This window comes from Coregonus clupeaformis, chromosome 26 (genome assembly GCF_020615455.1).
Source record: "Coregonus clupeaformis isolate EN_2021a chromosome 26, ASM2061545v1, whole genome shotgun sequence".
NCBI classification, from domain to species: Eukaryota; Metazoa; Chordata; class Actinopteri; order Salmoniformes; family Salmonidae; genus Coregonus; species Coregonus clupeaformis.
In genome coordinates, this window is record NC_059217.1 from 49,324,316 (window position 1) to 49,612,673 (window position 288,358).

Here is a 288,358-nt window from a genome sequence, read left to right on the forward strand (position 1 = left end):
TAGGCTTGTGTGCGGCTGCTCGGCTATGGAAATGCATTTCATGAAGCTCCCGACAAACAGTTATTGTGCTGACGTTGCTTCCAGAGGCAGTTTGGAACTCGGTAGTGAGTGTTGCAACCGAGGACCGACGATTTTTACGTGTTACGCGCTTCAGCACTCTGCGGTCCCGTTCTGTGAGCTTGTGTGGCCTACCACTTCGCAGCTGAGCAGTTGTTGCTCCTATACGTTTCCACTTCACAATAACAGCACTTACAGTTGACCGGGGCAGCTCTAGCAGGGCAGAAATTTGACAAACTGACTTGTTGGAAAGGTGGCATCCTATGACGGTGCCACGTTAAAAGTCACTGAGCTCTTCAGTAAGATCATTCTACTGCCAATGTTTCCCTGTGGAGATTGCATGGTTGTGTGCTTGATTTTATACACCTGTCAGCAACGGGTGTGGCTGAAATAGCCGAATCCACTAATTTGAAGGGGTGTCCGCATACTTTTGTATATATAGTGTATATATTGCTTCACTTGAGTTGTTGGGGATTTTTCTTGGCATTGTAACGTCCTATAGTGTCCTTGCGTTCAGCCTTTGCATTCAGAAATGTACCCCTTTACCATTAATCTCTCCCTCCAGCACCTCTGTATAGGTGGTTTGACTTCACTTCATGGTTGACTTCATAGCTGTCAGTCACTGCCGTTGGGGCGTCGCCTGTCTCTCCTCACCTCCATAACGATGGAATGAGAGGATTTCAGGAACTGCTTCTTTTCCATCCCTCAGAGCATACATTTAGAATACACGTTATTCAATGTTTAAGCATAGCCTCTCTTTACTTTCCTCAAAAATGAAAAAGAAATCAGAAAAATGTAAAAGATGTACTGAAACATTGCACTCTTAGAGCAAAAATAATGTCCTCATGCTTCCAGTTAAGAGATGCACAACTTCAAGTCGGATTATGGCTGATCTATGCCTCTTTTAGCTTTTGGTTATGGTAGACCTACACAGCCATTCTGCAGAATCCTTTTCTGTTGAGTGTCATTAAGATGGGTACTACACACAATAGTTGGTATAAGGATTCAGATAGATAGTTTAGTGATAGTTCCCTTTCTGGTTTTCCAGCTAAAGCCTGCAGAATGGACACACCCGGCTATAGTTGCTGTCTCTGACTACTGTGTCCCTGTCCCTGGAATCACAAAGAGCTCCCTTGTGGAGAGATCAGCTCATAGACAGTCCATTTGATGATAGCTAGAGAGGAACAACAATGTTGGAAAGTTACTGCTGGTATTGATGTCCAGAGCTGTTAGAGAAAGGACCCTTTCTTTTCTCAGCCACAAACAAACTAAATCAATTACAGCAAGCTGCTTTTACTCATTTTTTCCCCCTCCTGTTCCGCTCAGAGGAAAGAATGCGACTGATTCATTCTCTCCAGATGGAGGGGTTTTTATGGGCAAAATGTGGATAGTAAATCACCTTATTTTATGTGTGTGTGTTTCATTTGTGCGGTGCCCGCTGTGCCTGTGTGCATAATTATGTGTGTGTGTGTGTTCGTTGGTTTAAATGTTGACGAAGTTGATTGTCAGGCTGCCTGTCTAAAATTATAATACAGTCAAGCCTCTTCAGGTCGCAATGCAAATTCTAAACCCAGTCACTGCCAGTATGGAGGGGTATCCTGTTAGGAAGGGTATCCTGTGTCCGTTTTGTTTTGGCAACGGTTGCTGGGGAAACAACCACATTCTTTCGACCTCCGCAACGGACAGTGCTGTATTTACCTTGCCTGTGTCCCATTTACAGGCGGCGTCTCTATGGCAACACGTGGATCAGCATGACCACTCCCATGTGTGGTTTTTTTAGTCGCTGAGTCATAGCACAAACATTCCCAAGGTTTTTATTGTGCTTTTGCTCTCTCACTGTGACTTAACTGCTGCCCTTTGTTTTACTGTGGGACACTTTTTCTTTGTCACCCAGATCCTTCCTCTGCTGTGTAGTTTAACTTCCTTAATCATATCAACACCGTGAAATGAATGCTTCCCTCTGGTCTGGAAGCAGCTGCCGGCTCTGGGTGGCGCAAACGGGCCGAGCCCAGTGTTGGCTGGCACTCACTGGCCTGGCACTCCCGGCCCGACGGACATTTTCTCCCTGCTCCTCCATCTTAGTTCCATTTCAAACTCCGACAGGAAGTACAGGAGAAAATCAATAACACTTATCACTCCAGAAATGGCCTGGTTAATAGTGTAAGAAGAAGTTAATGATACGGTATTGGTTGTAGTGTATCTTATACAAACAATGTTGATGCAACTCTTAGTGAACAGTGTCCTTGTAGTGTTATCTTAAGCAATTCCACACTGCTCTTGTGATTAAAAACTGCAATAATGCTACAGGCGTTTCTGATAGTTCAAATGAGACCCAGAAATGAAAAACCTTATAAGAGAGTCATCACCAGTGCTGTCTAGGAAAGCAAGTAGAGACAGGTCTGATGCCTGCAGGATTATTTTGTTGTTGAAATTTGCACAATGGTGTTTTACCGTTACCTTTTCTATCTTGATCTTGTGCTTCAAAGTGCGTTGTTAAATCCACTAAGAAGGCATCCAGCCAAGAGAACTAACGTGCACTGACTCAAATCTGTGCGTCCCAAATGTGTTGCAAATGTTGTCTTCCAGTCCATGTCCTCTCCAAAAATGTTAACAATTTGGGTAATCCTTCCTCAGCCACTCAAAACAAATAAAGTATTGATTATTAATACTGGTTTTAACTGTTATGGAGGCTTGAGAAAGGGAGGATATTTGGATCTCTTTTTCGCTTTCTCCCTGGCCCTCGACACTCATTTCAGCCTCCAACTGTCTGCAGAAGAACGGAATGTTTCTTTTAACAACCTGGACAAGACCTAATCACTCTCCTCCATGAACTCAGGAATGAGTAGAAGAGAGGCAAATATTGACTGTGGGATGAACTTGGGTAACATTAATAATACTGTAATGCTGCTTTTACTGAATAAGATTGAGTATAAGCGAAGCAGGCCAAAATCACTCCTTGCTTTTGTCCCTTCTCTAGTTTTCTCTCTGCCTCTCTATCGCTCCATGGCAATGTCCGCCCTTCATCTTAATCAGCAAGGCTGAAATTTGTGAGGCCTCCAGGGACAAGGCGCCCTGTGTGTGTGTGCGTTTGTGTGTCTGGCCTGACAGAGTGTTTCTGGAACAATGTGTGGGTGCTCTTAGATATATGGGGTACAGGGTAGTGAGAGAGAGGGGCGGGCAGGAGCCGGAGGAGGACACATTGGTTCCTGGCAAGGCCTCAGATTTATGGTGTAGGCCTAGTCACATGTTGCTTTGTCTTTATGGGCATAAGATGAATAGAAGCCCTTGTTTCACCCCCCCAACACCTCCACCCCCTCCCTCTCTTCCTTGTCACATCTTGCATGCAGTGTGGATCTGCAAGACAAGACGGGCAATAGGTTTCACATGGGGGAGAGGAGTGGTTTGATTCTGGCCTAAGGCAGTGGGTGGTGGAAGGTTTAGTATAGTCTATTTGGTCTGGAGGGTTGGAGTGGATTGACCCAAGAGAACCTGAGGTGACACTGAGAGGTCAAAGTGCCATGGATATGGCTGAGAGGTCAATGGGCGACCCTCTGGGAGACCGCTTCTGGCGCGGCACTAAGAAAGGTAGGAGACAAACCAGACTGACGCCATTCCTAAGAAAGGTAGGAGACAAACCAGACTGACGCGCCATTCCTAAGAAAGGTAGGAGACAAACCAGACTGACGCGACATTCCTAAGAAAGGTAGGAGACAAACCAGACTGATAAGACATTCCTAAGAAAGGTAGGAGACAAACCAGACTGACGCGACATTCCTAAGAAAGGTAGGAGACAAACCAGACTGATAAGACATTCCTAAGAAAGGTAGGAGACAAACCAGACTGTTGCGACATTCCTAAGAAAGGTAGGAGACAAACCAGACTGATACGACATTCCTCAGAGGTAGAGGTGAGAATAGACATGAGAAGGAGGGGTGATGAAAGACAGGGTGGATGGGTGGGTGGATGCCAGCTAGCTGTTTATCTTTCCTTTGAACAGGTGGATGGTTGAGGTGCATGCCTTTAAAGTCTTGGTCAGAGCACTCCTCCCTCTACCACATTATTTTTTTCCAGTTGCTTTTCAGTTTCCAACATACCTTCTATCGCACATTTACATACGTTTTGGAGGCATATGTTCTGCAGGTACTGCTATCAGCCAGGTGTGTGACTGAGATTATTTATTTTGGTTTAATTATAAATACAATAGATTTTGTGGCTACGTTCTTTTACATTCCAAGCGTGACTGAAATATGACATGCCCTGCTTTCCATTCTACATAGTCTGCCATCCAGAGGGGCTGTAGTGGAGAGATTGAGAGCTTGATATGAGAGACCCCACAGTCTGCCCATCAATGGTTAATCCTGACTGTAGCAACAGTGAAATAATCATCCTGATGTTTTGGCTGCTGAAGAGCTGTGCTGTGTTGAAATCTATGGCTCCCACAGGGGATCTGGGAATGAGGAGGACTGTTTCACATTCCCTCCTGACCTCAGATCAGATCCCTATGTCAGCTGGAACTTGTTTACTGCACACAAAGCCTTGGCGTACACAATGTACCACCAAAACTTTAAAACCTGATTTTCATTATGAAATGTTGCATGAAAATGTGGGATTTTTGGCATACATCTTACTTTTTCTCTTTTAGAATTGAAACATTGATGTGAAACGAAGCATTGCTCGATAGTCTGACAGGTTTTACAATGATAATAATGATGTAATTGATAAATATGATACCATAATGTAATATACTGTGAATCTGTCAGACCTCCCTACAGTCCCATGGTTTCAGCCCTTGCCCATAGTGAGTCCCATTGGGCTCCTCTGCCTGGGACTGCATGGGACACAGATACAGTTAGGTTGGCCAGGGTAGCATACCACTGTCACCCACCAAATGTCAGCTCATTAGATTAAACAAGTAGCAACACTGGGGGAGAGGGAGAGGTGCTTATTTTCGGTGGCTGAGGGATAATCTCTGACTTCATATTTCTTTCCACTCTGGAAAAGGAGAAGTCATTGTGAACCATGGCTCATGGAGTTTAGATTTTTTACCTCAAGCTCTGCACCCAATTTATAGGTTTTCCATGTGTTTTGTACCTCTGAGAACTCGACAACAGCCAAGCTGCTCTCCCTTACACTTAAGCTGCTGCTAAAATTATTATTGATTCGATTTATTAATACCACTACGCTGCTGTTCATTGATTATTGATTGCCATTATTAGTATCTATCTATTTATCCTGCTACTGGTCACGTACTCCTGTTAACATGTTTATATTACCATTAGTATATTACCATAAGTATTTCTACATATGTTCTTGCTACCAGTCACTTTTCAGCCCTGTTTACATGTACACTGCTCAAAAAAATAAAGGGAACACTTAAACAACACAATGTAACTCCAAGTCAATCACACTTCTGTGAAATCAAACTGTCCACTTAGGAAGCAACACTGATTGACAATACATGTCACATGCTGTTGTGCAAATGGAATAGACAACATGTGGAAATTATAGGCAATTAGCAAGACACCCCCAATAAAGGACTGGTTTTGCAGGTGGTGACCACAGACCACTTCTCAGTTCCTATGCTTCCTGGCTGATGTTTTGGCCACTTTTGAATGCTGGCGGTGCTTTCACTCTAGTGGTAGCATGAGACGGAGTCTACAACCCACACAAGTGGCTCAGGTAGTGCAGCTCATCCAGGATGGCACATCAATGCGAGCTGTGGCAAGAAGGTTTGCTGTGTCTGTCAGCGTAGTGTCCAGAGCATGGAGGCGCTACCAGGAGACAGGCCAGTACATCAGGAGACGTGGAGGAGGCCGTAGGAGGGCAACAACCCAGCAGCAGGACTGCTACCTCCGCCTTTGTGCAAGGAGGAGCAGGAGGAACACTGCCAGAGCCCTGCAAAATGACCTCCAGCAGGCCACAAATGTGCATGTGTCTGCTCAAACGGTCAGAAACAGACTCCATCAGGGTGGTATGAGGACCCGACGTCCACAGGTGGGGGTTGTGCTTACAGCCCGACACCGTGCAGGACGTTTGACATTTGCCAGAGAACACCAAGATTGGCAAATTCGCCACTGGCGCCCTGTGCTCTTCACAGATGAAAGCAGGTTCACACTGAGCACATGTGACAGACGTGACAGAGTCTGGAGACGCCGTGGAGAACGTTTTGCTGCCTGCAACATCCTCCAGCATGACCGGTTTGGCGGTGGGTCAGTCATGGTGTGGGGTGGCATTTCTTTGGGGGGCCGCACAGCCCTCCATGTGCTCGCCAGAGGTAGCCTGACTGCCATTAGGTACCGAGATGAGATCCTCAGACCCCTTGTGAGACCATATGCTGGTGCGGTTGGCCCTGGGTTCCTCCTAATGCAAGACAATGCTAGACCTCATGTGGCTGGAGTGTGTCAGCAGTTCCTGCAAGAGGAAGGCATTGATGCTATGGACTGGCCCGCCCGTTCCCCAGACCTGAATCCAATTGAGCACATCTGGGACATCATGTCTCGCTCCATCCACCAACGCCACGTTGCACCACAGACTGTCCAGGAGTTGGCGGATGCTTTAGTCCAGGTCTGGGAGGAGATCCCTCAGGAGACCATCCGCCACCTCATCAGGAGCATGCCCAGGTGTTGTAGGGAGGTCATACAGGCACGTGGAGGCCACACACACTACTGAGCCTCATTTTGACTTGTTTTTTTAGGACATTACATCAAAGTTGGATCAGCCTGTAGTGTGGTTTTCCACTTTAATTTTGAGGGTGACTCCAAATTCAGACCTCCATGGGTTGATAAGTTTTGTGTGATTTTGTTGTCAGCACATTCAACTATGTAAAGAAAAAGATTATTTCATTCATTCAGATCTAGGATGTGTTATTTTAGTGTTCCCTTTATTTTTTTGAGCAGTGTATATCCACCTATCACACTGACACTCTTGCACACACACACTCACACTAACACCCATACACACATTCACCATCACGCACACACCCACCCACCACTTATACTGCTGCCATATTGTTTACTATTATTAATATTATTATTATTATTATTTATTCTGCTACCAGTCACTTTCTCGTAAGCCGTGCCTACATGAATATGTCTACCTCAACTACTCCAGTATCCCTGCACATTGTACATTTGGTACTGTCACTGACCCTGTATATACAGTGCATTCTGAAAGTATTCAGACCCCTTGACTTTTTCAGTTTTTTTTGTTACATTACAGACTTATTCTAAAATGGATTAAATTGTTTTTTCCCCTCATCAATCTACACACAATAACCCATAATGACAAAGCACATTTATAAAAACAGAAATATCACATTTACATAAGTATTCAGACCCTTTAATCAGTACGTTGTTGAATCACCTTTTGGCAGCGATTACAGCCTTGAGTCTTCTTGGGTATGACGCTACAAGCTTGGCACACCTGTATTTGGGCAGTTTCTCCCATTCTTCTCTGCAGATCCTCTCAAGCTCTGTCAGGTTGGATGGGGAGCGTCGCTTCACAGCTATTTTCAGGTCTCTCCAGAGATGTTAGGGTTCAAGTCCAGGCTCTGGCTGGGCCACTCAAGGACATTCAGAGACTTGTCCCGAAGCCACTCCTGCGTTGTCTTGGCTGTGTGCTTATGGTCGTTGTCCTGTGTACGGTGAACCTTCACCCCAGTCTGAGGTCCTGAGCACTCTGGAGCAGGTTTTCATCAAGGATCTCTCTGTACTTTGCTCCGTTCATCTTTCCCTCGATACTGACTAGTCTCCCAGTCCCTGCCGCTGAAAAACATCCCCACAGCGTGATGCTGCCACCACCATGCTTCACCGTAGGGATGGTGCCAGGTTTCTTCCAGACGTGACGCTTGGCATTCAGGCCAAATAGTTAAATCTTGGTTTCATCAGACCAGAGAATCTTGTTTCTCATGGTCTGAGAGTCCTTTAGGTGCCTTTTGGCAAACTCCAAGTGGGCTGTCATGTGCCTTTTATTGAGGAGTGGCTTCCATCTGGAACTGTGGAACTCTGTCAGAGTGACCATCGGGTTCTTGGTTCCCTCCCTGACCAAGGCCCTTCTCCCCCGATTGTTCAGTTTGGCCGGGCGGCCAGCTCCAGGAAGAGTCTTGGTGGTTCCAAACTTCTTCCATTTAAGAATGATGGAGGCCACTGTGTTCTTGGGGACCTTCAATGCTGCAGACATTTTTATGGTACCCTTCCACAGATCTGTGCCTCCACACAATTCTGTCTCGGAGCTCTGCGGACAATTCCTTCGGCCTCATGGCTTGGTTTTTGCTCTGACATGCACTGTCAACTCTGGGACCTTATATACACAGATGTGTGCCTTTCCAAATCATGTCCAATCAATTGAATTTACCACAGGTGGACTCAAAGCTGTAGAAACATCTCAAGGATGATCAATGGAAACAGGATGCACCTGAGCTCCATTTTGAGTCTCAAAGCAAAGGGTCGGAATACTTATGTAAATAAGGTATTTCTGTTTTTTGTTTTAAATACATTTGCAAAAATGTCTAAAAACCTTTTTTCGCTTTGTCATTATGGGGTATTGTGTGTAGATTGAAGAAAACAAATAATTTCTTCAATTTTAGAATAAGGCTGTAACGTAATAAAATGTGGAAAAAGGGAAGGGGTCTGAATACATTCCGAATGCGCTGTAGCTTACATTATCCTTTTTATTTTATTGTTATACTAGTTTGAAATTGAATATTGCACTGTTTGGAAGGGCTTGCACGTTAAGCATTTCACTGTACTTGTGCATGTGACAAATGAAACTTCCTCTTGTGTAACACACAATAGGCTATTCTTCAGATGTGACATCAGCATCATTTTTATATAGGTGAACGACTGTCCAAGAGAAAAGTTCTTGGCACACCCACATCTTATGTAAAAGCTTAGTTTTGACCACTTAGCCATTCCGACTTGCCTTACTTGATTCCAAAACGATTTCATTTATTAGGCAGTTCTAGCTTGGCTGAGTTTGCAGAACAGCTCCTGGAGTCTTCCATTGATCTCTGCTCAATATGTGTGTTTCTCTCTCTCTCTGTTCACCTCTCATGGACTCAACACCTTCTGTGTCAACATGCCATAACTTTCTCCCCCGCAGTCGAAGTTGATTTTTAATTTCAATTAGCCGAGAACAGTCAACTTGTTTATTTTACTCACAATGTGTGGAATGCCAATGGCACCGCTTTTCCTCTCCTTCTCCCTCTCTCTTTTAGCCAGCTCATGAACAAAACACTGCTCCTTTGTCTACAACAAAGTCCTCTGTGGTTTTCCAGTCTTTCCTTGTGGTGGTCTTTGGTGGTTTACCGACAGAGGCTGTCCTTGCGATGCCAACTCACCCATCCACCACACCTCTCTTCTCTTTTCCTCTGGTTTAGAACTTCATGCCAAGTCACACCAGTGCCCCTGAAGCCCTCCATTTTGGATCTCACTAGATCATCCCAATTTAGTCGCCCGCTTCGTGACAGGGGTTGATCTATGCTGCTCTGGCCCTCTTGCATTTCAAAGGTGCCACTCAAGGCTGGCCACGTGAAGCTGTCATGAACAAGACACACTGTCGATCAAGGTCACCTGAGTGAATGAGCTCTCTGGCTCTTAATGTCGCTTGATATCGCTTGATGCCACTCTGGTCATAAACCATGTTATAACAAGTGATCAGTCGAGAAAAGGATAATGGGTTTAAAACCTGTTGACCTTTTGTATTTTTAAAGCTGTCAGTCACCTGGATGGCACTTTTAACCGTTACCGTACAGAGAAGGGGTCAAAAGGTGCTTTCTAAAGCTAGGTCACGTCTGTCAAGTTGCTGAGGCTCCCAAATGTACCCCAATTGGTGACCCAGTATGCAGGGAATTGACCAACCGTCGCTGACTGAAAAAACATATTTCATGGACAGTTTGAAAATGCTCTCAAAAGACATCAAACATGGGTGTCATGAATGTATACTCAATAAGTGGACACTTCCAGCCTCTGGACACTAGGGGACAGTTTCCCGGACAGATTAACCCTAATTTTGGACTAAAAAGAATGCTCAATGGAGGATTCCCATTGAAAGTGCTTAGTCCAGACCTACACATAATCTGTGTCTAGAAATTTTTCTCAATGGGTCCTCCTGAATATAGTCATATTGACATCAACATTAATCTCCACGTCCACGGTTACCTTGTTACCCCAACCTATAACCAGTGAGTATGGGATTTTCTCTCTATAAGTAGCCCATTTTGAGAGGTGTTATCAGAGTAAAAGAGTCCCTCCGGCTGCTTACAGTACTCCCCTAGTCGAGAGATTCCAGGGGGCGAGGTGACATGCGAGTCACACACGTCAGCTCTTTTTCAGAGTGGACAGCTGGACGCTTGTCCCAATCTGAGGGGGTCATCCTCAAAACCAGATCAGGCAAGCACAAAAGCAGTAGGGGTTGTAAACATGTGTAATTGCACAGGACAGTACCCTTCTCCACAGTAGTCCAACCTAAGACCAGTGTCTGGAGATGAGTACTCTTGTTCCCTGTAATGAGACTGATATGTGGTCCTCTGTAGCTCAATTGGTAGAGCATGGCGCTTGTAACGCCAGGGTAGTGGGTTCGATCCCCGGGACCACCCATACGTAAAAATGTATGCACACATGACTGTAAGTCGCTTTGGATAAAAGCGTCTGCTAAATGGCATATTATTATTATTATTATTATTATTACAGTGAGGGGAAAAAAGTATTTGATCCCCTGCTGATTTTGTACGTTTGCCCACTGACAAAGAAATGATCAGTCTATAATTTTAATGGTAGGTTTATTTGAACAGTGAGAGACAGAATAACAACAAAAAAATCCAGAAAAATGCATGTCAAAAATGTTATAAATTGATTTGCATTTTAATGAGGGAAATAAGTATTTGACCCCCTCTCAATCAGAAAGATTTCTGGCTCCCAGGTGTCTTTTATACAGGTAACGAGCTGAGATTAGGAGCACACTCTTAAAGGGAGTGCTCCTAATCTGTTTGCTTCTGTGGACAGGTGTCTTTTATACAGGTAACAATCAATCAATCAGATTCCAAACTCTCCACCATGGCCAAGACCAAAGAGCTCTCCAAGGATGTCAGGGACAAGATTGTAGACCTACACAAGGCTGGAATGGGCTACAAGACCATCGCCAAGCAGCTTGGTGAGAAGGTGACAACAGTTGGTGCGATTATTCGCAAATGGAAGAAACACAAAAGAACTGTCAATCTCCCTCGGCCTGGGGCTCCATGCAAGATCTCACCTCGTGGAGTTGCAATGATCATGAGAACGGTGAGGAATCAGCCCAGAACTACACGGGAGGATATTGTCAATGATTTCAAGGCAGCTGGGACCATAGTCACCAATAAAACAATTGGTAATATACTACGCCGTGAAGGACTGAAATCCTGCAGCGCCCGCAAGGTCCCCCTGCTCAAGAAAGCACATATACAGGGCCGTCTGAAGTTTGCCAATGAACATCTGAATGATTCAGAGGAGAACTGGGTGAAAGTGTTGTGGTCAGATGAGGCATGGAGGTGGAAACATTATGCTTTGGGGGTGTTTTTCTGCTAAGGGGACAGGACAACTTCACCACATCAAAGGGACGATGGACGGGGCCATGTACCGTCAAATCTTGGGTGAGAACCTCCTTCCCTCATCCAGGGCATTGAAAATGGGTTGTGGATGGATATTCCAGCATGACAATGACCCAAAACACACGGCCAAGGCAAAGGAGTGGCTCAAGAATAAGCACATTAAGGTCCTGGAGTGGCCTAGCCAGTCTCCAGACCTTAATCCCATAGAAAATCTGTGGAGGGAGCTGAAGGTTCGAGTTGCCAAACGTCAGCCTCGAAACCTTAATGACTTGGAGAAGATCTGCAAAGAGGAGTGGAACAAAATCCCTCCTGAGATGTGTGCAAACCTGGTGGCCAACTACAAGAAACGTCTGACCTCTGTGATTGCCAACAAGGGTTTTGCCACCAAGTACTAAGTCATGTTTTGCAGAGGGGTCAAATACTTATTTCCCTCATTAAAATGCAAATCAATTTATAACATTTTTGACATGCATTTTTCTGGATTTTTTTGTTGTTATTCTGCCTCTCACTGTTCAAATAAACCTACCATTAAAATTATAGACTGATCATGTATTTGTCAGTGGGCAAACATACAAAATCAGCAGGGGATCAAATACTTTTTTCCCTCACTGTATATCAAAAGTGAAAGTTAGTATTGGTAAAGTAAGGCTGCTCCCTTACTGTACCCTATTTGCTATGTAAATAAAACTGGCAAATTATTTGTTGCAGCCCATGCAAATGGCTGTCAATTCCAGCATTGAAGAGAGGGCCATGTGTCCACATGAGTCACTGCAGTCCCAAACTGCCTTCCAACAACGTTCTACCACAGAAGCACATTCTACCACAAAACAAAACACACAAGATTCCCCATCATAACCCTCATACCCCTTGCTTTATTCAGTTGCATTTAAAAGTCAGCACTCAGCAGATATAATTCATTCCAGTTCATTCTTCAACATTAGAACGCTCCAGAGCCTCCCCAGCATTGGCTGATCTAGTGGAGGGAAGCATACCGTAACTGAGTTCAAGTGGGTTACTTAAGTAATAAGGCCCGAGGGGGTGTGGTATATGGCCGAAATACCACGGCTAAGGCCAGTTTTTAGTCACGACGCAAGGCGGAGTGCCTGGATACAGCCCTTAGCCGTGGTATATTGGCCATATACCACAAACCCCTGAGGTGCCTTATTGCTATTATAAACTGGTTACCAACGTAATTAGAGCAGTAAAAATGTAATGTTTTGTCATAGCCGTGGTATACGGTGTGATATACCACCGCTGTCAGCCAATCAGCATTCATGGCTCGAACCACCCAGTTTATAATGCCAGATACACACACACACACACACACACACACACACACACAACACACACACACACACACACACATTTATTTATATATATATATATATAAAAAAGCATGCGGACACCCCTTCAAAGTAGTGGATTCGGCTATTTCAGCCACACCGTTGCTGACAGGTGTATAAAATCGAACACACAGCCATGCAATCTCCATAGACAAACATTGACAGTAGAATGGCCTTACTGAAGAGCTCAGTGACTTTCAATGTGGCACCGTCATAGGATGCCACCTTTCCAACAAGTCAGTTCGTCAGATTTAAGCCCTGCAAGAGCTGCCCCGGTCAACTGTAAGTGCTTTAATTGTGAAGTGGAAAGGTCTAGAAGCATCAAAGGCTCAGCCAAAAAATGGTAGGCCACACAAGCTCACAGAAGGAGACCGGCGAGTGCTGAAGCGCGTAGCGCGTAAAAATCGTCTGTCCTCAGTTGCAACACTCACTACCGAGTTCCAAACTGCCTCTGGAAGCAACATCAGCACAAAAACTGTTCGTTGGAGCTTCATGAAATGGGTTTCCATGGCCGAGCAGCCGCACACAAGCCTCAGATTACCATGCACAATGCCAAGCATCGGCTGGAGTGGTGTAAAGTTCGCCGTCGACGGACTAATCTGGGTTTGGCGGGAACTAAGGGCCCTAGCCCGAACCATGGAAAAACAGCCCCAATGCATAGTGCCAACTGTAAAGTTTGGTGGAGGATGAATAATGGTCTGGGGCTGTTTTCATGGTTCGGGCTAGGGCCCTTAGTTCCAGTGAAGGGAAATATTTAACGCTACAGCATACAATGACATGCCAGACGATTCTGTGCTTCCAACTTTGTGGCAACAGTTTGGGGAAGGCCCTTTCCTGTTTCAGCATGACAATGTCCCTGTGCACAAAGCGAGGTCCATACAGAAATGGTTTGTCGAGATCGGTGTGGAAGAACTTGAATGGCCTGCAAGAGCCCTGACCTCAACCCCATCGAACACCTTTGGGGTGAATTGGAACGCCGACTGCGAGCCAGGCCTAATCGCCCAACATCAGTGCCCGACCTCACTAATGCTCTTGTGGCTGAATGGAAGCAAGTCTTGCAGCAATAGTTGTAATTCCCAGCTCTAACTCGGAGCATGTGGGCTCGTAATGATCTGTGGTGTTTTTAGTCATCTAAAGACTCATCATAGGTCAGTTAGACTACCTGCAGTACTGTTGGGAGCTTACTTCCTGGATGTGGTTTGTACCATTTTTCACAGGAAAGCACTTTAATGTTTTGCTGGGGAACTCAGCTGTCAATGGCTGAGTCTTGGGATGTTGTCAGTGATAAAGCATCCTGTTGACTCATTGTCTTTATTTCTCTCAAGTTGAGATCAGGTTAATTCCAGCCAACCCGAGGGTAGGGGTCTCAGTCATTTATTAGCAGCTGTAATTACATCTACCAGCCACATGAATTTGAGCTCCATTTGATTCCTGGGCATATTACGCTCAACGCAACAGATACACACAACTGGTCTCTAAGAAATATCCTGATGACCTTTGTTTTCCCCTGGGAGTGGCTGGAATGGCTTGGGGTCTGATATCAGAGTGGGCAGGCAGTAGGCACGTGTCTTGGACGGACCATTGAGCGCCAGAGCACAGAGCCTTAACAGTGGGCATGGAAACCAGGCAGCATCCCTAGTGTGGGTGCTGACATGTCTATTCTGGGCAGAGTGGGTTCTCTGACACATCCAAGCAGACTTACCAGGAACAGGATCTGGCTGGAGTGGACTCTCCTACAATCTCGTCTCTCTCTCTCTCTCTCTCTCTCTCTCTCTCTCTCTCTCTCTCTCTCTCTCTCTCTCTCTCGTTTTCTGATTATCTCGTTCTTCATCTCTCTCTATCTATCTATTATCAATGTCTACTTCCACTCCCTGGCCCGAGGTTGTCCCATTGCCAACTTCAGCAGTCCAGAGATAATGAACAGCTTATTCAGTACAGTGGAAACTCTTCCCCCTCTGTTAGACATCTATTTCTGACCATTCATTTGGCTGATAATGCAAACATACAGTATCAGCAATCATAAAGCAATCGCAACCATTAAGACATGTTGAAAGACGGAATCGATGGTCAGCTGTGTTATAGAGTGTCATGGTTTTGAGGAAGGGGTTATAAATGGGTCTGGGCATTTAGCCAGTTAATAGGTCATTGTGAGACAGTAGGGGTTCAGTGAGCACTTTGTGCACAAACAGTGCATGAAATCCCACTGATGGGCAGCTCTAAGAGGGCAGGGCATGTTGATGCAAATGATCCCTAATGAGGAGTGCTGGCATGGGCAGATGGGCACAACTAGGGGACATGGCATGGCACAGTGAAAGTGGGGGATGATATTAAGGTTGCCAGTTTATAGTTTTTAACCAGGAGCACATTTTCTTAATCAAGTAATAGTGTAATCTCTGTTCATTATAACCGGATAGATCATGATACAGTGCAGGAATGCAGTTCTTCCTTTGAAATTGATGATTAATTGGATACATTTCCTTTTAAAGCAAAAAAAAAATAGTGAGTTATAGATCTGTCATTATCATTGAAGGCAAGTCTAAGAAGCGGTAGATCTGTTCTATGTGCGCTATTTTTATGCTTCCCTTTCTTAAGTTTAGTTTTTGCTTCTTTTACTTTCGTTTTGTACACCAGCTTCAAACATACAATATTTTTGGTTATTGAAAATATAACTCACAGCAGTTTAGATTTGTACAATGATTCTCTACGGTTGTTTTTGTCACATAAACCGAAATTAGGTGAACTATTCGCCAACCAGGAAATGGCGGAGCGATTTCTACATATTACAACTTTTGAATATGAATCATGTAGGAGTACAAACGCACACCTGCACCACCTTCCTTTCTGTGGCTAGGCAGACTGTAGCATGCCAATGATAATCCATTCCATTTCTTTCGTAATCGCATGGATTGTGTTTGCAGTACATTACCTTCAGCATTCCTTGTGCTTTTACACTATTAACTGTGGCCACTGCCGCTTCTTGTGAAATAGGCTTGAGTGTCTGTAAGGACATGTTAGGTTCGAAGGTTATGGTGTTTAATAATTTAGCTATCCATGTTGGCAATAGAATAAGCTTTCAAATTGTACCCACCTGACACAGATTGCGATATATAATGGAAAGTTTTTTGGATTGTGTGATGGTGGGGACACAGGGCTGTGTTCCAAACAAAACAACAAGTGTGCTTGCTTCAGTTCCTCGGTGGCAAAGCTAGGAAAGCTACAAAATAAAAGCCCCTTACAGTTGAAAGCTCTTTTCTTGAGTCATAAAAGTGCATTGAAATTACTTTCAAGTTTGGACAAGTGTGTGGCCACTTGGAGACACCAGTTAGACTTCTCACTCAAACTCAAACTCACCCTTGTAATCTTTTTTCTTATCTTACTCCAAAATTACAGTGAATATTCTTATTATGTTGAATGTATCCAGGTTATTTCCAGATTTTGTTATTGACAAATGCTGTGAAAAGTACGGTAAATGTAAAATGCACATAAAATCAACATTGTAATGTTTGGATTCAGTCTTGTGTAAGGTGAACAGTTGTGTCCTCAACTTTGATCAGACAATTTCCCCATAATTTCCTAAGTCTTTTCTTTCAATTGCTACCCTGGTCATGCATATGTTTTTTATAGGTCTTCTGTTTGAAACATTTCAATTTGTCCCAACATAATGCAAAAAAAAGTATTCAGTGTTCATGAAGTAGGCTATTATTGTGGTGGTTTGCACTTTTTAAAATGAATGCCTTGGATCTAATTGCATGCAGTTAGGTTTAACGAGCTGTTTGTATTCTAAAATATAGACCTAAAGACCGCAATTACATCAGGTGATTATTTAGGATGACTTGATTGGTGATGGAACGCTGACTTGCGCCTAATGGTTGTATAGTTTGGCTGAGAGCTCGATGCTAACTGTTGCAGACAGCTGTCTGTGAAGTGACAGTGGAGTCAAGCTGCCCTGAACAACATATTTATGGCCCACTGCAGCCCTGAAAGAGGATATAGAGAGAAATAGTAACGGTGTCATTTTGTAGGCACTAACTCTGCCATGGTTCCTTGGACAAAGCCTATTGGGAAATGAATGGTGTTTTTGGAGGGTTTTTGGATAAACGCCCATAATAAGGTTTGTGGTAAACACAGGCTTAGGAGATCTTATACGTTTTGTTCTATGATATAATCTTCATCAGCTAACGTCACTTTTTGTGAATTTTGAAGCTTTTATGTAATAAAGAAAAACCACAAAGCACATAAAGGCTTCGTCATTCATAAAGGTCATGATAACTGACTGATATTATCTCTTAGAACAAAAAGTATTTCCTAAGATCTCCTAAGCCTGTGTTAACCTCAGACCTTATTTTCGGCTTTTATCCCAAAACCCTATTCTTTCCCCATTCATTTTCCCCATAGGAATGGCTGAACGAACCAGAGGTAATTCATTTCCGGGTTCTAGGACTACAAGCTGGTGAGCTCTATTTTACTTTCTCTGAACTGGAACACTGTCTGTATGACTGTCGCCATGGCGATGGAAAAAGAAAACAGTATTTTTTTTCAGTGTATGGATCTGGATCTGACTGCAACCCACTGTGGTTGGAAATAGTAGCCTATGCGTTTCCTCATTGCTTTTTTGCGTTGTCGCCACAGGCTATCAGTGTGTTTCAGTCCCCAGTTTTCGACGTACCTGATAAATGTGTGAACAAAATATAATTTAGACTAATGAAATGTTCTGCCTCGATCTCTCTTCCCCTAAGGGCACTGTTTCTAGTTTTTCTCTCTTACACACATGAATGCACTAGAGACTCTCTCTGACACATCAATAGCGAGAGAGAGAGCGACAGATGCACTGAAGAGAAAGAAGTGATCTCGGGGAATGTAATCTGATATAATGTTCCTGGGTGCTGTGAAAGGTTAGCTATAATGTACAGGCGCTTTATATAGTCGAGTCAGGCAATACAAGTTCACTGGCTATATCAGGGCATGAACCATCCATGTGGGCTGTTTGAACAGTGGGAATAGTGGTTCTTACAGCCTGTTGCATCACTTTAATGGGCTGCATTTGGAGAAGATGGTGGGTCTCTTATATTTCCTCTCCACCTGGTGCTGACTGTGTAATGCACTAACAAAACACTGACATGAATGGAGATGAATTAAATCAATTGTTTGATTAGTAATATGAGTGGGATCTGGCTATACCTCTTTGGCTTGTAAACAAGATTGATTAGTGAAATCATTTCAGTCCATAGGGCTATTTGTGCTTTCCACCCTGACTTGTCTAACTATCAAGTTACAGGAATCTAATTTTAGTCGGTCACATCAAAGCTTATGTCCATGTTACCGTAGCTGTGGCTATAGCCTATCTCTCTTTTATCTTTCATATAATCTATATATGTCATACTACATACAAGAAGAAAGTGTGTTTACTCTCTTAGGCATGGGGTCTGGAGACATGCAGTTCTCAGTCAGATCCTCTGTGTGTAGGATAAAAGTCAAGCAGTCGGTGATACTGGATCTGAAATGTGTAAACCAGGGTGGTTGAGGGTGACAAGCTTCCCGTAAAGTAAATGTGTAGTGTGCCTCTGCAGTGTAGGATGGTATGCCTGAAGGGCGTCTCCCTTTACTGTCGCTAGCTAATCTCTCCTGGTCCAACCCACTCCATCAGTGTGTGACTGTGAGCACGTGTGTGGGTGGGCGTCTTCTTTTAGGAACAGCCCTGCATGTGCTGAAGCACTACAGAGGTGTGTTAGTAGCTTCCATTCATTTTACTTTTCTTTCTTTCTTTCGCTCGCTTATCATAATCTAATCTCGATTACATACATTTATTTACCCCCTCATCAGTCATTTTCGTCTTCTGCCGTTGTTTATTCAGAAGTTGTTTTTTTTCCATGCCAAGTTTTCCTCAACTGTAGAGAGAAGGTAGGAGGAGCCGTTTGGAGCAGTGTGCCTCTCTCTCTTCCTCTCTCACACACACACACACTCTCTCTCTCTCTCTTTCTCTCTCTCTCTCTCTCTCGCCTTCTGCCGCTGCATGCGTCAGACCGGAGTTTGTTCACTTCCAAGCAAGTCTGACTGAAGGGGGGAACAGTACTCTTTGGCTTTAGTTTTCACACAATTTTCTCTGAAAAACTTTCTCTGTTTCCTCACGCGCTCAAAGGCAACAAGAAGAGAGTGATGAAGAAGCAATAAGAGAGAATAAGAGGATTTATTCATATTTTTTTTGAAAAAGCACGTGGCAGACTGTTTTAGCCACTGGACCCTTTCAGAGACTGAGAAGTGAGGTCATCCTGTAATTCATTCTCCCTTGGCGGAGTGGCTCCAGCTTTGCTGTTTGTCATTCTTTGAAGAGACAAACACACACACACAGAGCAACAATGGTGGCAGGAATGGTGATGCCCTTGGCGGACTTGAGGGCCATCTACGAGCTCCTGTTTCGCGATGGCGTCATGGTGGCCAAGAAGGACAAGCGGCCCCAGACCAAGCACCCAGAGATCCCCAGCGTGGGAAACCTGCAGGTGATCCGTGCCATGGGCTCCCTCAAGTCCAGGGGCTACTTGAGGGAGACGTTCGCCTGGAGGCACTTCTATTGGTACCTGACCAACGAGGGCATTGTTTACCTGCGTGACTACCTCCGTCTGCCTGCTGAGATCGTCCCCTCTTCCCTGCAAAGGGTTCGCCGTCCAACAGGCACCTTGGCCATTGCCCAAAGGGCAGCACGTGGGGTCCAGTCAGTGGACGGCCCCACATCTTATGTCCCCAAACCTGGCAAGGAAGAAAGTCAGGAGGCGATGGCTGAGCGCCAGGTCTACCGACACAGGAGGATGGGTGCAGCCGAGGAGGAAGGCCCCTCTGGCCAGACGCCAAGGTTCAGAGGTCGCCCGCTGGCCGCAGAGACGGTCAGACCAAGAGCATCATGGGAATCTGAGGCCATGGCCCAGCCTCCCCTGAGGAAGGGACGGGGCTTCCGCACTGAGGCTTCAATGATGGAGGAAAGCCAGGTGAAGAGGGCCTCCACGGTTACCTTCTCTCAGACCACTGAGGCTAGTAGCAGTAAAGCAGTGGTTATCTCCCAGGAGAAAATCATCACTAAGGTCCACTCAGAAAGGTCCCAGGTGGTTCCGGTTCAGAAAACACATGAATCACAGGCCAGCATCAAGTCAGTCTCTTCCAAAATAGCCCTCCCATTAGCTGTAACTGCAGTAGCTAGTGCTGCAGTAGCTGGGGCTGCAGCAGTGAAGGTCTCAGCTGAATCCTCTCTCAATAAAGCAGGTAAAGAGAAGCCCAAGAAAGCTGCAGCAGTGACCATCTCTGAGGAGACCCCCAAAGTCTCCGCTGAACCTGTCCCCAGCAAGTCAGCCATTCCAGCACCCCTGCCCCCTACTAAAGAGATTAAGGAGGAAAACAAAACAAAGGTGAAGGAGATTCCAAAACCCAAGAAAGTGGCAGAAATGACCGTCCCCCAAGAGACCCCCAAACTCTCAGCCGAACCCCCAAATCACTCAAAGTTGACATCACTGCTCCCTTACCAGTGGTCAATGGCAATGACGGTGTTGTCACTGAAAAGGTTATTGAAAAGGTTATCGAAACTAAAAAAGTGATGATTGAAGATGGCTCCAAATCAAAGAAGAAGAAAAAATCTCCCGGAGAAACAGCGAAGGCTGTGATTGCTGACGAAACACCTGTCACAAAGGTGTCCCCAGAAAAAGGACTGAAGACCCCCGAGGAAGAGACACAGGAGCCCCCCAAACCCCCACCAGCTATTACATCGTCAACAAAGCCCAAGGGACCAGAATCCACTAAAGAAACTAAGGCTGAGGTTAAAAAAGAAACTAAGGTTAAAAAAGAAACTAAGGCTGAGGTTAAAAAAGAAACTAAGGCTGAGGTTAAAAAAGAAACTAAGGCTGAGGTTAAAAAAGAAACTAAGGCTGAGGTTAAAAAAGAAACTAAGGCTGAGGTTCAAGAAGAAACTAAGGCTGAGGAACAAAAATCTAATGAGGCTGTTCATCAGACCCCCAAACCAGCAGTGGAACAGAGCAACACTAAACCTGTAGTATCACAAGCTGCACCCCATCCCATTGCAGCCCCTCCAGCTGAGCCTCCAGTCACTGTCCAAGTGCAGGAGAAGGCTGAGACGACCAGTAAAGTGACCTCAGGCTCAGCTGGAAAAATACCCCCACAGGTCAGAGATGAGTGTCACAAAAGTGGAAACGGTGACAGTGCAGAAGACCATAAAGACGGAGATGACACAGGAAGCCCTCAAACCTGTGGAGATTACCTTTACACTTCCACCGCAACCTCCACAACCTGCCATAGTGCCAGAGGCTAAAGCCCCTATAGAAACAGCTGTGGTTGATTCATCAAAGACAAAAAAAGCGAAAAAGAAAAAGCAGGTTTCTGCCCCAGACCGTGAGACCACAACCACAAAACCATTATCCCCACCTGCATCTGAAACATTATCACCAACAGAGGAGGTGTCGATGACCAGGGCCGCCATTAAGGTTGACCTCCCAAACACCCTCGGGGGAAAAGTAATGGACGGCTCTCCAAAGATACCTCCTGAAAGAATGTGGTCTGAGGAAACCAGCATGGCAGCAGCTGTGCAGGCTGGGGCCCCTGCTTTAGACAAAGGAGAGGCGGAGCCTTCCCAGCTCTCTGCTGAAAAAATCAAACGGGAGGACCCGAAACCAAAAACCTCCTCTGCGAGGGAAGCACCCGTTGCAGCCGGAGAGTCAGCGTCAGCCGGAGCTGTGGCACGGGCCAGCCTCCACACTGAGCAGGGGGAGCTTCCCAGAGTTGTTGCACAACACTCAGCCACTCTAGCAGCAGCACAGAACACAAAGGAGGAGAAGGAGAAACGTTTATCTGTTCCTCCCAAGGCCTCGGAGAAGGACAAGGAACCCCCACAGACCACTGCAGCCACCGCCCCTCTGCCAGCACAGCCTCACCTGGAGGACACCCGTGACCAGTCTGTAGACGAGGCCAACATGAGGAAGAAGATAGTGGTGGTGGAGGAGGTGATTGAGGTGCAGCACATCACTAGCCCGCAGGCAGTGGCTGGAGGAGAGGTTCCTCCTCCTGTTGTACCTGAGATAACAGGGCAAGAACTGGACTTTGATGTCCTGCACGCACTGGCCGTCGAACGGGCTCTCCTGGCCGGGGGAGCGGTGGTCGAGTCCGCCCAGAGCGCCATCTCTGAGGATGACTGGGACCACTCTCTGGACGTACCCGAGGAGAAGACCTTCCCCAACTTCATAGAAGGTTTGAGAGAATTTCTTGTTTCCCCCTAGTTACTTCCTGTCCTGTGTGTTTGATGTGTGATGTCACTGGAGTTGCCAAGGTTTCCTCCCTTGTATGTACTGTGGGAGGTGGGCGTTGTGGTGATGGCACTACCATGTATTTTACCATGTGCTATTATGCTCTATTTGCATATGGTATAAACAGTGTTTAGGTTATTATACTTGTTGGTTTATGAATCTTTCCCTTCAGAGTATATCATTTGAGGTTGAAATGATGGTATTAGTTTGGTCAGCAAATATCTGTATTATAGTCCCAAGCCTTAGTTTCAGTGTTTGATTTTCTGGATCTATTCTATTATAGAGTCGGTTGCTCTTTAGGACTTGTTTGTGAGATGATGAATGTGTACAAACCAATTACGATGAAGCTGTGATTTAGGCATCTATGAGAGAGCATGCTACTATAGTAGTTCACACCCTATTGTATATTCATATGATTTCTGTTTCACTGGCAGGGAAGATAACTAAATATTATACATACTTCAAAGTGAAAAATGTGATAGATGTTCATGCATAACAGCATATTGTAGCATACAAACCATGTTGAAACATGTATTTTATTGTAGAAACAGCAGTGCCACATGACTTTGAGTTTAGACTTGAGCAATGCACACTCACTGTCTCCCTGCCAGAAAGGATTCAGACCTGAAGTAATTCCTGTGGTGTGGCTATGTGCTACGCGTAGCTTACTCCCTCTGTCTTTTCTCTGTATAGATGACCTGCATAATAAAGTGAAGGAGAGAATGAATGAGATAAGGGGGTGTGGTGCTTTTGAGACTTTCTCTCTCTGTTGTCAGGAAGACTGTGTTCTTGGCACTGTGATTTTTGAACGGTGGTCTCCAGTTCCTGGTTTCCCCTCTCTGGGTCAGATAATAGTATGCCCTTGTATGTGTTATGTAACAACATGCTAGCGATAGGGGCCTTCTGAACATGTTATCATGCCTGCTGGCAGCTCCCAGATTGGCTGGAATGTGCATAAAAATGTTGGCAATGCTATCCCATGTTGTTGGCTTTGGCTGAACTCAAAGTATAAATCTCAGTTTTTCTGCTGTTGTTTGCTGTTTTTAAAGCAAGATGCACGTTGTAGGTTTTTGAATTTAGATATATATATATATATATAGATTGTGGGTTTTGAGATGTATTACGTGGGTGTTAATGACTGTATACTGTAGCATATAACCCTTGCACTGAGTGGCGAGAGAGCAGTACACATGGGCGTTGTCTGCACTGTTGTGTGAGAGAGAGAACAGACAGGAAATTGGAATAGTTTGCTCATACCATAGCTGTACTATTCTGGGTGTGTTTTCTCGGTTCCACATGTGACATTGCTTCTGCAGGTCTGGAGTGAATTAGCAGCGTTGCTCATATGACAGGCAGTGGTCAAGCTGTGTTAGTCATCAGGAGAATGACTCCACTTTCAGCAATTTGAGGTTAGAGTGTGGTTACAGATCACCCAGTCAACAGCGTTTAGAGCGTTTAAGAGATCTGGATCAAATAACACGTCTGGAGGCAAAATCTTCTTCAAAATGTCCAGTGGCATATTGTTATATGTTAGGGGCATTATATTCCTTTTGTTTTGGCATCAGTGCGAAATGTAAAGGAAATAAGGTTCCTTGCTCTTTTTATCATAGGCTGTATAACTGATCAGGCAGGGAAACCCATCATGCTTCAGAGTGCCATCCTAACCACAGAATACCAATGTTGGCTAACTCACTGCTGCCACCTACTGTGGATGATCCATAATAGCCAGGTGTATGCGCTAATTACCCCAGAAATACCACTGTAAAAGCGTAGTGTCTTTCTCAGGGCTATTTATATTTAGCTTTACTGTCCATAACATAATAGCAATAATATGGAATGCATGTCATGTAGCTATGTGAGCGATACCGTTAGATACATTAGGGACAGTATCTACAGTGGGGGAAAAAAGTATTTAGTCAGCCACCAATTGTGCAAGTTCTCCCACTTAAAAAGATGAGAGAGGCCTGTAATTTTCATCATAGGTACACGTCAACTATGACAGACAAATTGAGATTTTTTTTTCCAGAAAGTCACATTGTAGGATTTTTAATGAATTTATTTGCAAATTATGGTGGAAAATAAGTATTTGGTCACCTACAAACAAGCAAGATTTCTGGCTCTCACAGACCTGTAACTTCTTCTTTAAGAGGCTCCTCTGTCCTCCACTCGTTACCTGTATTAATGGCACCTGTTTGAACTTGTTATCAGTATAAAAGACACCTGTCCACAACCTCAAACAGTCACACTCCAAACTCCACTATGGACAAGACCAAAGAGCTGTCAAAGGACACCAGAAACAAAATTGTAGACCTGCACCAGGCTGGGAAGACTGAATCTGCAATAGGTAAGCAGCTTGGTTTGAAGAAATGAACTGTGGGAGCAATTATTAGGAAATGGAAGACATACAAGACCACTGATAATCTCCCTCGATCTGGGGCTCCACGCAAGATATCACCCCGTGGGGTCAAAATGATCACAAGAACGGTGAGCAAAAATCCCAGAACCACACGGGGGGACCTAGTGAATGACCTGCAGAGAGCTGGGACCAAAGTAACAAAGCTTACCATCAGTAACACACTACGCCGCCAGGGACTCAAATCCTGCAGTGCCAGACGTGTCCCCCTGCTTAAGCCAGTACATGTCCAGGCCCGTCTGAAGTTTGCTAGAGTGCATTTGGATGATCCAGAAGAGGATTGGGAGAATGTCATATGGTCAGATGAAACCAAAATATAACTTTTTGGTAAAAACTCAACTCGTCGTGTTTGGAGGACAAAGAATGCTGAGTTGCATCCAAAGAACACCATACCTACTGTGAAGCATGGGGGTGGAAACATCATGCTTTGGGGCTGTTTTTCTGCAAAGGGACCAGGACGACTGATCAGTGTAAAGGAAAGAATGAATGGGGCCATGTATCGTGAGATTTTGAGTGAAAACATCCTTCCATCAGCAAGGGCATTGAAGATGAAATGTGGCTGGGTCTTTCAGCATGACAATGATCCCAAACACACCGCCCGGGCAACGAAGGAGTGGCTTCGTAAGAAGCATTTCAAGGTCCTGGAGTGGCCTAGCCAGTCTCCAGATCTCAACCCCATAGAACATCTTTGGAGGGAGTTGAAAGTCTGTGTTGCCCAGCGACAGCCCCAAAACATCACTGCTCTAGAGGAGATCTGCATGGAGGAATGGGCCAAAATACCAGCAACAGTGTGTGAAAACCTTGTGAAGACTTACAGAAAACGTTTGACCTGTGTCATTGCCAACAAAGGGTATATAACAAAGTATTGAGAAACTTTTGTTATTGACCAAATACTTATTTTCCACCATAATTTGCAAATAAATTCATTAAAAATCCTACAATGTGATTTTCTGGATTTTTTTTTCTCATTTTGTCTGTCATAGTTGACGTGTACCTATGATGAAAATTACAGGCCTCTCTCATATTTTTAAGTGGGAGAACTTGCACAATTGGTGGCTGACTAAATACTTTTTTCCCCCACTGTATGTGAAGGAATATAGCCGGCAGTGATTGAAAAATACTTCAAATGGAGATGTTTAGCATACAGCACATCGGTATGAGGGTGTCTCTTTATGTCTGACGATCCTAGAGCCTTTAGTATTCATGGGTTGCCACCTAATTAAATAGCTGTGAGATTCAGTAATACTCTCAGATTGTTCTACAGTACGCCTGCTTTTATCCTGCTAGTACTGTCTGAGACTCTCAGAACTCATTCAACCCTTTCTCAGACTTCTGTCAATATGTCTATGTAGAAATTGAAACGGGGAACTTTACATCTGGCATTGACATCCTGCCCTGTCACTTGAAAGCTCTTTATACGTCAGGCCAACAGTGACTCTTGATCTGGGAAATCCCAGGAAAACACTTACACTGTGTCTGTGACATTTGCAATCATGTGTGATGAATGAATAGCACTGCATGTTCAAACAAAAGCTACAGTGTTTATGATAAGTGGGGCTGCCTGCTGGCGCCTTGTAAAAGTCTTCCCACACGTGGGGCACAAGAGGCCATTACCCCAACCCCAACTCATATTTCAGACATGCCATGTTGTTTTCCTAGGCTTCTCCCTACTCGGTGCACAGCATTCCCACATAAATCTAATTGTATTTGTCACATGCCGAATACAACAGGTGTAGACCTTACTGTGAAATGCTTACTTATAACCCCTTATCCAACAATGCAGTTTTAAGAAAATAGAGCTAAGAAAATATTTACTAAATAAACTAAAGTTTTTAAAAAAGTAACACAATAAAATAACAATAACGAGGCTACGTATATACAGGGGGTACCATTAGCGAGTCAATGTGCGGGGGTACAGGTTAGTCGAGGTAATTGACGTAATTTGTACATGTGGGGTGGGGGGTGGGGGGGGGGTCAATAGTCTGGGTGGCCATTTTATTAATTGTTCAGCAGTCTTATGGCTTGGGGATAAAAGCTGTTAAGGAGCCTTTTGGACCTAGACTTGGTGCTCCGGTACCGCTTGCCGTGCGGTAGCAGAGAGTACAGTCTATGACTTGTGTGACTGGAGTCTTTGACAATTTCTGGGTCCTTCCTCTGACACCACCTAGTATAGAGGTCCTGGATGGCAGGAAGCTTGGCCCCAGTGATGTACTGGGCCGTACGCACTACCCTCTGTAGCGGTTTACGGTCGGATGCCGAGCAGTTGCCATACCAGACGGTGATGCAACAGGTCAGGATGCTCTCGATGGTGCAGCTGTATAACTTTTTGAGGATCTGGGGACCCATGCCAAATCTTTTCAGTCTCCTGAAGGGGAATAGGTGTTGTCATGCCCTCTTCACGACTGTCTTGGTGTGTTTGGACCATGATAGTTTGTTGGTGATGTGGACACCAAGGAACTTGAAACTCTCGACACGCTCCACTACAGCCTCGTCGATGTGAATGGGGGCGTGTTCGGCCCTCCTTTTCCTGTAGTCCATGATCATCTCCTTTGTCTTGCTCACATTGAGGGAGAGGTTGTTGTCCTGGCACCACACTGCCAGGTCTCTGACCTCCTCCCTATAGGCTGTCTCATCGTTGTCAGTGATCAGACCTACCACCGTTGTGTCGTCAGCAAACTTAATGATGGTGTTGGAGTCGTGTTTGGCCACACAGTCGTGGGTGAACAGGGAGTACAGGAGGGGACTAAGCACGCACCCCTGATTGGCCCCAGTGTTGAGGATCAGTGTAGCAGATGTGTTGTTGCCTACCCTTACCACCTGGGGGCGGCCCGTCAGGAAGTCCAGGATCCAGTTGCAGAGGGAGGTGTTTAGTCCCAGGGTCCTTAGCTTAACGATGAGCATTGTGGGTGTTGAATGCTGTTCATTGACTACAGCGCAGCGTTCTCACATAGGTGTTCCCTTTGTCCAAATGAGAAAGGGCAGTGTGGAGTGCAATTGAGATTGCGTCATCTGTGGATCTGTTGGAGCGGAATGCGAATTGAAGTGTAGTAATTTAGGCAGGTTACCTTTGAGTTCTTGGGCACAGGGACTATGGTGGCCTGCTTGAAACATGTAGGTATTACAGGGAGTCTGGCCCCGCGGCCTTGTGAATGTTGACCTGTTTAAAGGTCTTGCTCACATTGGCTACTGCGATGTGCGGATGTTGCCTGTAATCCATGGCTTCTGGATGGGATATGTACTGTACGTACGGTCACGACTGTGTCGTCGATGCACTTATTGATGAAGACGGTGACTGAGGTGGTATACTCCTCAATGCCATTAGCACAATTGGTTAGGAGCCCGAAAAACGACAGCCATCCCCTCCGGCACCATTCTCTTTGTTATTATATTTGTGTAAAACATGAAATTACCAGCAATTCTCAGGATTCTCCTCTGTCTCTTTTCATACTAATGGCTCACGATTGTGGTGTCATGTATGTGAGTGTGTGATCCTGACCTTTCGTGAGTGAAAAACATGGGGGTCAAGCACTGTTAGCTGTCACGGTATCAGTAGCCTGTGTTGTGACATCGCAGCTATGAGAATGTTGAGTACAGTGTAAGGCAGTACATCTGTCTTTTGCTGTTGTGCTCAAAACAAAGTTGGGTAGCTCAGCTGCTCCTATCTCTTTCCGCTTACACCACCTGGCATGTCTCCTAGGCTGGGATGGCACCTGTGTATTTACAGGCCGGCTGATGAGGAAAACACGTGTTGCTCCATATTTCCGATGGAGAGATCGTACTTTGTCTGCTTGCGCAGAATTGTGATTTGCGTCACATGCTTCACGTCACACGGGTCTGATCCAATTGTAGGAACGTTTATAAAACTATAAAACAATGTATACTCTAGTATAATGCAAAGCTATACAGCTGACCCAATGGTAGGATATGTAATGTTTATCAAACAATAAAACAATGTAGACACTAGTATAATGTATCTTTGCAGTGTATACATTTTCTGTAACATATACAAAGTCCTTTCACAGGAGCCTGCTGGGTATTGTCTTCCAGCATAGGCAGGCAGAGTGGTTGCCAATTGGAGCAGAGCTGGCTCACATGGAGGAAAAAGGCTGCTGGAACAACCAGCGTTAATTATAGTTTGTAATACAATGTAATGAGTGCAGCCTGGCTGGCTCACGTCAGAGTGACTGGGAGATCTACTGCCTCCATATAACAGTGAACTCACTGTAGTCTAAACTATGGAACAAGCACACAGATCAATAGCATATGTGCATATAATGAGTACTAGGCCAAGATGAGCTGATGTTAGGTATTTCCCATGGTGCATATTGGATTTTTGTCCTTGGTCAACAACATACCTTGGAAGCTACAGTGCCTTCAGAAAGTATTCACACCCCTTGACTTTTTACACATTTTGTTGTGTTACAGCCTGAATTTTAAAATAAGATTTTGTGTCACTGGCCTACAGCTTGAATAATTTTTTACATAATAATGTGCAAATATTGTACAATCCAGGTGTGCAAAGCTCTTAGAGACTTACTCAGAAAGACTCGCAGCTGTAATCGCTGCCAAAGGTGAGTCTAACATGTATTAACTCAGGGGTGTGAATACTTATGTAAATGAGATATTTCTGTATTTCATTTTCAATATATTTTCAAATAATGTATAAAAACATATTTTCACTTTGTCATTATGGGGTATTGTGTGTAGATGGGGGAGAAATCAATTTTGAATACAGGCTGTAACGCAACAAAATGTTGAATACTGTAAGTGAAGGGGTATGAATACTTTCTGAAGGCACTGTATGTGGCTCAGGTATCCTCTCCTGGGTGTTGAGAGGAGGGAAGGGAACACATTCTAAAAAGTGTATGTTGATTTTGTGATGTGTACACACACACACACACACACACACACACACACGCACACACCCACCCACTTACACAAAAAATACTATAGGTTTTCTCTACTCATTTCAAAGGTCTCAGAAACATTTGACCTTTAACACGAACCTCCCAAACTGTAACAGTATGTTTTTCAGCAGACACCCGCCTGACGTTCTCTGAGTTAAGATGGAACATTAACTAGAGCAGAGAGCGTCTCCATGGTTTAGAGAGAATATCTGAGCTTTCCTCACTAGACATATAGAAAATGTCTATACATGGGGCCCCTTTACGACTTATGGTCAGTTAATTTAACAATTCTGTGTGTTCCAATGTGTGCCTTTCTTGGACACTGTTCTTGTATTTGTTACATCCAGTCTTTCTGTTGATAAAACTCCTTTATAAAAATGTTCATTACAAAGGTCTAAGGGAGATAGCAAAGCTGGCGGTATTTCTCAGTTCTTCAATGTTCAAAGCCTTTTTAGGCAGTTTTTAGCCTTTTTAGGCACTAACTCCTCATCACTCCATGAGTGTGAGTGATGTGTGTATGGATATCACAGGGGTGAACTATAGGGGTGAACTATATATCTGTTGACATATAGAAATGCCAATAGGAGATCATGTCTTTGGACTACTCTCAATTGTAGCTAAATTGGTAGAGCATGGCGCTTGTAACACCAGGGTAGTGGGTTCGATCCCCGGGACCACCCATACGTAAAAATGTATGCGCACATGACTGTAAGTCGCTTTGGATAAAAGCGTCTGGTAAATGGCATATTATGAGCCTCCAAAGGGTGTCATAGTATAGCTCTATTTCAGAAATTACTGCACCACTTTATTGGTTTAATTTGGTGGAAATATTCCATGTCAATATTACTAGCAACTGTGTTTGGACCATAGACAATCCTATAAGGACTTCAGTTCCTAGCAGACACAATATTGAAATCTTCAATATCTGTTACTCTATTTCAGTTTTACAGAGCTCCAAATAACAAGGCCTGGTTGAACACGTAATACTCATTTTAGAAAGGCCTATTTCATCCTCAAACATAGGTGACCAAAGAAAATGTGTCTAAGAAAGTAAAGTTGTGAATGGAACATACATTGTCAATACTGCAATTCACATTGCCACATGCACACTTAGATACATAGCCACCAATTTAAAAACATGATATATATAGCCAATGATGTACATTGCAGGGGTCCCCAAAGCAACAGGGGCTCATTATTTAGAGAGGCTTGGATTAGGTCATGCCAATATATCTCTCACTAAACAGGAGTGTGTTCACTGGCATTTAGACAGTTAAGTTTGACATTCCTAACCCAGTGCCAAAGAAGACCACCAAGCCAGCCTGAGCCGGAATAGTTCCAGTTCTGGATATGAGGAATTGTCATTTTGTGTTGTGTGTTATATCACGGATCACTTTCTGTTTTCACCTTTCCATCTGGTTTATGTTAGAGGACAGTGTAATCGACACAGTGCTTCGTTGAGAACCATTTGTCCTGCTTCACCTGTTGATTATCCACTTGTGTCTTCATGTCACATAGATGATAGGCTTTGGCAGAAAGCTCAATTGACCGTAGTGGTATTAGATGATGGCTACATAGTAGGCTATTTGCTGACAGTATTAGCTGATGTACATACTTCAGGTATGTAGGTACAGTATGTGCTCAGGCAAGCTGTATATACGTCATCAGATTCTTCTTAAATGGTTCAGGTCTCTTTCCTGGCCTGGCTGAAACCTGTGACATAATCTCACTGAATAAAGATCTCCTCATCTGAGAAGAAAAGTAGCCTGGCGTAGTGGGCTACTGCAGCCAAATGGCCGCCAGAGTGGTGCCATCAGCTTCTAAACTGTAATGGTGTGATCATCTGTCCCTGTCTGGTATTTATAGCGCCACAGTAAGTTTCAATACCACCCCTTGCCTTCCCCTCTCCTCCGCCCCCCTTGGCCCTGTCGGGTCCCTTCCGCCCCCCTTCTTCTAATTGTGAGGCCACTAGAGAGCAGACTGACAAATCCTAGCAGCAGGCACGGGCTGTCAAAATGAAGAAGGGGGAGAAACGGGGCAGCGGACAGCAAACAAACAGGAGCCCTCCTCTTTCCCCTCATTCCCCCTGATTCGGCTCTCTCTGTTCCTCCTACTTCCTCTTCCTCTCTCTGTTCCTGACAACGTAGATGAAGATCGTACCTGGTAGGTCAACTGACTGGGGTGACTGTTGTTGTGGTCAGTGTCTGTGTCCATCTGTCTCTCTGTCGGCTGTCCGTCTGTGTTTTTGGCAAACGCGGTGTGTGAAATGTTGTTGTGTTGCCGAGAGGGGGGAAACGCACATCCGTACTACACACAAACACACATTCACCACACACGCACACACTCACGGCCGCTTAACCACGACCTTCAGCTTCCGAAGTAGGGATTCTATTCCATATTTAAACCTGTTGGCACTATGGCGGACTTGAATTACGAATAACGTCTGCTGACTGTTTTAAAATATATATATATATTTATATTTGAAGTTGTGGGACAGTCCCGACTCCCCACCCCTCCAGCCACCCGGAGGGAACTGTCTAGTCCTCTGAGTTGGACAGACGTGCGTCCAGAATAAGAGGGTTGTGACTGGCTAGAAAGATAGTGTTGGGCGATTTGTGAATACTGAATAGCTGTAAAAAAATTAAAAAAAATAAAGCCTACACCTATATTGTCTTGCACAAGCCACCTGTGTCGTCAGACCATTTGGGATTGTTGTTGTTGTGTGTAAGCAAGTTAACCGGTAGTCTATCTGTTTCTTTCTAAGAGATTTAGAAGGCAGGATTATTTGATAACACTTATAATATAATAATAATAATATATATAATATATAATATAATATAATATAATAATAATATGCCATTTAGCAGACGCTTTTATCCAAAGCGACTTACAGTCATGCGTGCATACATTTTTGTGTATGGGTGGTCCCGGGGATCGAACCCACTACCTTGGCGTTACAAGCGCCGTGCTCTACCAGCTGAGCTACAGAGGACCACTTCAGATTGTCTGTGTTTAGTTCACTCTTATTGTTGAAGGAAATTATTTACAAGATAGAGGTGATACTGTACATAGCGCATGTGTGAAAGTGTAATCGATGGGCTAGTATGGTAAACATGCCGCTCCCCTCTCTATCGCTGAGACAGAGAGTGAAGAATGCATGTGAACGCAGCAACGTTTCGTAACGAGTTGTTTGATGTTGAAGTCACAGCGAGACCTTTACCCTCTGATGGACCTTACTATGATTATTATTCTTCCTTTGGGCTGGGCTTTTCTTCTTTTGAAATCACTCAGTGACAGGACCCTTTAAAATAACACTTCCAGACTAACCAGTCCTGCTTTACTTTACCTAACATAGACATATCCATCACCTACTTCCTTGGGAAATACTGTAGAACTAAATCCTTGTTCAGTTGAACTATGATGTACTGTATGTGTAGAGGTTGGAAAAGAGGGGGATCATTCATTGGGGAACATATGGGAGCGATTAGGCTGCAATGAGAAAGAGAAGGGGAACAAAAAGAACATTGATACTCTAGGATGGAATGAGTCAGAGAGGGGGGGGGGGGTTAAATTCAATGTGGTAAGAACACAATACTCTCAATGTAAACTTCCACCTACTGTCAACGTTTACCGTATTTTCCGCACTATAATGCGCACCGGAGTATAAGCCGCAGCAGCTAAATTGAATGATATTGAATGATGTGTACATATATAAGCCGCACTGGACTATAAGCCCCAGGTGTTTTAATGTTTAATTACCATATGTAAGGGTTCGTGCACAGAGGGGATTGTCGGGAAAGAGACAAACTGTCTCGCTCTCGTAATGTCTGTCTGTCTTGCTCTCGTTCTGTCTCTCGTTCTGTCTCTCGGTTCCACTTACTTTACTTTTGCGCGCTATCTGTCTCACTCTTTTCCGGCCTCCAGCTTTTCCTGCTGGAGCCCGCCGCTTAAAGGTGGGGGGCGCGGACCGGTCATAGAGCCCATAGAGTTAAAGTTGGTGGACTGTAACCTGTAAAATCCATAGATTTAGGAGGTCTTCTAGTGGCCGTTAGCTGTAAAAATCCATAGATTAGCCGCACCGTTATATAAGCCGCATGGTCGAAAAATGGGAAAAAAGGCGCGGCTTATAGTCCGAAAATTACGGTACTTAAATTATAACCATATTATCAGATTGTTTTAGTGCTAGTATTTCAAGAGGGAGAAGAGGACTTTTACATCATTTTACAGGGGTAGTTTTTTTTTTTAACTGTTCATTCATTGGAAGTCTAACTTGCCTTTGTGACTGTGTGTGTGTGTGTCTGTATGTTTAATGAACAGAGTCCAGTAAAGTGCCCAATGTGACTAGATCCACTTTGGTTTAGACAGCCCTTTGTATTTAAAGCAGATGTGTACTGTAAACACAGAGTGGGCCGGTTATTACAGGACAGACACATACATTATAGAAACATACGTTTAGACTGTAGAGAGAGGAAGAAAAGAGAAAGGAAGAGAGACTGAGTTGTAAACAGAGAGAAGACTAGATGAGGGACAGAAGAAGTGTTGAAAGAGTAGAGGGCGTAGCAGCGAGTGAGAGAAAGCTAGGGGTTCACTGTTTCGGCCGGGAAAGGTTGAAACTGTACGTCTTTATTTTTTAAACCACCCTTCCACCTCTCTTCTGTGGCACACCCACGCGGCCCCACTCCCCTCTCACTCCATGCCCCCCAGGACCCATGTTCCCCGCCCTGGTGGCAGTCTGGCGCTTGACGAGACTGAGGAGGCAAGGTAAGAGCACTTCAGGCGATAGGGAGAAAAGGGGGAAGGGCTTTTCAATGTTAATCTCCCACCAAGAAGACACTCTAACCTTAAGTTAAGGAGAGTCAAAGTCATAGAGTAGCCGGCTGTACCATTCAGTAGGAGCATGTCTCCTTTTCCCTTTACTTCTCTCTTTCACCAGCAACTCTTTCTCTCTCTCTCTCTCTTTCTCTCTTTCACTCTTGCTTTACTCTAGTCAGCCCTCTTGTGTTGGAAGTTAACCCTCTAAATACTGGCTACTATCCTAGTCATGTTAGCAGTCGTGGTATGTGGGATGAGAGGCATGAGGGGGTGTGGCTGATCTGTTCACATCACACTAGCTGTTATTCTTTGGATCTGAATCACTGTCCAAGGTCTGAAAGAAAGTAATATCACAAATCTATGAATTGCAAATCTATCAAGCCTCTCTGAATAAATAGTAGCTACAGTATTTACAATGAGATATCATTATCAAATTTTTATCTTGCCGTTATCACAGAACAGACCATTTAACCGTTAGATTCAGATTTTAAATTAATATGAGGGTCATAAGTGCCTTCCAGTACTTCCAACATTGATTAGATTTTCTATGATTGAATTGGCTTACAACATGCTAATGTTAGCCAGCATGCTTACACCAGCTTCAACTTTATGACACGGTTGCATGTAAGGCAGTTACTTTCATGCTTGACCTCTGTGGTCGGTGGGCATAACCCTTGGCAAGCCGTGACTGGTGACGGTTGCGGGGGGTCTTCCGGTACGTGATTGAAGTGACCTTACTGCAGCAGCAGCTGTCATTACACAGGAAGTGCAGGGGAACATGGGAAGCCCATCACCTGGTCTCGTGTTGTAGGTTTTCGTGTGACCCGTTAGACCCCGCCAGAGCCATCTTGACAAGTCACACCACTGAGAAAGCTTGAGGTGCTCCGCCTGACCACCCAACCTCCACCCCACCTCCACCCCAAACAAGACTTAGCTATGCTTATTGTTGTAGGGTAGTTGATGGGGGGCTGTCAGGTGTGAACAATGTGTAAGCTCCCAAACCTGTTTCAGTCATGTATAAGGCTATGCCTGTGGGCGTCGGAGTCGGGCTGGTGTGTGTGTGTGTGTGTGTGTGTGTGGGATTAATCACTGTTGCTAGGGTCAGGGTTTAATGCACCTGTCAGGTTGGAGGCAGTACAGTGATGGCCCCACCCTACAGAGAGACAGACAGACTCAGACAGATAGAGTTACAGAGAGATATAGGAATCCACAGGTGGGCCAGCCATTCAACGGGAACACTTTGATATCTTCTTCAAGGTGTTAGCCTGAATCAACATCAGATCTGTGATGGGTAATATCATATGGAATGACACAGACTATAGGTTAAATGCATGAAGGGTTCTGTGTAACCCCACACATGGGGAGGCTAAATGTTGTTTACATGTCAAGCTGCTAGAATATGACCCAGTAATTAGCTAGAATAACATCCACTGCATCCAAACGATAATGTTCTGTTAACCCTTCAGAGTTAGTAAAGGTCTAAGTAGCAGGGGGCTACTCTAAGTGATTGATGCTCTTCCTGTGCAGTGACAATGTTGGGCTCCTACAGAGAAAGATGATGACCTGGCATCTAGGTAGAATAACATCCACTATGTCATGTATGTTGTGAACACACACACACACACACATGCAGCAAGTGGAACACAGCAGAGAAGGGTCATCAAGAGTTAAGTAGCTGGTGGAATGCAGCTGGAGGAAGTCTCATCAGAGTCAGTAAAATGATTAAGTAGATGGGGCTACTCTTGGTGATTTATGCTCTTCCTGTGCAGTGACAGTGACCAGGAGGTATCTGGTCCCCAACTGTCCTCTGTCACTGGCACCGGCCTGCATGATGACAGGTCTGTCCCCCAACCCCACTCAATGGCTCCTTAGCTGGATCCCATCCCATCCTTAATATACAGAGTGATGATGAGAGTAGTGAGGATCACATACTATATTATAGCAGGTATATTATACAGTGGCCATTTCACCTGCTTCTGTATTGGAGATGTAGTTTGGCTCTGTTGTACTGGGTCACATTCATTTGGCACCAAATGGACTGAAACAGGTAGGGAGTACTTGGATTTGTCCAATAAGAACCGCTTGTTTTTGTTTTCCAGGAAGAGGCTATCATTTGCTGATCTGACCTAATTCAAGTTCAAGTTTAATTGTCACATGCACAAGTACAGTGAAATGCCCAACCTGCAATCTCCACCCAACAGTGCAGCAATCAACATCAAAACAGCACAACCAATAATAATAATAATAATAATACATATATATGTATAATAAAGAAAACATGAGAAATAAGAAATAAGAGAGGAAGCTATATACAGGGTCAGTGCCAATACCAAATCCACAATGTGCAGGGACACTGGAGCACCCTAGACATGTAGATGTAGGCGGGGATTAAAGATCAGGTCATTTGAAAGGTCATTGTAAGTGGGCGTGGCTAAGTAAAACCATTAAAACTCTCTCTTTCACCTACAAGGTGCATCACCTTTCATTCTCTCTCTGAACTTTAACCTTTCCATTTGTGTATGTTTACCATCGCCCAAGGCAACCATACCTAGCAAATTCTTCCTTAGGTGGTTATGCCAAATACGGTATTTCAACTGTTGTTCATGGGAGGTCTACCTTTTTTAAAGGATTTTTCTATTATGTATAGTGTGTGATATTCAGAGGCTGGTTAGTATTGAGAGGGTGTTTCCCAGACGGTTGATGGAACGTTTGGAGTGTTTTGCATAATTGGTACATAATGACTTCTCAGGCAGAACTTGTTTTACAGGTGGTTCTCAGTTTAATTAAGGCTTATAGCAATCCTTTCTCATATAAACTCAGCAAAAAAAGAATCTTCCCTTTTTCAGGACCCTGTCTTTCAAAGATAATTAGTGAAAATCCAAATAACTTCACAGATCTTCATTGTAAAGGGTTTAAACACTGTTTACCATGCTTGTTCAGTTAACCATAAACAATTAATGAACATGCACCTGTGGAACGGTCGTTAAGACACTAACAGCTTACAGACGGTAGGCAATTAAGGTCACAGTTATGAAAACTTAGGACACTAAAGAGGCCTTTCTACTGACTCTGAAAAACACCAAAGATGCCCAGTATCCCTGCTCATCTGTGTGAACATGCCTTAGGAATGCTGCAAGGAGCCATGAGGACTGCAGATGTGGCCAGGGCAATAAATTGCAAATTGTCTGTACTGTGAGACGCCAAGACAGCGCTACAGGGACAGGACGGACAGCTGATCGTCCTCGCAGTGGCAGACCACGTGTAACAACACCTGCACAGGATCGGTACATCCGAACATCACACCTGCGGGACAGGTACAGGATGGCAACAATAACTGCCCGAGTTACACCAGGAACGCACAATCCCTCCATCAGTGCTCAGACTGTCCACAATAGGCTGAGAGAGGCTGGACTGAGGGCGTGTAGGCCTGTTGTAAGGCTGGTCCTCACCAGACATCACTGGCAACAATGTCGCCTATGGGCACAAACCCACCATCGCTGGACCAGACTGGACTAGCACAAAGTGCTCTTCACTGATGAGTCACGGTTTTGTCTCATCAGGGGTGATGGTCGGATTTGCATTTATCGTCGAAGGAATGAGCGTTATACCGAGGCCTATACTCTGGAGCGGGATCGATTTGGAGGTGGAGGGTCCGTCATGGTCTGGGGCGGTGTGAAACAGCATCATCGGACTGAGCTTGTTGTCATTGCAGGCAATCTCAATGCTGTGCATTACAGGGAAGACATCCTCCTCCCTCATGTGGTACCCTTCCTGCAGGCTCATCCTGACATGACCCTCCAGCATGACAATGCCACCAACCATACTGCTCGTTCTGTGCGTGATTTCCTGCATGACAGGAATGTCAGTGTTCTGCCATGGCCAGCGAAGAGCCCAGATATCAATCCCATTGAGCACGCCTGGAACCTGTTTGATCGGAGGGTGAGGGCTAGGGCCATTCCCTCCAGAAATGTCCGGGAACTTGCAGGTGCCTTGGTGGAAGAGTGGGGTAACATCTCACAGCAAGAGCTGGCAAATCTGGTGCAGTCCATGAGGAGGAGATGCACTGCTGTACTTAATGCAGCTGGTGGCCACACCAGATACTGTTACTTTTGATTTTGACACCCCCCCCCTTTGTTCAGGGACACATTATTCAATTTCTGTTAGTCACATGTCTGTGTAACTTGTTCAGTTTATGTCTGTTGGTGAATGTTGTTATGTTCATAAAAATATTTACACATGTTCAGTTTGCTGAAAATAAACTTAGTTGACAGTGAGAGGACATTTTCTTTTTTTGCTGAGGTTGATTAGACTGTAAATACAATGTTGAGATTGTGCCGGGGGGTTGTCACCCTACTTTTACAGTAACTCAAGAGTTGCTACATTTTTATTAGAATTGATCTTTACTTACGTTTGAACACACACAAATAATTTCTCTGTTGTCCAAGAGATGACACAAACACTCATAATGCTGTTGTAAGCTGATGCTATAGAAGGACTGGGGTGAGTGGCTTGGCACTGAGTCACTGGTGTGGAGGAAAGCTCCACAGTGTTTCCTGGAAACAATCACAACTCCCACAACTTCTACTCTGGAGGCTGCAACAGACATTTTTGGAGGGAGGGAGTGATTCAATTTGATTCACTTCTGTGCTTTTTATCCTTCCAGGAACCATGTGTGTGTACAAAATAACACATATCCCCCCCAACACCAACACTGTCTGTAAAGCTGTGTTGGTGTGGTACAGTATTCATAACAGAAAGGTCCAGTGGACATATGCAACGTGCAACAGGGGGCACATGGGGAGCAGAGAGTTATAAATCAGACATGTAGTTTGGTTCAGATTGTTGACTTTGGATACTGTTCAGTGTCCTCTGGGAGAAGGGGAGAGGGCAGAGTAATTGACCCTGTTAAAAAACACAGAGGAGCAACGTACAGACCTGATGTGTACCTCATGAGTGGCAGTCATTGAGGCTGTATTTATGAGTTGCTCTGGGACCATGGAAACACATCCTGTCCTAGGCTAAGAGTTTATTTATACCTCTCGGTCCTCATCAGGGGATTTCTCAACAGCATACCCTAGTTAGTATACATAAGCATCATACTGTATATCCCGTGAAGTTCTTTCTAAATTATATTTAATCTAGGAGAAGTATCTCCCTTTATCTTTGAAGCCCTAAAACCCTTAACAAAGCTGTGGGACTGCCCACTAAATACAGTGGGGGAAAAAAGTATTTAGTCAGCCACCAATTGTGCAAGTTCTCCCACTTAAAAAGATGAGAGAGGCCTGTAATTTTCATCATAGGTACACGTCAACTATGACAGACAAAATGAGAAAAAAACATCCAGAAAATCACATTGTAGGATTTTTAATGAATTTATTTGCAAATTATGGTGGAAAATAAGTATTTGGTCACCTACAAACAAGCAAGATTTCTGGCTCTCACAGACCTGTAACTTCTTCTTTAAGAGGCTCCTCTGTCCTCCACTCGTTACCTGTATTAATGGCACCTGTTTGAACTTGTTATCAGTATAAAAGACACCTGTCCACAACCTCAAACAGTCACACTCCAAACTCCACTATGGCCAAGACCAAAGAGCTGTCAAAGGACACCAGAAACAAAATTGTAGACCTGCACCAGGCTGGGAAGACTGAATCTGCAATAGGTAAGCAGCTTGGTTTGAAGAAATGAACTGTGGGAGCAATTATTAGGAAATGGAAGACATACAAGACCACTGATAATCTCCCTCGATCTGGGGCTCCACGCAAGATCTCACCCCGTGGGGTCAAAATGATCACAAGAACGGTGAGCAAAAATCCCAGAACCACACGGGGGGGACCTAGTGAATGACCTGCAGAGAGCTGGGACCAAAGTAACAAAGCCTACCATCAGTAACACACTACGCCGCCAGGGACTCAAATCCTGCAGTGGCAGACGTGTCCCCCTGCTTAAGCCAGTACATGTCCAGGCCCGTCTGAAGTTTGCTAGAGTGCATTTGGATGATCCAGAAGAGGATTGGGAGAATGTCATATGGTCAGATGAAACCAAAATATAACTTTTTGGTAAAAACTCAACTCGTCGTGTTTGGAGGACAAAGAATGCTGAGTTGCATCCAAAGAACACCATACCTACTGTGAAGCATCGGGGTGGAAACATCATGCTTTGGGGCTGTTTTTCTGCAAAGGGACCAGGACGACTGATCCGTGTAAAGGAAAGAATGAATGGGGCCATGTATCGTGAGATTTTGAGTGAAAACCTCCTTCCATCAGCAAGGGCATTGAAGATGAAACGTGGCTGGGTCTTTCAGCATGACAATGATCCCAAACACACCGCCCGGGCAACGAAGGAGTGGCTTCGTAAGAAGCATTTCAAGGTCCTGGAGTGGCCTAGCCAGTCTCCAGATCTCAACCCCATAGAAAATCTTTGGAGGGAGTTGAAAGTCCGTGTTGCCCAGCGACAGCCCCAAAACATCACTGCTCTAGAGGAGATCTGCATGGAGGAATGGGCCAAAATACCATCAACAGTGTGTGAAAACCTTGTGAAGACTTACAGAAAACGTTTGACCTGTGTCATTGCCAACAAAGGGTATATAACAAAGTATTGAGAAACTTTTGTTATTGACCAAATACTTATTTATTCGTTTTTAAATAATAATTTACTTGTTATTCTTCTGCATCACAGTTCTCAGGTTGTTATTGCACTCTGGGTGTGACATGGCAGCTAGATAATGTGCAGATTGAATGACTGTGGGAGGGGAGAGGTTTTATTGGTTAGGGATAGTGCTCTGTTGATTACTCACCCTGACAGGATTAAGCAATGTCCTGACAATTAGGATCAAGGATGTCATTCAGCTATTACTATTTTAGAGACACTGATGACGCGTAGTATCTTAAGTAACACTTCCAGTTCCATGTAACATTTACATTTTAGTCATTTAGCAGACGCTCTTATCCAGAGCGACTTACAGGAGCAATTAGAGTTAAGTGCCTTGCTCAAGGGCACATCGGCAGATTTTTCACCTAGTCGGCTCGGGGATTAAATCCAGCGACCTTTCGGTTACTGGCACAATGCTCTTAACCACTAAGCTACTTGCCGCCCCAATATACAGTGGGGAAAAAAAGTATTTAGTCAGCCACCAATTGTGCAAGTTCTCCCACTTAAAAAGATGAGAGAGGCCTGTAATTTTCATCATAGGTACACGTCAACTATGACAGACAAATTGAGGAAAAAAATTCCAGAAAATCACATTGTAGGATTTTTTATGAATTTATTTGCAAATCATGGTGGAAAATAAGTATTTGGTCACCTACAAACAAGCAAGATTTCTGGCTCTCACAGACCTGTAACTTCTTCTTTAAGAGGCTCCTCTGTCCTCCACTCGTTACCTGTATTAATGGCACCTGTTTGAACTTGTTATCAGTATAAAAGACACCTGTCCACAACCTCAAACAGTCACACTCCAAACTCCACTATGTTTATTATTTAAAAACGAATAAATAAGTATTTGGTCAATAACAAAAGTTTCTCAATACTTTGTTATATACCCTTTGTTGGCAATGACACAGGTCAAACGTTTTCTGTAAGTCTTCACAAGGTTTTCACACACTGTTGCTGGTATTTTGGCCCATTCCTCCATGCAGATCTCCTCTAGAGCAGTGATGTTTTGGGGCTGTCGCTGGGCAACACGGACTTTCAACTCCCTCCAAAGATTTTCTATGGGGTTGAGATCTGGAGACTGGCTAGGCCACTCTAGGACCTTGAAATGCTTCTTACGAAGCCACTCCTTCGTTGCCCGGGCGGTGTGTTTGGGATCATTGTCATGCTGAAAGACCCAGCCACGTTTCATCTTCAATGCCCTTGCTGATGGAAGGAGGTTTTCACTCAAAATCTCACGATACATGGCCCCATTCATTCTTTCCTTTACACGGATCAGTCGTCCTGGTCCCTATGCAGAAAAACAGCCCCAAAGCATGATGTTTCCACCCCCATGCTTCACAGTAGGAATAGTGTTCTTTGGAATCAACTCAGCATTCTTTGTCCTCCAAACACGACGAGTTGAGTTTTTACCAAAAAGTTAAATTTTGGTTTCATCTGACCATATGACATTCTCCCAATCCTCTTCTGGATCATCCAAATGCACTCTAGCAAACTTCAGACGGGCCTGGACATGTTCTGGCTTAAGCAGGGGGACACGTCTGCCACTGCAGGATTTGAGTCCCTGGTGGCGTAGTGTGTTACTGATGGTAGGCTTTGTTACTTTGGTCCCAGCTCTCTGCAGGTCATTCACTAGGTCCCCCCGTGTGGTTCTGGGATTTTTGCTCACCGTTCTTGTGATCATTTTGACCCCACGGGGTGAGATCTTGCGTGGACCCCCAGATTGAGGGAGATTATCAGTGGTCTTGTATGTCTTCCATTTCCTAATAATTGCTCCCACAGTTCATTTCTTCAAACCAAGCTGCTTACCTATTGCAGATGCAGTCTTCCCAGCCTGGTGCAGGTCTACAATTTTGTTTCTGGTGTCCTTTGACAGCTCTTTGGTCTTGGCCATAGTGGAGTTTGGAGTGTGACTGTTTGAGGTTGTGGACAGGTGTCTTTTATACTGATAACAAGTTCAAACAGGTGCCATTAATACAGGTAACGAGTGGAGGACAGAGGAGCCTCTTAAAGAAGAAGTTACAGGTCTGTGAGAGCCAGAAATCTTGCTTGTTTGTAGGTGACCAAATACTTATTTTCCACCATAATTTGCAAATAAATTCATAAAAAATCCTACAATGTGATTTTCTGGATTTTTTTTCCTCAATTTGTCTGTCATAGTTGACGTGTACCTATGATGAAAATTACAGGCCTCTCTCATCTTTTTAAGTGGGAGAACTTGCACAATTGGTGGCTGACTAAATCCCCACTGTAAGACCTGTTTCAGCCCGTGCCACTGTAAAAACTGCCAAAGAGCCCAGATAACACACTCCATAAATCACAACACTCAGGAAGGTTCTCAAAGGCATGTGCACACACACACACAAAGTAAAATAATTAAACTATATATTTCCCACTTTATATTTCGCACCAAATATCAAATTAACTGATTAAAATATTTGCTTTCCTTGTCATACATAAATATTTCAATAATTGCAATTGAACCTAATCCCAAGAACATTAAAATAATGTCTTGCCTATTATTATTATTTTATTTTTATTTTTTACATTTCATTTCTATATTGAATGGATATAAAGTCCTATATACTGTGTATACATCAATTGATATGGAACAGAGACAAGTCCATATAACTTTGGGAAATATAAGGACCCAAATGAGATGGGCAGGGCTGTTGTGAAAGTGAAACTTTCACCCATCCATTAGAAAGCATTTTTTCTCTCCCTCGACTGTCGCATCATGCATGGCCAATTCGCGATGTAAGCGAGTGTGTTTGCACTCTTGCGCTCCGGAAGGTCGGTGAGCGCATCTTGACAACTCATGTCGCGTTTCACCTGTTAAAGTTATGGCGACGCAGGGGAGCCCCGATGTTCCAACTGGAGCGATTTCGTTAATTAATCTGGGAATAGTTTATGAACGGGAAGTTCACCTGCACGAGATGAGCTATGCAGAACGAAGCAGATATTTGTACAGCAAAATGTGTTGTGTAGGTGAGTGGCAGAAATATAGATACTGACAATTGGGAAGGGTTAAGCAAAGTAGGCGTTCCCCACACTGGCTATAGTCCTACAGTAGTAAATAGGATCACATGTAATAAAATTGTAGTTACTGGTAATAATTGAAATGTATAATTGAATAATTTGAAGTTTAATATATGGTATAGGGCCTTGTGTTTTACGCAATCATTTGACATAGCAATACTTTTTCCTGTATTTTGAACCTAATCCAGAAATGAGAATTACACCAAACATTTTAACAATTGTCTGAGGATTTTGCTGGACCCATCATATTAAAAAAGGTTAAAATCCAGGCATGTAACATGATTGAGCAAAACACAGGGCTCTACAACATGATCATTAATATAGTATTATTTTCACTTGATGGTTTCCATTGCGACATATTGCAATATGCCAGTGAAGTGAAAATGTTGATACCTCAAGCGTGTTGTTGATTAGGCTACTCTTTGTTTGAATTAATGACAATTTAAATCTTAAGCAACTGAATTGATTCAGAATGTTTGGTGCAATTCTCAATTAAATACATTATACATATTAGTAGCATGTGAGATTTGTGAATGGGGGAGAAAGCGTAAGAGACTTCATTAGCTGTCTCTTTTTAGTGTTACAGTTAAACTAGTCCTGGATTCCATTTATATAATGGCGGATGTTTTGCTGATTGCCTCCAGCTGTCTCATGTCCAACTCACTTCCATATGTGTTTAAAGTAGAACACTGGAGGAGCTCTTACTCCAGCAAGGGCTTTGGCAAGCCTTTCCAATGGGGTGGGTCTTCTTGACTCAGAATCCCACATGAATATACACATGAATTAGGCTACCAGCTATTTGTTCTCTATGCATGGGAACTGCCTACAGGTCAAACTGTTAACAGTTTTTAGTATTAGCCTATAGTAATTAATAACTACTCCAGTATATGGTAAGTGTTTTTAAATAATAATTTACTTGTTATTCTTCTGCATCACAGTTCTCAGGTTGTTATTGCACTCTGGGTGTGACATGGCAGCTAGATAATGTGCAGATTGAATGACTGTGGGAGGGGAGAGGTTTTATTGGTTAGGGATAGTGCTCTGTTGATTACTCACCCTGACAGGATTAAGCAATGTTCTGACAATTAGGATCAAGGATGTCATTCAGCTATTACTATTTTAGAGACACGGATGACGAGTAGTATCTTAAGTAACACTTCCAGTTCCATGTAACATTTACATTTTAGTCATTTAGCAGACGCTCTTAGCCAGAGCGACTTACAGGAGCAATTAGGGTTAAGTGCCTTGCTCAAGGGCACATCGGCAGATTTTTCACCTAGTCGGCTCGGGGATTAGATCCAGCGACCTTTCGGTTACTGGCACAACTCTCTTAACCACTAAGCTACTTGCCGCCCCAATATATATACAATATCTATAACTCAGTTTTAGAGTATTCAGTGGGTATGAAGTCTAGTTGTGTATCTCCTTCCATAAGTACACTCAGAGAGGGTCTAAATAGCACCTTCATCATATTTGCTTTTTTCATACATTACTTTTTGTGTGATTTGAAATGTCTGCTGTATGCAGGATTGGCAAGTTTTCATTACTCAGTTTTTTATTACTTGTTAATTTTTCATAATAACTAGATCCAGGAGTTTTTCTTCTCACCATGTAACTTGACTATAATTGAAAAAAAAAGTATAACAATTTACAGTGTAACAAGGCCAGTGTTGCCATCTAGTGTTCACTCCGTGAACTTTCTAGTCTTTTCTCCCTCAAAGGGGAACCACTGTAGTCAATCATGGGAGACACAGCTCCCAGTCTAAAAATACAGCCATGAGTAAGAACTAAAATAACCCAGCCACAGGCGCAACAAGCTACCATATGTTTGGAGATGTTGCCACAGCAACCCCTCTCAGGTTCCCCTTTTTCCACATTCAAATGTACCATCGGTCAGATAATTCCCGATTCAGCCCTCAGCTAAAGTTGATACAATATGGAAACCAGTAATGATGATTTTTGAAGGGATAGGGAATGAAGTGTGAGTGACATTTTTGTTAGATTTTTTTTGACAGGTATTCTCAGTAGCAATGTGTAATTTCCATACTTTGAATAAAGCGTCTGTTGCCCTCAGTCGAAAAATATTTACATTTAAGTCATTTAGCAGACGCTCTTATCCAGAGCGACTTACAGTTAGTGAGTGCATACATTCTTTTTTATATTTTTCATACTTCCCCGTGGGAATCGAACCCACAACCCTGGCGTTGCAAACGCCATGCTCTTCCAACTGAGCTACATCCCTGCCGGCCGTTCCCTCCCCTAGCCTGGACGACTTGTGCGCCGCCCTATGGGTCTCCCGGTCGCGGGAGACATATTGTACGTATTGAGTGCATAGGCTGGTGTAGTATGATACCATCTCCAATAGAGGGAGACTGGGTGTTGTATTGTACAGGAACTGTACCTACACCTTGATTAAACAGGCTCACTATTCTCTCTGTGTAAGTTTACTAAAGGAAAGTCCATGAGAGTGAGCGTTAATTCACAGATGTGGGGCTTTCCACCATGGCTCCACGAGCGGTAGACTAATTAGCCATTTTCAACCTCAGCTGTCAGGGCTAATCCATTCCTTGTTGAGTCAGTGTTAAATTGGGCTTATAGCTTCATCTTTTGATCTAATTCTGACTATGACTTCATCCTGCTACAGGGATTTAGATCTGTGAAGATGATAATTTCAGGCAGTGATGGAGTCATTCCATAGCTATGGCAACAATCCCCTCATGTCCTGATACACAGACAGAAAAAGTGCAATAAAGACTGGACGGTATGTCTCTTGGTCTTTATGAATATCTCACAGGTACACTGTGCTGTAGTTCCTTTGATTTCTATTTCTTTGTGAGACACAGCTGACCCAAACTGGGTGTGCGCACACATACACACACACACACACACACAGTCAGGAACAAGGTGTATCCCGGTTGTTCCGCTTGGTTTTATTTGATTAACATTTCGAGTACACGCTCCCACTTGCATTGGGCTGGAGTGACAGGACAGTGGGAGGGAGAGAGTCAGTGAGCGCCAGGTATCCCGAGGGAGGTGGATGTCACTCTAAGGGATGGGTGAGGCTGCTCCCTTCTCTGGAATGAGGGGCGTTAACTCTACCCTCCTCTCCTCCCCTGTTCTCACCTTTTCTCTCTATATGAGCTCAAGACTATCTAAACCATGATGGCTGATTTCTGTTCTTCTTTCATCTCTGTTTGTTTTCCTACGGAATCATGTTCCCTGTGACTACAAGACCGGTCGTCTGAGTCAAAGATGCTTGACCTGATGATTTTTACAGATGAACTTGACATGAGCCACAGACTGAACAAACACTCATATGGAGAGCATAATGACGTTGACGTTCCAACTTTGAAGGGTCAGGCAATAGCATTGCATTTATGTGACCGTTTACAGTTGTGAAAGAGTTTAAACCGATAGGGCGTGGCCGGAATAGTGTTGTGAATATCTTCTGTTTACTTTGGATGGTTCTCCATTCCTCTCCCCTTGAACTCTGGGTTAGAATGTCTGCAGGGGACACTTTTCTATCTCTGCAGGAGTAGGCCTACCTCTGCGGAGGTTTTGCAACGGAAAACTGAAACAAACCTTACTTATTGGACAAGTTTAGGAGGTCGCTCCATGATTCAGTCCGTTTTGTGGCTCATGAACACGACCCTGGTTTATTATGGCTTTGATGCTTATCTCTGCTGAGTTGAGATAACGGAGTGAGTTGAGTGAGTGAATAGGTTTGAGTTCCATGAGAAGCTATTTGAAATGGAACCTAGTTGTTTTCTATTTGAAATGGAAAACAACTACCACTGTTGATTTTGGAGAAAAATCGTAGATGTGTAGACCTTAATGATACATCTTTCTTTGGAGCGTCTTTGGAGAAAACAGTTTCATAAGTAAGATTTTCCACGGTATCGCTGATGTTGGCTGCTCTTTTGTTTGGGACTTCCTGTGACATTACACATTTCCTGTTGTTAGTTGCTGTACAAGCAGTAGTCCATGATCAAAGCCCTTTCACTTCACCTCTTTTGTAGCTTTCCTTCAATCCCATGCACATGGAAATTTGATTCCATAAACTTACTCTGTTCCATAAAACTCCAACCTGTTTTAAGTTATCAGTAGCAGTTAATGTGTTGCGGTCTGCTAAGCACATAGAAATCAATGACATCATATGTTAATCCTTTCTTTCCCATGCTACACTATCCAAACTCCCCTGTGAGAGGTGACCATATGGATCCTCAGTGTTTTTAAGTTTAGCCTCCAGCACTGTCGAGGTGTGATTATGTGTGTGTTATCATAGCACTATGTTCTATTCCCTTGTATTTCTTCGACTGTGCAGTATTATGGTATTTGCCTGCCCTCCTTAATTCCTGTTCTTGCCTAGACGTGTGGAAGTACACAAAGCTATTATTTAAGGTGTGCCTCTCCACAATTTGCAAATTTTGTGAACTTAGTGTCAAATAAAACAAACACACACATCCTGACACATCAACTGCTTCATGTTCAAACAAGATGCCTTAATCACCTCACGTTGGGAAGAAAAGTGTTTTTTTTACATCCGTCCTAATGTTATGTCAGACGGGTGTGGAAAAGAGATGCATACCTCCTACCCTCTTAATGGTTAGAGGGCTAGGATTTACCAGGGCCTGTTGGTCGCACCCTGTGGCATTGGTTTGGCTTTCAGCACCCTACAGCTCTTATAGGGGGTCAGACCACAGTGAAGGAAACTCAGTGAAGCCCCAAAATACACAGGACTAGGAACCCTGGGGGTATACTAAGCAGATTCAAGGAGTTAGTCAACTAACTAGCTTAAATATTCTCTTAAATGTTGAAAGATCTTGAAATTGGTATGTTCTAATTGATTCAATAAACAAAAACACATACGTTTAGCTTTTTTAATGAACTAGAAAATCAAGTTATTTATTTTTGTTTATCAAAGTAAGCTGGCTAACTCCTTGATGCTACTTTGTAGTATACCCCCTGTTCATACCTGGGTCTGTCTTCAGTGTATTTTGTGTCTTCCCATGTTATTATTAGGGAATGAGACACCCCACCAAAGCCAAAACAAGTCCTCACTGATGTCCTCACTGATATAGTGTCTTCAGTTATCTGAATGGTTATCTCTGGGCTAGAGGCTGATAAAGGACTGATCAGGATCATCGCTGGCTTAAGGATGCTAGCTGGTATGTCTCTGTAATGTCTTTACATGTGAGTGTTGAGTTTGAGGAAATCAGGTCTGTGAGCGTGCATGAGGGTACTTTAATTCAAGCTGGTGTGGTTAATGTGAAAACACACACACACACACACTCTCTATCAGGCCTTTAGCAGAGCAGAAGGAATAAGTACTCCTTCACTAATTGTCTAGTTCGAGAATCTACATGTCCTTAGATGAGGGAATAGCTAGTACTGTATAGACTTGTTGAGGGTTGGGTCATGGCTGATCTCTCAGTGTGTGTGGGTGCCAAAGTAGCCCTTCCCTCAGCCTCGTCCTCTTCCTCATCACACTGAGTAACACCAACAGCTCTCTCAGGAATGCCATGAGTAGGCAATGATTAATCACATTGGGGTGCGTGTGTGTGTGCGTTAAAAAGTAATTATAAATCAATGGAGACATTGTACTGTGTTCTAAAACATTATGAAGTTATATCAAACCGTAAAACAATATTGCGTTATTTATTCCGGTGCCATTCTTCGTTATTGCTTATACAGCTATCGTAACGAAGTATAATGATTCAGGGTGTGTACTGTGTACTCTTGTGTAAACGAAGGTAAGATGACAAGTAAAAGGTATGGTGTCTGCCTGCTGGCCACCACACCTTGTCTGATCACTCGCTCTCCTCTGTCCCCGCCCCCTTCCTGCTCTCACCAGCCACACCAATATGACTGGGCAGAGGAAGGGGTGTGGCCGAGCCTTACCCACCACAATGTCCTCCAAACACACAGGCAGTTAACATACTGTACAGATCAGCACATAGACAGGCCCAGACTCTGTACCCCACAGGCATAATTTATTCCGAAAGGAGGAGAGGGAGAAAACAGCACAACGAGAAGAAAAGAAGAGCAGAGCTCATACGGAGGTAGAGCGAGAGAGAGAGAGGGAAAAAGCATAGGCTAGATCGAAAGTGCTGACTGGAACTGAGCCACACGACTGCATGCTCCCTCTGAGTGAAAGGAGCACTGAGGAATTTTTAAGAGGAAAAAGAGCAGGAGAGAGAGAAACATTATAGCTACCGACAGAAACCGTGTGGTGACAAAGCGGTCACATAGAGCGCGCTAGAGGGGACTTTTTGATTAATTTATTTGGAATTGAGTGGCACCATGAGCTGCTCAGCAACAGAGATACAGGAACTTCTCGACAGATAGCAATGGTGGCAGGGATGGAAGGGACAGGGTGCCCTCAGACGAAGGCTACTACCAGGGGATGCTCAAGTCTACGGACGGCAGGAAAGGTACCAGTATGAGACAGCTTTCAGCTAGAAAGCTATGTGTCAGACGTTTACAGTACATGAAAAGTTAGACTTTGAGTTTGGTTCTATAGATACGAGTATGACAGTGTTCACCTAGACACTGTGTGTCATAGACACCTAGACTTTCTGTGTCAAATAGGTTCATTTGAAAAGTTTGCCGCTGATACTATGGTTCATGATTGCGTAAGGGAGAGAGTTAAAATGCTGGGTGTTTTTTCTTTTCCTGTGAAAGGAAAAGTTTTACTGCTGTAGTTACAGGTTTGGACCATTTTCAGATCCCTGCACAGACAAGTATTTTCAGAGGTTCAAGTCAGGTCCTGATTGGCTAGTCTGTGATATGAGCCCCTTCATGATGCTAAGATACATACCAACTGCCAGTGTCAATTTAAATTGAAAGAGGGCTCCTGGCTTCCACTGTGAGCCTTTAGTGTACTCTCAATTACAGTTTGAGCTTTCTGTAATCATCATCTATGGGGATTCCCCTTCTCTTAAGGGTAAGTTCTGAGGATTTAGATTTAAAAGGACTTTATTTTTTTTGCTGTAATGTTTTCTGTGTCTCTCCAGTGGTCCACATTGTGACCAAGAGTGGACACTCCCCCTAATATAAAGCATCAGCCGCTCCCTCCCATCCTATTGGTCAGCGAACCCATTCACAAAATGTGGGGGAGAAATGGAGGGGATGAAATCTCAGGAGGGCTATACAATTGTTGATACAACTCCTATAGAAACATTCCTTACCCCAGGACACTTCAAGGGTTGACTATCCAGGAGAATAAAGAAAAAGGAGCACTCTTTTCATAGATCTGAAATATTTATTTACGGTACACAAGCAGGCTCCCGTTTCGGTGTAAAACGCCTTCAGGACTGTTTGTGTCCCGTAAATTTCTATTTTTTTTGTAGTTATCTTTATTTTCCTGGATAGTCACCCTTTGAAATGTCCTGGGGTAAGGAATGTTTTGGGAATTTCAAGTACCTCAGTCGAGCACCTGACTCCCTTTTTCGTTTAAACTGGGCTGAAGTGTGTTTGGGTATACCTTTTTTCCTATTGAATGACATTTATAGATATTTTCTTACTTGCTCAACCATTCACTTCTGGTTATTTTATAGAAAGTGGAGTAATAGTCATTTGTCTATTGGTTTATGATCAATTATTAATCAAGTGCTGAGAGTGACTCACTCAGGAGGACCTATTAGATTACCACTTTTAAGATAGGTTGAAACACACTCCGTTGTCCTGCCCTGGCATGCAATGGATCAAGGAGTTGGCTTTGGGTAACTCCCCCTTAACGCCCTTTTACCATTGTGAATTTGTGAACTTATCTTAGGCATCACACAATGCAGTTTAAATAGTTTGTCTTAGCCTGAGTCATGATTGGTGCAGTGTGTATGCTGATTGCAAGCTGGACAGTACTGCTGGACAAACACAAGTATTTGGTTTCACATTGTTTTGGGCATCATCTCTGTCTCTCTCTCGCTCACTCTCAGAAATACCAGTTTTTTAGGAGCGACACCTGATACTGTGTTTGTGTGTGTGTACGCCTCAACATCAGGTGACACAGTGGGAAACTGGGATTAGTTGAATGACCACAGGTCAAGGTGCAGGGTTTGTCCAGGATTACGTCGCTAGACTACGGGACCTTTGCAAAACGTCCCAAATTTGATTTGTATTTATGCTAGCAATCAACCAATCAGTCTTCCCCCCCTGACCGTGATACTTGAGCATTTACCTCACAGGAAGTGTGAACAGGAGTGTCCCGCATAAATCAGGATTACCCTCGTATTGTAGCTTTATTGATGAACGACAGAGAATGACAGAGGTCAAAGTTCCGCCAGTCCCCAGGCACACACGCCCTATGGTTGCCACGGCAACGTGTTTCCATAACACAATAGCAACAGTGTGCGGTCGCGCCTGAGAATACAAAAGCGTGGCCTGCGGGTTCAGTTTGCAGTCGCAGTGAATCTGCACTGCCTTCACCCGTTGTACTTTGGTTCTGCAGGGCGTCGCCTGTGAGTGGGACTTAATATGCTTTTCACTACCTTGTAAGACTGATAACGTTGAACTAATATAGCATGTTTACACTTTAAATACAGTTCATTCAGTAACATTACCTGAGCTGTCATAGGAGTAGCTGAAGACCCGAGGCTTCCTTAAAGTTGCACTATGCAGAAATCGCTCTGCCATTTCCTGGTTGCTAAAACTCTAATAGTTCGCCTAATTTCACTTTATGTGACAAAATAAGCAAGTATAGTGTAGAGAAATCATTGTACCATCTAAACCGCTGTGAAATATATTTTCCATAACATTCAGCTGTTTGAAGCTGGTGTACAAAACCGAAAGTAAAAGACGTAAAACTTAAGAATGGAGAAGCATAGAAATACCGCTTCTTAGACTTGCTTTCAAGTAGAATGATAGATCTATAACTCGCAATTCTATGTGACTTTGGTCGGGTCGCCCAAAAAGTTACATATTGCCACTTTAAGGGATTTATTTTATTTTTGATCTACTTCGTATTCATCATCTCCAGCACCACCCCAACATCAACATATGGCACGTTTCTATGTTTTGTAGTAAATAAAAGATAGAGGAAGATAAATGTTTCCAATGACATCATCAACCAATTAGTAGACAATTAGTAGGCAATGCCTAGTCATAATTGGTTACCACCAATGATGTCATTGGAAACAGTTATCTTCCTCTATCTTTTATTTACTACAAAACATAGAAACGTGCCATTTTCACATTTGATGATGTTTGGGTGGTATTTTCCCTTTTAGTGGTACGAAATATTTATTTGAAGGACCTTGCATGCAGTGTGTTAATTAAATAATATTAATATGGACACCCATGTCTTGTATCTGGATAATGAGTCTTCAGTGCAATAACTACAGTATTATCTTTAATGTGACGTATGACTTTCAAAACAGACCTATTGGAATTGCTATTGGATTGCCCATCGGTACTATCTCACTTGATATAACTGATGGGCTCACTTGAAAAAGAGATGTATATCTCAATGTGACTTCTTTGTTTATTTTTTGTGTCCGTTACTTAACCAATCTTTCAGTGAAGCGGTCTGGCATGATGACTAACAGTTGGTGATATGCCTCTTGGTTGGGGAGGGTCAGTCTCTACAGTTGGTACGGTCTGCGCTCTGCAATATGCTTTCCAGTACCCCAGGGTAGTGGGGTGTGTCCGGGTATTTGACTGAGGGTGTGGCGATCCCACTCAGCATGGTGAGGCTGAGACGGCCTCTATCTGCTAGATGTGGGTTAAGTCACTGTTGTCTTACTCTCTGAGAGATCCCATGCCTTGTCATGTTCAACCTGCACAACAGTGTCGGTTACAGTATGTATGTGTGTACAGACAGTACCAGGCCTATAGAGATACTGAACACCTGTACAGTGTAATGCCTCCACTCAGCCTTAGGCCCTGCCTGTAGTCATACAATAGTGAAAAGCATTTGCAGACACAACTAGACAATGTGGGTGTATATCTAGACACTGACTGTGCTGATGATGATGTCTCGTGAGTCAGACATGTTTAGTCCAGACGCTCTGGTATCACGTCTCTAGGCTAGACTAATCCCATCCAATGATGACATCTCTTTGTCTCAGGGAAGAACAAAACGATGGTGGCATCTAGAATATTTGTTATATTTCAGCTCTTGTTCATGTTAAAGGTATTTTAATTCCTTTGATCTTCTCCTTCTCCTTATCCCTAATACCCTGCGACCTGTTTTAATTTAGACTGAGTTTTCTCGACCCCCGTTAAGAATACCTCAATATTTCTGTATGTACTCAGAGGGTGTATGAAATCTTTATTTTTCCTTGGTATGTTTGTTTTTTATAATCATGTCTGACGTTTGCTCTTTGTTGTGTCTTACAGATGAACGGGATCGAGTACAGAAAAAGACCTTCACAAAATGGGTGAACAAACACTTGATAAAGGTATGGTCACACACTACCAGAGTACATTCATATGCTCAATAACTCAATACCTAACTCACGCTCCCTGACTTAATTACCTTAATGCACTCATCACTGGTATCAATAGTTTATACACAAAGACAACCACATGCACACACACACCGACTCATTTTTAACCATCATCTATTTGATTTCAATAGATTTGTTTCAATATTGGTTTCTGAGCTGATACATTTCTACTGGACTTCTCACAATGACTCATACAACATTTTCAAAATCAGTATTCCTATGTTATTTCATAAATATCAGTCAAATGTCATCAAACTAATGAAAAGGGCTGAAGTGGTTACTTGCATAACAACCACAGAATTTGTCAAAACAGGATTTTTGGGGAGTTGGATCTCTACTGTTCCAGAAGTGATGTGTGCGAGTGGCAAATGGCAGATGTTTCCTTAGTGAATCATACCTCATCATTGGCCCACCAACCACATGGGGAGCTGAGCTGTGTGTTTTCTGACGGTTGCAATTTAGCCTCTCGGCAAAAAATGGATCTTTAGCTTCAGAAGTCATTTTGCCTCTAATGACAGGAGTAGGCTAGAATCTTTGGCGTGAATCGTGACGACACCGGCCAGATACTTTATTACTGTGTTTTGGATGTGTAGTTCCGTTTCTCAAATTTAAAACGGGGACGAATCTTAACAAACACCAGGGCCCGTATTCATAAAGCGTCTCAGAGTAGGAGTGCTGGTCTAGGATCAGTTTTACACAGGCCCAGATAGTTTCTGTATTAGAGGAAGACTATGTTCTCACCTCTTATGTTTACCATTATTATTTTGGCATAGGGGATATCTGTGTTGGAATGTTAGTAGATGAGATGTGACCATCTGATTTAACCATTACTGCATTACTATGAATGGAGCTGGCAGCCATGCTGAACATGCAGGTGCCATTGAAGTCATGATCCCATGCTGGGTAGTATCCATGACAACACAATATTATGACGTCGAGTTTGGATCCCCCATCAGACAGATATCCACAGATATCAAACCATCAATTGGTTGTTTTTTAATATCATCTCAACCTACTACAACAACAGCTTCATTGAAAGTGACATGCATTGGTCATACACAGACATGCAACACACACAGAAAGGTTACTGGAAATCATGAGTGTTTGGTTTCTAGCTTGGTGTTTTGAGGGAAGGTTTATCAGAAGATCCAGTCTCTCTTCGACTGAGTGAGTTTGTAAATTGTGCTGTTGTCACCATTCTCTTCTCACCTACCTCACCCCTGTCCCTTCACTTCGGGCTGAAAATCATTCAATTAATGAGGGGTCCTCTACAGAGGAGGGGGTGGGTTAACAAACCAAACAACTCACTCTGGAGTTTCTCATTAGAAAGGAAAAATGACCCCCACCGCGACAGCCCCTCCCCCTAGTACATGTATAAATACCCCCGCTTTCCTCGTGTCATAATTCATTTGACAAAATCCCACCAGTAACCCAACGTTTACAGCCCAAGCCATTAAGGGACTCATCATAAATCTCCATTCTCCCTCAAAAGAAAGCCCATTAATTTTGCCTTGAAAAATAAACAAAAATAGCTACACAAAATAAAATTTTCCTTTCCATGTACTGTGTATGTACGCTGTGTGGTGCTAACATACTCTGTTCCTGATATAACACACAAGCGTGCAGTCTTTTCGTTAAGTGTTTTATGTGAGTCACAGACATCTGGATTCGTTTTGCTCTTTGCCTCTGAAGCACCACATTCTGTTCTGGGCCCAAGGCCCGGTGGCTGCTGGCTGGGCCAACAGTAGCACATGTGGGTCTGGGTGGCTGACTGCCTGCCTGCCCTTAGCTCTTTGCTAGTCAAGGTCTTTAAGTGTTCCTTACAGACACTATCAGAGGGAATCAATCTGTGTCTCTTGTCTTCCCACTACCATAATGACAAAATTGGTAGGCCTATATGACAAGATTTGCATCTCATTTAATGTTTGATACGGATGACTGTACATTTTACCTTTTAGAACGTTTGAATTAAGTAGGCTATGTATTGACATGAAGTAGACAAATGTTTAATTCAGAGCTTTCTTAGAGAGAACTGTCTTCATAGAAACTGTTTAATACCGTACACAATATGTGGTATGCAATGCATTGTTACAGAACTAGCCTAGTCATTAAAATGAAATAGCAACCCAAGCAAGGTTTGAAAAACATAATTGGAAACATCATGCAGGATCATTTCTAATATAGCATTTTGCGGTAGAACGAAAGTGTTAATAGTCTCCCGTGTGAAAGCCTGCTCTTATGATGTTAAACTGACGTTTGAACTAATGTTTTTAATGCGTTTCCAGTGGGCGCGTCCCGGGGATGGGCCGGCCATGAGGGGTAGTAAAGGGATATGGAATAACTTCCACTCATGCATAAATCTTGTTGTGTGTCAAAATGGGTGGGAAGACAAAATGGAGGGTTTCTCAACCATTATTTTGCAGTGTTATGTAAAGGGTAATCCACTGAACTTTACATCATTCTGTAGATGTAATGCCCCATTCACTTTTAATGAAGGGTACAGACCAGACAGACATAAAGTATCGCTATTTTCTTATACAATGACGTGTGTGATTTTTAAAGCCTTTCAACATTATAATAACACATGTAACCCTAGGTTAACTGAAGGACACATCACCTAAAGTGTGTTTTGTTAACGAGAAAGCAAAGTCTAGTTTGTGGTGGATGAGGAGGATCAGGTTCTGTGTTGACTGGCCTAACGGTTTAAACCTTGATGTACTCACAATGAGCACAGATCAAATGGATCACTTGACTCGAGTTGACTGGAGTGCACAATTTGTACCATGACACCACCTGATCATGTTGACTCAATCTGAGCTTCTTCAACATGGGCTATTGTGTTTTGATGACAGACAGGGTTTAAATATATGCTACAGGATAGCAGAGAGAGATACTGTTGTAGCTACCACAGAGGAACCAATGAGAGAGAAGCATTTCACAGTACAACTACAATTACACTGTAGAATGCCTTCGAATTGAAGTTGGATATTGACTGATTTGAGGTCATTTGGCCTATAGTGATAGCTGTCGTATTGTAGCCCCAAGCAGTTGAACTGAAGAAAAACACTTGAATGTTATGCGATCTTGTCCCATCAGTTCCAGTATTGTTGAGGTTGGAGACTCTTACGGTATTAATGTGTAAACAGTGATCCCTAGTGGCCATAATCAACCCTAACTGCATTTCAAACCTCCATGGATAGAGTGTCTACACCACAGGTGGGCAGGAGTGAGTTACTGTGTTCACACACAGGATTATATAACTACTTATAACACACAGTATTATATAAGTACTTACCATTGATGGCAGTAATAAATCAAGGTAGTGAGTGTTACAACTTGCAGGGGCGAGACTTGCATACATAACTGTGCGAGGACAGTACCCCTTTTTCACAAGATCGAACAACACACTGACACAGTGGCAAAGCATTACATGCAATCTCCCAATATTAACTGTGTCATAAAGCACTAATATTAGTAACTATGTTTACCATTCACTTTTATTCTATCCATCTAACCTTTTTCCATTTTCTTTCATCTTTTTGCTAAATCTCTGTTTGAATACGTAATCATTATAATCTCAGACTCATGGTCATATTCTCTTCCTCTTTCTGTCATTCTCCCTTTCTATTCTCTTGTTCTCTTTATCTCATCCACTCATTCTCCGTCCAGCATTGGAAAGCAGAGGTAGGTACCAGCTGCCTGCAAGCCCCAGCAGGAGTGCACTGTATGTGGGACACATTCTGATGAGCATGTAGACCACCTTCTACCCTTCCCCTAGACCCTCCACCTGAACACTATCCCATCCCCACACCTATGCCATCACTGTGAAAGTATGAGGAATTACACTGACGCAGTCACACAGAAATAGGCCTATGCCTTGTGGACTGTGGGCCAAACTCTAACTTGAAATATGTGCAAGTAACTAGGGCTTGGTCATGTAAAATCATGCATTGATGTCAATGGGAGATTTTCCAAGTTACGTGCCCCAGACCTCAAGTGTGTGGACTATATGTTGCGCAATAAAGTACATACTCGAAGCATGCAGTCTCTTTGCATTTGGATAACAACTACTTTTAAATCCTTCAGTTTCAGTCATTCCCTACTTCTCTCTCTTAGCTTTCACCCTCTTCTGCTCACTATCACAGTTTATCTTTCTTACTGGAATTGATTATAGCATGCATGCAGTCCCAAGACTCACTGGAGTATCTGTTTTCATGTGCAAGTATCTGTTTGCCTATGTTTGTACTGTTTAAATGTACAGTACCAGTCATTCCAGGGATTTACATTGTAGAATAATAGTGAAGACTATGAAATAACACATATGGAATCATGTCGTAACCAAAACAGTGTTAAACAAATCAAAATATATTTGAGATTTGAGAGTGCGTTGATGACAGCTTTGCACACTCTTGGCATTCTCTCAACCAGCTTCATGAGGAATGCTTTTCCAACAGTCTTGAAGGAGTTCCCACATATGCTGAGCACTTGTTGGCTGCTTTTCCTTTACTCTGAGGTCCAACTCATCCCAAACCATCTCAATTGGGTTGAGGTCAGGTGATTGTGGAGGCCAGGTCATCTGATGCAGCACTCCATCACTCTCCTTGGTCAAATATCCCTTACACAGCCTGGAGATGTGTTTTGGGTCATTGTCCTGTTGAAAAATAAATGATAGTCCCACTAAGAGCAAACCAGATGGGATGGCGTATTGCTGCAGAATGCTGTGGTAGCCATGCTGGTTAAGTGTGCCTTGAATTCTAAATAAATCACTGACAGTGTCACCAGCAAAGCACCCCCACACCATCACACATCCTCCTCCAAGCTTCACGGTGGGAACCACACATGCGGAGATCATCCATTTCACCTACTCTGCGTCTCACAAAGACACGGCGGTTGGAACCAAAAATCTCAAATTTGGACTCATCAGAGCAAAGGACAGATTTCCACCGGTCTAAAGTCCATTGCTTGTGTTTCTTGGCCCAAGCAAGTCTCTTATTTTTATTGGTGTCCTTTAGTAGTGGTTTCTTTGCAGCAATTCGACCATGAAGGCCTGATTCAGGCAGTCTCCTCTGAACAGTTGATGTTGAGATGTGTCTGTTACTTGAACTCTCTGAAGCATTTATTTGGGCTGCAATTTCTGAGGCTGGTAACTCTAATGAACGTATCCTCTGCAGCAGAGGTAACTCTGGGTCTTTCTTTCCTGTGGCGGTCCTCATGAGAGCCAGTTTCATCATAGCATTGATGGTTTTTGCGACTGCACTTGAAGAAACTTTCAAAGTTCTTGAAATGTTCTGTATTGACTGACATTCATGTCTTAAAGTAATGGACTGTTGTTTCTCTTTGCTTATTTGAGCTGTTCTTGCCATAATATGGACTTGGTCTTTTACCAAATAGGGCTATTTTCTGCATACCCCTCCTACCTTGTCACAACACAACTGATTGGCTCAAACTCACATGTGTTAATTGAAATGCATTCCAGGTGACTACCTCATGAAGCTGGTTCGGAGAATGCCAAGAGTGTGCAAAGCTGTCATCAAGGCAAAGGGTGGCTACTTTGAAGAATCTCAAATATAAAATATATTTTGATTTGTTTAACACATTTTTGGTTACTGCATGATTCCATATGTGTTATTTCATAGTTTTGATGTCTTCACTATTATTCTACAATGTAGAAAATAGTAAAAATAAAGAAAAACCCTGGAATTAGTTGGTGTGTCCAAACTCTTGACTGGTACTGTATGTGTGAAAGATTTATGATCCCCATGTCTAGGTGCCCTATCAAATCAGAATCATAACCAGATCCAGAATATTAAAACGTTATTACATAAATACAGCGCACGGCTTATAGGTATTTTGTCTAGGTGTTGCACAAAAAAATACATTGTGATGACAACCCTTGCCTTACCTCTCTCCCTTCTCTTTCTGTTCCACAGGCACAGCGTCAGGTGACTGACCTGTATGAAGACCTGAGAGATGGACACAACCTGATCTCCCTCCTGGAGGTCCTCTCTGGGGAGACACTGGTGAGTACTGCTGACTTCTGATTGGTGAAAGGACTGACCTCTACCACTGATCCTGACTTCTGATTGGCAAATGGACTGACCTCTGCATATGCAACCAAACTCGATCCAAACCTCCACTCTGAACCAAGTCCTGACACTAAGAAACAAAAGTCTAGCCCTTATTTATACCTACCTAATTCAAACCGGTATACCATCCCTGAAGCAAAGCAAACATTTGCCAGACTTTCAGGTCATAGCACAACCTAACAAGACATTAGCTGGAACGTAAACAAAGACCCATTAACTGTCTAAGACAACCCCTGCTTACCTACCTCTCATTCAAGTCCCCTGGAAATGTTAACTATTTGTAGTTGTTTAGAATTTTTTCAGTAAGTCAGCACTGGATGCTTGCACATTATGATGATGCATAATAGATTACTGCAGATCTCACGGGAAGCCTTGCACTCTGTCTCTGCTACAGTAGTTCATCGCTCTGCTGGTCTCTGCTGGTCTCTGCTCATCTACCAGACGCCTCCATGGTCCTAACACATTAACCCCACTTTGGCTTCTCTTTTTGAACTGTGTGCTCCTGTCTGACCGTTCTCTGGTTTTCCTTCTCTGCTCCCCCCCCTCCTCCTGCCCCCCTCTTTACCCACCTACACTTTCCCCCCTTTCCTGTATGCTGACCTTTGGCCTTTGGCCTATGCCTCCTCTCTTTGCACTGCTCTTTGCTGGGGCTAGGCAAGGGAGAGAGACGTGGTCAGGAACTTGCGGTTGGTGAGTGGGGTTTTCTATAACTTGGCCGCCATTTTCTTATTCTACTTCATGTGGCTTGGGTCATCCATTACCCAGTGGCTCGGCTGTGCATGATGCCACTTCCTGTCATTATGATTCCATTCATTTTTTTCCCCTATCATTGACAAGCTTGCAAAGTCTCAGAAGTGCATTAACCATTTCGCTGCTGGCTATAAACAAAAAACCCTAAGTTATTAGTAGGTGCTGTTGCTGAATGAAGGAATGACATAATTGACTAACTACTTCATTGACTCTAGCCATTGACGCTATAACAATACTTGAAGCAATGGAAATGATCAGTTTGAAAATAAATTTTGTTTCTGTTTAGCTCAGTTACTAATGCATACTACATAGCAGAAATACAGTATTCTTTGGAAATGGAAGTCTTCAAGTAATTGTTCTCCAATCAGAACACATGTCCCAAGTGGTGACACAATTCAAAACCAACCAACCAAAGATTCCTGCACCTAATAACTAATCACGTTATTGGCTAAGCCAATACAATGACTGATGCTCCCCCCTCCCCCTCTTTCACTCCAAATATATCTCCTATTTACCTCTGTTTGTCTGTCGAAGGTGAAGAACAGGTATGTACACTAATGAATGATGTCATTAATGTGGTTTTATAATGAGTGAAGTTTTACTTGGAGATCTGTGAGACACATCAGTTATTCATCGCATTCTTTGTCATTTACCCTTTCCTTTGGAGAAAAATCATGTGTACTCTTGTCATTGAGTCTACAATTTAGTCTACAATCTAACCCCCCACCCACTCTCTCCCTCTGTCTCTCTCTCTCTCTCTCTCTCTCTGTCTCTCTCTCTGTCTTTCTCTCTCTCTCTCTCTCTCTCTCTCTCTCTCTCTCTCTGTCTTTCTCTCTGTCTCTCTCTCTGTCTGTCTCTCTCTCTGTCTCTCTCTCTCTCTCTCTCTGTCTCCCCGTTCTTTGTCTCTCTCTCTCTCTCTCTGTCTTTCTCTCTGTCTCTCTCTCTGTCTCTCTCTCTGTCTCTCTCTCTCTCTCTGTCTCCCCGTTCTTTGTCTCTCTCTCTCTGTCTTTCTCTCTGTCTCTCTCTCTGTCTCTCTGTCTCTCTCTCTGTCTCTCTCTCTGTCTTTCTCTCTGTCTTTCTCTCTGTCTCTCTCTCTGTCTCTCTCTCTGTCTCTCTCTCTGTCTCTCTCTCTGTCTCTGTCTCCCCGTTCTTTGTCTCTCTCTCTCTCTCTCTCTCTCTCTCTCTCTCTCTCTCTCTCTCTCTGTCTTTCTCTCTGTCTCTCTCTCTGTCTCTCTCTCTGTCTCTCTCTCTCTCTGTCTCCCCGTTCTTTGTCTCTCTCTCTCTGTCTTTCTCTCTGTCTCTCTCTCTGTCTCTCTCTCTCTCTCTCTGTCTCCCCGTTCTTTGTCTATCTCTCTCTCTCTGTCTTTCTCTCTGTCTCTCTCTCTGTCTCTCTCTCTCTCTCTCTGTCTTTCTCTCTGTCTCTCTCTCTGTCTCTCTCTCTCTCTCTGTCTCCCCGTTCTTTGTCTCTCTCTCTCTCTCTCTCTCTCTGTCTTTCTCTCTCTTGCCCCGTCTTTCTCCTCTCTCTCCAGCCCCGAGAGAAAGGCCGCATGAGATTCCACAAGCTGCAGAATGTACAGATAGCACTGGACTTCCTCAAACACCGACAGGTAAGAGAAACAGCAATTGAAATGTAATAATGGAGATAATGTAACAAATTAGTTACCATCTGAGTTTACTTCTCTTATACTGTATGAAGATTACTTACTGTAAGTGACATGACTGAGACAAATATCTAAATGCATTGGAACAGAGTAATAATGTATCTACAATGATGTGAACTACTGTAATTGTTAAGTCTCACTTCTCTGTCGTCCAATCACAGGTCAAGCTGGTGAACATCAGAAACGATGACATCGCAGATGGCAACCCCAAGCTGACCCTTGGGCTGATATGGACCATCATCCTTCACTTCCAGGTGTCCTGCTCTGTCAGTGTTGTGTTCCCATACCATATAGCTCCTCCTCCTCCTATCCCCTTGGCTCTGATCCAAGCCAATCAGCAACAATCACAAATTGAACTCAATCCAATCATGTGTGATCCATTTGATCTCAATCACTCGAAATGTTACCACGTTGCTTTCAGAAAATCTCAGTGCTATCAAATCTGTTATCAAATTATTCTAAAATATATTTAAATCATAGTATTATTACAGTTTAATAATTATAATTATAATAACAGAGTAGGCTAATATACTGTAGGCCATGCTAACCCCTCCTGATAATTCATGATCAAGCTTTAATTGAGTTATTTTGAAACATGGAAAGAATAAGGAAGTCATCTTATGATGTAGCTTTCCCTGCCACTTAAATAGCCTTAACATCTTGATAAAGTGTTACAGTACAATAGCATCAGTGTGTGAATCACTCTTCCCATGCATCCCAGGGGAAAGGAGTGGCATAACTATAACTCACTGACAACCTACCCACTGGGCAAAAAACTGGTTGAATCAACGTTGTTTCCACGTCATTTCAATCCCCAAAAAAGCTATGTTATGACATTGAATCAACATGGATAACTAATTGGATTTGCAAAAAGTAATCAATGTAAGGGGATTTAGTCTTTTTTTCACACAACTTTTAACCAAAATCAAATAACATGGTGACATTTTTTGTTGATTTGTTGAATGCACGTTAGTTGACAACTAAATCAAATGTAAACTTTCAAAACTAGAAGTTGAACTGACGTCTGTGCCCAGTGGGTATACTCTACACCAGTCTTACTGCACAATTTCAATAATAATTTCAAATACTTTAGCTAGGCTTGATTGAGCTTGCCTGGCTTATTTGAACCAATACAATACTCAAACCCTGCCCATCTGGCACTCCAGGAAGGCTTAAGTAAACATGAAAAGTATTTGAAAGATGTCAAATAGTATTTGAACCCAGGTCTGTGACGGGACCCATGTTCCGATGAAGGCTCAGGAAATGAAAGAACATTGTGTCCTGCAAACTATTCTCCAAGCCTCTTCTAAGGTAGCATTGACTATTGGTTACATTAAGCCAGGCAAGCTCAATCAAGCCTAGGCAAAGTATTTGAAATGATTTCAAGTAGTATTTGAACCATGTTATGCTGTAAAACCTTTGTGAAACAACACATGGGCTTTCTGTAACACTACATTATTTGATTAAAGAATGCGTGGCACTGCCAGTTAAAAAGGAGCAGAAAGCCCTCCATGTGGCAGCCTTGGTTGAGCAGGGCACAGGAAGAGATGTTGGTTGTGCAGGAAGACTGGTGTAGAGTATACCCACTGGGCACAGACATCAGTTCAACTTTTAGGTATGATTTACATGTACGTTGGTTTACTGTACTCCATGTACTGGGTTGGATAGAGAGATGGCGTATCTCTCATTTCTCAGAAGGAGAACAAAACAGCAGGAGCCTGGTGAGTCATCATAGGCATTTTCCTCTTCTTTAGAGGGGAGAGGTTTAGGGTGGGGCCATCAAGGGTGGATTGGATCCCGAGGAGAACACACCAGACACACACACACACACACACACACACACAGTATAGCCACACACACCGACTACAGAAAGAGATCAGTAGGCAGAGAATTTGGTAAATGAGCGGTCTTTTGGCAAGAACAGAGAGTACCCTCTGAGCCTCTGGTGACTGTGACTCATCTCATTTCCCTCCCAGCCCAAATAGAAAAAAGAGTCCTACCACATTAGCCAATGCTGTGTGTTCCCACACTGGACCCGACAGTGTTCTAAGTTGTGTCTTGAGACCCAAAGCAGGAGCAGTCTCGGCCGACCATCCCTACCACCTACCCAATGACCTGTGAATTGAGATCTAGTTGGTGGTTCCCTTTGATGTCACATCTGTACTACTGATAACAGAGTTACCTCCCCTGGCTGAAAAACAATGTTTATTATTTTTTTCCACCACAGATCATTGAGGTGGACAGACGTGATTCAGACTGAGCCAGAATAGCATATGATTGAATCAAACCCCATCCATTACAATGCATAATTGATTTTCTCAAATTGATTTTATCTTCATTGTTTCCACCTATCTCCCTCTGCCACCACGACAAGCAGGGTTGGGGTCAATTCCATATCAATTCAGTCAATCCAGGAAGTAAACTGAAATTCAATTTTCAATTCCAAATCTCGTCATTGAGAAGCCATTTTCATCCAATGTCAGTTAACATCCTGCATTGACCAAATGTAATGGAATTGACCGAATTTAAATTGAATTGACCCCAACCCTGGTAGTGTGTTGCCTCCTCCCCGTCTAACCCCGGTATCTATCCTCCCCTGTTAGATCTCGGACATCCAGGTGAATGGCCAGTCAGACAACATGTCGGCCAAGGAGAAGCTGCTGCTGTGGTCCCAGCGCATGGTGGAGGGCTACCAGGGCATCCGCTGTGACAACTTTACCACCAGCTGGAGGGACGGCAAGCTTTTCAACGCCGTCATACACAAACACCAGTAAGTGGTCCTCTGTAGCTCAGTTGGTAGAACATGCTGCTTGTAATGCCAGGATAGCGTGTTCGATTCCCGGGTCCACCGGTACATAGAATGTATGCACGCATGATTGGAAAAAGGGGCTGCTAAATGGCATATATTGTTATTATTTTTAGTGTATTACTTTGGTGATCGACACCCCAAGCCACAATACGTAATGTAAAAATGTACAGTATTTAATCTCAGTTCCCAGAACCAAATCTTGGGTAAAGTCTGTCATAAGGGACTATACTGCACCTAATGTTCAGATACTGGTGAACACCTTTGGATTGTAACATCAGAATGTTACACATAAGCCCTGCTGTCGCCCCAAATGTAGCCTCACCTCCAGCTATTTCAGGTTTATTCATCAAGGTGAGATTACCCCAAAAATGACAAGATTACCCCAAATGTACCCCTCAGTAGACTGTACCCACTCATGTTATTACCCACAGTAAGTGGCAGTAATAGGTGTTAATCTCTCTTGTCCTAGTGTCTCTGGTAGTTCTAAGCTATGCAACGGGGATGTCATGGCACATCACCGCACTTACGTTTTATTTGATGTGAAGCAGATTGGGCAGGAATGGGAAAGTGGTAGGCCACACAAGCTCACAGAACGGCACCGCCGAGTGCTGAAACACGTAGCGCGTAAAAATTGTCTGTCGTCGGTTGCAACACTCACTACCGAGTTCCAATCTGCCTCTGGAAGCAACGTCAGCACAAGAACTGTTCATCGGTAGCTTCATGAAATGGGTTTCCATGGCCAAGCAGCCGCACACAAGCCTCAGATCACAATGCAGTGTCGGCTGGAGTGGTGTAAAGCTCGCCGCCATTGGACTCTGGAGCAGTGGAAACACTTTCTCTGGAGTGATGAATCACGCTTCACCGTCTGGCAGTCCGACGGACGAATCTGGGTTTGGCGGATGCCAGTAGAACGCTACCTGCCCCAATGCATAGTGCCAACTGTAAAGTTTGGTGGAGGAGGAATAATGGTCTGGGGCTGTTTTTCATGGTTCGGGCTAGGCCCCTTAGTTCCAGTGAAGAGAAATCTTAACGCTACAGCATACAATGACATTGTAGACAATTTTGTGCTTCCAACTTTGTGGCAACAGTTTGGGGAAGGCCCTTTCCTGTTTCAGCATGACAATGTCTCCGTGCACAAAGTGAGGTCAATACAGAAATGGTTTTTTAAGATCGGTGTGGAAGAACTTGACTGGCCTGCACAGAGCCCTGACCTCAACCCAGCTGAACACCTTTGGAATGAATTGGAACGCCGACTGCGAGCCAGGCCAAATCGCCCAACATCAGTGCCCGACCGTACTAATGGTCTTGTGGCTGAATGGAAGCAAGTGCCCACAGCAATGTTCCAAAATCTAGTGGAAAGCCTTCCCAGAAGAGTGGAGGCTGTTATAGCAGCAAAGGGAGGACCAACTCCATATTAATGCCCATGATTTTGGAATGAGATGTTCGACGATCAGGTGTCCACATACTTTTGGTCATGTAGTGTATATCTACACACGAGTACAAATGTAAACTATCAGGTACATGATCAGACACTGGTTTCAGTTTCAACAAAAGAGAGAAAAGTTTCCCATGTCTTATAAATTAAGATTGTGGATCCACGTAGTGTTTATTTCTCAGTTCTAACTAGTCCTGAGGTAAATTACCTTTTTATTCGAACTCTGTAGTTCTTCAATCCACTGTCCTGGCCGTACTTGATCGTAAAGGTTTCAGGCAGCTCTAATGAGACATTTCTTTGAACTTGTCAGTGCCCTGGGCCTGGAATACCACAGGTGGGTGTTGTCTCAGATGGATACAGGTACTGGCACTGATTTCAGCACTTATATGATGTTATTATTATGTTATTAGACTCACTAATGCCCATTCAGGTGGAGAGGGTGCTGTCTGAGGCACCTGGGTGGTGTAGAATTGGGAAAGATGGGTTTGTTTACTTATCCTTTCATAAGAATCTATTTTTCTAGGGAGCCCTGGACTAGAGGAGTGACTAAATGAGTTCTAAGTGCGTTACTCCTTCTGTTAATATTACAATGGCCTCAGAGCTGCTTTAGTCACTGTTGAAGCATACAGTTACATATAGACATGAATATGGGAGTGGATGAGTGGAGACATGTCTGTGGTCTCTCAAAGTGGAGGCGAGGGTCCTAAAAAGCCATAGAGACAGGCACATTATCTGTAAATAATAGTGCGCTTTGTGCACGGGGGCATTGTCATGCTGAAACAGGAAAGGGCCTTCCCCAAACTGTTGCCACAAAGTTGGAAGCACAAAATTGTCTACAATGTCATTGTATGCTGTAGCGTTAAGATTTCCCTTCACTGGAACTAAGGGGCCTAGCCCGAACATGAGAGCGACTGAAAGAGGGACATGTGATGAGGGAAGTATGGGTAATTACCCAGCAAGGCGTGGCACTAAAGGAAGAAAGAGAGGCCCACAGGGCAGGTTCAATCAAAGCTGTACGTGTACCTGCAAAGTTCAGCTACACCCTGCTCTCGCTAAGAGAGAGCGAGAAGGAGATAGAGAGAACACTTTTTTAAAAAAATTTGTCACCTAAGGCAGTGTATTTAGTAGCTGATTTATTTTCATAACGAGAGAGGAGGTGTGTCAATGTAACACTCCTACTCAAATGACGAACACTGCAGAGTTACTTTTTGCACAGCCTACAGTCGACACTATCCACCGATTTGCGGCACTTTTTGAACCACTTATTTGGAGGGTTGAATGTTGTTGTCACACTGGGAACTAAGGACCTTACCTTGGACTGGTGAAAGTTACAGATGATATTGGGGGAGCTGTTTTGGATAGACAGGGCTGAGGTTGGGAGGTCAGGTCAGAGCGGGATGACAGCAGTTAGCCTCTTAGTGGTACAGAGATGTTTCTTCTCTCACGGAGAGGGTTGAGCACTCTTTGTAGACTCAACATGAAGATTGTGAAGACGTCTTATTGAAGACGTCAGTGCTCGGGTGGGATTTATCTGCACATTCTGCAAACTTGGACCCGGCTGTTTCCCAAACAAACACCAAAAAATCACAAGGAAGCTTGTTAAAATGGTTGGAGCAGCAAGCCTTTTGGAATTGGAAGTTCACTGTTAAGTGCAACATTTTCACTTGCCACTGGAAGACTACGAAACATCTAGCCAGCTTTCTCTTCGTTTTGGGGAGACTACAACTCCCAGAAGGCACCATGATGTCGGGTCTGAAGAGGAAGCTGTCCATGAAGTCCAGGAAGAGGACTGGCAGCTCGTCCAGCATGGTCACAGGCTTGATCAGCTCGTTAGAAGACCGTGTGGTCATGCAGTGTGACGATATCCCCTCAGAGTGCTCCTCCTGGGGCTCCCACAGCTCAGGGGCCCACTCTAGCAGCGACTCCCACTCAGGGGACCAGGAGCTGGGCCAGGGGACAGGGCTGGGACAGGACTGGAGCCCCCGCAGTCTCCAGGGAGGGGAGGGGAGGCTGGTCAGCCCCAGTAGGGTAGAAGGGAGGCCCCCCAGGCCACGGAAGCAACTCTCTCTTAGGGAGGTGCAGTGCCTGGAATCAGCCACAAGCCCTGGGGATTACTACGCTGTCCGCTCCACCCTTCACGTCAAATCGCTGTACGGATCTGCTCTAAGCTTCTCGGTTATTTTGTCTTGGGCTTTACTTTCAGAGTATATGAGAATAATGTGAATGTATTGTAAAGAGAGAATGTGTATACTGTGCCATAAAAGATAGAATAAGCTCTAAACAGTGACATTTTTACTAATGCAGGCAATGAAAAACGAATTAGAGAGGGAACTTTTGTTACAGATGTTTTAAATGTTAACATTGGTCAATAATTTAATTTGAGTAACAGTATTATTTGAATGTTTCCCTATTTTCTGTTCACTTACTATCCTCTCCGTGGTGCAGATGAGAGTAATGGGGCAAGTATAGGGGCTTATCTCATTTTAAATATGGCTGCCCTGGTTGTCTGCTGCAGCCCCATGTAACATTCCCTTCATATATAGCTGCCAAGCACCCCAGGGGAGGCAGGTGTTCACTACAGATTTATGACATACAGACGTGGCATTAAATTTTTAGGACAAGTGATATGTAGGTAGGAATGATCAGTATCTGCCCGGCCAGTCCTTATACCCTCCTCACCTGTCTACACTGCCTTTACACCAATCATGACTGATGTCCCATGGTTGTGTCTCCTCAGGCCTAGACTCATTGACATGAGTAAGGTGTACCGCCAGACCAACGTGCAGAACCTTGAGTACGCCTTCAATGTGGCAGAGACAGACATGGGCGTGACACGCCTGTTGGATCCAGAGGGTAAGACTGCATGGAGATGCTCCAGTACATGTACATGTGATGATGGCTGACCGCAACACCAGGGGTGTAATCATAAGTGCACACTGTAGCAAAGAGTTGCAAAACGTTTCGCAACAGAAAACGTTTTCCAACTAAAACAATAGTTTATTTTGGTCAAATTCCCTCCCCATTTTGTTCTGTTTACTTCGGTTTTGTTCCTAGTGAATGCACATCAAGTTCTCCGACCACGTCCCACCTAACCTTGTACTTTTGATATTTATTGGAAGAAGAGTCAGGGGTGAGAGACTCCAGATGGAACTTGAAGAGCCCCCCCACCATACCCTTCCGTGCTGATGCACTGTACGAGCCGTGTCCAATCAAAAATGTTGATAGCTTACTCCTTTCTCCAAATCCACCATGAACATGATCTAAGTGTTTAACTAATGTTTACACACATCTTCACATACCAACTAATGATTGGGTACACTTAACTATTTGTTATACAATGAAAGGTCCTCATCCTAAAACATTTATAAAGTAACTAATAACACCTCAAAGTACTTAATTCAGTTTTTGGTATTTGCAGCACCTCCCTTCCTCTTTTGCTGTGACAAAATCTATAAACACACAATTATTTTCCTAGATGTTGACGTGCAACACCCTGATGAGAAGTCCATCATCACCTACGTGTCGTCCCTGTATGATGCCATGCCCCGGGATGTCCAGGATGGAATCCAGGCTAACGTGAGTGACTCAAGTGTATTTCTGACCACCACGGATCTCTGAATAAACCTGATATACTCACAAACTGGACACTTCACGTCCGAGACTCAGATTGATAAATTCAAAAGGGCAGGCTAAGCCGCTGTTATTGCATTCAATCCTACTTTCAATGAGAGTTCATTCAGAGGACCCCGGATTACACAGGCTTGTGACAGTCAGAACATGTAATTGTTTTGTTTATGACACTGACATCCAGAGTCGCTTCAGGTTGGAACTGCAATAGAAGTCCTGTGATCCTAAATGGAGCTGCAGGAAATTAGCAACCTTCTGTGTTTACTTCAAAGTACTTTCTACCCAATAAACACCCTCTCACACCACGGTATGATCACAGCACACAGAAGAGACCTGTTGGAAAAGCAGAATGGTGTACTGTATTGATTTTAGAGTGCCATTTGTACTCCAATGATAACTAAAGATATACTGAAAGTGAGTAAAGGAGGGAACTTTTGTTTATTGCACATGCGTGTACATATGCTCATGCACACACACAAAAACACTACATTATCTTTCTCTCTCTCTCTCTCTCTCTCCAATTCAATTTGCTTTATTGGCATGACGTAACAATGTACATATTGCCAAAGCGTACTTTGGAGATTAAGTGATACATTTATAATATTAACATTATTAAAATAATAATAATCAATATTGTCAACGAGACAACACTCACTCACTCACTCACTCACTCACTCACTCACTCACTCACTCACTCACTCACTCACTCACTCACTCTTCACTCACTCACTCACTCACTCACTCTCTGCTCCCTGTCCAGCCACACAAGGCTGGTCCTGTTGACACCTAATTGAGTGAGGGTGGTGTGTGAGCAGGCGAGTTATCATGGCTCTCCAGGAGAAGGGACTTGCCGTGTGTTGTTAAACCCTGCTATTGTCTGCTGTTTTCTGCTGTGTCTGTGCTACAGGAGCTGGAGCTGCGCTGGACAGAGTACTATGAGCTGGTCACTATCATTCGGCAGTGGATAAGCCACCATGTCGTTATCTTCGGGGAGAGGAGGTTCCAGGCAGCTATGAGGAGATAGAGGTGAGTCTCCTACCTGAACAGATATTAGGAGCGCCGTTGTGACTGGGATTGGAATGCTACTTGTGGCTAGTCACATAAAGTATTATTGCTAGACATGGGAGCGTGTATACTGTAACTTGGATACTGAAAATACTGTTTCTGTGTCTATACATTTTCACATATCGGGTCTGTAGCTAAGGCATTTTGTTTTGTTGCTGTGAATTATGTTTATACAATTTCTCCACACACACCTTCATTTATTTTCTCTTACCATGACTATGCCTATTCAGAGATGCCTGACATGCTCAAATCGTTCTGGAGATTCATTTCTCTGAGCTCTTACTGATATGGATGCATACATACATCAACAGAACTCATGAACTCATGAGTCGCGTGGTCGTTAAATAGTTAAGTCATAATGACCAAGCAGGTAGCTCTGCCATTCGATACCACGTCAAACAATTACAGTATGGGTCCAGTCTAGAGATTGCATTGTCTTGTGTATGGAATTGTGTGGCGTCTGGGTGGGTTGCACTGGAGCTGAGAAAAGCAGACCTGAAAGCACACATTATTCTACCTAATCCTCGGTGGAATCTTCCGTACTGCCCCTCCCCATTCCCTGGCTAGCTCTGGATCGTAAAACGTTGCGTGCCTGAAACTTTCTCTGTGGAGACAAAGAGGACTGTCAGATACAGGCTAGGTCAGCTCAGTCCTCCTATTGGATAATGTATATAACATTCATTAACCTATCAGTTGCTGTAATCAGTTTCCAAATCTTGTACAGTACATACAAAGGAATTGTAGAGAAAAACGGAGGAGGACGCACTTCTGTGTCAAATTTCCTTTATCAACTCGAACACCTATTATATGTGTTTAATGTGCTCACACCTCCTTTTCATCAGATGTAATGGTATTATCAGAATGAGCAGTACAAGGCTGGGTATATTGTGCTTCAAGGTAGTCTAGTTCCAAGATCTCTTTTCCTAGAAAATGGTTCCCAAAATACAGACAAAAGCAGTATCTCGAGAAGTCTCTGTTTGTTTTTACACCATCTGTGTCTTCTAATAAGGCATCTGACTTTTCTATGTACACTTTTAAACACCCCACATCTGTGTTTGCTTGAGTCTTTATTTTGACACCTTCCCAAACAATCAGGTTAGCCACATTATTGATCTGGTACCATATTGGATTGAAAAGGTCAAGCTCTGTGCGTATGTATGTGAGTAAGGACATGGGAACATGTTATAAAGTTACAAGGTTACAATCCTTTCTCAAGTAATGCCCACTGTAAGAATGTAAAATGTCAACGAACTCATCAAGAGCTGTAGTTTCACACTACAAGTACTGCTAAGTGTCGTGGTTGGGGTCAATTCCATTTCAAATGGAATTTCAGTTTACTTTCGATTTAAAAGGAAGCAAGAGTAGGATGGATTGATTCACAAGCTAATAAGGTAGGTAGCCTAGCGGTTAGAGCGTTGGGCCAGGAACTGAAAGGTTGCTGGTTCAAATACCTGAGCCGACAATGTGAAAAATCTGCTGACGTGTCCTTGAGCAAGGCACTTAACAATTATTTGCTCCAGGGGCGCCATACTACTATAGCTGACCCTGTAAAACAACACATTTCACTGCACATTCTTTTTTTAAATATATATATATATATATACAGTGAGGGAAAAAAGTATTTGATCCCCTGCTGATTTTGTACGTTTGCCCACTGACAAAGACATAATCAGTCTATAATTGTAATGGTAGGTTTATTTGAACAGTGAGAGACAGAATAACAACAAAAAAATCCAGAAAAACGCATGTCAAAAATGTTATAAATGTATTTGCATTTTAATGAGGCAAATATGTATTTGACCCCTCTGCAAAACATGACTTAGTACTTGGTGGCAAAACCCTTGTTGGCAATCACAGAGGTCAGATGTTTCTTGTAGTTGGCCACCAGGTTTGCACACATCTCAGGAGGGATTTTGTCCCACTGCTCTTTGCAGATGTTTTCCAAGTCATTAAGGTTTGGAGGCTGATGTTTAGCAACTCGAACCTTCACCTCCCTCCACAGATTTTCTATGGGATTAAGGTCTGGAGACTGGCAAGGCCACTCCAGGACCTTAATGTGCTTCTTCTTGAGCCACTCCTTTGTTGCCTTGGCCGTCCCTTTGATGCAGTGAAGTTGTCCTGTCCCCTTAGCAGAAAAACACCCCCAAAGCATAATGTTTCCACCTCCATGTTTGATGGTGGGGATGGTGTTCTTGGGGTCATAGGCAGCATTCCTCCTCCTCCAAACACGGCGAGTTGAGTTGATGCCAAAGAGCTCGATTTTGGTCTCATCTGACCACAACACTTTCACCCAGTTCTCCTCGGAATCATTCAGATGTTCATTGGCAAACTTCAGACGGGCCTGTATGTGTGCTTTCTTGAGCAGGGGGACCTTGCGGGCGCTGCAGGATTTCAGTCCTTCACGGCGTAGTGTGTTACCAATTGTTTTCTTGGTGACTATGGTCCCAGCTGCCTTGAGATCATTGACAAGATCCTCCCGTGTAGTTCTGGGCTGATTCCTCACCATTCTCATGATCATTGCAACTCCACGAGGTGAGATCTTGCATGGAGCCCCAGGCCGAGGGAGATTGACAGTTATTTTGTGTTTCTTCCATTTGCGAATAATCGCACCAAATGTTGTCACCTTCTCACCAAGCTGCTTGGCGATGGTCATGTAGCCCATTCCAGCCTTGTGTAGGTCTACAATCTTGTCCCTAACATCCTTGAAGAGCTCTTTGGTCTTGGCCATGGTGGAGAGTTTGGAATCTGATAGATTGATTGCTTCTGTGGACAGGTGTCTTTAATACAGGTAACAAGCTGAGATTAGGAGCACTCCCTTTAAGAGTGTGCTCCTAATCTCAGCTCGTTACCTGTATAAAAGACACCTGGGAGCCAGAAATCTTTCTGATTGAGAGGGGGTCAAATACTTATTTCCCTCATTAAAATACAAATCAATTTATAACATTTTTGACATGCGTTTTTCTGGATTTTTTTTTGTTATTCTGTCTCTCACTGTTCAAATAAACCTACCATTAAAATTATAGACTGATCATGTCTTTGTCAGTGGGCAAACGTAGAAAATCAGCAGGGGATCAAATACTTTCTTCCCTCACTGTATGATATATATATATATATATATATATATATATATATATATATATATATATATATATATATATATATATATATATATATATATATATATATATATATATATATATATATATATATATATATATATATATATATATATAAAAATGTCCCCTTGTGACCGTTCGAGAACGTTAAGAAAATGTGCTCCTTCATCCTGTCTCTCTCGCTTTCAGATTCTGTGGCGTCAGTTCTTGAAGTTCAAAGAGACCGAACTGCCTGCAAAGGAGGCCGACAAGCACCGTTCCAAACTCATCTACCAGTCCTTTGAGGTTAGCCATGCACAGAGCTTCTATTATATTATTTTCTATGCTATTTGCATTCTAGTCTATTCGATTAATTATATTATATTTTATTATACTCTATTGTATCCCATTCCATTATACTCTATTCTATTTTTGATAGATTGATATAGATAGATAAAGATGGTTGTCTGATTTGTGGCTAGAGGCCTAACACTTATGGTTTTACCCCACCCCCTCTACAGAGTGCAGTGCATACTGGTCAGGTCAAGGTCCCTCCAGGCTACCACCCCATTGATGTGGAGAAGGAATGGGGCCGTCTGCATGTGGCCATCCTAGAGAGAGAACGACTGCTCAGGACAGAGTTTGAGAGTGAGTGAGTGAGTGAAGCTGTGTAGTGGATATCAATGTCTGGCCATATTATTCCTGATTCCACGATTCCATCAATCCTCATCTGGATCTACACTGAACAAAAATATAAACGCAACATGTAAAGTATTGGTCCCATGTTTCATGAGCTGAAATAAAAGATCCCAGAAATGTTCCATACGCACAAAAAGCATATTTCTCTCAAATTTGTGCACAAGTTAGTTTCCATCCCTGTTAGTGGGGATGCCAAGATAATCCATCCACATAACAGGTGTGGCATATTAAGAATCTGATTAAACACCATGATCATTACACAGGTGCACCTTGTGCAGGGGACAATAAAAGGCCACTCTACAATGTGCAGTTTTGTCACAAAACACAATGCCACAGATGTCTCAAGTTTTGAGAGAGTGTGCAATTGGCATGCTGACTGCAGGAATGTCCACCAGAGCTGTTGCCAGAGAATTAAATGTGAATTTCTTTACCATAAGCCGCCTCCAACGTCATTTTAGAGAATTTGGCAGTACGTCCAATCGGCCTCACAACCACAGACCACATGTATGGCGTAGTGCGGGCGAGAGGTTTGCTGATGTCAACGTTGTGAACAGAGTGCCCCATGGTGGTGGTGGGGTTATGGTATGGGCAGGCATAAGCTATGGACAACGCACACAATTGCATTTTATCGATGGCAATTTGAATGCACAGAAATACCGTGATGAGGCCCATTGTCATGCCATTCATCCATTCATCCGCCGCCATAACCTCATATTTCAGGCCATTTTTTTTTAAGGTATCTGTGACCAACAGATAGATTAGGGCCTAATGAATTTATTTAAATTGACTGATTTCCTCGTATGAACTGTAACTCAGTAAAATCAATTAAATTGTTGCATGTTGCGTTTATATTTTTGTTTAGTATTTATCTACTCTCTTCAAGTGACCTTGTTAGTTTCTGCCTGTTTTGTTTGAAAAAATTCGGTCTTCATGTTACAAATTGGGAAGAATATGTTATTGTTCGACACAAGACAGGTCATTGATTCATTGGTCTGTGTGAGAGCATCCTGGATAACTAACTGCATTAGTCTATTAAACCTAGTGTTACTTAGTTGCGCTCTGGGAGCCTTGTTAAGGTTGTGGTTTGTCTACTGCCAGCTCCTCTTGAACAGTAATGCCATTGGCACGCCTGAGATTTGGTATCTACGATGTCATAGGGGCTTGGACACTGTCCTGACTGATTTCTCTAAGGTCTTCAGGGATGACTTCATGTGTCTTGACTTCAGATGGAAGTTTCCACTAGTTTCTTTGATTAAGTAGCGCCACAAAGCATAGTTTAGAATATCTGACTGTTGATGAGTGCAATTTACTTACAGTGAGTGAATCATGATTCATATAATAGCCACAGAAAGTGACAGATGGATTCTCATCAAGCCAATTCTATTTATCGGACCATTTCCTTGTCAGTTTCATGTGCAGTTTAAACAGCAGCAAGAACAACATCTGAAGCTAAGTAATGCACAGTAATTATATTACCCATCTCCCCTAATTCGGAGACTCCATATCCAGATGCATGCAGCAAGATGTTATGATTGAAATCATGTTTTCCCTTTGCAATGAAGGGATTGCAATGAAATACATCCTCTGTTCACAAGGGCAAGTCCGGTACAGAGCGATTTAATTTTACAAAATGCATTCTTGTAACTTAATCAGATATGATTATCTGTCACGAAGACATCAAATACCGATGTTATCAATATCAAAGGCTAGATAGCTGGAGTGGTGTTGTGTTGCAAGTTGTCTTAAATTGGGCTGGTCCACTGTCATAAGACTTGTTTGCTGGGTCCATGTTCAGTAGAATGGGCAGTCCTAGTTTACTAGTTTCAACTAAGTTCATCAGATTGGGCAGCGCTCTATCTGGGCAGTCTTATTCATGGGACTGGGATGAGGAATGGCTGATCCAGCTCAGCAGAAATTTGCCTTACAGAGCGCAGCAGACATTTGTTGTCCCATTCAACCCCACCACTGCCTGCCAAGATGGGAGAGAATTCCCATGACACTATGGGACTGTGTTAAGAAGAGCCACCTCTCTACCTGGGACTTTAAAAGGGAGAGGATAGGGACTAGAGTATGGCATTTGTGATGACCCTTATAGATTAGAGTACCTGCTGCGTTCAAAGAGGCCGTAAGAGTCTTGTTCTGGACTTTCAGTGATTGTGCTGTTGTTGTTATTGTGTTACTATGTTATTAAGTTTTTAGCTGTGGCCAAGCAAGGAATTTGTTATATTTCGTACTTGATATTCTTAATCGTGACATAAAACAGTGTTGTTTTTGTTTTTTCTATTGATTCATTGACTTTTAGCATGGTATAGAAGTGAAATTCAGTGTTGATCCTGACCTGGTACATTGCTAACTAAAAACTGTTTTGTCCAGATCAGTGTTAATGCTCCTCTTTTCTTCCCCCAGGCTAGAGAGACTCCAGAGGATCGTCGGTAAAGTCCAGATGGAGTCGGGTGTGTGTGAGGAGCAGCTCAACCAGCTGGAGACCCTGCTGCAGACGGTGAGTCTTGGACCACTAACACTCTGACTGTACAGTGAGGACTGAGGCTAGAGCTGGAGCTGGGGCTGGGAATGAGCCTGGGGCTGGGGCTGGGGCTGAGGCTGAGGCTGAGGCTGGGGCTGAGGCTGAGGCTGAGGCTGAGACTGGGACTGGGGCTGGGGCTGGGGCTGAGGCTGGGGCTAGGACTGAGGCTAGAGCTGGAGCTGGGGCTGGGAATGAGCCTGGGGCTGGGGCTGAGGCTAGGACTGTGGCTTGAGCTGGGGCTGGGAATGAGGCTGGAGCTGGGACAGGCTGAGGCTGGAGCTGGGGGAACGAAGGACAGCCATTGTCCTCAATTATGCAAAGTTGCTATAGGCTAGTGATTGGGTCAAATGACTCATAACGGCAAGTCATATGCTCCAGTTAGAAAATCATTAGCTGTCTGTTTACTACCTCATTCAAAACCAATGTGTCCAGTCATCACCAGTGAAAATGCTCCAATCAGAATGGTTTTCCCTCTCCTGCCATAAAACAGCGTGAGGTGGGCTGTGTAAGTACTGTCTCACATAACAAAATTAAAATGCTAACTATCTCCAACAACTTTGGAAAGCCATGAAATCCTTAAAGTGGAGGAAGGATTACTTGTCTGTCAATCATAGAAACCCCTTTACCTGTGGAAAGCTCATAGGTTATTGACATTTAATAATGGTATGCCCTCCTCCCTCTAGGACATCCGTCTCCTGAGTGCAGGGAAGCCGGCTCAGCACACTGCCGAGGTGGAGAGGGACCTGGACAAGGCAGACGGCATGATCCGCCTGCTCTTCAATGACGTGCAGCTGCTCAAAGATGGGCGCCACCTGCAGGCCGAGCAGATGTACCGCAGGTGAGTTGGACATTTCAGTTTCTCACAAAATGGATAGTAAAGTATCTATTTTCTATTCGATTCTATTATATACATTGGTCGATTACAACGATTAGCTTTGTCAGTATAAAAAATATTTTCTCTAAATTATTAATTATATCCCCTCCCCCTCTAGTCAAGAAATGTGTTACAGGACAGAACACTTATGCGTGTTGTTCCCACAGGGTATACCGCCTTCACGAGCGTCTGGTGAACCTGCGCACCGATTACAACCTGCGTCTCAAGTCGCAGGTGACGACCACCCAGATGATGAAGACCCAGACCATCCAGCAGTCCTCCACCAGGTTGCGTCCCGAGCTGGACGAGGTGACCCTGCGCTACGCCCAGGACCTGCTGACATGGGTGGAGGAGAGTCAGAGGCGGATTGACGAGGCCGAGTGGGGCTCGGACCTGCCCACCGTGGAGTCTCAGCTGGGCAGCCACCGGGGCCTGCACCAGACCGTGGAGGACTTCCGCGCCAAGATCGAACGGGCCAAGGCTGACGAGGTACTAGACCTTAAAGGGGCAAAGGTGAAATATGTTTTAGTGGGGTGTTATAATAATTTGGTTTCATAGACTCTCCATATCTCCATATACAATATTTCCATATCACTTTGAATGAGTTTACGTCATGTATTTTGTATTCGATCTGAGGGAATGGAGACATTACATATGTTCATTACCATCCTCAAGTGCTAGATCCTCTCTATCTGACTATGACATTACATTGATGTTGCCTGTGTGTCTCTTGTGTCCCTCAGAACCAGCTATCCCCAATCAGTAAGGGGACGTACAGTCAATACCTGGGCAAACTGGACCTTCAGTATGCCAAGCTGCTGGTAAGATCTTTATTCAGAAGCATTCTTTTGGGTTAAATGTAATATATTTTTGGGAAAATGCCGTAATGGTCAGCTACCACCAGGACTGGTAATAATTGTATTCTCATAAATGCACACATACAGGATGTAATTTAAATCTTCCCTCTTTCACCGCTCTCTCCCAGAACTCCTCCAAAGTCTCGTCTGCGTAACCTGGACTCGCTCTATGTGTTCGTCAGCGCCGCAACCAAGGAGCTGATGTGGCTCAACGACAAAGAGGAGGAGGAGGTCAGCTACGACTGGAGCGACCGCAACACCAACATGACCGCCAAGAAAGACAACTACTCGGTAGGTCTGACCGCCCACTCAGAAAACCATATACATAACATGAAAAATATATCAGAAATGCTGTTAAGACAGCTTGGTTGTTCAAGTGCACATTTTCTGGAAGCATAGAAAAATATTGAAAGATCATACAGTATTTCCAAACTCTGGAGTAGTTTATCTGAATGTAAGGCTGTTGATAGCTCATTGATAGCTCATCTTCATTCTGCAGGGTCTGATGCGTGAGCTGGAGCTGAGAGAGAAAAAGGTCAACGACATCCAGGCCATAGGAGACAAGCTGCTGAAGGAGGGTCACCCTGGCAAGAAGACAGTGGAGGTGAGCACCACACTACCCCCTAGTGGTCTCCATATGCAATAACAGGGTAAACCTGGACGGTATGCATTAGCACACAGAACTGCACACCGTAGTAGACAGTTTTGCAACTGAAAATGAAAACAAGCATGTCTTATTGGACAAGTTCAGGTAGTCCCTCCCTTTTTCAGTCTGTTTTCCTCCGTTTGGTACCTAGTGAACACAACCCTGTTTTCCCCAACTCTTGTCCCCCTTTAATTTCCAGGCCTTCACAGCAGCCCTGCAGACTCAGTGGAGCTGGATCCTCCAGCTGTGTTGTTGCATCGAGGCTCACCTCAAAGAGAACACAGCTTACTACCAGGTTTGGATGCTCAGAATAATTTTCAAAATAAAGAATGGCTCATAAACCTGCATGGTCCTATGAGTAATAGTTCCGAACCCAATTGTTGACGTTCTCACTGATTGTTCAATACACGTGGCCTTATCATCTTGTGCTTCTTCGCAGTTCTTTTCGGACGTGAAAGAGGCTGAGGAGAGGATGAAGAAGATGCAGGAGACGATAAAGAAGAAGTACAGCTGTGATCGCTCCACTACCGCCACGCGACTAGAGGACCTGCTGCAGGATGCTGTGGTATTGAACCTACTACATGTTGGACTGTCTATGGATGCTTGTACTCACATAAAACATGAGGTCACCTAGCTCTCGACCCATATTCATAAATCGTAAAAGTAGGACTGCTGATCTAAAATCAGGTATGTTTTTTAGATATAATTAATGGAAAGGGGGTACATGATCCGAGATCAGTACTCCTACTCTGAGACACTTTATGAATATGGGCCCTCGTCATAGGCAGAACTGTAGTGGCTCAAATGCAGAGAAAGCAGACCAGCACTCTCTTATCTTTTTGTTCCGTCTGTTTCTGGAGATGTTGAATTATTTCCCTTCTTCACCAGGAGGAGAAGGAGCAGCTGAATGAGTTTAAGACTCACGTGGCCGGCCTGAACAAGAGAGCCAAGACCATAATCCAGCTGAAGCCCCGTAACCCCACCAAGTCCATCAAGGGCAAACTGCCCATCCAGGCCGTGTGTGACTTCAAACAGATGGAGGTAAGCACATCATCCTTATCATCACCTTTTTAAGGTACCTGGTGTAGGAATAACCCTCTACCTATGTAGAGGTATCAGAGACTTACTTTTCATTCATTTGTTCATTAATTTGTTTGTTCCTTCATTCATTCATCCTGGTTCATTCATTCATGCTGGACTAGCCATCCATCCATTCATCCATGGACTGTAACTTCTCATATACTCCGTCTCTCTGTGCAGATCACCGTCCATAAGGGAGAGGAGTGTGCTCTCATCAACAACTCTCCACAGCCCAACAAGTGGAAGGTCCTGAACCGCTCAGGCATTGAGGCGGTGGTGCCTTCAGTCTGTTTCCTGGTTCCACCTGTCAACAAGGAGGCTATGGACAGTGTGTCCAGGTGAGGCTCTTACATCAATACACAGTGCTCTCCATCAATAAATCACATTTGGAATACGTAGAGCCAGGGTTTTTTCCATAGTCTCGTCCCAGATCTGTTTGTGCTGTCTTCGGTGACAATGACCATAGGAGTTGGCAAGATGACACAAACAGATCTGGAACCAGGCATGAAAAACTCTGGGCCCTAGTTATATTTGTTTTACAGTACAGTAAAACTTCCTTCTCTCTCTGTCTCCTACCTCAGCCTGGACTCTGGTCACCAGTCGATGCTGATCCTGTGGCAGAGAATGCATATGAACATGAAGAGCATGCTGTCCTGGCAGTACCTGATGAGAGACATCACACAGATACGTACCTGGAACATCACCATGGTAAACACTGGTCATCTGTGTTTTGATCTTTATCTTGAGAAAACTGAGAAAGATATATCGTAATTAGAATAGTTTTTCGTTAACTGTTTGAAGCTTAGACTTGCACTATTTTAAGTTAAACGTGATCCTCACAGACAGTCAATCAGTGACCCTGTGAGAGGGAGTCAAGTGGTCACCCTGTTTGTGCTCTGTTATTTATAGAGCAGACCATGTAAACATGGAGAAGTGTTTTATTGAGTTAGAAAACCTCATGGGTTTCCAAATTGAATTATTGGCGGGGAAAGTTCTTACACTGTTACCACAGTAATGAGAAGTGTCTACCAAAGCTTGTTTGTATTACATAACAAAGAAACTAAAAGCCTTGATTGTACAGTAGATTTAAATTTTATAAAATGTAACCGCCTAAAACAGGTTGTGATACAAGCAGGGTACATGGACAGAATGACAGTGACAGATTGACAGGCAATTCTGATAGATTCCTCTCACAAGGAGGAGGTTTTGAAAGATTAACATGTTTTAGATTGACTATTTACCTCTCTCCTTATTCCATCTCTCCCTTCTCCCCTTCTCCCTCTTTTTCCACCTCTCTCCTTCTCCCTCTTCTTCTCTCTCTCTCTCCCCTCTCTCTCTTTCTCCCTCCCCTCTCTTCCCTCTATAGTTTAAGACCATGAAGGTGGAGGAGTACAGGCTGATTATGAGGAACCTGGAGCTTCACTACCAGGACTTCATGCGTGACAGTCAGGACTCCCAGCTGTTTGGTCCAGACGACCGTATGCAGATCGAGGGCGACTACACTAAGACCACACAGTACTACGACAACCTTCTGCGCTCTGTGGAGAAAGGTCAGTTACACCTACATACTCATGAACAAACACAACACACCTCTGTAACCCTTTATTTTACAGCCTGGTATTTACCTGGTGTTTACCTGGTATTAATTAAGAAACTAATGGGGTATTAGTGGGTACTTTCTGGTTTGGTGACTACCTGGTTTGACAAAACATTTATAAGTAATTACCTAATAAACAGCGGGCTGTAAAATAAAGTTTTGATCTCAATAAGGGTGGCATCTACTCTCCTTCTCTGAGTACCAACAGCAAACAGTATTTTATACAGTGGATGTGTGTAGTCAGGGGTGAAAGGCGTGATACTGTACACCGGTTTCTGCAACATTGGGTAACTGTCAAATTCACCTTTCAGGACGAGTGGTTAAAGCGAAAGGTGAGTGTGTCACGCTAAGCTATAGCTCACACAGGCACCAGTGAACCGCCATGCTTTTGAACTATGAATGGTTGGGATGTTCAAAAATGAACGATTTGTTGTTTTCCATCAACTTTTACAGTGTTCACATTGATAGCAATGCTTTCGCTAGCTCTTACCGCTTTTGAGTGAGTGCATGATTTGTTGCCTTTTTTGGGGTCAATTTCCTGTATCCAATTTGGCTTAGTTAGTTTTTTTTTGTCATGCAATATAGTGCTATAGAAAAACACATTCAGGTAGTAGTCAAACTGTGTTTTGCTGTGTGTCGAGATACCACTGCACTGTGTAGTCACCTACATAGAGGATCATTTGTAATGAAATTTGCTTTGTTTGAATGCATATCAAGCTGTGTGTGTGTGAGACACACTACATGTGAACATATGCATGTCTGATCATGAATCACATGAATGCACTGCACAAAGGTGTGTGTGTGTGTGTGTGTGTGTGTATGTATATATATATATATATATATCTGTGCAATTGTAATTCCATTCAAAGCAATGCGGTATTGCAAGGTAAAAAACGTTCACGGAAAACAACAAGGGAAAGGTTTCACCACACAACCCGCTATCTTTACCACACCTACACCCACAGTGACCACACCCATCCTGCCCTAAGCTCCTCACCATGATAATATAATAATCATATTATTATTGCCACTTAGCAGACGCTTCTATCTGAAACGATTTACAGTACAGTGTGTGCATACATTTTGATTATGTGTACGTGATCCCTGTGGGAATTGAACCCACAACCTTGGATCTTCTAGTGCCACACTCTTACCAACTGAGCCACACAGGGACCGCATAATGAGAGAAGATGGTACGGTATATGTATAGCCTGTCCTAACCGATGTCCATGCTGCACACAGGTGACCAGGACGAGTCGATGTGTGTGACCTACATCACCCAGATCAAGGACCTGCGTCTACGGATAGAGGACTGCGAGGCTCGTACCGTGGCCCGCATCCGCAAGCCCGTGGACAAGGACCCCCTCAAAGACTGTGCCCAGAAGACCACCGACCAGAAGGTACTGTACACTGTAATAACTAAAGAATAAGTTCTGACTTAGGTCTAACCTATGTATTGGACAGGTCTCCTCCGTAAAAAGACGCTCAGTGGATCAAACTGTATAAATAAAGGATAATAAAGTAAAACCTATATACAGGTAAATGTAACGGAGGGGCAATATGCTAGTGTCCATGGCACAACAGATACCGGAGTTAATCACCGAAAAATGATGTTGTTTTATTTGAACACTGGGAATAACAGTAAGCACCATCATAAAGACTCTGAATGTGTTTTTAACAAGGACCTACTGTAATACTGTTATGGAGGGGGACCGGAGCGCCAAGTCTAGGTCCAAAAGGCTCCTTAACAGCTTCTACCAACAAGCCATAAGACTGCTGAACAATTAATCAAATGGCCATCCGGACTATTTACATTGACACCCCCCCCTCCATTTGTTTTTACACTGCTGCTGCTCGCTGTTTATTATCTATGCATAGTCACTTTACCCCTACCTACATGTACAAATTACCTCGACTAACCTGTACCCCCGCACATTGACTTGGTACCGGTACCCCCTGTAAATAGCCTCGTTATTGTTATTTTAATGTGTTACTTTTTATTTTATTTAGTAAATATTTTCTTAACTCTATTTCTTGAACTGCATTGTTGGTAAGGGCTTGTAAGTAAGCATTTCACGGTAAGGTCTACACCTGTTGTATTCGGCGCATGTGACAAATACAAATTTGGTTTGATTTGAAAATGTGATACCAAGCAGGGTTGGGTAGGTTACTTTCTAAATGTAATCTGTTAGTTGCTAGTTACATGGCCAAATTGTAATAGATTACTTTCCCCTTAAGAGGCATTTGAAGAAGACAAACGTTTATATTACCAATTTACCGACATCTATTACAGGACAAATCAATGTTAGCGTTTCCATAGCTGGCCATAAATGGATGTTGCCTTTTACTTTATGGGTTGGTTATGTAGGATTCTTCTAACCCATTGCTTTCTACTACAGATACAAATATGATTAGGCTATATCTTTACATTAAAAACCAACGTCTGTCAGATTTCCAGTCATTCCAATTAATTGAATACCCCTTGATCTTCAAGAATAGGACTTTTCGCCAAATTGTTTTACCTGAGCATAACCCAAAAATGAAGGACTATTTAGCCTACTCTGTTGTTTATGATTTTGTTGTCATGCAGGCTCATTGCTTTGAGTTTAAAAATAAATGCTGCTCTCATGGAATGGCATTCTTTGAGCACTACTGAAAGTGCTATTTGCATATGGAAATGTTTACCATATTCTGTATTTGCTATAGGCTTATTGTTTCCGTTTTTGTTGGTGACACTTTGATAGCTCTATAATTTGCAGTTTTTTACGTCCATCAAAAATGTGCAAGTTTGAGCATGTGTCCATTAGGCCGATTGACATTTTTCTGAATCAGCACGAATTAGATTGAGCAGTAAATATATCGATTTGTGAACAGCCATCCACAACCACCACAATCCGTAAGGTGCAAATAGCTAAATGAGAGAGCACCAGTGTGATTGACATCAATACGCTATGTAGATATCAATAATAAGTGATATCTGCATCGCCCGTAGGCTACACCACTGCTGTCGTCCTTACGTTCAAGCGTTTATTCAAGTTGGATAATCTTTGGATGCCAACAGCACTCGCACCGTTGGAAGACTGACAGCTTGGACTGTAACCTACAAAAGCCTATTCATGTTATTTTCCTGCGATCCTTCAAATGCATTTGGTGTGTCATCATAGTTGTCTCTGACTTGTGGTCAGATTCACTCAGGCGGAACAAACTTAAACTTGTGCCATTTTTCAATGCTGATTTGAATGTCATTGAGAATAATTTTTTCACAAACATTTTTTTGAATGTAAAAGTAATCCTATAAGTAATCATCTAGTTTTTCAAGTGTCTGTAATGTGATTACAATATTTTAGCTGGTAATGTAACGTACAGTTTTTTGGGAATCAGTTACATGTAATCCGTTACTCCCCAACCCTGATACCAAGCTACAGACTGGCACCAGAAACAGGACAAAGCACTACACAGAAAAGGAGAGAGAGAGAGAGATAATTAGGAAGAAAGAGAATGAGGGAGAGGGAGAAAGAGAGGGAATGAATAGAGACCGATAGAGAAGACAGGGAGGCTTAATTACAGCAGATTGCAGCTATGGATACGGTTTTCTGCGGCGAGGGAGAGAAATGTGAGAAAGAAGGGGGCTTGAGAAAGGAGAGATACAGGCTGTACGGGAGCCAAGTGCAGCAGGAAAGAGAGGAACGATGACTCAGGAGAAGGGAGGATAGGCGGGGCAGAGGTAGATAGAGAGGAAGGGAATGGAATGTTCTCCTTCTTCTGCGCTGCCTCTGAGGGGGGAAGAGGGAGAGAGGAGGAGGCGAGTCATGAGAGTGAGACAGAGAGAGCAAGAGAGAGAGAGAGGGAAAAGAGAGTACTGTTATAAAGCTCAGTGTGTCCAGTTAGTCCCTGGGCTGTGTTTCTCTATGGAGACTGAGGGAGAATGGCAAGAAGGCCCACTGCCCAGCCTGCTGCTCCAGCTCCTCTGGACCCTGCTGGCTCTGGGCCTAGTGGGGATCCTTTCTCTGCTACTCCACCAAGACCCCTGGCAGCTCCTCACCCAGAGAAGCCACACACAGGTCAGGCTCAGGAACACACTGCTTCCTTGGACCTGATAGAGGGGACTGTTCAGCATTATGATAGTCGGTGGAAGTTTTTAATCAGAGGAGGTTTTCTCTCTTTGTTTTGCTATTTGTCCTTTCTTTATCTTAATTGTCATGTGCTTGTTTTTCTCCTGTTTCAGAAAGTCCAAGTGGAGCTTGAGGGTATCAAGAAGAACCTGGACCAGGTGGCCGTGAAGACCGAGGAGGTCCTGAGTACCGCTCCTCAGCAGTCCAGCACTGCCCCCGTCCTGCGCTCTGAACTGGAGTTCACCCTGAAGAAGATGGACCATGTCTACATCCTCTCCTCTGTCTATCTAGAGAAGTGAGTTGACTTGTCTGTTTTCTTTCTGTAGCCAGTAGCCATTTTGGAGGTTCTTATTGCCCTGAAAAAAGCAACAAACAAGCAAGTGAAAATACAACATTCTATTTAAGCAGCATAGGGAAAACCCATTGTAGGCTATTTTTCTTAAATCTCCCACGCCACTTCCCATCCATCCTTCCCTCCTCCACTGACATTTCCTTTTCCTTGCCTCAGGCTGAAGACGGTGGACGTGGTCATCCGCAACACGCAGGGGCTGAGGGCGTGCTGAAGAAGTATGAGGAACGACTGCGCGAGGTCCAAACTGTGCCCAATGACGTCAAGGAGGTGGAGATGTACCGCACCCAGCTCAAGGTGAGTTGACTGGACAGCACTGAGCACAGCCTCAGCCTTTATTCTTGTTTCCACTGAACAACCAGGCTTCTGTTCTCAGTTCTCTCAACACTTACCTCCTGTTGTATGACACAGTTGGTCTCCGCTTTTTCCAAGCCGGGGAGCTGGAGAGGCTTTTGCATAAATGCAACTCAGTAGTTCGATTGTGATGTTTAATGATCATTAAAAACACATGCGCTCTGGGACGTTAATGAACTGTGTGGGATTCATTACGGGTTTCTCGACTGCCAACGCTCATGTATTTTTTGCGTTTTATATGTATCATTGGATTATGAACATGGAAACAAGGCAGGTTTAAAAAGAGGGGAAAACGGTTTACGTGATGAAACACAAGAGTCCATGCATAACATGCTTCTGTGAAGAAATGTAGCTTTCTCAATACTTTTTTTAACTGTTGCTCTTCCCTCCCGTCTCTTTCCCTGTAGAAAATGCGTGCTGAAGCAGAGGGCGAAAAGCCTGCATTCGATTCTCTGGAGGGCGAGCTCGGAAAGGCAGCAGCCGTGAGCGAGAAGATGTCTCGTGTGCACAGTGAGCGTGACTCTGAGCTGGACCACTACCGCCATCTCCTGTCGGTCTCCAGGACCGCTGGCAGGCTGTGTTCGCCCAGATGGACCTGCGGCGGCGGGAGCTGGAGCAGCTAGGTCGCCAGCTGGGGTACTACAGAGAGAGCTACGACTGGCTCATCCAGTGGATTGGTGGCGCCAAGCAGAGGCAGGAGAAGATCCAGGCCGTGTCCATCAGCGACAGCAAGACTCTGAAGGAGCAACTAGCCCAGGAGAAGGTAGGCTACTGTGCTGATGGGGGCATATTAGGGGTCCATTACATCACTACACTGCTCTAGGTGCTTAGCTGATTAACTGAACATTCTGAGACTTTGTGAAAATAAGTCATTGACAGCCTTTTTTATACTTCTTATTTTGTATACTACTTATGAGACTATGAATGTTATAAAGGTGTGTTTTGTGTAGTTCCCATTATTGAACATATACAGGCACACCTTGAAATCACATCCAGACTAATTCTGATTATTTCCCCCAACATAGAAACTTCTGGAAGAGATCGAGCAAAACAAAGAGAAAGTTGACGAGTGTCAGAAATATGCCAAGGCGTATATCGACACTATCAAGGTAAGCATGCACAACATTTGTGCACAAACGTGAAAACTATTATTGCATTCATATACAGCTTTTTTAAATGTCTTAATTTCATAGTGTTTAGTGTTAAAACATCCTGTTTCTTTTTATTAGGATTATGAACTCCAGTTGGTGGCCTACAAAGCACAGGTGGAGCCTCTCTCACCCCTGAAGAAAACCAAAATGGATTCTGCCTCAGATAACATCATTCAAGAGGTCTGTGCCACTTGTGTAATCTTGAACGCACATTGTCATTCCCTGACAACCATTTGCAATGTTTGGAGAAAAGTTTAGATCAATAGTTTAAGCCAACACACACTAAATCAAAGGTTTCCTGTTTTATTTCTTCTCCATCAGTATGTGACGCTAAGAACCCGCTACAGCGAGCTGATGACTCTGACCAGTCAGTACATCAAGTTTATCACCGACACACAGCGCCGCCTGGAGGACGAGGAGGTGCGTGACAACACACTGGGATATCCTAACCCTAACCCATTGACAACCAATGAAAAACAAACGCATGACCACTCTCTTGCACGCACAAATGCATACACACACATTAATGTATGGTTGACTTGACATTCCTTCATTTTGAGGTAAAGTATGATTTGGAAAATTGGCATTGGCGTGCTGTACTGTAGCTGCAGGATGTTAGGGCACCTAGCAGACAGGAAGTCATATCTCTTAGAATGATGGCCAAGCTGATCTATTTAGCAAATATGAATGCTCTACCAAAAATAATCCTAGTGCTAAGTGTCATGGTCCTCAGATGGGAACCAGGGACTATCAGTGCATTCAGAAATAATTCAGACCCCTTGACTTCTTCCACATTTTGTTACGTTACAGCCTTATTCTAAAATGGATTAAATACATTTGTGTTCCTCATCAATCTACTCACAATACCCCATAATGACAAAGCAAAAACAGGTTTGTCTAAACGTTTGCTAAAAAAGAAAAACATGAATAATTTTTTTTGCTTATTTACATAAGTATTCGTTATATTTTTGCTTTGTCATTATGGGGTATTGTGTATCGATTGATGAGGGGGAAAAAACAATTGAATCCATTTTAGAATAAGGCTGTAACGTAACAAAATGTGGAAAAAGTCAAGTGGTCTGAATACTTTCCGAATGCACTGTATATTAGTATATGGCTGGAGTGTCATATTAAATTTTTACGGTGCCTTAAAATATCCAGGACCAAGTAGATACGTATCTATTGTATGAACATCAATGACAATTGCATCCTGTTTCGATAAGCAGTAGTGAGTGGCCTTGTCACAAAATTCAATGAATTGATGAAACGTTTATGTTCAGTCTGAAGCAAAAGAATGAGAGCATCCCTCAAAAGATTAAGAGACCATTGAGAGCATATTCCAGTGGGTTAGAAGAAAATCTCTCTAAAACTGAACAATTAGGTTTTGCACATTTGTATTTTGGCATATTCATTTTCATGCCATAATATTTATTTTTAAAGGGCGTTCTTTCTTTCACTGTCTTTTTTCTCATTGGCCACTCTTTCTTAGATCTCAATCTAAGCTCTCCCACTGTATGCTTCAGGCTGACTGCCATGTTCTTCAACTTTCCTTTTTTCAGATTAACACAAATTTTCCGTCTCCCGTTCTTTTCTAACCTAATGTTTTGTTTGTTTCTTTGCTTCTCTTAACTGCTTGCCAGTGCTTTGTCATGATGAATGCTTATCTTGTTTGGGCGTTAAAGAGGTAAATAATCAACTACGCTCCAGTTACTATTCTCTCATTATGTGCCTTACCTTCCATACCCTCAGCCTTCAATTCATCACCTAAACTGTCAAACATTTCCATATTTATCTTACATTCACTTATTTCCATGTCTTGTTTATTCTGTGTTAGCATGGTCTATAGGTGCTATTATTTTCAGACTATCCTTGCACTATCCCTGCTTTCCCCGTTGCACATATTTTGCTTAGTTCCTTGATAATAGTGATCTAAAGAATCCCTTTCATTGTTACGCAAGAAAAACATAAGAGGTTGTTTAACAGTGTGAATAGATGTATTTCAACTATCTAGTTACTGGTTGATTATTATGTGGGTTTTGAATAATAACTTTGTTTGAATAATTTCAAGCTGAAAATAGATGATTAAAAATTAATTATTAACTTTACTATTTCACTTATGCAAAATGTTTTATCACAAAATAATTCCCCTTAAGGACACCAATATTGAAAAAGATACAGTTCCATGCCACATGAGTTCCTCACTTTGTTGTGTTGTGAAGTGATGTCTTGTCTCCCATACATTTTTACATAACCATTTTCCATCTTGTTTCTGCCTTGTATTGTCTTTGTGGAAGATAACTTGCTTTAACAGCGTCCTCCTGAATGAATTGACATCTAAACACATATCTATCTTTTAAGCTAACTAACATTAACATTTAACCTGTCATGCTTAATTTTTATATTTTCTTTACCATTTGCTTCCACTAATACAGAAAGCTACTGAGAAAATGAAAGCGGAAGACAGGAAAAAAATGGCAGAGATGCAGGCCGAGTTAAACAAACAGAAGCAGCTAGCTGAATCTCATGCAAAGGCCATTGCCAAGGCAGAGCAAGAGGCTCAAGAGCTGAAGCTCATGATGCAGGAGGAAGTCAGCAGGAGACAAGTTGTTTCTGTAGATGCAGAAAAGCAAAAGCACAATATCCAGCTGGAACTACATGAGCTCAAAAACCTCTCAGAGCAGCAGATCAAGTCCAAGAGCCAACAGGTAGAAGATGCCAATCAGAGCAGAGCCAAGATTGAGGAGGAAATCCGTGTCATCAGGATCCAGCTGGAGACCACTGTCAAACAGAAGTCTACAGCTGAGGATGAGCTCAAGCAACTCCGGGAAAAAGCGTCTGAAGCCGAGAGGCTGAGGAAGCTTGCACAGGAGGAGGCTGAGAAGCTCCGCAAACAGGTCAACGAGGAGACCCAGAAAAAACGCAAGGCCGAGGAAGAGCTCAAGGTCAAGTCTGAGGCTGAGAAGGAGGCTGCCAAGCAGAAGCAGAAGGCTCTGGAAGACCTTGAGAAGCTGAAGATGCAGGCGGAGGAGGCGGAGAGACGCATGAAGCAAGCTGAAGTGGAGAAGGAGAGGCAGATCAAGGTTGCCCAGGAGGTGGCACAGAAGAGTGCTGCCACCGAACTCCAGAGCAAACGCATGTCCTATGTTGAAAAGACATCCAAGCTGGAGGAATCACTCAAACTAGAGCATGTCACTGTCATCCAGCTGCAGGAGGAGGCAGCTCGTCTCAAGAAGCAACAGGAAGAGGCAGATATGGCCAGGGAGGAGGCGGAGAAGGAGTTAGAGAAATGGAGGCAGAAGGCCAATGAGGCACTCCGCTTAAGGCTCCAGGCTGAGGAAGAAGCTCACAAAAAGAGTCGTGCCCAGGAGGATGCCGAGAAACAGAAGGAGGATGCTGAGCGTGAGGCCAGGAAGAGGGCTAAAGCTGAGGAGTCTGCACTGAAACAGAAAGATATGGCAGAGCAAGAGCTGGAGAGGCAGAGGAGGATAGCTGAGGGAACAGCTCAGCAGAAACTCTCAGCAGAACAGGAGTTAATCCGGCTAAGGGCAGACTTCGACCATGCTGAGCAACAGAGATCCCTGCTTGATGACGAGCTGTACCGCCTGAAGAATGAAGTCAGTGCAGCTGAGCAGCAAAGGAAACAGCTCGAAGATGAACTGGTCAAAGTGAGGAGTGAAATGAATGTACTCCTGCAGCTGAAGTCCAAGGCAGAAAAGGAGAGCATGTCCAACACTGAGAAGAGCAAACAGCTCCTCGAATCTGAAGCTGCAAAAATGAGGGACCTTGCTGAAGAGGCAGGCAAACTTAGATCCATCGCTGAGGAAGCCAAGCGACAAAGGCAAGTTGCTGAGCAAGAGGCGGCTCGTCAAAGAGCAGAAGCTGAAAGGATCCTCAAAGAGAAGCTTGCTGCCATTAACGAGGCAACTCGAATGAAGACTGAAGCAGAAATTGCCCTCAAAGAAAAAGAGGCAGAGAATGAGCGACTCAGACGACAAGCTGAGGATGAGGCTTACCAGAGGAAAGCTCTGGAGGACCAAGCCAGCCAGCACAAGCAAGATATTGAAGAAAAGATCAATCAACTCAAGAAGTCATCTGAGAATGAGTTGGGAAGACAAAAGACACTTGTAGATGAAACTCTCAAGCAGAGACGAGTGGTTGAGGAGGAAATTCGCATTCTCAAGCTAAACTTTGAGAAAGCCTCATCTGGCAAGCTTGATTTGGAGCTGGAGTTGAATAAACTGAAAAACATTGCAGAGGAAACACAGCAGAGTAAACTCCAAGCTGAAAAAGAGGCTGAGAAACACAGAAAACTTGCCCTGGAGGAGGAGAAACGCAGACGCGAAGCAGAGGAAAAGGTGAAAAAGATCACTGCTGCAGAGGAAGAAGCAGGCAGACAGTGCAAAAATGCGCAGGAGGAAGTGGCACGCCTCAAAAAGAAAGCAGATGAAGCCAAAAAGCAGAAAGAGGATGCTGACAAGGAAGCAGAAAGACAGATTCTCGTAGCCAAACAAGCAGCACAAAAATGCAATGCAGCTGAACAGCAAGTTCAGAGTGTCCTTGTCCAACAGAAGGAGGACAACCTCATGCAGACACAGCTCAAGGAAGAGTATGAGAAAGCCAAGATGCTTGCAAAACAGGCAGAGCTTGCCAAGGAAAGGGCAGAGAAGGAGGCTGCGCTTCTCCGGCAACAAGCGGAGGATGCAGAACGCCAAAAACAGGCCGCTGAACTCGAAGCTGCCAACCAAGCCAAAGCTCAAGTGGAAGCCGTGAAATTGAGAAAGGAGGCAGAGTTCGAAGCTGCCAAGCGAGCACAGGCTGAGGCAGATGCAATCAAACAGAAACAACAAGCAGATGCTGAGATGGCAAAGCACAAAAAGCTTGCAGAGCAAACAATGAGTCAAAAGTCTCAGGTAGAGAAAGAGCTCACAAAGGTCAGGCTTCAGCTGGATGAAACTGACAAGCAAAAATCTGTCTTAGACGAGGAGCTGCAGCGCTTAAAGGACGAAGTCGGTGATGCGGTCAAGCAGAAGGCCCAGGTGGAAGAGGAGTTATTCAAAGTCAAGATTCAGATGGAGGAGCTGGTCAAACTGAAACTCAGAATTGAGCAGGAGAACCAGCGTCTTATCAAAAAAGACAAGGATAACACTCAGAAATTCCTGGCTGAGGAAGCTGAGAACATGAAGAAGCTTGCAGAAGAAGCTGCCAGACTCAGTGTGGAAGCCCAGGAGGCTGCACACATGAGACAAATTGCTGAATCTGACCTCTCCCAACAGAGGGCACTTGCAGAGAAGATGCTAAAGGAGAAGATGCTTGCCATTCAGGAAGCATGTAAACTGAAAGCAGAGGCTGAGATGCTCCAAAGACAGAAGGACCTGGCTCAAGAGCAGGCCCAGAAGCTGCTTGAGGATAAACAACTGATGCAGCAGCGTCTTGAGGAAGAGACTGAGGGCTTCCAGAAATCCTTGGAAGCTGAGCGCAGGAGACAGCTGGAGATCACAGCCGAAGCTGAAAACCTCAAAGTCAAGGTGTCCCAACTTAGTGATGCTCAGTCCAAAGCAGAGAATGAGGCCAAGAAATTCAAGAAGCAAGCAGATGAGATCAGTGCCCGTCTTCACCAGACAGAGCTAGCGACTAAAGAGAAATTGACTGTTGTGGAAAAACTTGAAGTCCAGAGACTGAGCAGCAACAAAGAAGCTGATGAGCTACGCAAAGCCATCGCTGATCTAGAAAAGGAAAAGGCCAAGCTGAAAAAGGATGCTGAAGACCTACAGAATAACTCTAAAGAGGTATTGTGTTAGAGATGGCATAGTAGTGCAGCTTTTGTCATTGTTAACCCTCTCTCTGAAAACGAACAATCTTAAATTATTTCATTCCATTTCTTTATCTATTCCTTCTTCTTAAAATTAACCACTTACACAGTTATATTATTTTGAGTTATATTTGTATTACAGTAAACTAAGCTTAAAAAGATCCTATCCCTTCCAGATATTATCAGTTTGTCCAGTTGGACAAAAGTATAGATTCATTATTGGTGGTGTTCCCCATACTGTTCTTCCCTTACTGAGAAGAGTATATATTATTATGTAACATAGGAATAATTACATCTAATATATATTTTTAAAACAATTTGGGACTGATTCTTATAAGTGGATTGCATTGTACTAAAATGTTGTCATTTCTTTACTATAGTGCACAATATGTGGATTGATGGAGTTTTCAGAATATTTTAAATACAAATGAAACTCCTATTGTTCTAATTATGTTCTTGTTTTCCCTTTTATCTCAATTAGATGGTCAATGCTCAGCAGAAACAAATCCAACACGAGAAGACAGTACTCCAGCAGACATTCATCACAGAGAAGGCGGAGCTGTTGAAGAAGGAGAAACAAATTGAAGATGAGAAGAAGAAGCTGGAGAACAAGTTTGAGGAGGAGGTCAAGAAGGCCAAGGCCCTCAAAGAAGAACAGGAACGCCAGAGGAAACAAATGGAGGAGGAGAAAAATAAACTTCAGGCTACCATGGATGCTGCCCTCAACAAACAAAAAGAGGCTGAGAAAGAAATGCTCAACAAGCAAAAAGAGATGCAGGATCTTGAAAGGAAAAGAATTGAACAGGAAAAGCTGCTTGGCGAGGAGAACAAGAAACTTCGTGAGAAACTGCAGCAGCTCGAGGTCGCCCATAAAGAGCCAATCTCCCACACCAGAGAAATTGATATCCAGACTGACGATGTGCCTGAGGATGAACTGATCCATATGACCATGGTGGAGACAACAAAGCAGGTTATCAATGGCCGAAGTGTTGGAGATGAGGTTGACAGTAAGAAGGATACACTGTCTTTTGATGGCATCCGCGAGAAAGTACCTGCAAGCAGACTTTATGAAGTTGGCCTTTTGACGAAAAAGGAGTTTGATAAGCTGAAGAAAGGCAAAAACCACTGTGCAAGACCTCAGCCAGACTGACAAGTTAAGAACAATTCTGCAGGGCAAGAACTGTATAGGGGGTGTCTTGACACAGTCTAATCAGAAAATGGCAATATATCAAGCTATGAAAGAAAAGAAAATTACTCCTGGCTGGGCTTTGATCCTCCTGGAGGCACAGGCAGCATCTGGCTATGTAGTAGACCCAGTTAAAAACAAGAAACTCTCTGTCAGTGAGGCTGTGAAGGAAGGCCTGATCGGACCTGAACTGCACAACAAAATGCTGTCTGCTGAGAGAGCTGTCACTGGTTACAAAGACCCTTACACCGGTAACAAGATCTCACTCTTTGAAGCTATGAAGAAGGGCTTGATTGACAGAGACCATGCCATCAGGCAGCTTGAGGCTCAGATAGCTACTGGTGGACTCATTGACCCCATAAACAGCCACCGTGTGCCCATCGAGACTGCATACAAACAGGGGCAGTTTGACACTGAGATGAACAAGATACTGGAGGACCCTTCAGATGACACCAAGGGATTCTTTGATCCGAACACCCAGGAGAACTTAACATACCTTCAGCTAATGCAGAGATGCAGCACAGATCCAGAGACAGGACTGCTGCTCCTGCCCATCACTGACAAGGCTGCTCTGAGCACATCAACCTACACAGAGGAGGAGACCAAGGATGTGTTCAGCAAGACGACTGTCACTGTGCCATTTGGAAAATTCAAAGGAAAGACTGTAACTATCTGGGAAATCATCAATTCTGAGTACTTTACCGAGGACCAGAGAAAGGACCTTATTCGTCAGTACAAGACAGGAAAGATCACAGTGGAAAAAATCATCAAGATTGTTATCACTATGGCAGAGGAAAAGGAAAAAAAGAATGAAATCGCTTTTGAGGGTCTGAGGGGACCTGTCCTTGCTACTGAACTACTGGAGTCCAAGATAATCGACAAAGACCTCTACAATAAGCTGCACACAGGCATTAAAACAATCAAAGAGGTGTCTGAAATGGAGCCTGTTCACAAATCCTTGAAGGGTACAAACTGCATTGCAGGTGTAGTTATTGATTCAACTAAGGAGACTATGTCTTTCTATCAAGCCATGAAGAAGGATATGATGAGGACAGGGCCCGCTTTAACTCTCCTGGAAGCACAAGCAGGAACAGGATTTGTTGTTGATCCTGTAAAGAATCAGAAGTTCACTGTCGATGAAGCCGTGAAAGCAACTGTCGTTGGTCCTGAGCTGCATGAAAAACTACTGTCAGCTGAGAGAGCCGTTACAGGCTACAAAGATCCTTACACAGGAAAGACTGTGTCTTTGTTCGAAGCAATGAATAAAGAACTCATTCCAAAAGATCAGGGCATCAGACTCCTAGATGCGCAGCTTGCAACAGGAGGCATCATTGATCCAGTGAAAAGTCACCGCATCCCACATGATGTTGCCTGTAAACGTGGCTTCTTTGATGATGAAATGAACCAGATTCTGAATAATCCAACTGATGATGTTAAAGGCTACTTTGACCCCAACACACAGGAAAATGTCACATACTCACAGCTATACAAGAGATGTGTCACTGACAAGAAATCTGGGCTTCAGCTTCTACCTCTGTCTGAGCAAGCAATCAATGCAAAGGAAGAGCATACATATACAGAGGTCCAAACCAAAGAGGCCATGAGCCAAGCAACAATGGAGCTGCAGTCTGGTCCACTCAAAGGGAAGAAATTCACAATCTGGGAAATTATCCACTCTGAATATATTACAGAGGAACAGAGACTTGACCTGATAAGGCAGTATAGGTCTGGAAAGATTACAATAGAAAAGATCATCAAGATTGTGATTACGATTGTAAATGAGAAAGAGGCTAAGAAACAAGAACAAGACAGCTTCAAAGGGCTTAGAGCAACTGTCTCTGCCAAGTCACTTTTTGATTCGAAAATCATTGACAAAGCTACGTTTGACATGCTCCAACAAGGCAAAAAGACACCTACACAGGTCAGCGAAAATGTCAAATGTAAGCAAGTACCTGCAGGGCTCTGACAGTATTGCCGGTGTCTACCTTGAACCAACAAAGGAGAAGATCAGCATCTATCAAGCTATGAAAAAAAATATTCTGAGACACAACACAGGCCTGTCACTCCTAGAGGCCCAAGCTGCCACAGGGTTCATTATAGATCCAGTGAAGAACCAGTACCTGTCAGTAGATGATGCCGTTAAAGCAGGCATTGTTGGCCCTGAGCTACATGAGAAACTGCTCGCTGCTGAAAAAGCAGTCACTGGTTACAAAGATCCCTTCACGGGCAAAACAATCTCTCTCTTCCAAGCAATGGAAAAAGGTCTAATCATTAAGGAGCATGTCATGCCACTCTTGGAGGCCCAACTGAGTTCAGGAGGAATAATTGATCCTGTGAACAGCCACCGCGTTCCTATTGACATTGCCTATCAGAAGAGCTTTTTCAGCAAAGAAATGACAAACACCTTCTCGGAACCATCTGATGATAACAAAGCTTTCTCAGACCCCAATTCAGATGATAAAGTAACATACAAACAGCTGAAAGAGAAGTGCACTAGAGATCCTGATTCAGGCATGAACCTTCTACCACTTTCCAAGCCACAGGCCCCTACTGTGGTGGAGAAGACATACCTCTACACAGAGGAACAGACGCAGAATGACCTGGCCACAACCCAAATTGACCTTCCCAGTTCACTTGAGTCCCTTGCTGGAGGGTCATCAAGTCTCTGGGATATCATGAACTCAAATCTACTTCCTGAGCAAGAGCGGAAGAAGCTGATGGAGGAGTATCGCTCTGGCAGTATCACTAAAGAGCGCATGATCATCATCATTATTGAGATTATGGAGCAGAGAGAGATCATCAGAGGTGAAACTGTTAAGTCCTGCAACACAATCAGACGTAGGGTCACTATCGAGGATCTCTACAATGCCCGCATTATTGACCTGGAGACATTCAACCTGCTGAAGCAAGACAAGAGAAACATCCGTGACATTATGGAGATGCAGAGTGTGAAGCAGTATCTGTTTGGCACGGGCAGCGTTGCCGGTGTCATGTCTGACTCCACTTCCAGGATGAGCATTTATTCAGCAATGAAGAGAGGTTTCTTGAAGCCTGAAATTGCCCTTAGTCTCCTGGAAGCACAAGCAGCAACAGGATTCATAATTGATCCTGTGAGAAATGAGACACTCACTGTTGATGAGGCTGTCCGCAAGGGTGTGGTCGGCCCTGAGATCCACGACAGACTTCTGTCAGCTGAGAGAGCGGTCACAGGCTACAAGGACCCTTACAGTGGCAAAATCATATCTCTCTTCCAAGCAATGAAAAAGGACCTTGTTCTGGAGGAGTATGCTCTGAAAATGTTGGAGGCTCAGACTGCCACAGGAGGCATTATGGATCCTGAATTCTACTTCCACCTCCCAGCAGACATTGCCACACAGAGAGGATACATAAACAAGGAAACAAATGAAAGGCTTGCTGATGACGTAAAGGGATTCGTTGACCCTGTCACTGAGGAGAAACTTTCTTATGCCCAATTACTCAAGAGATGCAAGATTGACCCTACCAATGGGATGCGCTTGCTGTCACTGGGAGACAAGAGGCTGATGTTCAAAGGTCTTAGAAAACAGATCACCATAGAGGAGATGTTACGCTCTCAGATCATCGACCAAAAGACGGTCACTGAGCTGAATGAAGGTCTGATTTCAGTGGAAGAGGTTAGCCGTAGACTCCAAAAATACCTTGAGGGCACAAGCTGTATTGCTGGTGTTTATGTAGAGGGAACTAATGACCGTCTATCAATCTATCAAGCCATGAAAAAGAACATGATCAGGCCAGGAACTGCCTTTGAACTGCTGGAGGCTCAGGCTGCCACAGGCTATGTAATTGACCCAATCAAAAATCTCAAACTTACTGTCAATGAATCTGTCAAGATGGGAATAGTGGGGCCAGAATTCAAAGACAAGCTTCTCTCTGCTGAGCGTGCCGTGACAGGTTACAGAGACCCCTATTCCGGCAAGACAATCTCTCTGTTCCAGGCCATGAAGAAGGGGCTCATCTTAAAAGACCATGGAATACGTCTCCTTGAGGCTCAGATTGCCACTGGCGGAATCATTGACCCAGAGGAGAGTCATCGCTTGCCAGTGGAGGTGGCCTACAACCGTGGCCTCTTCGACGAGGAGATGAATGAGATTCTCACAGATCCATCAGATGACACCAAGGGTTTCTTCGATCCCAACACTGAGGAGAACCTGACCTACCTCGGGCTAATGGAGAGGTGCATCACTGACCCAGCCACTGGCCTTGTCCTCCTGCTCCTGAAGGAGAAGAAGAGCGAGAGAAAGACATCCTCCAAATCCTCTGTCCGCAAACGCCGAGTGGTCATCGTGGACCCAGAGTCAGGCAAAGAGATGACTGTTTATGAGGCATTCAGAAAGCAGCTCATTGACCATCAGACCTACCTAGAGCTTGCTGAGCAGGAGTGTGAGTGGGAAGAGATCACACAGACATCCTCTGATGGCGTTGTCAAGTCAATGATCATCGACAGACGGTCTGGAAGACAGTATGACATTGATGACGCCCTCGCACGAGGCCTCATCGACCAGACTTCACTTAGTACATACCGCTCCGGAAACCTGTCCATCACTGAGTTTGCTGACATGCTGTCTGGAAACATGGGTGGCTTCCGCTCCCGGTCATCCTCTTTTGGTTCCACCTCTGGTTCCACCTCATCATCATACAATCCTATGAGCCCCATACCCTCCATTAGACCCCCTGCAACCATGTGGAATGACCCCACAGAGGAGACTGGCCCTGTAGCCGGAATCCTGGATACAGACACTTTGGAGAAGGTGTCAGTCACAGAGGCCATGCACAGGAACCTTGTGGACAATATCACAGGCCAAAGACTACTTGAGGCACAAGCCTGCACAGGGGGCATAATCGACCCAACCACTGGGGAACGATTCGCTGTTACTGAGGCAACCGAGAAAGGGCTTGTGGACAAGGTGATGGTGGACCGTATCAACCTGGCTCACAAAGCTTTCAATGGATTTGAGGACCCAAGAACCAAAGTGAAGATGTCTGCCTCCCAAGCTCTAAAGAAAGGCTGGCTGTATTATGAAGCTGGGCAACGTTTTCTGGAAGTCCAATACCTTACGGGGGGCCTGATTGAACCGGATGTTGAGGGCAGAGTCTCACTGGACGAATCCATCAGAAAGGGCACAATTGATGCTCGCACTGCTCAGAAGCTGAGAGATGTGAGTGCTTACTCCAAATACCTGACATGTCCCAAAACCAAACTAAAAATCTCTTACAAAGATGCCATGGACAGAAGCATGGTTGAGGAAGGATCTGGCCTGCGACTGCTGGAGGCCTCCTCACAGTCAAGCAAAGGGCTGTACAGCCCATACAATGCCAGCAATTCCGGGTCTGCCGCTGGCTCCCGGTCCGGGTCCAGGACTGGATCCAGAACAGGATCCAGAAGAGGCAGCTTTGATGCTACAGGTTCCGGATTTAGCATGAACTTCTCATCCTCCTCCTACACCAGCTCCAGCAGTTACGGTGGCCGCAGATATGATGCAGGACCTCATAATGGGCTCAACATGGATGAGCTAGCCCGAGCCCTTACGGCTCTAGCAATGATCAGGCCATGCAGCTCAGAAGAACAACGAGCCTTCCCAATGATGATGCCAATGCATACCACAGTTGCATAATTTATAGGAAAAATAGTTTGACATTTGAAAAACAAATAATTAACTTATTCTGCTCCTCATGTGGTCACATTAGCAAATGGCTGGAAGTAATTAAATGCAGTTCCTCATATAGATGTCCAAAACAATGCCATATCTCTCCAGCCTTAATTTCTTAAAATTATTAGATCAATTGAATGTCAATTTATATTTTAAGAGAAAAGTATCAGATTTAGTTTTTACTTCATGACCACAACTGATTTTTTTAGTTTGCGTTAACACAACTTGTATACTTAAGCTTTCCGAAACTAATAAATGTATATGTACTTCGAACAGATATATCTTCTTTTTCTTTTTAAACATAAGAATATTTTTGTCCTCTATTTCTTTTATATGTTTGACAATATCCTATGAAATATGCCAACATAGATTCTATAGTAACGCTTTTAGCAGATAAAAAAAAAATATATATATATATATATAGATGTCTTCATATTTCTGAATGTCTGTATAGAGTTTGACCTTTATTTTTATTTTTTTATTTTTTTGTGAAATATGTTATCTGGCAAAGTAAAACAAATAGTTGCAGAGCAGAATTAAAAAAACACTACATAAACACTGGAAGAAGACTGCAACATTCAAAGTTTAATGAACTGCTTCCCTGCCAACATCCCAGCCAACATTTCCCGTTCTGTTCAGTGGACAGGCCCATGCCCCAAGTCATCACCTTATTCTTTAATCACCCACTCCAAAGTTATGAACCATTATACCCATCATTATGGACTACTACACCCGCCATTTACCTCTTGTCAAGTGTTCCTGGTAGACTGCCCTAAGAAGATGTCAGTCTTCACCATGCTTCCTCTGACAGAGGCAAAGATCTGCATCCTGGATGTTGTTTTGGTTCTTGTAAGTTGAAATCAGTTTGCTGATTTGTAATTTAGTAATGTCATTTTGTAATGTAGTTTCTTTGTATCCATTTAATCACAGCCACACTCCTCCTTTACTCTCCTCTAATTCTGTTTTTTCTCTTTCCCCCCTTATCACTAGTATTTCAATGCTAGTTTGGAAGAAAGCGCTATCAAACGTTTTTATCAGTTGGATGATTATGATCATGCCTTTTTTCACCTCAGTATTTTAAGATGATTGATTCCCTTTTTTGACAGATATCTCATTCCATCAGAATTCGATGGGGATGTGCAGATTCTCAGATGGGCGTGGCTGATGAGTCTCTTAACAGGGACGGTATCCCAATTCAACAGCTTCACCATCCAGAACTTCAGGTAAATTCATCATCCACCAAATAATGCATTAAATCATCAAATACATGTGCAATTTATTTATTTGTTTGCATTATAATTCTTTTTGCTTTTTTTTAACAGTTGTTGGTTTTGTTGTCTCAAAATTATTATTTTGTTTTTGTTTTTAGATCTGCCATTGAGTACCTTTCTTCCATTGCACATCCCTCATTTTTGAAGACAGTTGAGGCTTGTGACCCCTGAAGTCTCCCTGGGATACCATACTAGGAAAAACTTTTGTCCAACATTCTTACTTGAACATTGATCATAATTCCCCTATTTTGGATTACACCACTTTACATGTACACATCACTATGGACTTTCACAAGGTCAGCCCCATGAAATGCAATGTAATCTTCATTTCTGTAAGCAACATCAATGTAACATCAGTCAAAACCAAAGTAAATAGTTGCTGAGATGACATTGCAATATATGATCTGATATTACATTAAATGAATGTACATATTTTATAGGATGAATACATTTTGAGACAATTTACATATTTCTTTTGCAAAAATGATTTTGAAGCTTTGTCATATGTTGCTTTTCAACCAGTATTGTAGCTCTTGTTTTCCATACCAAGTATGTTTTTTTCTGTTCTGCTTCTAGGAAGTGTTTTACTTCTGTAAATCTTCATGTTTTCATTTTGCATCATATTTTTCATATCTTATATAATGAACTTTTGCTTTGCATGTTTTACTAACTTGGTAATAAATATTTTAGGAAAAAAATACATTGTAAGAAGAAGAGAATAGGACATGTATCTGCTCCGCAAAACGTGTTTCGTTAAATGCAGATTTAAGTGGTAACAAGATATTTAACAAAACTAACTGGTTGGTTTTGCTCATGAACAGATATTTGTGTTGAGTGGCATGGTGAGTGGAATCTGGTGTATGTTTTGATGATAATACTTTAATGTAAATAAATGTGCTATGAAAAAGGTAATCTTGTCAACTACATTTCAATATCCAGATAAATCACACATTCTGACAATGGAATTATCTACACAGTGACCGTACAGCATACAGAACCAATCACTATATTAAGCATAACACATAAGATTACATTGTGTGTACCTTTAGGCGCATTATAGATTATCACACTAAAGGCTATAAACCAATTTATTGGTAGCAGCATCTGATATACTGTATGTTTTTTATGCAAAATTGCTCAGGTGATGTAAATGACTTCAGTTTATGCCATTGCATTTTGTGGTAGGCCTTATACTTTAGTTTAGTCATTTTATTGTGGTATGCATATACAGTGGGGAGAACAAGTATTTGATACACTGCAATTTTGCAGGTTTTCCTACTTACAAAGCATGTAGAGGTCTGTAATATTTATCATAGGTACACATCAACTGTGAGAGACGGAATCTAAAACAAAAATCCAGAAAATCACATTGTATGATTTTTAAGTCATTCATTTGCATTTTATTGCATGACATAAGTATTTGATACATCAGAAAAGCAGAACTTAATATTTGGTACAGAAACCTTTGTTTGCAATTACAGAGATCATATGTTTCCTGTAGGTCTTGACCAGGTTTGCACACACTGCAGCAGGGATTTTGGCCCACTCCTCCATACAGACCTTCTCCAGATCCTTCAGGTTTCGGGGCTGTCACTGTATATACTTTCAGCTCCCTCCAAAGATTTTCTATTGGGTTCAAGTCTGGAGACTGGCTAGGCCACTCCACAACCTTGAGATGCTTCTTATGGAGCCACTCCTTAGTTGCCCTGGCTGTGTGTTTCGGGTTGTTGTCATGCTGGAAGACCCAGCCACGACCCATCTTCAATGCTCTTACTGATGGAAGGAGGTTGTTGGCCAAGATCTCGCGATACATGGCCCCATCCATCCTCCCTTCAATACGGTGCAGTCGTCCTGTCCCCTTTGCAGAAAAGTATCCCCAAAGAATGATGTTTCCACCTCCATGCTTCACGGTTGGGATGGTGTTCTTGGGGTTGTACTCATCCTTCTTCTTCCTCCAAACACGGCGAGTGGAGTTTAGACCAAAAAGCTAAATTTTTGTCTCATCAGACCACATTACCTTCTCCCATTCCTCCTCTGGATCATCCAGATGGTCATTGGCAAACTTCAGACGGGCCTGGACATGCGCTGGCTTGAGCAGGGGGACCTTGCGTGCGCTGCAGGATTATAATCCATGACGGCGTAGTGTGTTACTAATGGTTTTCTTTGAGACTGTGGTCCCAGCTCTCTTCAGGTCATTGACCAGGTCCTGCCGTGTAGTTCTGGGCTGATCCCTCACCTTCCTCATGATCATTGATGCCCCACGAGGTGAGATCTTGCATGGAGCCCCAGACCGAGGGTGATTGACCGTCATCTTGAACTTCTTCCATTTTCTAATAATTGCGCCAACAGTTGTTGCCTTCTCACCAAGCTGCTTGCCTATTGTCCTGTAGCCCATCCCAGCCTTGTGCAGGTCTACAATTTTATCCCTGATGTCCTTACACAGCTCTCTGGTCTTGGCCATTGTGGAGAGGTTGGAGTCTGTTTGATTGAGTGTGTGGACAGTGTCTTTTATACAGGTAATGAGTTCAAACAGGTGCAGTTAATACAGGTAATGAGTGGAGAACAGGAGGGTTTCTTAAAGAAAAACTAACAGGTCTGTGAGAGCCGGAATTCTTACTGGTTGGTAGGTGATCAAATACTTATGTCATGCAATAAAATGCAAATGAATTACTTAAAAATCATACAATGTGATTTTCTGGATTTTTTTTTTAGATTCCATCTCTCACAGTTGAAGTGTACCTATGATAAAAATTACAGACCTCTACATGCTTTGTAAGTAGGAAAACTACTTGTTCTCCCCACTGTACTTAAGCTTAAAACCATTGTACTGTATACCATGGTAGTATCATTATAGGTGAATGAAGTAGTGTATTTAATGTCCTCTACTTACTGTCTGCATTATTTCATTTCACCATATGAGGGCACTATTAGTTTGACTAAGTAATTTCAACTCATGTCCTCTTGGAATCAGAGGTCTTGGAATACGAGCAAACAATGAACCCTCATCCCCCTCATTCACGATTCAGCTACCAACCTCATTTCATGGATACATTTTCTGTCAACGGCTTGGAGAACATGATTAGAGACTTAGATATACAGTATATGTGTGTCTGTGTGTTATAAATGGGTGGGTGTGGAAGTTGTGCTCTATCTGCCTATCTATACGTCTATGTGTGTGTCTTTCTATGCCAATGTTAGTCTTTGATATTGATGGAAGATCCAGCCAATATGAGAGACGGGCCGTCTACCTGCCAGAATACCTCTAATGACTGCCTTGACTACCCTTCACTGACCCTGTCCCTCCCACCCCTACCAGAGAGGGGTGACGAGGAGGTAAGACATCAGAGAATTGGGTGAGGCAACTCTGTGGGGAGACGATGCTGTAATAGACCTACCAGTAGGGGGCAGTAAAACGAAATACCTGAATTTGAACTTTGGTAGTACTATACTAATGTACACTGCTCAAAAAAATAAAGGGAACACTAAAATAACACATCCTATATCTGAATGAATGAAATAATCTTATGAAATACTTTTTTCTTTACATAGTTGAATGTGCTGACAACAAAATCACACAATTATCAATGGAAATCAAATTTATCAACCCATGGAGGTCTGGATTTGGAGTCACACTCAAAATTAAAGTGGAAAACCACACTACAGGCTGATCCAACTTTGATGTAATGTCCTTAAAACAAGTCAAAATGAGGCTCAGTAGTGTGTGTGGCCTACACGTGCCTGTATGACCTCCCTACAACGCCTGGGCATGCTCCTGATGAGGTGGCGGATGGTCTCCTGAGGGATCTCCTCCCAGACCTGGACTAAAGCATCCGCCAACTCCTGGACAGTCTGTGGTGCAACGTGGCGTTGGTGGATGGAGCGAGACATGATGTCCCAGATGTGCTCAATTGGATTCAGGTCTGGGGAACGGGCAGTCCATAGCATCGATGCCTTCCTCTTGCAGGAACTGCTGACACACTCCAGCCACATGAGGTCTAGCATTGTCTTGCATTAGGAGGAACCCAGGGCCAACCGCACCAGCATATGGTCTCACAAGGGGTCTGAGGATCTCATCTCGGTACCTAATGGCAGTCAGGCTACCTCTGGCGAGTACATGGAGGGCTGTGCGGCCCCCCAAAGAAATGCGTCTCCAGACTCTGTCACGTCTGTCACGTGCTCAGTGTGAACCTGCTTTCATCTGTGAAGGGCACAGGGCGCCATTGGCGAATTTGCCAATCTTGGTGTTCTCTGGCAAATGCCAAACGTCCTGCACGGTGTTGGGCTGTAAGCACAACCCCCACCTGTGGACGTCGGGCCCTCATACCACCCTCATGGAGTCTGTTTCTGACCATTTGAGGAGACACATGCACATTTGTGGCCTGCTGGAGGTCATTTTGCAAGGCTCTGGCAGTGCTCCTCCTGCTCCTCCTTGCACAAAGGCGGAGGTAGCGGTCCTGCTGCTGGGTTGTTGCCCTCCTACAGCCTCCTCCACGTCTCCTGATGTACTGGCCTGTCTCCTGGTAGCGCCTCCATGCTCTGGACACTACGCTGACAGACACAGCAAACCTTCTTGCCACAGCTCGCATTGATGTGCCATCCTGGATGAGCTGCACTACCTGAGCCACTTGTGTGGGTTGTAGACTCCGTTTCATGCTATCACTAGAGTGAAAGCACTGCCAGCATTCAAAAGTGACCAAAACATCAGCCAGGAAGCATAGGAACTGAGAAGTGGTCTGTGGTCACCACCTGCAGAACCAGTCCTTTATTAGGGGTGTCTTGCTAGTTACCTATAATTTCCACCTGTTGTCTATTCCATTTGCACAACAGCATGTGAAATGTATTGTCAATCAGTGTTGCTTCCTAAGTGGACAGTTTGATTTCACAGAAGTGTGATTGACTTGGAGTTACATTGTGTTGTTTAAGTGTTCCCTTTATTTTTTTGAGCAGTGTATCTATGAGGGCAAACTCAGTGTCCTGATCACTACCAATTTCAGCTGCACTACTTCAAGGTATTATACTTTATATTGAGTGAAAGCAAACACAAATGATTAATCTCTGATATATTATTATTTTTGTTGTCTGTTTCAGGAAGAAAGGGGGAGTGTGTATGGATTGGCAACACCCACATCCAAGGAACAGAGCTCTGGGTATGGGTAAATGCAAAAACAAATGGCCATGGTTCAATTCAACACAACCATCACAATTTCAACAATTCACATATTGTATGCATTTCAAGATCATAATATTTGTAATTAAATACAAATTCAATGTATTAGACTTTTGTTGCACTGGTCTCCATTCCCATCACCCACCATCAGTCAGGTCAAACTGAACAAATGGCTGGTGATGATGACAGTTGGTTGATTGTCACAGTTTAGTGGACCAGTGTGCCTGGATCTAAAGTCATTGACCTGGATGGTCCAACAGTACAAAGATGATAACAAAAAGGAACGGTAAAGCACACAGTGTAAAAGGTCCAGTTACAAACATCCCCAACCTTGGCTTAGCATCCAGACTAGCGGACAAAGAGAGCAGATGCTTCCACAATGAGTCTAAATTCCCGTCTGAAGTGCATGGCTGTGTCCTGCTTAATATACAGTGCCCTCCGTAATTATTGGGACAGTGAAGCATTTTTTCTTCTGAAATCAAACAATGACTATGAGGTGAAACTGCAGACTTTCAGCTTTAATTTGAAGGTATTTTCATCCATATCGGGTGAACCGATATGGGGGGTATTTCTGTCTGTAATAAAGCCCTTTTGTGGGGAAAAACTCATTCTGATTGGCTGGGCCCAATGGGTGGCCTATGCCCTCCCAGACCCACTCATGTGTGTGCAAAGCTGTCATCAAGGCAAAGGGTGGATATTTGAAGAATCTCAAATATAAAATATATTTTGATTGATTTAACACTTTTTTGGTTACTACATGATTCCATATGTGTTATTTCATATTTTTGATGTCTTCACTATTATTCTACAGTGTAAAAATAAAGAAAAACCCTTGAATGAGTAGGTGTGTCCAAACTTTTGACTGGTAGTGTATATATATATAGATTCATAGTGACATAGACACAAGCTTTGTGGGATGTATGCTTCCAGGAGGGAGTCAGAGGAGTGGAGCCAATGGCAGGGGGAGTTCAGAGGTCAAATCCGAGCCCTGCGACACTGGCTGAAGAGCATGGAGATGAGGCTACCTCCTCTGGACCATACGGTCAGTTGGGTTGTTGAGTTGTTAGGTTCCTAACCTTTCTCTCTTTCACCTATTTAACTCACAGCTTGAATGTCATTTGTTTTATATTTATTTATAAGACGTTTTATGTCAACATTGCTAACATCATACTTTTCCCCCCGTAAAAATTATTCTCAGAGGTTTAGTGCACATTACGCACTTAAATGAGGAATGACAACCATATTTAGCAGTAGAATGAACAGGGCCTTGGCATATTTAGTAAAGCAACATCCTTGTAGTGGGATCTGCTGCAAGAGGCTATCAACCTAATACCATCATCATCAATGGATATCCAAGGAACCATTAAAGACAGACTTTGTCCTCCATCCTCTGTTGCTGTGCATCCAATAACACAGAGTAAAATACACTTTGGCGGAGAGGGGGCTGGATATTAAGTCAAGAAGAAGAATGAGTGAACAATGTTGATATATTATCCATTCACAGGATGCTAGAGGACTGGACAATACCCATCCCCCATGATGCAACTTGTTGGTCTAACAGTAATCGTGTGGGCTGAGAGAAATCCAAAGAAGATTTCAAACAAAAACAGTGATTTGAGGCTAACCCCTATTGTGTAATCCACTGTCCCCATGGCGCTGGGCTGAGCATCACTATCGAATAATATGCCCTAAGCCCCAGAGAAAGAAATGCTTTCTCACCCAGGGGACTGGCATGATACCACTAAACAGAGAGCGAGAGAAAAACTGTACAAACAACAGAGCAAGAGTCAGAAGAGAGATACACATTACACATACAGGCGTATGACTTCATACACAAGGAAAAAGAGCAAGGGAATCAGTGAGAGAGAAGAATCTAGAGCCAGACGGACTCAAGCGGAGATCGAGGTGGTGGTCTTAGCTCCTCCATGTCCTGCAGTGAGTTTCCTTTGGGGAGAGGGGCAGGCAGGCAAGCTCTTTTGTGCTGTGCTGGGACAGAGAGGCTGGAGAGCCGCTCAGCAGTGGAGGCCCATTGCACACATGAGCGAACACACTGAAAGGACATTATACTCAGATGGGAGGATGAGGACGGAGAGAAAAAAAAGACAAGAAAAACAGGATCTTACAGAGTGCCGTGGTCTGGCCATAAAGGCATTTGTTGTGTATACCCCAGCCATTCGTCTTTTTGATCTGTTAGTAGCGCATAATGAGATTTAAGCGTTGCACAATAATTAGTGTGCCTTGAAGGGTAATATTTTATATCACAAACATTAACGGGGTTCTTTTAAACTTAGGATAATGAACAAGGGCCTCGACTCCAATAACTAGCTTAATCCACAGACTTAAAGCAAACTAGCATGAAACATCAATATGCCCAGACTCAAGAGCACACCAAGACTCTTTACAACACAAACACTGATTGAATCAATTGCCATACTTTGTGTTTCATGTTGATACTCTCTGCATTATTTAGCCTTTTTATCTTCTTAGTGTTTTTGTGGTTGTGAGTACTGTGTTACCTCAGAGTGAAAGGAGGACCTTATTGTGATTGATAGGTTTTGGTTAATTTAGTGTTACTAAAAGATTGATTAATTGATTATAACGCTAAATGGCGTAACAACTGAATGATTTAATCTTATAATCAGGGATCAAACTGGATACACCTGACCTTCGGGTGAACTTATCCATCAAGCCAAAGCCAATAGCTTTTCTCTAATATTGAACTGCAAACCTTTTTTACATTATGATGCCATCATCACGCTTTGTTGTGTGTGTGACAAAAAAATTGTGTAAGACACATGTACTGTATTACTCAACTTAAAGGTTCCTGTGCCTCCCCCAGTGAGCATGGTTAAATGCAGGTAGTCTTTTATCAGTACCGTGCCTTTATCACAGTGCACCCCTCCATAAGCCTTTGTCATGTTAATGCTGCTTTCAGTCTGGTCTGTGGGGACTTGTTAGTTAGCTAGGCAAACTGCATGAATGAGACACTACACAACTTCCCCCAACATGCCAACAATACACAGGAGAGAGACACACCTGCTCCTTAACACAGGTCATGCTCTGACAGTGGGTCATGTTCTTTAGAACATATGAAGCAAAATGTTTTGCAACGGAAAACAAACATTTGACTTTTGAACGACAATATCAGATAGTACTTCACTGTTTCACTCTGCTTCGGGACATTTTATTCCGTTCCGTGACTATTGAACATTACCTTGTTTCTCCATACAACCTAACAGCTTCCATAAACCAAGTTAAAGTCATTCATAAACAGCTGTGAAGCAGAATTCGGATCGTTTTTTTAAGTAGGCCTAGAGGTTGACGCTGAATGTTCCACCTTGTGAAAATGACTTTAATTGTTTGCATTGTGTAAGAAGTGCTGTATTGCGTCAATCAAAAGTTAGAAAAGCAATCTCTCCATTCAGAGAAACGAATTAAGGCCAAAAGTTCCTCTCTTTATCTCGTCCCCCCGCTGATGAGGAACTGCTGAATAAAGAGTGTCTGTGTCCCTCTCTCTCTAAAGGTCTCTGGTTTCCCTGGGTCCGCTGCAAAGTCTGCATCACAAATAAGCCCTTCACACATAACCTGCAAACAGGCCAGGAAGAGGGGTGAGAAAGCACAGCTCTATTCTCCTCTCCTCTGTCTTGATGGCAGTGGGCAAACAGTAGCCCCTCTCTGATGACGGCAGATAATGACATGGAAAGATGTGTTGGTGTTGATTGCTGTGAATCACCAAGTAGTAAAGATAGGGAGGGGAGATATTGTGTGTGTGTGTGTGTGTGTGTGTGTGTGTGTGTGTGTGTGTGTGTGTGTGTGTGTGTGTGTGTGTGTGTGTGTGTGTGTGTGTGTGTGTGTGTGTGTGTGTGTGTGTGTGTGTGTGTGTGTGTGTGTGTGTGTTCATAATGTTTGAATTGTGATTATCCAGTTCTTTATGGTCCTGGGATTGTGTGTTTTTGTGTTTCTTTAGCATTTGTTGTGATCAACCTTTGCATAGGAATACTAAGGTTATTGACAATGTAGCCACTTTTAGGTTCTGACTCTTTACTTGTTGTGGAAGCTCTCAATCTAATCTTCCTGTGAACAGACCGATCACATATGGGGGTTGGGTAGCTGATGTTGTTGAGTCCCTCCAGCCTCCATCCTGTGACTAAGATTTCCAGTATCCAGGCACCCCAGGGAAGCCCCTAACTCCTTTTCACCCAAACCCACACATTTCTGGGAAGCAACCTCTTTGGTGATAAATAACTGTGTGTTTGTGTGTTTGCAAGTGTGTGTGTGTGTGTAATGGTGTTGGTTTTGACCCATAAAAGGGACCCCCTTTCCTCGTGAAGACGGCTCCCCATGTGAGGGGTGGGTATGGCTGCAGGAGTGCTAATTACCACATAGGCTACTAGAGCCATAGAGGAGCCATTGAGGTCTTATTTAATTTGAAGGCAGAGAAGAGAAGGAAGATTGTGGAGGAGGAGGGGGGACATGCCATGCAGCCAGCAGGATTAATCTACTTTAGTGCTCTCAGGTCTTCTGGCACATGGGGTCTGTGATCAAATTTGGCCCCATTTGCAACCAATTTGGAATCGTGTTCATTTAGACCCCTATATTCCATGTCCCCAATCTCGGAACCTACACTTCCCAGTCTTACATACAGCATAGGGGCAGATGGGAGGTTAATGGTAGAGAAACTGGGAAATGATCAACCTCCTGGCTGCCCAGCCTGTTAACAGTGTGTTGCTTCATAGCCCTATTGATAACCAGTGTGCCAGTGCCTCTTCAACTAAACCAGCCAGTCTTTTGGAACGGGGGGTACTTGTGGTTAAGGCCATAGTGTGAAATGGAAAGGGACAGCGGGTTCGGTGAAACGATTCAATTATTTCTAAGAGGATTTGGAGCTAGCTAAAAACCAGGGTCAGGTGTCGTGGGTTTAGAACAGTGGCACAGGCATACCGGGGTCTCATCCATGCCAGACCCACTCAGGGAGAAGGAGGAGGGCAGGCTCACTTGCTCTTCGTTAAACAGCTGAATACACTGCTGCTCTCTTATGGGACCAACCAAACCTTTATCTGGAGTATTGCTACTATTTCGAAAGCTTGATGTTGTCTGCCTACAGTATTAATCTGTCTGAACTATCTGTCAGTTGCAGATGTCCATGGATTTCTGTCATTGCCTGCAGGTTCAGATCTCTGGGACAGAGAGGGTAAAGTATGGGAGGTCCTAATATGTGAGACTAGTATAATTTAGGACAGACAGGGATGGAGTACTCACAAGTTTAAATAACTTGACCCCATGGGGGTCACGCTATTTAATTCACTTTTCCTTTGCAGCCAGGGCATTTTCAGTCTCCTTTGTGATTCATGTTATCACCTCTTTCCCAGTTACTCATTTTCCCTCATTGTTTTCAAAGTGGCAAGTAACACTGTCATAAACAAACATTCACTCCTGGGAAAATAAGCCTAAGCAAGGTTAAATGTAATTTATTTATTCTTGCATGAAGACATGCAATGCCGGTATGACAATATCTTGGCATCAGTTTAAAACATGTTACGTGTACACTACAGAAAGATGGTGTATTGGTAATCAGCTAATCTTGGCATAGTGAAAAGTGAGGGACGTGGTTTCGTGTCTTTGCACAGAAAGAGTCAATATTTTGCTCCCTCTTCCATCTGCCATGCACTTTCTCCTCAGACTAATCACTCTAGACATTGACTCCATTGAAATACTGTGTAGATTATGGAAGAGGGAGCGGGGCTTGTGTGAGCACATGAGAGAGAGACCGAGAGTGTGTGAGAGAGAGGGAGAATATTGGAGGATGGAGAGACAAAGAGAAGGAGAGAGAGAGTGAGACAGACAGAGAGAGATGTTAAATTAGGTTGTTCAGGGCTTCAGGGAATAAACACCTCTTTGAGGGGAGTGACCTACTATGCACCTGTCCTCCAGGGCTTCCAGTGCACCTGCTGCCCTGCACCTGTTCACTTACTCACAGCTAGTAATGATCCCAGCTCTGATCCCAGGGGAGATCACCACACACATCATCTCCAGGTGATCACGTGAGTGTGTGATTAGCTGGTGTCATTCAGCTGGGGTGTTGGTTTCCCTAGTCTTAGTCTCCCTGTAATAGATAGGGTAGGAAATAAAACAATTAGGTTACATAGTGTTAATGCTAAAAGACAAATCACATTTAGATGCTATTGTATATTTTAGATTTAGTTAGATGCAAATGTAGTTTGAGAAATGACATCCACAGGGTTCCGTCATAGCTTTCCCAGGAGCCAGAGAGAAGGTCTATTTTGCCCACATCCAATTTTCTCAATTTCGTCTTCATTTACCAGTTCTTTGTTTTTTCGTAAGATTTGTAAGTGTCTGGAAGTGAGTTGAAAAAGGTAATCAGAGATGTTTTACAGTAATTAGTTGTCTTTGTTGCTGCTGTGGATGCTGCTGCACTGACTGAATGGAGATGGGGGTTGGGTATGGGAGGGGTGGGTGGGTGAAGGTCCCTCCTTTTGTGGCCTTGCGTTGCTTTCCCCTGCCGGCGCTGCGTGAGCTAGAGGCAGAGAGAAGGGGCTGGAGGCAGCTGTCAGCATGTGAATATTTCGAGGAGGGCGGCCCGGGGCTCTTTAGAAAGCTTTTTTCACTTTCTCTTTTTTCACCAGAAGCAGCATGGAGTTTCAGAGCCAAAATAAAACATTATAAGGGAGGAGCTATCGAAGGGGGGAATTGAGGGAGGGCAAGAGAAAGGAGGAAGGTAAGGGAAGCACTTTGCTGTCTAACTGTTTGGTACAGGAGCACAAGCGGTGTAGATTGTGACACTGGCCTGCGATCATATGGAGCTACCAGGGTGTGATCACAATGTGAGAACTATTCCTGGCTGGGAACTGAGGGATTCTAGTTGAGCCGTTGGGACTACATTGTCTTGATCCGGGTGCACCATCATCGTATTGGTGGCGTTAACAAGGAAGGAATTCCTCTATCGGAGCTCCCACAACAAAGGAGAAAGGGAGAGGAGCGGGGTCGGTGGGAGGGGAAGAGAGGGGTGCAGTGAGAAGGGAGAGGAGGACATTGTTTGCCTGTGGCTGTGGGCAACGGAAAGCATGGGTTATCAGGCCTTATGTGTGTTTTTTGTTTAGAGACTGTGTTTTGATGTGAGGATGTCTGAGTGAGTTGTGTGTGTAGTGTGAGTGAGTGTGTGTGTGAGAGAGCATGCATGTGTGTGAGGAGACTTCTTGGGAAAGGAGGGAGGCCGTTCAAAGGATGCTCAAGCAAGGCAGGATTTTTTTCTCCTTTTTGAAGGGTGACGAGACTAGCTGAATTCCTTTGCTCTAGGCGTTGTGCTCGTCTCTGCTCCAGGGTAAGTTTGCGTCACCTAAATCTCAAACCGCCAAAACTGCCACCAGGCCTGGATTGGCTTATAGGAAAATGTCAGTAGGAGTTTACTCTTCTGTGATTGCAGCTTGGAAGAGCATGTGATGATGCAAACTTGCTATGGTCATTTGTTCACTGGTCCACATTGGCCCAAAGGGACAGTTCTGAACAGTGAATGTGAAGCTAGAAGTATGTTTTTACTCCCCACATAGGAAATATGTCTTTGTGATTGTTTCATACAGTTGTAAGTATAATGTCTTCATTATAATGGTAATGTGCAGGATAGAATATTGTAATTTACAGATTTGATTGAGGAAGAAACATTTATAAACTGAAATCAAGTAGTGAGTTTGATATGTGAAATTGGGAAAATTGTATGCACCATATTGCTACATTTTGGCAGGATCAGAATGATGAAAATAGCATTGTGGTGTTAGAACCAACATTTGCTGTTTTTAAATGCAATTCACCAAAATATCAAACAATTTCACCATTGGATGCAACCGTCACATATTGTCTTACATTTACATTTTAGTCATTTAGCAGACGCTCTTATCCAGAGCGACTTACAGTTAGTGAGTGCATACATTTTCATACTGATTTTCTTACCATAGGCAATTTGCATCTTGGGTTTAATTGATTAGATATTTAATATTATTTCCTAGATGTAATGTGAGGTGTTTAAATTAACAGCACAGTTCGATACAATCATTTGTGGCACGCTTTGTTGTTGCTCTGTTTTAGCCATGAACCGGTGGCCTTTTTCAATATCCGTCATAAGATGTTATGAGTCTCACGGGTGAATGCACAGTTGTCAGCTTTAATTAGAAAACCACTATCTTGATTACCACATAGAGACCCTCCATGAATTGTGACTGGCCTGTCTTTGTGGGGGCTCTAAGATTGTAATTCATGATTATTATTCTGTGGTTAATGGAATCAGTGGTCTGGTTGTCCCGTCATTGGGTGCATTTTTCGGTTTGGATACACGCTGAAGCAATGGTGCCAAAACACCAGACTCTCTTTTGTGTGTGAGTGTATGTTGGTGTAGGTGTGGGAGGGGACTGTGTTTCTCACAGACAATCACCGAAACAGAAAATCACACACATTCACACTGTCTAGTGTCTTTATCAGTGATAGGATACATAGATTTCAATTTGTAATGATTGAAATAATAGTATCAGACATTTTACTGCCCTTTCATGTCTCATTGGATGTTCCATATATATTGCAGAGTAGCCCTATATTGTGACTCTAAATGATATTAATCAGGAAATGGTCTGCAGTGATGGATCATAGATCAGTCTTGAGACCACACAAAGGGCTGAGTCTAAATCAAGGGTCATTTCTAGAGAGGTTAAGTGTTGGAATGGGCCAGGTCATCTGAGATATGGGTTAAGTGAAATGGTTGCCTAGCTTCAGCTTTAGCTTTAGGGCAGAACTAGCTACTGTGCACATTCTTATCATATAGCAACATGGTCTAATTAAAATATGTAAAAACAGTATAATTTAACCATGTTGTAGAATGATAGCCTGGGTTTATTAGTTAAATTGCAGTATGGCCTTGCAGATTATTTGAGATTTTGATGGACCTGGAAGAGTAAGTCGCTCTGGATAAAAGCGTCTGCTAAATGACTAAAATGTAATGTAAATGTAAGAGGGGTTCTTAGAATGACCCAATTACCTCGTACCCCTGCAAAACAAAAAGTCAGGTTATCGTTACTCATTGTGTATATTTATTCCTTGTGTTATTATTTTTCAATTCTTTTCTTTTTTTTCACTCTGCATTGTTGGGAAAGTTCCATAATTAAGCATTTCACTGTTAGTCTACACCTGTTGTTTACGAAGCATGTGACAAATGCAATTTTATTTTATTAGATTTATTCAGTAATTAGCAACCTCAGTGTTTGTTTTCAGATGGCATCTCAATTTTAATGTAGTAATGTGTCAGTAGGATGACACACAGCATCATCATGCTACATACAGTATGTCTCATAGGAATAGTTTACAATAGCACACTCAGGTAGCCTGGAATATGCTCTGATATGCTCTGTTTCCATTGTCTGCTATTTTGAAGTGAGACAATGGTGAAACAGAACATATCAGTTTGGATTCCAGGCTACACATCAGGTGCAATAACCAGTCAGACATGGCACGCCCTCACCCTTTGCCTTGGTTTGTTAACCTACTGAACATGGACACAGCCGCCTGCCGCAGATACTCTCTGGTCTCCTCTGGAGAATATGAGGCTGTGATTAAGGCTAACAGGGTAATCATTGATCTTGGGCTGGGGCTTTGTCTGTGAGCCACTCTCCTCTCTGATCCTATGTATTCACAGTATTCCCCCTGGGTTCCATGCTATGGCCTACATCATCTGCGTTGCAGACATGTGCATAGTACGACTGTAATTACTATAATGCACATAGAGAGGTCTAATCAAAATGTTAATTTCAGCTACACCCTTATTATCTAATAGAAGACCGATACATCCTGGTCTTTAATGGGGATCATGGCTGTGAAACAGAATGAGACTGAATAGAATTATGAATTATGAATAGAATAGAATTACAGTATGACATGACATTGCTGAAAGAGGCACAATGAGGTTGTGTTCTGCTACAAGCCGAACAAGCTGTTTTATCTCCAGCAAAGAGAACAGCCGAATCTAGTCATGCAGCTAATTGTTTCGAGCTCCTAACCTGTGAATACTGAATATTTATTGTAACCAAAAAACTAAGAGCGGATACAGCCAGCAAAGACAGCACTGTAAAATGTGGCGCCTTCTGGTCCAGCGAGCCAGAAAACCGAAAACCTTCTCGGTAGATTTTTTGGAGCCAACTTCCCCAATTTATCTGACTCGACCAGCCGAGACCAGTTGCAACCAGCCGTGACCTGGAATGACCTGTTGTAGATCCAGAGGCACTAATCTGACCTCAGAGGAAGCAGTAGCAGCAGAGTATAGCAGAGCCCCTCCCTGGTAGCCCCTGATTGGCCCACCTCAGCCCCTATAGGCCAGGATAATTACACTCACCATTGAACCCTCTGTCATTACAATGACCATACTGTGGAGAAGTAACAGACAGTCTGAAACAGTCCCTAGTCATGGACAAAACTCATGACAGTTATGTTGGAACGAGTCAATTAACTTTTGGGAAAGGATGCATTGTAAGCGATGAAAATATGTTTAATACTTAAATGGTGGACTGTACTGTGGCTTACAGTCCAAATTGTTGTGATGATGTGATTTATTATAGATCAGTCACAGCAGAAATCTTGCTCCTATTACCATTCACAATACTGTACAGTACAACCTGTTTACAATGCTTCTTGAGCCCAGTGTCTCTGCAGTTATGTCAGGTCATCACAAACAGATCAGAAAGCGGAGCGGTGTCCTGTGTCGTCATAGACATCTTTTATCTGTGATTCCCCGGCTATGCATCACTGCCCTCACCCGTCAGCCCCCCCATCCCCCCAGCCCAGCCACCCCAACTTCCTCCACCCCCTCCTCAGCACACAACAAATGAGGGGGCGTTTTTATGCCTGTCATATTTGATTAGAGGCTAAATGGTTTCCCCAGGGCCGGGCTCAGAGAGGGCTAGAGCTGGCATGGGAGAACTGGTCCTGCCTGCCAGAGCTCAACAGTGTGTTTCCTAACAGTGGGTATCCTGGAAGATTCTGCTTTCAGTGGACAGGCCTGTCACACACATTTCAATAGCCAGAACGTTTTAGCTGGTGCCTGGTGCAGGCCATCAAAGACCAAGAGAGCCCAGATCAGTGCATGTGGTCCAAGGATGACAAAGAACCAGGCTTGTCTGCACAGTAAGCCAGCCAGGAGTCTCTGGCTCTGCTGTGCTTCAGTTGATTCTACTGTACTACTCTCTCTCTCAACAAATGGGCTGTGGCTATGGTGGTGCGTGGTTAGAGATGGAGTGAATAGGTGCTAAACCTATCATGGATATGTTTCTGCAGTTGTAGTGGTTTTCACCATATTTTAGTTAGTGACTACATTCACAAGTCATGTACACTGCAAATAATATGATGTTGACCATTATCCAAAGTTGGTGCAATAACATCAGAGAGCAACAAAACATTTAATATAAATCAAACAGTTTTGGGGGGTCAAAGAGGAATGATTTTACAGTTAAGCTGGATGCTCACCCCAAGCCCCCTTGTCTCACTCTAGGCATCTGAAGGATCTCCTGCATGCATGGCAGAGGGGCCCACTCTTGCCTATTACCTCACTATCCCCTGGGCTGAAGGATTATGGGTAATCTCATCAGCCGGCCCAGCTGCCTGGGCCAGAAGTCCAAGCAGGTGAGGTCCGACGAGGACTTCCTGAAGGAGTGCTACCAGCGGCGCAGCGAATGGCAAGCTCCGCCCCCGACGCACCACGGGGAGGCCAGGCGGGAGGAGGTGGTCAGAGAGAGGGAGGAGGAGAGGGTGACAGACAGGACGAAGGAGGATGAGGTGTCTCACAGCAACACCCCTCCCTCGGACAAACCCTTCAGGACCAACCCCTCCCCCGCCCCCACGGTCACCACCACCAGTACTCTGGACAATGTCTGGCTCGGCACCCCCTCCCCCATCAAGACTTCCAGGAACAGCACCCTGACCAGGAAGGCCGTGGTCCCAGAGATCCCCTATGGGAGATCCCCTCTAGCCCAGCCTGGCTCAGTCCCAGGCTCAGCGGAGAGGAGGGCCAGTTTCCAGAGGAGGGACTCCAGAGAAGGAAGCCTCCAGAGGAGAGACACTAGAGAGGGCAGCCCCTGGTCCTGGAAGACCCTGGCCTCCCGCGAGGTCACGGAGGTGACGGAAGTGACAGAGACAGTTGTGACAGAGATTGTGGAGGTGACGGAGTACCCGTCTGGAGAGAAGGGCGGAGACCCCATAGTCACCAGGACTGTTAGGGTTCTGACTGGAGCGGCTGAGGAACTCGCTGAGGTCAATATAACTTCAACAGCCAACAGCCTCTCTCTAAAGTGTCTATATTTATTCAGTACAGTAGATTAGGATTAGAATTTCCTTTTTTCTCCCCTTTCCATTCCATTCTTTCATTGAACGTCTGAACTTCAATCTTTACCACTCTGCAATTTCCTTAACATCTCTTCAGCAGCATGTGCTACAGAATGTGTTATATTTTTGACAGGACGGCCCTCTTTTTCAGAAAAGTAGATTGTGCAATGTAGTCGGCTGATGTGTTGACTTGTATATTTCTATCCCAGCTACAAAGCGATGGACATTCTAGTTCAGACCAAGATTCCAGCTTGGACCGTTGGAGGGTAAGATATCCAGTGCATTGCTCTGTTTTTTATGTGCACAGTATGAAGGTAACACTGACATTACTGCATGGTTCCATGGTTTCATATGGTATGGTTACTATAAACAGTGTCAATGCTGTGTCATGCTCTCTCTTTCCCCAGGGAACGAGATCTGCCTTGACTCTGAGAGATGAGTTTGCAGATTCTGAAACGTTCCATCAATCCCTGGAAGCACTGTTGACCTGGGTCTGTGAGATAGAGGAGCTGACAGCCAATCAGAAGCCTCCATCTTCAGAGGTCAAAGTGGTGAAAGCACAGCTACAAGAGCAGAAGGTTTGTTACAACACGGTACACAAAATATCTAAACTTACACAAAGCACCCACGGCTAAGTAACTATATGTTTGATCAAATGCACGAGGATACTTTATCAATGGAAAATGGCACTGATATCATGGAAATAGTAAAATGCTCCCTTTATTATATGAAATCCCTTGTATTCAGGGCTGAACAGGGAAGGTTCACTCTTACAATTCCTGGGGTAAAAAAAAGAGCCATTCACCTTTCAGTGTGAACCAGCTCCCATTGTGAGTACAGTGGGTGAGGTGAAACCTGCCTGGCTCCTCACAATGCAGGCCTGACACTTGAGAGGGGTCTTTCACCGCACTCACACAAAGGCAGGAGAGACAAGAATAAGACACATAGACCAGAATGTAAATTCTCAGGGCTAGCAAGTAGCATTGACTCTCTGCAGCTAAGACCTGAGTCGTCTGAGTTGTAGTTGTGCTAACTCATAATACATCTATTTGAGATATTCTCTGGCTTTACACTTCACTGCTCAATAGTTGTAGCCTATTTTCAAGCATTTGTAAGATTACTCTGGATGTTCCAAAGTAGCTCATCCCCAATTTATCACAGGTTTTGACTTTTAATCATTGAGAAAATATCCATGTGTCTCATCATCAGAAAGACAATGAGTAAGACTTGGCGTTTTCCCTGGTCAGGTACTGTGGTCAGATAAAACTCCTGGTCATAACAACGATAAGGCAATGGCCGAGTATCCATTATCATCTTACAGCTCCTGCAGCGTCTCCTGGAGGACCGGAGGCGTAGTATGGAGACCATGATGCTGGAGGGCCCTCATATGGCCGAGGCCTTCCCAGGGGAGGAGGGGGAGCAGGCCAGAGTCCAGCTCTCCACACTCAGACACAAATGGGAGGCCTTACTGGTAGATGCAGTGAACAGGTCAGCTCATTGAACTGTGGGGCTCTCCCTTCATGTTATGTTATGCTATGCTATTCTATGCTATGCTTTGCTATGCTATGTCATGTTGTGTTTCGCTTTGCTATGTCATGCCGTTGGCAGCGTGGGCTGAGCTGTAATGTAATGGATGTTGTGCATTGGTGTTAACAGGCGGGGCAGTCTGGAGCTCATCCTGCCCAGGGCCCAGCTCTTCCATGAGAGGGTGGACAGCCTGCAGCAATGGCTCATCTCTGTGGAGCAGGACTTGGCCGAGCTACGCAATGCTGAGAGGGAAATGCTACACCTCCCCGAGGCTACAGAGCAAGCCAAGGTAGGACATCATCAATGCATACTTTTCTTCCGTATGCAGGCCTATACCCTGTGCCATATACTGTATGTTTATGTAGCAGAGGAGGCTGGTGGGCGGAGAAATCGTCTGACACAAAATGTCTGACATTATTTTGTCATACCCCTCAGGCTGTGGTGGAAGAGATCAAGGCGAAAAACGCTGACTTGGTGAAAGTTCAACAGAGCGGTCATGATCTCAAGGAGAATATTTCAGGTAACATAAATGCCAGTATGAAAAACAAAATGTATCCACTCTGGATAAGAGCGTCTGCTAAATGACTAAAATGTAAAAAAAAATAAAAAAATGAATAATGCAAAATCAATGTGTTCGTAAATGTTTACCCTTACCAATACACAAAATTAATCAACAGATTGCTTACCTAGCAAAGTGAAACAACATGAGTAGCGACATGCTAAAAGTAGCAACATGCTAAAAGTGGCTACATGCCACAGGAGGCTGCTGAGGGGAGAACGGCACATAATAATGGCCGGAACGGAGCAAATGGAAACCATGTGGTTGATGTATTTGATACCATTCCACTAATTCCACTCCAGTCATTACCACGAGCCCGTTCTCCCCAATTAAGGTGCCACCAACAACCTGTGCTACATACTAATAGTGGTAACACACTAAGAGTACCAACATGCTAAGAGTACCAACATGCTAAGAGTACCAACATGCTAAGAGTACCAACATGCTAAGAGTACCATCATGCTAAGAGTACCAAAATGCTAAAATTATCCACATGCTAAGAGTACCAGAATGCTAAGATTATCCACATGCTAAGAGTAGTCTTTGTGTTGGTGTGGTCCGCACAGAGGAGGAAGCCCAGCAGGTGCAAGAGCGTGTAGACAGCCTGAGGATACGCTGCTCGGTGTTGAGCCTGACCAGTAGTGACGTGCTGCAGAGACTGGAGCAGGCCCTGGAGGCATCCAGCCGCTGCACCTCCAGCCAGGAAGACCTCCACCTGTGGCTGGGCCGTATCGAGAGGGAACTGCTGGGGCCTGCTGGGGGGCAGACTGGGGGTGGAGACACTGTGCTATGTGCTGCAGAGAGACAGAGGGTAAGAGGCAGGGCTTAGCAATGTTGCCTGTGACCATAACTGATATGAAGTTGATGGACTGCTTACTCACGAGTCACGACTACTCATTGGGTCCCGTGCATTTAGGCAATATTGATAATCTTCTGATAAGGAAGAAGTAGTAGGAACTCTGCACACACTTCAACTAGACAGCAATGTGTACTTTTGTTAACCTGTCTGTATGTGTGTGTTATTGTCAGTTGGAGCAGGCTGTGGTGAAGGAGATGGCCTGGTTCAGAGACACTGCCTTGAGCCTGGAGCAACTCAAAGCCATTAATCTGGAGCCTGACCTTATCTCTGCCCAACTCTATGAACAGAAGGTGAAGAGACCCATTGGAACTACATTTTAAAAGCTACTTTGTCCCTTAGGGCCACCCTATACAAGCCTGTTCATCCACCTCTACATATGCTTTGTTTTGTTCTACAACCACCTATGTAGATTTGTATAGAGGTCTGATTGATGTTTGAAAATATTTATTGGTTTGCGAAGGCTTGTGCGTTTGCATTCATTTTAGATTGTAAAATATGCCATGCTTTTGTGTTGTGTATGTGAAGATCCTTGCAGTGGAGATTCTGCAACACAAGTTCAACATTGAGAAGATGGTGAAGATCGCTGAAATCTTGCAGACATACGGTGATGAAGGGGAAATAGGGGATCTGCAGGTACATACTGTACCATCTTACCCATGATATCATCTGAATATAAAACTTTCAAACAAATAAGACAAGCTAATAGCACACAGGTGAAATGAAAGCTGTTGTCATCCTATCTCCCCAGACCCCGTTGGATGCCTTACAGGAACAATGCAACACCACGTCAGCCACCAACTCCCATGTGGTCCTTCAGCTGGAGCATGCCCAGTCCCTCTTGGTCCAATTCACCGAGGGTCTCGCTGAGGTGTCACCATGGCTACAGGAAACCCAAGCGCTCATTGGCCAGCTCTCCCTGAGCACCATTAGTTACAAGGCATTCCGAGAACAACAGGACCTCTTACAGGTAGCAGAGACCTGCCTCTGAGTGGAGTGCCAATTATTTTCCCCCTGTTCAACAATGATGCCCTTTTATACTTTTATGCTCAAATGTGCTGTTCTACTATTCTTCCCTTTTAGATTGTTTGGCTCCGTTAGTGTACTTTAATCTACTTCCTGAAAGGATAACATTGAACATTCCCACAGGTTTATAAAGACATCTCTATTCTCCTAGGTAGTTAATGGAAAGTGAGACAATGTGACCCGTTTTACCTTTCCTCTTCAACAGTTCTCAGGGATAGAAATGAGACTTCTCGTTTTTCAAACATAGCCATTTAAGTGCACTCTATAATTCCTTTACCATACCAAAAACGTTATCTGGGTCATATTCATTAGTTACTAAATGGAAGAAAACGGGGAGGAACTACCTGAACTTGTCCAATAAGAAACAGTCCTTTTAGTTTTCAGTTGCAAAACTTTTTACTACTGTGTGCCTGATGAATACAACCCAGATCTATGTGTGCAAGGATCTTTTTATATGACCACTAACCGTTTCTCACCTAGGGCCTAAGGGAGTCCATAGCAGAGCATAGACCTCTGATAGCACGGCTGTGCTCGCTGGGGAAGCGTCTGTCAGAGCTTAGCCCCGCCCAGGGGGAGGAATTTTGTCATAGCGCCAAAGAGGCTGAGGAGCAGCACAGGGCCATCAGAGACAGGGTCAGAGAGGCTGCCAATCTATTGGAAGAGTCCCTGCCCAGATACACACAGGTGACAGTTATACACACACTGCTGCATGACGACACACGCGACACAAACACACACATCCGAAGCACACGCACCCACACACACAAGCATAAAGACACACACACATGAAGACACACACATGGTACATGTATACAGTACACATAGTAGTCTCGCCAGACTCTACACACTGTGAGAAGAGACTATACACATAGAAACATGAAAACATTGGACCATCACATACACACAGTAACACAATGATCTCTTGTCTCTGTAGTTGAATGAGAGGATGATGCTGATTAGAGAGAGTCTGGATCGTCTGCTTGGCCACATGCAGTCCCCAGCATCTCTGCAGGGCCGGACTCCACGCATCCAGGAGCAGCTACAGGACAACAAGCACACACTGGCTGAGCTCTCCAAGCTGGAGCTAGGCCTGGGGAGTGTCCGTACCCAGGCTGACGAGCTCCTGGCCAACACACAGGCAGCTGGGGACGCCTCCATCGGCACAGGTACACTCATCACAAAGTGCCCAAAATGTTGGTTCTTTGCATTAAATGGTTGGGAGTATAAAGGGTGTGTAACTTTCTTTGTGCAAGTTGTTTAAATCAATATGAAACTTTTCTGTTTAGCAGCACACATCTGGAGAGGGAGAATACATAGCAGGTGTTTTGCTTGTGTGTGTGTGTGTGTGTGTGTGTGTGTGTGTGTATCATTAATTTATCCTGAAACACCTTTGACAGATGCTGCCTAGGTTACCTACAATGGGTCTAATTGTTTTGGAGTGTGTAGAGAAAGTAATTTCTCTCAGCCAGTGATACTATGAGAGAAAATACAGAGATGTCACTGTGACTTGCAATGATTGTGATATGTGGTTGTCTGCTAAATGACTAAAATACAATGTATTATAATGACTGTATTCTGTGTTCTCCCCAGCGATCCAGGAGCGGGTGTCCAGCCTGTGCCAGCTGTGGGAGGAGGCTCAGAGGCAGGCTCAGGAGAGAGATGGCTGGCTGCTCAACCTGCTGGACCTGGCCCTCAAGTTCTGGAGCGATGTTAGTGACGTGACGGTCGGCCTGAACGATGCCCAACAGGCTGTCCTGGACCTGAACGCCAGTAGGACAGACTCAGAGACCATCCGCCAGAGCCTGGAGACCATGCAGGTAACTGTGGACGGTGGAGCTGTTGGTTTGACCTTAGCTGCTCAAGATGAATGAAATAGTTCAGTACAATTTCCAGTGAATGTGTTTTTTTCATCTAAGACGGTCCAAGACGATCCATTTCAACTAATGTACTCTATGCTGCCTGCTACCATTTATCTCCCTTCTTACTGATTCCATTGTGGGGTCTCTCAACCTTGACTATATCGCCTTACAGACACTCAGGGAGGACATCGACAGTCTACAGGGGGACCTGGACACGCTTGGCATTCTGGGAATGGACTTGATGTCAGCATGTGGGGATACAGACAAACCTGATGTCACCAAGAGCTTAGATGAGGTGAGGAGTGCGAGGAGTTAACATTTATGTTCATATTCATTTTCCGTAAGACCATCATTTTTCAATGTGTTTCTAAACAACTACATCACTGACGCCTAAGCTCTACTGCACATGGAACAACCTGAGTAAACTCTGGAGCGAGTGTCACAAAAAGCTGGAGGAATCCTTACAGATGGCTCTACATTACCAGGACACCATGCAGGTACGTGTGTGCGTAGTACGTGCTTGCATTCGTGCGTGCGTTTGTGCGTGTCTGTGTGTGGGAGCTGGTCACTAACATATCCGAATTGTCACATAGCTTTGCTTGGCTACCGCTTCTCCTCTTAACTCCCCCAGCGCAGTGGCACTCAGCCAACAAAGAAGTCCACTAGTCTTTTATGTCCATTGCAATGGCAGAAACCAGACTCTAGCTCCCTGTAGTGTTGGTGATGAGTGACTGACAGACTGTGCACTTCCCTGCCAATGGGAAACAAATGGTGTTGATGGTGTTAACTGTGAGAGACGGTCTATACCCGAAGTCTGGGAAGCCAGCCTCAGTGTCGCCACTTGTACAAGTCAGCAGGATTGCATGTTTCATTGTTCAGTATGGAAGTTATTTCACCACCTCAAAATACATAGCAACTATTCATAGTCTTTTGTGACACAAACTTGTGCGTATATGAATGAATTATGTTTTAAGCATATAAAAACGATCACTTTCTTGTTTTTCCACAGGGGCTTTTCGAGTGGCTCAAGTCAGCAGAGCTGAGATCAACAGAGGAGTTCTTGGTAGGAACTGACCTGGAGTCAGTCAAAGAGCAGCTGTGTGATCTCAAGGTGAGTCTACTCTACACAAACAGAACACACCGATGAGCTCCCACTCTGTCCTAACCTCAAACCAATCATTTATCATGGGAGCAATAAGCAAGACGTTCCATAATTCTCACTTTAAGCCTTTTAGTCTTTTGCTGAATCTGACAGTTCTTTCTACATTGCCAGCTCCGTAAAGTATATGAAACCTGTGCCCTTTCTCCTCAGGAGTTTAAACGGGAGCTATACCAGAAGAAGATCGAGATCGAGAGCCTGAATCACCGTTTTGTGTGCAGGCTGTCTCCAGGCTCTGAGCGTCCCGGCTCTGTCTCTCCCCTGTGTGACTTCAGACAGCGCTGGGACAGCCTGGAGGCAGAAACCGTCAGCAGACAGGTCAGACTCCACTCAATCACTCATCAATATGTGGAATTCAATTGGCTGGGACTGGTTTCCCAGACACAGATTAAGCCTATTCCTAGATTAAGAAGCACTTTCAATGGAAAATGTCCATTGAGGATGTTTTTTAGTCCAGGATAAGGCTTAGTCTGTGTCCAGGAAACCGACGGCTGTTCAGTCTTTTTTAATGGCTAGGGTTATGGTATTGAAGAGGTCTGACAATGCGTTTAATGTGTTTTCACTACTTGTGGTTGCAGCATCAGCTGGAGTGTGCCCTGATGGGTCTGGGTCAGTTCCAGAACACTCTGGATGAGCTGCACACCTGGCTCTCCCACACAGCCGACCTCCTCCAGGGCAGTCGGCCAATCAGCATCGACCTGCAGGCCTGCGAGATAGAGCTGGCCAAACACAAGGTTCGTGACTTAAATGAATCAACACAATTTATTGGGATCTATGCCATTTTAAAGCTTCTGACACCTATGGGTGTATGTGTGTTTGAGGAAGGACAATGCTATTGGATTGGTTGGTAGGCAAATATCAAGTGTATTACAGTTATGTCATCAAGTGTGCTACTACTCTAGGTGCTGCGTAATGACGTCATGTCCCACGTGCGTACGGTGGAGTCTCTGAACCAGGCGGGGCGGGGCCTGTTGGATCCAGGGACTGGGGACAGCCCTCACGGTCTGCAGCCGCGGCTGGAGCAGCTGAACGAACGCTGGGAGTTTGTCCGCTGTGAGACAGAGCGCAGACAGCTAGAGCTGGAGAACAACCTCAGTCAGGTGTGGAGAGATTGGGAATGGGGAATAGACCAAGTGGCAAATTAAAGGTTATTGTTCATGATCCCTTCATCTCTTTTTCTCATTCACTATCACATATGCAAAGAGATGCCAAACTTATTAGAAGTCTTAGGCCTAACTACTTATTAGGTTTCTCCCAACATTGCGATATCACTGGTCCACAGTACTGAATGATTATCTGCGCTGTGGTGCCTTCTAGGGGTGAGTGTCTGAATATTACTGTCATAACAGATTAGTAATTGATTATAAATATGGTTTTCAGAGATTTTTTTTTTCTTCTACCCTAGGTCCAAGATGTTACCATGGAGATCCAGGACCTTCTTCAGTGGTTGGAGAACACAGACCTGAGGCTGTCCTCCAGTAAGACAATGTGGGGGATGCCTGACTCTGCCAGCGAGAGGCTCAACGCACACCTGGTAAGGCCAACTCAACACCTCACACGAACTATACCCCACCTCAATAACTGACCTATCCAGTGGCTATTTTAGCATGTCAATCTTGGTGGGGCAAAAAAATAATAATATGCATGCCAGCAAAGCCACTACACAACACAACACTAAACAATATATTAATTGCACTATAATGGTGACAAACAGTGCCTACAAACTGTTAGGGTCTACATAAAGCTGTCCCGACACCTTACCACTGTTACACCTGGCTATCAGCGGAGCCTTGTCTGGCAGCGAAACAGTTCATTCGGCCTCATTTACTGCCTTTAAAAAAAACATAGCTGATATGGCTGACTTGCTTAAACAAATGTGGTTTCTACTGACAATTGAGATGTACAAACTATAAGAGGCAATCCGTAATTTCGATTAAGACATTAATGAGCACACTAGGACGGACGTAGTCAATATACCTATTTGTTCAGCACTTTTGAAATGTACAGCGACAGAATTCAGAACATGGGCCGTTCTTACAGTTTTCTCCCTGTACACCAAGTCAGAACCGTATGATAAATAAAGGGGGATATAAGCAGACAATGAAAGCTCTCACAATATTTGATGATTACATTTCTCTAAAACAGTATATAGGCTACATGTGCACTACCAAGTCAGAACAGTAGACTAAATTATGAGGGGAAAATATACCAAAATATTCGGGTGAGGCACATGGGCTACTAACAGCTTACTACACAACATACACTTAGTATTACTTTCTTAGCTACAGTATACAGTGAGGAAAATTTTATTTGATCCCCTGCTGATTTTGTACGTTTGCCCACTGACAAAAACATGATCAGTCTATAATTTTAATGGTAGGTTTATTTGAACAGTGAGAGACAGAACACTTTCTCATCTGACCACAACACTTTCACTCAGTTCTCCTCTGAATCATTCAGATGTTCATTGGCAAACTTCAGACGGCCATGTGCTTTCTTGAGCAGGGGGACCTTGCGGGCGCTGCAGGTTGTCAGTCCTTCACGGCGTAGTGTGTTTTCAATTGTTTTCTTGGTGACTATGGTCCCAGCTGCCTTGAGATCACTGACAAGATCCTCCTGTGTAGTTCTGGGCTGATTCCTCACCGTTCTCATGATCATTGCAACTCCACGAGGTGAGATCTTGCATGGAGCCCCAGGCTGAGGGAGATTGACAGTTATTTTGTGTTTCTTCCATTTGCGAATAATCGCACCAACTGTTGTCACCTTCTCACCAAGCTGCTTGGCGATGGTCTTGTAGCCCATTCCAGCCTTGTGTAGGTCTACAATCTTGTCCCTGACATCCTTGGAGAGCTCTTTGGTCTTGGCCATGGTGGAGAGTTTGGAATCTGATTGATTGATTGCTTCTGTGGACAGGTGTCTTTTATACAGGTAACAAGAAGAGATTAGAAGCACTCCCTTTAAGAGTGTGCTCCTAATCTCAGCTCGTTACCTGTATAAAAGTCACCTGGGAGCCAGATATCTTTCTGATTGAGAGGGGGTCAAATACTTATTTCCCTCATTAAAATGCAAATCAATTTATAACATTTTTGACATGCGTTTTTCTGGATTTTTTTGTTGTTATTCTGTCTCTCACTGTTCAAATAAACCTACCATTAAAATTATAGACTGATCATTTCTTTGTCAGTGGGCAAACGTACAAAATCAGCAGGGGATCAAATACTTTTTTCCCTCACTGTACATATCCCCCTGGCATATTACATAATTTATGCAGCAGCATACAATAAATTTTTGGACTCACCTTGTTGTGCTCACTTGAACAGGAATGTGGCACGGTGGTTCTTCATGGGCAAATTTTGTCATCAAACTTTGTCATCAATGTCTGGCACTCTCTGGATTTATGGTGCTTTTAATACAACTGTGAAAAAAACAAGGTTGATTCATGATGGCGTCAGTGATCTTCAGGTCGGAGTTCTAGATAGAGGCCCGAGTTCCCAACTTAAAATTCCGAGTTGGATGACCGTTCAAAACGTATTTTCCCAGTCGGAGCTTGTTTGTTTCCGAGTTCCCAGTTGTCTTGAACTCACTGAAGTCTAAGATTTCCCAGTTCCAAGTTTCCAGTTGTTTTGAGCGCTGCAGAAGTCATGCTGGATTGACAGCATGGCCAATGTTGAATGTTGATCCTTTTAAGATTGGAAAAGAGACCGTTAAACCCAGACTTGGACCACACACCCACTCCACTGAATAGCAGGCTAGTGATTGCTTTGCAATGCTTGCAGTTAGTCACTGATTCCTTCCAAACCACTCATTGTTGAATTTGCGATTTCCAACTTGTTGTGTAATGTTTATGTCCAATGAGCACCTATACGTTTTATCTATAATTTATCTTCATTATTTCTATGCATATGACAAGGATTGAAAAGGATTTGCCAGTAGATTGTCGACTTGATTCATGATGATGACGGCTAGCTTGCTAGCTAAGATTTTGAAAGTATGATATTGACATGATCAGTCCAATCAAAGCTACTGTACTGTAGATATAACGTGATTTGACGTCATTTTATCTGTGGCCAATGACCTTGAGCCTTCTTGGATGGGCACTTCTAATGCAACTTTATGGCAGCACCTAAGGGGCTTGAATTTTCAAGCGCTATCTGTATATTTTGTGGTGACGTAGTGTCCCCATGACTGAAAGAACACTGAGCCAATCACGGCACAACTAGAGAACATTACCAACCCCTACGCTCTGTATTTTCCGCTGGCTGCCCCACCCCCACAGAAAGCACTGAGCTAGGCTGAAACACCTGCATTTTGGAGCTGCCTTACTAAAGAAAGCAAAAAAGAGACCATGTTTGTATGTGGATTTATGAACTCAATTATTTTTTATATTTTTTATTACATTGTTTGCAAACTAATATGTGACATGTATTAATGCCAAAATAACATGCAAAACAGGCAACAACAAAACAGGTGGGGCTCTAAACTGCCCTGAATGATGGGTCGCCACTGGACCTATCTAGTAACTGCCCACTGAAACTGTCCTGTGCACTTATCAAAAAATGAAATCCAAGTTCAGACGTTCATAAAACTATAGGGTGAGACCACTTTCCCCATCCACCTGTATCTCATTGAAACCCAATGTGTATTGTAATTGTATGATTTTTACAAGGTTTTGCCTCAGCTCAGAGGAACCTACTCTTTGACTGTATGCAAACTTTACAGTGTGGCATTGAGCAACAATGATATCTATATAGCTGAATATCCCCATCTAGTGGTTGATATCTTTAACGACAGTACATTCAAACTTTTTCTATTAATGTGTAAATTCAAGTGTGAATTCAATGACTAGGAAGATGCAATTGAAACTTACAGATATTATTTATTTTGATTACTGACATTACATTTTTTATATACTGTATCAACTGCTTAAAACACTTGTTAATTACTTCTGAGATAGCAGTGTGTCTTATTATCAAAGGCAAGTCTTACTGTTAATTACATGGAGTTTGAGTCATAAACAGTTTTCACAACCCTCCAGCTAATGTCAGTACATAAAGTAATGACATATGTTTGTAAAGATTGTCCTCACTTGACCCTGGCAATTTAGCTAGTTTTCGCCTTTCCCTTCTATAAAAAGGCGCAGTGGGCAAATCTTACTTCCACTATTAAAGTATGGGAACACCTTTTCCGTGAATTTGTCTTTGAAGGTGTACAGAGTAGTGTTCTTGTTGAGGTCGCAGAATATCACCTCCCCTTTGTCACAGTCCAGTCGTACGCGGATCACTCGTGGGCTCTCATCTACCTTGATCTGGACGTGCGATTTTATACCTGCTTTGTATTTCCCACTGATGTATTTGATGATCCATAATCCACTCTGAGGCTCCATTTTGACTTGTGTCTTGCGTTGAATGGACTCTTTGGCTACTCCTAAGATCCAGTTATCATTATCTCCAACCTCCACGTCCCAGTAATGGATGCCTTTACTGTACCCTTCAGAACCCAACACTCCTACATTATGAAACCTTTCGGGATTGTCTGGGAGACTCTGCCTCTCATCACAGTATGTCATAGTGGTGAGGTCATCAGTGAGTGCGAACTTAGTGGACATTGTGTTCGGATCCATGGTCACAGGAGCTATAGGGATATGTGCAGAAATGTATATTAATATTGAACTATATTGGTAGGAGACATACAGTAGAGAAACCCATTTTGGGGGGAAAATGCACTCACTGTAGTCAACAAACTCAAGCATTTTCTCCCAGACTTTGAACTTGAGAGATCCCACATGTTTGGCCATGTCAATCAGTGCTCCTGATACTATCTCAGTATCTTCAGTATCTGGGGATGTGCAATCGGCTCTATGGTAAAAAATGGATGGCGTCAGTGGAATGGAAAAAATTATAAATATTTAGACACTATTTTAATGGGAATTACCTGTTAAGTATGGCCTTGTAGTTCTATAAAAAAGAACGAGGACAAACGTCACTTTTGATATCAGGCGACATTGAGAAACAGTTTCACAACATTGGGATTTATAACATTTTGACAGACCCCTTACCTGCAGGAATGTGATATTGTCAACTTCCATTTCCTTATCGATAACTACAATCGTCTCTGAAAGGGTTGTGATATCTCTGGTCAATGCCTCAGCTCTTTCTCGCATCACATCAGATTTCTGCTGTTCTTCCTCTCTCAGGGTAGCTATTCTGGCTGTCTCTTCCTCTTCTAGGAACTGGTGGAGTTTCTTAAACTCCCTCCTTATCTGCTCCTCTGCACATTGGGCCTGGCCCTACAAAAGAAAATATTCAACTCACCTTTCAACGTTGCTCAAATGCTCACTCCAATTATTATGTTGCTTAAATTGTATTATGATAGTTACCTTTATGTGCTCCACCCAGCTTTGATGACCCATCTTGGCTGTGTTCTTGTTTTCTAGTTTGTTCTTCAAAGTGGAAACCACATCCTGGATTTCACTCTAGATTACAAGTGATAATTATCAAACATCTGTTTTAGTTACAGAACTGTCACACTGTAAAAAATGTGTTGATTCAGCTTTAAAAAATCAAGGCAATCAGCTGCAATATGATTTTTAGTTTGCTCAACATTTGGCCATATTAGCTCAACCAACATTCACACATTGAATTGTATGTTCACTCAACTTTGAATTTTAGGATGAGTGAAAATACAATTCAACATGCCCAAATGTAACTAGAAATCGTATTGCAGCTGGTTGGTTACCTTGATTATTTTGTGTTGAATGATCTGAAGCTCCTGCTGGGCTCTCCCCTTGTACTTTATTCAGACAGATGCAGAATAAGGGATAGTGGGATAAATATTTGGAAAGGTGGTGTCAGGGATTGAACTCCACGGGCAGTGGTAGAAAAAGTACCCAATTGTCATACTTCAGTAAAAGTAAAGATACCTTAATAGAAAATGATTCAAGTAAAAGTGAAAGTCACCCAGTAAAATACTACTTGAGTAAAAGTCTAAAAGTATTTGGTTTTAAATATACTTAAGTATGAAAAGTAAATGTAATTGCTAAAATATACGTAAGTATCACAAATAAAAGTAAAAGGACAAATAATTAAAAATTCCTTATATTAAGCAAACCAGATGGCACAATTTTCTTGTTTAAAAAAAATGCATGGATAGCCAGGGGCACACTCCAACACTCAGACATAATTTACAAACAAAGCATTTGTGTTGAGTGAGTCCGCCAGATCAGAGGCATTAGGGATGACTAGCGATGTTCTCTTGTGTGTGAATTTGACAATTGTTTTGCATTTAAAATGTAACGAGTACTTTTGGGTGTCAGGGAAAATGTATGGAGTAAAAAGTACATTATTTTCTTTAGGAATGTAGTGAAGTAAAAGTAGTCAGAAATATATAAAGTACAGATATCCCAAAAAACGACTTAAGTAGTACTTTAAAGTATTTTTACTTAAGTACTTTACACCACTGCCCACGGGGAACAGTATATGTGCATAGAGCCAGGATGTTACCCCTTGGGCCAGTAACTGAAAGGTCGCTTGTTCGAATACCCGAGCCGACGAGGTGAAAATAATCTGTCTGTGACCTTGAGCAAGGCACTTAACCCTAATTTGCTCCAGGGGCGCCGTACTATTATTTCACTGCACCTATCCAGTGTATAATTTAAACTGAACAAAATATAAACGCAACATGCAACAATTTCAATGATTTTACTGAGTTACAGTTCATATAAGGAAATCAGTCAATTGAAATAAATTCATTAGGCCCTAATCTATGGATTTCACATGACTGGGCAGGGGCACAGCCATGGGTGGGCCTGGGAGGGCATAGGACCACCCACTTGGGAGCCAGGCACCTACTCTGAGACGCTTTATGAATACGGGTCCAGGACAAGACCAACGGATGGTACAGTGGGGATTTTGTTTCTGGTGTCCTTTGACAGCTCTTTGGTCTTGGCCATAGTGGAGTTTGGAGTGTGACTGTTTGAGGTTGTGGACAGGTGTCTTTTATACTGATAACAAGTTCAAACAGGTGCCATTAATACAGGTAACGAGTGGAGGACAGAGGAGCCTCTTAAAGAAGAAGTTACAGGTCTGTGAGAGCCAGAAATCTTGCTTGTTTGTAGGTGAGCAAATACTTATTTTCCACCATAATTTGCAAATAAATTCATAAAAAATCCTACAATGTGATTTTCTGGATTTTCTTTTCTCATTTTGTCTGTCATAGTTGACGTGTACCTATGATGAAAATTACAGGCCTCTCTCATCTTTTTAAGTGGGAGAACTTGCACAATTGGTGGCTGACTAAATACTTTTTTTCCCCACTGTATGTTGGGAAATCGTGCTGCCAAAGAGAGTAGATAGTGGTTTCCATGCTCTCTGGTGCTGTGCTCTCCACATCAACTTCAAAGATTAAAGTGTGTTTGTGAAGTGTCTTTTGTCATTGCCTTCCACAGGCAAACATTCATTTGTAATTTTACGCAACAAGCCTTTTCAAATTCAGCTCAAAGTCCACTCAACTCACAAAATAACGCTGATTAAGAAATTGGTTTCGTCACTGAGTGAGATACATTGCCAGTTAAATAAAAGCAAAGTAAACAAAACGTTTATAAAATGGTCCCACCTTCAAATCAGGCACAGCCTCCTCAATGGGATAACAGTCATGACCTTTATGTTTTTTTGATGTGTAGCAGACAACACAGATGGGCTGTTTATCGTTGAAACAGAAGATTTTAAGTTTCTCTCCATGCAGCTGGCAGTTATCAGATCTGATGTTTTCACTCCCCTTCTGTAAGGAATCACAGAGACTCTTTAAGGCCAGGCTTAAACTCTGCTCCTCAGATGAACACTCTTTCCTGCATACAGGGCACAGCGGATTCTCCATATCCTTCCGGTATTTCTGCAGACACTCCTCACAGAAGCTGTGGCTGCATTTGAGGACCACAGGGTTCCTGAAGATGTCACAGCACACGGGACAAGAGAGGTGTTCCTCCAAGAGAGACAAACTGGCAGCCATTATTTTTCACACACAGGGATCTGTGCTATTCCTTCCTCGTCGATGTGAGTTGTGGCTGGATCAAAGGGCATGTTTATATGGTTGAAATGGACTCCACCCACAAGAGTTACCAAGAAACAAAACAGAAACAAAACTCACTCTGCCTCTGTGCAGAAACTCAGGCTTGGACGTACAGTGGCTTGCGAAAGTATTCACACCCCTTGGCACTTTTCCTATTTTGTTGCCTTACAACCTGGAATTAAAATATATTTTTTGGGGGGGGTTGTATCATTTGATTTACACAACATGCCTACCACTTTGAAGATGCAAAAAAACTGAAAACTTGAGCGTGCATAACTATTCACTCCCCCCCAAAGTCAATATTAAATCTAGAATCGGCTTCCTATTTCGCAACAAAGCCTCCTTCACTCATGCTGCCAAACATGCCGTAAAACTGACTATCCTACCGATCCTTGACTTCGGCGATGTCATTTACAAAATAGCCCTCCAACACTCTACTCAGCAAATTGGATGTAGTCTATCACAGTGCCATCCGTTTTGTCAGCAAAGCCCCATATACTACCCACCACTGTGACCTGTACGCTCTTGTTGGCTGGTCCTCACTACATATTCGTCGCCAAACCCACTGGCTCCAGGCCATCTATAAATCACTGCTAGGCAAATCCCTGCCTTATCTTAGCTCATTGGTCACCATAGCAACACCCACCCGTAGTCTGCGCTCCAGCAGGTATATCTCACTGGTCATCCCCAAAGCCAACACCGCCATTCCTTCCAGTTCTCTGCTGCCAATGACTGGAACGAATTGCAAAAATCTCTGAAGCTGGAGACTCTTATCTCCCTCACTAACTTTAAGCATCAGTTGTCAGAGCACCTTATCGATCACTGCACCTGTACACAGCCCATCTGAAATTAGCCCACCCAACTACCTCATCCCTATATTGTTATTTATTTTGCTCATTTGCACCCCAGCATCTCTATTTGCACATCATCTCTTGCACATCTATCATTCCAGTGTTAATACTAATTGTAATTATTTTGCACTATAGCCTATTTAGCGCCATCCATCATTCTTTCAATTCTGACCAGTTTCCCAGTCCCTGCCGATGAAAAACATCCCCACAGCATGATGCTGCCACCACCATGCTTCACTGTGGGGATGGTGTTCTTGGGGTGATGAGAGGTGTTGGGTTTGCGCCAGACATAGCGTTTTCCTTGATGGCCAAAAAGCTCAATTTTAGTCTAATCTGACCAGAGTACCTTCTTCCATTTGTTTGGGGAGTCTCCCACATGCCTTTTGGCGAACACCAAACGTGTTTGCTTATTTTTTTCTTTAAGCAATGGCTTTTTTCTGGCCACTCTTCTGTAAAGCCCAGCTCTATACGGCTTAAAGTGGTCCTATGGACAGATAGTCCAATCTCCGCTGTGGAGCTTTGCAGCTCCTTCAGGGTCATCTCTTTATTGCCTCTCTGATTAATGCCCTCCTTGCCTGGTCCGTGAGTTTTGGTGGGTGGCCCTCTCTTGGCCGGTTTGTTGTGGTGCCATATTCTTTCCATTTTTTTATAATGGATTTAATGGTGCTCCGTGGGATGTTCAAAGTTTCAGATATTTTTTTATAATCCTACCCTGATCTGTACTTCTCCACAACTTTGTCCCTGACCTGTTTGGAGAGCTCCTTGGTCTTCATGGTGCTGCTTGCTTGGAGGTGCCCCTTGCTTAGTGGTGTTGCAGACTCTGGGCCTTTCAGAACAGGTGTATACATACTGAGATCATGTGACAGATCATGCAACACAGGTGGACTTTATTTAACTAATTATGTGACTTCTGAAGGTAATTGGTTGCACCAGATCTTATTTAGGGGCTTCATAGCAAAGGGAGTGAATACATATGCACGCAAACCACTTTACCACTAGATATCAGTAAGTATCCAGACATTGCAAAAAGCAGTGGTTAGTGCTGGTGAAGACACCTTTAAAATCTGGTGGAAAAAGTCACAGTGAATCCCATTCAGGGTAAACCTGGCCCAAGGTATGCTTTCATCGTATTAGCAGTGCAGTTCCAAGAGCTTCAACTAAATGTTATTGTCTGCCATCTCTCAGGCAATGCGACGGATGCAGGCTTAGTGATTCATTATTTCTCTCACACTGTCCAATGTTCTCCCTCCCAGGCAGCCAGGCAGCTAGGAGCCTTATTGGGGCTGAGGATGGCTGTCAATCCCCTTAGGTTCTAATGAGCTTAGGCAGTTTGACATAGTGTTCTCTCTTACTATCCTCCCTGGGACTAGTCTCAGTGACAGATGCCTTCTGGAGAGCATCAGGACCACTCCACCAGTCTCACACCACTCTCAGTGTGTTACAGAGCTGACAGTACAGAGTGTCAGTGTGTTGTGCACTTCCCCAAGGGTCCTGGAGACAGGAGAGGAGAGGGTGCTAGAGCCCAGTGCCCGTCCCAAAATATTATCTTCCACTTGAGCTGACAGCACAGTGTCTGTGTGCTGTGCCTGGTGCTGTAGTCAAGTCACTAAACTGGACTTGAGTACTACAACACTGGCACTCCCCAGAGGGTCCTGAGAGAGGGCTGGGTGCTAGTGCTCAGTGCCTGTCCCAAAATACCCTCATCCTCTTTGTTCAAGGTCACAATGCCACTGTGCTGTAGAGCTCCTACACTGGAGAGACAGAAGGGAATGATGCCGATGGCTCCGAGAGCATATTAAATGTTGTTATCAATAGAGTATAACAGTGTCATATTTATTGCTGCCTCATATCAACCGATTTTCAAACAGATGACAATATGTCAATAGGTTATTACTCTGCTGTGCTACGCAGTTATGGTGGACGGTAACTGGTGAGTAGATGGACATTTGACTGCATACGTAAAGAATAATAGTTAGTCACCAACCTTTTTTTACTCTCAGTTTGAAAGGAAAGTGGGAGACTTGCACTACCAGTCAAAAGTTTGGACACACCTACTCATTCAAGGGTTTTTCCATATTTCTACTATTTATTACATTGTAGAATAATAGTGAAGACATCAAAACTATGAAATAACACATATGAAATTATGTAGTAACCAAAAAAGTGTTAAACAAATCAAAATATATTTTACATTTGAGGTTCTTCAAATAGCCACCCTTTGCCTTGATGACTGCTTTGCACACTCTTGACATGTTCTCAACCAGCTTCACCTGGAATGCTTTTCCAACATTCTTGAAGGAGTTCCCACATATGCTGAGCACTTGTTGGCTGCTTTTCCTTCACTCTGCCATCAGACTCATCCCAAACCATCTCAATTGGGTTGAGGTTGGGGGATTGTGGAGGCCAGGTCATCTGATGCAGCGCTCCATCACGCTCCTTCTTGGTCAAATAGCCCGTACACAGCCTGGAGGTGTGTTGGGTTATTGTCCTGTTGAAAAACAAATGATAGTCCCACTAAGCCCAAATCAGATGGGATGGCGTATCGCTGCAGAATGCTGTGGTAGCCATGCTGGTTAAGTGTGCCTTGAATTCTAAATAAATCACAGACAGTGTCACCAGCAAAGCAAAGCACCCCCACACCATAACACCTCCTCCTCCATGTTTTACGGTGGGAAATACACATGCAGAGATCATCCGTTCACCCACACCGCGTCTCACAAAGACACAGCGGTTGGAACCACAAATCTCCAAAATGTTGACAAATTTCCACCGGTCTAATGTCCATTACTCGTGTTTCATGGCCCAAGCAAGTCTCTTCTTTTTATTGGTGTCCTTTAGCAATTCGACCATGAAGGCCTGATTCATACAGTCTCCACTGAACAGTTGATGTTGAGATGTGTCTGTTACTTGAACCTTCATGTCTTAAAGTAATGATGGACTGTCGTTTCTCTTTGCTTATTTGAGCTGTTCTTGCCATAATAACGGACTTGGTCTTTTTCCAAATAGGGCTATATTCTGTATACCCCCCTATCTTGTCACAACACAACTGATTGGCTCAAATGCATTAAGAAGAAATTCCACATATTAACTTTTAAGAAGGCACACTTGTTAATTGAAATGCATTCCAGGTGACTACCTCATGAAGCTGGTTGAGAGAATGCCAAGAGTGTGCAAAGCTGTCATCAAGGCAAAGGGTGGCTATTTGAAGAATCTCAAATATAAAATATATTTTGATTGTTTAACACTTTTTTGGTTACTACATGATTCTATGTGTGTTATTTCATAGTTTTGATGTCTTCACTATTATTCTACAATGTAGAAAATAGTAAAAAGAAAGAAAAACCCTGGAATGACTAGGTGGGTCCAAACTTTTGACAGGTACTGTATATAAGTGGACATAGTGGATGCAGAGCAGGGTTCAATCCCCCATTGCAGGGGGAAGTGGTCCAGAGTCCGCTGTGTAAACCACTAGGCCTACGCCAAACTCGGACACATTAGTGTCTCTTTTAAACGCCCCCTCTTCCCTCTCTGTACTGCCCCAGGAGCTGTGTAATGAGATGGACTCCAAGCTCCATGCCTACACAGACGTGAGGAACGCCATCCGCAGGATGCTGGAGAGCAGCAACGTGACCCGGGGCTCCAGCACTGAACACAGCCTCTGTATCCTGGAGCAGAAGTGGGCTAATGTCTATGGGAAAGTACAGGACCGCAAGGTGAGAGTGAGACCTAGCCTGCTCCCAGATCTATGTGCTTTAGCCAACTCCTCTGGCCATTGTTAACATTACATACAGGGTTGTGTTGATTAGGGCATGCAACAATGTTTTAGCTACAGAAATGAAAATGAGCATTTCTTATTGGACCTTTTTCAGTCAGTTTTCTTCCGTATGGTGCCTATTGAACACAACCCAGATCTGGGACCAGGCTAAGTGACACCAATGAGGGGCCTAAGAACATGATGATTAACTACAGTATGTTTGTGAACAACCTGAGTAAAAGTGTGGTATCGGTTTTGTTCCTAGGCTAAGCTAACCGAAGGGTTGAGCCTGGCGAAGGAGTTCCACAGTAATGTCCAGGAGCTGCTGACCAGGATGGCCAAATGTGAGGAGGCCATAGGAGTCCTGCCTGCCCCCAGCTTCATCCTGGACACGGTCTGTGGCCAGCTTCAAGACCACCGGGTGGGTTTCTGTGTGTGTGTGTGTGTGTGTGTGTGTGCCTGTGTGTGTGTGTGTGTTTGTGTGTATTAGCATGCATGTCAGTTTGCGTTTGTGTGTCTTTGTGTGTGAGAGTATGTGTTTGTGCGTATGTGTGTGCATGTGCGAATTATGTTTGTGTGTATATGATAAATCATTTCCCCCCTCAGACTCTGGTGAGTGAGGTGAACTGTTATGGTGAGAAGAAGACGGTGGTGGAGAGTGCAGGCTCCAGGCTGACCGAGCTAAGCAGGAAGGAGGACTGTGACGTGGTTCACAACTTGGTCATGACCGTACAGGACCGCTACAGGAAACTCCACCAGCGCACCACAGAGAGGGGCCGAACACTAGAGGACGTCAAGAAGAACGCAAAACAGGTATAGATACAGAACCATCAGATATTCTCTGAAATATATGTTTTTTGGTAATTATTATTCTGTATTTTCCACCCCATATGATCAATTTCTCAACATCATCTATCTATTAACTCATAATAACCCTCCAAACAGTCTTAATGCCTCAGTTTCAATAGTCCAACTTAGAAGAGCTCTCATGATAACAAGCATGTGCTATCCTCTAATATTTCAGTTCAGTGAATCTTGGCGCCTCCTAGTGGACTGGATGACTGAGGTGGAGCAGACGCTGGACACACATAAAGAGATCGCTGTGGACCACGAGGAAATTAAACTGCAGCTTACCGAACAGAAGGTAGGCCTAAAGAAATTATATAAATAATTGTAGTTCTTGTCAATATTGTTCTAGCTTGGAATGTATATTTTAAATCCATTGTTTTTGTCAAAGGGATAGTTCAGCAAAAATTACATATTTCACTGAACTATCCCTTTAATTACTGTAATTACTATATATGCTCCTAGGACTTCCAGAAGCTTCTGCGCTCGAAGCGACCCATGTACGAGGCCACTCTAAAGAGTGGGCGGGGCCTCCATGAGAGATCTCAGAGCGCCCAGGACAGACAGCACCTGGAGAACCTACTCTATGAGCTCCGGGACTCATGGGATACCATCAGTGGCAAATCCATGGAAAGGTGAGGGACACAATGCACTGATGAGGGAAATAGCATTTCCACACACCTGAAAGTATTTAAAACACTGGTCCCAATTCGCTCCCAACCCCTTCCCCTAGGCCTTTGATATCTGTAGATCTGAAGGGATAGGATAGGTTCAATCCAAATAGTTGTGGACCATCCATAATTTTGCTTCCACCTTACAGATCTGCAAACATTGAAGGGATCTGCAAACATCAAAGCCAAGAGTAGGGATAGGGAGTGGATTGTGACCGGAATCAATTTGGGCAACATGGTTGGCCAACTTTGACAGAGTATATGATCCAATTGAATTTTCCTCAGGCAACACAAACTGGAGGAGGCGCTGCTGTTTTCAGGCAGATTCACAGATGCCCTTCAAGCCTTGAATGACTGGTTGTACAGAGCAGAGCCACAGCTGGCAGAAGACGTACCTGTCGGTGGGGAAAAAGACATGGTCAACAATCTGATCGACAAGCACAAGGTCATTTTTTATACATTCTGTGTATGTGATTCGATAAGATATTGAGGCTTTCCTATGGACACCATAAAAATACCTTTCTTGAGGCGTCACCTGTAAGCTGTATGACAGCAATACAGGGTATGAAATTCCTCTCAAGCTGACATTATCTTGGACTCTCTTGTTTCTCAGGTGTTCCAGAAGGAGTTGGGGAAGCGAGCCGGGTGCATTAGGACCCTGAAGCGCTCGGTGAGGGACCTGACCAGGAGCAGCACTGCCGATGCCCATTGGTTGCAGGAGCAGATGGACGAATTGGAGGGACGCTGGGAGGAAGTGTGTAAACTGTCCGTCTCCAAGCAGGCCAGGCTGGAGGCAGCCCTTCAACAGGTAACTCACCATACTGTCTTATTCACATTTTACGATCACATTTTGACTTATCTTCATTGTTATGGTATGTAATTGTATAGTATGGACGGGTATATCAAAGTCCACATCTCGGATGAGCCCCCAGAGATTGTCCAAGACAATTTCCCCCTTTTGGACAATAAAGTATATCCTTTCTAAACACTTTACTTAAAGCCTGCAGGTATAATGATTTATGACTTGTTATAAACATGCATGAGGCTTTATAATGTCTTATGTCTCTCTATGAAGGATGGTTTATCTCATTGTCTTTTCATATGTGTGTCTCTGTCAGGCTGAGAAGTTTGACAGGTTGGTTCACTCCTTCCTGGAGCATCTGGCGGAGGCAGAGAGGGTGCTGAGGTACGGGGTCATCCCTGAGGAGGAGGAAGCTCTGCTGGCCTTCCGCAAACAACATGAGGTAGGTAGACATTTAGGCCTAATATGACTGTAGGCCACGGTGAAGAGGTAGATGGACTCAGATGGCTGGAGGGAGGGAGGGAGTTTCAGTTTTGTGGTTGCCTTTTCAGTTTTTACTAACTTTCAAGATACCAAGCTGCAGATAATTTTGTATTTACTCATAGTTTTATATTTTGATGGCATTACCCAGTAGACGGGGGTGTAATGAGTTCTGTGTTTGTGTCCAGGAGTCAATCACTTCCCTGCGCTCCCAGGAGATGGAGCTAGAGAGCATCCAGTGTCTGAGTGAGGAAATCCTGTCCTCCTGTCACCCAGACTCCATCATCACACTCAAGTCCTGGATCAGCGTCACCAAGACCCGCTACGAAGAGGTGAGTCCACTCTTACCTACTTAGGACATTACGTAGGACAAAAATATAATGACTATGACTTAAACGTTGTGTCAGTGTAGCCTATTTCTATGAGGTATTTAAATGAGCCTGTGCGGAGTCACCAGAAAACACTAACATCCGATTTTGTGCTAGCCGGTGCAAAGGGAATGAGTGAGTCAGCCAGCCAGACAGCCTGTCAGTCATTCTGCAGTCAGTCAGTCTGCAGTTAGTCAGTTAGTGGTGATTTTCTGTTAGGTGACTTGTCTTGCTGATTCCCCGTAGACAACACAGAATCCAGGTGTGACTTTTTGCTGGTGTTCCCTCTCTCTCTCTGATTCAGGTGCAGACGTGGGCCCAGCAGCAGGGCCAGAGGATCCAGGCCAGCCTGTCTGCTCTGGAGGCTGAGCGGGAGAAGCTGCAGCGCCTACTGGACTGGATCTCATCCGCCGAGGAGGCCCTCAACCTCAGAGACCAGGAGCCACCGGCTGAGAGCATAGAACACAACCAGGAACTCATCGTCCAACACATGGTATAGTACATAAACACAGAGTTTCACAGTCCATACCATATAGTCTCTACGAACTACAAACCATACAGAGCACAGAACTAACAAACACAGCTAAACAGTTCCAATTCACACAGTATACAATAACCAAATACATTTACATTTGACATTTTAGTCATTTAGCAGACACTCTTATCCAGAGCGATATACAGTTAGTTAGTGCATTCATCTTAAGATAGCTAGGTGAGACAACCACATATGACATAGTAAGCACATTTTCCCTCAATAAAGTAGCTATCAGCAAAGTTAGGGGGAAAAAAGTCAAGTGCGAGTATTAGTGCACAAAATACTGTTTTAAATTTTTTTTGAGATTCAAATTATTTTTAGTTAAGACTCAAATAATAACTCACCATTCCTCCCTCCAGGTATTCATGGAGGAGCTGAACCGAAAACTACCAGAGGTTGAACATGCCACAAAATCCTGCAAACAGAAAGCTGATCCCCAAACAGCAGGCTTCACCGTGCCGCAAGGCACTGACAAGTAAGTGAAGGGTTAGCAACCACTTGGCTTAGGGACTTTGTATTATATTGAATAATTGTTTTACTTGCAGCACTATGCTGAGCCATCTTAAAATGTTGACGTGCACATTTTTTGAGGGATTATGTCAAACATGGACTGATTTTACATTAAAGGCCCAATGCACGTAATTTTCCTGTGTTTTATATTTCCACACTATGAGGTTGGAATAATAGTGTGAAAATGATGATAATGCCCTTTTAGTGTAAGAGCTGTTTGAAAAGACTACCTGAAAGTTCTGCCTATTTTGATGGGATTGAGTTTTGGCCTGCCTATTGACATCACCAGGCGGTAAATTACTTAAAAGACTAAAGAGAGTTCCAAACCTCTCTGCCAATAACTGCTAGTTTTCAAATCAAATCTAAACAAATGTTATTTGTCACATGCGCCGAATGAAATGCTTACTTACAAGCCCTTAACCAACAATGCAGTTTTAAAAAAGAATACCAAAAAAAATCACAAAAAAGACAATATAACATTATATGAAATAACAGTAACAAATAATTAAAGAGCAGCAGTAAAAATAACAGTATCAAGGCTATATACAGGGGGTACCGGTACCGAGTCAATGTGCGGGGGCACTGGTTAGTTGAGGTAATTGAGGTAATATGTACATGTAGGTAGAGTTATTAAAGTGACTATGCATAGATAATAAACAGAGAGTAGCAGCAGCGTAAAATATAGTCTGGGTAGCCATTTGATTAGATTTTCAGGAGTCTTATGGCTTGGGGTAGAAGCTGTTTAGAAGCCTCTTGGACCTAGAAGCCACCTAGCTCCGGTACCGTTTGCCATGCGGTAGCAGAGAGAACAGTCTATGACTAGGGTGGCTGGTGAAATGGCCTCTCTGCACCGCCTGATATAGAGGTCCTGGATGGCAGGAAGCTTGGCCCCAGTGATGTACTGGGCTGTACACACTACCCTCTGTAGTGCCTTGCAGTCGGAGGCCGAGCAGTTGCCATAATTACATTTGGCCTTTTTTTTCTGCACACAAACCTACCAGACAGTGATGCAACCAGTCAGGATGCTCTCGATGGTGCAGCTGTAGAACCTTTTGAGGATCTGAGGACCCATGGCAAATCTTTTCAGTCTCCTTAGGGGGAATAGGTTTTGTCGTGCCCTCTTCACGACTGTCTTGGTGTGCTTGGACCATGTTAGTTTGTTGGTGATGTGGACATGTGGACACTAAGGAACTTGAAGCTCTCAACCTGCTCCACTACAGCCCCATCGATGAGAATGGGGGCGTGCTCGGTCCTCTTCTTTTTCCTGTAGTCCACAATCATCTCCTTTGTCTTGATCACATTGAGGGAGAGGTTGTTGTCCTGGCACCACACGGCCAGGTCTCTGACCTCCTCCCTATAGGCTTTCAGTCCCCCCTCCCCCCAATCAGACCACTCCCAGACAGTCCTTGCAAAATTCTTGCTTGAGAAATTGCTCTTTGCTATTTTTATTTTATTTTTGACCACAGTAAGGTACTTCATTGTTAGCCAGAAATTATTTGATATTGAGATAAAAAATATATGTTTTTTTAAATGTAAAATGCGTGTTGAAGTTTGTATCTACTGAGCTAATTGAGGTATCCATCTTCCTGTGTTTGCTCCAGAGAGGAGGAGCACTCTGAAACTCCAGCCTGCAGTAGTCCCTCTCCCCCTGGAGAACCTGGACCCTCAGACACCCTCAGCTGTGTCAGCTGGTCAGCCACTGGCAGAAACTCTGGCTCCTGGCTCTGGCCAGACAGGGCCGCCTAGAGCAGCACGAGCAGAGACTCCAAGAGGTGACTGGCACAACATACCGCCACCTAGCAGTATGCTGCGTTCCCATACATGCTTTATGAATGTAGTTGTAAACGTTTGTGAGCAGCTATTGGTGTATTAAAGTGCATTAGCTAATAAGACATTGTAAAAATGCGTTATGAAGAGGGTATTCATTGGAAGTGTTACCGAGTTTCCCTTTCAATAGCTTCAAATCTGGATCAAAATTACTCTTTGTACAGTGTTAATGTAATTTCTCACTAATATGATTGATTTTCAACAAACAGATGGAGGAATTTGCAAATTTCGACTTTAATGTCTGGCGCAAGCGCTACATGCAGTGGATCAGCCACCTCAAGTCTCGGATCTTAGATGTGTTCCGTAACATCGACAGGGACCAGGATGGACGAATCAGCAAGAAGGAGTTAATCGACAACGTTCTGGCATCCAGTAAGCCCTGCCCTCATCCCCACTCGCAGCCTCTCAGCATCTGTCACTCAAACCCTACATCCATTTAATCAATATCAACGGCCATTCGTTATTGATTAAATGTATGTATAAAACTGCCACTTGGTACTAATGTCCTGGAGATAACGATGGCCTTATTTAATCAGCAGAAACCTTTGATCAGTCTGTTATTAAAAGGTTATTGAAATGTCAGCATCTCCCATCACTGATTCAATGTCTAAAACTTTAAACAAATCCACATTAACAAATCTACATATTACAGTTTATAACATTTTGTATTCCTTCTCCTTCCTGTTTAGAATTCCCCACCAACTCCCTGGAGATGAATGCAGTGGCCAATATCTTTGACATGAATGGGGACGGCTTCATTGACTACTATGAGTTTGTGAGTGCCCTCCATCCCAGCCGGGATCCCTACAGGAGGACGTTGGATGCAGAGCAGATCAATGAGGAGGTAAAATGTCTCCCAGAGTTGTTTTCATGCCCATGATCTTCAACGGTGTAACAACATGCAGTTCAACGTATTACATCCTAAAGACAGTTGTGTTTGATGAAAGTTGTCTGACTGACTGACTCCCATATCTCCCTCAGGTGAGTCGACAGGTGTCTCAGTGCAACTGTCCCAAGAGGTTCCAGGTGGAGCAGATCAGTGCCAACCGCTACAGGGTGAGTGACCTTTAAGCTTTGATTGTATTTCGGTCATTGTAACAAGGAACATGTGTTTAACTGAACCCAGTGAAAACGTTGGTTATATGGTTGTTAATGCCCGTGAGAAATGCCAGACTATTAAAACCAGTTATGTTTTTTGTTGGTCTCTGCTGTAGTTTGGGGATTCCCAACAGTTGCGGATGGTGCGTATCCTGCGCAGTACCCTGATGGTACGGGTGGGAGGAGGCTGGACAGCACTTGATGAATTCCTGGTCAAGAATGACCCTTGTAGAGGTTAGTGGAGACTTAAAGTAGGACCGCATTGATTGACAAATAATTCTCAAATATAAGGTTTTAACTTTTGTTTATTTTTGTCTTAGTCTTATCTTGGATGTTGTCAATTCATCCAAACTGTTTTGAAGTTTGTTAGCTGGTTATTTAGCAACGTCCAGAATCTCCACTAGAATTTAGCAATGCTAGTGGAAACAGCTTGTATCAGATATTAGCAATGCATTCAAAAGCATGGGGACAGCGGCCTTGGGGACCTAAGAAGCACTCTGCAGAGCTCTTTCCCAATGCTTTTAATACAATCCATTTCCACCAGCACTGCATCCACTACATCCTCCAAAAATGCTTTCTTTAATGAAGCCAGATTCATAATGACCATTGATGTCTGTTATTTATTTCACAGTGAAAGGTCGGACGAACCTAAAGATAAAGGAGAAGTATTTATTCGACAACTCCCGGAGAGGAGGCTCATCTAAAACCCTGACGGTCAGCAGGTCCAACTCCAGCCTGAGTCTCTACAGCAGCGCCTCGGCTCCAAGCAGCCCCCAAACACGCAAGGTAAGATCCCCTCCATCATAGTGTACTACCATACCTCGACACAGTAATATCACTACCTGTGTATAAGCCCACAAACCAACAAGGTAAGCTTACCACTGTAACTTTGTACTAGCCCCAAACCAACACACTCACCTTTGTGGTAGTATGATAGTCCTCAAAGCAATAAGGTAAGCTCACCTATGCATGTCATTGAGATGGCTAGTATCATGGTTAGTTAATCTCTTATCCCATGTTCCAGGCCTTACTGCGGAGGAGTCTCTCAGGCGACCGCTGCATCCGGCCCAGGAGCTCCATAGCTGCTCTGGGGTCAGATCTACAGTTCTCCACTGCGGGAGATGATGATTCTCTTTCACCATCAGGTGTGTACAGTAAATCAACCCTCTATGAACGGAATTGGACTTGCAATTATAGTACAGTTCAAATGAGTTCAACATGATAGCCCTTCCATTGACATGATGGCTTTTGTTTTTCAACTTTTCAGAGGAGGCTGAAAGACTGCCCACATGATGAGGAAGGTATGTCCACAACGTGCATCATGTGAATACTACAGAGATGATCTCCACTACAGCCTTGGGGTCCAGAGAGAGAGATGGAGAGAAAGAAAGAGAGAGAGACCAATAAGACAAGGCCTCAGTCACAACCCCATAGACTGCCACTAAGGGAAACTCCACAACCTTCAGAAGTGATACAAAAGGGCCAGATACTGTATTGGACATTGGACACTGTGTTTGTAGGCTCTGTGGAGAGCCTCCGATTGATCAGCTAGGGTTCTGGACATGACCTCTGACCTAAACCTGGGCATATCCCACTACTCTCCTCTCTGAGTCATTGTATTGATATAGTCATCATTTCGATCATCTATATCAATATACAACTTCAACACTGGTTTTCCGAATTTGACATAGTATCCGAGGATAGAGATATTGGAACAGTCTGCATGGATTCGAATCGCATGACGGCTATCAGTATAGCTTACAATCTAGCTCCAATATTTGTTTTACCCTGCACCCTTATAATGATGTCAGGGAAGGCTGCGATCAAGCAACGGTGTGGCCTGAAGCTAAATCACAAAACTCTACAAGAACAAATATGTGTATTAGCAGCAACTGGATTATCATTTTCTAAGCTATATAAAGTCAGGATTTCATCAGCGACCGTCATAATTAGTTCCTTTATGTTACTGTGTGTACAGCATTCCTCCTTTGAAATAAGTGGGTCTGTAAAATGCGCTCAAATGCAAATACGTGAAGGTGTGTTAGTAGGCCCTGTATTTAGTAACAAGACACTGACTGTCCAAAAGATGAGGATGCCAAACCTACATTCCATTTAATTGTTTACTTCAACTCAAAGTTTTAGCTAGTTTTTATTTTTACAAAATACACTTCAATGTTCTCTAGCTCGGCAACTGTATGTATGGATTTCTACCTTGACCGTTGTAATAATTTTTCCATGACATAGTAGGAAACAATAGCCTGGTCCCAGATCTGCTTGTACTGTTTCGCCAACAACTCCATAGGAGTTGGCAAGACAGCACAAACAGATCTGGGACCAGGCTAAGGAAACACTGCTGGCGGGGCCACATTTTGTTTCAACTTCAACCTGAACTGGTTACACTGTCAGGTAAAGGTTTATTTTTAACGTCCTGTAAGTATTGTTTTAAATGCTACATTTTAAGATCAAAACATGTATGAAGATGGGCATGAATCATTATTTTGTTGAGATTATTTTCTCAGGTTTGGTTTTGCCTTTTGATGTTTAAGGGTTCAATGTTTAAGTGGAACATTACTGTGAGATTGTAGATGTACGTTTTATGGTACTGCTGTATAGTCACTGGAGGTTTTATATGGCAGGACATTTGAATGGCAAGTTGTGTTCTTCACACATGAACTTCTCCCCATGAAATGCACTTTACCGAACTACAGACAGTGCATCGGTTTGGTTCTGTATGTGTGGGTGGTGACACATTTTCTGATTTAATTTACTTAGTTTCAGTGTTTAGGACTAGAGAAATAGACTGACGTTTATTTTATTTCTGATGAACAACTGTATTTCAATAGGGTTTCACAGGGTGTGACCCTCCCAAAATACAAAAAAGTGTAGTTCTCAATGAGATCTTGACTTTCTTTCCTCCATTTTGTCTTAATTCAGACTATTTTATGCAAACCAACACATTCATTTGTCTCTTTCCTCCTTTTGAGCCTAGGCATAAAAGCAAAATGTCCCACCTATAGCAAACGTTCCCCACATGTGTCTCTCAAACAATTACACCTCTGCACACAACAACTATCAGACGAAGGATTGATGCCATTCACCATGACTGTGCAGGTGCTACAATTCATATCAATATTATAAACCCAAAGAAAACTGTATATCATGTGACACGCTTGTGAAAGTCTATACCAGGGCTGCCCAACCCTCTTCCTGGACAGGACAGTAGATCTCCAGGAAGAGGGTTGGGCAGCCCTGGTCTACACCCTCAACTCTACCTCAGACAGATGAGGCGAGGCTTGAGGCTGACGATGTCTTTAATGGACACTGTACATTATTTTGTCTATAGGTGTGTGTGGGTATGTGTTAAGTGTGGATTTCGTTTTTATTGAGACTGGTCCGAGAAGGGTTAAATCTTACATGACAAAAGCAGTGGATTGTGTACTTTACATGTGTGTGCACAATAAGGTTTGGGCTTATGCAGTTCTGATTAAGAAAAACTAAAATACAAAATGTCATACTCCTTTGTTCCGATTCATTCCATTGTATGTGAGAATGTTGGGCAATACAGATAACTTGAATCTTAATGTACTGTAAAACACAATGGCCAGATTCCTCTACTGCTATGCACCCCTATCTTTCTGTACTCTAAATGTCAATTTCTATATCCAGCACTTGTTCTGGTATCTGAACACTGTAGAAGAATATCACTAATAATGTTTTAAGCCCATTGTAAAATAAACCATTTGTAATGAAATGAAGAACATTTCTCATATTTTATTACACACTTCTTAGCTTGATTTCCTATAATTTATTTCTGACCTTGAGACATCATCACTGCTACATTTAAACACATGGGGTTCAAAACATTGTTTTTAAAACAAATATACCATATTCTGTAGGCTAATAATGATGTATAGTATACTCTATGTTAGTACTCTGTGAAATAATTTAGAGACAGGAAAACATCCTGATAGCTGAAGGATGCTGGTCACGATACATACATAAAATCAGGGAAGAAGCTATTCTTAGTCTCAAATGATCATGTCTTTTGTTCCTTTACCTAATAAGAGTATAGAAAGAACAACATCTAACACCATTCCCAGGTGGTCATCTTACTCTGTAACCTTTGTTTTTGCTTTCTCTAAACTAAGACCCTTCATAAATGTCCAACTTCCTACTAATACATTTCACTTTCACCCAAAACGCACAAATATGTATTGTGCAAAATGGAGCCACAAGACCCAGCAGAAAGAGAGAAGGGGATGAAAACGGATGAAAACAATTGTGTTTCCACACACACAGCCAGCACCAACTCAGGTCATGAGAGTGACCTGCTTGTCGCTTGGCCTGAAGTGAAACCACCATAGTGTCCTGTGACTGGACCAGTTCACGAGTTCCCACCAGACCTGGGTTCAAATAGTATTTGCTTTCTCTCAAATACTTTGATCTAGGGCTCTATTCAATCTGTAAAGCTGAAGCGTTCCAGAATCCATGATAGAAATGTAAAGGTAATTTCCAATTGAGCCGACAAATGCAGCGTTTACCGTGAATGCAGTCTCTGCTAAAGCGAGAACGTTGCCTTTAAATTTCAATCACGCTGTAAAAGCTGAACTTCGCGGTGCGGATTGAATAGAGCCCCGAGTTGTGTTCGATTGAGCCTGCTTGGAGTGCTAGATGGGTGGTGTTTGCAGTTTTGGACTATATTTCATTGTTAATTCCATTGCGCCAGGCAAGCTGAAATCAAGCGCAGCTAAAGTATTTGAAAGAAGACATAACGCTATTTGAACCCAGGTCTGGTTGCCACACACACATCAAAATGCAACATCAAAATACTGTTCTCTAAGTGTTGAAGCATGACATTGTCTAACAAAACAACATCAGGACAGTTATGATACCCTATCAAGTGGTTCAAAATAGACCAATGTTCTGTTCTCCCTAGTCGTTAACCCTTCACCTCTGGACAGAGGGTGTCTCAGTCAGGATAGCACATGATGTGAATGTCCTGCAGAAGGACCAGAGGGAGTTGCAAAAAAAATCAGGTGAGAGTTGGTTATTGACTGTACTGCTGTAGCTATACAGGATGGTCTCTGTAATGTTGGGAAACATGTTTGCCACATTAGGCTGTATACCTATTTAGTAACGCTACTCAGTGCCTCAGCATCATAGGCAATTGACTTTGCTGACTCTATACTTTTGAGTGAATGTGCCCAATGAGAGCAAATTCCTCCAGGCAGACCATGGGCTCCTTCAACTGCAGAGTCGAGTGGGAGTAATTTTGTCCTGCTTGGCAGACTCAACACTCTCACTGTGCTGATAATGAAGGAAAGAACAATGCCTTGCAGCTTGGATCCCTTCCCAAAGACAGGAACGAGCTAACTTATTGAGAGTCCAGTGAACTGTGTTACTGAGGATGGTTCACAATTCACAGCCAATCACTGCCTGACATCCACCTTAATCCCATGGCTATAGGGCGCATGAATCAGACAAATCATCCTGGATTACAAAAAGTCAATCTGCACAAATGTTAACAAAGGCGTTTTCGTAACTCTAGAACTTTATCAGACGAAAAGTATAAGCCCTGCATGAAAAGCTTGCGAAAAAGAAACAAATATGTTAGGATAGGTTAAGCAAGGGTGGCAGGTGGGCAGAGGTGGAGATGGGTGGGCATGTGGGTGGCTAAGTGGGAGGGATGGGGAGGGCTTTGGGAACAAACAGGGTTGTTTTTTATTTGGTAATTTTTTGGTTTGGGGTATTCGGAGCAGCTTTAATTTTGTACAAATGCATGCTAAAAACGTCAAAAATAATAAACAATATGTTTTCGGAACTCCAAAAGTTTATCAGCAGAAAACAAATAAAAGTATACGCCCTGCATTCAAATCTGGTGAAATAGAAATGTGACAAAGAATGTTGACAACAAATGTGCAGAGGTAAAGGATGTGTGCAGGATTATGATTTATTTTTCTACAATGTTGATTTTGGGGTCAGTAACCCCCAGCACCAAAAATGTGATAAGCTTGGTAGTGTGCGTGTTAAGCCTCTTAACAAAGATTGTTAGAAATGCTCTCTCTTTGGTGGCAGGTTCAGATGATAGAGGCTCAGTAAAATGCATCTACTGTAAGTTTTAATGAGTAAGCATCAAATCAGGGTAAAAATAATTTGAGGAAATTTTTAGGAAAATAACAATCTGGCCTTATTTGAGTAGAGGAGGGGGGTTGAGATAAAAGGTGGAGGGGTGCTCGTTCTCTGCCCTCAAATCAACTCCCATCTAATCAAGCTCCAGGCCAATCAGTTCCATTCATTTGACATCATGGAATTTATGCTGAACAAAAGCTACTCTGCAGCCCCCCCTCTGAAGTCAAAAATCACAAGCCGCTGTCCAAAGCCGTATGGTTGGCGAAGCTGCGCTGCACACCCACCCTCCCAACCAGCAGGGAGGGCATAACCATACTACACCCACCCCACTTCCACAGCCACCCAGCTCTTCTCCCCCTCTCCAGCCTCTGTAGCCCAGGACTTTGGCTTCCTGACTGGACCCCTGTGAACCAAAGTGCAGCGAAGCCCTCCCGAGTCACGTGAGAGTCTGGTACAGTAGTTATACACACACAGAATCATCCCACTGTTATTTAACAGACAGACACATCAGCAACCTGCACAAGGTCACTCCAGAGTGTTGTGTATCAGCACGGCAGCCTCACACACACAAACTCCCTCAGAGGACCATCACATCCCACTGTGGGACTCAAACACCGGCAGCCAACATTCATCAACTGCATCCAACTCTGTCTGACTGAGAGGAAGCTTACAGAGTCAGGTAGGTCGCTTGCTGTTAGGTGTTTCTGTCAGGATTGGAAATGTGTCATTTGTTGATGAAGAACTACTATATAATGTTTTGAAAAGAGTTGAGTTGAATACCATCATGTTACATGGCCATCTGAGGTTGAGGACCACTGGTATAGATATATAATGGGGTGGTATTTTTCCTGGTTGCTTATTGAGTTATAAAATCATAGCTTTTATTTTACTGTCTTTTTATAGATTTTATTTGACACAATTACTTTTCAGGTGTGCATAACTTTCATTTATCAAGTTTACGCGGTAATTGGGATGGACTAACAGAAGCATATTTGACTGTATTTGGAAAAGAAATGGCATAACATTTTGGATTGAGAGATGCAACAAGTTAATCAGGTCTCTTCAAAGATAATTTCAATTTTTCTTACTTTACCGTACTGTATGTATTTGGCAGGTGTCCCAAACTAACCCCATCTTACCTAAGATGACATACCTCATAGGATTTAAATGTCAATTCACATTAAGCTGTATACCCCCTTTTCTAGCAATTAGTGGTACAGTACAGTATGTCCAATATGAAGTTTGGTGTTCTTTCGTTTTTCTTCTTCTAGCAAGTAATCTGTGTGAAACTAACTTTACATTTACATTTACATTTTAGTCATTTAACTTGACTGCAATTATTTCCATGTCTTATTTTACAGTCAACAACATACACTTTACCAAGGATTGAACAAGGAAGAAAAAGTTGAACAGTCTTTTTGTCAAAATGATTATTAATGTAAAGTTGAAAAAATGGCTGGAGATTGGTTACAGCTATACAATGCCAAACTAATTGAAATGGGTGACATACAGTATGGATGATGTTATAGCTTTTCCCTGGAATACATGGGGTAGTTGAAAATACAATTGCCATGGCATTGCATGTTAATATAAAATGCAGATTAATGTACTTTCTCATCAGTCTTCATATCACTCTGTCTTTCTCTTTTATAACTGTCTGGCCTACCTTTTATAAGAAGTGAAGGAAAAAACTAAATCAAATGCTTTTACCACCATCTACTGGTCTACTGGCAATGTACCTTATATTCAATAGCGTTTTAGTAGTACAATAGGCGAATTTGAGATTTTTGTTGATTTCTACTGAAGATTTATTGTAAATGGTTAAACAAAATTGACTTAGTTTAATTACTTGTTTCATAAAACAGAGTTTGGCACACTGTGTGATTTTATAAATGTCTGTATATTGCGTAAATGTAAATGTATGTATTTTCAGCCAATTCTTTGCTGTGAAGAAACACATGTTCACTATACAAAAACAAAGTCGTAAGAGATTGAGGAAATACCTGGTGTTTCTGTTAGGGGAAAATAGAAAAACAATTAGGGAATAATCCTTTGTTATTGCATGGTTTAAATTGAATGCTAATAGGGGTAACTTTTTCTCATTAGACTGGTTCATATGCTCCAGCTACATAATGCAGTGTTGGATCACATTTCACAGCCCAACATTAATCTGAATCAGGAGACAATCATTTGACAACAGCAAACTAAAGCAAATGCTAGCTAACTGAATCCCTCTGCGGGAAAGATTTGAGGCATGGTGTACTCCAAACAAAGCGTTGTCGACAACATTCTAGGTAAACGCTGCAATGTCAGCTCAATTGGAAATTACCTTTAAATGTCAAGCGCGCTGTAATCCGGTTTCGGATTGAACCCCAGCCAAAATCGTGTTATGTCAAATTAACTATTAGAAAATATCAACAGCACAATATGATTGTGACAACATGTATAGGCACCATACTAGAGGGTAGGACATAGAGATAAACACATGTATCGATCTCTATAGGGTAGCCACAGTAAAGGACTCTCCAAGGACTCAAGGTTGTTGAAGAGATATGCTGAGAATGTGGTGTGGGACAGGAAGAAGGTTGAGCAAACAAGTCAATCCTGATATCCATGTGTTTAGGGCGTGTTGCATTACAGTAAAGTCATGGACATTACAGATACACAAAGTGGTCAAGGTAGCATATACTGCATTTCCTTTGAGTAGGTTACTCAGGGGCACAGTAGCAACTTGTTTCATCACCCTTTTAGATCAGTGCAAAATGAAACATGTACTGGAAACTAGGAGTAGCGACGTTGGTAGTAGTGTCATGTCTCAGGCTATAGTCTCCTAAAACCAATCTGGAGTAGTCAGAACTGCCCTCTAACGTTCAGTTATAAATACAAAGATTATTATGACTAGTGTGTAGTAGTGTACCTAGGAAGCTGCCTCTTTCGCTCTCCCTCCCTCCTTCTCTCTCTTTCAGTCACGCTACAGCCAACATTTCCTGTTTAGGGGGGCAGAGCCAAGGTCATATTTTCTAGGGGTGGAGGAGAGGGGGAGGGTACACTAGCTGACCCCTCCCCCTGCTGCTACTGCTACTGCAGCCTGAGACTGCTCTAGTGCTCTGAAGCGCTGCAGGGAGGTAGAGCACATGGCTAAATTATTTTCGAAAGCGGCTCCTTTAAATCCGGGGGATTACGGTGTCATAGAGATGAGGATTCTGTGTACTTCCTGCTCTGTCAGTTAAATGGCGACACGGAAGTCTCGTGAGTGTGGGTGTGCGTGTATGTCAGAGTGTGGGTATAAGAGAGATAGAGAGGGCGGAGGGTATACGAACTGAATGCACACGCTTGCCTGCTGATGTAACGCAGCCAGATAATGCTCTGATCACAATGGAGTGAGAAGTTACCCAAAAGAGAAGGAGATACAATAGGCAGTCCCACTCCATCACAAGGTAAGATCATAATCTGTCTGAGTCTAAGGGGAATTAGAAAATAATTTCACAAGCCTCTGTAAATTCATCTGCTCCACACTAAAGCTGAGCCAGTTTGTTAATTAGGCAACATGTGATGGGGAAATAGTCTAACCAGTAGTACTATTGGTTTGACTATTTCCCCATCACTCACATCCCATGTTGCCTAATTAACAAACTGGCTCAGCTACAGCGTGGAGCAGATGGATTTACAGAGGCTTGTGGAATTACTATGTATTCCGTGTAGGATGCATTGAAGCTGAAGAAGAACCGGGAAGAGAGGAACTATGGAGAGTTACTGTGAGCATACAGTAGTTCTGTAAAATATAAGTGTGTGTGTATCAGTATATATGTAAATAAAAACAGTGTTTTTTGCGTTTACGTGTGTGTGTGTGTGTCTGTATCAGAGTACATATTTTGTTTAAACTGGCCCCCCGTGAGGAATCGAACACACAACCCTGGCGTTGCAAACGCCATGCTCTACCAACTGAGCTACACTAGTGAGTGAAGTGACTCATCAACTATTAAGTTACAGACGTTGAATTACAGGTAGCTATGAATCAGCAGAAGTCACTGCAACACCCTTTTACCACATACCATGTTGTACTTCCACAGAAAAGGATGAAGTGTATGTTCAGCCTGTGTGTATGGGGCTGTTCTGAGACTAGTGGGTTTGTGTGTGAAAGGTCAGGTACTCTGTGCCAGACTCAACATTCGGAGGAGGGAAGGCTGCTGAGTCTGAGTCTTATGGTCTCATACTGTATAGCAGACAGGATGGCTTTTGTAACCAATGACAACATGTGTGTGAGAGGGAAATCCCACCAACACTTACGTAGGCTAACCTTGAGGAGAACGTAGGCTAACCTCGAGGAGAACCAAGGGAACTATGGAAATGTGTTCATATAATGTTGTCTTTGTGCTGATGTTACAGAGCTGATAATGGTTCTTTTAGCAGCACATTGATTTAGTTCTGTGTTCTGGTACAAGGAATAGTCTGTTGGTAATTATGCCTTTCAACACACCAACAAATATCAGTACATGATCAGTATTATGGCAATGTACGTTGTTGCATTTTAATAATGGAATTGTGCATTGTTTGTGTGTTTCAGGTCCTTTATGCAAGTTGTTTACTGGCTGTGCCCCTGCCCTTCACCATGACTCTCCTAACCCACGTGCTGGCATGCCTCTTTGGCATGGGCTCCTGGGTGGCAATCAACGGGGTGTGGGTGGAGCTGCCCCGTCATCGTGCCCGAAATCCCTGAGGGTTGGTACCTGCCCTCTTACCTCACTGTGCTCATCCAGATGGCCAACGTGGGGCCCCTTTTCGTCACCCTCATGCACCGCTTCCGCCCGGGCAAGCTGGACGAGCGGCCCGTCATCTACTCCATAGTGGGCCTGGGCGTGGTCGCCACCTTCCTCCTGGCCTTCCTCTGGAAGCACACGGTGCCCCTAGCGGGCGCTACGCATAGTGTACCCCTCCTAGTGCTCTGTTTCCTACTCTCCGTGGTGGACTGCACCTCCTCGGTCACCTTCCTACCCTTCATGATGCGCCTCGGGCCCCAGTACCTCACTACGTACTTTGTAGGGGAGGGCCTTAGTGGCTTGGTGCCTGCCGTAGTGGCTCTGGTGCAGGGGGTGGGGGTGGTTCACTGTCAGAATGCTACAGTGGCCAATGGAACCTTAGGGATTAACTCTACTGTAGGGGCCAGTGGTGAGCTCCATGCTCAATACCAGTCCGCTAACTTCTCGGCCCAGGTCTTCTTCCTCTTCCTCAGTGCCATGATGGTGGTGTGTCTGGCCGCCTTCCTCCTGCTCAACCACCACCCGGCCGTGGCCAGGGAGAGGAAGCGCGAGCACTACTTCAACAGAGGCCTGGCGGAGGAGAAGAGCGACCAAGCCCTGTCCCTGTCTCACAGACCACCAGAGGAGAAGCCCATGATCAGTTCTCCGGATGGCCCCCAGAGAGCCCGGCGGAGCTCCTTCGGGATGGGCTTCTACAGTAGGCTGGAGGTGGCGTTCATCTTTGTGGTTCTGGCCTGGGTCAATGCCCTGACCAATGCAGTGCTACCCTCGGTGCAGTCTTACTCCTGTCTGCCCTATGGGAACCAGGCCTACCATCTGGCCGCCACCATGGCAGCCGTGGCCAACCCTGTGGCCTGCTTCATCGCCATGTTCCTGCCCTTAAGGTAAGCCCAACTCTGGATTAGCATAACTGACTGATTAATAATTTACTGACCACAGACTCTCAGATCTATGCAGTCACCAGTGAAGGCTGTTGAAGGTAGAAATGGGGAGGAGTCATTGTAATGGCGGAAATAGAATGACTGGCAGTCACTGAATCAAGTTGACTTCTATAAGAAAATATATAATAAACAGCTTTTAATAACATTGTACTCTCATCCTAAAACATACAGTACTTCAACAGATCATTTCTATAATCCAAACACCTTGAATTTTCCAACCCACTTCCTCAACTCACCTTGTATCTCATCTTTGTCCTTTTTCAGGTCGTTGGTGCTGATTGGGCTTCTGACAATAGTTGGGACAGGGTTTGGTACTTACATCATGGCCATGGCTGCACTGAGCCCCTGTCCTCTACTAGTCCACAGCGCCTCAGGAACCGCACTCATAGTAAGGCTCTTTCTGTTATTACGTCATGGAATACAGAAAATACATCTGAACACAACATTACTGTCAATTTGATTTCATTGGGCCATTAAAAACGACATGTTTCTGAGTGAAAATGGGAGGTTTGAGGTCAAACAAGGGCGGCAGGTAGCTTAGTGGGTAAGAGCGTTGTGCCAGTAACCGAAAGGTCGCTGGTTCTAATCCCCGAGCCGACTAGGTGAAAAATCTGTCGATGTGCCCTTGAGCAAGGCACTTAACCCTAATTGCTCCTGTAAGTCGCTCTGGATAAGAGCGTCTGCTAAATGACTAAAATAAATAAAATAAATAAACAAAGGCTTCCTAAACAATCAAACTCATGTCAATGCTATTCAGTATGCAGTTGAAATCCTCTAATGTACTGTGAATATTGACACAATGCTAGTATTTTGTTTGTAATGTCTATCTACTCTCTGTTGTAGGTCATAGCCTGGATCTTGTTTGTCCTGACCCTCTCCTATGTGAAGGTGATCATTGGGGTGATCCTTCGGGATGAGGGCCACAGTGCCCTCGTGTGGTGTGGAGCGGTAGTGCAGCTTGGCTCCATGCTGGGTGCACTGTCCATGTTTCCCTTGGTCAGTGTCTATGGACTGTTCAAATCAGGGGACCCTTGTAACACCAAGTGCCCAAAGTAGGGATCAAGATGTGGCTTACTGTTGAAACTTACTGTAGAAAACAAAAATGTTGACACTGGAAATATATCTTTCATCATTTGAGTTTGTCTCTTTAAACTGATTTTGAGGTATCTAGTCTGTTGCCCTATGGTTGATTAGGAACTAAATGGCACCAAACCGCTTGTGTTTGTTTTCCGTTGAATAAAGTTTCAAAACGTTTTACTACAGATGTAGGATCTTAATTTGATCACCCTGTTGCAAGATAGCTTTTTATGCAATGCAGGAACTTTAAAACGTGTAGTGTATTTGAGGTTTAAAAAGGCTTCTGAAGTTTGCAATTTCCAGTTTGACATTTCAGACTTAATTTTCCCTTGCAAAAATGTATCACCCCCTACAAAAATGCCCATTAATTATAATCCACGTAATAATTCACATTTCCTGTTGCTGCAGGATTATTTTCCTGCTGTAGCAAACTGGCTCAAATTAAGACCCGAAATCTATACAGTGTGCGCTAATGAATACGACTCAGTATGCCTATATTGAGGTTAAACACTGTGGGAGGCCAATTTATTGATGTCTCAGACTTTTATTGTTACAAAGACCACAAAGATGATTGTATTTTATTGCTAAGCTTGTTACAATTCTTCTTTAAGAGAAGATTAATGCCTTGTTTTACGTGAAGGTATAGTGTTATAACAGTGATGATCCCGGTGTGAGCAGGCCGCCAGGGTGTGGGTTTCCAGTTGAAAATGTATAATAACTGTAAGTGTCTGGATAAGAGCGTCTGCAAAAGAAATGATTGGGATATGTTACTGGGACAAAACAGTGCCTTCATTTTTGAGTTTCTAGGACTGCAAATCTCAACCAAAAGGTCATTTCTGTTTATTCTTTACCAGTCTATGTTTTATGTATTTTTTTCTAAACCAAAATTTGTGTTACATGTTTGTATACGGCCTTACTGCAGTTTTAATGTAATGCACTGTAATTATGTATGGCTCATGTCAATGAAAATGTCTACATATATTTGTTGTATTTCTGTACTAATTGCTGACCTCATCAACTTTCTGTAGTTTATTTATCACAAGCATGGATATAATGCGTCACTGTAATCCTAATCATACTAAGATCCTTCGCTTCCAGAATTTGACCAGTAGATGTCAGGCTAGGATAATGGTAATACAAACTGAGAGTGAGATGCGACACCTGAACGGAGCAGGGATCCACATCCTTCAGACCTATGGATATCACATATGCTTTCAATCTGCCAGTAAGATCTAATGGCAAAGTATTTAGCTAAGAATACAACTTCTTTCATGTATTTTTCTTACAACTGCTTTTGTGAGCAAGCATGTGTAGTTAATTTTGTTTAGGCATGTTTCTGTTATTTGTTTTAATTTGAGTCATGTAGCTAGACTATCAGTGTAGACTTACAGTATTGTTTAGGATTTTAGAAATGGATTGATATACACAATACATTTACTCACATTCATGTTACCATGAATATAGCCTTTTCATAGTAAGGCCTTATTCTAGATAAATTTATAAATATCACCATTTATATATTTTTAGGAGACCATACTTATTTTCTTTTTTACATTACTAATTTTCTATTTGCCCTTGCATCCTGAAATTGCTTGAAGTACTGTAGGAGTTGTGCATGTCTCTTGGGTAATTGCCCCATGCCACTAGATTCATGTCTCGATCATTTCCCGAATCCCACCCACTCACAGTAACTTAGTGAGAGCGGTTGATGGGTGCAGGTGTGTGCTCCTTTTCTCTACAGGCCCTAAAGACAGAGAGCACTGAGGTACCAAGTCATAGCCTGATTCAGACCCCAGTGGCCCCCATGGGCCCAGTAGACATCTGGGTTCATCATCTCCTGTTGTCTCATACCATACATATGCTCTTATGTCTCTTTGTGGCTTTAACGGTTTAAGCGTACAGGGGCCCATCAATAAACTAAACAGAGGTTAGAGAACTTTAGGTGCTGAGTAATATATGCAGTGATTGATTTTATTTATCCTCTATTTGTCGAGAGCCCTGGCCAATTCAGGATGTTTCTTCTGTGAATGTGCAAACTGTCATTCAGGTGGACTATGTGCAAACTGTCATTCAGGTGGACTGCCTGACCTACATGAAGGTGTGTGCTTTGGTGAAACTGTCATTGGAGTAGCAGTGGCCATCTCTCTTGCTCTCGATCTCTCACTCTCTCTCCTATTGTCCCTCTCTAACAAATTATCTCGCTCAGTCTCTCCCTCTTGACCCAAATCTCCCACTGTCCGTCTCCCTCTCTCTAGGTCTCTTGGCCCCCTTTGATTATGCGTACAGCATACGTTGTGCTCATCATTTCAATTTAAAACATATGAGGGGAAAGCCTGCTCTTTAATGGGCCGACGTGGGATTGGAGAATGCTGAGAATGATTGAATTTTGTGCGAAGGCCAGGAACGATCAGGTCTCGCCTGGCGTTATGCAATCGACCATTCTCCCCTCACAACGCGACGTCTGGTAAAAGTCAGAGAGGGAGGGCTGGAAAGCCCGACGTCTGGACGAGACCAAAAAGAGATTTCTCTAAATGATTCAAGACAATATTAAAGGAATGCTGAGCGATCAGGGGAGCCAATTGAGATCTGATTCACCACTTCAAATGCAGAGACTCTGGAGGCGACTGCTTTTAATATTGCTAAATGAATCTTTTTACACCGTGATGCTTGACATACTATATTTCCTGACGGACGGAAACATATGGTTCCTATAGGAATCCTGCCATGCACTATTATTTATATGATTATGTCATGTCTGTTTTTGTTCTGCTCTTTCCACCTGCTTGGCTGCATTTGAAAGTCTTAGGCGCAAAGGCCGGCTTACTCCCAGGCCTTAAAATTACCACTTTGTCCAAACTCATCAAAAACACTTTTATTGCAACTTCATAGTATCATTTTGGGCCCTTTGGGGAAGGCTAGAGACTTCCCCCATTTAGTCCATTACACAGTTGTGTTGACCTTGGCTACTCTTTTTGTGCAACAATGTACAAAGTAATCAAAAGGTAAAAGCAACACTTAGAGTAGGCACCTAGCAAAAAGATAAGCTTTTATGATAAAACATTGATGTGGGCTATATTCTATAACAGGCAGGTAATCTTTGGAGATAATAAGAAGAGCTTTTACAAAGCACTTACAGTCATGTGTGCAAAATTTTACATATGGGTGTGGGAAACCTGGCGTAAAGCGCATGCTCTACCAATTGAGCTACAGAGGACCGGGATGACAGGAATGCCTTGCTGTTAAGTCCAGTATTGTTTTACAAAGTAGATGGCTACTCCTAATGTCATCCTTCTCCCACCCCTTATCAAGCAATTGTAGCTGACAGACACTCTAACCTACATCAGAAGTGTACTATCAGTGTGTACTATATACTTTTAATGCAATATTTCATAATATTGCAATAAAATAAATTACATTTGTGAGATGAATTAAATGAATGAGTTCGGTACTGTATGAGTGATCGGCTTTACTGCTCTGCTCTGCTATTCATGAACCGTGAGGCCACACACGCACGCACACACACACACACGGTCCCCATCACAGAGAATGCAGGGCTTCTGTTAACATAATAATCCGCTGTTATGAGAACTTATGACTGTTCTCTGTGCTACATGCACACAGTAGAGACGTTCTATGAAACAGAATGTCCGAGCTGCGGTCAGAGAAGGAAATACCTCTGTGTTTACTGGCTCTCTAAAACGTGGCGGCACTTCCTTGTGAGTCCTCTGCGAGTCGTCTGCTGAAGGCCAAGAAGCAGGGCATTCAAAACCGATTTGAGATGGATCACAAAATGTCTCATGTGAGGGGAATTACTGGATCCCAAACGGTATCAGGTGAGGAAAACCCTGTTGGATCACAAAATGGGAGGAAAAGTGAACAGTTATTGATGGCAAAGGTTACTAGTGATGGAAAACACTATTTTCTTGTTACATAATTGTTTTGCTATTTGTGATACGTTTTCATGAAGGTAAGACTAGGGGCTCTATTCAATCCATATCGCGGAAGTTCAGCACTACAGCGTGATTGACATTTAAAGCAATGTTCCGCATTAGCAGTGACTGCATTCACGGTAAACACTGCATATGTCGGCTCAATCGAAAATGACCTTTGCATTTCTATCGCGCAATCTATAATGCTTCAGTGATACAAATTGAATAGAGCCCTAGCCGTTCACTACACATTTTATTTCCACGTCTAAAACACATCTTTAGCTAGCCTGGCTATGTTGATTCTCTATACACTGAATAAGGCTGAGGCCGAAACTTGTCCATGCAGAGCAATTTGTATGAATTGAAGATAATTTTCTGGTGTGCTGTCCATCTCATTTACTGTATTCTGACAGAGACCCAAACTAACACCTCCTGTTGAGAAGTCCTATAGTCTCCTCTCTGTCAGGAAGCCAATCCACCAGGGGTGTGCCAGCAGGTCACCCAGAGGTCACGCCGGGCATCAATTAGAGTGCTTATTTAGTGGATTACTCCTTTAAGGGGAGTGATCGGCCTGCTAAGGCAAAGAATCATTAGCCCTCCTCCCGCCCCCACCCTGCCAACAATCAATACAGAGGGATCATTAAAATGAATAGCTGGACATTCCCCTTTTCTCCGGATCCTCATTGTGAAATCAGTGTCAAGGGAAATGAAGATCGAGCCGGGTAGAAGGCGTCTAAAAGCCTCCAGTGATTGTCATGAAGTCATCTTAAGCCGAGAGCCCATAGCTGAGAGTGAGAGAGAGAGAGAGTACTAAGCACCCACCTGAACTCTGACTAGCCCTGCTTTTAGCCCGTTAAGAGCAGCCCACGTGTCTGCTGCTACTGTAACATCAACACAACTACATAGTGTATACAGAACTGTATGGTAGACAAGCTTCGAGTGCAAATAGTTGGGTCGATGACTGTGCAGTATGTGTGAGTGTTTCAGGGGTTTTCGCATGAATTTAGAGCATTGAAAAAGGAATCAGAAGGGGATATCAGAATTAAATTTATTGGATCGATTGACACACTGAAACTTCTTGCTTTATGATAATATCAACACATTGACTCTTTTGTGAATGATTTTCAATTCAAGTCTCCTCAAGCACAACAGTATGTCCTCGTCAGAATTGTATAAATCCTTGCATGACATTTCACGCATCGAAAAAGAGAGAAATAGTGAATCAAGTTGAATGATTGCAGATGAATAAAAGACATGCACACAGTTTTTCCAGTCCATCTGGCTGTCTTTTTGAGTGTCTCTTAAAGTGTCTTTTAAAAGGTGATTTGTCTGTGTGACCTCAGTGATGTGACCATGTCAGTGGGTCATCTGTTGGGCCTGTCATGTGTCCAGAGGGCCCATGTGGAGAGAAAATGCACCTGTGGAACCCCCCTCCCCCCAGACACACCCACACAGACACAGGCACACACACACACACACACACAGACACACACACACACACACACACACACACACACACACACACACACACACACACACACACACACACACACACACACACACACACACACACACACACACACACACACACACACACACACACACACACACACACATTGAGACCCTAGCAACCCTCAGCCTCTCCTTCCCCACTCCCTGTAAGGGGCAATATAATCTTTAATCCTCTTCATGGGCAGTAGATGCTGATCAGAAACCAGCATTAATATTGCCACTATCCTGCTAGATGTGCATAAATACATACCCTTATGTCTCTAACTGTGATCATGAAAAAAATATCCATGCAGTTTTCCCCTTTACCCAAGATAGAAAAACATCAAAAACATCTATATTGCTTAGAATGACAGAATATCAAAGTCCAACTGTATGCATGGCCAAGCAATCATCTCTTAAAGCATCTCTTAAAGTCGCCCCCATGGTTCTCCCAACATGCCCTTCATAACAGAGGTAAGTTATATCCCGGATTTACGATCTGCAGATGGCTGGACTGGAGGAGAGGAGAAGAGAAGAGAGGGCAAGAGCTGCACCACTGTGCCTAGCTATGCACTCACTTTATAAAAGCAGAAATCAAGGGCTCAGTGGGAATACAATGAGAGAGGAAGCGGAGCCATAAAGAACCTGTAAATCTACCCTCTGAAACTTCTTAGCAGTGCCCCATGCCAGGTGAAGGGTGCAGGAGCACCCCAGGGACCAAAAGGCACGCGTTAGAATCATTGCGATTTTCACTAGGATACTTTTTTCACTTACAAATGAAGCACATAGAATCAAGCGTCATAGGTACACCTGTTAAATCTGTTTATTTATCTCACACTGTCTTAGGCCACTTCATCAATACATTTCCTCTAAATCAACTATATGGGTCCTCTAATAAAATGATACTGGTTTCAATGATTACTCAACTGTGTCAAAGGGTAGCTAGCTCCGTCAGAGGAAGATCTAGGTGGGAGCGGGCGCCAGGAAAAAGAGGCGTGACTGCATCTGTAAATAGACAGGCTATTTTGGGACTGCCATGGGTGTACAGGGGAGCACCGCCCAGGCCTGCCCACCTGACTTTTGTCACTATGACGATGGGCCATTCGGAACTTTGCTGCTAGATGGAAAAAGTCTGGAGGACTGGCAGGTGGTACACAGGAGCGTGGTACAGCTCACATGGTGAGAAGCACTATGCCACTCCCATAACCACCCACTCCACACTTACAATACTGTACTGTAGGCTATACACATCCTTGCAAAGATATACACCTGAAGGAAATGCATGTTTAATCAAGTATAGCAGCTAGTCAGGCTAGTCAGGTCAATCTGAGTTAAGGTAAAGGCTTGAATCTTGGATCAAAGGCTTGAATTGCATAAGAAGAATGATGTCAAACAATGCCTGCTATTTGCAGTTCATTTATGTAAATACCTTGTGGCATCTCCACCAAAAAAATAAAAAATATGTGATCATAGCTGCTTATCTAAAAATTCAAAATGTTTGTCCATATATTTGAATTGTATTTCAACATTTTGTTAATAAATAGGCCATATACAGTGGGGAGAACAAGTATTTGATACACTGCCAATTTTGCAGGTTTTCCTACTTACAAAGCGTGTAGAGGTCTGTCATTTTTATCATAGGTACACTTCAACTGTGAGAGACGGAATCTAAAACAAAAATCCAGAAAATCACATTGTATGATTTTTAAGTAATTCATTTGCATTTTATTGCATGACATAAGTATTTGATACATCAGAAAAGCAGAACTTAATATTTGGTACAGAAACCTTTGTTTGCAATTACAGAGATCATACGTTTCCTGTAGGTCTTGACCAGGTTTGCACACACTGCAGCAGGGATTTTGGCCCACTCCTCCATACACACCTTCTCCAGATCCTTCAGGTTTCGGGGGCTGTCGCTGGGCAATACGGACTTTCAGCTCCCTCCAAAGATTTTCTATTGGGTTCAGGTCTGGAGACTGGCTAGGCCACTCCAGGACCTTGAGATGCTTCTTACGGAGCCACTCCTTAGTTGCCCTGGCTGTGTGTTTTGGGTCGTTGTCATGCTGGAAGACCCAGCCACGACCCATCTTCAATGCTCTTACTGAGGGAAGGAGGTTGTTGGCCAAGATCTCGCGATACATGGCCCCATCCATCCTCCCCTCAATACGTTGCAGTCGTCCTGTCCCCTTTGCAGAAAAGCATCCTCAAAGAATGATGTTTCCACCTCCATGCTTCACGGTTGGGATGGTATTCCTGGGGTTGTACTCATCCTTCTTCTTCCTCCAAACACGGCGAGTGGAGTTTAGACCAAAAAGCTCTATTTTTGTCTCATCAGACCACATGACCTTCTCCCATTCCTCCTCTGGATCATCAAGATGGTCATTGGCAAACTTCAGATGGGCCTGGACATGCGCTGGCTTAAGCAGGGGGACCTTGCGTGCGCTGCAGGATTTTAATCCATGACGGCATAGTGTGTTACTAATGGTTTTCTTTGAGACTGTGGTCCCAGCTCTCTTCAGGTCATTGACCAGGTCCTGCCGTGTAGTTCTGGGCTGATCCCTCACCTTCCTCATGATCATTGATGCCCCACGAGGTGAGATCTTGCATGGAGCCCCAGAACGAGGGTGATTGACCGTCATCTTGAACTTCTTCCATTTTCTAATAATTCCGCCAACAGTTGTTGCCTTCTCACCAAGCTGCTTGCCTATTGTCCTGTAGCCCATCCCAGCCTTGTGCAGGTCTACAATTTTATCCCTGATGTCCTTACACAGCTCTCTGGTCTTGGCCATTGTGGAGAGGTTGGAGTCTGTTTGATTGAGTGTGTGGACAGGTGTCTTTTATACAGGTAACGAGTTCAAACAGGTGCAGTTAATACAGGTAATGAGTGGAGAACAGGAGGGCTTCTTAAAGAAAAACTAACAGGTCTGTGAGAGCCGAATTCTTACTGGTTGGTAGGTGATCAAATACTTACGTCATGCAATAAAATGCAAATGAATTACTTAAAAATCATACAATGTGATTTTCTGGATTTTTGTTTTAGATTCCGTCTCTCACAGTTGAAGTGTACCTATGATAAAAATTACAGACCTCTACATGCTTTGTAAGTAGGAAAACCTGCAAAATCGGCACTGTATCAAATACTTGTTCTCCCCACTGTATGTATACTACTGTATTGTGCATTGTAAGAGACATTGAAAAAAGAGACCTTAGAGGAAATAAATAAATCAACGGAGTTTAAATGTCTTCATAAAGCCATGGTAAGATAATTGAATTTGTCCCATACATGTCAAGGTCCTGCAGTGTCCATTTCAAGCTTTATTAGGCATATGGGGGCAGGTTGGAACCATTCAAGGTTTACCATGGTCAAATAGTATAAGACAAGAAAATCCAAAGCTGTTGAGTTATAGAGAAAGTCTTAAACTAAAGCAAGCCATATGGAGCATGGATGGATACGGCGGAGAATGAGTTCAATATGCATAGAAAGATGATTCTGTATCACTGCATGGAAAATATTGTTTCAATGTTGAGGGTGAATTCGATATCTAAAAATGTTATGTCATTCCAGACAGTCGGAGGGATAAAACACCATATAGGATTTCTGGTAATGATTTGTGTCAAAAGGAAAGGGTTTTTATAGCACATGCATAGATTCATGGACAATGCCATCTGGTAAAGACAGCAATATAAAACAGCTAGAGTAACGCTGTATGTGTGTGTGTATGTGTGTGTGTGTGTGTGTGTGTGTGTGTGTGTGTGCGTGCATGCGTGCGTTTGTAAAATGCTCAACATAAAAATCAAAGTAAAATCCTAATAACAGCAATGCACATTTCAGTATTGTCATTATTATGTAATTTATTAATTCATTTTTTATAGAACACATTGAGTGTACACAAAACACCATTTGAAATTGCCATAAATATTTCATATTAAAGAGGAAATATGTTTCACCTTTGTGCCTGGATAGAAAATGATTAAGAGTTACAATCATGTTGTAGCGGGAGAAACACTGGAGAATAAGGCACAATACATCAATCTGTTACATAGAGCCATGCTATCATATATTCCACATGTATTCATGAAGCTATTTAATGGTATAGTAAAGCTAAATCATATATGTCATTAGTATTCTCTGCATGCTGAAGAAAGACATTGTACTTGACGACATAGAAAAAGACTGCAGATCTGTCATCCTTCGTAAGAAGAGACCCCGTAGCGCAGTAAGGGCTGTCTGTCCTATCATACTAAGGATATTCATCTAGATTCTATAACATTTGGTCATGACGGAAGAGAAACCTGTGCTGCTACTATGGTAAAGTGCATTACGTACTGATTGAAGCCTACTGAGCCACTGTCTCTAATAGTAAAGAAGAAGCTTGAACAATAATTTCAAAGGTAAAATCCTTTGATATGAAGAAATCAATTATTGCCAAGCTGAAGTCTCAATCCTTCTCTAGCTTTATTATAAAGGCAAGTGGAATAAGATTTTGTCTTAGATAGTCCTTATCGTCATATGGTATGTACATGCAAACCCAGTTGTTCTCCTTCGATATGTAGGCTCTTTCCTGATTGTCTAAGCATTTCTGAATATTTAAACAGAAGGGTAAAGGGAGGGGGAGGCCAGAGCAGAAGGAGAGAAGAGGCACTAGGTGTCAAGACAGATGCTAGCGACGAGGTGGTACACATTGGATCATCATAAAAAGGAAGACAATGAAAAAACCGAGGAGCTAAACCGCAAAACTGCATAATAGATTTAAGGAATACACAAAGTACATTTCAAATACATGTTTATACAAAGAATTTCATACACAACATTCAGTATAAATGGACAAGGACATAATAAAAAAAACAGATACACAAATCTAACCTATACATGTCCACATAATTTCCAGCCATTTTTAGTTTCCCTGTAAACGAATGATTGAAGTGATCGAAGTAACATAGAAAGAAGCGAATCTTTTTTTCAAAGGAGACAAAGACGATTGCATTCTAGTCAGTGAGTGATGTTGTAAGGCACCGCTTGGGTTGCTGTGGTTTGCCAGGATGCTCTGACCAACATATGACACACCCATTGGCTTGTCCGTACATTAGAGTCCAACACACACAAAGAAGAGGTCATCAGTAAAGAAATGAGTGTTCAGTCTTACTGAGCTGTTTGGTCCATGGAAGAGCAAGAGTTGTCATTTAAGGCAAGTGTAGTAATTGTCACAGTCCCTCCCATTATATCTAAGGCCGTCTCACATTATATTCTAACATTAGTTCATATGGAGCTTTGCAGGTTCCTGTCAATGACCTCAAGTTGGCCAATCGTTCTGCAGTGTCACGAGGGGCCAGCGAATCAGGCATCTGGGAAATGTAGGGATGAGGAAGTGGTAATGTGAAAGCTCTCTGTTAAGGGGTTCCTCATGTGGATATAGGAGCTTTGGTTTGTGGTCCCTTTGCCTCTGTCCCTTTTTGTCATCTGCAGAGAGTTTATGTATTGAGATGCACTGAGATGCTGGACAAGTCGTTTCGGATGATCTCATTGACTGTGGAGACAAAAGGAGAGATATTGTTACTCGAAAACCCCTCAAAACATACCTCTCATTATATCATCATCATTGTCACAATATATCATCATCATCATCATCATCATCACAATTTTCTGTGGCTGTACCTGTACCACATGATATTTGGTGGTTAAAAGTTTGTCACTGTGATTTCTGCAGATTCATGTAAGACCAATATCTTCACTTTCTCAATAGTCAGCACAATTGCAAAGTGAAAAATATATAATTAATTCTAAATCTCTTTTGACACGGCAATAAAAATGATTTTCTTAGGAATTTTCAGTAAATCGCCACTGTGGGATTTAGACACAAATACACACTCACACACACACACACCCTTATTCTCTTTCTTGTATTTCCTGTTCTAGATCCTGTGCCCGCGCGTTTCCCACAGTCGGGCAGACAGAGGGCAGTCCCCTCTCTTTATCTGCTGTGTGCTTTGGCACATTGGGGGGAAGTGACTGACCCATGCCCTAGGACTGGGAGCAAACAAGAGGCTCCTCTGGGCACCCCATGATAAAGCAGAGGAACAGAGACAGAGAAGGGCCACTCAGTCTGGAACTCAGTGAGGTCACCATCCACATCACTGGAGCCAGGAAAGGAAGTCAGCCCCCTCCTCATATCCACTCTGCCCCCACAGACCAGGGCAGACTGGGCCTACCTTATCAACCCCTGGGCCTCTGGACGTACGCACGCACACGCACACACACACACACACACACACACACACACGCACACACACACACACACACACACACACAGAGTTGGGGCTCACCTCCCTTGCATGAGGAACTCCCACTGGAAAAAGTCAACCTGAGCCAACACCGCTGGCTGTTTTTACCAGTGATTCCGCTTCGGGCTAAACAGGCTTTTACACGCGGTTATTTTTAGTTACGCCTCCACGGGACAAAAAAAAGGCACAAAAGCATGTTACAATGAAATGATCAAACTTTAATGCCAGTCTTCAATTCCATGGTTGTGAAAGAAACAAGAAAATAGCTTGGGGCAAAGAAGTGTTGTCGAAGGGAGGGAAAATCCAACACCTCAGCAGCGTATGCCACAAATGTACCTTTTCTCTGAGAGAAAAGCAGTAGCTTCCTCTCTTCTTGTCAGTCAGGGTAAAAATACTGCCATGTCGACACCCACGTTTTAACCACAGTGTTGTTTTTCTATGCTTTATCAACTAATATTTTCCATTTTCGAGGCGCAGGATTTTCCATTGTGATTTAAAAAAAGATATTGTACAGGTAGTTCAACTGAACTGCCCCTGATGGCCTCCTATCTGAGCCCCATTGACGTTCAGAAAGCCACCGAAACAGTTATTTATAACTAGCTAATGCCATCAGTTATCTGTATCTCAAGGGGAAAATAATCATTCTTAGGTAGGCCACAAAATTATTGACTGACCAGGGACAAATTAGTTTGTATTCGTGTTTGGTGTTTTACTGTGCTTAAAGCTCCCCATAAGATGTTATGTGGAACTTTATTGCATTATTCAAGGTCCACTCTATTATGAAGTCTGTCTCTAATTATATACACAAGTTACTAGGTAGGGGCTGTCCTAAATTGTAGGCTAGTATCAACGTTAAGGCTTCAAGCCCTGGATCATGTTCATGGAAATGTCTTTGGAAATGGTGATGGAAACGGCTTCAAACAAAAATCAACGTTTCTGATTGGAAAAGTATTTCAGGCAGTTTTCTTCCATTTAGTGCCTAATGGACATGACCCAGTTGCATTACTGTACCCTAGGCCACCCTGTCTAGTCCTTGAGGTGAGGAAAGAAGGGGAAATGGGTCAGAGGTCATCTTCCATGACGCAACACTAACCCAGATGACAGCGCTTTACTCACTTCACTCCCCCATCCACCTCACTCTCTCTCATATGAAAGAGACAACCACAAAAACACAGTAAAATGGTGAGAAGTCATATTTGAGGGCGAACATTTTGTTTGAAATTGAATTTTTGCTATAAATCAAGGCAGTTCAAGGTATTGCACAACCTTGTGAGTTAGTGCAAGACTGCAATGTATCCTCATAGACTGAGTAAGACCCTATCAAATATGCTCCTGACAAAATACAAAAAATTATGATACTTCATGCATATGATAAAATAGGGATGTTGGTAGATCATGGCGTTTGCAATGCCAGGGTTGTGGGTTCGATTCCCACGGGGGGCCAGTATGAAAAAATATAATGTATGCACTCACTAACTGTAAGTCGCTCTGGATAAGAGCGTCTGCTAAATGACTAAAATGTAAAAAATGTAAATGTATAATTGTAAAAATAATATGAACCTTCGGTAGATAGGCAGTCAGTATCAAATGTAGTTACATTATATAAAGTCATATTAATTTAGGTTATGATAATATTATTGCAATATTATTGCAACCACTACAGATGTTAATGTGTGACTCTCCTTGGATCAAACTTTGATTGATGATAACACTACTATTGGTCAATCATCCATATATTTATATATTCTTATTCCATTCCTTTACTTAGATTTGTGTGTATTAGGTTTTTTTGTTGTGGAACTGCTAGATATTACTTGCTAGATATTGAAGCACAAGCATTTTGCTACACTCGCAATAACATCTGCTAACCATGTGTATGTGACCAATACATTTGATTTGATTTGATGCAATTCCAACCTGCTTGACAAGCTTCTCAACAGCATCGGAAACATATTTTTTTTTGGTTCCGGTTTCTCATGTATGGAAAGCTATAAGTGGGAGAAGTCCTTTGTTGAATAAACAAAAACAGTGGAAAATTCAACTGAACATATTCCACTCATGCAAAACAACACAATCCTCGGACAAAAATTATGAAAGCGTCATCCTTTGTTATCTCAAGTACCTCTAATCACGTCCAAACCACAGCTATAGCTGCCAGCCTGTTTAACAGCTCATTTTGGAAGGTGTGTGAGTGACAGAGGGGGATCTCAATTGTGTGTTCCTTGATTTCTCACCTCCTCTCTCCTTCTCAAAACACATAGAAGATCAGAGGGGAGAAAAGTTAGATTTTCTCCTACAATCAGTAGGAGACAAGGAAGTATGGAAATATAGTTGAGATTCACCCTGAGAGTGTGTCAATGAAGCAGCCATCGCTCCTACTCACCTCTATAATTATCCTGCTGCAGTACTTTCTATGTGTTTGTGCAGTGGAGAGTACACATCTAACCATATTTCTAAGGACGGACAGGCAATAGATGGATGTATCTATGGGATTGGCTTGGGTTGGGCTTTCTAATGTCTCTGCTACAATTCAGCTTTCCCACAGGGGTGTGGCCATTCTGAACAAGTGTATAGAGAGCTCTCCAAGGTACTCTCTCTGTCGACATAAACAATCATTAAAAACAACTTCCCTCATCTCAAGGAGGAGCTACAAAGCCCAAAGTGCACAGCAGAGGGACTGCAATGCCGTATAATTAAATTTCAAGCTTTGAATAAACAATGTTTGTCAGTTGTACATGAAATTAGAACACAGCACCAAGTGAACCGGGAGGTTTAGATTACAGGCTGCTGTTAGGTTAAGCTACCGTAATGTGCCTGAAATGGCCGCCAAGGCAGTAGGCACCCAAAAGGTTAAAGAGCTTGTCAACGTTCAATTCTGATAAAGACTGATCCGAGACCAACAGCCAAGTCCATCAGAGCAGCAGTGGAGCAATTTGGCTCTATTTTGATTTAGTTATCCAGGCAGAAGCATTATGACTTCATTTGGGCGAGGAGAACGCGCCACCCGAGCTCCCCTAGCCGAACCTGACCCGCGCGGGGGATTGAGTTAGCCGAGGTTAGCGGATAGCGTTGGCGTCAGGGTTCGATAACATCCAGGCTTCCTCTGAGAACAGAGGATAGCCATGTGGTTAGAGGAGACGGAGAGGAGAGCCTCCCGGGCCGCAAAAACGCTCGGTGGTCCCTGCAAGCGTAACCCGATTCCCCCTATACCCAATCAACGACTGGCAATGACCTGGCAGCAGCGCGGACTTCACTTCACCTTCTTCCTGTTCAACTTTCTAAACATGCCCTTTGAACTCTGAGTTGTAAGCGTTGTAAGAGAGGCATCCTGCTTGGGAGTTTCTATTCTCTCTGGCTGCTCATGAAGGAAGGCATAGCTAACTTCCTGAAACACTTTCACAGGTTGGATAAAACTACATCAACTCCAGTGGTGTTAGGGTTAGAGACCTCGGTGCTGTATGGAGGGGTAATCTTCCTATGCTTACACTTCCCCGGGCCCTCGAGTGCCCCATAATGCCTTGTGAGAAAGACAAGCACAGCTTCCACCTATTGTGTTGTTCTGGCTCCCTACTGCATATGAAAAATCTAATCATAATGGTCATTCATATAAACATGCTGTCTATAAACATGGCCACACACTCGCATGCAGGCACACAAGTGCACCAACACATACAGACAGCATCCATGCATGCACGCAGGCAAACAGATAGACAGACAGACACAAACAGGCACACATGCAGACAAACATGCAAACCATGGCATGAAATCCATATGATTTAGGAACAATAGCGGAACGCAACAAAATTATGCATTACCCTTCTCTATTTCAAAATACTGTAATAGGCGGAAGAGGGGAGTACAGCCATTTGGACATCCACAAAACAAATGCTAAACCTTGTTTGAACTCAACGTGTATGTGAAATTGATTTGTTGAGGAAGCTGAACTGGAGTTTGAAGCTGCTGAAGAGAGACAATTGAATTTCCTGCTACATATTACTTTTGTTTCCCCACAATATCAAATCTGCTCTCGGTTTCAGCAGAAACGCTTAATGGATCATTTGCAGCCTCCCACACACGTCTGCAACAACTAGAGGGAGAGGCTGGATGCACGTCACGCACTCCTCTTCTCATAAGAATCTGTCAGAACCAGTGTTGTGAAGGGGGGTGAAACGGTCAGAGCATGCAGACATGCACGCACATACCCATGCACGCACGCACGAACACACAGCCTATGCATGCACGCAGACACACACAGACAGACACACAGACAGACAGACACACACAGCACGCAGCACACTCACGCACACACACATACACAAACTCATCCCTATAGATAAACGCAGGTGGACACAGAGAAATCACACTAAGCTAATTCATCTCAGCCTAGCAGGTAGACAACAGCGTCTGATACCCTAGGAAGCCCAGTGGGTGTAATGATGTGATTATATGTGCAGACAGGGATATATCACCCCCACAACTCTGCTGATGTGTGAAGCCTGCCTTTCCCCATGTGGAAGCACTCAGCCTCACGACTGACCGGAGGAGACTAAAGAAAAAGTTAAAGTGTGTGCTAGAGAGAGCGGAGAGAGAGGGGGGGTAAAAAATGAAGTTGACTGTGAGGGTCTCTGCTCGAGTTTTACAACCCTTCCGGCAGCAGCTGGCCAGCTGCGCAGACGTCGATGTGTGCCCTGGGCCTCGGCCAATCCGCTTCCTCCACTGCCAAGGTGCACACCAATGGTAAGGGGGGGAATGGGGGGGGGACTAATGGTTAACAGAGGCTGAGGCTGAGCCACGCTGGCTGAGAGAGCGAGAGAGGGAGTCCTTGGATCTCCAGGAATACTTTCCTCTGATGGCTGCTACTGCTTGCCGGACCTCCGAGTATAGCTCCACGGAGAACAGCCTTGAAAAACTGGCAAAGTTTCTTAATACCATGTGGAGCGGTGGAGAGCAGGGAGTGGGGAGACAGCGAGATAAAGTGGAGTGCTGCTCTCATCTCATCTAATCTCCACCTGTGTCTTCCTACGTGAGTCTCTGATGTGCTCCTCATCTCAGACTACTTCCTTTATTGGTCTCCGAAGTAAGATGAAGCCTGCTCGTTGCCAGGCTAAACAAGTGGATCCCCTAGAGAGCTAGCGAGCGTCTGCTCTGTGCTCAGCCCAGACGGAAAAACACCAGGCAGTAGCCAGAGGGCTGCAACAGCAGCCTCACAGACCGAAACAGGCTGAAAAAACAATAGCCAGCCACCCCAAAATTAGACAGCAAATCTAAAAACAACAGCTTTTTCACTGAAAACCACCCGACACTGATCTGCTTGTTTTGGCAAGGCACATTCTCTTTGTCTTCTATGGTATGTTGCTACTGCTGCCTCTCCTCCCTATCTTACTTCTCTGTGAGATGCCGCCGCCGCCCGTCCCTCTCCTCCTCTCACTTCCTCTAAGGCCCAAGGGGCGGTGGGGGTGTTAGCTGGGGCCCGTCTCTAGGGACGATGCTGGGGAGGTGTTTACATGGTTAGGGCCGCTCTCCTGTGAGCTCATCATCGAGGGACTGAAATGAGTCACTTGATCATCTTCCCTGTGTGCTCTCCAGTTTCTCTACTACTAACAGTACAAAGTAAACCAGCGGTACCAAGATTTCATGATATATTTGATAGTGAAATTAAACAGGGGTGTTAATCTCATTCTGCATGCTATAGTTGTGCTCTATGTGTTTCTTGATGTTTAAAGCTGCAATATGTAACTTTTTGGGCGACCCGACCAAATTCAAATAGAAATGTGTGTTATAGATCTGTCATTCTCATTGAAAGCAAGTCTAAGAAGCGGTAGATCTGTTCTATGTGCGTTATTTCTATGCTGCCCGTTCTTAAGTTTTGTTTTTGCATCTTTTACTTTTGGTTTTGTACACAAGCTTCAAACAGCTGAAAATACAAATTTTTTGTTATGGAAAATATTATTCACAGCGGTTTAGATGGTACAATGATTCTCTACACTATACTTGCTTGTTTTGTCACATAAAGTGAAATTAGGCGAACTATTAGAATTTTAGCAACCAGGAAATTGCAGAGCGATTTCTACATAGTGCATCTTTAATTGAACAACACTTTATGAGAAGATGTAACTTCACAATGGGGATTGAGTAAGTGGTATAAAATGAGGCAATGCCAGTGAAATAATGAAATAAATGAAGTATTTTACACAACAATGTGTAAATTGCAGGTCACAAGTTCACGAGCAACATAATCAAGAAAGAAAGAATAATAATAAAGCGCAGCCAAGCCTAACGAACCACAACATCCACAAATATCTGAGTGAGAGAGTGAGTGAAACACACGTTTGCATGGTGGAGATATGAAAGGAGACAGATTAAAAACGTTCAGCATGCCTCATTGACTAAAGGTTTCATGCTAAAATAACGATGGCCATCAGATATGCCTGGTCTGATTGATACCGAATTGGAAAGGCTTGAGGCAACAGTGGCTAATGCACATGGATAGAGATCTCACTTTTTGAATATGGTGGAAAAGCTTGGACATATTGAAGCGATCATACTTTGCTAGATTACAACCATCTGAGTGAGAATTTGGCCGTACACCTGCATATAATCGGGATTTATGACATCAGCATTTGTATTCTGCCTCTTTAAATCACCTGTTCCCTGTCAGTCGTAATGTGGGATTTCAGAATCCACGTTTTTATATAGAAAACCACATTCCCTGCATCCAAAAAGGCTTACCTCAGTGCAAGTTTTATTAGCCCCTATCTATCATAGACATAAGGCTTAGAGAGGTACCTTGTCGTTTGAGTGTACGTGTGTGCGTGTGCTTGTGTGTGCATGTGTGTGTGGAGAGCCTGGCACTTGGCCTTCCACAGGACCGTTGCTCTTTCCATCCCGGTGAAGAGGTATGAGCTCTTGTTCTTTGCCATCTCTTTCATGCATTACAAGAGGAAGCCCTTGAACTTGAAAATATACTCCTGGAGCGCCCATCCCAATGCCAGCAGGGATATTGCCTCAATCTGCCTCGCAATGTTGGATATACAGCGAAGACCTTGCCATGAGGAACTTCCAAGAGTCACAGCACATCACAGCGCAGCACTAAAACTCAGACGGATGGACACTAAATCCACAAAAGGCTCATGCAGTGCAGAGAAACTCCTCCTGTCTCTTGTCTCCAACACTCCTGCTGAGATCTTGCTGCTGACCTACAGGGTCAGACTTATATTTGACTGTAAGTCTCAGATCTGATTCACACTCAGTCCACTGACCTGGAATCTGCTCTGAGTCTACACTGTTTTAAATCTTCTCCCGCCTGCTATGATCGGTAGACTGAGAGGTAAAAGGGTCAACTTAGGGTGACTCATGGACTTACTTACCTGGGCTAGGGTTAAAGGGAAGGGGGTGGGTTGGCTTGGCAAGTCCTCTCCTCACGTCAACCTCTTTTTTGATTTACCTAGAGTGCAGACAGACAACCTTCCTACATCTGGAGGTTCTGATCCATCCAGCCAACCTAGATAATATAAAATCTATAGGGATCCCAGGATATCTGTTCCAACTTCTTCCTACACACATCACAGCAACCATGCGCACACATGCAAACTAACACACAGACAGACAGACAGACGCACGTACGCACGCACATAATATCCTATCTGAGCCGTCACTGGTAAATCATAGCTAGCGGTTTCACCTGATTATGGCCATACGATTTCATCACCTGTAGATTTAATGCTTGCCTTCGCTTGGGGAATTCGCCACATGAACGTCTTAGCAGAGAGGGAGTCCTGCTCTTTTTTGTAAATACAGTAAATCTTACTGATTCAATTAAAACATATGTGACATCTCCACTCACTTGGAGCATTTGCAACTGACCTTATCTGACACAAGGAATGTGTGAGCAGATGTGACATGAGTGATTTATAATACCTAATAGAGAGAATATCAAAGAAAAATAAACTAAAGTTTTAAAGAGCGCAGCTTTGCAATCTCATATCACAGACAAGTTTTAACCTGGACTCCCCTGACTAGCTCTTAGTGGTCTTACCTCTTAGTGAGATATGGCAGTAGACAGGGTCAGCTAAGCTTCCACCTTCTATACATGTTAATATAGAGATGAGAACTTAAAATTGTAGTATGAGAGAAAGAGGTCAGTCTGGGGAGTCTAGGGACTAATTGAGATTTATATCCTTCACGGTTCATAAGCCAGCAATGGGACACTGAACGCTCACCGCTTCTGAACGATCCTTAAAAGCAAACCCATTCAACCTCAGCGTGGTTTTTCTATACACTCCTCCTCTCCGAGCCAAGTTTTTCTTTCTTAGACTTCTATCGATTCAGTTTCTAACAGCTTCTGCCCAGTCAGAAGCGCGTATGTTCTGTCTGCGTGTGAAGTACAGGGGCATTGGAAGAAACTGCCAGGGAATCTAACCAGAGAATGCATGCTTCTTGCTTCACGCTCACATTTTCCCCTCTCACTCTCAGTATGTCTGTCGGCCTCTTCTTCCCCACTAAGTTTTCTCTGGTCGACAAGCTTCTCGTGAGTCTGCCCTGTGCGTGTCTGACTGAATATCCCTGGATCTAAGCAGGTGTTGAGGGTGCCTGTAACCCCCCCATAGCCTTCTCATTGCAGCTTCTGTCCACTGGGTAAAAACTGGTTGAATCAACGTTGTTTCCATGTCATTTCAACCCCAAAGATCAATGTGATGACGTTAAATCAACGTGCAAAAAGTAATCAACCTAAGGCTATTTCGTCTTTTTCTCACCCAACTTTTAACCTAAATCCAATGACATGGTGGCATTTGTTGTTGATTTCACGTTGGATTCACGGTTAGTTGACAACTCAACCAAATGTAAATCAAAACTAGACGTTGAACTGAGGTCTGTGCCTAGTGGGTTTCTCTCTCTCTCGCTCTCGCTCTCTCTCTCTCTCTCTCTCTCTCCCTCTGTGTCTCTTGTTCTCTCTCTGTGTCTCTCTCTTTCTCTGTCTCTTTCTTTATCTACGATTCTCATTCCACAAGGAGAATATATACTCTAAAGTAGCTTTATACTACGACAATATCTCCTGTGATCCTGACGCTAAAACTTGACATGATTACAGAAAGAAATCCAGAAGAAATCGATAATAATTATTAATGTGTATCGGTGAAAACTCATTTTCTCTCTGTTGAAACATCTGTGTAGAGGATGATTTGTGTAATGGCGTGCACCATTGAAACAGGGGGTGATGTGCAGTTAGTTTATAGGCCAGTGACAGAAGCTACTGGGGGACTACTCGTTCTTCCCCACTCTCTCTCTCTCTCTCTCCCCTGCCCCCCACCCACTTTCACTCCCTCCCCTCAGCAGAACACAGCAGAGACGGGGTGCTTTGCCAAGAGCAGCAAACCTCACGGCATTCCCCATCCTCCCTGGTTGGAACAGCCCTCTTCTGTTGACATCCGTCACTACAGGATACTATTTCACTGAGCTAATACATTTCAGATGGGGCCTATTATTAAGGAGTCTGAAATGAGAGATCTGCTTCTGTTTTCCGATGCCACAGGTATTTACCTTCCCCAACAAACTAACAACAAAAACCCCACCGGTATGAAGAGTGTGTGAGTGAGAACTCACTGGCAGATCCGCTTTGTAAAGGGGGACTTAACACAGGAATGTGTGTTTGTCTGTGTGTGTATCTACGTGTGGGCGTAGATCGTGTGTTGTGTGTGTGCCAGCAGACAATCACAGCAGTGAGAAAAGATTTACCGTGTACCATTCAGAAGCCAATATGTCAGTGGTCTGGAGCAGAGGAAGCTACAATCATATCTAGTATAATGGCTTTGCCAGGCTACAGATAACCTCAACGGCTCACAGGCCAAAAGGGAGTCAAATGAGAGTCAATCAAAGCCTGTGGAGAATAATATAAACAATCCTGTCAGTGTTGTAAACCACATGCACATCAATCATCTTTAGATGCTGTGGAGAGAATGCATGGGGCTATGGGGCGCAGGGGTACCACCACCCCCACCACCTCCCCCAGATGCACGGCCCATCCCAGGCCAAGCCACAGGCCTCTCTTTGGGGCTTGACCCGCTGCGATTCGCGTGGCTCGGTGGCTTCTGAATGTCTACTCTCGGAGCCTCAGAATGCAAGCCACAGAAACCAGCCATCTAAACGGCTGCGTCAGGAGAATCTGCATAAACACACATCACATGCTCATCCAGGCAAGTACAAATGATAGAGTAATAAAAAGTCCTACCAACACACACATACACTCACACGCACGCACGCACCCACATGCGCACACACACCTTACTTTCGTTATATCTATTATGAGAAAGCACAGCTAGCCACAGTGTCAATTGGCCACTTGGTGCACCTATACAAAGGACTTCGCTTCAAAGAACTGGAGTTTGTGATGCCATAGATTGGCTTCTACCTAAATCAGTTCACGCACTGTACCTAACCATGTGCGCACAGCATGGAATAATTAGACAATAATCAGACACTCTCACAGTAGCAAATCGTCTCAAAGCATTCCAGACATCTAAGCATTCTTTCATAAACACAAAACCCATTAAAAAGGAAATCTGGTCTCGCATCTAATTACATCAGGCCTCTGACATGGAGAGACCCAATTTGTTTAGATATAGGGCTGCAGTTACGTGGTACACGGATTCTTTCACAGTGACTGTGGATATTATGACAGAGCGGCTGAAAGCACAGCAGACTACTGTGGTTAAGCTGCCGGGCCTGTAGGAACACATTTGAAAATACCCAGAGCCCAATGGAACTTAATAGGTTGACATCTAAGAACTTTTGCCTCTGGGGATGCTCTTGAGACAAAAGAGGTCCCCTAAATATTGCCCAGAAATGACCTAATTGGACAGAAAGGGGCACATCTTCCCACACCCATGAGCAAAAGCATACATTATTAGCTTAAAACAAAGGATTGTTGCATATCGCGGGGGCTGTTCGATGCTAATGCAGTACGCCACAGGATGTTTTTGTGCTAGTCAAGGGCAGTCAAGTCTGGGGTGAACCAGGGGCTATATCTGTTCTTAGTTCTGAATTTTTTGAATGGGGCATGCTTATTTAAGATGGAGAGGAAAGCACTTTTGAAGAACATCCAGGCATCCTCTACTGACGGAATGAGGTCAATATCCATCCAGGATACCCGGGCCAGATCAATTAGAAAGGCCTGCTCGCTGAAGTGTTTTAGGGAGCGTTTGACAGTGATGAGGGGTGGTCGTTTGACCGCGGACCCATTACGGACACAGGCAATGAGGCAGTGCTCGCTGAGGTCCTGGTTGAAGACAGCGGAGGTGTATTTAGAGGGTAAATTAGTCAGGATGATATCTATGAGGGTGCCCATGTTTACGGATTTAGGGTTGTACCTGGTAGGTTCCTTGATGATTTGTGTGAGATTGAGGGCATCTAGTTTAGATTGTAGGACGGCCGGGGTGTTAAGCATATCCCAGTTTAGGTCACCAAGCAGTACGAACTCTGAGGATAGATGGGGTGCAAGCAATTCACATATGGTGTCCAGGGCACAACTGGGGGCTGAGGGGGGTCTGTAGCAAGCGCCAACAGTATGAGACTTATTTCTGGAAAGGTGGATATTTAGAAGTAGAAGCTCAAACTGTTTGGGCACAGACCTGGATAGTATGATAGAGCTCTGCAGGCTATCTCTACAGTAGATTGCAACTCCGCCCCCTTTCGCAGTTCTATCTAGACGGAAAATGTTGTAGTTCGGAATAGAAATGTCTGAATTTTTGGTGGCCTTCCTATGCCAAGATCAGACACTGCTAGAACATAGGTTGAGAGGGTAAAAGTGAATAACTAAACTTGGGGAGGAGATGATGTTAAATGCAAGAAACCAAGGCTTTTACGGTTACAGAAGTAAAATGATAGTGCCTGGGGGGGAGGGGGGGCTATAGGGCCTGGGTTAACCTCTATATCAGAGGAACAGAGGAGGAATAGAATAAGGATACGGCTAAAGGCTTTAAGAACTGGTCTTCTAGTGCGTTGGGTACAGAGAAGAGGGGCGTTGTAGAATTGATTCAGGGCATTATGTACAGACAAGGATATAGAAGGATATGAGTACAGTGGAGGTACACCTAAGCATTGGGTAACTATGAAAGAGATAGCATCACTGGAGGTACCGAATGAGTCGGTCTCCGCGTGTATGGGGGGTGGGACAAAGGAGCTCTCTGAGGCTGGTTGAGCTGAACTTGGGGCTCTACAGTGAAATTGTATAATAAGAACTAACCCAAACAGCAAATGGCTAGGCATATTGACATGGGTGAGAGGCATAACGCAATCACAGGTGTAATTCGAGAGGGCTAAGACAACAACTGGTAATGGCGACGAAAGTTTGGGCTGAGGCTAAACAGAAAAACAGGATGAGATACCGTGTAAAGGAACAGTCCAGCAGGCATTAGCTTTGTAGCTGAGTGATCATAAGGTCCAGTGAACAGCACTAAGTAAGCCCGGGAGCAGATCGTAGGCTGCTAAAGCACAGGCGAGCAGGAGGCACGGCTATTGATTGCGCGTGCTAGCGGGCCGGGGCTAGCAGATGGATCTTCGTGGTCGTCGCAACGGGAAGCCTGTTGAAACCACATCAGACGTTTACGTCGCCAGTCGTGATGGATCGGTGGGGCTCCGTGTCAACACTAGGAGGTCCCGTCCGGTTGACAGAGAGGTAGATAGCCGGGAGATGGGCCTGGCTCGAGGCTAGCTCAAGGCTAACTGGGGCTAGCTTCGGACAGTGGTGATTAGCCAACAACAACAACAGCCACTCTGTTGCAGCTAGCTAGTTGCGATGATCCGGTGTTAAGGTCCAGTGATTCCGGCAGAAAATCCGATTTGCTCTGGCTCGATAGCGCGATGTGCAGACTGGCCGATAACTGTCCAGGCTAGAGCTGGCTGGTAGGTAGTGCAGGCCACGGACAATGGTGAAGACCGCTAACGGTGGCTAATAGCAAGTAGCTAGTTAGCTGGCTAGCTGGCTAGTTTCAGCCAGAGGTTCTGGATAAAAATAAATAATAGAATCCGTTCCACATTGGGTAAGGCGGGTTGCAGGAAAGTATATTTAGTTAACGGATGGAAAGTGAGATTGAGAAATATACATGAAAATATACATGAAAAAGACAAAGAAAAAAATTAACAGGCTATTTACATGAGGACACTATAGAAAACACGAACACACTGCTACGCCATTTTGGAAATCACCTTCCTTATGAGTTTACTATATTACTAAAGATACTGTAATTCAAAGCTTGATGTGGACAGGTTACCATACTTTCACCATTATATGTAACCACTTAAATAGGAATATCTTGGACCAGAGAGCCAATAACACGATGACATGTCATAATAGGGGAGAACGTGTAGAAAGCAGCTGGTCCCAAACAGGAACCAGAGAACTTCTCAAGCCTCACCAAGAGGACAGAGATAAAAGCACACTGAGAGGAAACAGAACACAGTGCTAAAGGTAATCCAAAGTGCTTCACACACACACAGTGCTAAGGTAACCTATTCCTCAAAGCTCGATGAGATCTTGCTATGACCATTAGATCATGGTATATGCTGATTTCAAGGTTTCATTGAGTCCAGCATGCATTAATTATACAACAGAACATCAAATAGTTACATTAAAAGTGTAAGGAGTGGAGAGATCTCTCTGAAGACGTTCCTTGCTTTGGACTTAATCCTGTTTCTAAGTCATTGCATATCCTATCCTACTATATACGTAAGTAATGTGATAAGCAAAGAAAGGATATTACTCGTGACTAATAGTACATTGGGCCAGTCTATGATAACAATAGTAAAATTATAAAAATATTTGTTTAAATCTTAGGGTACAAGACATGGTTTTGATTCCACTAGGAGAAATCTTCAGTTGATACAATGTCGTAGTGATCTTCATAGTTTCTCTAACCATCTCCTAAACCGTCAATGGCTCTCAGAGGCCTATCATACGGACTTGTATAATTTTTTCCTACCATTATAAAACTTCCCAAAAGCTTACACCCTCCTTTATCCACCATCAGTTCAAGGTCCTGCCAGGAAAACAAGATTCCTAACATGAAAAGGCAGCAATAATAACAATATTAAAAAGTCCACATCCTCTCTGAAGTCATAAATAATAAAGAAGCCATCACCCTTCTATTATACCTGTCAATAGCATGAAGCATAAGCCGTGGGGATAGGAGGTCTTGACACTGCACTTAACCAACAGAGAGTCCTGCTCTCCCGCCTCTATTAGCCCAGGCTCCGCCCCCTCCCAGCAGAGCTGGGGGTTAAAGGGCGAGTGTTGTGAAAGCACAGGCTCTAACCGCTAACGGCTGACCATCAGATGGTCTACCTTTCCACCTCACACATACACGCAGGCTCGCAGACACAGACACACACACATGCAGGCAGGACGCACGCATGCAAGCACACACGCACGCACACACATACACGGGAGAAACTCAATAACAACAGCTCAGAGAGTCCGTCCCATTAGACACCCCCCCACCCCAACCGCAGCGTCTTTAATGAACCCCCTCACCCCACCTCCACGCCAGCCTCGCGACACACACACACTCCGATGTTAGAGACTCAGCATGTTTTCAGAGCGGTGCGGACACGCTCTCAATCATCATTAGGGGTTTTGCAGAGTCCTGGGGTCTGGGCACCTTGCCAGGATGTGTAAAAGTTTCCATGAGAAAAGCTTGAGTTACCGTTGGAGGGGAACGGTGGCGGACGGGGATCCTCAGAAATGTTAGAATGCTGTATTGTTGTTGGGGAATGGATAGAAGGAGAGAAAAAGAGAGGGTGGAAAGACGAGGTCCGTCTAGAAACCTGTTGCCACTCACGTCTGACTCTCTGCCTCATGCAACACAGGGTCTGTTTTCTCTGCTCTCTGCCTCATGCAACACCGGGTCTGTTTTCAGTTCCGAAAAATAACTTCAATTTCATTTCAATTGTAGAAAACTTGAGTTGAGGAGGAAACAACTACTGGCAAGCTGACCCTGAAATATAAGGTAATCAGAATACACATCTCAAGTGTCAGAAATCAGCAGTGTACATTTGGTTGCGTTTTTCTCATGTGGGTGAATAAGGCCCCTCTGTATTCAGCTGTAACCAGATGGTAAGAGTCTGGCTGGCTGATTAGCGTTAGCCCTGTGCTAATTCAGCTGCGCTTCATGATATCACCCATCACACCAGAAGCTAATGAGAGAAGACACACAGCGGCAGCCTCGCTGGATCAGACAGATGCCCAGGCCTGTAAACTATGACTGCATTACACACTTGCGTACATGTACACATACACACACACACACACACACACACACACACACACACACACACACACACACACACACACACACACACACACACACACACACACAGGCACAAAGAGGCCTTCATAAGCACCCTGGATCGAGGACTGGGGGTGCGTAATGTGTCCCAAAACCTTCAAATCTGCTGAGTAAACAGCAGCCAAGTCTAGGATCAAAGCGGATATGTGTGTGCGTGTGACGGGAGGGGGTATGATGTCACCGCAACTGCAGCTCGGCTAGGACGTGTGACAAAACATGGCGTCATCACAGCCCCCTGTTTTATGGGTTAATTAGCCAGGCTAACAAGGCAAGCGTAAATATACTGCCCTCCTCATTCTTCATAACTTCTATTGTTTTTATCGATGTCGTTTGCATGACATTGTACTCAATGCCATATGTATTGTGAATCACCCCGGATTAAAGAGAGCGAGGGGTATGACTCAACGTGAAATGTCTTTTTTTACTTCTAGAAACTTCTGGTTAATGTAAACCTCACATAAAATATGTATATATTGCGTTTGGCGTATGACAATGGGCCCGAGACAATACAACGACCTCTTGAAAATTCACTTTAACATACATATTGCTTCCATTCCCCCTAAGCATCAATCCATGGACCTTGGTCCAGGTTTATTCGCTCACTCAACTCTCCTGGCTATCGTGAGACAGACAGACCCCTGCTGCAGCGAACCAATGGCGGCCGCAGGCCAGCAGTCCTAAATACATCCCCAGCACAAGCCAACTGATCATTCATCAATTTAAATACAATCGCAGCTCCTGGACATTACCCAAAAAGCTTTGGGGCACCCTTTTACAGACAGACGGTGCGTAATGTCCTGCAGTTAGCTAGCCTCGAGGCTCCAATGCTCCATCACAGAAGTAGTGGATGGAGTGGTGCTAGCTGGGAGGGGGTAGGGGGTTAGGGGGTTGAAGGGCAGTTAGAGGGGCTTATGTTCAACTTGTCATCCCCTCCCCCTCTAGATCTCCTACATATCTACCCCACACTGACAACAGAGCTCCTTACGGTACAGTAGCTCAGCCTGTTGATAGGTTGAGTGATTTCTCGGGGGCTGGGTTAGCCGTGCGAGCCGAAGGCCAGTGAGAGACGTTTCCTCTGGCTGATGAGAGCCTGAGGCCTGAGTGTGGGAGTGTTCACTCTGGGGAAGCTCAAGTGTTGTCCCGTTGCAGAGCTCAAATCAATGGCTCCAAACAGGCCAGGGTGGGACACTATGCTATGTGGCTAGCGCTAAATCACCACCGCCTGCCCAACCGCCTGGTGAGGTCATCCCCTACTGTCGCCCCTCTAATGGAGCAACTCGCTAACATATGATAATAACTGACGGTAATGACTGTGGAAAGGGAGCTCGCCACTCGCCGACTTCTCCCAAGTCTAATTTATTTTGATCTCAGGCTCATTTGAGGGGGCCGGAATGGTCCGGAATGGGGCCGGTGGGCCTAAGCGGTACAGGGTGCAGATGCCTTTGGAGTATGCTGTTACCACCGCACACTTACTGGGACTCCAGGAGCGCAGTTAGCCCACCACAGATGCTTATTCAAGACATTAGATGAGGCGAGATTGCAGCGCGCCAAGGTTTTACCAGGGCCGCCTTGGTAGGCCTCTGCCAATCAATACGCATTCCTGGGTATCTCTAATGCATCTGTAATCACAGGCCCAATAACATTTGTCCACTGGGTCCAGAGAGATGGGCACCGCTAAAGTGACAGTGGATGGGGTGGTGGTGACGGTGGTGGAGCATGAAGACAAGGTTACTTCTTAAGGGTTATAATTTTAAATTTTGAATATTTCCATACTATACAAATTACGGCGTAAAATGACCCCCTAACAACCTTTTACCTAGCACAAAATAAAGCTTGAGTTTCACTCTTATTCGATTAATTATCATACTCTGGCTCCTTTGCCTGCCATAACTACTGAGAAGTTTGAGAAGGAATTGGACATGTACATGACAATGCTAATCGTATTTCCTTTGGATTTAGCGCCAGTGTTCTCTTGTTTCAATGTACTGTAAGGGGAAATATGTCAGGAGCTGGGGCAGAGTCAGAAGATAGATGCTAGTTCTGGATGTGTGAAGTGACAAAGACTTATAGAATGTCCTATTTTGAGTGTTGTCCATGCTCATTTTATGGAGTTGATAACAGACAGACAGTCCACACTTCTCTCTATTGTCTGTTTACGAGGTGAGGACTAACAGGACGGACAGATTTGCTGACAACCACATTTCAATTACAGCTCTGCTACTAAACCCCTCGGCCCCCAATGCCCATCACCCCTGTACTCCCTTGTTGGCTCTGGAGCACGCATGCACACACACAGTGTATGTTGTTTACAGTAGGAGTGAAACAAAAGGTGCACAGGAAGAGTGATGTTCCTGAGTTGAGTGGGGATTCGCCTTGTTCCTCCTGTTTGGATGCAGGGGGACTTTATCTCTTCTGGCATACCGCCACGGATGCTGGGTACCGCACAATCAGAGCATAACAACTATGTGATGAGCAACCCCAACAGGGCCATAACAGGCTGGGAGGGACCAGAGGGAGGGACGATTATGAGGGGGGGGACGACACATGAAGTATTACACAGGGGGTCTACACACAAATCCTCGTTCCCCCATTCCCCTGGCTGTGCCTGGGCTCACATCCAGAGGGGCTCTGGTGACCCCCAGCCTCCACAGCCTCCCTCGATGACGTCAGCTCCAACACTACACACTCCGCAGGGAAAACACGGGAAAACAAAGCGCCTCCTGCCTCCTGACTTCCCTCGCAGCGAGGGAGGGAAAAGCGTTGCAGCTCAGGAAACCCCTACCCATTGTTTTGCTTCCTTCATTAGTCGTTGTGTCAACAGTCGGGTCCGGCACGCGTGCGCCACTGTTTTTGTTCTCTTACTCCCTGCCTGACCTCACCGCTTCTGATGTTTTGACAGATTGTTTCGAAATCCCATCAAGGACCAATTGACTGTTAAAATAAAGTTGCTACTAACTCGGACAACATACACGGTAGTTGCGAAAACAAAATGAATCTGGAATGCCTAAAATTAACAAATCTGACGTAAACCCATGGTTGATAGCGCTGAAATTCGCCAGGAAAGAGGGAGATGCGGGGAAAGGGTGTGGGTGGGTGTGGGTGTGTAGATAAGCAAAGGTGTAAAGTTAATGTAATGTGCACTGTAAATTGAACATTCTACAGAGAAACGAGAATCAAATGATTTTTATGACCCTGTGTTTTCATAAGGAAAAACAACACCAATGTGATAAGGATGATGACGATGATGATGTAATGTCACTAGCTTTGATTGACAGGTCTAGGTAGATAAACCTTGTTCTTGTGACTCACCATCATCCAGGTACATCTGGTCCAGATCCTGGGGTTCCCGCTTGACGGTGACGGCTAGGGAGGGGGGGCTGGCGTCCTCCGGCAGCAGGCTGGGAGGGCTGCTCCTGGCCTGGGTCTGGCTCTGTCCCTGGGTGGGGCTGTAAGGTGGTGCCTGGGCGAACGGGCTCTCTGCTGCCCCCCCTGGAGTTGAGGGGTGGGACCCAGGGGAGGAAGAGGGGCTGCTGTTGGGGTAGAGTGTGTGGTAGCCATGGGGACCGGGGCTACCAAGGTGATGTGGGCTGCTGCCCTGGGAGTGGAGCATTCCCAGTGGAGCATGGTCGGGCGAGGAAGGGTGAATCAGCGACACTACGCGCTGCCCTGGCGTCTCCTGGATGGTGAACGCCAAGGGGCTGATGTGGGCGTGCGTAGGGCTGGTGGAGAGGCACTTGGGGTAAGCCACGGGGGACAGGTCGTGCAGTGTTGGGCTGGAACTGGGTGAGGAGGCGGGCATGCTGCCAATGCTGCCATGGCAAGGCGGGCAGGAAGGATAACCCCCGACCAGGCAGGTGTCAGCGTCCCCCACAGGTATGATAGGAGTGAGCCTGGGTTGGCCATAGTAAGGCTTGGAATGAACAGACAGCCCCTGAGCCCCCAGAGGCTCATATTCATCATTCGGTTCTGTCTTTATTATCGGGACTGGAAAAAGAGAGAGAGAGAGAGGGAGGGAGGGAGAGAGAGAGAGAGAAAAAAGAGAAGAGAGATTAGAAACGTGAGGTAGGTCCACGTGGCTGAATGAGTGACTGAGAGTATGAGTAAAGGAGTTGGTGTAGTGAGATGGATTGTGGGTAGGATACCCTCCAAAACCAAACAAACAACCAGCGATTAAAAGAGACTCTGTGTCATTGGCTGGGCCACTCAAACGCCAGCTCAGAACCACCCCCACCCCCACCCCACCCCCAAAAAAGAAAACAAAAAAAAGATGAGTCATCAGAGCAGAAAACCACAGCTGGCTCTAATCATGAAACGGCGCAATTTTCTTTGGACTCTCCTTCAGCTCTGATATCCTATAAAAGAGTGCTTTAAAGCGGCTGGGCTGCTGCTGCAGGAGCCTGGGACCCCTAGGCCTCCATGCTCCAAAAGCAATTGTTGCTCTCAGGACAGAAAGAGAGAGAGAGAGGATGATTTGATTGGGGTGGTCCGTGCTCCTTAAGAGAGTATGGTATGCCTGCGGTTTCAGGAGCTCTGACTTCAGCTAATGCAGGAGGAGAGTGCTATGACCCCACTTGCTCATGCCGCCGTCTTCCAAATCACTCAGAGTCCATTTGGGAGATGTTTCCGCCATTTCCTGATTAGTTTGGACTGACAATCATCGTACAGTAGGTTTCCTGGCTGTGCAATCATCAAGATCAGTTTTCATCTTTCGGAGACTGACCATAACGTATGCACTATTTATTGAATATTTAAACATATCCCCCAGTTACACACACATGCACGCTCGCACATACACACACATACACACACACACGCGCGCACACACACACACACACACACACACACACAAAGACCCAAACCTTAAGGAGAAGACGAAAAGGCCAGGTTGCCCTAAGAAAACTCTTTATAAACCCCCCCATGCTCCGATTCTGCCACGAGTACTCTGACACAACTAGGCTTGAATTAAGACACCCAGATGAATAACTAAAAGCTTCTGAGTCACAATACATGCACGGTCTGTTGCTATTTCTGCACACAGTTAAATGTGTTAATGGGTGTGGTTAGTGTTCGATGCCAATCATAAGTGTTTTGGTCTGAATCACTCTAAATATCTTCTGACACTCTATTCAGCCCAACAAATAGGCCATCATAAGTGTATTTCTAATAATAGTTACTTTTTACTATATAACAAAGTAAGAATAAGTAAATCCTGATCAAATCAAATCAAATCTTATTTGTCACATGCGCCGAATACAACAGGTGTAGACCTTACCGTGAAATGGTTACTTACAAGCCCTTAACCAACAATGCAGTTCAAGAAATTGAGTTAAGAAAATATTTACTAAATAAACTAAAGTAAAAAATAAAAATGTGTACATGTAGGTAGGGGTAAAGTGACTATGCATAGATAATAAACAGTGAGTAGCAGCAGTGTAAAAACAAAGGCGTGATGAAGGCGTCACGCCAAAACATGTTGGTGTTAATAATACTAATAAGCATTTCTTAAATGTACTTCCATTGTCTGAATAAATGAGTGTTTTTATCAGATGAAAAACAGCCCTATCATGATGTTATGATGTTATTATTGTTGGGCCAGGATTTAGCTGAGAGATTAACTTTCACACCCCCAGTCTCCTTTGGGGTGAGATGAGCTGGTGTGATTACCCAGTGGGAAGCCCGTTCCCATCTGTCCCAGAGGTAAGGTATGTATCCTTAGGAAAGTCCCAGGATGACGCCTCCATACACTTACTAGGGAATATCATACTAGGCCTTGTAACAGGCTCTCCATAGCCCAGACCTGGGTTCATGCTAGGTCTAGTATTTGTTTTCTGTTTTCTATACTTTAGCTGCATTTGATTGAGCTTGACTATTGCAGTGGAATCAATGGAATAGTCCCAAAAGTGTAAACTCTACATAGATAGTAATCTGATTTATTCTGTAAATCAAGCACAGCTTCACAGTCTCCCACCTTCCCTGAGACTTGCACGCTCTGTCACACATTCCCCCTCCTTTCATATATCCAGAATGAGAGACAGAGGGATCCTTTGAGCTCTCCTCTATTCAGCTCTATATTTCTCCCCCACTCTAACCAATCATTCCTCAATCTGTCTCCCCCCCGTCTCTCTGACCACTCCTTCCATCTTTTATATTTTAGTAATTTAGCAGACACTCTTATCCAGAGCGACTTACAGGAACAATTAGGGTTAAGTGCCTTGCTCAAGGGCACATCAACATTTTTCACCTAGTTGGCTCTGGGATTCGAACCAGCGACCTTTCAGTTACTGGCCCAACGCCCTTAACCACTAGACTACCTGCCGACGACTATCTGTGTGCGTGTCCCCCAAACACACACACTCCCCCCAACCAGTTCCATGAAAGCAGATTCACCCTGTGAGTCCCATCCCCAGCTGGCTTCTATTTCCTCCCAACCTGCGGGTTATGGCCCACAGACAGTTTACGCTCTGCACATGTTTTTCTCCCCATCTCTGGCTATCTGTGTCTGTCTGCTCGCATTAAAGTGATCAGGCCTGATCGGAGTATTTATTAGGAACTGGTTTCCTTCCAGGGATGGGGGTGAGGGTTCGAGGACGGATTTGTGGGGTGTTGAGCACAGAGGGTCTAGGCCCGGCAGGTTGTCGTGTGAAGGGAAGAGACAGCCGGGCAAGAGGGTTTTCTGGGATGCACTCTGATTCTCATTACGATTGGCTGCTCTGCTCTCAGAGTGAAACTATGGCGTGGAAATGCTCTACTGTCTCCATAAAATAGCTGGTTTGATTGCACTGTGGAAAGAGTGTGCACAATGCATTATACCTAGGGTCCTGAGTTTTTCCTGAACATGTGACCTGACTAGGAAAAACTCCAGGCAATAGTTATAGCAGACCACCAGTTTTTCCCGGTCAGTTCATGTGGTTAGGAAAAACTCAGGGCCCTAAGTATGCTAGCTGCATCTCTGATATTCAGAATGGAGCAGGTGGTGCTTCATGGTGGTAGTCATCAACTCACAGGTGTCTAATTCACTACGTCCCACTGTGGTCGCAATCTGGCTGACGGCTGGTGTCCTAGTCTACGTAGGCCATGTACATGTGTGTGTGAGTGTGTCTGTGTGTGTGTGTGTCTGTCACTATCCTAACCTGGAAACACTGAAACGTCTCAGTCTCCAGTTTGGTTACCATGACACATCTTTGGGGAGAAGTTCACAGCGTGCGGTTCGTTAAGTTTTCATGTACGTGTCTCTCTTGTTTCTTCTGAACATACCCCTCTCTCTCCTCCCTCCCATGTCTCAGACCACAAACCTATGGGCAGGAATCAGCAGCAGCACCCGTTGCTGTTAATAATACAACCCGATCTAGAGGAGGAACCTCCAAACGGCTTGTGAAAATAAAGGCATTCCGAGAACTGACTTCGGTTGGGCTTTTGTCAGCGCCAGCACTTTTGACGTTTGTTGTTTTATGTGGTTTGGTGAAACTGTTTCTTATTAAAGGAGAAGAAAAGGACGGCATGTTAAGTCTTTACTTATGCAAGAATGATTGGAAATGAGCTCGGAAAAGAAAAGCAACGCTCACACACACACACACTAGGAGGTAGACAAGGACACTTGTGCTGTACGTTCATCGCAACATCGGATATGTGGTGATTTATACAAACCACAACTGCTGCCAACAGCACATTTTAGAGTCTAAAAAAATGAATAACTTCAGAGTGACATATTGCTTAAATTCTTGGATCTTTCTCCTCTCAAATTGTAACTCATGACAATGCACTTTCCAGACAAACTTATTAAGCTTTAGTCATCAAATTCATTGGACTAACATGAAATTGTAAAGGAAAGTGAGGACAATGAAGAGCATTTTGAGAAACACAAAGACAATTTTAAAAAATGTCATAAGACAATCTACATTCTATTGTTTTGGCATCAATATGCAACGGCATTATTACCATGCTAATTGCCCATTTGAAAAATCCCCTGTATGAAATCCTGAAGAATATTCCCGATAACATCTGGAATAAGCAACGGTTCAAATCCGCTACTCCTTTCTTGCTTGTGTAGGACATAACAGGCCTACGACAGCCTTGCCATTCAAGCTTATCTTCACCTGTCAAACCTGGCAAAGACTCAATCGTTTCCAATCCTCCAGACTGCATCTGATAATAATATCAGTACTAGCTCTGAGGCGTGACTAAACTAAAGGGGGGATAAGAATGAGATGATGTTTACACGACAGAAACAATGCCTCCCCCATGAGATATGACTGTCCTATTTAGAAGATGGAGAGGAAACGATTCAAATACATATTATCTCGTTTCCTTCCTTGGGCATGTAGCTACACCGAACAGGCTTGAGGTGCTACAGTGAAAGCTTTGGGTTGTCAACATGTTCAATAGACCTTTTCACACACTTGTCTGATTATGTTTGACATGAATGAGTAGAGAAAACATCACCTGACTACAGTGGAAAATACAAGTTGTTTTCAATAGTGATTGGTGGACCGCAGATTGTTTGTTTCGTACTTCTGTTTTTTCAAACAAGCGGGGCTTTTTTAAGTGGTGGTTTTGCTTTTTTATAGACGAGCACAGAGGCGAGCAGACACCCGAGCGTGAACGAGAGTTATTTTTAGAAAGCATAATTGACGACCACAACTGTGCTTAAAGTGGGCCAGAGGGCCGGAAGCCCCGCTCAGATGGGCGAAGGAGGAAGTGATGAGAGCGACCTCTATGTAACACACACCACCACCCATACCTGGCCACAGTGCTGAGTTGGCTCTCTATGTATGTGTTCAAACACTCTCACACAGTGAAACCCTCAAAAGCAAACAACCAGGTTTTCCTCTCCTTTGCTATTTATATATCACTGTTATAATTATCCTCATTGTGACTTAGAGATCAGTTTGCTTTGATGACAACCTGTATCTTATCTTGGACAGATATAATTAGGGCTTCTCTTTTACCTTAGCCCAGTTGAAACAGTTCTGTTTGCTAAAGTCATATACAGTAGAGGCCACTTCACCCAGACACGTGTCCATGGCCAGACAGACATGCAGAGGAACTAGATGAGAGGTAAGCTCAGGGACTTCCAGGGACTACGGATGGAAATGAGCTCTGTAGGAAAATGTGGCACTATTGCTACTCAGTATTGTCTGAGTTGTTTATTATTGCTTGTTGACTATTGTGTTGAATAAATTATATTTAAGCAATAAGGCCCGAGGAGGTGTGGTATTTGGCTAATATACCACGGCTAAGGGCTGTTCTATTGGCCATATACCACAAACCCCAAGATGCATTATTGCTATTATAAACTGATTACCAACATAATTAGAAGAGTAAAAATATATTTTTTGTCATACCCGTGGTATACGGTCGGATATACCACAACTTTCAGCCAATCAGGATTCAGGGCTCACCCCACCCAGTTTATAAACATGAATAAATATAAAAATAAGAAATAAGAAGGTCTGGTGAACTGTGACTCTAGAGGTACATTATGTTCCGTCATAAAGACACTGCCCCTGCTTGTGTGGTCCCCACTGCAATTTAGTTTATTTGGCATCGTAACAGAGAGCACACCCCATTCATCTGTTAATTGGATCATGTTGACTCTCTGTGAAAATGACGTGAAGATGCAACGGTCAAAGCGTGATAAGTCTTCTCCTTGTACAGCTTATCTCCTTGTCTGTCTCCCTGGTTTGTGTGGGGCTGCCAAATATGGCCAGAGTTTGTCTGTCCTCAACTCCCACCACCGGTTGCTCTGCTAGGGCCAGTTACCCAAAATGTCCTGGCTCCCCTTCTCTCGCTCTTTCCCTCCCCCTCTCGCTCTCTCCCCCCCCTCTCCCCCCCTCTCTCTCTCTCTACTCCCCCTCCTCACCTCTCCCTTTCTCAATCTCTTTCTCACTCACTCTCTCTTTCACTCTCTTGCTCCCATCAACCATCTCCAAATAGGGCCCTTTGTTCGTTGTCAAGGTGGTGATGCGGTCTCTCTCTCTTAGAATCGCGTCCAAAGGCCTGAGTCATTGCTTCTTATCTCCTCCAGAATACAATAGCAGCTGGTGATCATTGAAGTGTTTAGGGAGTCTTAGAATAACATTTTGTCAGTTTAAAGGTGAAGGCTGCGTTTAAGCACTGTTGGGCCTGATTCTTAATTTAACATGGGATATAAAGAGAGAGAGAGAGAGAGAGAGAGAGAGAGAGAGAGAGAGAGAGAGAGAGAGAGAGAGAAGGAGAGAAGGAGAGAGAGATGCAGCAAGCTGTGAATAATTAACAATGTTGTTTCTAGCAGCATCAATGGATTTCAATCAATATCAATGTGTCTATGCATGAAACTTGGATATGACAAATGTATATTTACTCTGAGCCCAGAATGAGAGGTATTTAGTTGGTGATGTAAGACTGTGAAATGACTCCTAATCCCAATAACTTCTTCACATTCCAATGTGTCAAGCCAACTATAAACGTGGAGACCAGGGGGCACGTTAGTGTGTAGTGGAGAACGTGAGTTGTGTGTGATGGATGTTCCCGTGAGTTGTGTGTGAGGTGAGGTGTGAGAGCAAGCTCGACGGTTCAGTGACTGACTTCTCATCGTAACGTCAACAATGCCCAGAGGCTCTGTCAATCAACACTTCATACCTCATCGCTGGAGAACTCAAGCTTGCAACCAAATAAACACACCTCACATCTTCTGCTTCACTTCTGCCCTCGCTCAACAGAGCCTGGGACGCAGCGGAGTCAGGCAGAAGCTACAACAGATTGCATGTGTTTTTGTGGAGTGAAAATGATTTAGGGGGAAACACTGAAAGGTATAATTGGATAACACTGCAGGTATAATGCATGAGCGTATATGACCCCTTTATCACTTTTCAAGCAACACTAGTAGGAATAATAAACCACTAAACCACTTGTAAGTGAGGAGGTAAAGCTGAAGGTTTGTGGGGTTACCGTTTGGGGAGAGGTAGGTGAAGCGTTGGTACTGGCTCCTCTTTCTCTTGCCATTGCAGACGTAGAAGTTGACCTGCACTGGGCTGGATATTCTCTGGTTCCTGTAGGGAGGGATCTCCACCACCAGCGCAGTCTACAACACACAGACACAACACAGAATAGATACACGTACGAACCATCCAGATGCACTGCAGATCATCGCACAGTATATTTGTATTGTATTTGTATTGTATTTATTATGGATCCCCATTAGGTGCTGCCAAGGCAAAATTAAGGCAGCTATACATTTTAAAAACATTACAATACATTCATAACAGATTTCACAACATATTAAGTGTGTGCCCTCAGGCCTCTACTCTACTACCACAAATCTATAACACAAAATCCACGTGTACATGTGTGTATAGTGTGTATATTATCGTGTGTTTGTATGCATGTGTCTATGTTTGTGTTGCTTCACAGTCCCCGCTGTTCCATAAGGTGTACTTCTATCTGTTTTTTAAATACTGCTGGCATGAGTTACTTGATGTGGAATAGAGTTCCATGTAGTCATGGCTCTATGTAGTACTGTGCGCCTCCCATAGTCTGTTCTGGACTCGGGGACTGTGAAGAGACCTCTGGTGGCATGTCTTGTGGGGTATGTATGGGTGTCCGAGCTGTGTGCCAATAGTTCAACATTCAATACCTCTCACAAATACAAGTAGTGATGAAGTCAATCTCTCCTCCACTTTGAGCCAGGAGAGACTGACATACATATTATTAATGTTAGCTCTCTGTGGACATCCAAGGGCCAGCCGTGCTGCCCTGTTCTGAACCAATTGCAATTTACTTAAGTCCCTCTTTGTGGCATCTGACCACACGACTGAACAGTGGTCAAGGTGCGACAAAACTAGGGCCTGTAGGACCTGCCTTGTTGATAGTGCTGTTAAGAATGCAGAGCAGCGCTATATTTTTGTCACGAGCTGATGTGGATGTGGTGTTGGAGTCAGGCGCAGGACACAGAAGCTTAGTCCAACAGACTTTACTAGTCAAAACACGACAATACAAAGTAACGGGCCTCAACACAACGGAGGCGAGCGATTACGCATACTGTGCGTCAATACACAAAATACAAGTGATTACGCGAACAGTGCGTCAATACACTAAATACACGAGAGCAAATACAAATCACCAACAGACAGGTGGACAACAACACACAACTACAAACAAAACCAAAGGAAACTTATAGGTGACATAATCAATACGTGATATGGAACAGGTGCACTAATCAGACAAAACCAAACAAACATAGAGAACATCAAACGGTAGCAGCTAGTACTCCGGAGACGACGAACGCCGAAGCCTGCCCGAACAAGGAGGAGGAGCAGTCTCGGCGGAATTAGTGACAGTACCCCACCCCCCTTGACGCGCGGACTCCGGCCTCGGGGACGGCCAGGAGGACGTGGAGCAGGGCGCGTAGGATGACTACGGTGGAACTCAGTCAGGAGGGATGGATCTAAAATGTCCCTCCTAGGCACCCAGCACCGTTCCTCCGGACCGTACCCCTCCCACTCCACGAGATATTGTAGACCCCCCATCCGACGTCTCGAATCCACGATGTACCGGACTGAGTACGCCGGAGCCCCCTCAATGTCCAGTGGAGGCGGAGGGGTCTCTCTCACTCTCCTGGAGTGGACCAGCTACCACCGGCCTGAGGAGAGACACATGGAACGAGGGGTTAATGTGATAGTCATTAGGCAGTTGCAACTTGTAACACACCTCGTTCAATCTCCTCAGGACTTTAAATGGCCCCACAAACCGCCGGCCAAGCTTCCGGCAGGGCAGGCGAAGGGGCAGGGTTCGAGTCGAGAGCCAGACTCGATCTCCAGGGGTGTAGACTGGACCCTCACTGCGGTGGAGATCGGCGCTCGCCTTCTGCCTGCGGATGGCCCGCTGCAGATGTACGTGTGCAGCGTTCCACGTTTCTTCCGAGCGCCGAAACCACTCACCCACCGCAGGAGCCTCGATCTGGCTCTGATGCCATGGTGCCAGAACCGGCTGATAACCTAACACACACTGAAAAGGGGTCAGGTTAGTAGAGGAGTGGCGAAGAGAGTTCTGAGCCATCTCTGCCCTGGGGATATACCCCGACCACTCCTCCGGCCGGCCCTGGCAATAGGATCTCAGAAACCTACCCACATCCTGGTTTACTCTCTCCACCTGCCCATTACTCTCAGGGTGGTAACCCGACGTAAGGCTAACCGAGACCCCCAAGCGTTCCATGAACGCCCTCCAGACTCTAGAGGTGAATTGGGGACCCCGATCAGACACTATATCCTTGGGAACCCCGTAGTGCTGGAAGACGTGGGTGAACAAAGCCTCAGCGGTCTGTAGGGCAGTAGAGAGACCCGGCATAGGAATGAGACGACAGGCCTTAGAGAGACGATCCACAATGACCAGAATAGTGGTATTCCCCTGAGAGGGGGGAAGGTCCGTAACAAAGTCCACCGAGAGGTGAGACCACGGCCGTTGTGGAACGGGCAGGGGTTGTAACTTCCCCCTGGGCAGGTGTCTAGGCGCCTTACACTGAGCGCACATCGAGCAGGAGGAGACATAAACCCTCACGTCCCTAGCCAATGTTGGCCACCAGTACTTAACACTAAGGCAGTGCACTGTCCGGCCAATACCTGGATGTCCAGAGGAGGGTGACGTATGAGCCCAATAGATGAGACGATCACGGACCTCGAGCTGCACGTACGTCCGACCCACTGGACACTCTGGGGGAGTAGGGTCGGTGCGTAACGCCCGCTCAATTTCCGCATCGACCCCCCATACCACCGGTGCCACCAGACAAGACTCCGGCAGTATGGGAGTGGGCTCAATGGACCTCTCCTCTGTGTCATACCGCCGGGACAGGGCGTCTGCCTTACCGTTCTGGGACCCTGGGATGTAAGTGATCTTAAAAACGAACCGGGTCAGGAACATGTTCCACCTAGCCTGACGAGGGTTCAATCTCCTAGCTGCCCGGATGTACTCCAGGTTCCGATGGTCAGTCAGAATGAGAAAAGGGTGTTGAGCCCCTCAAGCCAATGCCTCCACACCTTTAGGGCTTGAACCACGGCTAACAGCTCCCTGTCCCCTACGTCATAATTACGCTCCGCCGGGCTGAGCTTCTTAGAATAAAAAGCGCAGGGACGGAGCTTAGGAGGCGTGCCGGAGCGTTGCGACAGTACTGCCCCAATACCGGCCTCTGACGCGTCCACCTCTACCTGGAACGCTAAAGTGGGGTCCGGGTGCGCCAGCACCGAGCCAAGTGAACAGGTCCTTCAGTTTACAAAACGCCCTGTCCGCTTCAGCCGACCACTGCAAACGCACCGGGCCCCCCTTCAGCAGGGAAGTAATGGGAGCTGCTACCTGTCCAAACCCCCGGATAAACCTCAGGTAGTAATTGGCAAAACCCAAAAACTGCTGCACCTCTTTAACAGTGGTTGGGGTTTGCCAGTTACGCACGGCTGACACCCGGTCAACCTCCATCTTCACCCCTGACGCGGACAACCGATGACCCAAGAAGGAGATGGACTCCTGGAAAAACAGACATTTCTCTGCCTTGACATACAGGTCATGCTCCAACAGCCTACCCAACACTCGGCGCACCAGGGCTACATGCTCGGCTCGGGTAGCAGAGTACACTAGGATGTCGTCAATGTACACTACCACTCCCTGCCCATGCAGGTCCCGGAAGATCTCGTCCACAAATGATTGGAAGACTGAAGGAGCATTCATTAACCCGTATGGCATGACAAGATACTCATAATGACCTGAGGTGGTACTAAATGCCGTCTTCCATTCATCTCCCTCCCTAATGCGCACCAAGTTATAAGCGCTCCTGAGATCCAGTTTTGTGAAGAAACGCGCTCCATGTAATGATTCAGTCATACTCGCAATCAGAGGTAGAGGGTAACTGTATTTCACAGTGATCTGATTGAGACTACGATAATCAATAAACGGGCGCAAACCTCCATCCTTTTTCTTCACAAAAAAGAAACTCGAGGACGCAGGGGAAGTGGAGGGCCGTATGTATCCCTGTCTCAGGGACTCAGCTATGTATGTTTCCATAGCCGCCGTCTCCTCTTGAGACAGAGGATACACATGGCTCCGCGGAAGTGCCGCACCTGTCTGGAGGTTTATCGCACAATCTCCCTGTCTATGAGGTGGCAATCGCGTCGCCCTCGTCTTGCTGAACACGAGTGCCAAATCCTCATACTCAGGGGGAATGTGCATTGCGGGCACTTGGTTCGGACTCTCCACCGTGGTCGCCCCAACGGAAACACCTAAACATCGCCCAACACACTGGCCAGACCATTCCTTGAGAGCCCTCTGTTGCCACGAAATGGTGGGGTCATGGGTGATCAACCAAGGAAGCCCCAGCACCACGGGATACGCAGGAGAGTCAATTAGGTACAACTGAATAATCTCCTCATGACCCCCCTGCGTCTTCATCTTTAGTGGCGCTGTGACCTCCCTAATCAACCCAGATCCCAACGGGCGGCTATCTAGGGCATGGACAGGAAAGGGTGCTCAACGGGCAGGAGGGGAAACCCTAACTTAGAACAAAATTTCAGATCAATAAAATTCCCAGCTGCGCCTGAATCGACTAGCGCCTTATGCTGGGAATGAGATGCAACCTGAGGAAATACCACAGGTATACACAAGTGAACAACAGAGAGCTCTGGGTGAGTGGGGCGCCTACTCACCTGAAATGACTCCCCAGTGCGCGACCTGTTGCCTCGATTCCTTGGAGACCCTCCCCAGCACCTAGCCGCAGTGTGTCCTCCACGGCCACAGCTGGTGCAGGGGACGGCCCCCCTCGGGTTCTCTCTCCTTCTCTCTCTAGCGCCAGCACCCCCGAGCTCCATTGGGCTCGGCTCGGAGTTGCTGGGGGATGGAATGGACGGCCCCATCTCGGGACGTCCGCGGGTGCCCAGCAGGGTATCCAGACGAATGGACATGTCCACTAGCTGGTCGAAGGACAGATTGGTGTCCCTGCAGGCCAGCTCTCGACGAACGTCCTCACGCAGGCTACACCTATAGTGGTCGATGAGGGCCCTCTCATTCCACCCCGCATCCGCCGCTAGAGTCCGGAAATCCAGGGCGAACTCCTGTGCGCTCCTCTTCCCCTGTCGGAGGTGGAACAGACGCTCCCCCGCCGCTTTACCCTCAGGAGGGTGATCGAAAACTGCCCTGAAGCGGCGGGAGAACTCTGCGTAGCTGATGGTGGCGGCGTCTATTCCCCTCCATTCGGCGTTGGCCCACTCCAACGCCTTACCGGAGAGACAGGAGATGAGGGCGGAAACGCTCTCGTATCCCGAGGGCGCCGGGTGTATGGTGGCCAGGTAGAGTTCCACCTGAAGGAGGAACCCCTGACACCCGGCTGCGGTGCCATCATACGCCCTCGGGAGCGAGAGCCGAATCCCACTGGATTCCGGAGCTGGTCTGGTGGGGCTGGCCGATGGTGGTGGTAATGTAGGAGGAGGTGTGGGCATGCCTCCCCTTTCCCATCGGCGCAGGGTGTTCATTACCTCCTGCATGGCGGAGCCGAGTTGCTGGATCATGGCGTCCTGGCAGCTGACCCGATCCTCCAGCGACTCGGTCGCTGCCGCTGCTCCTGCTGACTCCATTGTATGGTGTGTTGTTCTGTCACGAGCTGATGTGGATGTGGTGTTGGAGTCAGGCGCAGGACACAGAAGCATAGTCCAACAGACTTTACTAGTCAAAACACGACAATACAAAATAACGGGCCTCAACACAACGGAGGCGAGCGATTACCCATACTGTGCGTCAATACACAAAATACAAGTGATTATGCAAACAGTGCGTCAATACACTAAATACACGAGAGCAAATACAAATCACCAACGGACAGGCGGACAACAACACACAACTACAAACAAAACCAAAGGAAACTTATAGGTGACATAATCAATACGTGATATGGAACAGGTGCACTAATCAGACAAAACCAAACAAACATAGAGAACATCAAACGGTAGCAGCTAGTACTCCGGAGACGACGAACGCTGAAGCCTGCACGAACGGCGGAATTCGTGACAATTATAGACATACTTCTCCCAATCCTAGCTACTGTTGTATCAATATGTTTTGACCATGACAGTTTACAATCCAGGGTTACTCCAAGCAATTTAGTCTCCTCAACTTGCTCAATTTCCACATTTTTCATTACAAGATTTAGTTGAGGTTTAGGGTTTAGTGAATGATTTGTCCCAAAAACAATGCTTTTAGTTTTTTTAATATTTACGACTAACTTATTCCTTGCCACCCATTCTGAAACTAACTTCAACTCTTTGTTAAGTGTTGCTGTCATTTCAGTCGCTGTGGTAGCTGACGTGTATAGCGTTGAGTCATCCGCATACATAGACAACTGGCTTTACTCAAAGCCAGTGGCATGTCATTAGTAAAGCTAGAAAAAAGTAAGGGGCCTAGACAGCTGCCCTGGGGAATTCCTAATTCTACCTGGATTTTGTTGGAGAGGCTTCCATTAAAGAACACCCTCTGTGTTCTGTTAGACAGGTAACTCTTTATTCACAATATAGCAGGGGGTGTAAAGCCATAACACATACGTTTTGTCGAGCAACAGACTAAGTGTGTGCGTAGCAGATTTGAAAAAAACATGCATGATCTAAACATTATGAAATCAGACTAATATGGCATTAGCTTAGGCCTACAACCCCTTTAAATGCTCTTCTAAGACACAAACATAACTCCACAGCATGTAAGTGTGAGCTCATTCATTAGCAGGTATGCTTGTTTTGCTTTCAGGGAACCGTGAAGGAGTGTTCTGAACAAGCTTTCTGAGCTGGGTATCCAGCCCAATCTGGATGGGCTCAGCAGGACCCCCAGAGTGTGTACCGCGCCCCTGTTTGTGTTTGTTTGAACCCTACCCCTGGACTACTACAGGGGAGAGATGTGGGCCTTTGGCTTTGTTTTCACAGCCCCTGATCACTGCGTCACTCCAGGCCCAGGGTGAGACCTGGACGGACGTGAACTTTGGAGGCTGCAGAGCAAGGGGTTGAGGTGAATGACAAAGGCACCATCGGGACATGACTGAGTGTCTGCCTACCTAGAGCCTGTCTGCTCTCTCTCTCTCGCTCTCTGGGGGCCAGCTCAGGCCATTTGGGATGGTGGAGCAGAGCAGGAAGCCATTCCCTGTTGCTCAGCATATTTTGTGGGGTCTGTCTACGTGTCTGTGTGTCTGTTTATAGGCCAGGTCTGCCCCGGACTGACGGGGTCAAAGACAGCACAGCCCCTGTCCCTCCCACCCAGTGAGCAGCGCGATCCAAACAGGAATAATGAAAACATATGGCAGGCAGAGCATAGGTGACCTAACGGTGGCCGGTGGAAGCTGGAGAGAAAAGGCCAGCAACACTGTGGGTTGTTTGTCGGCACACCAAATAAGCACACAGTACTATTTGTCTTTCACCTACCTAACCTCTCCACCATATCCCCCACTGTAATTGTCCAACATGTGGGACTAGCCGTAATATCAGCCAGCCCTTAAGGCCAATTAACCATCGAAGCATCAGAGAGGAGGAAGCCATATTTAACACTCCTGATTCAATAAAGCCGTTCACCTGAACGTAAAAACACACGACAACAAAAACAACATCATCATTGAAATGCTGCCGTATTTAAACACATGTTCCATGGGAGGTGGTTTGTTCTACACCACTGCAATTGTCAATTACAGCAGTTAGTTTACAGGGAGACAGAGGGATGATGAGACTGCTGATGAAAGAGAAGAGAAAGAGAGGGGGCTGATTTGAAACACATTGTCATCATTGTCATCACACAACCTAATGTGCACTCGAAGACACACAGACACACACACACACACAAGCAAACACACACACCCGCACAGACCTTACGAGTCTCTCCTCACCATAAGTATTTCTTAATTAACTCCAGAAGCACAAGCAGCTTTTCTGTGACACGTACAACATTTACTGTCCCCTCTGATGAATCCCCTTTGCCTTGTTTTTATTAACAGAATGTACGACTAAATGTGTGACTGGGCATCAGTAGAAAGGTGCACGGTTTATTTTCTCATTACTTCTCTCGTGAAAACAGCTGGTAAAAAGGGAGGGGGGTAATCCACTCTTGGCCAGGCCTCAAGCGGAAGGCCGGGCTCAGACGAGGTGTTTAAGTACTCCTCCTCCCTGAACCAGAAGTTGAACAGTGAACTAAATGTCTGGCTACGCTGGCTGAGGTGTTTGGTAGGGCAACTGGGCTTGCATCAGTATTCATTAGGCAACAGACTGAAGAAAATTACGGAAACTGGGAGGGACTACCTAAACTTGTCCAATGAGAAAATATTTTTTTGTTTTCCAATACAAAATGGTTTGCTATGGTGTGCCCTAATGAATATGATCTAGTAGAGAGAAGGTGGTGGTGTGTGTGTGCACGTGTGCACGCGTGTGTGTTTGCGTGCACGTGTGAGTGTGTGTGTTTATTGAGGGGTGCTTGTTGATGATGAAGCAAGATGCTCTAGGTGCAATCACTCTGTTTACTGTGTGTGCAGACGAGGACAGAGGGAACAATGTGTGAAAATTCCATTCAGGATTGCATGGACTAATCAACACGACTAGTCTCTCTCCTTGGTAATGTCTTAGCAAAGGTTACATCAGCAAAGTGAGTAAGGGGAAGCGAGGGAGGTGAGGGAGGGAAAGAAAGGGGGAGAGAGGGGGGAGAAAAAGAGAGACAGACAGAGAGAGAGAGAGAGAGAGAGAGAGAGAGAGAGAGAGAGAGAGAGAGAGAGCGAAGAGAGAGAGAGAGCGAGAGAGCGAGAGAGAGGGGTTAATATAATGGAAGAGAAAGATGCATAGAATGTATGGCTGAGCAAATTTACACTTTCAATCTTAAAAAGAGGACTACAACTAATACAGTACTGTATTGTACGGAAAACACTGAGGACAACTTACAGACTTGAAGGAGTCCTTGTCAACTTTGGCTTCTGTCTCCCATAGGTGGTGTCCATCTATAAAAAAAGGACAACAGCAAATATGAAACACTACATAATCACACACAATATAATTGCAAAAATGAAACTTACGAACGGGAAGCATAGAAATAGAGCACATAGAACAGATATACTGCTTTTTAGACTTGCTTTCAATGAGAATGACAGACCTATAACTCAAATTTCTATGTGAATTTAGTCAGGTCGGCAAAAAAGTTACACATTGCAGCTTTAACTCTGCTTCATAAACGCCTTTGTTAGTTTGTTCTCTCATTTTTCTCATCTTGAGAGAGTGTTGTGGTGTCGAGTCTTCCCTGTCATGCAATAAAAGCCTAGGGATCTGCAGCAGCTGCCAGGAGTCTGTAGTTGTAGCGGTTCGCTCACATTCCTTGGGTCTCTCTGTGATTTCATGCCACACCTTCGTGAACAGACACTCTATGCTCTGTTTATACAGTCAGGCCCAAACCACAGCACATTTTCTTAAGGCCTATGACTCGTTAGTGCCTGTCAGAAATAGAATTGACACTATCCAGCCTTTGTTTATTTGTGTGTCTGTAGCACTGCCAGTGTCTGTGTGTGTATATGGCACTGCCATGCTGGCTGGCAAAACAGTTGTGTCTGTGGCACTACCATGCTGTGTTGGCTGGCAATACAGTTGTGTCGGTGTGTGTCTGTGGCACTGCCCTTATGTCTTTGGCAATGGCTGGCTATGTCATTCTGTTTGTGGTCCTAATTTAATGAGGACTGTGAGATATGTGTGAAGTAACAAACACTACATATGTTATGGCCATTGGGCAGCTGTACTAGTATAACTAAAGAGCCAAGTAATAAGATGTGGTCTCTACACCATATTGTTCTCCCAAAGTGTTGTTTTTCACAACGCAAAAAGAGAAGAATAGATCCCAGTCATGCTTGGCCTGCTATCACTCGTGTAGAAGGGTGGAGCTGGAGTTGGGAGAGAGCTCAGCAGGATGGAAGCCACCATGTATCTATTTCCAAAAGCAATATTAAAAGTGAGGAAAAGAGAAGAACAGACTTTGAAAAAGATCACAGACAGATGTCTTTATTTTGAGTTCAGGCAAAAGATCTGTGCACTGGCTGCAGAAGTGAGAGAAATGAAGAAAGAAGAGAAAGAAGAAGTGAGTAAACAGACAACTGGGAGATTTCAGTAGGGTGACGAGTATGCCTATATGACTGTGACAAAGTAATGCTATGTGCAGCTAATCATGATGTGCCATGGATCTGATATGCTCGTCAGGTTGTGAGATGGGAAAGAGAGAGAGAGAGAGAGAGAGAGAGAGAGAGAGAGAGAGAGAGAGAGAGAGAGAGAGAGAGAGAGAGAGAGAGAGAGAGAGAGAGAGAGAGAATGATAGGGAATGCTCATTCCTCATATTACGTCTGGGGAACCAAGAGGGAATCTCGCCCGCCCCCGCACTGGGACCCACTCCAAGAGGGGAAACCTTAGACGTCAACCCTCCACAAGTAAACATGTTTTTCAGGCTTCTCTCTCTCTATTTCTCTTTTTCTCTATTTCTCTCTCGCTCTCATTTTCTTTCCCCATCTCTCTTCTTCTCCCTCTCTTTCCTACTCTTTCTCGTCTCAATCCCTTTATCATTCTCTTTCGATTCACCTCACTTTCACCCTCTGTCTGTTTCTCATCTACAGAAGCAGAAATTAAACAGACACTCCTACTCTTTTAAAATTGTTCAGCAAGACTTAACAAAAAGAGCAAAAGCAGTCCAAAAGTAGTCATTTCCCGCTCTTCTCTCTCTTTCACCTTCACTGAATCGGGAGACAGCCACGTATGTGGCATGCAAACCTTTTCAAGTTAGAGAGTACCGTAGGACTGAACCACAAAACGGTACGTTCTCTCTTTCTCTCTCTCTGTGCAACATCTGCAAAACGCTTCTGTTCCGTCAACGGCACCGCCCCTCGCTACTTGGCAGAGCCCCCACCCACACACAACCCCTCCCTCCATCTCCGTCTCTACCTCGGCCTCCTCCTAAACTCTCCCTCTATCAGACTGGTCACAACACAGAAGTGGTAGTAGGAGGCATGGCAACTCCCTATACGGGTCAATGAGAATTGCACTCAACACATTTACACAAACACAATTTACACACACGCACACGCACACACACACACAACACCTTTGTTTCAAGTAAAGTGCTTTGGGGAAAGCTCAGCCAGCTGCCTTTTACTGTGTCTAAACTGGTGGGAAGAGTCCGGAAGTCTCGCATTGTACAGGAACACACAACAATGGACCTACTGATGAATGAAGCATCATCAGGACACAGTTGACGGAGAGGTTTAAACAGCCTTACCACACCTCAGTCAACTCCCAGGACTAAGTATTTCTAAGCAACAACACAGTCCCTATGTTTATTCTATGATTCATATAATACAGTATATGCTCCCACATGACTACAATAACAATAACCTCCCATTTGTTTTCCTTCTCTGCAGTAATTGCTTGGAGATTTGGTTAATGACAGGAGACACGATGTGGACCGCCACACAGCATGGTGGGACCACTCTGGTATTTATTGGAGAACCATTCTTATCTGGGCTCTCTCACACTTGTCCCTGCACTGACCTGTGGTTGGTTTACGCCCAAACACAGAGAGAGCAAGAGAGAGAAAGAGAGATAACGCTCCTCCTACTAAAACATAGGGAAGGGGCCGTACCAACAACAGAACAACAACTTCCACTGGCCAAAGAATGCTCACTTTGGTGGTTTTGGGAATGGAAAATATGATTCACCCAGACTTAATTGCAGAGGCACTCGTGAAACAAGGCAGTCTTATTTTTCGACTTTCGTCCTTCCAAGAGATAATTTTGGGGGTGTCTTTTTTCTCGGTCTATCCCGCTTTCCTGTTTATATAATACAGTCAGTTATTTATCACATTTGTCAAAATCCTTCTGCCAACTGTCTGGCAAAAACTGTCTGTAGATTTGGAGCCAAAATAGCTGGCAAAACCGCAGGCCAAACAGGGTCCATCACACACCAGACCAGGGTGTTGGCTTCTGCTCCTCTAGGACACCTGGTACCTGCCAGTCCTAATACTGGTGAAATCTGACAAATCTGTCAACAGGGGTGGTAGGGTGGGAAAGTTAAGGGATCCAGGAAGAATTGGATCCAGGGTAGAGGTGCTGGGCTGGGAGTCTTTCCCTGCTGTGGAGCTATATCTGTGTTGCATGGTGCTCCAGACCTCCAGGCACAGCTCCAGTCACACCAGATGGAAAAGCTATTCTGCTCACAAGGGAATTCCCTCCCTCCCCTCTGAGTCAGAGTGTAGGCTTTCCCCAGCACTCCCTCCCTCCTCTCCTCCTTACCCCACTCCCTCCATGCATGGAAATCAGGGCAAGCCAGAACACACACTCGATGAGGTGCACCAGGTATGCCTTTCTGCTCCCATACCAAAACGAGAGGGTTGAGCGAAGTCAAAACACACACACACATGCATGTGCATACGCACACACACACACACAAATACGCACCCTCCTCCCCCCTACACACACACCACCGTAATAAAAATAACAGTGATCATAGCTAATCCAACTGAGCAGTTACACAAAAGGAGATGGAATGTCTCCGAGATATGGAAAGGAAAAAGAATCACTCCGAAAGCCTATAAAACAGTACTTACTGGTACAGAGTGTGGTGACTCTCAAACACAGCAAAACAATGCTCCATTGACACATCAATTATGATCACTCTCAACCCACATCATACTTTACCCCTGAGTCAGAGGGGAAGAGGGCATGGGGCATGCAACAACTGATAAATTCAAAAGTTCTCTCAACAAAACTTGGGTGAAATATCACAGACAGTCATCCTGTATGGCAGAACAGAACAGTGGACACTTTGGACACAACCTTATAATATATTGACATAACTCATTTCGGTCTCAGAGCTTGGAGTGAAAGATAATAGCCATCTCCAAAACCTTGTTGGAATTCACTCACTAAGCAGAGAGTCAACAGTGAGAATCGACAGGGAGAGTCAACAATGTGAAACACACCCAAGGAACGGATGCAGGACATCCACTAGTGGACAATATCCGCCTCTCCTTCCCCTGGCTTTCCTGAATAGCACTCTGTCTCACCCTGCCTGTGCCCCCTCCCCTCTTCTTCTCCTCCTCCCTCCCTCCTCCCCCTCGGTTCTCGTCTGTTCCGCTTTGCCTCTCTTCAGGGAATCCTTTGCAGATGAGTCACTGAAAACACTTCCTACTGAACACACAAACAGGCCCGTAGGCTAGCTACCAGACACTAGCTACCCTAGCCCCTCAGCGGCAGCACACACACAGACATGTACACACACACATGCACACACACACACATGCACACGCTGTTTGTATCAGTCATCCTGCGGGTCCTTGATGCAGATCAATGGGGATGGCCTTAGCATTTGAAAAGTAGAAGTAATTATTTTTCTGGGCACATTAAACCCTCCCGCAGTGCCACCATCCATGAGCTCTGCTCTTTTGTTAACGAGAGGGAGTCTCAGGGGGATCGAGAAACAAGCAAAACAACACACGAGAGAGGAAGAGAGGGAGAGAGAGAGGGAGAGAGAGAGGAAGAGAGAGAAGAACAGAAAGACAGTCCATTATGAGCCTCTTAAATGGATACTGGTCGACTACAAATCTTAACCACTGTTATTGTGACAAAAAAAAATCAATCACTTTTTGTTGTAAAACTGACAATTAATTATCTATTTGAAATCAAGGTTCTATACGTTTATAGCCAAATCAAACTATATCTCCGGTACAGATAATGTAGTTTTAGTTTGAACAATAGGTGCGGTAAAGAGGTCAATGGCATGCAGGATGCTGTGATGCCGTCAATGGCGCACATTCAACAAATTTGATCTAACAAAGTGGATATTCGTCAAATCCGGAATGATTTACAGTATGTGTTGTAACAGGCCCACAAAGTCAGATTTAGATATATTTGGCTGTTTTCGCTACATAACATTTTAAAAGTAGTCCCTTTTCAGGTTTAGAAGAAGTGACTGCTAACTCACGTTCGTATGAGCTGGTAGTGTTATGTGGGCAGCTTGTCTCTCCCTTTTCTGTTTCCCTTCCTCCTTGTTTTGTCCCCTCTTTTTCTGTTGTATCTGTATGTGTGTTTGTCCCCTTTATGTGGGTGTGTCTGGAGTGGATCAGGGGGCGTGCTCAGGATCTGCCTCTCCTGTGCAGCTGCGGGTTGTTTCCAGTGATTCCTGCCTACGCAGCTGCATCCTATTCTCTCATCAACCTGCACTACTTATTCCTGGGCATGGCTCTCCACCGGCGCCAGATCGTTGTTCTTACCAGAGCGGTAACTTGGCTCACCAGTAAAGTTATTTTGTCTTTGTCTTCAGCCTGGCTCTCCACTCTCCTTAACCTGTCGTTTGTTTTGTCTTTAGTTTCGGACATATCTCCCAACCTGCCTGCCTTCCTGCCTGTCGGTCTGCCTGCCTGCCTGCCTGCCTGCCTGCCTCAGCCTCTCCTTCCTCCGGGGCCGAACTAGCCCACTCTGTTCCTTTACTTCAGTTGTTTTTGGACTAAGACAATCTTAACTTTGATTAAATATTTTGTTTCTTCCACTCCCTTTGTCGTGTTGTTTCTCTGAGTGCTGGGTTGAACCATAGCCTAACAGAACGATCTGGCCATGGACCCAACAGAGAAACAGCACGGGGCAAACAAAGACAGCTTCCAACAAGCTATCCAGGCTCAAGGAACGTTGCTAGGACAGCATGACCAGTTGATTCGGACTCTTGTGGAAGATAATCATCAACTGCTGAACCAGGTGACTCAGTTAACTACACACGTCTCTAAATTGTCTGTTATCAGTTCTCCATCTCTCTCTGACCCCCAGTTTGATGCACCCCAAGTTGTTTCCTCGGACACTAGGCAGGCTTCGTTCCGTCGGGAACCCCCTGTCACGTCGCCTGAACCGTTCAATGGAGAATTGGACAAGTGCCGGGATTTTTGCTTCAGTGTGACTTGATTTTTCGGCAGAGACCACTGTCGTTTTCTACTGATTCATCTAAGGTACATTATGTTCTGGGGCTGTTAAGAGGGAAAGCTCTGGTTTGGGCTGAGGCTGTGTGCTCAGATCAAACTTTGACTGGATTGACTTTTGCTGATTTCTCTGCTAAATTGAAGACTGTTTTTGACCATCCTGACCATGTGGGTAATTCCTCAAGATACTTTTTAATTTGAGGCAGGGTTCTAACAGTGTGGCAGAGTACTCTATTGAGTTCTGGACGTTGGCAGCGGACTCCAAGTGGAACAATGTGGCACTTCAAGGAGCATTTCTAAACGGTTTGAATGAAGCCATTAAGGATGAACTGGCTGCTCGTGATGAGCCACATGATTTACATTCTCTCGTTTCCCTGTCCATCAAGCTAGACAATCGGTTGCGGGAGAGGCGTCGGGAGAGAGGTGATCGGCCACATCTAGGAGGACGAGTTCCCCAGCCTTCAACCACTCGAGTCTCGCCTCTCCGGAGTCGGCAGCTTCTTGTTCCTGATTCCATCCCGAGCACAGAGGAGGAACCTATGCAAGTGGGTCGAGCTCGACTACCTCCAGCAGAGCGGCAACGGCGCCTCCAGGCGGGTGAGTGCCTGTACTGTGGAGACGCCACACACATTCTGGCTACATGCCCTAAGCGGCCAAAAGACAAGGCTCGCTCGTAACGAGTGGGTCTACTTGCGAGCCCAGAGTTAGATCCTGAACCCATCATTCCCCGATTACAAGTACCTGTAACCTTACGTTTCCAGAGTCATTCCCTGCCACTCTCAGCTCTCATAGACTCAGGTGCAGAAGATAACTTTATTAGCCACCAGTTCGTTACACAAGCTCGTATCCCCATGGAGCCACTACCTACCCCCATTCGGGTCACAGCCCTTGATGGGCGCCTCCTCGCGGAGATAACTCATCAAACCACCCCCCGTTTCCCTAGTGATTTCTGGCAATCATTGTGAAAGCATTCAGCTAAGAGTTATGTCTGGCTCAGCTACCTCCCTAATCATTGGCTTCCCCTGGTTGGCTCTTCACAACCCACAAATTGATTGGACACGTCACACCATTCTCAGTTGGAGCACTAACTGCCATTCCGAGTGCCTGAGGTCAGCGGTTCCCCCCACTAAGTGTAACCCAACTCCTCCCCTCAGCTCCTCTTGATCTGTCATCTGTCCCCAAAGAATACCATGACTTAGCGGAGGTTTTCAGTAAGGACAAGGCTCTGTCTCTACCACCACATAGGCCTTATGATTGCCCTATTGAACTGCTTCCTGGTGCTCCCTTGCCCTCTAGTCGGTTATACAATCTGTCCCGACCGGAAGAGAGGCAATGGAGCAGTACATTGGTGATTCTCTGGTCTCGGGCATAATCCGTCCCTCGTCGTCTCCTTTGGGTGCAGGTTTCTTTTTCGTGGAAAAGAAGGACAAGTCGTTACGCCCCTGTATCGATTTCAGGGGTTTAAACAACATAACTGTTAAAAACAAGTATCCCCTTCCACTCATCAACTCAGCTTTTGAACCTCTGCATGGCGCCACAGTGTTTTCCAAGCTCGACCTCAGGAATGCTTATCACCTTGTCCGAATCCGAAGGGAGATGAGTGGAAAACCGCTTTCAACACTCCACTGGGACATTTTGAGTATTTGGTCATGCCCTTTGGGCTTTCAAATGCCCCTGCGGTTTTCCAAGCCATGGTGAACGATGTTCTTAGGGATTTTTTGAACCGTTTTTGTCTTTGTATACCTGGATGATATTCTTGTTTTTTCCAAGTCACCCGAGGAGCATGAGTCACACGTCCGTCAAGTCCTTCAACGGCTCTTGGAGAACAAGCTGTGCGTCAAAGCAGAGAAGTGTGAGTTCCACAAACAGTCTACATCGTTCCTTGGATTCATAATTGAGAGCGGGCAGGTGAAGGCGGACCCCGAGAAGATCCGGGCAGTGACGGAATGGCCCACACCCACCACCCGTAAGCAACTTCAACGATTTTTGGGCTTTGCTAACTTCTACCGTAGATTCATTAAGGGTTTTAGTAGAGTGGTGGCACCCCTTACAAGACTCACATCTCCTAAAGTCCCTTTTCGGTGGTCCCCTGAGGCGGAGCAGGCGGTAGGGGTTTTGAAGGAACTGTTTTCCACCTCCCCGTGTTGATACACCCCAATACCTCTCTGCAGTTTGTTGTGGAGGTGGACGCGTCGGACTCAGGTGTGGGAGCAGTCCTCTCCCAGCGCTCCCCCACTGACCAAAAGCTTCACCCCTGTGCTTTTTTCTCCAAGAAATTGTCACCCACAGAACGGAATTACGACGTTGGAAACCGGGAACTGCTGGCGGTCAAGCTTGCACTGGAAGAATGGCGGCACTGGCTGGATGGAGCTGAACTGCCGTTTGTGGTCTGGACTGACCACAAAAACTTGGCTTACATCCAAGCCACTAAGAGACTCAACTCACGCCAAGCCAGATGGGCCCTGTTTTTAGTAGGTTTAACTTTATTCTTACATACAGACCGGGGTCAAGAAATGTTAAACCAGATGCTTTGTCCCGCCAGTTTGCTGACCCTTCGGAGACCAGCGAGCCTGAGGCAGTCCTGCCTTCCTCATGCGTCGTGGCGGCTGTTCAGTGGGAGATCGGAGTCTCTTGTGAAGACTGCACTTGCCACGGACCCGGGACCGGGTGATGGACCTCCCAACCTACTCTTTGTTCCCGAGACGGTCCGGTCTCAGGTGTTGCAGTGGATTCACACCTCCCGTTTTGCTGGTCACCCCTGGGATGAGACGCACGTTGACGCTGCTTAGGAGACATTTTTGGTGGCCTTCAATGGAAACTGACGTTCGGGCTTTTGTGGCAGCCTGTTCAACCTGTGCTCGGGGCAAAGCCTCCCATCAGTCCCCGTCGGGGCTGCTGCTACCCCTCCCAGTTCCCAGCCGTCCCTGGTCCCACATTGCCATGGATTTTGTCACCGGCCTACCCAAGTCTGAAGGTAATGATACTATACTTACCATTGTGGACAGATTCTCTAAATCTGTCCACTATATAGCATTACCTAAATTACCGTCTGCCAGTGAGACAGCGGACCTCCTAGTCCAACATGTATTCCGTCCCCATGGAATACCTGTGGACATCGTATCTGATAGAGGCCCACAGTTTACTTCCCGTGTTTGGAAGGTTTTCTGTTCTGCTTTGGGTGCTTCCGTTAGTCTGTCCTCAGGGTTTCATCCCCAGACCAACGGTCAAACAGAAAGAGCCAACCAAAACCTCGAAGCAACCCTTCGTTGTGTGGCTGCTCAACATCCATCATCCTGGGCCAAACATCTGCCCTGGATAGAGTACGCCCACAACTCCCTCACCGCCTCTGCCACCGGTCTTTCACCCTTCGAGGTTACCATGGGTTATCAACCCCCTCTGTTTCCTGCTCAGGAGAAGGAATTGGCTGTTCCTTCGGTTCAGGAGAACCTCCGCCGCTGCCAGAGAGTGTGGAGCGACGCTCGGGAAGCATTGCTTCGGACCACCGACAGGAACAAGACAACAGCGGATAGGAGCAGGACTCCCGCACCTGTGTTTCATCCTGGTCAAGAGGTTTGGCTGTCATCTAAGAACGTACCTCTTCGTACCAAATCACGCAAGCTGTCTCCTCGGTACCTGGGTCCGTTTGTGGTGGAGTCCATCATTAACCCCGCTGCGGTTCGTTTGAAGTTGCCTTCAGCCATGAAGATACACCCTACTTTCCACGTCTCCCAACTGAAACCTGTGTCCTCCAGCCTTTTGTGTCCGCCGGCTGATCCACCTCCACCTGTTCGCCTCATTGACGACCATCCGGCCTACACCGTCAGTAGGCTCCTGGACTCTCGGAGGCGGGGTAGGGGTCTCCAATACCTAGTCGATTGGGAAGGTTATGGACCAGAGGAGAGGTCTTGGGTCCCTAAGCGTTTTGTGTTGGATCCTCAGCTGATCACGGACTTCCATCACGACAACCCTGACAGGCCTGGTGGGTCGCCAGGTGGCGACCATTGAGGGGGTACTGTTATGTGGGCAGCTTGTCTCTCCTTTTCTGTTTCCCTTCCTCCTTGTTTTGTCCCCTCTTTTTCTGTTGTATCTGTATGTGTGTTTGTCCCCTTTATGTGGGTGTGTCTGGAGTGGATCAGGGCGTGCTCAGGATCTGCCTCTCCTGTGCAGCTGCGGGTTGTTTCCAGTGATTCCTGCCTACGCAGCTGCATCCTATTCTCTCATCAACCTGCACTACTTATTCCTGGGCATGGCTCTCCACCGGCGCCAGATCGTTGTTCTTACCAGAGCGGTAACTTGGCTCACCAGTAAAGTTATTTTGTCTTTGTCTTCAGCCTGGCTCTCCACTCTCCTTAACCTGTCGTTTGTTTTGTCTTTAGTTTCGGGACATATCTCCCAACCTGCCTGCCTTCCTGCCTGTCGGTCTGCCTGCCTGCCTGCCTGCCTGCCTGCCTCAGCCTCTCCTTCCTCCGGAGCCGACTAGCCCACTCTGTTCCTTTACTTCAGTTGTTTTTGGACTAAGACAATCTTAACTTTGATTAAATATTTTTGTTTCTTCCACTCCCTTTGTCGTGTTGTTTCTCTGAGTGCTGGGTTGAACCATAGCCTAACAGGTAGCATAGCTAGCGTATAGAAATCGGTGGTAGTAGTCATTTTTAACTGTAATGCAGTTGATTGGGGACGATGACATGAACATATATTGGGGTTGACAATCATTCAAGCATTTTACTCTGATTTTAACATATTTTGAAATACACTAATAAACTTTGATTTGATTTTAAATACACATACGACTCACATTCAAAGACATTCTAACTACTTTTGCTGGGGGGCAATATGGAGATTCGGGATCTTTCCCCAACGGCATCTTTCCCCGACGCGTTTCCATTGTTTTGGTCGAGTTCCATTGACCTCTTTACCCTATCTATTGAACCTCCTACAAATTAAGACTGTAGAGCACCAGGTCTACAACCAAAGAAAATGTCTTAATATCAAATATGGGCATTGAAGTATGAAGCATGTCCCCTCTCTGTGAAGCAATTGGAATACCATTCCATAGGTTGGCATAGAAAGCTCAAGTTAAGTCCTGTCTGTTGCTCTTTTGTAGCTCTTTAAGAATAGATCTTTGGAATTTTCAGGGAGGTGTTTATTGGAGCGCATCTTGGAAAGTGAGCACCTCTCCTAACCTTTCATCGCTGCAGCACTAATGGATGTCACCGCTGGAACACAAGTAGTGATGGGTATTGTGCTATGCAAAGGGTTTGTATTGCGTGTGTGTCAGTGTTGGTGTGTGTGTGTGTGCATGTGTGTGTGTAATTAGTGTAATGCTATGAATTGTATACAATTTATGGGGCTTTTACTCATTAACTTTTCCAATGCAATATAAAACCAGACTTACGGCATACAACTTTAATATGATTATATTTTATTGGATAGCTTTTTAATTGTTTCCCTTTTTGTCTTCCGACCTAAATCAACAATAAGAGACTTTCCAAACTCAAAAACTTTTCTCAAACCGCAACATTATTTGATCAAAATGCCAAGATTTCATTCTATATAAAAATGTAAATAGAACATAAGAACATATCTACAGCTGTATCAACTCCTATGAAGTGGCTATCATACAAAGGTGTGTGTGAGTGTGTGTGTGTGTGTGTGTGTGTGTGTGTGTGCGTGCGTGTAGTACTGTGATAATGAGCTTTGAGCTGGGAGACCCTTGGAAGTACTGGGTCCTTTACTGCTTACATAAGAGCACACAAAGCAGACAGACGCTGAGACAGGGTCAGGGAGAAGGAGGGGGCATGAAAAGGAATCCCTCACTTTGTGCACCTTCTCAGAAGTCTCGCTCCCTGGACGCCACTGAGAAGGAAAGCAAGCCACTGAAATGTCGACAGCAGGCAGCCGTGTGGGGATCCCTGGAGCACAGAACTCCACACCACTCTGGCTAATCGCTTTAACGGGCCGAGGAGGAGAGAGAAAGATAGAGAGGACAGGGCAGGGAGAGAGCGAGAGAGAACGAGAGAGCGAACGGATATGAAGAACAGAGAATGGGGAAGGACAAGGAGGGAGAAAAGGCATGGGGGATGAAAGGTGAAGGGGCTAAAAGAGGTGAGAAGGTGCTAGACTAGACAGGGCTTCCCTATCTTCCCTCTCTTAAGGGATCCCCCTTCATGTGGAGTTAGTCCGACATGGGGAGACTCCCAGCACATTAACAAGTCAATCTCTCCTCCTCCCCTCACACCGATGGGCTCTAAGGGGCTGAGGGGTGAGCCAGCCATCAGGATGAGAGAGACACAATGACACAGCTGTGGATTGGTAATTGGTTGATAAAGGGGTTTCGGAGGTGGGAGGGGTGAAGGAGGGGGGGGGTTTCCATGACAGGGAGACTCCAAAACCAATAGTACCAGGAGTGGGGAAATCCTCTCCAAAAAACTGGAGCAAATACATTGCTCAGAGCTGATAAAGAAGCCGCAGAGTCCTAGAACAGACACCCTCTCAGGAGATAATGACAGGTCGGGGCTGATGCTTCCAAGTCTTGTACCAGTCTACTGAGATGTCCTGGAGTTGGAATGTACCTATAGTCGTCTTTCTGAATAGCCCCTCCTCTATAGCTTGTCTAGCAACTCCAAATCATTCCTACGAGGGTAAATGAAGATATTATGAAAAACTTTCTCTTCTCACAGAACAAACATTTTGAAACATTAGCAGTAAATATGAGTTAACAACAAAAAAAAAACACCACAGACAATGTATATCTATATAAACCAATAATGAAGAAAAGTAAGATTTTCCTCTTTCCTTGAAAAATGTCTACCACTATCCTCTACCTCCTCATGATCATCATCATCATCATCATCATCACATGCGTTTACACAGCCCAGACTTGGCAAGTACAGTTGCCTTTGATTTACTGGACCCAATCAAGGAAATGACTGTTTGTAAACTTCATCATCTAGCATATTCACATAGTCATCTCTCCTCTCCCTCCCACACAGAGAGGAAATGAATGGGAAAAATATTAAATGTAAAAGTAATAACAAATAACAAATAACACCGCAGGAGGGGGGAGACTGTGTGTGTGTGTGTGCATGTGTATGTGACAGCATGAGTGATAAGGAGTGTGAAATAGAGAGAGAGAGAGAGAGAGAGAGAGAGAGAGAGAGAGAGAGAGAGAGAGAGAGAGAGAGAGAGAGAGAGAGAGAGAGAGAGAGAGAGAGAGAGAGAGAGAGAGAGAGAGAGAGAGAGAGAGAGAGAGAGAGAGAGAGAGAGAGAGAGAGAGAGAGAGAGAGAGAGAGAGAGAGAGAAAGAGAGAGAAATTGTGGGACAGAAGTACAGATGCCGTATCTTAATTTGATCATCCTGTTGTTGCAGGAAATGGAAACTTCTAGTATATTCGAGGTTTAAAAAGGCTTCTAAAGTTTGTCATTTACACTTTGACATTTCAGACATGATTTTCCCTTACGAAAAAATTCATCAACCCCTACAAAAATGTCCATGAACTATAATTCACATTATAATTCACATGTCCTGTTGCTGAAGGATTATTTTCCTGTTGTAGCAAACTGGCTCAAATTAAGATCCTACATCTGTAAGAAGGGAACTTGAAAGAGTGAGAGAGAGAAGCAAAGAAAGAAAGAGACGTTGCACAAGCCCCGCTTGTGATTCATTCCTTAACTTGTGGCGAGCGTCACTAACAGGCAATGGAAACTTCTGCAAATGTAAATACGGTTTGGTTAAAAATATAGCTCCTTAATGCACACCACATGTGGCTCCCTGGCAGACCCTGCTCTATTTTGACGGGAGGAGACCGAGGGAACGCAATGAAGAGAGAGAGAGAGAGGCAGACAGAGGGATAATTTAAAAGTGAGATATTAAGGAAGAGCACGAGAGAGAGAGAAAGATATATAGAGAACGATAGAGAGAGATAGAGTGTGTAGTTGCTCTGACGCGTCCTAGCTTACCTTGGGCCTTCTCCACGAACACCACCTTGGAGTCTGGCAGAAAGTTGTGTCCGCTCAGGAGGATCTTCTTTCCCCCTGTGGCGGGGTAGCTGTCCAGGCTCTGCTTCTCTATCAGGGGCAGCTCCTGGGCCGAGCGCTGGGCTGGAGGAGGGACAGGAGAGACAGACAGGCAGACAGACAGACAGACATGAGGAGAGAGTGTTAATTCACATCCAACTTGGCACAATAGCTGGACAAAAAAAGAAAAACAGTGAGCGGATATACACTTTATACTGGATACCTGTACACAACAGCACTCCATACTGCTAAAGCTTTCCTTACCCACTCCCCATCCGCCCCCGGACCTCCAGATCCCCTACCTCCCCAACTCTGCCATGTCACAGCAGGAGTTGGTTAGCAACAGTCTTATCAGTTTTCTAATGGCTTTTTAACACCACTGGCTATTTTCAGATTTTCAGACAACAGATGTTTTTTTATATGTCAAATATATAAACATGGATCAAAACAATATTTATCTGGTGACCCAATCAGCTTTTTTACTTTCTAGATTCATTATTTTTCATATTAATTCAGGGAGGAACGAGCCTAATAATGAGTCATACTTTAGTCATACTTTATCCACCACCTGTCTCTGCTTTTATCAATGTACCTCGGGGCTCTTGGTTATCAAGACCATGTTTACAGCCAGACACACAATGCTCAGTCATTACATCACTATGAAATTTACTTGATTCATTCATCTGTAATAATGATCCATTCGACCATTGTCAAAAATGTGTGCCATAATCAACCTTGGACTATAAACTCCACCCCACATAGTCAGTGTCCTCAGCATGGACATGACCACACACACACACATACACACACACACACACACACACTCAACTGATTGACATAGTTAGCGGTTTCCATACACTCTTCCAACCCCGCCAGATCTAGGGCTGGCAAATGACCCTTCATAAACCTGTGATAATAGGGTAGCCTCACCACAATAAGTTAGGCATAAAGTCATAAAATGCACTGAGGGATAAATAACATATGTGCCTGACTTCACAGTTATCAATTAAAGTACAATGCATTCAATGACTTGGCAAATTGCTTTCATCATATAAAAGGTGCAAAAGATTTGAATTGGGTCCAAAAGGCCACCTCATACTGATGTCCATGCTAAGAGAGTGTTATTGGGTTTGTGTGTGTGCACCTGTGGAGATGTGTGTGCATAAGGAACAGTCATTGTGTGTGTGTGTGTGTGTGTGTGTGTGTGTGTGTGTGTGTGTGTCCATGTGTGTGTATATGTGTGAGTCACATGTGCGTGTATACTCACAGCACTCGATGGGGTTGGAGGAGGCCTGTAGGGAAATGGTCCTGCCATTGGGCTGGTTGATGTGCACACGGAACACCATCCTCACACGCGTGTTCTTGCGCCCGATGTCCGTCTCGCCCTTACGCAGCTCAATGTCAGAGTTCCGCAGCTTCAGGATCCCTGCACAGTCAATGCTGTCACACAGGGGAGAGGTATACACTTTAGCATCAGCATACTGGTACTAACCAATATACTGTATGTATGAGCTCTATGCTACAGCTTGTCTCAAGAAGAAGATCCTGAGTATATTATAGACCATGATCATGAGACTATATCGAGACAGACATTACAGATGGAATATACTGTATCATAGAACATAAACATAAAAAGTACAGTATGTTATTATTAGGACATCATCATTAGACCATAGAGACATGTATAATGCAGATGTACATTATGTTCACTGTCATGAACAAGTCCTGGAGCTCTATTTGATCAAAGAGACTAGGGCCGGATCCACAAAGCCTCTCCCAAGGTAGGAGTGCTGATCTAGGATCTGGCCATATAATATTATGAATTATGATCTAAATGGCTAAAATTGATCCTAGATCAGCACTCCTACTCTGAGACGTCTCGTCTAAAGTTCCGGATCACAGATATCGGAAGTCCCGCAGAACACTACTGAGTCACTCCCAATCTGTAGGTTCTTCAAAGAAGAACATTCATTCGTTTATGTGACTTTTAATGGTCCCGGTGCCCCAGAATACAGCTCTCTGGAGCGATCTTCAGGGTCGTGTTCATTAGGGCATGTAACAGAAACCGCTTTAAAACTATTTGCAACAGCTTCACTCAGTTTATCGTCTATTTGTTGCTTAATGAACACGACCCAGGTCTTTTTTTCTCCCCACCTTCTCTTTCCAGAAGAGAAGCTCATTGGCTGCCGCCTGCATTCTCACAGCCACTTTATAACCCTCTGCCTTTCCTAAAAAAAAACATGCTCCCTCTGCACTGTTCGAGTCTCACACTTTTAACATTTCAAAACATTTACGGTTTCAACCTTACTAACCAATGCCACATTTAGATGCAGACTTATTTTTTCTTTGCTGTCTTTATTTATTTTATAATATTTTTTTTTTGCGGGATGATTTTCCTTCTTAGGGGAAAAAGGCATCACTTTTCAGACTGGCCTTTCAAGAAATTAAACTAAAACCAAAAAATTGCTGGTAAAAAGTCAGGAAATACATATGGGATATGGCTTGGCATTTCAATTATTTTACATTGGAGCTTTTTGGGTGGAATTCCTGGAACATGTTAAATGTCAAGTTTTATACAAATCTATTTTTCCCCTTCACTTTGGTCTGTCCGAATTATATATATATATTTTTTGAACACTTACAAGAAGTTTCTTTAGTGGCTCATGCATGATGTAAGTGTTCAGACATGCAGTTATGGTTTTAAAACAGACACATTAGGGGTAGTGTGCCGTGCTCTATTTTACTGTCAAATGACTGTTGGAATGAACATTAGTGTCTCTCTTCATGAACTATGGTGTGGAGCAGCCAGTCACGGCTTGTAGCAGTTGAAGTCAGCTCAAAGTAAAGATCTGTAGTGACAGCATGGCGACTGTTGGTGACAATAACACTGCAAGATGTATCCTACACTTGTGGTGGAACAGTGTCAACAAAGCAATAAGTCACTGACTACAATTGTGGAAAGGTGGCAGGAAAGGTTACCGACCAAAAAACTTGATTTGCAAGTTGATGGTTTATTTACATTTGTTTGTCAAATCAAAATGAACTGACAAATTTGACTAGTTGAGTGGAATGTTTTTTTTTCACAACAACAACTCTACTTTTTCAGTGAATGTTATGTGATTTGAAATCATAGTATAGAAGTAGCCCAGAATCTTCTAGATTCTCAGACACTGCAAACTGTGTAATGAAGTAGTAGCTACTGGTGACTATCCATTTCAATGGGTGGATACTAGACAACAGATAAAACTTTATCAGTCACAAGGGGGACGAAAGAGATAGATTGATATGTGTCTGGAGTCTGACATCAGTTGTCTACAGTACCGTCTATGTAACGTCCCACACAGTGAGTGAGCGAGAGAGAGCTGGCGGGAGAGCAAAAGGCTATCCGGAGTGTTATCAGGCTGACTGTTAACAGCTCAATGGAAAGACGCCGTCAGTGACCGACCCTCCTCAGACAGACCCTGGGCTGTGTTCATTAGACACCAAACAGAGGAAAACAGACTGAAACATAGAAGGACTACCTGGACTTTTAAAACGTTTTCAGTAGTGTGCCCTAATGAACACTACTCTGGCCTACACTGTTCTACCCCAACCCTGAGGCTCAGTTCTACTATATACTTTCACCGCTCTCTCCCAATAGCTTATACGGTGACGACAAAAGGGAAAACTGACGTCCTCTGAATAGTTTTCTCAAATATCAGATTTATCCATGGTGCCCTGTAAAGTGTAATGGCTGAAGTTCCACAACGTATCCCCAGTCTAGATTTGATACGTTATAAAGGGGCAGTATAGCATTGTTGGAAATGGAAAGGTGTATGCATGTTAGGTTCAATCCTGTTAAACCAACAAAGTTAATTTTCCAGTCAAAGAGATCTGATATATCATGGTGCTTGCCAAGTATCTTCGTAACCTCCCACAATACTAAACAAATATTAAAATACGCTTTAACTTAATATAAACCCATTCAGTCTACATCAGTTCTTCTAAAAAGTATATTATACCATTGAAACACAGAGGAGAATAAATGCTACAGTTCAATAGATGGTGATGGAGGTTATACAACCGGGGTTGGGTTGAGATTTAGCTGCCTTCTCCATCAGAGAAAGTCCTGGGCCTCAGGACAGCAGACCCATTGTGGCCTGAACGGAGCCCCAGGACAGGAGCTGCTACCTGGGCACCCCTGGAGCACAACCTCCAGACCTCCTGGACATAAGGATATAGTGATTTCTGGAATTTAGTATTTTTATGCACACGGCAGATTGGGTGCAATGGGGAGTAAACCAACATAAATAGGGCCTATTGGATTTCATGGATATTATTCCTTTTAGACTCTACATGATGTACTGCACTGTATTACGCATGCTTTGGTTGTCTTTCTTCCTGAATTCCAACACACACTGTTGGTGATCATTTCACATACTGCAATGGTTCCATTTTTAACACAGTCCTTTAGACTGCATATGAATTAAAAATAGAAAAATCTCTGCCATTGTTAGTCATGCCCCCCTCCTAAATAAGTCTGTTTAACACACGCATGCTGTTAGAATTTTGATATCACAAACCGAATTTGTGTTATAAGCAGTTTTAAGAGGACATGACTTATTTTTTGCAGGGAAACGTTTTGATTTCAATATAATATCAGAAAGAGTAGATTCTGAGGTTTCCAAAACAGTTACCTTTTGTCAAATAACTCTCAAAATTGAAGAGATACGCTCAAAATATAACTTTTCCAAGAATAACCGCTGTTTCATGCGTTCCACATGTGAGCATGCAGCAGCAGATAGCCTACTGCAGGGTTCCCCAACAGGCAGCCCTGAGAGTGATTTTATTTGCCCCCACCCAAGTTTTCGTAGCAACAAAAAAAAACAATGTTGAAAAAAAATCACGAATAATTGTTGGACATAAAAGACTGTAAGAACACCAGCGAATCAGCTCCAAGAGATTTTAATTTTGGAAATCTGTTCCCAAGTATTCCCACACACAATAGAAAGACGTGATTGTATACAAATGTAAGCAAGGTTTGAAATTATTATGTTTTTGTCAAATATTATATCTGTTTGGGCTTCTTGCGGTCAATTTGCAGTCTACAAATTATTTGTAATTATGTTCCTGACCCTGACCATCCGCTCAAGAAAAAATCTGCCTGCGGCTAAATCTAGTTGATGATCCCTGGCCTACAGTAACATAAACGAATGAAAAGTGCTTTAATGTTACCTAAGACCTTCATAAACACAACCAAATTATAATTTTTCCGATAGCATATCTGAAATGTATTTATTTCACTGTTAGAACGTTGCAGTAAAAATGCTTGCTCGTTGCCTCAAAGTGGGGTCCCTCGAGGCCTAGCATTTTCTAGTGTCAAGAGCGAGAGAGAGGAGAGTGAAAGGACAAGCACTCACATGGCTCTCATGTTGTTCTCGGGCAGCAGAGGGATCTCCAGCACCTTGGTGTTGGACTGCAGGGCCTCATGGCTGGCGGTAGAGACAGTCTTGCCCGTGATGCGGTGGACCTGGTAGAAGGCGTGCGGTCGCAGGAGACGGTCGTCTGCGGTCCCGATGAACAGCTGCAGGGTAAGGGGCTCGCTCTCCATGTAACCGTAGAGCTGGCAGGAGAACAAAGAGATCCAGGTGAGACCCAACGTCAGGTTTTAAAGTACCTCATAAACAACCCGTCATTTTGGGGAAATAGAGATTGAACACCACATCAGCTACTGATAGTTAAGAAGCCCTTTAATGATAGCTTTTAGTGAAGGTATTTTTGGGGGAGGTTTCAGAAAATAGACCCTTTGGTCAGATTTGTTTTTCGGTCAGGTTGGAGACCTGTTTCCAGATTCTTGGAGTCTTCTGTTTTTCGAATTTGGGAGTAGTTTGTTAATGTACATCCCTTTAGGGGAGGGTTAAAGAGGGTTTTGATCTTTTGGAGGTACTCTGTCTGGGGTAAAGATATTCTGGGCAGCCAGACACAAGCGCTGATGGAGAGGTTGGCTTCCCATCACTTCACTGTTCATTAAAACCTCACAGCTGCCATAAAAAAGTGCCCAAGGAGAGGCTAGCAGTCGACAGTGACTCAATGGAAAGTGACCATTTTGGAGACCAAATACAAAACCAAGACGATAATTTAAAAGTCTGCCTCTGAGCATGATGCACAATATTTATGAGGATTTGATCCCCTCAGCAATGGACTGAAGTTAGTAAACATTAATTTCCATGTCAGAAAAGGAGTTGAATTCATAAGGGGTAATCAAAAACAGTATTTTGGCAATCTATGTTGAATATTTCTGCTGGTGCACGTATTAAGTATTTTAAATGCAATCCTTAATAGAATTGCTTTTTAATGTGATCAGCAATATCTCAAGAACAATACAACCTAGATGATTAGTAGCTCCACACGTGTTCAATAAATGTCTAGTACACACAATATCAAAATACCAATGTTTATGAGAAAATATAAATTCTGGTCAAAAGTGACGCACACTCAATTGAAACAAAATGTCATGACTCTTTATCGTTTTGTTCATATTTCTTTCATGGTCTGTTTTTCTACATTGTTGATTAAATTCTGCTGCATTTGGTCCCAAAAAAATTATAGTGGCCTTGTGGTTAGAGTGTGCCCTGAGATTGGAATGTGGGAGTTCGATCCCTGGCCGAGTCATACCAAAGACTGTAAAAATGGGACCCAATGCGTCTCTGCTTGGAGATTGGGGATAAGGCCCTGCGATAGACTAGCGTCCTGTCCAGGGGGTGTACTTGTACATTAAGCTGCCTCCCACTACAGAAACAGGAGAGAGGCTCCTGCTCCTATGAGCCAAGCCTACTTACTTTTGGTCGCAAAATACAGAAGAACATCTCTATCCACATTTACTTGGATAGCTTGACTTTCACACAAAGACAACCCCAGATCACAGTAAAGCAAGGCTAGCTTAATCTCTACAAGTCGCTTACTCCCTTTAAAAACATTCACATACTTGTGCCTAGCATGCTGACAGCATACAACCCCTTGGCCTCTGGGCATTTATGAATATGCATTCTAATTTTCATGAAGGCCTATGAAGCTCTGGAGCGGTGCCATAGACGGTGTCACACAGAGATGAAAGAGGCTCCTGTATCGGACCACACTTCAAACAGTTTTACACTTCCCCTCTTCCTCTCACGGACCACCATTAGCTGCTACTGCCTCTCCAATAAAAGCAAGTACACCAAAAAACAGGGATGGAAATCTAGCAAGATGGCTACTACATCTTCTAGAAAGTACAATAGACTCAGTAGACTATCGTTGCTCAGTGTGATCTCCAATAGCACCAATAGCCAAACAAGAGATGGGTGAGAAGGCGATTACTGTCAGTTCGTTGAACATTTAGTCAACCTTGAAACAACTCGAATAATCTAAAACAACCATAGACCAACCAGGACTCTACAACCCTGTTCCTGGAGAGCTACCATCCTGTAGGTTTTCGCTCCAACCCTAATCTAGTTCACCTGGTTCTAATAATTAGCTGGTTGATAAGCTAAATCAAGTTAGTTACAACTGGAGTTGGAGCGAAAACCTAGCGGAGGATATCTCTCCAGGAACAGGGTTGGAGAGCCCTGATCTAGAACAACTACAACCATCTACAACAACACTGTCTGCAGAAAGAAGCATGGGGGATGGTTGAAATCCATTTGGAGAGGGGGAAAATACTTAAACCTCAGGAGAAAATTGGCAGAGGTGCAGATTCCTCAATGTGGTGAACGTTACCAGATATTTTGGGTAAGAATCCTGACCCAGGGCCATTTGCTAACCCAATGGACCACTTCTGGTGGAACCAAATTGTTAGACCTCCCAGCTCCCAGGCAACGTTTGCTCAAGTGTGTGTGTGTGCATTTAATGTGGACTTAGAAACCCTCCGAAAATTCGGGGATCCGTTCTGAACAGTCAACATGCAACAGGCAAACCTCGCACTGGGTAACGATGGACAGACCTCCATGGCTTCACACAGCTAGGTCCTTGACCACATCAGAGACCGTCACAAGAAATCAATTACACTAGACAGATCTAACCAAACAGTGTCCATCTGAAAAAATCCCACAAATTGCTCAATTATCTCCCCAATATAAGTGTATCATTTCAAAATCCCCTTCTTGAAGTTTAGTCTTATGGAAGTTCAGCGCTGCTGTGTCCGAGTGAAAACAGCGAGTCAAACGGAATAAGCGACCCTGTGTTTATTTAACGGATTGAGTCATAGAACAAAACACAGACCACATGTAACCTATGACATAATCTGATTAATGGATTTATAATTACCTTTACAAGGGGGTCAGGGTTTGGGGAGTAAGTGAAGGTAGAGAAATACGTCATTGGACTCTTGTGTCTACAGTAATTAGTCTGCCTTGTTGGCCATGATGACATTCGGTAACAACCAAATTATTAGGACCCCACTCTGCCAAACACAAAGGGGAACGACCAACCGAAGACACAATCAGTACCCATCTATGAAGGCAGTGAAGAAAGACTGAGCTCATTTTGCTCTGGCGAGACAAACTGATGAAAAACTTGCCAAGTGACTGAGAAAACAAGTGGGGTGAGGTGATCTACAAACTGAAGGCATATTTGGCTGGTGCGACATTTTGAGTTATGCTCATGCCTGCCCATGCAGTAGTTCTCTGTTGGTTATCCTCAACACAGTACAGCACAGTACTATACGTATGCTATCCAAGGGTCTCAATAATTGACAAACCAGCAGCAATCATTACAAAACGATCTGGTTTTCTACTTCTCGACTTGATATCATCACTTGTTTGATTCAGATATCAAGGGAACTAGGGGCACTAGTTAAGCAGGCTATAGTCTCCTTCTCTCCTTCTTCACTCCATTTTTCATCTTCTCAGCTCCACATAGAGTCTTCAGCAGCTGTCCTGACTTGTGCGCTAGTCACACATGCTAGTCATCAGTGAGTTACGCTGGGGTCAGGAGCTTCTTGAAGTCTCTGTGTCTCCAGAGAGCACTTCATCCATGCAGTGATCTCACCAGCAGACCCCTCTCTCTGCTCGCCTTGTTATATTTTACTTACGGTGTCACCGGTGGTAATTACGCTTAGCCGCCACATGCTACCAGTTACTTACACATAGACAAGTCGACCGAGAAGGAAGGAAAAAGTGGTACCATCATGCTGCAACGGAACCGATGGAACCCGGCCTGAGGTACCAATCTGAAAACGCAAAACGGTCTGTTAAAAATGTCATGACGTTTCTTTATGATTTAATAAAAGGCAGGCTGCCACTCTGCGAAGCCTGTGTCCTCTGTCCCTTTGTACTTTGCTCCTCGGTAGATTTTGTTATTTCATTTCTTGGTGACCTCCAACCATTACCTTAGCCTCAGCCTTTGCGTGTCTGCGTATGGATAAACCACAAGAGGTGAAGTGTGTGTGTGTTGGGGGTAGTCTTTATCCCGTCACTTCACTCGGCAATGCTGCGGTAGCGTACGATGGCGGTGGCATCCTCCGGTGGGGTCGAGAGCCAGGGTGACCTCATAGAGCAGGGGTGACCTCATAGAGCAGAGGGAAGTGATTAATGAGGTCAAGCAACCCTCAGTGATGCTGGTCGTCCCGACAGCAAAGGAACGCGGTAAGGTTCCCCCCTGGGCGACCTCCCTTAATTAATTTACCATATGTGCTCCCTCAACCCTCCTCTCCACTATCCCCTCTCGACTTCTTTCCCTCTCTGCTCCTGTGACGTTCCCTAGTCCACAGACAGCAAACACAAGCTGAGCACAAAATATACTTGATTTTAAATCCTCACAAGGGCAATAAGAAAATACTAAAGTTGAGGAACCATCGTAAAGTTTAAGCGTGGTTCAACGAGAGAGGCTTCACACACCTGTGAATCCTACTTCATATTTGTGTCTCTAGCAGTCTTTGAGTCTTGACACAGCCTAATTTTGACCAGATGAGTTTAGCTAAGCTATGAATGTAGTCAAGCTGGGCTACGTATATTTATCTTTGAGATACTGTAAATCAAAGCAGTAATTTGCTGCAGTCACACTACACCAGCTTCTGCCACTGCATGTGCCATATTAATTTACACCTCCACCCACCAGCTACTGGCAAGTTAGACAACCTCTGACAACCTCTCCTCTTCCAACACGTGCCATGCAGGATAGACCGAATCTCAAATAAAACAGTTTGTACATGTCAGCTGAAGCATTAATTGTGTAATTGTACGCAGCTGGGATTGTCTAGGTCAGACTGGATTTTGATGATGTGTAACTGCGAGGGTGTTGAGCTCAGAACCAGAGATCACCTCGTCCTTTTCCACCATTCATTTCACATGAACCATTACAGATCCATCATCACGGCTGCTAAACTTCAGCCCTGAGACGGTGGTGCTCTGAAGAGGTTTTCCTTTGGGCTTTCAATCCACGTTTGCTTTCTTCTCTTAATGAGTATCATATGTCCTTGTCAGTGATAGCTTAATGAAGTTTTTTTATCCTTTTTCGTAGCTGTTGCTTTATTACCTTGGTTTACTTACTGTTTATATAAAAACTCAACTTCACACTTATGCTCAAGATCTAGAGCCATTGCCAGACCTGGTTGAAAATATGGTCGAGAAAAGATTTGCACATGTTTGTTTAAGAAAGGGACTTGCTGGTGAGTAGCAGCACAGTCTGGGCTGTGGGGAGAGTGTGAATATGGGCCTGCACTGGAACGCTCTCTCTCCCTCTAACTCTCTCCAGCTCACAGAGATTTCATCACCGCCTGGAGAAATGTCATGACTCGTAGTCCACGTGGCGCATGCAGCGGAGGGGGAGAGAAGACTGGAAGCAGGAGAGAAGGGGAGAAGAGGGGGAAGGAGGGCAGCTCAGGTTTTCCCCAATATCACGCTCCCTCTCTCAAAGTGCTGACAGTCACACAGCAAGCCTTCACTGTACCCAATTCAAACACTCATCCAAGTTGTCTCTCTCCCTCCATACTGTCTTTATTATCCCATTTCTCCTTCTCTTTCTCCAGTGCCTCATATTCATACAGTATGCATATAACAACATTCGTGACTTGTTAATGTATTGGGTTTCCCAAGTTCCAAATGGCACTTATTTATACAAGCGTCAAAGCGGCTATATTCCTCAAAGTCTGTATTGAAGTGTATGCCCCAATGTTATGTAATCAAGGGCAACGTTTCAAGTCATGGCCCATGTCTAGACCAGCGAAGTCCAAATTCTAAATAAAAGAACGACTTGTTACCAAATTCTAAGCATTAAGTTTGAGCCAAGGTACAGGGTATTACATTTGGGCAGAGTGATGTGTAGATGATTTCAGTCTTCCCCTGATATAAAGGCTGGCAACCAGTGTTTTGCCTCATAAATCTGGCGGCTTTTGGTCATCACCTCAAACCATTGAAAATGCAGTCATTTAGTCCAATTCTTTCCAGTTGCTGTTCAATGGTAATTAGTGGTTGCCCAATATACCAAGGCTGTGAGTAAGGGAAGCCCCTCGGAGGCAGAAACACAGTTTCATGGGAGCCTAACTGCTCCTCGGGGCACAGACGAACAGCCATGACTGCCTCTTGTAGAGCAGTACATGGTCGTGTTCAGTAGGGACAAAACGAAGAAAGAAAAATGCTCTCGAAATGGAATGAAATTGGGAGGTACTATCAGAACTTGAAATGCTAATTTTCATTTCTGTTGCAAAACGTTTCACTACGGTGTTCGTCAATGAACACAACCCACGAGTCTGCACGGAAGAACCAAAGGCATCTTTCATGTTTTAAACAAGAGGTGGCACCAGATTTAAGACACAATAAATGACAGTCTTTACAGCGAACGTACATGTACTGTAGCTGTTGCCGAAGACATTTCACAGCCAGCATAGATGTCAAGGTGAAACACGCACATGTTCGACCAGCAGCACATATGCTAAGGTCCTTCATGTCATCCTAAAGGAAAAATACAAAGGTTGCTGTACTGTACTGTAACACACAGTTCTACCAGATGGTTATGTCACGCACACGTTAATGGGGATGAGACACATTCTGTTGAAATTACACCGCTATGTCTACCATGCCTTTCTTTTCCAAACTGAGAGTTATCGAGAGAGAGAAGCCTTTCATAGTAAGGCAGGCCCTGCAGGCCCATTCATTACCATTAAAGTATATACTCTATCCATATGTAGTACTTACTACAACACTGTGTGATGGGTCTAATACTCTACAGGTGTTGTCTAACACTGCGTGCCCTGTGCGTGTCTATGTGTTTCCTATGGTTTCCTGTCTCAATGTAAACCTGAATGAAATTTCTTGGTTGCCTTGATGTGTCTTCTACAACTGAACCACAGTTTACATCCGAGAGGGTCACGTCCCAGGTCGATGCACATATAATTCCATGTAATTCCACTTTGGCAATCATTCAATTCCATCATTATATCGGTTTCTTTGGAAAGACCCATCCATAATGATGTGGTGTTCTTCGGTGGGAAGGAAGGTAGAAGATCAGGTTGTTGATTTTTCCTGAGCATGCTTTTGGAAACCATCTTGTAGACGCTGGACATAACTGTGGTGAGAGGAGGGGAGCCTGGTGAATCATCAGGGGGAGAACGGGGAGGGTAGTTGGGGTAGAACAGAGGACCCTCCATCCTGTTAATGGGCGCTGTGGTCTGGAGCCAGTAAGTAAAGTGGAAAAGCGGCCGTGGGGGTTCAGGACGTGGTACATCATCATGAGAAGGGACTGAGAGGCCCTGTGGGGATGAGGGGATGCGGACAGCAGAGTGCAGTCAGTGTACCCCATAATCTGGAGGTTCCCATCAGTGTGCGGCTGCGGTAGCGGGCTGCAGCTCGGGGCCTCCCCAGATTTATGTCTTCATCCTGCAAGAGGGGCCGGAGGAGAGCGGTATGGTGGAGGAGACGGAGCGAAGAGCTGAGCATGATGTCACCGTTACAAAGGGACGTTTCCTAAACAAAGGGGAGCCTGTGTGTTTGGCAGCCGGGATTAGCAAAAACACCTCAGTTCATTATGTATGTAGGAGGACTTCGGTGATAGCAAATTGAGCGGTCATGCAGACAGAAACAGTGGCGCTGTAAAGGTGGCAAACATTGTTTTGAGTAACTGTTTTTCAGTCAGATGTTTGTCAGTCAGTGCTCTTGGGGTCATAGCGTGTATTGCAACGCTTCATTAACTGATAGGTTAGAGACACAGTGTCTCATCATGTTTTTCACCTTGTTATTTTTAAACTGTTGTGCACAGCGATGGGATATGTCACAATCACTCATAGGTGTTGTGCCTGTCCAACCCTGAGCCAAAACCCCAGTGCTGGTGTTTGTGCAGGTTTAGCCAGCATTGGGAATGTCGGTGTGGGAGAGAGGTTTGAGGAATGAGCGGCTCACGACGAGCGACATCGGCAGTGAAGCGGAGGCCCCTGGGCCAGGATCGTGGTGGGGGAGGAGGCATCGGATGGGCTCTGGGACTAGTCTCACCTCACCCTACCCCTCCTCCTCTCCATCCACCCAACCCCAGGGCCACCCGGGCCCTAATCAGCAGGAAGCAGAGTGTCTCTGGGGGTAACACAGCCGAGACACAGCTGCCTGCCTGCCTGGTGACTCCCTGTGCCCTCCTTCTCTCCCTCTTTCCTCTGAACGCTCCCTACGCCTCCCTCCCTACACCCTTCCACTGCCTCACTCTCTCCCTCTGCCCTCATCACATCTATCTCTGCATGTGTCCTCTCTCCCTCCATCTCCCTCTCTCCCTGTCCTCCCTACCACATCACTACACACTCACCCATTCTCCATGATTGCACCACCCACCCACCGATTGCCTGCCACTCACTACTTACAACAGCAGGGCACCCTAGGGACTACAATATGCCCTGTCACCCCCATACAGCCTCCCTGGGGACTGCACAGGATGAGTGAAGAGAGAGAGAGAGAGAGAGAGAGAGAGAGAGAGAGAGAGAGAGAGAGAGAGAGAGAGAGAGAGAGAGAGAGAGAGAGAGAGAGAGAGAGAGAGAGAGAGAGAGAGAGAGAGAGAGAGAGAGAGAAGAGGAGGAAAAAGAGATATGTGCATCCACATCCTACACACGGGGAAGAGATATGATGAAATCCTGTCTTCATTTTGCTAACGTTGTGTGTGTGTGTATCATGTATTTACCTGACCTTCTGCATTAATCACTCTCTGCCAACAAACTTCCAGTGAGAGGCTTGATTCTTATGCAATTCCCCAGAGATTCCAATTCACTCCAAATGTAATATTAGAGGTGTTAAATTATTGTTCCATAAAAGTAAAAGTAAGAAACTGTGAACAATGTGAGTGTGGTAGAGAATATGTGCGTCACTAGAGCAATATTTTAATATTTAATAACAACATCCACCTCAAGGGCTTAATTACTTGATAGGGTCCTATTTTAGTTGTTAGTACCTCTTTAATAAAACACATTTTCATTGGAGAAACTCTATACTGAATAAAAAATTGACTCCAGCACATGAGTGATATTGGCTCTTTCAATGAATCGTTCCTCGATTCCTCACATCCTCTCCTTCCCTCCTTCACAAAAGGTATTGGAGTAGAAGATCTGAGTGGAGGGATCTTGGACCTTCTCTAATACAGCTGAGAAGGAGGCGAGGATAGGCTCTGAGGAATCAAAAACGGGCCTCGAAAAAAAAGGGCCTCGATGCTTGATGCTCTCAATAGCATTCATCAGGGTTTATGCAGACTTTAGTGTGTTGGAGTTCCTTTTCAATTCACTTCACTAAAGTATCTGTGTAGTAAGACAGTAACTGTCCTTGTCATTACCATCACCCACCTGGGAAAAGTTTCCCACACGTACACACACAGGAAGCTTATTCACCACTCCTGACTCACTCCTTAGACCCCCTTAAAGGCTGACATACAGCCTGAGTCACAAAGTGATATAAACTAAACTAAATCAAGTTCAGTTTCACCTGTCAAAACACTGAACGCTGGTCAAAGTCTCTCAGTGCAACATGGGATGGCAGGGGAGTAGAATGTCAACACACTTTTATGTCGTTATACAAAGGGTTTTAATGAAGGGGTGTAATCACTTTCATTTAGAGAGAGAAACTGAAACTTGACAGGCTATGTTTATAACACCTTGTTGGGCGCAACAGCTGTTGTCAGAAGTGAAACTCAGCAGGTTAAGTTGTGTTGAAAACATCTATTTGAAAACGGGCTGCAGTGCTAACAACACGTTGAGTGTTTTGGAGAGAAGTAGGAACCTTCAAGTTGGACTAAGAGAAGAAGGTTCGCTCAGCCCTTCTAAGATGCAATGTGCTATGCTATACCTGTATTTGCTATGTATTTATATAAGCTATGTGTTGTTATATTTATACACAGTACATATATAATGACACACACACACACACACAACAACCCCCCCATACACACACTACTGTCTTAGTAGCTTACATGGGTCCCCACCTTGAGTAAACCAAGATGTCCAAACAGCGTGACGGCCTTAGAGAGAAAGGAGCTCTGTGTTGGGCCGCTGTGGTGAGAGTGATGTGAGCTCTAGAAGCATTGCCAAGCACAATACTGAGAGGTGATGGTCCTGCTCCATGCTAATTGTGTCAATATGTGCAACTGCTAGCCACAGTTACCTCTTACTGCAGTATGTTGACTCCTGGCTTCAAGGGACATTAATAATAGAGAACACAAGCACGCATGTACGCATGCACAGGTGCACACACACACACACACACCTACACACACACACCCACATTATTGAGATAGGTACCTGTACGACCGGATGACCTCCGGACGGAGCTTTGACTGCCCCGCGGCTGCCCTCTGTCTCGTAGTGGGCACGGTGGTGGGACTTTGGCTGCACCTCGATCTGCAGACTGTACGGGCCAGAGCAAGATGGCAGCTGCCAATCCAGGGCGGGCAGGGAGCTATGATGAAGAGAGACAGTGCTTGGTATTTTGTGGAACATATTGATAGTATCTATAATATAATCATATAAATAGTAATCTACACAATAGCCTGGTCCCAGCTGTATGAGCCGTAGCCAACATCACCTATAGTCATCATTCAATACATGGACATATATGTTTGGCATGACAATGAACGAAACCAGAAAGGAGTTGGATAAAATACAAACAGACAGGACCACCATGCTACCTACAAGCCCGCACCCACGCACGCACAAAGATGGATCCGTTTCACTTAAATCCAGATCTCTGTTTCCCTTGTTAAATAATGTCCTGATCCTTTCCATTTCATCATTGGCTCTAATCTAATCAATTGAAGTCATAGCCTGACGTATGTAATTCCTAAAGCCTGGGCAATAATTGGTGGCTCTTTTGATGAAAACTAAATGAAAGAAAGCATGTGGTCTGGTTAGTCTGCTGTGTGTTTTTTATCATGCTGTGACAGGTGTCGACAAGTGGAGTCTTAGAAAAAAGGGTTCCAAAAGGGTTCTTCAGCTGTCCCCATAGGAGAACCCTTTTTGGTTCCAGGTAAAACCATCTTTGGTTCCATGGAATCCAAAATGGTTCTACTTGGAACCAAAAGGGTTCTACCTCGAACCAACAAAGGGTTCTCCTATGGGGACAGCCAAAGAACCCTATTAGGTTTTAGATATAATTATTTTTCCTAAGAGTTAGGAGGGGGCACAGGCATTTCAGCAGCACAATGGTACAACATGCCTAAATGCTTAACGTAGATAACCTAAGTGCATTGGTGGTATCAATAATACAAGTAGCGCTATCATCAAATACATTTCTACAAAAAATAATTGAATCCCACATAATCCTTTATTTTTAAATAAACAACGTAACCAAGTAACCCGAAAGACCATGGTATCTCAGAAATTGTCACAGCTGGCAACTCATAATATCATTGTTCAGATGCCGCGAGGGAATTAGCCTATCTTCCCATGTGAAGACTGTGGAGATATTGAACCAAAACAAACATTTGCGAGACAATATTTCACTGAGCCGGATGCCTGTGAAGCATAAAACCCCTGACCTAAAGGCTAGCCATGAAAAGCAATCTCTGGCATCCTCTTGGAACTTTCAGGGTGTTTGTTGACCCAAAACGAACTGATTTTCCCCCTCTCTGTCTTTATCTGTGCTGGCCGAACATTACATCATGTTTAGTGGCCAAAGAGGAGGGGGGGGGGGGCACAAGACAGCACAGGGAAGCCGGTTGTGTGATTACCCCACCAACTGTTTCCTTTAGCAGGCTTGTCACCATCACTTCCTGTCTCTGCATTATCTTAATCAAACATTTCATTTCCAACAGGAAAGTGTGCCAGGGCAGGAAAGAGAAAACAGAGAAAGGGTCGCCGTGAACTGAAAAGGTTGCCTTGTTAAGAAGGGAGTCTGTCTGTGTGTGTGTATATGTCTATCTGTGTGTATTGTTTGTGTGGGGGTTTCTATGGTAACAGGGCACATGTGCTACACTACTCCTCTCTGCGAAATATGATTTATGAAATGTTTTGTATCTTCAAAGGGGAGCCCTTTTGGAAGTGGTACAGCGACTACGTTTCGACTGCTGCCTTTCGCTGTGGTCTTTGAAGACAAAAACAATGTTGCACTTGCAATAAATAAACAAGTCTAATTTTGGAAAAAGACAAGAAAAATGTGGGATGACAAAATAGTGGAGGAGCTGTTTTTCATGTGGGAAACTAAAGGAGTAGACCTTGGGTTGGATGTTAGTCCATAAATCTTTTGAAATAAGTAAACACCTCCATGAGCTTCATTGTCTTTTTCAAGGCCTAAAACACTTAAGAATGCTGCCTTATGTTCTAAGTGACTTCCCTGCCAACGTCAAAATGTGTTTGTTTTAAACTGTTGATAATAAATGATTATACGGTACAATACATTGACCCAAGCCTTCCCAGTTCAGCAGTATTTTATCTCCACCTACCTGAGGTAAGGCTTTGGCTTGGACCAGGAGTAAGGGTGCTGGGGCACGTCTAGGAAGCCCCCACAGTAGCTCTCCTTCTTGAAAGGCAGGCGGGAGATGTAGTCCTCCTGGAGGAGCTCGCTCCCAGGGCACATCTCCTCTCCTCCCGGCTCCATCTTCAGGCTCATGGTGGGACTGTGGTCTAGGTTGGTCTTGCGGGCCTTGACGGGGATGCCCTCGCCCATGTCGACCACTCCGTCGGTGGTGAGGGCGTTGATGGCTGCCACGATGGCTGAGTTGGTGTACTGGTTGGTGTTGGCCAGCCAGCTGTCGTCTGTGACGCTGATCCTAGGCGAGCCGCGTGGGGAAGGCGTGGACGACTGGTTGGGCGAGTAGGTTGGCTGTCTGTAGGTGGTGCCGTTGAAGCTGTATTTCCTCTTCCCCACGCCAACGCCGCCACCTCCTCCGCTGCAAGGCGGGGAGTTGGGCCTGGAGCTTCCACAGGGCCCCTGCCCCGCCCAGCCCTCTTCGGCTTGGGCCCCGATCTGGGGGGAGGTGGATGGCGAGTGGCGGGGGGAGGTTGAGGGGGGGCCGAGAGGAGCGTGTGGGCAGGAGAGGAGAGAGGACGAACCTTTCGGAGAGACGCAGGGAGACTGCCACGGCGAGTTCTGGGGTGAGTTGTCATAATTGTAAAAGCCGGACTCGTAGGACGACGCATCCGAGTTGCAGCTACGCGATGACACGCTGCTGGCCGGGCTGAGGCAACTGGGGTCGCGGTAGCCATCAGCATTAGGCAGCGTCAGGGTCACGATAGAGTTGACCCCCCGCTTGTGGTGGACGATGTGGTCCATGCTGCTGCTCTCCTCCACCTCCTCCTCAGGGTACTGGTGGTAGGCAGTGATCTCGATGCGAGGACTCTCCAGGGCCGGGGCCCCGTTTGGCCTCAGGCCGTGGGACAGGTAGTAGCCCTGGGCTGGGTTGTGGTTGTTGTGATCGTGGAGACCGTAGCCTGTCTGGTGGCAGGAGGACACGGCGATAATGGGGCTGGACTGCAGCGTATGGTACTGGGTGGCCAGACAGGGGTTTCCCATGCCCAATGGCAGGGACAGGCTGACGTTTGGAGTATAGCTATATGCATCTGGAAAATACAAACACACGAGGGCATTGTAAATATAGGCCGCTATACAAACAATTTGATGCTTTGTAAACTGCACCTTTTCTCACTTTATCCATTAAACCCTATGTCTATTGAACTGATCAAGGTCAATTAAATATGTGAGATATCAGCAGATTGTTAACAGTCCATCTGGAGCTGTGCAGCTCCACTGTGTGCTCTCTAGACTATAGGACCTCCTCCAGCAGAGCAGTGATGGATACTTTATTTGATTGATAGCTTCACTCACTGAGTGAATTAGGGCTCGCCCCTGTTGAACGCCAACAGCACTCTGCTTTGCTCTGAGATTGTGATTAAGTCCGAGAGTTTACAGCTGCTGAGGCATCACACACACACAGAATAAATGCTCAGATACAAATGGTTGGGCACACATTCACACACACAGACATGTATACTGCACACATAAACACAAATACATACAGTACATACACACATGATCTGCCACACACACACACACACACACACAGAAACGAGCATTCACACCACACACACAACAGCAGCAGCTCTTTGCCTTAGTGAGCAAACCTCCCCTTCTGTTATGATTTTATATAAGAAAGATCTTTATTCCCTTAACATTGACTTTAACAATTTACACAATTGTTACAATATAAGGTTTTCTGTCTGATAATGGTAATTTTACTATCTCAAATGAATGGCAACCAAATGTTGTGCCGTGTACTAAAGTAGGGCAATCCCCTTCCAGCTTCCGTGCTATATTTGTTAACCACAACTCTACGCAAATAGCGCATCACATGAAATGATGAACCTGTCATGCACCACAGAATACGTGGTTAGACTGTCTAAAATTAGTTCATGACAGACTATTTCCAGAAACAGTGGCAAGTCAAATTCTAATTGTATCTAGTAGTTCATAAAGTTATTTTTTTGCGCTCAATGAAGCAATTAACAGTAGTATGAAACTTTATATGGGCACAAACATTAAAGCACATTATGGTGGAGAAAGCAAAGGAAGGTTATGCGAATTTACAATTAACAAAGCTTGCAATAATAAGGGAAGCAAACATAGCTACATTATTACATTTTGTAATATCTGTAATCATAATAAATTACAATCCTAAATGCCCCTATGTAAAATGTTCTGCTAAGCAAAATAGGACTACAACATTTATTGTCCAATCCTTATTATGGTCTAAGTAGTCTATGTATAATTATTTACATACCAAAAACATGTCAAAAGCATGTGAATAAGTCAGCTCTGACAAACAGATGAAAATAATCACACTAGGCTCAACTGCATAATGTAAAACATACAAACAGAGCAAAATAAATCACCCAAACAGTTTGAGCTACCACAAGTTCAGGAACACACACCAACCCCCATCCAGAGATTCGTCACCACCCACCTCTGTCAGGCCTGTGGCCACACTCTCCCCCTTGGCTGTACTCAAACAAAAAGTTGAAGTCAAACTCTGGTTCTTCGCGAAGGGAGCTCATCCTTGCCTCAGCTTAACGGTGATGCGAACAGCCTCCAACACATCAGCTCTAACTAGTGTCTGTCTGTCTGTCTGTCTCTGTCTGTCTGTTTTGTCTTCTCCTTTTCTCTTTAGAGATGCAGTTGTTTTCTGCTGCTCGTTCCTGACAGTCCCTTCACTAGCGCTGAGGATGCAGATCTCTTTCTCACTCCACCTAATGTGACTTAGAGGAGGGGTGGTACACACCTACTGACTACAGGGCTGACTGCAAGTTGTTTTTCCCTCTTCTCTGTGTGTGTGTGTGTGTGTGTGTGTGTGTGTGCGCGCACTATGCCTCAGCACACTCTCTGTTTCTAACACATGAGCTACATCCACCCACACACATCGGGACTTTCACTCAATTGTGTTATCTCTGCAGATCTTGAACTTTGCATTTCCAGGTTGCGTCTGCTGAATGCTGAACTAACAGTGTGACAGATAGCAAATTGGGGGTGAGAGCTCTATAGAATATTGATATCTCAAATCCAAGAAAAACAATCACTGATGCTCTGTTTCGGTGACCTGCTTTCAGGAATTTTGGAAATCTGTAAATTCATGGTGATAATATTAATACTGTATACACGTTTACAGTTTAAAGTGACTCACATAGCATTCTTTTCTCTCTCGTCACCATATTCAAAATGCTCTAACTCTGATTTTGCTATTACCATCCATAAATCCTTTTCCCCAGCACATGGGACCAAATAAATCTGCATGTCTCTAAATATAATCTGGTTTCATCCACACAGACGGTGGGGCTCTGCTAGGCCCAGACAGAGTGAACATCAGGAAGAGCTAGGTGGTCACAGATAAAGTCATCTGTAGGCTCATAAAATCAGGGGCTTGGTGGCTTGCAATCAGTTACCACAAGCACCTTTTTGTGGCTAAGTCACCGTAGAGAGAGGGGTTGTGTGTGTGTGTGGGTATAATGGTATAGGCTACCATACTGGGTCACAGAGAAAGGAGTCTGACTGTGTGTCTGTAATACTACAGTTGTCAGCAGACTGGTGAAGCAGAGTGGTTATGCATCTACCCCAGCCAAGTGAGCTACACACAGAAACACACATACACACACAATGCGCGCATGCGAACACACACACTCACACACACGCACACACATGCACACACACACACAGACAGATGTGTCTGCTATCAATTATGAGTCTTACGAGGGACTGAAATGAATAATAACACAGCCCCCACCCGTCCACGTCTCGAAACCTCAAAGACAAATTAAATCCCAAATCAAAAAGTCCATGACATCAGCACTGGAATACTTCTATAGCCTAGGCTACTTCATGAATGAAGTGTCAAGGCAAATAGAGCACTGTCAGTGAGATGGATGGTCCAAGTATGTGTGCATGCATGATGTAGCCTACATTTGTCAAGGTTGAAAAGCACAACCATGAAAACATACAATAATATTTTCAATCAACATGGTCAAATAAAGGCATAAAAATGTGGGCTGTGAATGATTGATTATTGACAATAAGGGCATTGTGAAGCCAGGTTATTATTATTATTATTATTATTTTTTTTTACAAATTAGGGTATCCAACGCAAAACAGCGTTCACTGTACTCAAATTTTGCCTACACATTGCTATAAAATTGTCACTGGCGCACTTCGGGCTCTGGTTATCATATGGACGTCGCTCACCGTTTCAGGTATAGCGCAAAACGCACAGCATCAATTGCGCGCCTAGGAGACTCCTGCCTTGAAAACACCGACACCTATTGGTAGCTGAAGAAACATTCCCAGACTATTGTAGTGTATAACTTAATAATAATATGCATTTCATTGATAGCAAATGACGATTTGAGAATCACTCATGTAAAAATGACACAAGCACTGCAGTCAGAGAATAACTTTTGAACATTGCCACGTCAAATGAACGGAAAATATAGGCTAAATTACGACAGTAAAGCCGGTTACCTTCTTCTGCAGACTTCATCTCCGAAGCGAGAGTGTGAAACTGCAGTCCTCTTTCCTTTCCCAAAGCGGTTGGGAGGGCTGGTCCAAAGTTGAATTTGGAGCTGAGTCTCAAACAGCTGGTATCCTGCATTCAACTAGCGATTGGTCTACTTTTGTGGTTATGACGGTTGGCGATTATATCACAGGCAGTATCATATGAGAACTGCGGAAAAAAAAACTATTTTAGACTGTAGACATGTGCATTAATCAAAACAAAAATAAACGCATTATATGTCAATGAAACATGTAACTCCAATGCTGATTTGAGATTAATTCAAACACTTTCATCCATGTGACAGCACACCAAGAGAAACTGAAATGGAAAAGAGAATGCGATAGGCTTATCTTCACAGCACTTCTCACAAACTCGAGGTAGGTCTGATGGTTAGATGAGTTTTGCTGTCGTTTCGTTACGCTTTAGCCCAATTAAGATGTCCAGAGATTCCCGGTGGCTGTGACACAGGGCTTGTCAGAAGGGGCTGGCTCCATTCGTTTTAAAGCTGGAAAACACCTCCTGTTCAGCGCGCCGCCCCTCTAGGAATGACGTTATCACTGCCTACCAGCTCCTTTCTGGAGGACTGACGATGCTTGATCGAGTCCGCCAAGGGATTCCATAGTTGTAGACGTGGGAGGGAGTCGAAAGGTGTTTGGAAATCCTATAATATTTATTTTGGAGTTTCATTGCTCACCTTTCAGGTCATTTTGGGCAGTTTTGAATGCGGATAGCCTAGTTTAGGTGTATTCAATCGGGGGTCCGAGACCCCCTAGAGGTCCGCAGAGACACTGCAAGGGGTCCGCAAAAATATATATACAAATTAAAGAAAGCGAAAAAAGAAAATCAATGTTGTTATGAATATCGCTAGCAACAACAGAATAACTTTTTATTATTATTACATACCTACAGTAGAAAATAGGATAATATCTTATCTCTAATGATGTCAACTTTATTTCTCAACTACTAATATTGAGCAAATTACACTCACGGGAGTATCTGATATAGGCTTTATCGCTTGTTGCTGGTAAGCTTTCTTGACTTGGACATACATTTTTGCCAACACACTAACCTTTGTTTAACCAGCTAAACAGCTGCTCTTAGTGAAAATGTGCTTGGAGTTACCTTTCTAGCTAATAGGCTATGTTAGAGTTTACACTTCCTCTTCCAATTACAATGTAGGGAGGTCAAAATAATGAAAAATGATCAACTAAATCTATTCATTTAAAAATGCTTTCCATTATAATTCACCTGATGATAAGACAAGACTTGTATTAAAACAAAAACATTTAACGTATGATGGGGATCCCTGGGTCGCCGAAATCCCTGTTAGTAAGCATTTCTCTTTTGCCAAGATAATCCATCCATCTGACAGGTGTGGCATCTCAAGAAGCTGATTAAACAGCCTGATCATTACACAGGTGCACCTTGTGCTGGGGACAATAAAAGGCCACTCTAAAATGTGCAGTTTTGTCACACAATACAATGCCACAGATGTCTCAACTTTAGAGGGAGCATGCAATTGGCATGCTGACTGCAGGACTGCCCACCAGAGCTGTTGCCAGATAATTTGAATGTTCATTTCTCTACCATAAGCCGCCTCCACCGTCGTTTAAGAGAATTTGGCAGTTCGTCCAACCGACTTTACAACCGCAGACCACGTTTAACCTCCACATCCGGCTTCTTCACCTGCGGGATTGTCTGAGACCAGCCACCCGGACAGCTGATGAAACTGTGGGTTTGCACAACATAATAATTTCTGCACCAACTGTCAGAAACCGTGTAAGGAAGCTCATCTGCGTGCTTGTTGTCCTCACCAGGGTCTTGACCTGACAGCAGTTTGGCGTCCTAACCGACTTCAGTGTGCAAATGCTCACCTTCGATGGCCACTGGCACACTGGAGAAGTGTGCTCTTCATGGATGAATCCTGTTTTCAACTGTACCGGCAGATGACAGACAGCGTGTATGGCGTTGTGTGGGCAAGCGGTTTGCTGATGTCAATGTTGTGAACAAAGTGCCCCTTGGTGGCGGTGGGGTTATGGTATGGGCAGGCATAAGCTACGGACAACGAACACAATTGCATTTTATCGATGGCAATTTAAATGCACAAAGATACCGTGATGAGATCCTGAGACCCATTGTCATGCCATTCATCCACCGCCATTACCTCATGTTTCAGCATGATAATGCACGGCCCCATGTCACAAGGTTCTGTACACAATTCCTGGAAGCTGAAAATGTCCCAGTTCTTCCATGGCCTGCATACTCACCATACACATCACCTATTGAGCATGTTTGCAATGCTCTGGATCGACGTGTATGACAGCGTGTTCCAGTTCCCGCCAATATCCAGCAGCTTCGCACAGCCATTGAAGAGGAGTGGGACAACAGTCCACAGGCCACAGTCAACAGCCTAATAAACTCTATGCAAAGGAGATGTGTTGCGCTGCATGAGGCAAATGGTGGTCACACCAGATACTGACTGGTTTTCTGATCCATGCCCCTACCTTTTTTTAAAGGTATCTGTGACCAACAGATGCATATCTGTATTCCCAGTCATGTGAAATGCATAGATTAGGGCCTAATTAATTTATTTCAATTGACTGATTTCATAATATGAACTGTAACTCTGTAAAATCGTTGAAATTATTGCATATTGCATTTATATTTTTGTTCAGTATAGTTTGTTTGTAATAAACATATAGGCCTACTAGTGTAGGCACTTCTGATATTTTTTCACTAATTGGTCTTTTGACCTATCAGATCAGCTATGAACAACCGCTGATGTGAAAAGATCTGATGTGATTGGTCAAAATACCAATTAGTGGAAAAAATATCAGAATTGGGCTGCCTGGTTAAACGCACACATATAGGCCTACAACAAAAATAACAGACTTGATGTTGTCATTAAACAAAAGTACATAAACTAAACTGAATGAAATCTTAAGTAGAGTTCTCAATAGAAAACCCAGGATTTAATAAGACCTGGCTGTAACCCAGCAGCATGCCAATCTGTCTGCTGTTTGAAGATGAGTATTGCATGTTGGCAATGTTGTAGCCAATCATTTAGCCTAAAATATAAAGTATTTACCTCGATTTGCCTCGTTATTGAAGAGAGTTTTCTGTCTGCTTCCTGGTTGGAGGTTGACAGTCAAACAGTGGTGCATTCTGGAGCGCAAGGTTTATCCTGTTTTGCGAGTATGAGTGCAAAGGTTACCAATTTCCAGGGTGAGGACATGTTTGTACCCCTGAGCTATGTATGTTTAAATCATGATTCAAGCACTTTTGTTGATATTGTTTATTTAATGTGTGTAAACCTTTTTCTTGCCTTTATGAAGTTTTGCTAATAGGCAAGTGGTAGCCTACTGTATGTTCCATGGGTCCTTTACATAGGCTACCACTTGCCTATTAGCAACACTTCATAAAGGCAAGAAAAAGGTTTACACACATTCAGGTAACACATGATGAATATCAACAAGTCATTGTGACGTCTTCAAGTTCATCACCCCCCCACCCTCACCCCGTCAGTTGGTTGGTTGCGCCTGTTGGTCTGCCCTGTACGGCGCTACCTAGTTTAAATATCAACAGTACTGCCACAGCAAAAAAAACATTTGATTAACACCTGATAGCACTTGATTTACATCATCATCAATATTCGGTCTGGTTGGCTGATATGCACAGAAGAGAGAGGCAGTAAGCTAAAACATAGAGAGGAGCAGCTGCATCAGCAACCCTCCGACTCACCTCCATCCCTTCTTCAGTCAGGAGTTGCACATGTCAGGGCAGCAGCAACACAGGTAGTCTAGACTCTAGCTAACCACCATATATATATACATATTAAACTATCCACAAAAGCCACTAGCCAGCCATATATCAGCATATAAGATAAATCACCATAAGATTTTTTTTGAGCTAGCTAACTAGTAGATTTACATCAATCAAAGCTGATAGCCCTCCCTCTATTCCGATGTCAATCATGTCTTCCGATGCCAATGCACTCTAACTAGCTTTCTTACAATTTGTGATGAATGCGTTGTAGCAGAAATATATAGAACCATGCTAAAACATTGGAAAAAAAATTCGCTACAGAGAATTTCGGGATGTGAATTATCTGAAAGGTCTGTGCCCCCTGAAAGGTCTCTGTATGGCCCTGTGTAACTCCATTTATTGAGACCAGGGTCTAGAGCTGGGTTACCTTACCTTGCAAGGGCCATTGGGAGACTTTTATTAATGCCAAGCAACAAAAAAACAGTAATGTAGTTTTAAACCAAGGCTTTGATTAGTAGAACATAGTGTGCTGCTGCTAGGCTAAAACAAAAACCTGCACCCACACCAGCCCCTGTAGCATGATATTGCCCACCTGGTAGGGCCTATATAATTTACATAATATAAAGGGCCTATCAAAACATGTTCATAAATATGTTTTCCTCATCAGAGGGCGAAATGTGCTTTCTACCAGACATTCCATAAAGCAACACAGCATTGTAGGAAAAACTGTGTGAAGAGACCCATCCCTGCTCTCCACCATTTCAATCATAAAACCTATCCATAATAAACGGATGGGCAGGACGCCCTGTGCTCTTCTCTCTCTGGCTCCCCATGTTAGCGCTCCTACTGACGGAGATCAGAAATATTGCTATCGGTGCTGCTACTCCCAGGACTCCATAATTAGTGACAGTTTGAATAATCTGCGGAGTAATTCATCTTGAACCAAAGCCAGTCCTGAAAAACTCTGGGTTCCCCCTTAACCTGAAAAACTAGCTGGCAAGTTAAGCACAGAGGATCATCACACATAATCACTAGCAGACGTCCGGGGCCTTGTGGGGTGGGCGGTGTAGGGTTGGGCGGTGTAAGCACTCTGCTAGAGTGGGGAAAGTATATGCAGTGTTTTCTTTGCCTACAGTAGATTTCTGGTTTCGACCGTGGCTTGGCTGTTTCTGTTCTCTGAGCTTCTGGGTGAAAAGCCACATCACATACTTTAGAAGATAAATTATGGTATTAACCATTGGTAGGAAAAAAGGAGCTGTAGACAATTGAGGAAAGTCTCAATGACGGGGGTCCGTTACCACTTGTTTACAACTGCAGTCAGACCAGGAATCATTGCTCCCTGGAAAGCACAGTGGAATTGGAACTTCACTCTTGTGAATGTGTTATTGATTGTAATTGTAACATCGGTGTCTGACACCAGCTGAATCAGTGGAGAGAAAGGCCATGACACCTCTTGATGCCCTGACAGTTTCAGTTTCTCAGCCTGGGTTCACTACAGTATATATTCATGTATATCTTTCTCATCTCAAAGTGTCATTAAAATAATTAATAATTGTGTTTTTACATAATTTTAATGATACACTTCCTGGGAAGATGTCATAATTTATAACGCTTCTACATCTGCCCCAATGGCATCACACACACACATACGCGCGCACACACACGCACACACACACACACACACACACACACACACACACACACACACACACACACACACACACACACACACACACACACACAGCACAGCACAGCACAGCACAGCACAGAGCAACCACATGTCTGTGGAGAGCATTAGAGACATGGCATGTCTTGGGCTGAGATTTACGAGCAGTCTGCTCCTCGCTTGTGTTTTCATGCAAATGATTATTGCTCTGTCTTGTAAACAGACATTCACTCCCTCAACATTTACGCATTGAAGACTGCTGCTGCGGTTGGTTTTACTGGTAGTCTTCATATGGTCATTTCTGGATGCAAGCTTAACGGTTCAAGTGCACACTCACGAACATACACACACACACACATTATACACACAGTCACAGACAAACACACATACACTTGAAACACACACGCACACACACACACACACACACACACACACACACACACACACACACACACACACACACACACACACACACACAGAGAGAGGCTGTCAACTTTAGCGGCCAGTTGATCTTAACTCTCTTGTTTGGCTTAAGACTTCTGAAGTGTGTTTGAGTGAGTCTGTCTGTTGGAGAGTTTTAGATGTTCAGATGTTTAGTGCTATACACTCTTCAGCCCCTCTAACCAAATCTAAAAGACATGCTAAGTATTCATACTTTACTGGGATCCATCCATTTGATGAAGAGGTGGAAATGTAATGGCGATCACTTGAGTTACTTTGGAAGAATAACAGAATAATAATATGTTATTGCTGTGTTACCATTTTATCATGTTCTTTTTAAGTAAATACTTGGTCATTTATGTGCCATAAAATAAAGTGATACTGACCATTTTACTAGATGCTGGGTGGTGCCGCCTACAGTAATGGTCACACTCACTTGTGCAGTGGAGACTGGATTGTGACCTGAGAGAGCACACTCCTATATAGAGTAAACAAATGTGATAAACAAGAGTGTCCTGAGAGGTGTATTAAATACTAAAATTGAAGATAGTCTTGGGAGATGGAGCTATGGATTTGGTCCGAACTTATTATTATTGTCCAGACATGAGGAATGCTACCAATGGAAAAACTAAGACGTTTGAGACATTTACAAATTTGGACAGAGATTGTGGCCGAGGCATGTAAACTCTGAGAAGCGTAAATAACTTGATGCACAATGGCAGTGAAATACAAGGACGCTAGTTCAAGACAGTCTGCGGAAAACTATGCACCCCAACGGCTCTTTAACAATGTGTCATTTGTATTTGACACACATCTCCTATCTCCCAGGGAAATATATAGTCCTTTATAATGCCTGCATTATTATTATCTCACATACAATCTGTGTGCTGTGAAGCCATGTGACAACTTAATTCAGAGGGATCATAAAGTGCCTTCAGAAAGTATTCACACACCTTGACTTTTTCCACAATTTGTTGTGTTACAGCCTGAATTTAAAATAGATTAAATTGAGATTTTGTGTCACAGGCCTACACACAATACCCCATAATGTCAAATTATTATTTTGATTTGTTGTTTTTTTGTACAAATTAATAAAAAATGATAGGCTGAAATTTCTTGATTCAATAAGTATTGAACCCCTTTGTTATGGCAAGCCTAAATAAGTTCAGAAGTAAACATTTGCTTAACAAGTCACAGAATAAGTTGCATGGAACAATAGTGTTTAACATAATTTTCCCATGGGAATGGAGAGGGGCTGAGTGGGGATGCCCAGCTTTGACGCCAGGGTAGTGTCCAAAAAACTCTCATCGGCCCCAGAGTCGATGAGTACCCGGAGAGACACAAAATGACCAGTAGTCCCGCAATACAGACAACTCTTCGTGTTAAGCCTGCGTAAACGTTCGGCTGGAGATAACCTAGCTCTGCCCAGTTGCATAGGCTCGGGAAGAGGCGAATTATCAGACTTCAGAGACTCACGGGGGAACTCGGGTAGCCTCGGATTCTCTCGAAGACATAAATGTTGGGGACTTCCAGGATGCCTTGGAGGCGAGGTGGAATCCTTGGGTGGGCGCGTGGAACGGGAATCGGACCTCCTCTCCTTCCTGCGTTCCCGTAGCCGCCCATCGATCCGGATGATCAAGGCGATGAGTGAGTCGAGATCCGTCGGCAGTTCCCGGGCTGCGAGCTCGTCCTTAACTTCCTCTGATATTCCATGCAGGAACGTGTCAAACAGGGATTCCGGGTTCCAGGCACTCTCGGCAGCCAACATGCAGAAATTCACCGCATAGTCTGCCACACTGCGGGAGTCTTGCCGAAGCTGGAGTAACTTCCGGGAAGCCTCTCTCCCGGACAATGGAGAATCTAAAATCTTCTTCACTTCAGCCACAAACTCCACCTGAATGGAAAACACGGCAGACTGTTGTTCCCCACTGCCGTAGCCCAGGCAAGAATTCTCCCGGTCATCAGCGTGATGAGGTACGCTATCTTCGAGCAATCCGAGGGGAAGGAGGAGGGCTGCAGCTCGAAGATGAGGGTACTTTGAGGCAGAAATGTCCGACAGGTTCCCGACTCTCCAGAGGAGCGTTCCGCGGGAGGTAAGCAGGGTTCTCGGGAAGGCGGGGTGGGCGGGTGGCGGGAGTATCTGTCCAAAGTCCCTCTTTGCCATGAAAATGAACTTAATCCCCCAAAAACATTTCCACTGCATTTCAGCCCTGCCACAAAAGGACCAGCTGCTATCATGTCAGTGATTGTCTCGTTAACACAGGTGAGAGTGTTGACGAGCACAAGGCTGGAGATCACTCTGTCATGCTGATTGAGTCAGAATAACAGACTGGAAGCTTTAAAAGGAGGGTGGTGCTTGAAATCATTGTTCTTCCTCTGTCAACCATGGTTACCTGCAAGGAAACAAGTGCTGTCATCATTGCTTTGCACAAAAAGGGCTTCACAGGCAAGGATATTGCTGCTAGTAAGATTGCACCTAAATCAACCATTTATCGGATCATCAAGAACTTCAAGGAGAGAGGTTAAATTGTTGTGAAGAAGTCCAGCAAGCGACAGGACCGTCGCCTAAAGTTGATTCAGCTGCGGGATCGGGGCACCACCAGTGCAGAGCTTGCTCAGGAAGGGCAGCAGGCAGGTGGAGTGCATCTGCACGCACAGTGAGGCAAATACTTTTGGAGGATGGCCTGGTGTCAAGAAGGGCCGCAAAGAAGCCACTTCTCTCCAGGAAAACATAAGGGACAGACTGATATTCTGCAAAAGGTACAGGGATTGGACTGCTGAGAACTGGGGTAGAGTAATTTTCTCTGATGAATCCCCTTTCCGATTGTTTGGGCCATCCGGGAAAACACCTTGTTGAGAAGACAAGGTGAGCGCTACCATCAGTCCTGTGTCATGCCGACAGTAAAGCATCCTGAGACCATTCATGTGTGGGGTTGCTTCTCAGCCAAGGGAGTGGGCTCACTCACAATTTTGCCTAAGAACACAGCCATGTAGAAGTAGAATATAGAAGCAAACCGGTTGGACATCATGAAAATGATCGGAGAGGTTGAGAGTAGAAGAAGTTCAGGAGCAAAAAAAATAAAAATATAAAAATTATATACAGGTAAAAGTCAGTAAATTAGAATATTTTGAAAAACTTGATTTATTTCAGTAATTGCATTCAAAAGGTGTAACTTGTACATTATATTTATTCATTGCACACAGACTGATGCATTCAAATGTTTATTTCATTTAATTTTGATGATTTGAAGTGGCAACAAATGAAAATCCAAAATTCCGTGTGTCACAAAATTAGAATATTACTTAAGGCTAATACAAAAAGGGATTTTTTAGAAATGTTGGCCAACTGAAAAGTATGAAAATGAAAAAATATGAGCATGTACAATACTCAATACTTGGTTGGAGCTCCTTTTGCCTCAATTACTGCATTAATGCAGCGTGGCATGGAGTCGATGAGTTTCTGGCACTGCTCAGGTGTTATGAGAGCCCAGGTTGCTCTGATAGTGGCCTTCAACTCTTCTGCGTTGTTGGGTCTGGCATTCTGCATCTTCCTTTTTCACAATACCCCACAGATTTTCTATGGGGCTAAGGTCAGGGAGTTGGCTGGCCAATTTCGAACAGAAATACCATGGTCCGTAAACCAGGCACGGGTAGATTTTGCGCTGTGTGCAGGCGCCAAGTCCTGTTGGAACCTGAAATCTCCATCTCCATAGAGCAGGTCAGCAGCAGGAAGCATGAAGTGCTCTAAAACTTGCTGGTAGACGGCTGCGTTGACCCTGGATCTCAGGAAACAGAGTGGACCGACACCAGCAGATGACATGGCACCCCAAACCATCACTGATGGTGGAAACTTTACACTAGACTTCAGGCAACGTGGATCCTGTGCCTCTCCTGTCTTCCTCCAGACTCTGGGACCTCGATTTCCAAAGGAAATGCAAAATTTGCTTTCGTCAGAAAACATGACTTTAGACCACTCAGCAGCAGTCCAGCTCTTTTTTTCCTTAGCCCAGGTGAGACGCTTCGCGCTGTTTCTTGGTCAACAGTGGCTTGACACGAGGTATGCGGCAGTTGAAACCCATGTCTTTCAAGCGTCTCTTGGTGGTGGATCTTGAAGCCCCTGACTCCAGCAGCTGTCCACTCCTTGTGAATCTCCCCCACATTTTTGAATGGGTTTTTTTCACAATCTTGACTAGGGCGCGGTGATCCCTATCGCTTGTACACTTTTTCTGACCACAGTTTTTCCTTCCCTTTGCCTCTCTATTAATGTGTTTGGACACAGAGCTCTGAGAACAGCCAGCCTCTTCTGCAATAACCTTTTGTGTCTTTCCCTCCTTGTGCAATGTGTCGATGGTCGCCTTTTTGGACAGCTGTCAAATCTGAAGTCTTCCCCATGTTTGTGTAGGCTTCAGAACTGGACTGAGAGACCATTTAAAGCCCTTTGCAGGTGTTTTGAGTTAATCAGCTGATTAGTTTGTGGCACCAGGTGTCTTCAAAATGTAACCCTTACACAATATTCTAATTTTGTGACACACGGAATTTTGGATTTTCATTTGTTGCCACTTCAAATCATCCAAATTAAATGAAATAAACATTTGAATGCATCAGTCTGTGTGCAATGAATAAATATAATGTACAAGTTACACCTTTTGAATGCAATTACTGAAATAAATCAAGTTTTTCAAAATATTCTAATTTACTGACTTTTACCTGTATATATATATAATAGAATTATTGTAAAATTAACTCTGTCCATAAGGTGTAGATAGTAAGTATAGACCGGAAGTAGAGGCCTGGGCTATGTTGTTCAATAATTTACTCCAAGTAGGGAAAGGATGGTGGGGTTGAAAAGTAATAAAGGGGAGTATATATATATATATATAAAATAAAAATAAAAATAAACATGGGGGATTGGAAGTGATGCAGACAATTACATTGATAGAAGATACAATCTATCTGCAATATTAAGCTGATCCATTCGCACCAACAACAAAAAAAAAGAAAAAAAAAAAAAAAAATATATATAAACTAAAAAAAAGAACACAGCCATGAATAAAGAATGGTACCAACACATCCTCCGAGAGCAACTTCTCCCAACCATCCAAGAACAGTTTGGTGACGACCAATGCCTTTTCCAGCATGATGGAGCACCTTGCCATAAGGCAAAAGTGATAACTAACTGCCATTCTCAAAACTTTTGACCACGACTTGGGGTGTAAATACTGTATATAAATGAGATATTTCTGTATTTCACTTTCAATACATTTGCAAAAAAACTATTACACTTTTTTGTCACTTTGTCATTATTGGGTATTGTGTGTAGATGGGTGAAAGAAAATCTATTTAAACCATTTTTAATTAAGGTTTTCACTCAACAAAATGTGGAATAAGTCAAGGGGTATGAATATGAAGGCACTGTACATGGCAGTTGTAGGAACTCAACAAACTCTACCGACATTTTATCACCTCAAATAAGGAAATACTTATTTCAGTCTGTAACACCAATAAACTTATACTACAGTATCTGTATATGTCAATATATACTTGAGTAGTGTGTAGAATGTGTATTGCTGATAGTTTGTTGAAAGTACAGGACGGTCAATTCCACAAGCATCACATGGTTCTGTCTCGGGACACTTGTTATTTAGGCTACCGTTGTAAAAACGGGAAGCCCCCTTATAGTCTCACTTCCTTATGTCCTCTCCGAGTGTATCTGCCACAGAAGCTTGGTACTGTGGCTCTGAAGACAGTATATATATATTGTTGATACAGAAAACAAATTGTGAATGATTGTGGTCAGCTCGGTCGCAGTTAATGGTGACTGTAGCGCCTACTCATTGACAACCCAGGGCCTGTAGCTACAAACCTCACACTCCTTTTCCTCTGTTACTATTTATGGAGCTGCATACTTCACTGTCTTACAGCTCAACAATGAATAACTGCTGGAAGCTATCTTAGGCATGTCTGGACATCACAGTATGTTTAGCAACATACTTTTTTTTTTTTTTGATTCCTCATATGGGTATGAGGTGAAGTGCTGTGTTTTTCTGGCTTGTACACTCAGAGAACAGGATGGTCATTGTCACACAGCCATTGACTAAGATGTAATCTATAGACCTGTCAGAAATAGGACCAGGTTACTGTGCTGGTGTGTTGGCAAGGCGATGGAACGACTTGATTCAGAAGAATTTGCATACTATTCACAAATCCTGTTTAAAAGATCAGTCCTTATACATAAGAAACAGTATTTTGTTTAATGTATTTATGGTTTATGCTGCAATGAGATTTTAGTTAGCTAGATTAACTATAATATAGCTAATAATATGCTAAAAGTAAGCTAGCTTGCTGCTAACATTAACAACATGCTAAAACTAGCTACATTATCCATATTGTCAAAGTTTGACATTTTAAAAATGGATTTGCTTTATCATCTTAATGATTGAAACGGTGAAAGGTAAGTGATTAAACGGGTCAACTCCTAATATCGGGTAATTTAAATCTGTCACCTTTATAATTCAGACTTCAACGGTTGTTCAAGTGATGGTTCCCTAGTATGACCTCCTGTGTGGCTCAGTTGGTGGAGCATGGCGCTTGCAATGCTCGGGTTGTCGGTTTGATTCCCACGGGAGACCACTATGCAAAAGTAAATAATACAACATATTTCTGAACTGTAGTCTGTAACACATCCGTATCACCAGATGTGAAGTAAGTTAGATTCTGTTGTATTGTACCATCTTGATGTTCCGTGAATGAGACAGTCTGTTGTGTTGTAAAATATGCTGTGGATAACCAAAGCAACATGCATGCATGTGTGTTTTATCCAAACCTGTAGCCAATAACATTCTATGTCAAGTCATATAGACACATTTTTCCAACAGGAGATTTAACATGGAGAATCATTTGGCAAGGAAGACCATAATGTCAGTCTCAGACAAGATTATATTATATAAATACACGTTTTCCCTCAAAAAATGTGTATTAGTTCAGTTTTGTTGCAAATCCAGTAATGATATGGGATTATGAGCGTGGATGGTTTCATTTTCCTTGGGCTATGACTGTCACATCAGGCTCTATTACGATGATTTAAACCTAGGCATGTATGCCAAGGCCATTTTTATGACAGTGCTCTCCAGGCTTTCTGAAGTGCATTAAAATGCCTTTATATAGTCTAGTGCAGTGAGAGGCCTGGTTATGCCGCAAATTCAAGTTCAATCTCCGAATCCTGAAGCGGCGTGTGTAGGCCACTCATTGAATCAAGCTGCTCTCTCTCCTTTGACATTGGGGTTGACTAGTTGTCACATGCAGCCAGGTTTCCATGGCTATTTTTGAACCATAGTTTCCATTAACAGGTGAGGAGATGTGAAAAACACTGCACTGTGTGTAGCCTACATCACAGCATTGTCAGAATGATCGAGCAGTTCTGCCTCAATGCTGAATGCAGACATTGCGTATCTCAGTTTTTCTATTGTTCCAGATGTTGTTTTATTGAAGGCAATGTCATGAAGAGTGCTTTGGTCATCCTTTGTTTTTTGGTGACCAATAACCCCACAAAGAGCACCTTCAACTCAGGTTTTTGATGTTCTACTACTGTATCCTTGTGGCGCTTTCCATCCTTCTTTTTCCCACTTGATATATAATATTTTCCCTGTAGGCTGTTCTTGCTGGTCAAATATAGGACACCCTCTGCTGAGTTTGTTGCGTTTGCCTCAACTTCCAAAAATATATGACTGTCTGAATACTTTATGATCCCTTCAGATCATAAACTCATGCTCTACACATTATGTTATGTTTATGTTTTTATCTCTGTTTCCCTTGTTGACTGAATGAGTAGTGAGTACCATCCTGCTCAGGCAGAGTAGGGCACTTGTACAGTAGGCCACAGAGTACAAGGCTTTCCAGAGACAAGTCTAAACAGGACTTTATCCTCCTGTCTATTGTACAGGGAACTTCACTTCACCTATGTAGTTAGATGAGATGAGTGATATGTTTCAGAATCTGAATTTCACACATAGTTTGGAGTACAGAACAAAGACTATGAACCAGAGTATGGTGTATACTGAGCTGAATTATGTTACTGCAATGACAATAACCAATGACTCCTCTATGCTATTTCTGCTGTGTGTATTGTAGTTTGTTTACAAGGAGACTGGGACCAATGTGCGCACACGTGACTGTGATTCCATGACCTGTCCTTTGCTGTCCCTAGTGACATGCAGTAAAAAGAGTAAAAATAGCTTGTCATGGCTGGTTTTGTTGTAGTAAGTCATATTCATGTCAAGCTTCTAAGGGCTTTTCACACTATCGTGCCAACCAGAACCAATTTGTGCTGCCTTGGATATTTTCTTTCCACAACTTAATTCCACATTCCATATTTCAGTATGGATCAGTACAGCTTGGCTCTGCTTGGCTCCTCTTGGCTCAGTAGTGTGAAAAGGGTATTTCTGGTCCGGTTGTACAGGAGCAGAAGATGGCACCATGAAGTTGTCTCTAAAACACAGGGTAGATATGTGTGCGTGAAGGATGAGAATACAACACTGCCCTCTTTTTCTCTCCTCTTTCCTGTTTCTAGTCAATGCTTTCCTTTCTCGCTGGCCCTGTGATGGAATCCCTCGTCTGTTTCCTGCTGTTTTAGAGGGTTACTGGGAGACCGTGGCAGCTGTCCAGTTTGGAGGGTGTTTTCTGAAGTCACGGGGGACCGGTGGGGTTAGCGGGTCAGGTGTGTGTGTGAGGGGGCTTGATTAGGGGCATTTTTGTTTGTGTTTCATGTTTTTGGTACAGCAAAAGAGGAATACACTCAATATACATTCTTGATGTTGTCAGAAGAGAATAGGATAAATAATTGTCTAATAGTAATGGGTGTCTCTTGTGTTAACCAAAGTCATTTGGCTGCTGCTCTTTTACTAAGAGGACAAAATGACAAAAATATGCTCCAGACCCTGTTAGAAATATAGCGTTGTGATTCACACTGTATTTATAGACGGCCCTCTGTTTGATTCACTCCCATCTGGTTTTGATATGACATGAGCCAGTATCACATAAGGAATACACTGTATGATCCTCAAAGGTTCAACAGCCTCACAGAGACTAAAGAGACACTGCGGGCAGCAAGTAGCCCAGTGGTTAAAAGCGTTGGGCCAGTAACTGAAAGGTTGCTGGTTTGAATCCCTGAGCCAGCTAGGTTCATAATTTTTTTATGTGCATTTGAGCAAGGCACTTGACCACCAATTGCTCCTGTAAGTCGCTCTGGATAAGAGTTTCTGCTAAATTACAAAAATTTAAATGCTTCCCATAGCCCTCTGTCCATTGCTGTCTAACATGCCTTCTGAGAGGACCATTGGACCACAGTGTAAGGTTTATTTAAACACATATACAGTACAACAGATGTGTGCACACATACACACTGATTGGCCCATTAGGCTTACATAAAGTACTTGTACTGTTGGGGTGTCATTTCTTGCCATTAAACAACAAGAGGATTTACATTTCACCTTAGATTGTAATTGCAAATTACTTGATTTATCAGACTACATATCCCCCAGAACTGAACTTATTTTACCTTAACTCCACTTGTAGGTAGTAAGCGAGGTAAGATGGAAGAGGACACACACATACACACGCGCACACAGTGTGAATGTGAGAACATCTCTGCGTCAGGATGAACTTATCATCAAATCATTGTGACTCAGAGGACATGCATTCCATTTAGTCAATCTCAGAAACACATGTATAACAAGAACACATACACACACATTCATACGCACATGCACACACACACACATGCACACACAGACACACAGATACAGACACTGACACAAACACACACACACACAAACACACAGCCGTGGTGTAGTATAGAAAAGAACGGTGCTCTTATTTCCACTCAGTCACATCTACATGATAGACTTACAGATGTAGGACCTTAATTTGAGCCAGTTTGCTACAGCTGGAAAATAATCCTGCAGCAACAGGAGATGTTAATTATTATGTGGCCTATAATTAATGGACATTTTTGTATGGGTTGATACATTTTTCGTAATGGAAAATCAAGTCTGAAATTTCTAAGTGGAAATTACAAACTTCAGAAACTTTTTTAAAACCTCAAATAAACTACAAGTTCTCCTGCAACAGGGTGATCAAATTAAGATCCTACATCTGTAGATCAGCTTACCAAATTAAAGGAGACATAATCATTGTCTGCTGAAAGATATCCCTCCATTGGGAATATAGGTCAAATGTTTGTGAATGCATTTGTCATACCCACCCTGCAGCCAAAAGCTACTTCATGATTTCTGGTAATTTTATCCTATGGTGTGTTTTTCCCTTTTTGAGAGTGGTGCTCCTAAGCCCTGACAATGATCCAAATCAAGTGGAATACCACTGATGCTGCAGTTTGCTCCCTCTACACTGAAACCAAATAGTATATAATGAGTGGCCTTCCTCCATTGAAAACATTGGAAAATCCTACTGCTACTACTGCAGATAACTTAGCATGTCTCCCTTGTCAGCTTGGTGTACAGTGGTGGTACCAAAACATTAAACATTTGTATTTGATAATTAATATGTCACATTAAATATGAAATATGAATTAAAAACAGTACTCACAATGTTATATTGTCATGTTAAATCTTTGTTTTAACATGTTTTATTGGATTTGCATGAGTTTTAGTCTAACCTTGTATATAGCCTTGAATACACAATCAGAGTAAACAATGTTGTTTGATAACAAAAACCACTCAGACAAACAGATGACTGAATTGGGATGCCCTGGGAAGACTTGCGGTGAGTCTAGGACAAGTTTCAGTACAGAGAGAAAACAGGATATATCTCCTCTCCTCTCCTCTCCTCTCCTCTCCTCTCCTCTCCTCTCCTCTCCTCTCCTCTCCTCTCCTCTCCTCTCCTCTCCTCTCCTCTCCTCTCCTCTCCTCTCCTCTCCTCTCCTCTCCTCTCCTCTCCTCTCCTCTCCTCTCCTCTCCTCTTTCCAGGATTAGCCCAGGCGGACTGACCTTCAATAGCTAAGCATAGAGGAACTCTGCATCCGGCGCAGGGCGGGTTTATTGACACGACATGCAGGAGATGTGTGTTTAAGCAATGAAAATTCAGTTCTCTACAAACAAAAGGCATCCACATTTTTCTTCATGTGGCACGGCTGGATTTGAATTGATTACGGATATGGAACACGTAACTTTCATTTCAGAAACACGACAGTAATCCTTCAAGTGAATGACAGTGTCTTGTTTGATTTGCTGGGTAGATTCCACAGTGTAAAATTGTTGATACGGCTTCCTTTCTAGGGTAAAGCGTTGTTAAACATTTGCTCTCTGAATGAGTTTGTAGACATTTGATGCAGAACTCTATTCCCTTGGTAAAGTTCAGGGGCGCAACTTTCACTAGGGACGGGGGGGGGGACATTACCCCCCCCCACATTAGGACCATGCGGACACCTCAGCACGGTCGTGTAGGCTGTTTGGTGGTTTCAGCCGGCTGGATTTAGGACCTGCGAGGACACCACAGAGCGTGCGAACAGAGGCAGCTGTTGTCTGTGTGTGTTGTGCTTTTTCTCTGCATTGTAAAAGCAAGCAGAGTAGAAACTGGCTACTCTTTATTTGACTGATGTAACTGGCAAGGTAACTGCTATTTGACTTAACAGAAAAAAGTATTTATTCCCAGTGCTGAGTTAGAAGTGTAACTGACATGTAACGTTAGCTAATGCTTCATCCCCTCTCGACTGAAGTTCAGTCTGAAGTGAATGAACTAGCTAGCCAGCTAGCTAGCTAGTAGCTACAGTACCACAGCCAGTTCAGCTCTAGCCACTAGCTAAATGTCAGGTACCAGTATCTTACAGATGTTGTGTGTTTGGAAATGTTTTGTAGCCTTTGCTTTTTCCAGTTTCAACAGAACTAAATTAACTTGGCTTGTTTTTGCCAGTACAGAGAGAAAACAGCTATTTTTGCCACAGTATAAACAGCTCTACAGGCTACCCTGTCATGGTACACAGTCAGTACACAACACTATACACATCATGTCTTAGCAGGATCAGATGGTGACAGGTGTCCCAGCAGGGTCAGACAGCCAGGGAAGACCAGTCTACGGAGCTCAGGTGAATTTTGCAGTATATTATAACAATCAGTGAATGGATACAACATTCCATCTTGAGTTGATGGGTATTCTACAGTCTGGGATCTGGGAATAATGGTCATTTCAATTATTGAACAATTGATTCTATTCTTGGATAATATAATGTATAAATGTACACTAAGATAATTATTTGTCATACCTCATCTAAGCAGAATCAGATGGTGACAGGGGTCTCAGCAGGGTCAGGCAACCAGGAAAGTCCAGTCTGACGGCACTGAGGTGAGCTTTTGCTATTCTCTCTGTGCAGCAAACACTTGACAAGCCAGAAGCTTCAAAGATTGAAACTATTTTAAGGCAGTCTGAAACCGCTAATGTTGATTTCCAAACTGTATCTAGGGTTGATACAGGCTTTTCCCGATGACACAAAACATGTAAAACAAAAATGTGAGGAAGACCTGGGAGACAGTACTGATGATGATAAATAGATACAGATATGTTTGAATGCCCAGCCATGTTCATATAATCTCAGACATAAATTACTGCAGTTTAAGACCATTCATAGAACTTACTATATGCCAGTGAAACTGAAAATCATGCACTCAGAAATGTAATTAGTCTGCCGGAGGTGTAAAACACAAAAGGGGACATATTTCAATATGTTATGCTCTTGTGAAGGCTGACTGAATTCTGGCAAAGAGTATGTTCTTTTATCTCAGCACGTCTACAGATTCTCCCTTCTCTCTATTTTGTTTGCTTGGAACTGTTGATACTGAAGACTGTTATCAGAAGAAACTGTGTAACCTAGCATTTATAGAGGCTAAGAAATGCATTGCCATTAATTGGAAGGTTGATTATTCTCCCACAATGTCACAATGGATGGCAGAAATGTCAAGTTATGTATCACTAGATTTGATCTATTAAAAGATTAAGTGTATACTGTGCATCTTTCATAAGGTCTGGATACCTTATATGGAACACTGTACGACAAAACGAGTCTGTATTGAAAACATGCCCACATCAGGCGAGATACCACTTAGGCAATCCCTAGCTGCTGGGCTGCTCAGTCCTGGCCCTGGGGGTCTGCTGAACTGTTGGTTGTCACTCTGGCCTTGGCCTAGCACACCTGAAACCAATAGTGAATGTTTCACTGAGATCCTAAAGCTGAGTGGGGGTGTGTTGGGTTGGGGCGCTGCAGGGCGGTGGACCCCTTGTGGCAGGCCAGGGCGATCCAGCTATATTGTGTGCAAGTAAAAAGAGCTCTAAAGTACTATAAGGCCTATGAAATTAATTACAGTGCCCTCTGTAATTATTGGGACAGTGAAGCATTTTTTCTTCTGTTGGCTCTATACTCCAAACGTTTGGATTTGAAACCAAACAATGACTATGATGTTAAAGTGCTGACGGTCAGCTTTCATTTGAGGGTATTTTCATCCATATCGGGTGAACCGTTTAGAAATTACAGCACTTTTTGTACATAGTCCCCCCATTTTAGGGGAGCAAAATTATTGGGACAAGGGGACAAAATTATTGGGACAAAATTATTGGGACAACTTTTATGTGTATTAAAGTAGTGAAAAGTTAACCTCCACCATTACAATAACAGGGGAGGTTAGCATTTTTTTTTGGGGGGTATGATATTTGTGCATCTATAACTTTCTCACTTATCATTATTCACGATTCATTCAGAATTATCCATAATCATGGTAGCATCCACATTCATGTAGAAGTGTTTAGAAACATGTTCTATTCTTAATTACAATAAAGGTGTCCCAAAATGACCCCAAAAGGGTCATATTAGATTCTGTAGAAATGCAGGAAATGAGTTTTAGATGCCCCAAAAATTCTGAAGGAGGACCCCCCCAGAACCCCCACCAGGTTATGCCCCCCCACTTCTAAAACCAAAGTTGCGCCCCTGGTTAAATTCCTCATCCACATATGCTGTCCATTATTTAACACCTAAAGCGAACCATTAGTGCGCTAGCTGAAGGATGGAGTATTTTCACACGAGAGCTGGCGTTATAATGCCTTACTGTATACTACATCCATTTGAGATGACACATCTCTCCCTAGTGCATTCCAGGTTGGGTAAGAGGTTTTGAAAGTCTGCATGCCTTCATGGTTTGTTAGCTTGGCCTATCTGGCAGCAGGAGGCACTGTTACTCAACAACTCCCATGTGTCAAGACACCGCTGGCTGTATGTCTGAATGTCTGAATGTCTGAATGTGTGTGTGTGTGTGTGTGTGTCACGGCTCACGGCTGCTACCTACGTAACCCTGGGGCTTCTGGGAAACCGTCTGGGCCCTTAATCATTCTCTTGTAAAGAAAGATTGAGGAGAGCAACGCTTCCAGACAAATAGGCAGACAGACTAACATACACAAAGACTAACACACATGCACACAGACACATGCAAATGCAAACACACACACACACGTTCAGACATACAGCCGACGCTGTAACGAGTTATCAGGTCAGACTTTTGCATTTGGGAAGATTGAAGAGCGTCATAATTCTTGGTTTGTTTATGCTGCTTTCATTTAACAGCTTGTAAGGAATGTTGGTCTTATGTCATAGTAGCACACACACAGACTGTAAATTGGGTAGCTGGCCACGCGCACTCAAGATTTGTCTCACTCACTCGGTCACTCAATCACTCTCTCTCATTCTCTCTCTCTCTCTCATTCTCTCTCTCGCTCTCTCTCACACACTCACTCACTCACTCACTCACTCACTCACTCACTCACTCACTCACTCACTCACTCACTCACTCACTCATGCTTACACACACACACACACACACACACACACACAAACACACACCTTTCATGCATACCTCCCGTCCACCCCTCCCTCTACACAAGTCCTGATTAGCAAGGCTTTAGGTCTTGTCAGAGGGAATCCCTACTAGCCAGACTGAGAATAGACATGCTCCACACTGGCCTCCACCGACTCACTACTCCCCCTCTAAAAGTCTCTAACGGCTCTGACCCAAAGTCTACAGTGACTCAGTGTGGTTCGCTTTCCACACTTCCCAGAAAGAAATACCAGGGTCTGGTTGGAGAGGTCTCCAGACTTCCCATTTCTCCAGACTTCCCTGGGTCCTCTGTTGGGACACATTAGTGTTTTGAGTTTGCGTGTGTGTGTTTACTTCTAAAAGCCCTTCAGACCCTGAGAGGAGCTGAAGGTGGAAAATGGCCTCTGAAATCCATTACATCTCATCATGCATGTGAACTGGCTGGCTGGCTGGCTGGAGTGGAGAAGTGGGCTCAGATTAAGGCTGATAGACTGGCATGGCGGCGCTGGCCAATGTCTAGACGGTTATGAAACTCGCTCACCAAATGCATTATTATAACCCAGTTATGCCTCCGGGATGTGGTTTTGGAGGGAAACTGGCACCAAGCTCTGTTTTAGAGGGAGTTCCTTGTTGTCTCCCACCACTCACTCCTTGCCCAGCCTGGTAACGTGTGTCTGGGCATTTCTCTAGGACTGACGCTAGGCCATGGAGGTCCCCTGGACCCCAGATAGACAGTCAAAACACTTGTGTTCTGCACTTGTTGTGAGTTGAATGAAAAAATATAGAGTTTTCTTGGCTTCCTTGGATGACATTAGTAGAATATGTTATTATTTTCTGTGATACTTTGGTGTAACAGACACATTGTCATTGTCTGACACTGCACATCCACTACTGGCTTCAATCTGATCTACTTTAAACAAAGATGAACATGTTACTTATTGGATAACATCATACTAGAATATTAGTAGAAAACTGTGACACATACATACACATACTGTATGTTTGTGTGTGAACATGAGCATATGCCCAGATGTGTTTTTTGAGTGTGTAGTGCAGCAGGAAAAACAGGCAGGACAGTGTTAGCAGTGTGCCACATTCAATACGCCACCCACCCTCACTGCATTCTAGGTATGCAGATTTGACTGGCAAAATAGTGGGACTCTCCACTAGGAAAACACTGCAGTATTGTTCTGTGTGCCCATGCTGAGGACTTCCCTTTTTCCTACATTCATTGTGGTGGTGGACTGTGGACAAACAGTCCAAGTTATGTGCACAAATTACACACATACGTAGCATCAATGGTAATTTGTATGTTGCCTGGGCGATTGGTTGGATAAACATTGTTTTCTTGTTATTTCAACTCCATTTATCAATTTAATCAAGTTTGCAGTTACTTATAATTTTGTCTCATATTAACCCAGATTATAAATCATAAATCGACAGTTTATTTCACATTGAATGAAATATCAAAAATGGATGTTGTTCTGATGCCTTTGCTCAGTGAGCCACAGTTATATTGGTCATAGGATTTTCCATCATAACTTTCTATTTGTAATATTGCAGATAACGAGAAACAATGTCTTACTTTGAATAGAATCCCATATGAAGGCTCTTACAAATTCACGGAAGCTATCTAGAGTATATTTTTGACCAGAGACCAAAGGAGCTAGTAAACTCAGATAGCAGATAAAGATGTGCTTTAATATCTCAGTCTCAAGGATATCACTTTATAGATCCATGACAGAGAGAGTTCACAAACGTTTAATCACAGGAACAACCGTGACAATACTGCATTGTGGCATCGTAGAGATGTGTGAAGCAATCAGACGAGGGCTTGAAGGAAAGCACATTGGATATGAGCGGATGGAAAGTTGTGGGGGTCTGGATCGCTGACTGGAATTAAACGATAGTAATTAAAATACCGTCAGTCAGGTTGTTTGATATAACTCACCCTGGTCTGAGTGGCTGGGGAGTGGAGGGGGTGGAAAGGGGAGTAGGATGTCCCTCCAGCTGCCTACCACATGAGGTAGAGGGGTGTTGACACCCAAGATGATTGGTACGAGGGTCCTTAACCTTGGCACATCCAGACACCCACAGGCTACAAACAGACGACACCAAGCAGATGTACTGTGCTGCCAACAGACACTAAGAATGTATCTGGATTCAAGAGTTGTATAATAGTGGACATAATAGCACTCAGTTCTGGATAATCACACTTTCATGGCTCTTGTTGATTGAGAGTTCCTAAGATGATCTATGTGATCTCAATTGTGTGTAAGGATGTAAAGTAACTTTGGGACCAGTTATTTTATGGATACCTAATACTGTATGTGGTCACACAGCACAAGAAGTCAAATAAGTGTCAATATTGAAATTGAATGTAGTGAACTATAAAAACGTTGCATCCGTGATTAATGTGCTATTGGCGCGACCTGCTGGTCATTATACGTACTGCATGAAAATTCCAATGTCTTTCATTGCACAGCCTGGTGGACATTCAATCAATGAACACTGTATTTTTGTTGTTTTGTCCACTACAGTGATGAGTGAAAGTCAGGGATAGTGCACTGTACTGTTGTTCTTTGGTTAGTGTGTAATTATTGTGTAGCAGTAAGGGATATGAGAAGAGAAGCTATGCCATAGCCAATAAACTACTCTTCATCCAGTGCAGAATCAGTGGATGGACCTAGATACACTGATTGTGCAAAACATTAGGAACAACGTCCTAATATTGAGTTGCATGCCCTTTTGCCCTCAGAACTGCCTCAATTCGTCGGGGCATGGACTCTACAAGGTGTCGAAAGCGCTCCACAGGGATGCTGGCACATGTTGACTCCAATGCTTCCCACAGTTGTATCAAGTTGGCTGGATGTCCTTTAGGTTGTGGACCATTCTTGATACAAACGGGAAACTGTTGAGCGTGAAAAACCCAGCAGCATTGCAGTTCTTGACACACTCAAACCAGTGTGCCTGGCACCTAATACCATACCCCATTCAAAGGCACTTACATCTTTTGTCTTGCCCATTCACCCTCTGAATGGCACACATACATAATCCATTTCTCAATTGTCTCAAGGCTTACGAATCCTTATTTAACCTGTCTCCCCTTCATCTACACTGCTTGAAGTGGATTTAACAGGTGACATCAATAAGGAAACATAGCTTTCACCTGGATTCACCTGGTCAGTCTATGTCATTGAATGACAACTAAATGGAATGAACAACTAAATGTTTCTCCCATTGAACTTAATCCAGCCTTACCCTCCCCAGATCTATTTTCACTCCATATCTATGTGTTACTCCATTCTGATCTGTATTTATACTTTAATATGTCTTTAGGCCTCTACTGTACACTCTTAGAAAAAATGTGCTATCTAGAACCAGAAAGGGTTCTTCAGCTGTCCCCGTAGGAGAACCCGTTGAAGAACCCCTCCCCTTTGCTTCCAGGTAGAACCCTTTTGGAACCAAAAAGGGTTCTCCTATGGTGACAGCCTCAGAACCCTTTTAGAACCCTTTTTTTCCAAGAGTGTATGTGTAAAACGTCTTCCATGACAGTTTTCCTCTGTCTCTTCAGTTTTCTTCTTTCATTGAGAGGAGTGATTTTTGCCCTGTGGATGACCTCTCTTCATTCTTTCATTTCAATGTGTGTGTGTCTGTGTGTGTTTGTGTGTGTGTGTGTGTGTGTGTGTGTGTGCATGCGCACACGCATATGTGTGTGTGTATGAATAAGTCTTAGGCTACATGATGGAGAAACTTGAGAAGTACAGTTGAAGTCCATGAATTGAAAATGCCCTCCTTAATGTGTGCTGGGCCTCCTTGTGAAATCCACCTGGGTAAGAAAGACTCTACTGTATTTCCATAGTCTCTCATTCACAGCAGTCTCCATTCACAGCACTTTCCTCTCTCCTCTGCCCTAGCTCTAATGCTCTCTGACTGATCACATCATTGTATATTCACAAGTATGGCACATTCCATGGATGCAGACCGTGTGAAATAAGGGAAATGCGATAGTGACTGAAATTCAAATATTCGCTCATATTTCTCATCTTGCCATTTTGGTTTTTAATCAAAGGCAGACGTGGTGATGTCATGTGTGGAAGGGGACCGAGGCTACTTTTGAGAGTTGTGTCACTTTGCAAAAAATAGTGAAATATCAATTTACCCCGCCAACAAAGAGAGGTGTGCTACTTATGCAGACGTTGGGTAACCTAACCTACTGAGAAATGCATGGGGAGCAGTCGCTGAGCGAAGGAGGACAGATGGAGACATTTGAAAGAACTCAAAATCCTGAGAGGAGTTTGGTAGTAACCTGCCATGGTGTCTTTCCCTCTCTGATTTGACGAGAAACACAATGTTTTCGATGATAGTTGGATTTAGCCTTCCCAGTGAGCAAAATTGGTTAAACATATTTTTACCCAAAACACGTATTTTCAACGTCTTGTGCTCGTAGGGTCAAATCAAATGTTATTGGTCACATGCACCAAATACAACAGGTGTAGACTTTATAGTGAAATGGTCATGGGTGAACAGGGAGTACAGGAGAGGACTGAGCACGCACCCCTGAGGGGCCCCTGTGTTGAGGGTCAGCGTGGTGGATGTCACCACCTGGGGTCAGCCCGTCAGGAAGTCCAGGATCCAGTTGCAGAGGGAGGTGTTCAGTCCCAGGGTCCTTAGCTTAGTGATGAGCTTGGAGGGCACTATGGTGTTGAACGCTGAGCTGTAGTCAATTAACAGCATTCTCACGTAGGTGTTATTTTTGTCCATGTGGGAAAGGGCAGTGTGGAGTGCAATAGAGATTGCGTCATCAGCGGATCTGTTGGGGCAGTATGCAAATTGGAGTGGGTCCAGAGTTTCTGGGATGATGGTGTTGATGTGAGCCATGACCAGCCTTTCAAAGCACTTAATGGCTATAGACGTGAGCACTATGGGTCGGTAGTCATTTAGACAGGTTACCTTGGCGTTCTTAGGCACAGGGACTATGGTGGTTTGCTTGAAACATGTAGGTATTACAGACTGGGTCAGAAAGAGGTTGAAAATGTCAGTGAAGACACTTGCCAGCTGGTCAGCACATGCTCTGAATGTTAACCTGTTTAAAGGTCTTATTCACATCGGCTACGAAGAGCATGATCAAACAGTCGTCCGGAACAGCTGGTGCTCTCACGTATGGTTCAGTGTTGCTTGCCTCGAAGCGAGCATAGAAGGCATTTAGTTTGTCTGATAGGCTCGCGTCAGTGGGCAGCTCTCGAATGGGTTTCCCTTTGTAATCCGTAATAGTTTTCAAGCCCTGCCACATCCGACGAATCTCAGAGCCGGTTTAGTAGAATTCAATCTTAGTCCTGTATAGACACTTTGCCTTTTTGATGGTTCGCCGGAGGGCGTAGCGGAATTTCTTATAAGCTTCCAGATTAGTGTCCTGCTCCCTGAAAGCAGCAGCTCTAGCCTTTAGCTCAGTGCGGATGTTGCCTGCAATCCATGGCTTCAGGTTGGGATATGCACATACAGTGCATTCGGAAAATATTCAGACGCCTTGACTTTTTCCAGATTTTGTTACGTTACAGCCTTATTCTAAAATGGATTTTTAAAAATCCTAATCAATCTACACACAATATCCCATAACGACAAAGCAAAAACAGGTTTAAATTTTTTTTTGCACATTTATTAAAAATAAAAAACAGAAATACCTTATTTACATAAGTAGTCAGTGTGACGAAGTGTGAATGAAGGAGTCAGGCGCAGGAGGTAAAATACCGAAGTCCAGAGTTTATTCCGTTTACATAAATCAAACGCCCAAAGCGTCAAACGAAACTATTACAAAGGAAAACATCCACCTTGGCATAAACACAGTGAATAGTAGTTCAACCGAGCTACACGCTCTCACAACAAACAATCACTCACAAAGACAAGGGTAACAGAGGCAACACTTATACACATACTAATTAGGGGAATGAGCACCAGGTATGTGTGATTGAGAAGACGTGACAAGTGGAGTGATGAGAATGGGATCGGCAGTAGCTAGTACTCCGGTGACGACGAACGCCGAAGCCTGCCCAAACCAGGAGGGGGCGCAGCCTCTGCAAAGCCAGGGACGGCCAGGAGGACGCGGAGCAGGGCGAGTTGGATGGCGACGGTGGAAATCCCTCAACAGGGAGGGATCGAGGATGTCCCGCCTTGGGACCCAGCACCGTTCCTCCGGACCGTACACCCCTCCCACTCCACGAGATACTGAAGGCCCCACACCCGACACCTCGAATCCAGGAATGAACGGACCGAGTACGCCGGGGCCCCCTCAATGTCCAGAGGAGGTGGAGGAACATCCTGCACCTCAGACTCCTGGAGCGGACCAGCTACCACCGGCCTGAGGAGAGACACATGAAACGAGGGGTAATACGTTAATCAGGGGGGAGTAACAACCTGTATGTCACCTTGTTTATTCTCCTCAGGACGGCCCCACAAACAGCGGACTCAGCTTCCGGCAGGGCAGGCGGAGGGGCAGATTCCGGGTCAAGAGCCAGACCCGATCCCCCGGTACGAACACCGGGGCCTCCCTGCGGTAGCGGTCAGTGTTGGCCTTCTGACAACGCACAGCGCGATGGAGGCAAACGTGGGCAGCGTCCCAAGTTTCCTCCGCGCACCAAAACCAGTCATCCACCGCAGGAGCCTCAGTCTGGCTCTGGTGCCACGGTGCCAGGACCGGTTGGGTTAGGTTAGTGGAGGAGTGGCGGAGAGAGTTCTAAGCATTTTCTGCCCATGGCAGGAACACCGACCACTCCCCAGGCCGGTCCTGACAGTAGGTCCGCAGGACCTGCCCATTACTCTCGGGGTGAAATCCAGAGGTCAGGCTGACCGAGACCCCAGACGTTCCATGAACGCCTTCCAGACTCTAGACGTGAACTGGTGACCTCGGTCAGACACTATATCCTCTGGTACCCCGTAGTGCTGGAAGACGTGAGTAAACAGAGCCTCCGCAGTTTGTAGGGCAGTGGGGAGACCGGGCAGAGGAAGGAGGCGGCAGGACTTTGAAAAGCGGTCCACAACGACCAGGATAGTGGTGTTACCTTGGGAGGGGGGAAGATCAGTGAGAAAATCAATACTCAGGTGAGACCATGGTCGTTGTGGCGTGCCCAAGCGTTGGGATAAGACAGCTCCTAACCCTACCTCGGACGCATCCACCTCCACTACGAACGGTAGTGATGGATCGGGGTGAGCCAGTACCGGGGCTGAGGTGAACAGACCCTGCAATCTACTGAAGGCCAGATCAGCCTCAGCAGACCAGCGGAGCCGGGACGGCCCACCCTTCAACAAGTAGGTAATGGGAGCTGCGACCTTGCCAAAGCCCCGAATAAACCTTCGATAGTAGTTGGCAAAGCCAAGGAAGCACTGCACCTCCTTTACCGTGGTTGGAGTCGGCCAATTACGCACGGCTACAATGCGGTCTCCCTCCATCTCCACACCTGTGGTCGTAATGTGATATCCGAGGAAGGAGATTGACTGCTGGAAAAACTCATACTTCTCTGCCTTGGCATAAATATCATTTTCCAGGAGTCGGACCAGTACCTTGCGAACCAGGGACACATGCTCGGTGCGCGTAGTGGAATACACCAGGATGTCATCGATGTTGACCACCACACCACGACCAAGCATGTCCTCGAAACACTTTGTTCACAAAGGACTGGAAAACGGATGGAGCATTCATCAAACCGTAGGGCATCACCAGGTATTCATAATGCCCTGAGGTTGTGCTGAATGCTGTTTTCCACTCATCCCCGAATACGCACCAGGTTGTAGGCACTCCTGAGGTCTAATTTGGTGAAAAAGCGGACCCTATGCATTGACTCAATCACTGAAGGAATGAGGGGAAGAGGATAACTAAATCGTACCGTCACATTATTCATTGGTCGATAATCAATGCACGGGCGTAAACCGCCATCTTTCTTCTTCACAAAGAAGAAACTCGAGGAGGCAGGTGAAGTGGAGGGACGTATATACCCCTGGCGCAGGGACTCGGTGACGTATGTTTCCATAGCCTCCGTTTCAGCCTGCGACAGGGGATACACTTGATTCCTGGGAGGTACAGCATCTACCCGAAGGTTTATCGCGCAATCCCCCTCCCGATGAGGTGGTAATTTAGTCGCTTGCGTCTTGGAAAACATGAGCACCAGATCATGGTATTTGGGGGGAATGCACACGGTGGGGGTACCGTCTGGACTTTCCACCGTGGTCGCACCAACAGAAACACCTAGACACCTACCCGGACACTCACGCGACCACCCCGTAAGAACCCTCTGCGGCCATGAGAAATTGTGGTTGTTAAGGGCTAACCACGGGATGAGCAGGAGACTCAATAATCATAAAGGTGATCTGCTCAACATGCGTCTCCTGCGTAATCATGGTGACTGGTACCGTAACTTTCTTAACCAACCCGGACCCTAATGGTCGACTATCAAGTGCTCTGATGGGGAGTGGAATGGTTAGGGGAACCAATGAAATCCCTTGACAGCGTGCAAATGCCCTGTCCATAAAATTCCCAGCTGCGACTGCATCGACTAGCGCCTTACACTGGGAACCTACCAAGTGATCGGGAAAGGAGATAGATAAGGTACAGTGTGCCGCAAAGGGCTCTGAACACGTTTGGGTGTTCGTTACCTGGGGAGATGTGTGAGTACCCTGCCTACCGCCTCCAGACCCAAAAGAACTTTGACTGAGACGTGAGGTGGATTTTCCCTTCGTGCCACCAGAGTGGCACTGTCGCTGTCCTCCTGCGCTCTCTCGACCGGTGGCTCCCCCCAGCTCCATCTGCTCGGGGTCAGAGTCGTCCGGAGTGGGAACGGGTAGACCCCTACCAGGACGTCCTCTGGCTGCTAGCAGATTGTCCAGCCGGATGTCCATGTCCACCAGTTGGGAGAACGATAGCATGGTATCCCGGCAGGCTAGCTCCCGTCGGACATCCTCACTTAGGTGGCCCCGGAAATGGTCGATCAGGGCCCGCTCGTTCCACCCGGACCCCGCTGCCAGCGTCCGGAACTCCAGCGCGTAGTCCTAAGCGGTCCTCGTCCCCTGCCTGAACCAGTCGTTCGCCCGCCTCTCAACCCTCAGGCGGGTGATCAAAAACGGCCCGAAAGAGGCGAGCAAACTCCCCGTAGTCCTCCAACGCGGTACCTCCCTCGTTCCACACCGCGTTGGCCCACTCCAGGGCTCTCCCACAAAGGCAGGAAACGAGGACGGATACCTTCTCCCGCTCCCCGGGTGCCGGCCTGATGCTGGAGAAATACAACTCCAGTTGGAGTAGGAATCCCTTACATCACGCTGCCGTCCCATCAATCGCCGGTGGCCGGGATATCTGGATCCCTCCAGGGGCTGGGGTGTAGGTGGCTGGATCCGGTTGACCAGCTGGTCTCGATAGATCGGATCCTCTGCTCTCCAGGCGTTGTACCACCTGAAGAACCCGATCCATCGCTTCCCCCGAGCTGGCCAACATTGAGGAATGCTCCTGGACCCTTGCCACAACTCCAGGCATGCGGTCTTCTCCTACTGACTCCATATCAGATCAGGTGAGTGATTCTGTGACGAGGTGTGAATGAAGGAGTCAGGCGCATGAGGTAAAATACCGAAGTCCAGAGTTTATTCCGTTTACATAAATCAAACGCCCAAAGCGTCAAACAATACTATTACAAGGGAAAACATCCACCTTGGCATAAACACAGTGAATAGTAGCTCAACCGAGCTACATGCTCTCACAACAAACAATCACTCACAAAGACAAGGGGAACAGAGGGAACACTTATACACATACTAATTAGGGGAATGAGCACCAGGTGTGTGTGATTGAGAAGACATGACAAGTGGAGTGATGAGAATGGGATCGGCAGTAGCTAGTACTCCGGTGACGACGAACGCCGAAGCCTGCCCGAACCAGGAGGGGGGGCAGCCTCGGCGGATGTCGTGACAGTCAGACCCTTATACTGTATGAGACTCGAAATTGAGCTCAGGTGCATCCTGTTTCCATTGATCATCCTTAAAATGTTTCTACAACTTGATTGGAGTCCGCCTGTGGTAAATTCAATTGATTGGACATGATTTGGAAAGGCACACACCTGTCTATATAAGATCCCACATTTGACAGTGCATGTCAGAGTAAAAACCAAGCCATGAGGTCGAAGGCATTGTCCGTAGAGCTCCGAGACAGGGTTTTGTCGAGGCACAGATCTGGGGAACGGTACCAAAACGGGATGAGCAGGAGACTCAATAATCATAAAGGTGATCTGCTCAACATGCGTCTCCTGCGTAATCATGGTGACTGGTACCGTAACTTCCTTAACCAACCCGGACCCTAATGGTCGACTATCAAGTGCTCTGATGGGGAGTGGAATGGTTAGGGGAACCAATGAAATCCCTTGACAGCGTGCAAATGCCCTGTCCATAAAATTCCCAGCTGCGACTGCATCGACTAGCGCCTTACACTGGGAACCTACCAAGTGATCGGGAAAGGAGATAGATAAGGTACAGTGTGCCGCAAAGGGCTCTGAACACGTTTGGGTGTTCGTTACCTGGGGAGATGTGTGAGTACCCTGCCTACCGCCTCCAGACCCAAAAGAACTTTGACTGAGACGTGAGGTGGATTTTCCCTTCGTGCCACCAGAGTGGCACTGTCGCTGTCCTCCTGCGCTCTCTCGACCGGTGGCTCCCCCCAGCTCCATCTGCTCGGGGTCAGAGTCGTCCGGAGTGGGAACGGGTAGACCCCTACCAGGACGTCCTCTGGCTGCTAGCAGATTGTCCAGCCGGATGTCCATGTCCACCAGTTGGGAGAACGATAGCATGGTATCCCGGCAGGCTAGCTCCCGTCGGACATCCTCACTTAGGTGGCCCCGGAAATGGTCGATCAGGGCCCGCTCGTTCCACCCGGACCCCGCTGCCAGCGTCCGGAACTCCAGCGCGTAGTCCTAAGCGGTCCTCGTCCCCTGCCTGAACCAGTCGTTCGCCCGCCTCTCAACCCTCAGGCGGGTGATCAAAAACGGCCCGAAAGAGGCGAGCAAACTCCCCGTAGTCCTCCAACGCGGTACCTCCCTCGTTCCACACCGCGTTGGCCCACTCCAGGGCTCTCCCACAAAGGCAGGAAACGAGGACGGATACCTTCTCCCGCTCCCCGGGTGCCGGCCTGATGCTGGAGAAATACAACTCCAGTTGGAGTAGGAATCCCTTACATCACGCTGCCGTCCCATCAATCGCCGGTGGCCGGGATATCTGGATCCCTCCAGGGGCTGGGGTGTAGGTGGCTGGATCCGGTTGACCAGCTGGTCTCGATAGATCGGATCCTCTGCTCTCCAGGCGTTGTACCACCTGAAGAACCCGATCCATCGCTTCCCCCGAGCTGGCCAACATTGAGGAATGCTCCTGGACCCTTGCCACAACTCCAGGCATGCGGTCTTCTCCTACTGACTCCATATCAGATCAGGTGAGTGATTCTGTGACGAGGTGTGAATGAAGGAGTCAGGCGCATGAGGTAAAATACCGAAGTCCAGAGTTTATTCCGTTTACATAAATCAAACGCCCAAAGCGTCAAACAATACTATTACAAGGGAAAACATCCACCTTGGCATAAACACAGTGAATAGTAGCTCAACCGAGCTACATGCTCTCACAACAAACAATCACTCACAAAGACAAGGGGAACAGAGGGAACACTTATACACATACTAATTAGGGGAATGAGCACCAGGTGTGCGTGATTGAGAAGACATGACAAGTGGAGTGATGAGAATGGGATCGGCAGTAGCTAGTACTCCGGTGACGACGAACGCCGAAGCCTGCCCGAACCAGGAGGGGGGGCAGCCTCGGCGGATGTCATGACAGTCAGACCCTTATACTGTATGAGACTCGAAATTGAGCTCAGGTGCATCCTGTTTCCATTGATCATCCTTAAAATGTTTCTACAACTTGATTGGAGTCCGCCTGTGGTAAATTCAATTGATTGGACATGATTTGGAAAGGCACACACCTGTCTATATAAGATCCCACATTTGACAGTGCATGTCAGAGTAAAAACCAAGCCATGAGGTCGAAGGCATTGTCCGTAGAGCTCCGAGACAGGGTTTTGTCGAGGCACAGATCTGGGGAACGGTACCAAAACATTTTTTCAGTATTGAAGGTCCCCAAGAACACAGAGACCTCCATCATTCTTAAATGGAAGAAGTTTGGAACCACCAAGACTCTTCCTAGAGCTGGCCGCCTGGCCAAACTGAGCAATCGGGGGAGAAGGGCCTTGGTGAGGGAGGTGACCAAGAACCCGATGGTCACTCTGACAGAGCTCCAGAGTTCCTCTGTGGAGATTGGAGAACCTTCCAGAAAGACAACCATCTCTGCAGCACTCCAGCAATCAGGCCTTTATGATAGAGTGGCCAGACGGAAGCCACTCCTCAGGAAAAGACACATGACAGCCCGCTTGGAGTTTGCCAAAATGACTCTCAGACCATGAGAAACAAGATTCTCTGGTGATGAAAGCAAGATTGAACTCTTTGTCCTGAATGCCCAGCGTCACGTCTAGAGGAAACCTGGCACCATCCCTACGGTGAAGCATGGTGGTGGCAGTATCATGCTGTGGGGATGTTTTTCGGCGGCAGGGACTGGGAGACTAGTCAGGATCGAGGGATAGATGAACGGAGCAAAGTACAGAGAGATCCTTGATGAAAACCTGCTCCAGAGCGCTCAGGACCTCAGACTGGGGCAAAGGTTCACCTTCCAACTCTACAATGACCCTAAGCACACAGCCAAGACATTTAGCAGACTCTCTTATCCAGAACGACTTACAGTTAGTGAGTGCATACATTATTTTTGTAATTTTTCATACTGGCCCCCCTTGGGAATCGAACCCACAACCTACCAACTGAGCTACATCCCTGCCGGCCATTCCCTCCCCTACCCTGGACGACCCTTGGCCAATTGTGCGCCGCCCCGTGGGTCTCCCGGTCGTGGCCGGCTACGACAGAGCCTGGATTCGAACCAGGATCTCTAGTGGCACAGCTAGCACTGCGATGCAGAGCCTTAGACCACTGCGCCACTCGGGAGGTTACATTTGGTATGGTTACAGGTTACTTAAGGCAAAAACAAAACGCAAATGTCTAGCAACCCAAAGGTTGCATGTTCGAATGTCATCACGGACAACTTTTGCATTTTAGATAATTAAAAAGTTTCAACGACTTACTACTATTCATCTACTTTGCAACTACTTAGCATGTTAGCTAACCCTTCTCCTAACCCTAACCTTAACCCTTTTAGCTAACCCTTCCCCTAACCTTAACCCTTTAACCTAACTCCTAACCTTAACCCTTAACCCTAACATTAGCCTAGATTACGTTAGCCACAACAAATTGGAAATCATAACACCATACGTTTTAGCAAATTCGTAACATATTTTACATTTTTGCTAATTCATAACATGTCATACGAATTGTAATTCGTAACATATCATACGAAATGGATGATTGACATCCACAAACAAATTAATACATACCATATAAAACATGACATATCATACTAAATGGAGTGTCTCAGATTTACATACAGAATAATACGAAATGCTATGAGACCAGGTTGGACAATCTGGAATTTTCATCACAGTAAAAACTAGAACAGAAGCAGTTAATCTCTTGTCAACCCTCAACCAGGGAAAACTGGCATGCATGTTGTTGATGTTAGTTATGTATGTGCAGTTAAGGGTAAGGCATGCTGCTCTGTTTAGAGCCAGCTGTAGCTTTGCTAGGTCTTTCTTTGCTGCACTTGGCCATCTTACAAGACCGTAATCAAGATGGGACAAGACCAGAGCCTGAACAACAAGTAAATTGATTTATTTTTATTTTTACACAGAACATCTATTTATAACAGACATACCCCTCCCCATCTTCACAACAACTTTGTCAATATGACTTGACCATAATAATTGACCATCCAATGTTATAGTTTAGCTTCCTCACCTTCCTCAATGGTCACACTCTTTATGCACAACTCCAGTTGAGGTTTAAGTCTTAGAAAATTATTAAACCAAATACAATGTTTTTAGTATTTTATGTATTTAAAACCAGTTTATTGTTAATCACCCATTCTGAAACGGACTGTAACTCCTTATTTAGAATTTCAGTGAGCTCACTGGCTTTTTGTGCTGACATGTAGAATGTGGAATCATGCGCATACATAGTCATTCTAGCTTCGTGTAAGACCAGTGGCAAATCATTTGTAAAAATAGAGAAGAGTAACAGCCCAAGGAAACTGCCCTGAGGGACACCGCAGATATCTGACGTTAGAGAAGCTGCCATTGAAGAACACCTTCTGGGTTCTATTGGATAAATAACTCTCCAACCATGTGATGGCATGTGATGTAAAGCCATAGCAAGCAAGTTTTTCAAACAACTATTTATGTTCAATAAAATCAGAGGCTGAACTGAAATGTAACAATACAGCTCCAACTATCATCTTATTATCCATTTATTTTAACCAATCATCAGTCATCTGAGTCAGTGCAATACAAGTTGAGTGCCCTTCTCTATATGCATGCTGAAAGTCAGTAGTTAATTTGTTCTCAGAAAAATAGCATTGTATTTGGTCAAACACAATTATCTCCATCAGTTTACAAACAGACAGCAAACTGATTGGGAAGCTGTTTGAGCCAGCAAAGGGTACTTTACTATTTTTTAGGCAGTGGAATTACTTTAGCTTCCTTCCACGCCTGTGGACATACACACTCATTTAGGCTTTGGTTAAAGATATAGGAATTTGGGGTGGCAATACAGTCTGCTACCATTCTCAATCCTTTCCAATCAAGGCTGTCTATACCTGATGGCTTATCATTATTGATGGATAACAATAGTTTCCCACCTCTCCCACACTAATTTGACCAAATTCAAAACAGCAATTCTTCTCTTTCATTATTATATCTTTTATACAAAAATATGATGGTTCACTGTTCAATGTTGTCATTTCACTTCTGAGTTTTTCCACTTTACTAGTGAAATAGCCATTGAAATGATTGACAATATCAAAAGGTTTTGTTAGAAATTACCCATCAACTTCAATGAACGATGGAGATTAACTGGGTTTTCTGCCCATTATATTATTTAAGCTACTCCAAAGTATTTTTCCATTGTGTTTGGTACTATCATTTATTCTTCCTTTTCTTAAGTTTAGTCACAACATTTCTCAATTTACAGCATGTCAACCAATCAGCTGAGCAGCCTGACTTGTTTGCCACCTCTTTTGCATCATTTTGTTGAACCATACAATTTTTCAATTCATCATCAATCCAGGGGGCTCTAACAGTTATCACAGTTTCTTAACAGGTGCATGCTTGTCAACAATTGGCATGAATATTTTTACAAATGCTTCCAGTGCTTCATCTGGATTCACTTCCTCATACACATCAGACCAACATACATGTTTTATATCTTCAACAAAAGACTCCTGAAAGAACATTTTGTATGATCATTTATAAATTACTTTAGGTCCAACCTTTGGCACTTTGTCTTTCCTTGTTATTGCCACAATGTTATGGTCACTACAGCCAATGGGAACTGTAGCATTAGTGACGATATGATCAATACAAGTGGATGTCTCAGATCCAACACTATTGGCATGCACTCTAGTTGGTTGAGTGATAACCTGGGTCATATTACAGGCATTAGACACAGTTGTAAATACTGACTGTTAGTACTTGGTGACTTATAGCAGCATCCTAAAAGAAGAGGCTTTACATTAGGCAGGTGAACTTGCAACAACAACACTTCAACTACTGTACATTTGACATGAGATCCTCTCTAAGCTTTACAGGAATATGGCTCTGAACATACACAGCAACCCCTCCCCCATAGGCATTCCTGTCTTTGGTGTAGATGTTATAGCCTACTGCTGTATCATCAAAGGAATTATCGAAGTGAGTTTCAGAAATGGACAGTATATGAATGTTATCTGACGTTAGCAAGTTATTGATTGCATTAACCTTATTTCTAAGGCTACATATACTAATATGGGCTGTTCGTAGCCCTTTCCTGGGTAGCTTATCAGAGATATACATAATATGGAGAAAAATAAATTACAATTAAAATATTTTTTGTCTAATAGTCAGTCAATCAGGCACTTCTGAGCAGTGCTTGACTTGGGCAGGAGCTCACAGGAGCTGAGTACCGGCACCACACATTTTCTACTGCTTGAGCTCCTGTTCCTCTTATAGAATATTAGCTCAAAAGTATTGTGGAGCTCCTACACCTAAATATAAACAGTACCGGCAGCCAAAATGAATACCGGAACCTATTTCACTCCAAGTTGAGCACTACTTGTGAGTTTCAGTTGGTATACAGTATGTGTGTGTGTGTGTGTAATGTTGGGATGAAGCTTCTGACCCAGAAGCTTGGCTCTCTCGCTCCTCACAGGACAGTTTTCTCACCTGGTCAACAGTCAGTGTAATAGCCAGACTGGTCCCAGACTCCGCTGCTGTAACCTATCCACAGACCTCCCGTCTTTCTGTGGAGAAATCACAGTTGTCGAAGCGTGCGAAGAACTGGTTGAGCTCATTAGCTGGTGCATCCACAGTTCTCTCAGCTGGCCTCCCACCATATCCAGTCATTCCCTTCCACACCTCCCTGATGTTGTTGCGTGCAAATTGTTGCTCAATCTTGTTCTTGTAGACCCTCTTTCAAGCCCGGATCATTTGTTTTAATTCCTTTAGTATCCCTTTCACACGGTCCATGTCACACCTCAGGAAGGCTTTTTTTTTCATATTGAGTGTGTTCTTAATGTCACTTGTAATCCATGGTTTGTTATTGGGGAAGCACTTCACTGCTCTCTAATGAACAACAATTTCCACACAGAAGTTGATATAGCCAGCAACACTGTTGGATAGAAGGTCTATGTCACCACCAGAGGCATCAATGAATGTATTCCATGTAGTACACTCTTAGAAAAAAAGGAGCTATCTAGAACCTAAAAGGGTTTTCGGCTGTCCCCATAGGACAGTGGTCACCAACCTTTTCTGAGTCAAGATCACTTTCACATTCAAAAAGCAAGCCGAGATCTACAGCTCAGATTATTTTTAAACATGACTTAACATTTTTTACATTAACCTAATAAAAACAGTTCGGTAGGAATGAGGTTTGTTCAGTACGCCTAATAGCCTACATTATCACAGCGTATCGGCTATATGCCTGGCCTGACAATATTGTTCTTCTCAGACCATATTATATTTCAAAACTCGACTTTGATAACAAAATAGATCAGTTGGTGTAGCACTTCCGAGGCACAGCTGAGCATAAATTGAAATCATTTGCAAATAATTTGCTTTTTTATTTCACTGGAATGATAGTACCTACATTTGATAGTCATGGTGCTTTCAAGAAAAGTGTGAACTCTGAAAAATAAACTAGGTCAAATCATCATGTCAGTGATCTTCAGGTCGGACAGCCGGAGCTCTAGAAAGATGCCAGAGTTTAATGACAGAGTTTTCGACTGGAAATTCAGAGTTGGATGACCTTTCAAAACGATTTTTCCAAGTTGGATCTTGTTTTTTCAGAGTTGTCTTGAACACACTGAAGTCGAACGTCGGAGATTTCCGAGTTCTGAGTTGTTTTGACCATGACATTAGTCTCAGCAGAGGGAGGAAGAGAGCAGCAGAGTTCCCGCCTCTCAGGGTCCCAGCTCCTTCCTTTCCTCCGGTGAGACTGACCAGAGAGAGGGGACACCGTCTTCCACCTCATGGCCAAACTCGAGTTGCACCGCATCTGCAAAAATTCACATTGTTCCTATGACCAGAGAAAGTGAAATATACCTTGATATTAAAATAGACACGACGAGCTGCTAACAATAATAAAAACGCAGGGCTATTGATACACTTGGCTACTCATTCATTGCAGCCCAAGTGGAAGTAGGGAGAAGCGCGTTTTATGTTTTGAATAAAAACAGTGTTGACAGTGCTGAATAAAAACTTAGACATGAACTCACTCATAAAAACAGCAGCTTTTTGTTTTATTCTTTGAAAGTCTCTCTCTGGGAATTGCATGTAGGCTAGTATCAAACTTTACTGTGGCGAGTTCGTGGAAGCTGTAGGAACGGTGATTTTACCTATCCATTTGGCCAGTGCAGTAGGTTCACTAGATTTAGCTACAGATCTCCCGGTCTGCCGTGCAGGTGGAGTTTGTCTTTTCATATAAATGAAATTGTTAAAAATGGGAACACTTTGCCTACTCGGTGTGCAGGGCTTCTGAATCAAGTACACCTACCGCCAACAGCGTGGAGCGCAAGCCTTTATCGTTGGCTTTTCTACAGAAATGTTTGGTGATCGACTAGGAATGCCTTGAAGATCGACCAGTCGACCGGTTGCTGACCACTGCCATAGGAGAACCCTTAGAATAACCCTTTTTGGTTCCAGATAGAATCCTTTTGGGTTCCATGTAGGACTCTTTCCACAGAGGGTGGAACCAAAAACGTGGAACCAAAAAGGGTTCTCCTACGGGGACAACCGAAGAACCATTTTGGAACCCTTTTTTCTAAGAGTGTACACTCAAAGCATTCCCTCAGTGTTTCACTGCTGTCCTGTGACCATTTTCGTACCATGATGGTTTTGGGCTTCTGGCGCTGGACAATTGGTACTTGGACAATTGTACTTGGGTAGGAGTTGAATCATATTGTGGTCAGCCTACCCCAAAGGGGGAGGGCAATGGATAAGTATGCATATTCAACATTAGCATACAGCAAGTCAATAGTCTTATCATTGTGAGTGGGGCATTTAACAAATTGCCTGAAGTTGGAGAGAACAAAGGATAGAGAGCAGTGGTTAAAATCCCCAGAGATGAAAATAAATCCATCTGGAGATGCCCTCTGCAGGTCCTCTATGATTATCTGTATACTATCCATGGCACACTTTGCATTTGCTGAAGGAGGGATGTAAGTGACAAGGGCAATCACATTTGTGAACTCATAAGGAAGGTATTATGGTCTGCAGCTAACAGCTAAAACTTCAGAGTGCATAATATCTGTTTGATTGTGATATGTCCAGCATGACACCATCTGTTGTTGACATACAAACAGACTCCGCCCCACAATTTTTTACCCATGCTGTTGTAGTCTCTATCCAAGCACACAAGAGAAAACCTGTCCAAAGTCACTGATTCAACAAGTGTATCATCCCTTCCCAAGTTTTGGTGAAACAAAACAAGCTCATATCGCAAAAGTCCCGTTGGAATGTAATGTTAGCTGACAGCTCATCTACCTTGTTGTGCAGTAAGCGCACGTCATAGCATGCATTATCCAGTCATGGGATTCCGTCTCATTTATTAGTTGTTTCTGCATATTAAATATCAATTTATTTAATTTCAATTATAAAAATTGTTATGTATTTAATTTCAATCACATATTACTCAGAACTTCACAATCTATACACTTCCGATTCTCTTCCCGATCCAGACAGCTGTATCTAACAAGACATTACAGCAAACTCAGCTTATTACTTATACCTGCTATTGCTATTGATGTTCATAGGTCCAATTTAGGGTTGGGGTGGACATTTGAATTTCCGGTCTTTTTCCACTATTTCCACCAAAAAATATTTCACTTACCACATAGTTGTAAGTCTTATAAATGATCTATGAATGGCTTATAAATGAAAGTTATTATGACATATTTTCTTGAATTCTCTTGCTATGACTTGAGTGAGTCCCTACCCCATGGTGCTTTATCTGCGATTCGCGCTAACTGATGATGACTCTCATTGGTCTCTTGTGAAGCAACACTAACGGGTAATGAGCATGTGTGTCTATCAGCCAAACGTCTGATACATGACTAATAAACATGCAGGCTACATCGGGCTATTTTAGGGCCAGAAATGAAGGCCTTTGGACAAGAGGGTATTTTTCCCGTCCCTCCACCTCTCAGCCCAGTGTCAGTTGGTGTCAGCTGCAGAACACGACAGCATGACTCGGCCCTCTGACACTGATTAGCATTGGGTCAAATCAACAGATCAACAGTGCCAAACATATACGCACACACACACACACACACACACACACACACACACACACACACACACACACACACACACACACACACACACACACACACACACACACGTGCACGTGCACACAGACACAGACAGACAGTCACAACACTGCCACCATGTGGACATCTGTGGACATAGCCACTTCCTTTAAATGTGCTGTGTTCTAGGAGCATGTGGTCAATACACATACAGTGCCTTGAGAAAGTATTCATACCCCTTGAATTATTTCAAATTGTGTTGTGTTATAGCCTGAATGAATTAAATTGATACTTTTTCACACCAATCTACACACAATAACCAATAATGACAAAGTGAAAACATGTTTTTAGAAATTTTTGCCAAATGTATTGAAAATGAAATACAGAAATATCAATACATATTAGAATCACCGTTGGCAGCTATTACAGCTGTGAGTATTTCTGGGTAAGTCTCTAAGCACTTTGCACACCTGGATTGTACAATATTTACACATTATTCTTTTTTAAATTGTTGATGTTGGGTGATTAGGCCTGGCTCAAAGTCGGCGTTCCAATTCATCCCAAAGGTGTTCGATGGGGTTGAGGTCAGGGCTCTGTGCAGGCGAGTCAAGCTCTTCCACACCGATCTCGACAAACCATTTCTTTATGGACCTCGCTTTGCGCATGGGGGCATTGTCATGCTGAAACAGGAAAGGGCCTTCCCCAACCTGTTGCCACAAAGTTGGAAGCACAGAATAGTCTAGAATGTCATTGTATGCTGTAGTGTTAAGATTTCCCTTCAGTTGAACTAAGGGGCATAGCCCGAACCATGAAAAACAGGTCCAGACCATTATTCCTCCTCCACCAAACTTTACAGTTGGCACTATGCATTGAGGCAGGTAGCGTTCTCCTGGCATTCACCAAACCCAGATTCGTCCGTCGGACTGCCAGATGGTGAAGTGTGATTCATCACTCCAGAGAACGTGTTTCCACTGCTCCAGTGTCCAATGGCGTTGAGCTTTACACCACTCCAACCAACGCTTGGCATTGAGCATGGTGATCTGAGGCTTGTGTGGGGCTGCTCGACCATGGAAACCCATTTCATGAAGCTCCCGATTAACAGTTCTTGCGCTGACGTTGCTTCCAGAGGCAGTTTGGAACTCGGTAGTGAGTGTTGCAACCAAGAACAGACGCGTTACGCGCTTCATCACTCGGCGGTCCCTTCTGTGGCCTACCACTTTGTGGCTGAGCTGTTGTTGCTCCTAGAAGTTTCCACTTCACAATAACAGCACTTACAGTTGACCGGGGCAGCTCTAGCAGGGCAGAAATTTGACGAACTGACTTGTTGGAAAGATGGCATCCTATGACGGTACCACGTTGAAAGTCACTGAGCTCTTCAGTAAGGCCATTCTACTGCCAATGTTTGTCTATGGAGATTGCGTGGCTGTGTGAGTGATTTTATACACCTGTCAGCAACAGCTGTGGATGAAATAGCCTAGTTCACTAATTTGAAGGGGTGTCCACATACTTATGTATATATACAGTGCCATTCTGAAAGTATTCAGACACCTTGACTATTCCACATTTTGTTACGTTACAGACTTACTCTAAAATTGATTAAATAATTTTTCTTCCTCATCAATCTACACAGAATACCCCATAATGACAAAGCAAAAACAGGTTTTTAGACATTTTTGCTAATTTATAAAAAACTGAAATATCACATTTACATAAGTATTCAGAGCCTTTACTCAGTACTTTGTTGAAGCATTTTTGGCAGCGATTACAGCATCGAGTATTCTTGGGTATGACGCTACAAGCTTGGCACACCTGTATTTGAGGAGTTTCTCCCATTCTTCTCTGCAGATCCTCTCAAGCTCTGTCAGTTTGCATGTGGAGCGTTGCTGCACAGCTATTTTCAGGTCTCTCCAGAGATGTTCGATCAGGTTCAAGTCCGGGCTCTGGCTGGGCCACTCAAGGACATTCAGAGACTTGTCCCAAAGCCACTCCTGCTTTGTCTTGGCTGTGTGCTTATGGTCATTGTCCTGTTGGAAGGTGAACCTTCGCCCCAGTCTGAGGTCCTGAGCGCTCTGGAGCAGGTTTTAAACAAGGATCTCTCTGTACTTTGTTCCGTTCATCTTTGCCTTGATCCTGACTAGTCTCCCAGTCCCTGCCGCTGAAAACATCCCCACAACATGATGCTGCCTTCACCATTCTTCACCGTATAGGGATGGTGCCATGTTTCCTTCAAAGTGACGCTTGGCATTCAGGCCAAAGTGCTCATACAGAAGTGGGGCTCCTAGTGGCCGGGGACTTTAATGCAGGCAAACTTAAATCTGTTTTACCTCATTTCTACCAGCATGTCACATGTGCAACCAGAGGAAAAAAAACTCTAGACCACCTTTACTCCACACACAGAGGCTCATACCAAGCTCTCCCTCGCCCTCCATTTGACAAATCTGACCATAATTCTATCCCCCTGATTCCTGCTTACAAGCAAAAACTAAAGCAGGAAGTACCAGTGACTCACTCAATACGGAAGTGGTCAGATGACGCTGATGCTAAGCTACAGGACTGTTTTGCTAGCACCGACTGGAATATGTTCCTGGACTCATCCAATTGCATTGAGGAGTATACCACCTCAGTCACCGGCTTCATCAATAAATGCATCGACGACGTTGTCCCCACAGTGACCGTATAT

At 44.2% G+C, this 288,358-nt stretch overlaps 6 protein-coding genes across 11 annotated transcripts; 4 read left to right on the forward strand and 2 right to left on the reverse strand.

The window, feature by feature from the left end:
* The first annotated feature begins 18,575 nt into the window (after positions 1–18,575).
* On the forward strand, positions 18,576–20,896 carry LOC121540873. The gene has a single exon (XM_041849995.2). The coding sequence runs from the start codon at positions 19,335–19,337 to the stop codon at positions 20,556–20,558; it is 1,224 nt and encodes a 407-aa protein (XP_041705929.2). The 5' UTR covers positions 18,576–19,334; the 3' UTR covers positions 20,559–20,896.
* Positions 20,897–21,051: 155 nt separating this feature from the next.
* Positions 21,052–104,180, forward strand: LOC121540869 (plectin-like). The gene is given in 40 exon segments (XM_045207909.1): positions 21,052–22,218; positions 54,435–54,496; positions 60,475–60,564; positions 62,910–62,987; positions 63,203–63,295; positions 65,645–65,811; positions 70,023–70,138; positions 70,761–70,861; positions 71,820–71,910; positions 71,913–71,938; positions 75,283–75,378; positions 75,594–75,721; positions 78,178–78,271; positions 78,979–79,133; positions 79,337–79,658; positions 79,913–79,990; positions 80,155–80,163; positions 80,165–80,317; positions 80,526–80,630; positions 80,872–80,967; positions 81,112–81,237; positions 81,561–81,713; positions 81,933–82,090; positions 82,334–82,460; positions 83,119–83,302; positions 84,592–84,749; positions 87,575–87,756; positions 87,970–88,007; positions 88,010–88,107; positions 88,572–88,716; positions 88,719–88,927; positions 89,190–89,273; positions 89,394–89,495; positions 89,637–89,735; positions 91,748–95,101; positions 95,606–96,241; positions 96,243–98,240; positions 98,242–102,846; positions 103,104–103,220; positions 103,367–104,180. Coding segments are annotated over 38 exon segments (14,703 nt in total). The 5' UTR covers positions 21,052–21,146; the 3' UTR covers positions 101,962–102,846; positions 103,104–103,220; positions 103,367–104,180.
* A 2,276-nt stretch (positions 104,181–106,456) lies between these two features.
* Positions 106,457–147,793, forward strand: macf1b (microtubule actin crosslinking factor 1b). Of its 5 annotated transcripts, XM_045207915.1 has the most exons (35): positions 106,457–106,601; positions 108,357–108,415; positions 109,366–109,477; positions 121,011–121,067; positions 121,209–121,379; positions 122,123–122,289; positions 122,458–122,617; positions 122,764–122,848; positions 123,454–123,698; positions 123,917–124,036; positions 124,272–124,379; positions 124,495–124,713; positions 125,250–125,453; positions 125,704–125,935; positions 126,360–126,586; positions 126,801–126,923; positions 127,024–127,125; positions 127,638–127,739; positions 127,941–128,105; positions 128,366–128,521; positions 128,690–128,887; positions 129,193–129,321; positions 141,244–141,414; positions 141,721–141,876; positions 142,062–142,268; positions 142,480–142,599; positions 142,767–142,936; positions 143,258–143,417; positions 143,586–143,780; positions 144,091–144,216; positions 144,443–144,586; positions 144,927–145,115; positions 145,517–145,632; positions 147,269–147,439; positions 147,704–147,793. In XM_045207915.1, the coding sequence occupies exons 1-34, from the start codon at positions 106,479–106,481 to the stop codon at positions 147,411–147,413; spliced, it is 5,163 nt and encodes a 1,720-aa protein (XP_045063850.1). In that variant the 5' UTR covers positions 106,457–106,478; the 3' UTR covers positions 147,414–147,439; positions 147,704–147,793. The 5 variants fall into 5 exon arrangements, with proteins under 5 accessions (XP_045063850.1, XP_045063849.1, XP_045063846.1 ...); XM_045207914.1 differs by lacking the exons at positions 106,457–106,601; positions 108,357–108,415; positions 109,366–109,477 and adding exons at positions 114,978–115,774; positions 119,972–120,729 and having other exon boundaries at positions 144,446–144,586; XM_045207911.1 differs by lacking the exons at positions 106,457–106,601; positions 108,357–108,415; positions 109,366–109,477 and adding exons at positions 114,979–115,774; positions 119,972–120,729.
* Positions 132,644–136,936, reverse strand: LOC121540872 (nuclear factor 7, brain). The gene is made up of 6 exons (XM_041849993.2): positions 136,398–136,936; positions 134,164–134,259; positions 133,843–134,073; positions 133,719–133,741; positions 133,515–133,642; positions 132,644–133,418 (listed from the first exon to the last, which is right to left on the reverse strand). Exons 1-6 carry the CDS (start codon positions 136,788–136,790, stop codon positions 132,892–132,894), a joined length of 1,398 nt encoding a protein of 465 aa, XP_041705927.1. The 5' UTR covers positions 136,791–136,936; the 3' UTR covers positions 132,644–132,891.
* A 7,414-nt stretch (positions 147,794–155,207) lies between the features above and the next one.
* On the forward strand, positions 155,208–161,965 carry LOC121540875 (riboflavin transporter 2-like). The gene is given in 5 exon segments (XM_045207916.1): positions 155,208–155,400; positions 159,286–159,411; positions 159,413–160,362; positions 160,684–160,807; positions 161,263–161,965. Coding segments are annotated over 4 exon segments (1,368 nt in total). The 5' UTR covers positions 155,208–155,400; positions 159,286–159,330; the 3' UTR covers positions 161,476–161,965.
* Positions 161,966–170,751: 8,786 nt separating this feature from the next.
* On the reverse strand, positions 170,752–245,454 carry LOC121540876 (nuclear factor of activated T-cells, cytoplasmic 1). 2 transcript variants are annotated; one of them, XM_045207917.1, is made up of 10 exons: positions 244,905–245,454; positions 240,346–241,462; positions 238,208–238,364; positions 227,898–228,100; positions 223,766–223,938; positions 222,442–222,582; positions 208,438–208,493; positions 199,463–199,595; positions 191,846–192,520; positions 170,752–172,444 (listed from the first exon to the last, which is right to left on the reverse strand). In XM_045207917.1, exons 1-10 carry the CDS (start codon positions 245,032–245,034, stop codon positions 172,389–172,391), a joined length of 2,841 nt encoding a protein of 946 aa, XP_045063852.1. In that variant the 5' UTR covers positions 245,035–245,454; the 3' UTR covers positions 170,752–172,388. The 2 variants fall into 2 exon arrangements, with proteins under 2 accessions (XP_045063852.1, XP_045063853.1); XM_045207918.1 differs by lacking the exon at positions 244,905–245,454 and adding an exon at positions 242,863–243,158.
* Positions 245,455–288,358: the final 42,904 nt, after the last annotated feature.

Coding starts and splice junctions, on each gene's coding strand:
- LOC121540872 (XM_041849993.2), bottom strand. CDS start 136,790: ATGGCTGCCAGTTTGTCTCTCTTGGAGGAACACCTCTCTTGTCCCGTG. Junction 133,742..133,842: donor ACAATATCACATTCCTGCAG/GTAAGGGGTCTG, acceptor TCTTTTTTATAG/AACTACAAGGCCATACTTAA. Junction 133,419..133,514: donor GCTTGAGTTTGTTGACTACA/GTGAGTGCATTT, acceptor ATATCCCTATAG/CTCCTGTGACCATGGATCCG.
- macf1b (XM_045207911.1), top strand. CDS start 120,052: ATGGGTAATCTCATCAGCCGGCCCAGCTGCCTGGGCCAGAAGTCCAAG. Junction 123,699..123,916: donor GTGCTGCAGAGAGACAGAGG/GTAAGAGGCAGG, acceptor TGTTATTGTCAG/TTGGAGCAGGCTGTGGTGAA. Junction 124,380..124,494: donor GGGAAATAGGGGATCTGCAG/GTACATACTGTA, acceptor CTATCTCCCCAG/ACCCCGTTGGATGCCTTACA.
- LOC121540873 (XM_041849995.2), top strand. CDS start 19,335: ATGGTGGCAGGAATGGTGATGCCCTTGGCGGACTTGAGGGCCATCTAC.
- LOC121540876 (XM_045207917.1), bottom strand. CDS start 245,034: ATGCAGGATACCAGCTGTTTGAGACTCAGCTCCAAATTCAACTTTGGA. Junction 208,494..222,441: donor GTTCGTGGAGAAGGCCCAAG/GTAAGCTAGGAC, acceptor CTTTTTTTATAG/ATGGACACCACCTATGGGAG. Junction 172,445..191,845: donor CCAGATGTACCTGGATGATG/GTGAGTCACAAG, acceptor TTGTCTCCACAG/TCAATGAGATCATCCGAAAC.